Here is a 258849-nt window from a genome sequence, read left to right on the forward strand (position 1 = left end):
TTACAATTTTACACATGTTCAATAAAATGTCAGTCCACCTGCAACAAAAAATATTTCTGAGAGATTTGACACTTTCATGATATATTTGTGAATATGTTGCAGATATAAGTGATCTTGAACCATCATACCATGTCTACTTCCACACGGTTTATCTGACAAATACTGCTTACTTGTTAACTCTGTGGGCAGATCATGTTGGAACATTTCTACAGTAAAATGTCTGCTGCACAAACTATACTTATTGGCGTACTTATCGTACATCTCATTACATCACTCATTACATCACTCATTACAGTGACTAGTGAGCAGGAAGGTCTGCTTCAGCTCGCAATTCGCGCAAACACTCTCGAGAGACCAGGCATTTGTGACAGAATGGCAACTATTCACTAAATTCACTAAAATTACTATCAATTTTGTTTGTTACTGAGACGTACTGTAATAAACGCTCCGAGAAATTGGGACTGCATTCCCCTTTAAAAATAATATATAATTAGTGAAATAGTAAATGTACATATACTTAATGTACTTTTGAGTTGTGTGTGAGGTTAGCACCACCTGAGGAATCAGTTATAAAGCACAATATACTTTTAGGGCTCATGATGAATTTCCAAGAATACTTCAAAATGAAAGCATTAGATTAAAAACCCATATTAGTTTCCTGATCTAAATTTTAACACTTGAAATTTTAAAAATATATATCCTAACACATATGAACTTAATCCAGCAGTTCCAGTCATTGCTATATCAACACAATTCCAAAACTCAAATTAGGGAACACAATCCAAGCACATTTCCCTAAATATGACACCTTCCTAATGAAACAGAAATAATAATTTAGACTACCTATACAGTGTATGATATTTTATTTTTTGTATCTTGTAGAAGTTTGAGGTTAATTATGCTAGAACAAGCTGCTTCACACCTTCAATTTTAATTCAGGTAGAATATGAACATTATTTTGCTTAATTAAGTGCAGGATTTTGGTAAAATACACAGATTACCTTACTAAATAGTAAGCTCATACAATATCAAAAACAGTACAGCTGTAAAAAAACATTAAGATATGTTTGATTATTAACACTGTTGTTTTTAATTAATTAAGAACATATCAAATACATATCTGCACATTTGGGTGCCTTTATACGTTCAATTTTTATATTAATAAAGTAATACAGTACATATTCTCTTCAAAAATACATTTCACTCATGTATTACGTTGTCCATTCCTTTAAAGCAATTATCTAAAAGATTTTCTTATCACAAAGAAGGGTAATAACCTTCAGAAAATGAGAGAAAGGTGAAATTCCAAGGCAAACTAGAAATAGTTAGCTGAACAGCCAGCTCTTGTTTCTTTTAAATGAAGATTCTGGAAGAGCACAGAAAAAGGTTGATTTTTAAAGAATTACCCTTTGTCCATGGAAGGATATAAAGTATAATGTACTTGTATCCTTCACAGAAGTATTTTTTCCAGGAGGAAAATTGAAAGAAAAATAGTTTTGCATCATCAAGTAAAGGCCATACTCAACAGATACAGAAAAGCTCGTAGCTATGCAACTAAAACTAACTGTAGCAGACTCAGATTAACAAGAGAAAAAAATTATAGTTAAAAATCTAACTCAATTCCTTTCCTAACCAGCATCCAGCTTGGCAATTTGAGCTCCGCTTAAAAGGAAACAGCAAGGAAAGATCTATGAGAAGCCAGTATGAATGGGAGTGATGATGTTATGTTCGTTGTCTCGGAACATTTCTGTTCCAAGAGGAAACTGTGTGAGAAAAGAAAAAGGTATGAAAGCTATAACCTAAGAATTAAAACAAATGCATATTAACAATTGATTTTTTACAATGTTAATTAAAATAAAACTGTTTCTAGTTAAAGGGAGTTTTTGAAAACCCAAACTGCAGTATGTCTATTCGTTAATAGTTTATGCCTTTTAAAATTAAATTGTTTTAATTGAATACAACGCATTCAACAGGTTTGAATTTTAGGCAATTTATTTAAAAAACACATACAAAAAGGATCATGTACAAGCTTTGAAATAAAAAAATGAACAGAACAGTTTGGGTTTAGCGTTGCAATTTTTTTTTAATTATTAGTAGTAGTAATAAATAAAGTACAAAATCCGCCAAAAGTGAAACTAAGACTTTACACATTATACACTTTTCTAGTACTTCTTCATCATCATTAATGAGCTATTGCTTTAATATTAATGATAAATATTTCTATTTTTTCTATAAAATATTCTATTTTGTAAAACATTTGCGCAGTTACAGCAAAACAGTAGTTCCTTGGACAAAAAAAATAGAGGCTCCCCTTCCACTGGCACATTTTTTTTTAAAGCAGCAAAATGTAATCATATGTAATAGTCAATGTAAATCTGATCTATTTATATTGTATATTAAAATATACGTGTTATGTATATATTCAGACCTGAGAAAAACATGCATTAGCTTGTGCTTTAAGATACTGTACTTATTTTTTACAATAAGGTAATATTATGGCTAAATTCTTAAACTCTGTGAGTCAGTAGATTTAAAACTAAGTCCAGATACTATTCACTCAGAGAAATTTTGATTTATTTAGGTAATGAGAGCAATGACACAGTGGAGCAGGACTGAAGCAGGAGATACATGCCATTGTGGTCTTGACTCTGCTATACTGCACAAATAGTGTCGTCCGTGGTCTATTTTCAGATAATTATTTGATGGTTAAGTGGTTTATGACCCCATGTTCAGAAGAGATTGCCACATGGTTGGCTTTTCCAGGTTGTCACTGAGTTAAGCATGTAAGAAGGCAACTCTCATACTGAATTAAATATGGTCGTTTTCTAGTTTCCGTTTTGTTAGCCTTTCAGCAGCTGCAATGAAAACCCTTTCCCTTAGCATTTTCAGTCGTGATTTTACAGTTGTCTTTCAACTCAGATCAAAAAAATTATCAAATAAAGAGAAGCGTCCTTAGAATGTGTAGGTTGGTTGGGGTGAGCAAGTGAGTGTGAGCGATGACATCTGTAGTCTCTAGAAAACGTATAGAAATGTACAGAGTGCGTTCTTCCTTTTGTTTAAATTCATGAGGATTTGACATTGATTATTGGGTGCAGGGATATCTTCAGCTTTACAAAAAACCTCACCCCTGGGCTGGAAAGTATGTCTCGCAGTGCTGAAGTACTTTTGTGACCTGGAAGTGTACCTTGAATTCCTTATTTTACATTGGCAAGAAATATGTACTGATGTAAGACATCAGGAAGGAAAGAGCTGAAAAATCTAAACAATGAATATGAAAAAAAAACAAAAGATCTGATATTGCATATGGAATCCTCTGTAGGTCAGTTTTGTTTTTCTATCAATCCCCCCCCTAATACTATCTAGCTTCCATTACTGTTCCCTTGAGCTACATGGTTGAGATTCTAACATAATTTAAGATACAAAATGTTTCATAAGACTCCAGGCTTTGCAACACACAGCAGATTGCACATTGACTGCTTTTGGAACAGCCACTTAATCCCAGATTTTTTCTAATATGACTGTAGAAAAAAAACAAGTCTGGATTACATTTTCCAACAGCAAGCATCGCCGTTTTTGGACAAAATGGAGAGATCTTACTTGCCACTAAAATTGAGGCACTTAAGCGTTGTTTCGGATGAGTGAATATGTATTGTACTTGTGTGGATAGAAAACAAAAGACAACACCTGGTTTGAAAGATGAAATGGTGAGCTAAGCACACACAAAAATCAGGAAAAAAATCCAGATATGCCAACGGAAGGGTAGCCAAGCTGAACAAAGAGTGCAAAAATAAAAGAATACATACTAAAACCATTTCCACTATATTGCAGTTTGTCCACTAGATCACAGCATAAGGAATCATAAAAATTGCATTTTAATGGAATGTATCCAAGAGTAACAGCACCACATTAATACACTTGTCATCACACACCCTGATCTCTTAAATTAAAATGTGACTTTATTTTTAGCTTTTTTGTTTTGTTTTTTTTGCAAAATACCACCACATGCAAAGCATTCCCATAAACAATGCAAAATGAGGTAATTGTTTTTTTTTACATTTTGTGTTATTTCTAAATAAATAAATTATAATTAAAATTGCAAAAAAAAACTATAAAAATTAAATAAGTACCCACAATATCTACAGTTAGTAATAAATTATGATTGTTAAATACTTAAGGCATTTCAACTCACAACACCCTGTAAACTATCAAAATTCCCATAGAAAACTCCACAGAGTTGGGGGATGCAGTATCCATTTTCTTTATACTAGTGAACAGCTGAGCACAATTTTCAGCAATTCATGCTTTCATAGAACAGAAAGTCACTGTATTGAAACAATGTTGTCTTCCTTAGCAGTGGGAAATATTCCATTATTTTAAAAAAGAACTAATCTGTAAAGCATGTTCTGAATCACACAGGAGTGTAGTTCTAGCTATAGCACATAAGTGATGTCTGACATGACTGTGTAAAGATATTAATACAATTTGTAAGATCTCAACAACCTCAGTAATGTGTGTAATACTGTACTCACATCTCAAGCCAATTTGTTAAGATCCCTGCCTTTCAATGTTAATTTCCTTGGTTTAGTGAAACACAAGAACATGCATATTAGAAATATTTAGCAGCATGCTTTAAATACATCATTTTAGTAGCATTACACTTCAAAAACCATACTACCTAAATGGATCAGATCTGTCAAGACCTGGAATGGTGCTCTATTTTCACACTAATGGCAATCGCCAAACATAATCTTATTCGAAATTCAAATGTGTGGCTTTTACTGGTGTCATTTGATGATGTCACTCAGATATTATTTTTCCTCTTTGATGTAAAACTTTATCCCTCAAAGTCAAAGCCCTGCAACAGATGACGACATTGTCCATTAAGTAAATACCTGAGCATGCTACAGTAATTCTGTCTTGAGTTTTTTCGTTGCTTTTTTGTATTACCTACAGTAGTTCACATTTAAGATGGAAATAAAATTATCGCAATCTTTCTGAACATTAGAACTGAGGGGGAGTAAAGTATAAACTTCTGAGTAATCATGCCCTATTAGGTGTACACAAAAGGTCTATAAGAACTACAGATAGAGAAGGAGCCAGTTACCTTCTCTACAAATCACCCTCTTGAATTTATTGTGACTTTATCCCACCTGATATTCAGTCTAGCTGAGTTGATTTCTCACTCTTAGTTGTATTTTACAGATTCCTATTTGTTTTTACTGTGTAGCATGTTTAACATTGTCACCAGTGGAGTACATGGCCACTACAAACAGTCCTTATTTTGGAGGATGTGTAAGTGCCAGTGAAACTGAGGTCAAAGCTCCATTACTCCCCTGAAATCCATCAGACATCATGCCTGGCTTCTCTTTATTAAGATCTTTCTCAAATGGAGGCTCAACATCCAGCACAAAATATATTAAAAAGGATCCCTTGATGTTTGTTTCTAGGCAGCACATGAGTGCATAGCGAGAGAAGCTGATAGGCACAGATGCTCATATAGAGCCAAGAAAATTGAAGTGAATTCAGAATACAGTGCATTTTTTAAAGTAATAAGAACAAAAGAATTTAGTATCCCTATCACTAGCAATTAATATTTAAAAAAATAAACTAAAAACAAGAACCACGGCCCCGCTCATTGTCAAACAGTCACAGTCTCAGTGTGATTGAGATAGACAGAGATTTGTTTGGTTTATGAATTGAATGGCTTCTTTTTTCCTCTTATCTGTTTGTTAAGGTGATCATGCGATCATCTATAGCAATACTGTCCACATGAAATATAAAGAGGATACTGCTTCCACCACAGAACTTTCTACATTGTTCTATCAATACAGCATAGCAACCACAAAGGGAGATCTGATACACCAAAATACAAATTATACACACTAGCTTATCATCCTCTCCAAACACTGAATGGTTGTCATATTAAAAAAATACAGAGGTTGTTGCAATATCTATCACATGTGCTTGTTCTTTAGGCAAAAAGGTATACATCAAAATAGGGTTCCATCAGAGGCCATAAAAATGACAGGATGAGGACAGGATACTCCATGTCAGTAATGTCATTTTACATCGTGCTAATATTTTTTGTTGTTGTTTCTTCTTTTTTTTTCTAAAAAAAATCACATTGCTCAGATAACAAATTCATGCACAGACATCCCTCTTCAGTTCACGCTAACAAAACATCCTAAGCCAACAATGAAAACATGCATTTTGATGGCACCACTTCACTCCATAGAGGCACCATTAAAATAAAGACATAAACCAACACAGCCTGAGCCCTGACCACCACAACAACCACTAGTCACTAAGTGCAGGCACTCCATCTCCATCCTATCTCTCTCTACTTTCTGTACTGTGCATGATCACAGAAGAACTCTGCTCTATTTTAATCAGGAATATGTATTTGGCTTTTATATTCTGCATGCTCAGGGCATTACAAAACACCTGACCTTCCCCCACCTCATGTTTTCTGTTGTACATGAGGCATTTATTCTTTAACTCTTCAGTGAATGGGCATTCACGCCCAGTCAGATGCCTGTTTCTGCCAGGAAGTGGTTGAATTGAAGTAGTTCCTGTACTCAGATACCTGCACTCACAAGAAGACTGCACATAACCCATAACACCACAAGGCTTAAGCTAATAAAATAGTTTAGGAAGTAGTAGCCACATGAAATTTGATAGCTTAATGCAATTCCCTAGTGGAGTTAAACAGAAGCTTTGAAATGTAAACCACGTATCATGAAACTGTAGCTACCAAGGTTCATTAGGCAAAGAGGGCAACTGGCTATTTTAATCTTCTGTTTTCTTTAAGGAAACCCCAGGAAATATAGAGGTATATGTACAAATCCTTAACAGGTTAAGGACTGCATGCTCTGGATTGTAGTACCTTCAGTGTGAAATGGCTTTAATAAACATAGCGGTGTGCTACTCGTCTTGTCTGGGAAAACCAGCTCCCTAGAGACGTGAGGCCCCAACACTGCTACCTAGATCCCGCCTTCCCACCGCAGGCTAAAGACCGCCTTGCATTTTACAAGTGTGCTGTTCCAGTTGTCTTCAGCTGGCTCAGAAGGCAGGGTCATAAGTGATGAAGACTCAAAGCTTTTGGCAATGTGCCTGAGGGACGAGGGAATGGCAGGGTCGGACTCCAGGCTGACTGAAGCATCAGCTGTCAGGTGTCAGCTGGGTTTCGATGTCCACTCGACAGATAGGGCACTTCCTGCTGGTTGCCAGCCATTGGTCCACGCAGGCTTGATGGAAGAGATGCATGCAGGGTAATCTCCTATCAAACAAACAAAACCAAAGAAAGACAAAAGAAGAAAGGTCAAGCTACTTATGTTTCATATCACAATGACAAATAAAACCTCCTTACATATAGAATGCCAGTGTCATGAGCTAAGTGCTAAGTGACAGAAAGCACTAAATCGTCCACGCTTAAGTATCCCATGCTTTTAATCTCAGCTTTGATCACTGATTTTACTGAAAATGAAAAAAAAAGATGCTGAAAAAGAGATGTGTGTCCTGCTGGCACCACTTAAATAACAACATTAATTTTCTGCAGCTTTGGACACTTCAGCACATTACAAGCTGGGAATCTTTCTTTAAAAAGTTTAATTGTATTGCAATGTCTGCAATTTAATCTTTTGCCGATTATCCAAAAATGACTCCTTTCCAGCAACAAATTGTATGCCACATCTTCAGGTCTACAGGATAAAATATACAGACATGGGTGCCACTGATATAAAAATGCATCAAAACCCACAGCTTCTGAAAACATAAGGTGTTTTACTTTGAATGTAGTACACAGGAGCAAACTATAAATAAAAACAGCAGTGGGTGAGCCTAGGATGAGTTCTGCAGCATCCTGATAAACTTTTACAGTGTGAGAGGTTTTCCTAATTTAAACATCGGTTCCCACCTTTTCCTGCATACTGTATATTCACAATTTGCAACATAACCGACCTAACCAGAGAGCGCTAACTCCGTTACTCAATTAACAGCTACATTAAATTAAAATTAAATATATAACCATATGTTTGAATTAGAAATTGAATTTAATTTGATATAAATTACAGTTACCAGAACAAACCAATGTCAATAAAACCAAATTTATGCTCTAATACATCTGACGTCACTGAATTTCCTTCATTTGCAATTCATGGTTTGAAAACTGCAAGCAATAGTAATGGATATTTACTGTGGAGAATACGTAGAGATAATTACCTGACATCCTCTCCATCTTCCAGCATAGAGAGACAGATTGTGCATTTCTCATCAATATCTGACTCCTCCTCTGCATCCAAAGCTATTTTTAACTCCTGTGGTCTTCTCTGTAAAGGAAGCAAATTCAGAATGTAATGTATGCTGTACACTGTGAACATTAACTTAGTTAAAATACACATTGTAAGATTTAAAAATCATTGGCTATCCTGTTACTATTAAGTTTTGATTTGCTGCATTTCAGACATTTAAAGTAAATCTGGTCCTGGTGTTTTAATTATACAAATACAAATGAATACCCTTCAAGTAATATGCCACATCACATGTTTATTTATATAAAATTATTTAAATTACTAAAACAGTCAAGACAGTAAAGTACAGTATTTGTTTAACCTAAGTGGCTATTATGTTTTTTAGTTTGCATCATTTACCCTGTAGTGAATTTTCCTGTACACCTTTGTCTTTTAATGGAAACAAATAATGCAAAATAGCAGAATCAAGATTTATTTCTAAGTATTATTTTCCAATTTTCACAAAAAACTCAAGGCAAGAGACATAAACTAAAACTATTGTTTATGGTGTTCCTGTGTACCACTGGGGTAGGGTGAAGTAACATTGGCCAGGCCCGGTTCTAAATACCTATGAGTCTACAGCTGAGACTCCTCAACACTCCAAATAATTCAACTTTCTGTACAGAGATCCTATGGAGATCAGTGTGTAAAAAGAGATTTAGAAGTGGGATTATTGGCTGACCTTGTGCCCAGTCCTCTTTCCTTTGGAACTAGTGCCAGGGTTGTAGTGATGAGTCAAACTATTTAATGTTTGTCTAGACTGGTGAGGTATAAAAAGAAAAGTAACTATTGATTCAAACTACATGTAAAAACATGTTATTATGTACTAAATAAAGGCTGATTATCCTGATACTGAGAGTATCAAATATATTTAACCAGTGTTAAGATACATTATCTCTTTCTGTAATACAGCAGCCAGTGCTGTGTTTGCTGGCATCCATTTTGAAACATGGATCTGAATGCTGTAGTTCCGTCAAATATTACTTTTACATTTTCAGAATGGAAAACCTGACTATGCAATATGCACATGAACAGGGCCTGGGGCCTGGGAGTACAGGGTTCCTCAGCTCCACTATCAGGCATGTTTTGGGGTAGAAGTGAAACTTGCACCTTCTATATTCTAATAAACTCGTTACTCTGTTCCTGGAGAGCCATAGTGTTTATTGGTTTTAATTTCAACTGAGCTCTGAATGACAGAATTGGATCAGTCAGTAGCATAATTAATAGGAGTTAACATGTATTCCAGATCTCTGTCATTTAAGGCCTTCTTTAAAGCCTGCAAGACAATATCTCTCCACAACCAGGGTTGTGGACCACTGCCATAGGTGTTACCTAAAATAAAGGCTTTGATTCTCAATCTGTCAGCTTCTTTTTTGATGCTCAGATAACAGTAAAACATGCTGCTTCCAAAACTTTTAATTGAGTTATTTTAAACAAAAAGTGAGCTTTTTGTTTAAAAACAAAAAGCTCACTCATGTCCTTTAAGTAGAGTTTGAGCAGTTGATTCATAGCTGTTGAATATTCAGGAATGCATTTTCTACTTCAAATTCCAATATTCTTTAAATGAGAAAGAGATATAAAACTTGTCTTTGGTCCTCTTCAGTTTCCTATTAGTCTTAATCCAGAGAATTCCCTATTATTTGACAGTGAATACATCAATTAACCACTTTAATATTCAATTCTTTAATTGCATCTAACCACATTTTAGGATCATTAATCCATTACTGCAGACTCTGATATTTCTCCAGGTACCTGAGCACTATATCTCAATATATGTTTACACAAGTTCCATTCTCTTTAGTTTGCCATAAGTTTAGAAAAACAAAGACCTAGTTGCCATTGATATTGTGTATTTCAGTTCCATGATTTAGCTTGAAGCTGTGAAATGGCTTTAGTCAAAGTAATCATTTGACAATGCATACATTTCTATTGAATTTTCACGTTACATGGATTGCCAGACACTGGGTGGGAGATAAATAGATTTTAGTGACCCTCGAAATGTGTATCCTAGCAACTCTGATAGTCTCACGTTTGTACATTAATATGTTGGCAGTTGAGAAGGTGTATATCAATGATTTCAGTCCAGACATTGCTGTCTATCTGAATGACTCAGGCTGTTTCACTGCTGCCAGTAAACTCATGTTCCAGTATTTTAGACATTTATTACTATTATTATTTTGCCCACTTATTCATATAAAAAGACCCTGCATGAATTCTGATAGTGGTGCCCTTTTTTCTGAGAGAAGAGAAGGAAGCAGCTGGCTGAAGGTTAAGATGCTCACAAGGGCTTATTGCCGTTAATTCTTGACAGGGGTGTGCTTGTCACAGAGAGCATGTGGAGTACTTGCACCACAGGAGGCTGAGAAGTAGATCTCCACCCTCTTTTATGGTAGAAGAAAGAGGGGAAAGGTGAGTCAGTGTGGGGAGGGGGCTAAAGAGGTTCAGGGTAGCAGACGTCTAGCTCTGGGGCATGAAACACTGTATTATGTAAAGGGCACATTAACAGAGGTTAAGTATTATTTGTTCTCACACCTGCTTCAGCACAGGCAAAATACAAAAATTAAATAATAAAACCTCCTACTAGACAGGGAAACACAAGCATGTTCAGATGGATTCTTCAATTGAGAAATAAATAGGCAATACCTTAAAAACAATTGACTATAAAACAAACCTAAGGCACAGTTTATAAAAGGCTCACAATTAATAAGATCGGTATATACAGTTAGAAGGAGTTCCAGAGCCAGAAACAGTGTGCTCGGCCATTAGAGACACATAAATATTACCATTGACCAACCCCAACACATAGATGTAGACCGAAACTTTCATCTGAATAAGTAAGCCCATTAAAATAAATAATTCTTAGCAGGGCAAACTCAGACTCTAAACTGTTCTTAACAACCAACAAACTTTGGTTCGTTTACAAGAATACATCAAAATGCAATTCTTGTATATACTGCACACAATCTACTGTAAGCGAGGATGACAAATGTTTCCTTGCAGATTTAAAAGAAGAAAATTTAAAATTACCACAAAAGTGAAAGATGCATATCTTTTCTCTCAAGTTAGGCTTATCCTATCACTGCCCATTGTTTAATAGGTACAATGAGTAAACTGAGTTGTAAAGATTGCCTTTTGCTCCAGGACTCTGTCATTCTAAAATTAATATTAGACCATTTTTATCCCAACTATATCTCTTCTTTAATCTTTTCTGCTGTTTAAACCTACCTTTAAGTAAAGCATTTGCTGTGCATACAGCTGAAAAGTTGTCAAGCCATCTGGTGTCTTTACTCTATCTAGGCGGCTTATCTAATCAGATAACCCTGAGCTGTGCAGACCCATTAACAAATTTATTCCACCCTGTCTAGAAATTCAGTTACAGCAGTGTAAAGGTACAGTAGGTCTCCAAGAGGGGGAACAATGAAAATAACCAGCCTGTTCACCCATAAGAATATACAGGTAACATCAAATGTACTTGGAAATATGATCTCAGGAAGAAACAGTACAGACATCTGATTTAATATATGAACAGACAAATTTATTTCTATCATGAAAATATTAAGGAACATTAAGCAAAGTTTACCTTCTTGTATTTGTGTGGGAATGTATATCTCTCGATGGTGGTCTGCACTGCTCCCCGATTCACACTTCCCAGCCTGTCTTCTAGCTGCAACAGCTCCTGCAATCAACACCACAGGACTGGATTAGACCAGTGTGACTTATTCACAGCAAGTACAAGAATATCTGCTTGCGAACACAATCAACACCACCTTCATCACCTCTGTCAGGGAGTAGGGAAGTTTTTTTTTTTCCCCACTTGCCACATTGAGAGGCCTGATTCACAGACTATGAATTTAATAAGACAAGGGCATTAAGCCTGGGCATCTCGAGAGAATGGCATCAGAATATATAACTATCATCTCATGGTCAGTGACTTGAGGGAGAATTATCCATGTTAATATTCATTGATGATATCACTGTGTGTCCAAAAATACTGTGCACCTCATTTTGTATTATATCTAATATATTATTTTCATATTCTCGCTCTGGATTACAGTCTCTGCTTAGCAATTAGTTTTTATTTTATTTTATTCTTAAATACACTGAAACGAACTGAAATTATGGCTTTTAAATAAAAAAGTTCTCAATTATCCACAGTTTAGGAAGGGTTATTACAAGAACTCACTCCCTCTTTCAGTTGCATCTGACATGAGTATAAGAACGCCATAGAGGACAGCACTCAGCTACTCATAATCCCTTCATTAGTCATCACAAAACAGAAAATGAAAAGGGACAGGCGTAGCCTAGAAAAGAAATCAATCCCACCTCATAGCTTTCTCTCACCGCAGAGGCATGTCGTGAAGGGTTGAGTCCTTGCAAGGCAAGCAGGTGCAGTTGTGGATAAGGATAGTTTCGGATTTCATGGATAACCTTTGAAAAATCACAAACAGTAACTGTGTCAGGTATACCTGCTGAATATTTTGTTCTAGATTGACTTAAAGCAAGACAAGAATGTCGACAGGCTTTGATTTGCACCCAAAACATTTTTGTGTCAGTTGATCTGTCAGGCTTAATGTCAGTTTAGACATACCGAAGTTAAATTCAAATGACAGACTACCAAACAGCTCAATCACATCAACGTCTTCTGATGGACTGCAGCTTTGAATTAAAACTTGACAACTTAAAAAATTGCACACACATCCATCTATCCATTTTCTGAACTGCTCTATCCAGTACAGGGCTGTGATAGGAGCTAGAGCCTAACCTGGAAAGGACTTGGCACCCTGTATGGGATGCCAGTCCACTGCATCTCTGTGCACATTTTTTATATCACCACTCCTTCTTTGCCACTGCCTCCCAGGTTCATTCCTCGTAACTGAGGAGGGTTGTGAAATTTCTGATATTTGATCCTTCACAAAGCTATCATCATGAAAGTGACATAACCTTTAAATAGCAGGTGCACTGTCACTTTGTAGCATAGACAAAACATAATTAAATTCATTATATCGATTAACATTCGTCACATTCTCAACGCACAAGAAAGGCATTGGTAAATGAGCAGTAAATATGTTGTACTACTAGAATGTTGTCATATCAGCAGCCACAGGAAGGGCAGCAAGTGATTAATGTACCACTGTGCAGCCAGGTTACCATCAATCACTATGAAGTGGAGATCTGTGGTGACTAGACAATTAACACAATATCAAAAGTTACTTGAGTGCATCACAGCCAGGCATGAATGATCATTTAATTCAAAATGATTCCAGAAACATGTAATAGATATTTAATTTAATAAATAACCTACTAGTATGTCTTTAGACTGTTGGAGGAAACAGGAGCACCCAAAAAAGATCTATGCAAACACGGGGAGAACATACAAACTCCACACAGATGGCACCATAGGAATAGAACCAACGGCCCCAGGGCAGCAACACTAACCACTGCATCACCATGCCAACCCTACTTGTTTTATCTTGTTTAAATGTTCAGTTAAAAATGTTCTTCATAAACGTTTTTTTAGAATCACCATGTTTTTTAAGTGGATCTCTTTTTTTACAATTGTTCATAAAACAACCCTTGTTTTTCAGATTCAAGGTGTCTGCATAGAAAAATTGAATTGAACTGGACGGTAAGGCCTTTGAAAAGAAGAGAGATACAGTTCGCCAGCTTACCACTTGAGTCGATGATGTGTTTCTTGGAAAGTGATGCATTCTAGGTGATGCCAAGTAATGTTGATAGTGCTGCCGGACTTGAAACTGATGGTGAGAGAGTCCGGCATCGACACTGAGATCCCTGGGGGGAAAAACAGAAACAGATATTCAGCCACAGATCAGCCCTTTATTGCTGCCAGGTCACTTTAAGGGAAAAAGAGAACTTGATAAATGGTATACCCATCATTTTTCATGTCTTCATGTCAGAACACAACAACACAAGCACAATTATTGTATCTATTGCAAAGTTAGAAGATACCTAAAAATCTAGGTGAAATATGGTTTAGGGTGTGGTCTATGGTATAACAATAAGAGAGCATTTAGTTTGAACCAAGCTAAATTAATTCATAAATCATCATTAAAATCCATCTCAACCTTACTTCATTATTTGCGGAACCACAGACTGTTTATTTGGTTTTCATTTTACAAGGAAAAAAATCCCAATTTCTTAATTTTTCAAGTGTACGGGGGGAAATAATATGGTGGAGCAGTTCCAGAATTCATAATAAGCAAAAAGAATGAATTGTTATCAGAGACTATATTCGACGTTAACTCACCAATCAGTCCCTTCTGCCAGATATCTTGGCTGCTGTCCGATTGGCTGAGGAACATGTAGCGAAGGGGCGTAGTCATAACCAGAGCGCAGCCTGTGGGGATGAAGAGGGACTCGCTCTTGTGTACGTCTGCAAACGGGACAAAGATAACATGTTTTTATAAAGAGCTACTTTCGTACTGAATGCTTTTTGAATTGCCTTGGTGTGTTGTGATAAACTGCATATACAAATAAGTCAATCACTCGTGTTGCATAAATTAAACCAATAACCATATTTTTTAAAAAGCACATACTTTTCAGTAAGCCTTATATACATTTACTGCTGTAATTTACAAAACAGTCTACTAATGTCATCTGCAGTGCTTGTAATTCTGAATTGGCTAATTAAGCTTTGGAAAGAACTAAAAAGAAGGATTTAAAAGGGCTGGCTCTGTGTTTTGGAATCACTGGGTGTTGTAAATCTTTTATGATAGGAAAAAACGATGTAATAAACATTAGTGTCAGTGCTGTTCCAGTATGATTACTTGGACTGGAATTCCAAAAGTAGCTTTCCTTTATAGCAGACACCTGAGCTGGACAACGGCCCTGCGCTCAATCAGAAGAATATGTGCTACCTGGAGTGGGGAAGGATTCTTCTGTGCTGGGCCTCCAGTAGCTGCTGCTGGATGAGGTATTGCTGGTGTAAGGCCTGAGGTAGGAAAGGGGGTCCTGGTACATCTTGAAACTGCGGGGCTGGCAGGGGGGTCAGGGGTTGATGAAGCGGAGAGGCGTGCTGGTGTGCAGGGGGCAGATGGGGGCTCATGCCCGGCGGAGACTGCCCAGGGTGGGGGAGAGGGAATTCGGTGGACATCTGAGGCTGAGGGCCCAGGTGGAAGTGGCGGCAGGAGGTAGCATGGCTGTGCTGATGCCTATTGAAATGGGCCCCTGGAACGACAAAACAGGAAGTGAACTCCGTGTACTTCGGATATTTTGCGGTCACTTGTGTCAACCTGTAAGTGTTACCCTGGGTAATCTTTTTAATTACATTTTAATTTAATTTTATTGGACATCCTGCCGTCTCAACATCTAAACTGTTTATTTACTTTACTGTATGAAACCAAAACTTTACTTTACTGTATGAAACATTCAGACAGAGGTAAATTATGGTAGTCTTATGGCTGAATTATATAGCTCCTTAGCAACTTTTAGTTCATGCTTTTGTTCTTTTTATTTTTTGGCTATTGTATCTCTGTGTTTGGATGTCTACCTAGATCTTCAATCTGTGAAGAAAACTAAGACCTGGAAACATATTGTTCTTCACCAATTTTTTCACTTCTTGTCTATTTTTGTATCGATTTAAACTTCTTTTGCTGACTTCTGACATGTGACACAGCTCAAATCCATTCTATACTTAGCAGAGCTGCTACCATCTGACACTTCTGGGTGAGTTCTTTACTTGTTTTAAAATCTGGACATCTGAACTAGCTCATGGAACAACTGAATACAACAGGTAACAGGTTCTTTTACCTAAAAGGTCCCTTATTGTGAAACGTCCTTCCTAAGCCTAATAATAGACCCTTAATCTGTATCTGTATTCAAGTCCTATCTTAGACTTACTGTACGTGTTTGTGCTGGCATTTCATGTTTTATCTTGCAAAGTGAAGTCAAATCTCACTAAAGGTATTATATAAATCTATGTTGGGTTTTTTTCACCACAAGAAAATATGTGCAATATATAATTCATTAGTTATTCAAGAACAGTATTAAGTAGGACAGGACATTGTGGGCAGGGCTGACATTTGTAGAGGACATTATTGGAGCCCAGAATAACGTGTGCTGACAAAGCTCTCACACCACTGTTATACTTTTCCATGTTATACTGTATAAAACCTGTAAAGTATACTTTGTAATTGAATAGATAACTAAACCAGCAAAAGCAGGTCTTTACAATCTTTAGGACAATCTATCCTTCTAGATTTGTGCACAGGTTGGTGTCTCATTCAAATTAATAAGAAAATACAGTATTTTCTTCTTGGGGGGTTGAAATTTAAAGTTTGTTTCACTTTTCTCCTTATTTTTTCCTGGTACTACAATTCTATTGATTTTTTTTCTCTAGTCTATGCCTGCTATTCAGCTATACGATCCTAAGTGCTCAGTGGTCTCCATGTCATCTACAAAAACTATGGGAATTAGGAGTAAGAATGGGCTCACTCGTGAAATTGAATCTCCTATCCTTTATAATATTGTAATACTAATCCTTACATTGTTTCCTTACATTTGATACTGGCTTTCAATGAAAAATGGTACAGCATTTAAATGGTAGCAAGATACGGTTGATCTAATTTCACTACCTTAATGATGTATTCATGTAAGCCTGGCAACAGATTTATGATTAATTTCACAGATATTTAGATATAGTGATATAGATGAAGATGTACTGGCTGACTTTGAGGTAATCTGACTTCAAGCATTCTTGACAGCTTCTAACCTCCACAGGAGCTTGACTTTCAGTTAAGGATGTGGCCACTGCCTATTTGTACTACTGTTACTGTAAAGCCTTTCAAACATCCAATTTAGAGATACGAGTCCTAATTTTTCCCCACAGCTGCTGCCTAACCTTCCTGTAACTCTAGTTCGCTTGGACTGTCACCAGATCCAGTGATTTCCTTTTCCCTCAGGCAACACCTCCCTTTTGAGTCACTCAGGCAGACAGAACCAAGCAGTGGAGACCATGGGATCTATCACAGTCCTTTAACACAAAAGTTCTCCCTTGTGGCAAGAGGATGCAAGATCGAGGGAAAAGGAATGCCTATTTGTTGGACAGAATTATTCATATATCCCATACTCTTAAATCTCTCAGTAGAAACATCTTCCATTCTAGAACAATTAAAATATAAAGGGGAGAAGATCATACACCCCATCTTGTTCATTCTTAAGGAAGTGTTGTACTTTCTTTAGGGCTTCAAAGCAATTTATTGAAAATTGGATATTTTAGAACTGACAGCATAACCCTTTTTGCTCTTCAACATGGCTCTGTTTGCCCACTTTTGCATTGCTAAAGCACCATGATTACACGAGGTTGTGTTTCAGGCACTTGGCAAAACATCCTGACCTTATTTAGATCAGCGGATATAATTCTCTCAAGCAGGCATTTAGAGCTGTAAATGAACAAATAAAGAAATGCTGAAGTATCTGATTGGAGTATCAAATCAAGTATACTGAAGCACTCAGATATAGTGCTACTCTACATTTGTCCCTCCATGTACAATCTATTCAGATTAAGATTACAATCTATTAAGCCTTTAACAAATCCTTTTATTATATTTAGAGGTATAAAAAAGATCCTCCTTGAACCATTCCTCATCACAATACCTTAAAATCATCAATCAATTTAAAAGCTTAATTTGTAGTAGATTATTTTGGAATATTTCTTTAAGGAGTAAACATATCACCTCAAACTTTTCAAAATGAAATATTGGTGACTTAAAACACAACTATGTTATTATGTGGATTCTTTTCGCACTTACAGACAGCCAGATGCTGGATAGAAGATGAGGCTGATTTGAACACAATGTGTCTTGTGAATGTTGCTGCTGTTACAGCTTTTATCGAGAAGTGCAATGAATTCCCAAATGATTGTTGGTTCCAGAAGACCAGCTTTTATACTTCACCATACACTGCGGAAAACTGATTTTTTTCCATTCTTACTTTGGGCATGATTATGAGAATCTGCTCAACAAGATTTGATCAGAATGAAGTGCACAATTATGCAGGACGTGACTACATAAACATCAGCTTTAAACTGTGCCCCAGCATCAGCTGAGGAATTTAACTGGTGTTAAATGGTTAAATCTCATTGGCTGAGCAATTTATTAAGATTTTATAGTTATTGAAATTGAGTATTTAATAAACCTGATATTGCTTACTAGCCTTCCGCAGAGAGAAATATGCAGATGCAGTAGGTTTCTAGGCATTTAAAACATAGATTTGTTTTTACTATACAGTATATATACACAGTGGTGGGTTCCTTAAAAATATATTTGAATGTTGATAAATATAAAGGAAATATTTGTGTTCTATACAGTATGACCACGGTCTATCTCTTAGCCACAAACACTTCTAATTGCAGTGGAGTGTTGAATGTTTCCTCCCAGCTGAGTCAACACTCACCTCTGTCTCACTTGGCTGTGACCTGTTAACACCCAGCTCTCTGTCCAAGACAGTGGCAGTGTAATTTCTAAAAGCAATTTATTTTTATACGTTTTAACAGACATTATTATTCTTTATTCAGGAAACGGCAGTAGATTTAAACACAACCAACGAATGCTGTTGTCCTTATAAAGAGCACAGCCAGCGTGCCAACATGTAATGCTTCAGTAAAAAATATGCTGTTCAGGACTGCAGTGTTTTCCAGTACAAGTTACAGATACCAGTAGATTTTATTTGTGTGGCTCAACATTGGTACAGTTTATGATATCCTCCTTTATTTCAAGCCTACTTCACAAGCCTAAAATAAACAGTAAAATGAGTTACCAGTAAAAAATCTATGAGTGGTCAATAAACAATTTATGTTGTAAATATTATCTGTGGAGCTCTTTTCACAAGGGGTGTTTCATAAGATGCGTATGATTGTAGGGCAGGCATTCTTTTATAAGCTTGTTCAGCAGAACCCCTCATAAGTCTTAAGTCAAACAATCAATGTCTGTTACAGCCAAATGCTAGCAAGGAATGAACAGATGCACCATCAGCACTCATTTCACCACTTCAGCTGTTCCTGCCTTCTGAATTTATAAGACCCAGTGAATTCCTGAGAAACATATTAAAACACTCTGGTTCTGTCAGACATCTTAAACGGAGGGTGAGTGCCGAGTGATATTGATTGAAAACCTTAAAAACTAACACGGGTTTGCAGTTATGTCTGCAGCTTTTTCGAATTAATACAATTCCTGTTTTTATCTGCAATGCTTTTTCTTTACCAGTGAATAGGACAGATTTAAGTAATAAATTAAAGCCTCCAATTCACACATTTTACAATCTGAAGTACTAGAAATGAGTAAATACTAAAAATGACTACTTATCAAGAGAGGAATGTACTGAGTTTTGGTATCATCTAAGATAGTTCTCACTTCCATACGAATATAACATTTACACCTGGTCATTCAACCCATTAAAGCTTATCCATTGGCATTTCATTTACTTGCCAAGTCATCATATTTATTCATGTGACAATATATATTACACTCCTACTGCTACACATCAGGGAAATAAAATTTGTATAATGGAAAAGAAAAGGCTGTTCATCCTTGTTTGTCAGGTTTCAAGCTGTGTATTGAATGGAAAGGACAATAGCATTTTCTCTGTAGAAGCCCTTATGATTTTATATTTATGAGGGCCTGGAATGGTTATGATATACACTAGCAGCCTAAATCATTTTTCCACCTCTGCTAACTGGATATCATCACCTCAGTTTGAAATATTAATCTGTGATACAATTAGACATGTTGTTTAAATTAGACCCAATGACGAGCAACAACACCAAAATGTAGGAAACCCAGGATAACTGTAAAATATGATGATGCCATTTATGTCCTCCTGTATAAAAAAAAAGGTAGCAACAACCTTTAATGAACTGCCTGGCCACTTTCAGTGAGTAAACACTATAACAATAAGAGAAACATAGAGGAATCTTCATTTTGGCGAATAAAAAACAGAATACTATGATAGTTGAATGCTCAAATTGGGGTGATGTCAATACAGGAGTACCACAGAGATCTACACTAGGACCACTGCTCTTTCTAATTACTGTATATCAGTATATCTTACTGTATATCAGATTTAAATTGCATTGTAGTTATTAAACTAGTCAGGTTTGCGGACAGTAACAAAACAGAATGGTTATGAAACATTATAGAAGTAGTAAATTAAATTTTAAAAGATTTAGATAAAATCCAAGACTGGGCAAACACCCTCACAGATGAGATTTAATGTAGAGTAAGTGCACTTACATGCAGGCTATATAAAACTATACACAATGGGAAAGGCTCAACTTAAAGGGGCTACTTATGAAAATGACTTTGGTGTTTAATGTTGACGCATTATTTACATCTTCTAGACGATGTGTGCAAGTAATAAAAAGGCAAACAATTTTAGGATATGTGGTTAAAATTGTAGAATGTATGTAATTTTTGTCAAGGGAAGTTTAATTGTACAATGCAGGAGTAATACCTGATTTAGAACACTGTGTATAATTTTGGTCACAATGTTATAAAAAAATATATTGTTGCTCTAAAATTTGTCCATAAAAAGCAACCAGATAAATTCTAGTACTTAAAGGCATCTCCTACACTGAGAGGCTGAAGGACATGAAGCTTTTGTCTAAGATACAGATGACTACAAGTGGACTTGGAGGCATTGACAACTTCGTACCAGCTGATGTCTTCATAATAAACAGTGAAACATGAACCGGAGAACACAAGTGGAAACTATGGGGAAGTGCATTTAAAACTGAGAACAACAGGCACTACGAATGGAATTGGCTAGATGGGCCAAATTCCCTCCTCTCGTTAATAAACTTTCTTATGTTCTTATGTTCCTTTTCTTGTTTAACTTTCTAGTAAACTATCAACACCTTTGAAACCCCTCTGGCACTGTGAATTCCCTTTACTCCACCGCATGAGTGTAAAAGTCACAACAAGCAAGAAATGTGTCCCTCTTGTGTGCTGTTACTCAATTTAGTAATATGTCCATCAATCTTAAAGTTATCCAGACAGAAAGCACACTGTTGGATTTGAAATATGCAGCCCTGCACTTAAAAATTTCATGTTGGGCTGTTCAAAACACCCAGTAATCAGAAATAAAAATCTGTTTCTTCCTCTTCTCACAAGTCTCTTGAACAGCCACCACCATATAACCCACATCAGTGTTTTTTTCTGCTCCAGTGTGTTCTTTTTCAATCTATAATAGGGGAAGAAGCAAAGTGTAAAAGTACTGTCTGAAATGATGTGGTGGGTCTTTGTTTTAATATGTGCTTTGGAATATGTGTGCAGTCACCCTGACTGTACTGATAATTTTCTTTTATTTAAAAAGAAGGGGTGCAATGGAGACATGGTTCTTAGCACTGTTATTTCCAAAACTCCATTGACCAGTCTCAGGCATCAGTCTGTGTGGAGTTTACATTAATAGATACCTCCATACTGGCGAAGCTTGATTGGTAAATCTGTATTGCCCCTTTGTCCATGGCTCTGTGATGGAGAGGCATCCCATCCAGGATGTGCTCTCAATTCCATTTTGTGACCCGCATGTCCAGGTTAGGCTGTGTGCCCTGCGTGCCCTGCTCTCTAAAATATTAATCTTTCTGATAACTGAAGGATGGTAAAGAAGGCAGGGCTCACTATGACTCCTATAGGTCTGTTGAAGAAAGATTTAAGCTGATGATTGACTTGAGACAGTCCTTTATTTACAAATGGCTATTCCTACTGTCATTGTGTAGCTGTGGAATTCAATATCTTACAGGGAGACAGTTGACACTGATAGACCTGAACCGTAGCCATTTCCAGTATCCTTTATGCTCGAGCTGAATGAATTTAAGTAGATTCAACTTATTACAAATCTCCAGTGGTGTTGCTTACAAATTCTATGAAGTACATAATCATGACAATGTCTAATTTCTAAATATGTTGTCAAGGGAAATTGTAACACATGCCTGTAAAGGGTTAAACCTAAATCTTATCATTTACTTCCAGAAGGAAACTAATTTTCCTTGAGGTAGTAGACCAATTTTTCTTAGAATGTCCATCTCAGATAGAGATTAACTTTGTGATGCCAGTAAATTATGTCATTATGAAAACAAAATAATTATATTAATAAGATTTGCCCTTCACCGTGATGATATAATATACATGTGAAACAAATTTAGCCTGGTAGCATAGATAGAATTTTAAACACTCAAGAAATACAGCACATATCCAACATATATTAGTCATATATATACTTAAAAATTATTCCACACCGAAGAAGACTCCACAGCCAAAATGTTGTGTTTCCTTTCGTCTCTTTTCAGCATGGAATAAACCTTTTACTTGTTCATTTGCATATATTAATTATGCAATGTTAATTGGCTATGAAATAATGAGAAGTTACATCCCCACAGCTAAAGCAGAGAGTATAGTTCATATTAACACAACATGTGTGATAAGATGTGTGTTTCTGAGTATGCAGATGCAATGGTTTGTACACTTACAAACGTTCACTGACTTCACTCATACTGTAATGATGTCACAGCTCAGTAAGGAATTAAAGGAACGGGTTCTAGGAGGGCTGCAGGGAAGAAATGTCACAATAAGGAGGTACTAGGACATACTAGAAGAAGCTGATCACTGAAAATCCATAAACCTAATTACTGTAATTAAAGACTAAAAGGTTTGGTATGTGAGGCATGTGCTCCTACAATGCCAACCTCACCATACACTGTGGACGAACATGAAGGACAGTCTGCTGAGTATCAGCAAAGCATTGGGATGTCTAAGGAAATTCCATATATGCATCTGATTTTATAATTGTGTAAAGAATTTCTGCATGGGAGAATAACTTTGTTCTGGTGGTGACAACATAAAAGTCTGTCTATGGTGTTTGCTAATTCTTCACTTTTGGTTTCCTTGGGCATTGATGTCATCTTTAGGACCAGACTTTCTATTCTTGATGGTAATCTCACCATACAGCTTTAATCCAGCAATGTTTCTCCAACAGTAACACAGGCCCTCAAACATTTTGTACAATAATGGTTGTCCCCCTTGGCGAGGGTCACTCAAAATTTTCTGCTTCGTTCTGGGTTCACCATTATGCACTGGTTCACCGTATCATTCACTGGAGTCTAAAGGCTTCCCTGGTGCAAAGAGTACTGCTTTTGAGCACACACAGTTTGCCCAGAAGTCTTTGGCTAGTTTTAAGGAACCAGACACCCCTGCTAATGGTTCATTAAATGCTCTTTACCCAATAAATTACAAGTGGGAAAAACTGATGTTAATGAACATCAACTCTACCCATTGCCAAATAATCTCACTGATCTGACAGCTACAGTACAGATTGAATTTTGTGTGTGCAATGTCTACATGCCTGTTTATGACATATTGTTTGCAATCTTGTGTTCTGACTATTGATGGACACACCAGGTATTGTGCATTCACACATCATATAGTCCTTATCACACATAATAAATGACAGGATATCAGAACAAAAAATATAGCACATCCCTTGCTTTATCTCATTTCACATTTGTCTTAACCAGTGCCTGAGCTTCTGAAGTGCTTCAGTATAGACAGACTGATATGTTGTACTTCAGCTGAGAAATTGCTAAGCACCATTTCTTTCTTTATTACATTCCAAGACACTTTCCCTTACACGACAGCTTTAAACTGTGTGTCAAGGAGTAAAAAATACAGTGGTTATAAAGAAAAAACTACTAGGCCTTCAAAAATGGCAAAAAAATGGCACTCTGATATTAACCAATGAAGCAGAAAATCAGCCATTACAGATATTTTCTTTAACAGATTTCCAGAAAAATAAATTCTACATTTGGATGAAAAATGCTTAAGGATATTCAAAATTGTTGCCAATTTAGATGTGTATGAATCTACTGGATTATTCCCTTAATATTTGAAGTTCCATGGTAGACTGGGACAGTATATTTTATAAGTTAATACTTTAATGTTTTAAATGTTACTCTTTGAATGTGTGTCTGGAATTTGCAAGCCTTATTAAAACAGTGTCTTCTAGCTTGTAGTACAATCAACATGAATTGTTATTGCCTGAAGTAGAGTACATGTAACACTTAACATATTCATTCTACATTTATTTAAACACAAATCGGTGCAAATAGGTCTGGACATTATCTTGATTATACAAATGAATTTTAAGAGGTTCCTCATAAAAAGGGAGAGTGATTGTAACTTATGTAATGAAAAGATTAAAATGAAAATTCACTTAGTCATTTAGGTACTGTCCTTTTCCATTTTATGACTTGAAAGTCACATAAACAATTTGTAGTAAAATAACACTTTGTAAGTCTCCATTTAGTTAAAGACATTTTTACGTATTAAGTATTTATGATCATATCTGTGCCATTAGCACTCAAGCAGCAAATGAATTGGCAAACTGTTATTGTGAGTAAGGCGATAATAAAATGCAATGTTTCCCCTCCATAAGTATTAGTAATGTATTAAAAGAGAAACACTTTAAATATTTTATCAGGTTAGATCCAACTGATTTTTTTTTAAATTGCTGGCATTGTTTTATAGAACAGATCAAATCTCTTGGCTCTAATGCTCTTCCTAGTCCAGACCCTGGTACTCTCCCACCTAGAGTGTTGTAACTCCCTCTTTGTCAGCCTCCCTGGCAACACCATCCTCCCTCTCCACCTCATCCAAAAAATCTGCAGCTTTCCTTGTCTTTTCTCATGCTACTCCACTACTCCAGTCCTTCCGGTGTCTCCCTGCTGTTACGCACATCCAATTCTAAGCCCTGACTCTCACCAACCTTTGTCTCAGGCACTCTGCTCCCGCCTATCCACAGTCTCTTTCCTATCAGTACTCTCTCTTCCCCCCCTGCTCCTCCTCACCCATTAGACTTTCCATTCCCCCCTTCTGTTCGCCCACATCCATAGCCCATTAATTCTCCACCCTTGCTCCTTGATGGAGGAATGAATAACCAACAGAAGCCAACTGTTCAGTCCCTGAGCACCTGCTCACTCTGTTTAGACAGCACCTACATTATAATCTCTCAGCTCTCAGCTTCATCCCTCAACGGCTACGACACGGTCTTGCACCAATGTTTTTAATTGTTATACTGGCTTCTGCTAAGCAAATAAAGAATAATCATTAATAGTAGTACTTCCAGATGTACAGTAGTAATAATACCCAATAATAACTCATGTTTTAGGTAATGTAATATTACAGTTTAAATAGACAATAAAATAATACTTAAATGTGACAGAAGTCTTGGAAAATGAGAGGACGATAATTAATGATGTTTCGCTATTTTCTACAGTTTTCCTTGAACTGCTCTGTATTTATGGGCTATACACATTGAACTATATAAAGAGTGAAATGAGAAGAGTTTAGGGTGATCAGATGAGCTTGATCTCCAGGAGCATTACCCAAACTGTATTTGTGAAACAAAGTATTGTGATCCTGGAAAAATGCCATTCAAATCACCTCCACAACTCAGCAAAGGTAAAAAAAACAAGCATAGCCAATCCTAATGTGCTGCAGAACATCGTTCATTTTGAAAGTTAGAATTTGGACATTGTGTGAGAACAACTCTGGTCTTAAAGCTACAGTATGCCTTGACAGTGACTTGGACTTTAAGCTATTCACAAAGCTTAATGAACACAAAATATAACCTCCCCATGATAAAAAGGAATATTTGCATAATAGGCAGTTTGATATAATCATATTTTCACAACAAATTTCCCAAATTTTAGTATAGAGTAAAAACCAAAAAGAAATTATTTGCTTTGGTAAAATACCAATGGTTACAAAAGAAAATATGACATTCAGGCCATTACCTATTTGGAAGTGATAGGTAATTGATCTCAGGATCTCACCCAAACATTTCTTAAACAGTAAATTATCGGAGGATTTGACCCCTGTTGACCATGTGTCTCTAGTGGCATATCAGTTTTTTTTTTGTTTTAAAGGTATTGACGTTTTCTTAGAAAACAAATGTTTTGATTAATTCTCATTAAATGAGAGACAGCAAGAGGATTTCGAAGAGTCAGTTATTGTTATGACTCAGTCCAGCTTTGAAATATAATGATGTAGCAATACCCATACTGTATATTTGCAAGATGCTTCGTAATGGTAATGCAGTCATTATTGCATAGATGTCTCTCCGGTGCTGCATGGCATTCCCAGATCTGCCTTGAAATGAGTGACACCTTAATTTAATCACTCTACACACAGAGCTGTTTTTGTCTCAAAGACAAGCAAAAATGATTACTACTGGTACTATACTTTATAGCAGGAGGGGTCTAGATGTATTATTTCACAATCTATACTGCATGTTAATAGCAATAGGCAGGCTGTAGTGTTTTTCTGAACTGTATTTTAGCCATGCCTACAATATATCTGTGATTAAATCTGATGGAGGAGCAGTCTCTATGATATATGCGTAGTGTTCAGCAATTATTATTCAATAGGAAACATACTGGTGTTTTCATGTACACGGCATGAATCCAGAATATAGAATGAATACAGAACATTCATTTTATTTGATTAATTTTAGTGATGTCACCGCTACTAAAAACAAATTTCAATAATGTGTTGTATGTTACATGGTAGGAGGCTTAACTTGGCCTATTCGGGAAACACAATGACAATAGAAGCAATAAATTCAGTGACCCAATTGTATTGTTACTGTTCCAGAAATATGTGATACTAGTGTAACGGGGTTCATCTGTGAGCATGTTTACAGTGACATAACTCCCTAGAACATCCAACAGGCAACGAGTTCTCCCACAATAGGGTACCAGCCTTTTGACATAGGGGAATTTATACCATTTGGAGGAAGAGCTATGTAGATCAGGGCAGGAAGCATTCCTAAGAGATAATGCTTAAATCAAGGCAAGGGATGTGCAAATTACATTCTTGCATGCTGTTTCATCTCATAAAAAAATGGAATACTGACAAAAATAAACCTTTTTGCATATTGCCCTAAAATAAGAATATCCACCTATAATGTCTGGCTAGGTTTTCCGATGTTGACATTATCTGTGTTTAAAAGATAACTACCATAATAAACCAATAACATAGTTGTCATGCCATGTGTCTGGACCAGCTACTCATTTACTGATATGCAATCATGTCTATTTTTAGAACACTTGTTTTCAGCAATCTCTTCTTAGCTTTATCTAGCTTTATCTGTATAAGCTCTCATAAGCTTTTGCAAGCATATAAATAACACAGGTACATTTTATCTTTTGGAATTTTAATATATCTGTTCATTTTCTGTTTTGCAGTTCCGTAAGTAATTGGGTGGAATTCTAAGCTTCCACTTAACTTTAAAATATATTTCTTCCATACTTGGGACTCGTAAAGCTTTTTCCTTTGTTTAAAGTATTACCTCTTCAAATGGCATGGTTTTTGTCTTTCGAATGACTGCTCCTGGTTTTTATTGTAGTGAGTGTTCTGCTTCACAAGTACAGCCTTTAACAACTACATCTTATGTGAAGAAAAAAAGATTAATATGTAATTAACTGGGTTTTCTTCCACAACATTTTTGTCAGCCTACACTTGTTCTGGAACTTAAATATAAAAGCTTCATTAAAGATAATGAGTATTTAAGAAATATTGACCGGTTAAGATGAAGTTTAAGCAATATTCTGGAAGACTGAAAAATGGGTCAAGGCAAAAAGCAGGAATTAGGTGTAGGAAAATATGGATTCAGGTTACAAATTAAGCCTTGCCTCCTTCTTCATTCTGTAATAATATAACGCTATATTTCATTATTTGCTTGCATTTTTGTTTAAAAAATAAATACAATTCTAAGAATAACAAAAAAGGCAATAGCTATAACGTTCCAAGTTCAAGACGTTAGTCAAATGAAATTCCAGTTTTTCTGTTCCTCAACAAATGCAGCACCATCTCCTGCTAGTGTGCTGAGAACAGGGGTTAAGTTCTTCCTATTTACTGGATGGACATGAAAGACTGTCAAGGTGACCCAAGGTTAAAATTCATTAGTTAACAGCATTCACCTGAGCAAAAGCAGAAAAATAAATGAGCAAGAGATGGGCTGCCAGCCCAACTACCCCTGAGAGAATTCAGAACATGCTGTTGCCTCTCTCTGACCTCATCTGTCAGTGGTACTCACAATCATTTGGCTGAAACCCACCCTGCTGGGGGTATGACACATCCATTGCCTCTCATAAACCACTACACAAGCCCTCGTTCGATATGGGCTACAAAAGTCAAAAACAACATGATTTCAAGGCCTGCATTGGGGGGTTTGGCATTAATGTTTTTCCTTTAATGTGTTTTCAAGCAACCTGTTGTTTAACAACTCGAGAAGCCACATCAGTGTGGCCATTAACATGCATCCATCTGATTCGTTCTCAAACAGGAAATCTAACAGTCAAATCCAGTTATCAATCCTAATCTAGTAAATAATGTAGATGAATGACAAAAAGGTTGTATCTGATATGTGTAATAACAGAAAACAAAGTTATGACGATGCACTTCTATTTTGCACTTATCAAAATGAAATATTCATCTTTTAAAATGATTTGTCTGGTCACACTGCAATTAGCATCAGTTGTATTGTACTTAATACAAATCATTGAAGGCTATGAATGTCTTTAAAACATGGGTATTAAAATAAATAAATGTGAGTTTTTGGAAACTTACCGCTATATGGCTAGTGGTACATAGTGGAACCATAATTTGGCGTAACTGAATCAACATATGCTTACAATTACTAATTATTAAATAATTTTGAAGTGAAATCAAATAAATCAATAAAGCTAATTAAATCTGAAATTCAGTTTTCCTTGTAGGATGAACAAACAAATCAGGCTTTGACTTAAAGAGATCTGAAAGGGGAACTAAAATTTATATTAAGAACATCAATAAAGAAATGAATTTTACGTTATGCTTATGGGCCTTTAACCTTTTAATATTAACCTTTAATTTTTTTTTATACCTCAACACATTTTCAGAAATTTCTCCAGCTGCAATTATTTTGCCTCACCCACCACTTAAATTTGTTGAGGATGTATCTGATATAATTCTGTAAACATGCCAGTTTTCCTGTGATCTCAGTTCTAAGGAAGCTGTCTTGGGTTTTAGTGATTGGAATGTATAAGGAAAGTCTTCGTCAAATGCCACTGCATAAAATGTATTAGATATATTCTAATGTCCCAGTAACACAGCCTTCTTTTTATGTTTAAACACGTTACTAATTCTTTGCAAAACAAGGATGTGTGATAGCTAAATTGGAGGCACTTTCAAATTCTTAAACTGGGAGGATTCGATCTCTGCTTCTTTCTCAAATCTTAAAAACTTGTGGTTTTTGAGATTTAGCAAACAGGAAAAATACGCAATGCTTTTCTGACATCTTCCCATGAAAAGCAAGGTTGATGTATATATTTGCTTCTTTAACTGGAATACAAAATAAGACTATTTTAAGGCATGATATATGAGTAAAGTATTGGAGGATTCAAGGAAAGCCGTATTTAAAGGTCGACGTAGTTTGAAGAAAGGTTCAAAACATGAAGGAAGACAAAGGTATCAAATGAACAGTGCTAATAATAGTTTATACATAAGTCCTCTGACCGTGTAACCACACTCTTAAATACCTCTCAGATTTCAAATATCATTTTAACACAAGCTTTTCCGGTCACTTTCTTTTCATGGAAGAAAGCAGCAGGCCTGCATACTGGTACACAGTACTGCTCAATTCACACTTGTCAGGAAAAATCATGTTTTCAAATCTGATCATTTTAAAGAGAGTATTAAGTCATAATAAGGAACAAGTAAAGATCTTATTAAAGGATGTGTCTAAAAAACATGGAGTCTGGTGGGAGATATACATGAACCTTGATATACATGAACTTTTCATGGGAAGATGTCAGAAAAGCATTGCGTATTGTTCCTGTTTGCTAAATCTAAAAAACCACAAGTTCTTGGCAGGAAGGTCCATAGTTCGGTGGCTAAAATATTGTTAAATGTGAAAAGTCCTGGGTTAGTGCCAAGATGTTTAACTGTCTCTTATGGTTTTTAAGCTGTGCTTTCTAAAATGATTCTGATTATAAAAAGAAAAAATCATTGCCTTCTCAAGCATACTGTATATAGATTAACTAAGATTTTTTTTAATATGCAGCATTATATTTTAGATTTAATCACAAATTCCAGTACCTTTAGTACTGTAACTATGTATGTCAGAAAAAGGCAAGCATTATTCAATAATATCAATTATTGCAACCTTCAAAAGAAAAAAAACTTTTGTTAACTATGGAAACTTTATAAATTTTAAAATCTCAGAGGGATACTCAAAAGACAGTCCTAGAATTATGTTAATTTAAAGAATCCTTTCATTTATGTCTCAAGATTGACTGGGCATTGTACGTAGTAATAAGTAAATTCAAGTCTTGAATCTGCTCAAGGTGATATAACATGTCGAATTTTTTTTCTACAAAAAGTTTTGCTTTGAATTGTTCAAAATAAAGATCTATATACATACATTGTATATAACATATCTTTCTACTTAAACAGGAGTTTTAAAGATAAATTATTTTTAAGCAATATACTTAAATTTTCTCAGGATTCTAACCAAATTTATGCTAACAATATTCCCTGTGTTTCTTGTTTTTTAAATAAAATTAAGCATGTGTTTTTAAAAGTAAAGAAAACCCATTTTGTGACGGCAGATTTCACCAATTCTTCAGCGTTTCTTATGTAATATCCATTAAGGTAAATTGATTTCCGCAGTGCAGTTTATTTGGGGGCCTTTTGCGGTTTCCTGTCAAATTGAAAAGTGATCATAAAAAGCCACCATCATATTTCAGTGGTTCATTCTGCCACATATTCACAGCTCTGGTCTATTTTAATCTTAGTAATGCAAAACAGCATTCAGTGGAAATAATAGGTTAGCAATGGTATAACAGGGATTAATACAAAGCTCTCTGTATTCCCTGTGGTAATGATCAAGAGAACTCTGAAGATGTTTCACATACAATACAGAACTCTTAATCTTTTCTAGTGCAGAGTCCAAAAATATTTCATTAAATTTCTGCATGACAACAGTAGGAAACTGTTTCAAAATCTGTAAACCAATGCTTCATAAACTAAAGACCTCTCCATTTGGAGCCTAATGTTTGCCTCTACCTCTACAGATTGCTTTGGTCTTTTCGTAATAATAATAATAATAATAATAATAATAATAATAATAATAATAATAATATAATTTCTTCCACAATTGCTTGCAAAAGTTTATAGCATTAAAAGGGAAATACAGATAATTGTAATAGAAGATTGTCTTGACTCAACTGCAAGATTAAGACAATGTCCTTCTAATTAACAATTAGCTCCCAACCAGCTGCTGAGCTGGTTTGCATTCATTTAATTTGGATGGCTGTGTGTTGGAACCAAGTCAGTTGGTTCTCAGCAGTCTGGCTATGCTGTTGACACTGAATCATACCAACAGCACCAGAAACAATGCTAGATACAGTAACTGTCATTAGTCCAACAGAATCCCAGTGAGTTACAAGACATTAGATCTTAGTAGAGCCCTACATCTATCAGAGTTGATTAAACCCAGGCCAATATGGCTTGTGAGGATAATTTATTCTGTCTCATATTATTCAGGATTATTCTGGTTTTGACACTGATTTTCAGTAATGATCTTTTACAAGCATTCCTTAGATGGCTAACGTGAAAAAACAACAACGCCAAGACATTTCACTAATAGCATTTAACATATGAGATTCAAATTCACAGATCTTCCTTAATCTGAGGTTTCATGCTTATGTTTTAAATGGATAAGGTCAACAAAAATATTTTGATAAATAATTTTGTGACATATCAAAAGCTTAAATATGCCAAATTTTACTCATTACCAAACAAACTGGGCAGGACTGTGCTGTGAACCACACATCTCATATAGTTTTGGCCATTACCAATGAATCATACCGAGTCGTGTTTAGAATTTTTTTTTCAAAAAAGAACAATCTGAAATGTGAACACAATGGAGCTACTGAGTAGTATAAAGAAGGCTCGAGTTTCCCCAAGAAAAGAAACAGATACAAAAATCTAAATGCAAAAGGGTACATTACCAGGTGTTTAATGTATATACAGTATTTAGATCAAATACTTCTGAATAGATATATTTTATGTATTAATTTAAAATATTGGTATATTTAAACAAACCTGTACTTAACCAAGTTAAACAAAATAAGAATGCCATTATTGCTTTGGTACCATTAATAAAAGTTAATAAGCAAACAGACCAATTACTGTGTGGCCAGTCTTTGCTATATATAAACATTAAAGATTCCTGCTTGCAACACAGCTTGTTTCAGTCTCGTCGTTTTTAACCCTTGTGTTACATGTGCACAGAAAAACACAAATAATTAAATAACTGAAAGAAATACAGTACCCCATTTCCATTTCATATATAAATGTAGTGCATGTACACATTGGCAACGAATTAACAAAATGTAATATGAGCCTGAAAGCTACCAGACACATTTCTGTTCTTGGATGATGACAACAGCAGGTGGGACTTACTAAGTTCTAAGCCTAAAAGTTAAATTAGAAACATCTTTTAGGCTAAAGTGAGAGGGTTCAACCCTATATCTGGTTAATAAAGACCTTAAAATTATGAGCAAACTCCAATATCTGTCATTCAATCACTAGGGGCAACACATTAATATTACACTGTGGCTCAATGAATGAAAAACATTTTTTTCTGAACTAAATGCCTTCCTTCTATTCATGATCTGTTGTATTATATAGAGAGAGGCAATAAAAATGCAACAGATGAATACTGTTTCCAATTACCATTTTTATTGCCTCATACTATATTGTAACCCTCCCCACTATGCCACCATTCTATTACTCAACCACTAAGAAAGAGAAGATCTGCAACCTTATTTCAGTAGCTAAACCTTCAAAACGTAATGTCTGCCCGGTCTATGCATGCTGTAAAAATTTAAGAACAATAATATCATATTTGAGTAAAAATTAAGAGCTGTAGACATGTCTAATATTTCTGTTCAGTTATCTATAACTTAAGCCCACACCCTGTCGCAATGCAGCCATGCATGGTCTGTTGGCCTTAATTATTTTAATGAGATGTGATTGCTGATTTTACGGATATAAAGGAGATTTCATCAGTGTGATTGTTCTGACACAAATGACTACAGATTGTTTAGACACTTTTATTATTGCTTTGTAGTTCTTTTAAAATATTCCTGAACAAATGTGGCAGGAGAATAATTCTAATATTGTGGTATAAAAGAAGAAAATAAAGTTAGAAATTCTCCAAACTACTTGGAAACATTTTTGCTCTTTATTAAGCTTACCCATTTCTCTATAGGATAGCAAGAAACCATACTAATGGCCAGACAGCAAATCCAACACAAAAATCTTATTATAAAGGGTTTATCCTCTACATTTCCAAAACCCTTTTTTCTACATTTTGCATTGCACCCAGCATTTATCTTTGATCAATAATGAACGTACATTTAAAAAGATATCTTTTAACCCACAAATTTATACTGCATCCACAGCACGAGCCAGTTGTTGATCCTTTGAAATGACATCCCTGGCTGTGTACTACAGAGACATGTACTCTCAGAGAGTTAACAAGCCTCCAAGGAAGTAGATAAAATATTACAATTTATATACATTAACCCTTCACAAGAAAGGGTGCTGTTGGACAGAAAAACAATGTTTCCCATTGCTTTTTTAAAGCAGAATGCCGCACCCTAAAAGACACAGAAAAACTAGCTATGCACACATAAATGTCCAAAGCAGAAACATGAATACAAGAAACAATTAAGAGAAGGAACTCTTTACAGTCCAAAGCTAAGCATTCCCCAACCACCAATGGGCTTGCTACGGATTTTTAATTGCATGTCATGGCTTTCCCTATCCACACAACTAGTGAAGACACACCTTAAGAGGTTTTAGCATGGTGGGGAGAGTTACAGTTTATAAAATGGTTCAGATCAGGAAATTGCCCACAGCGCATGGAACAAAACCATAAAGACTAATCAAAAGAGCAACCAAGAACAGCTTGAAGGCTAGAGGAAACAAACATGAGCTTTTCAGCTCCAGGAGGAAACAGTCCGTGAGAAGACAAAAACGAGAGGGACTGTCAAAATACCATGTAGCACCTACAGTAGAACACAATGGTGCTCACAATAAGGTAGAGAGCTGTTTTGCTGTAGCACAAAAAGTCTGCAACATCATGCAGTTCCCTCAAGAACATGACTTGTGGATAAACAAGCATGGTAGCAAGTATTAACACACAGCCAAATTAAACCTTAATTACTTCATTGAGAAAGAAGAACGTCTTTTTGAAACCAAGGCATTGGATTTGCCAGTCACTTCACCTTATTACCTTACGTGCTGAAAATCTATGGGATGAGCTTCACAGAAAAATAACAATGCTGGACTGAGTAAAAAAAAACAAAAGGCATCAGACTTCTGAAATTGTGTAACAGAATGTCTGGAATACTTACAGCAGGAAATATAAGTATTTTGCTGAGAAACATTCTATTACAGCAAAACACCAGGAAAGTACAAACTATGCTGAGATACGAAATCAGATTAATCAATAGTATATTTTGATTCCGGCTCACATTTCAGTGACAATAACAGGTGCACCAATATTCAGTGCATATTTTTTCAAACAAAGCCTTACGCTGTCATTTGAGAGGCCTGCTAAATTTTTGGAACAGTTTGGACTCACCTAAATTGTGTTGTGTATTATAGTAGGATGTACAGTACCAACGATTTTCTTTTGAATTAACATTGATTATATTCTTGCTCATTTAAACTAGGTCCATGTTCAACTCCTGCTTTTTTCCAATTACTTATTTGCGCTTAATGTAGTAAAGAAAATGATAAAAAAGTACTTTATAACATATGTTTAGTTCAAATTTTTTTCTGTTAAACAAGCCTTCCTTTTAATATGAGGAAAAAAATTTACTAGAACACATACATCTAAAAAGATACATAAAACTAACCTGAGCATGTCAAGCGTATCTTAATTTCCATAAAAAAAAGAAAACTCTGGAGTAAAAACTAATGAAATGCCAAATTCAAAGTTCAGAAGTAAGACAAAACAATTTTAGGACCCAATACAGAAAATTGCATTAAAGATATTAGTAAATGAACACTGGTAAATTTATTACTAGAAAGTCAAGGAATGTTGTTACTTTTCCCAGTTTTTATTGTGCAAGGAACGGCTTTGTTTTAATTTTACAGTACTGGGTTAAATATATCTTGGAAAAATTTAATTCAGTGTAGACTTCAAACAGAGCAGGTGCTCTCATAGGTACAGCACTTTTTTTTAATTTGAGGCTTTAAGCTTCACATTTGTGTACCCCTGGGAATTATACCCTTAGTAAATGAGTAAACTATTACTCTCTACATATCTTCTCACACAAAATTGGGTCATAAGAAAACAAAGAATTTTGCAAGTGCTTGATGAAAAATAAATTATATAGGCACAAGACACAAAAGAGTTCTTAAAGCAGCGATCTGTCTGTCTTTTTAAAATGCATGGCACATGTTATCAACCAATGTGCCTGCCTTAATCTCAATGTTTGCCTTAAAATGCACCCCTCTCAGTTGTCCAGATACAAAAGATTGCTAAAGGTTTTCTTTAAAATGATCTATATTTCATTTTGGAAATATTTTAAACAAGGGAAAAATATTTTCAAATATTTCTTTTTTTTTTCAGAAAACAATCATACTATAACAGAGAGCAATGCACCAGACACCATTCACAAAGCATTAGACAGTAATAAGCTTGTTAATTGAAAGAAATGTACTCGATCAGCAAAGTAGTGAACGCTTTATGAATAAAGCTGTGCGTTAAATAAACCTTTTCTTACGGAACTTCATTCGAGAGATAAGTGATATCTATCATGTACAGGACTCCGTGAGATCCAAGAATTGTATTTTGCTGTCCTACTTATCAACATTAAAGAACCATTTGCTTTTCCTCCAGCTGAAATGCCTAACATTCATATAATAAGGATTCTGTCACATTCATTTATTAGGATGTCCTTAACGTCTCTTGAATTCAGATAAAAAAAATGCCAAGTCTACATCGCACTTGTATCAATAAACATGTTGTGTTAGAGAAACAAAAAGGTGCAGTTTACAGCCTTTTCACTTTGCCTAAAAACTAATTCATTTTCAAAACAAAGTAGAAATAACTAGCAGCACAAGTAATCCTTAATAAAACCAATATGGAAGAAATTTAAACTTCAAAGGGAAATGATCCATCAGTTTCAAAGGAGCATAGCTTCACACTTATGAACCTAAGGCTAATGTTACAAATACTGTACTATTTAACAGCACTCTCATATGAATTAGAATTCCTATATTATGTCCTATAGTTACAGCATTTCTGAGATTGCAGATAGGAAATTAGGCTGGTCAATTGTAGCTGAAGATGATTCATGCACAGAGAAATTGCATGACTGTCATCAAAATTTGCAGTAACAGATTAAATATTTCTAATTGTTTATACTCCAACAAAAAGGAACATAATGTAATGTTATAGGGGTGGTGGTAAATATTAAGAGTGGCAACTGTTTTCATCATTTTCATAGCATATCATCCACATTCCTATTGTTTTTCCCCGCAGTTAAGACTTAGTCAGGCCGATTTGTTTTGAATTATTCCTAAACATTACTGCACCTTTCAGTGCCTCAAAACGGCTACCACAGACGACTGTAAACATGAGCTCATTCAGGCCTCACAGTGGAGAAAAGAAAGGAGATAGGCTGTCTTGATCACAGCAGGGTAAGACAATAAATGGAAATCAGCAAGAAGCACACTGAAGGTTAGGAAAATACTATATTCTTTATTGAAAGATATTAGTATACGTGGAACTGTGTAATAATAATAATTTCATGCAAACGATCAAAGGCAAGGGCCACCATGCTCAGTATAGGGTTAACAGAACAAAAGCAGCATCCAATGAGCAAATGTGTATATGCTACAGCACATTACAGTACAGCAGGGTACATCTTTTCTACAGAAAGATTACATTGGAATTTGCTATTCAATGTAAAACAAAATAAAAATAAAAACATGCATTAAATTCTAAAACAATAACAAAAGGTAAAGAACCACAACCAAAGAATATAGAGACATTATTGAATCTAAGAAAGAGGATTTCTATAGCAGTGCAGGATAATCATCCCTGTGAAGTGGACAGCATTTTGTATTGCTTCGGTGAAGTACAAATAATTTGTTCGTAATTTGAAAACTGGACAAGGGTTCCCATATTCCTTAGAATATATTCAAATTTATTGTTGAAGTCCGTAATCATAAAACACGTCTCTTAATCGTTTAAATTTCAAAGGAACGGGTTTAGAAAACCCTCCCAGATAACGACTGTCCATTTTAGCGTTCCGTGACAGGTGCAGTATACCATTACAGTGCACTGTGCCTCAAATCGTTTGCAAAATTTAAATATTCAAAGCAAATGAATGCAAATTGTGCGTGCGAAGGCAAAACTGCCACAAAATAAAGTATTTTTTTTAAAGAGAAAAATCGGAGAAAACGCCAATTACAAAATATTTATCAGTACAATGCACCTTCAAAGGGTCGGAGAAAGGGGAGACGAATATGTAACAAAACCTAGTGTTTGATGAAATATTGCTTTGAACTATGGCAAAATGTGTCCACTTTATAGGAATTTACAGCATAATGTAGTCTTTAAAGACTGGATGGGAGGTACACAATGACATTTGTTTTAATTTCTAATGCTACAATGGGTTATTTACTATACAGCAACTTGACAGAAAAAAGACAAAAGGTTTTCTATAGGAGGTGTTATTTTTTAGTCTCTTGATTTACACGAGGATATGCTGCATGACTGAGTGAGTTCTCGTTTTTAATGCCAATGTCGTCTTCTGATGGAAGGAGTAAATGAGGAAGAAGGGATTCACAATACAGCTAAATGCAGAGTACAGGCAGAGGCCACACCACACAGCAGCAGATGACCATTAGCTACACAATGAAGGGGGGGACAAAGATCTGATAAATGCAGAATGTAGAGCCAGCCTCGATACTATGAAACAGGAAAAAAGAACAGAAATAAAAACACAATGAAATCATTGGTGCTACTGTATGTCTTTTAAGGCACGTCATATTATTATTACATAATCAACACAGATACTGCATAATAATGGAGGCTAGTCTGCAAATTCTGTAGCTCGATTCAGCCTGACCTGAACAACAAAAGCAACGAAAAAACGCCACTTTCTACGCTACTTTAAACCATAACAGTACGGTTTGTTCTTTTTATTTTACTCAGACGCCAAGAAGTGTTCTTGTACTTGCAACACCAGAACACAAAGACCGTGTTTATTGCCAGAATGTTTGAGGAACGGATTACTAAGGTGCATAAACCAGATAATATAAAATTTGCCCCCAACAGGCTAAGCGGTTACGTGTTTTTTAGCCACTTTGACAAATTGCATATTATACGTAGGTAGAAGACCAAAAGTGAACGCATCGTATTTCAAAATACATAAATTGAATGGCTTAACTCCTGAATAAAAACCTCAATATAAAACAAATCTAACATTTAGACTAGAAGAAATCCGGTATTTCTCACAACTGTTACGCTAGGACTGGTATATTAAATTACGAAAAACATGTAGCTATATATAACGTAAAAAACTGTGCAAAGATCCATTTTCAGAGCTTACAAATTAGGAAGGCAACAAGCAGATGGTTAAACGTGCCACACGTTACACTCGCCTAACACGGGCATATAAAAACTAATCTTGCGCAAACTTGATTTTACACCACATTATATTCAAAGCCTAACAAGAATCGCAACATAGCTACACGTCGGGTTAAAAGAAGAAGAAAAAAAAACAATACCTCTATTTCTTACAGAGCCAAAAACAGGAAGAACCAGATATCCAACATGCACTAAAACCATCCTGGGAACCTTTGTTAGTACTGCAGCCTGTATAACAGATGGCCCATGGAAAGGGTCCCTTCCAATCCCCTATACATTCAAATGTGGAGAAGATCCTGCAGCTGCCTCGCAGACAAAGAGAGAGCGGACCAATCACGGGATACCTGAGTTAAAGACCTGGCTTCCTGTGACACCCGGGGTAGCCAATGAGATTCGCCGGTGGTTGTATTGCGCGTGGGGTTCCTCTTTGTATGGAAATAGTACCTACTATTATAAATTATCCGCATACACACATCAGTACACTCCTCGCTGAATTTAAACGCAGTTTTTTTTTTGCACGATTTCATTTCTTAATTTATTTTTTGCGCTCCGTTCCACTCCTACATTTACTTTTGTGATTTGAAATTAAAATTACAACGATGAAAAATTACACACCTACACACAGAAAGAGTTAACTGAAAATACCAGTATTTGTTGTCCTTTATCTTACCAGCGTTTAAGCAATGTAGCTGTAATTTAGGAACGTTTAAAATATATTGTTCATTTAGTAACAGCTTTGAATTACTATGTGGTATATTACTATGTGGTAATTTGAAGTGAGGATTGAGTCCCAATGTTAACTTTATATTTACATCAATAATAATAATTAATTTAATCAAGCAAATGTAAAATGCAGAAATAAAAAAACAATAAATTGGTATTTTGTTAATAAAATTCCAAACGTTTAATATAGATGCTGGTCAATACTATACCAAATAATTTTAGTCTATAACCTACATTGAGGTAACAAGTAACTTGCTAAAACCTTTAAACAACCAATTTTAAAACCCTAGTTTTACAAGACTCTTGGCATTTTTACAAGTGTTGTTGTGCAGAAAACCCCTCTATCTGAAGAATTTTTTATTTTTAAATTGAATTCATTTTTTTCCTGGTCATATATGTGATTTAGGCCCCAACTAGCTCTGTTGGTAGAGCATGAGGCTCACAATCTCAGGGCTGTGGGTTTGTGTCCCATGTCTGGCACCAGGTCCTCCATGTTGGAGGTTGGGCACGAGGCTAACAATCCAGTCCTGTAAAAAACTAATGTTACAGCAACAGGACGTTGGTGCCCCTACATGCTGGAAGGTATAATGGGCAAACATCCATATACAGTATGTGGTTTTAAAATCAAACTGTGTATAAAACTTCAAGACAAATAAGCTCTTATGAATCTATTGTTATTACGCCTCAGTGAAATTGAGCAAAAGCACTAAAATCTTGCTGACTTTATCAGGAATTCACCAATAGCCCAACCAAGTGCATGCTACTGTCTAGTGCTCTCTATTGCAAAGTGATGTAGATTTTCATCCATTATTCTGGTAAACATGTAGCTTTTTAATTTCAAATGTTTTACCATTTAAGATTTTCAGTAAGTTTCTTCAGTTGCCTTTTATCATATGCTACTGTATACCATTTTCTGTTCACTTGATTGAGACAGGATTCTGACAATAACCAAATCTGCAATTCTGTTTTTCAGTATTTCTTGGATTCCTGGAATTTGCGAAGGAACAAAGTGTGCTCTATATTTAATCTGGACATAGGCTTTGTGAAAGGACTTTTGCTTTAATCTGCAATGAGCACTAAACAAGGTACACAGTCTATATACAGTATCATATTCAAAGTAAGTTGGATATAAAATTAAACAGGGTAGTGTTCAGTTGAACAGTTGTTAACTGTGGTTGACTGATGTTAGTAAGGGTATAACCAAAATTGAAATGCTACAATAAGGAGTTTCTGTTGACTTCCAAATTATTGTTGCCTGGTCATTTCAATGTGGTATAAAATAAACAAAGGATGGCTTTGTAAGGAGTAGTGTTAAAAAGGTATAATTCAGTTTTGAGAATTACTCTGAGCATTATGAAGTCTGCAGTCTTCATTCACATTAACTTTCTTTTAAGTTCTTAAAGTGTAGATATTCATCTGCTGATGTTAGAATATGATTTTTAAAATTACCCCAACTGTCTTTGCTCTGCTGCAGTTTTCTCTGTCCAAGTGTTGATAAAATACTGTAAATACAATGAGAAACAAGTAAACACAGGAATAAAACAATATATTTAATATGAGAAGATCTTGATTCCATAGCCATATGTGTTGTTAATGTGGAGTACAATAATGTACTGTACTCTTAACAGGATTATCAATGTGGCAATTAAGGACATACCCACTATGTTCTACTGGTAGTGTAAAATGAAATACACAGCATAAAAACAGTGCAAAATTTAGTAAACATTATGACTGAGCCTTGTCTGTTTCTGCGTGGAGAATCTGTTTCTTTTTTGTAACAGATAAATGACAGAAGGTTTAAGGGGTGACTTCTCTTCTTGCAATTTTAAGTAATATTGGTTTGCATACGCATTCTCTTTCGCAACTTTACAGGATTCAGAATAAAATATACCTGGCATTTTTAATGACACCCTAACAACATGAAGTAAGTAAAATAACCTGCTGCACGTCACTGAGCTCAGTACAAGCATGTTGTCTGTCTTTTCCAATACACCACAATAAGATAAATAGCAGAGTTACTGGTATATTAACAGATGGGGCTGTTTATTTGCTGCTGATATATTAGGCACCAGCCCAGCCCCATATGTTAGTTTTGCTGTTAATTTCTGTGCCCAGCCTGAGTGACACACAGACTGATTAAATACAAAAGCCAGTAGGTACTACAGTACTTATCAGGCACACCTTCATCCTGTTCATTTATTTATCACTTACCCTGTCAGCAAGGGAAACACGTTTAACCACTTTTTGAGCTGGAATCCAAATAACATCAGAAGTCTTGTCTCTCCTACTGCTTCACAAGCTGCAGAGCCACTTAAAGGCAAATCAAGCAAGTGTAATTATTCTATGCATGCTTCTTAATCACTAATCCATGTACATGTAATGTTCTTTGCACATATACATATCCACCTTTGCACAGAGACAGCATTGTAGTGAAGGATGATAAGGCAACACTATCCAAAACTGTCAGGATACCAAAACAGATGGTTTCACTTGTAAAATATTGACACACAAAGCAAAAGATCCAGGCAGAGAAGAATGTCATGGATTTTCTTTCAAAGCTCAGGTCAGCCATAGCTGTTTCTGAAAACTAGTGCTTTTGATTGGTATGAAGGTTACTGACATAAACCTGCCACACAGAGAACAGATTAAGACTCTGTGCTGAAGAATCAACTCTGTGCCCTCTGTAGAGCTTCTCTTTTTCAGCTAGTGCAGCTCACAGAGTGAGAGTGAAGGAGACAGACAGAAACAGCAGGCTATTGTGTGATACTAAAGTGCTCTAGGAAGGAGAACCGTTGAGTTGAAACTGACAGTGATGCAGGGACAAAGGGTAGACCAAAACCCAAGTACAGTAAGCCTCTCTTGGTGAAAGTGAATACTCCGTTGGAACAGATTTCACACAGACAGCAAAGGGCTTTCCCCTGCGGATCCTTTCTTCTAACCGAACAACAGACAATTTTGCTTGAGCCGCTGCTGGCTTTGATGGCTTATCTACTCATGTTGTGCAGTTGCTTTCTAAGCGGTAGCAATTACCTGTATCGTATGCCTCCTCCCCTCTTTTTTCTTTGCCAAACAAATGTTGATCAAGGCCAGTAGTGTATTTCTCCAGACGCTATGCCACATGCCAGCTGTTTTGCTGTTAACTAAGTTTAATTTAAACTAAAACACCATTTTTTTTATTTTAAAGGGATCTGTTTTCAGTTTTTTGGGGGCTGGTGGACTTCATTGTAACATAAGAACAAGCAGTAATCAAACATGTTACAGTATATGTAACCTACATAAGAATATGATAAAGGCTATAAGAGAGGAGAACATTCAGTCCATCTAATCTGTTTGGTAGTTGGTTTCTAGTGGATCCAACAATATCATTAAACGTGTTTCTTGAAATTAACAGTGAATCGAAGTTGCTTAGACGTTGCTTCCCAAACTCTTTTCTTGTCAACAATGAATTCTTCCCAAAAACTCAGTCTCTTTCTGAAACTCTTTCATAGTCTCTTTCAAAGGTTCTTAAAAAATACTCTAGTGTCTTGTCCTGGAGCTCATAGGTTGGTTGGTTGCCTCCTTCTGCTCCCTTAGGTGCAGCTCACCAGGGCTCTGCTAGCTAGGAAGGTCGATGGCCAACTTGGAAGGCCCACTTCCTGGTATTAAATGTTACCTGACCAATTGGCTACCTCCAATTGGCCAGCTGATAGAAGATGTCAGGTGATTCCCCAGTGCTCTCTGTGGAACATGATCCAGAAAAGAATCTTCATATCTTCATGACCTACAATACAACCCTCTTGCAATGTGTTGACAAAATCATGGATGCAGTACTGAACCAGTTCTTATGGATAGTCTCATCCTGAGCATTCATGACAAAAGTTAAAAAGGAAAAAAGGCTTAATCAACTTCCAGTTTGTATTTTTAATGTTTTGCTATTTTTGATATAAAAAACCTGTATAGAATGATTGTTCATTTGCACTTGTGAATTGCGCAGGAGGGGAGAAAAGAGCTGTGCCAGTGTGTGAGCTACAGAGGAACAAGTAGAGGTTAAATCCACACCAAAAGGTGAAAAGAAAAAATATATTTTGGCAACATGGGCTTGAAGGACCAGAACTGGTATAACATCTGAAACATTCAGTTTTTCTACTTTCAGAGTGGAATTAACCTCCATTTAAGAAAACGAGGTTAAACACTCCTGTGCTATCTAAAATCCCTTCAAGTCAATACCATAAACATACCCTCCCTCCTGAACTGCAGGAGCTTAGACAGAGCTCCCTGGTCTCTGCTCCTGACTGCTGATACACTGTACTGACTGCTGCTACTCCTGAGGAATATCCAATTAAACACAGGGCCAGTCAGCTGATCCCGTTTCTGCCTGCCTGAGTCCTCCAATCAGGCAATCAAGGCAGGTGTGTCTGATTTACTGCAGTGAAGGAAGAAGCTTTAACTAAGCCTCAGCCTTCTCCATCACAAAGGTGAAGATTAGATACCATCAGGTCCACTTTAAACAATGGACTTTTAAAACGCTAAGCTGGTTGATTATCTAAATTAATATTTTTATGGTAACACACGGATGCAGTACAAACCGAAGCTACACTTTGTAACTACATTTAATTTTATTACATTAGGATTTCAATCCACAGTAACTAGATAACACTTCTCTAGATGCCACTTGTAAAAACAAAAATTAAATCTGTCTAGATAAAATGTCTAAAAGCATTTTTGTCTCTTGTTAAATTGTTAGTCTGTGACTAAATCTGGTGTTTACAGTAACCAGTAAATTAAATAGCATGGAACAGCTTAATTGCTTCATAATTAGAAAGCAGGGCCACTTCCAATTTTATGAATTAAAAGCTTGATGTAATAGTAATTATACGTTAGTTCTATGAAAGGAAAACCAAGAAAAAAGAGGATCATGAGAGCACTCGGTGACTTAAATTATAGCAGTTTTGCACATTGTGCAAACTATACCAGTTTTACTCCAAAGCACCTAAATTGTCTGCATGCCTCTGCATTTATACTGGATTGGTCATGTGCCTAAGGATGTGCATTATGACACAGCGAATTCTGGGATATAACATGTAGAAGAAGGGGTTGGGGGGTATTAAGGGAAATAAAGGATCAGTGTCTGGTGATGAGAGTTTTGGTACGTACACCTGTAGGACCCTTCAAGTCATGTTTCATGGCCACCCTACTCCCATGCTCATGGTTGGAACCTTGGTAGGGGTACCTTCAGTGTTTTGTTATTAAATTAATATCTGGTTCAGGGTATTTTGTAATTGGAAAGACAAGTGATGCATTCAGGATCTGGACTGCAGGATTTTCTGTGTTATTGCCACTCTCTCTCACTGAACAGCCCTGCCCAGCAGCTGCTGCTACATCAGCTCCCACAACCCAATGAAGAAGCAAGCAATGAAATCTGACCCCTACATGCAGTACTCACTGAACCTGAGCACAGCAAGAAAACTGAGATCTCCTTAATGCACAGCCGCTCAGACGTTTTACACCATTTTTTAAAATACATTTGTGAAAAGAGAGGTTATCAATGAGAGGCATGTCCCACAAAAAACCCCAGCATCAACTGAATAATTTGTGTGACTCATAAATTGAGCTTCAAACAAATATAAGCCTACCGAAGCCAGCAGTGGAACAAAGTGCAGTATAGACAGCAAGCTTAAACATCTGAATATACTGGTGCACAGTCATTATCCAAATTTGTCATGTATAATGAAGAAAAAGATTTCTGCTTGAATGGTTACTTAAAAAAAAAACTGCTTTGGTTTCAAAATGATTTTAGGAGCTGCTCAGAAACCATTTATGAAATCTAATATACATGTCAAGAAACGACGTTCATTACTGCAGACCATAAATATATATACAGTACTGTATATATTAAATATCTAAAAACATGACAAATCCTACTAGTATTTTATCTTTACAAAGACCTTTTTTTGTTTGGAACCTTTTCAGGTCTGTCGTCACCGAATAGTATATTAGTTTTCTCCTTTGTGCTTCACATCATCAACAGGCTTGTCAGCTTCCGATATGCTACTTCTGTCTTCAGTGACCTCCCTAGACCTCAGATCCACATTTATGGGATGCAGATAAAGCCCTCAGGCAAAGCTCTGTGCTCTGAGGGGAAATCTCTACACTTACTGGGGTCTGTTGCTGCATATTGTGATGCAACCTGCTTCTTTTTCTTTTAATGAGGGCTATTTTACAGGAGCTCCTTCATTCCTGAATGTCTGTAACTGGCACAGGAGATGAGAAATACCCAGGTAACATCAAATTATTCAGGAGTGTTTGTGGGTACTATGAAAACAAATCAAAATAGGCTGAAGGATGAAAGGTGAAACAACATGGGGCACAAAACTGAAGCTTTTTGTGACAAAAGACCTTCATGACAGGCATTAAATTATGTTAATCAACTATCTACTTGGAGCTTAAACAGACAGGTATTTGATTGTTTGTGTACCATTTCCTAGAAAGCTAACTCAGGAAATGTCATTTCGAAATGCTAACGCATTTAATTCCCGTATGTATACATTACATATACAATTGCTTTACCACATCTGTTCAATGTATTTAAAAAACAATATCATTTGTGATGACATATTGAACATTTTGCATTTCAAGTGTTGAATTGCATGAAGTTTTTGATGAGTAAGGGAAACTGAATAAAAGAGAAAATGCTTCTTCCCTACGCTATCTTCTACATAGTCACTTCAGTCAATGTACATCACTTGAAAACAATGGAATCTGTGGACATAAGCAGATCAATTCTGCAACATGGAAAAAAAGTCTAAATTATTTTGGAACAGAATAGATTCATTTTCTGATAAAAGCCAGAGAATGGGAAAAGATGAATGCTTAGGAAATTGAAATCATCTTTCAATGCAGTCATTGTCAGTGAAATTTTATAAGGCTTAGCACTGAGCTGAAATGACTCCCCACATTCAAAAGACTTGCTTGTACTGCATTGTTGTGTATTAGTTACACTTTGTTTCTTCATCTTTGTTGTCGTCTCCAAAGGACTCCAAAGTGAACGAATCAATGTTCATGTATTACTGGGGCTCCTTGCACCTTGATACAATGTGCTCCTGTTTGCTGCTGTAGGTTCGTGTCGTGGTTTTCTAAGTACAATCCCATAGCATAGATCTTTCTAGAACAAAATCTACCTCTGCTTACTATTGTATGGGAAATCAGAACTGTATGGTGTTTATATTTGGGTAATGGTATCCCATTCTATATGTGTGTCTGTGAAACTTGATCATCTGTTCTTAGTTCTTTGTTAAAATGTGATACTTTTTTCAGTTTAAGAATGTTATGTAAGTTTAATAAGTTAATAGCAAGTATTATTATTATTTTTAATTTGAAGCCATTTATTACCTACTGGAAATGGAAATTAACAAAGAGAAGCAGGTGGCTTTGGAAATTGCTCTTTCAAAAATTGGAGGTTCAGTTCCTTTTTGATGAAAGATTAATAAAGACAGAGGGTAGCCTTAATTAGACTTTAATTACTTTATTCCAGATGTTTGAAAATAGCTTTTTCAATAATCTATTCAAATAATACTTATTTTGAGATGAAAGACATTTTCTTGCCTTCAGGTACATAGTCAGCTTTGCGGGGACTGCTACATAGTTGGCCATTAGTTAGGCCAGTGCCTGGTTGTGATGCCCTTACTTTCTTTGGTATAGTGTGTGATCTAAGCAAGTCACAGCTGTTGAATTGTAAAAGAACTATTCTCTTCTGTAAGATTTTTTAACTGCACACAGTGATTGTGGAAAAATACACAAACACCTTCAATGGAAGAAAAGACAAGAGTAAATTTGTTATTGAATTCTATTCTTTTTTAAAGAACAGAACTCCTACAGTATCTGAAACCCTTCTTGAGATTCCTTACTCATTTGTAAACTCTTCCTACAGTTTAAAGTATTACACAGAGAGTGTCCTCTAGTGGCCAAACATCATTTGTTTTTTTTTCAGTTTTAAATATCTTTTTGTTCAAGTTGGAACACGATGGAAAACAAATACCTCCTTGTAATGGATTTCGACACTGATAAACAATTGATTTGGTTGCTAAGTAAATTTTAGGAGGATGGTTGTACAGCAGGGGAGAGAATTGTGCTTTCCATTCTGAATCATCATGCCACCAATCCTTGATTTAAAATATGGCCAAAACATAATTGCATATAAAACGATAAATTAAAATTAAGTCATTCTGTAAATGAAAGAAAAATACTAGTGAGAGTTCAACATGGTCAAATGTATTGTAAATGTATGTAATGTCTGAACAGGTCAATGTTTGGCTGGCGTTGCAAAAAAAATAACATGTTATTCAAATTCAGTCCTGTGTATTTATCCTGAACATTTGTTGTTGTTCAATTAGTTTATTGTTTATTTAGGAAAAACAAAGAATATTACATGGTACCATTGATGAGCCAATGTGAACAATCATCATTTCATGACAGACGTGGTACCTTAACAAACTGTATAAATCCAACAAAAATATAAAAACAGGAAGAGAGGAGAAGAAAGAAAAAAGAAATCAGAGATGAAAGAGATAAAGGAAAAACAGGAAAGAAATAAAAAAGGTAGTGAAAGGACAGAGGATGGAAACCACAATTTTCAAGGTTTTTCTTATGTTTGGGTTGATCTGCAAGTTCTTAAAGAGGTTTAAGAAAGGCTTTCAGGCAGAATAAAATTTTGTAGTTGAGCTGCAGAGTTCAAGTTTTTCAAGGTGAAGTAAGTACATCACGCTTGCCTCACGCAGTGAGTGAAGGTGAGTGCAACATAGGTATCTTAATAGTATCCAAACAGTCTGAACTCCTAATAATACCTCAGAGTACTGAGTGGAAGAGAGATAATGGGATCCTGCAGTGCAAAATCTTTACAGTTAGACAGCCACAAAAGTATTAAATATGAAACAACACTTACTGTAATTACCAGTGTAAATTTTTGATTGTCAAACTGTTGATGAAGTCACTGCTGCACAGTCTTGATTTTATAGGGATTGCTACTCAAAATTAATATCGGTCATTAGAATCTGTAGTTTTGTTCTTTTGCCAACAAAATAAAGAAATGGGTATTACAGGTTAACGTACTAAACAAAAAATATTTGTTAGGCACTTTCATTCTTGTAGTATCATCACATAAAATTGGAATAATAGGCAATAGGACTGGCCAGAGAGACAGTGGACACTCTGAATTTTGCTGATATGGTGATACAGACATGGTCTGTAAATGTAAAGATATATCTCTAGTACTCTGTAATTCAGCCTCATTTATGTACAATTTTTATTAGCGGAACAATTGGATGTTAGTACGATCATTGTTGGACAGGAGTTACTGCGATGGGGGTCTTGTTTCGTATTTGAATTACAGTATGTATGGAAAATAAAAATAAGTGCCAATTTATTCACAAAAAATCAGCCAGTAAAATTATTATAATAAAATAATAATAAAGCGAATATACTGAAACTCAATACATATTTTCACACATTATTAATATTATTTGAACTGCTAACCACATAACCTGAGTAACCTGAGAGAGGCTGTGGTATTCATCTAGAAAGTTACAGCTCACATCCATTTAACATTAACATAACATTTGTTATCTCCTGAGTGGAAAATTAAGTGGGATGGGAGTAAGAAGTAAGAAGTGTGTATTTGCAAGCTTGAATATGCCATGGTGATCTTTGCATAAAGTAGAAGACACTTGTGTTTGCCAGTCATGAATGTAAAAAAAAACCTTGGCTCTGTATAAGAGAGAGGAAACAAAGGGATTGTTAATGACGGGATCATTGCAACACATATTCAAGTTTAATCCATTCAACATCCCTGGACTTCAAATGACAAGAAGCACATGTGGTCAATCCAGACCAACTAAGTATGTGGGTGGTTCAGCTACCCACCTGAACTAAGTATGTGGGTTACCCATAAGCAACTTTGCTTACCTTCTCATAACAACAGATAGTAGATGACTACACAACTACAAGAACTATAAACCCTCTTACAGTCATCTAGTTGATACATCTCAGCTGATGATGATGATACAGATACAGCTCATCTGGTATCTGATGTAGGTGCTTCCACATGGTTAGCAAAGGTGAAATGACTTAATATCACCAGAGCCCGCTGATAGTGCATCAACGTGGACTTCAACTACCCGGCAAAACTGGCAAAATGTGTTGGTTTTCCAGTGAGTTCCCATTCTCATTAACAAGGACAGAGCATGCGCACACAATAAGTCTATTTAAAAGAACAATTATTGTGTTGGTAGCATAGTGGGTTGGGACCATCAACGCCTACCTTAGGAAACAGATTATTGGTGTGAATGGCATGGCATTACGTTGACCATGTTTTAAGACCTGTGTTCTGCACTAGAATAATAAATTCAGTCAGCATAATGTCTTTATCTCTCAACACGATAATGTTTAACATCTTATGGCAACGGTCACTGGCAACATCTGTGTCTGTTGCAGGCTGGTGATTCATTGGATTGGACTGAGTGCCTGTTCTACAAGTTTGGAAGTCATGCACATTGGTGAAACACCACAGAATAACAAATCTGATCTGTCTCTTACTCTAAAGGTTGAAAAAGGAGCATTCTTTCAGTCTGAGCAAAACCATGTCTGACAGTCTATGCCTCACCTTGTTTTTGAGCTCATGTTGTACAAATCAGGTATCGATGACTGACACAGGGGTACCCGACTTCAACTTGATGAGGCAACCCATATCATGTGACTTACAACTCTCTTGAGCTGTCTGGGATTTGTTTGCAAATGGAAAATTGATGTGACTGCTGGGCAGTAAAAAAATCTTTGTTCTACCGAGTGGCATTTAGAATTCTAGAGGGTCTTGGTTTCAAATCCAGGACCACATTGTAAGTTGGAATTTGTTCTCAATTGTTAAATTGAGAACTGGTAAAACAAAATAATACAAAAAAAGGATCAAGTGTTTTATTTATAAAATGATTCAATGTATCTATAGTTTGGAATTAAAAACTTTTTTTTTCTGTGCTAGACTTTTGTTTAATGGCAATACTAATTGTTAAAATAGTTTAGTATCTAAGGAGCATTACATCAGCATGAACACTTTCAGTAGAGATGCAGACACCCACCCACACTGTAGCTGTTCCTGTAGAAGGACACCTTTAGGGTCATCTACAGTTAACACGTTCAGGTTTCACTTATCTTACAGGCTTACAGTATATTATGTGTTATGTAGAGAAATATTTAATTTAAAAAATAAAATCTGCTGGTGACATGATGTTCCCCAGTGGGAAGATTTAATTAAAACTGATCTTTGTTTCATAAATGTTCCGGTGTTCTCCACTCAGAAGCAATGCTTTAACTGTAATAACTTACATTTGTTTATTCACATGATCTTTATTAGACAACTGAACTATGAAGATACGCTGCATTAAGAATATTCAAATGGAATGCTGTCTAATTTGTGAGACAATCTGGAATATGAAACAATTTGTCATAATATTATTTGAATAAATTAGATTACTGTACCTTACTTTACAAATTAAAGCAATTTAAGCTGTTTTCAATTTAAGTTTTCAATGGCAACTTAATTTTTTTATCATGAAAAATAATCTTAGAATACTTAGAAACCACCATTATCCCCAACAGGCATAATCAAAATAGTGTACAGACACTACAGAGGGTGTGAAAAGTGACTTCCAGCATCAGCAGAAATATCTGTCGCACTCATTTTTAATCAGCGTATGCACACTTCTAAAGGCTGAGAATCACTGAAGCAATGAACAAAGTGGACTGAAATGGCATCACAATTTTGCTGTAGATACAGACCAATGATTGATCCACACTGCACAGTCAAGAGATTGACCTTCACCGAGAGACAGACAAAAAATCTGATACTCAATTTAGATTGGAAGTGTCTTCCCTAACCAAAAAATCAATGTTCAATGTGTGAAGGCAGCAGCTTCTGAGTAACTGAGAGCAATTCTCTTTTCCACTTTCTTTCTCGTGTTTTTCAGCCTGCCTTTTTCTCACTGCTTTCTCTGCATTGTTTTCCTTATTTTCCACAGACACCAGTGTATCAATTACTCTAGTAATCGTCTACATGTAATAAGATGCGTGTACACCTTGGAGGTCAGGACACAATTTCAGCTGGCAGTTCAGCATACCGTACAAACAGTTCACATTCAAACAGCAGCATGTCTGCTATGCTGCTCATTCAACCAGGTTACTACCAATAGTACTTCATAGCTTAACATTCACAAGTTTAATGATAAAAAAAAATCCACAAGTGATTAAGTCAGTGTAACAATGTAAACCATTTTTTATTGATTTTTTTTACATTCTTTGTGATGAAAGTCACGCTAAGAGAGTGAGAAAGAGAGGTGAAAGAAGGTAAAGATAGTTAAAGCTTAACTGGATGTCCAGTTTTCCCACTGTAAAGAAGTTGTGTAATAAAAGACATTTTAACAAACCAGACAAAGTTGTTTATGTGGGAGTCTGGAAAAACTCTTGAGAGCTCCAAACAAACAGAAGAAGGTCAGAAAATAGCCCCACTGCACAGCAGTTCCACTCTAGGTTTGTTAAGACAGACATAATTAAATGAGCATGTTCTGTACAGCCTTGACAAAGGTCTAATTGAATCACTTCGATTTTTAAAGGCATGACTGCTATTCAAACAGACCGTGTAAAGTACATTATGCCTAAACATGAACTACAGCAGTGCAGTATGCTGAAGAGTTCGCATATTAACAAACCCCTCTATGAGCTGAAAAAAAAAGAATATTTATCTTATATCACAGGTAGAAAACAAACAACAGATGAATATCCTCTTTGTGTTTTGAAGGCATTCTGGAAAAGTAACTGAAATTCTTTTAGCAATACATATATAATACTATAAGGGAACAGGTAACCGGTTTATTCCATGCTGAAAAGAAAGGAAACGCAACATTTCGGCTGTGGAGCCTTTTTGAGGTGTTTCATTTCTTTTTTCAGCATGGAATAAACCCAATACCTGTTCCTTTCGCAGCCTGTGCATGCTGACGCGGTTACCTACTTATAATACTATAATGCATCTATGCACGTGAGAGTAATGAAATAATGTCATTAAAGACCATTTTTGACAACATGGATAATAATTATATATATACATAAAAGCAACAACACAACTGTTGTTGAACTTGTTGAAAACAGCAGCGCTCAAGTCTACTTCAGTAAAACGGAACTGTAACATGCTTTAAATAACCTCTCTGGTAGTGTTATGTCACTGTGTCTATATTGTCTGGAAGATGCATTTGATTTATCTCCAACTCTTTCTTGTAGAGGCCTTGCAGCCCTGCATGGTCTTTCATTGAAGAAGACTCTTTGCTGCCTCAGTTCCAGGTGCTTTTATTCTTCATCACTGACCTCATTCCTTTCATAGCATGTCTAGACAGACATGTGCGAGAACAATGGAGAGAACATTGAGAGGGGAGGCTATGAAACATTCATTCGCCCAGCCTTTCACCTTCGAAGAGCATTCTGGTCTGCCTACAGATGCTTAGGCATTCAGCTCCTGTAGATGACATAATCTTATAGTCTTACTTGATCTGATATCAACCCCAAAGATAAACAAAAATCTTATTTAAAATTTAAAATGTGAATTTTCACTTTGTTTTCCATTCAACACGCATGATGGCACACGGTCACACACAGGACAAACAAAGCTGGAATGAAGAGTTATGAATATAGAGCTCTCGCACATTCACAGGGGAAAAATGTTCCAGCGGGTGAAGCTCATTTTATTTCGAGGGAAGAGTATATGTTACTTCACATGTCTGTATTGAATGCACCACTTCTGTATTATTAATAAGAAGGTTATCTTCAGTGACTTTCTTAGAGGGGAGGTTTATCAACTATCCATTGAAGAAATGTTACTCTTCATAATGTTAAAATCCCAGAGACGAAATATAATGACAGTGCAAGCATTAAGAAATTGAATTTTTCAGTATTTGTTTTGCTTACATTAATACAGTTAAAGACACATATAGACATTCAAAACATCAGCTATCATTGTGACGTATGTATTAGTAAAGCCACAATTATTTGTCTTGAAAAATAGTAGTGTCCATTCCAAGTTTGTGCTTTTACACGCAAAACTGTCCTGGGCGACAAAACTGTGGTAAGTTACCGATAAAAACTTTTTTTACATGCGTGATAAATTTGGAAAGGAGCACCATTTAAACTGCAATCCAAACATCAAAATGCTTATTATTTATATATGCAAAAACCCCTATTCTGTGTGTCTGAAACAATCCTTCAGGTTTTCAACACACTTCAGAAAAATACAGGGTGAAAAAGTGGGCTAACACAACCTGATTACCATTCACGAAAAATGCAATGGAAACCCCGCAAAACAACTCAGGACACTGTTTAATAAATGAATGAATGTTTACTCCTCCAGTGCCTGCTCTTATGCATGGAGCAGGTAAAGGGAGGCAGACGGGTATGACTGTAAGCCCTCAATCATGATTTGACTAATATTTAATAATTAAGGCTGCTCCATGCCACTTACAGTATCTGGGTACTACAAATGCAGCCAGACCTAAAAAACACAAGGACAGGATTGCTCAGCAAACCAAACCACGTAATGCTATCCTGTGGAAGAAGGGTAGAATCCTCCTCTGGTTTATGGTTTCTCAGGGCCATGAACTTGCCAAATATTACAAAGCTCATTGCCTGTAAGGCCCAAAGAGGCCTTCCTTGACAAGATTCAACCTTCAAGAGTGTCATGTACAATTGCTGTTACTAAGGCAGTTGACGGGAAGCACAGACTGCCGCGCATTGGTAGCCAGACCAGGGAATATGGAGCAGCTGGCTTCTCCTGTCAGAGCTCACAGAGGAGTGAATCAGGAGTATAAGCAGCACTGTGCGTAATCATGTGGAAAAGCAATGCAATTACACACTCACTAACCTTGTCATGTCCTTGGCTCAGACACATTTCTCAGGCTTTTCAGTGCAAGCTGATCTATGGCTAAAAGCATCTTGCTTCCGGGAGTTAAAAATTACAGGATCTTCATAAATCCTTATCATAAAGGGTTGCATAAACCTTGCCTTACAGCTAACATGTGTAATCTGACTGACCAAAATACAACTTAAAATCTCATGTGAAGCAATTCTTCTGAATCAGGATCTTGCTGGTGGCCAACACCACTTGTGTGCCAGGACTAAGCTACTGGATGACAAAAAAGGTTAGCTAACTCCAGTAGCATAGTCTTTGTCTGCCTTCACATTAACATGCTAGTGTTTCAGGGACGTTTAATGGAGGATATGACTGTGTATCTTTTAGGCTACAGCTTGTATTATTGCAGGGTGTATTACAAAAACAAAACAGCCTCAGGAAAACAAAAAGGGATTTTTTCAAATTGATTTTTACACAGCAAATGTCTTTCTGAATATCTGGTGTTAAAAACCATTAAATATGAACCTCTTTGTATTTTACAGACTGGAATCTACTAGTAGTAATCCAACAAAGAGATAAAAACCCCATTGTTATTTACTGCATGTACTGGGTGGTGCAGCATTGCAGTGGTTAGTGTTGTGGCTTCACAGCTGCAGGATCTTAGTTGTGGGTGTCTATGTGGAGTCTGCATGTTCTCTCCAGGAGGGCTCAGTTCCATGACTTGCACTACAGGATGTAAGGTTTCTTATGGTTTCCGGACTTTAAGTACTTTCAGAATGGAAGAGTGGACATTTATATTTTCTGTGTTCTAAAATGTAGATTTAATAAGTTAAAAGTTCCTTTGTGCAGGTACTGAACTGACCAGCTAAAAAAAAACAATTAAAAATAATTCAAACTGATGAAAAATAAAAAGTACAGTTTTAACAAATAGTTATTTTAAAAATGAATTATTTTCATTTTTAAACAAAAAAGCAGGATTTCAACAGCTTATGTTAAAAAATACATTTCCAGCCGTAGCATAGCCCACAATTTGTCTAATCTACACTCCTCTAAACAAGGAAGGTATGTTTTTGAAGCCTCCAAGGAATGTAATACAGTTTGTTCATTTCAGATACTCGCCTGACTTTTTTTAGAATTAAACCAGATGATACCTTTTTTCTTCTCCACACACACTGTTCAATTCCGTGTTTTTGTGAGGACCATTCATTACCTCTCATTCTGTTTTATTCCTGACAAAATTTAGCCCAAATGATGCCACTGGTTTACAAAAAAAGATTAGGACTACTATCCTTGGTGGCAATTTTTATGAAATTTTGTCCCCACATTGACAGATCATATGTACAGTACTCACCCCCAACACTCTCTCACACTATGACCTGAGAGGCATTAAAAACCAGAGCTGGAACCAACAACGTTTGTTTAGTTTTTAATGTTTCGCAGTATTTATTATATCTGTTATTAGCGTAATTCCCTGTTGAACAGTGAGAAGAATCGACATCAAAATTAATACTTAGGTCACACATTTTACGTTGCAATACAATACTACAATGAATGTCTTTTCTCGAATTGTACCAACCTTAAAATCATTAAATTGAGATGCATGTGTGATGCACAAATCAGTTCCTGAATTTGGTATCTTTTTCTTTAACAATTTGATCATTTTTCTCAAGGTGCTGCACTTAACATTTTTTAATCTTTTCTGGAATATTTGGAGACTGATACTGGATGTATCACACCAGTTAAGAAAAGTGAAATCAGGAGTGCAAGTTGAGAAAAAAAGAAAATAGCAATACTATATTACTGATAGTAATACTATGCATATGGACAACAGCATGCATAAGCTCACAATTCGTGTAATACCCTGCATATTGCTCTTTTGCATAATTTAACAAAGACAACTTTTAATTGTATGCCATTTTCATTGATGTCTTTACAAACTTTGTATCCATTTTATTGATTTTGAACCATTACACAAATTATATCTAGATACCTGGAAATCTTTCTGCCCAGTACAATAATATTAGAACACTTCCAATGTATAACATACATGTTGTGACGGTCTCCCAATGACGTGACCTTGTCTGCTCCTCAGATGAGCTCACAGCAGAGGGTCTTTATATGGATGTAGGTCACTGAAAGAAGTGTAGGTTCTGCCTTCTTTTCAGGTACTGACTGGGGATGCTGTTGACAAACATCCAATCAAATGTCTCTCCTGTCTTGGAGACAATGAGTCATATATGTTCCTTTATTTTTTTTGCATGATTTCTGTTCCTTTTCTTGCTGGGTCTTGTCAATTTCTGTCATGTATTTCTTAAGAGAATGTTGCTTCGTGTGCAAAGAGACTAGTAACTTGAGGAATATTTGTGAACTGTCCACTGTGACACCAAAGTAACAGAAAGGAGATTTTAATTTGACTAATTTTAGTGGGGATCAAAATGCAGTGACTACACTTGTTGAAGCAAGGCATTTTTGCCTTTCCTGTGATGTCTTGGAAAAGCTGATGAAATGATGGCTCTTATGATTACACTTGTGACAGACCTACGGGCTGAGGTACACCCTTTAAGTTAGAAAAAATTGAAACAATTGTTTTGACTTCAAACTGATTTTACTTGTCTGCAATCTAAACACTTAAATATGACAGTGAACATACAGTATTCCCACTCATGTTTCTCCCATTTTAATACTGCATCTCACTCCAAGAGAAACACATTGTTAATCTGTAAACAAACATTTTTCAAACATACATTCCATAGGCTTCTAATATCCAACATAAGATTATAAGTGCTTATCATACTGACTGGGAACAGGAACACTCCCAATAATTAGATGCTGAACCTCATTAAAATCAATCTGATTTTGACCTTCCAGGGCACCTTTGATGAGAAAAATTTGGAAACATCTGCTAATCATTGATATAGGGTAGAGGTGTTATGACTCTGCAATGAGTACACCTTAATTCTGTAGTGTTTGTATGGAAAACTTGAGGAATACAGGAATAAGTAAACTAGGTAGACTGTAGTTTGCCTTTAAACCTCTGCAGATCTTAAGACGTGGACCAGTTCAAATATTTTAGAGAGAAGAGTGCTATTGGAAGTTCATCACAAAATGCATAAAATTTGTGGCTTTTGTTTCTAAAATACTACAAGGAAACAAAGTAAAGCCTAGAACTGAAACATGAAGTGTAATACGCAAACTAAGAAAGAATGCTTTTAAAGTAATTAAAACAGACCACACATACTTCGTCTTTAAATAATACACTCTATTTATTTTTTTTCTTAAAATAGTTTACTTTTATACTACAGACTTAAAATTTCAAGGAAGTCAGGGACTTGCACAGGCAAGAAAAAAACACTCAGTTTTAGTTAATTAAATACTGAAAGTAAAAATAAGCAAGGATTTCATGAAATGAGCATTAGGAAAACCAATGTATTAATTATAGGTAAGAAAGTAAATTGTAACTGTATACACTGTATGTGCACCATGCTGCATCTAAAACATCTGTTTTCCCTATAATTTCTTACAATTTATTCATACTATCATATCTGAAGAGCACACCATACAAACAATAGGGAAAGTTATTACCCAGCTTAGTCTCTCGCTCTCCTTCCATCAATTAACCTCAGTGCTGGGGGGTCCTTTCACATTTAGATCAGGATTAACATTTTTACAGTAATTTCAGCAAGATCAAAGACAGTGACAAGCATTTGCTAAGTGGCACTTCCCTGACCATCCTTGAACAAGTCTGGTGCATCCGGAAGTGGTTCCAAATTGCAGGTATTGTATTCAGATCAGACGGGTATTGTAGTCTTTCCATGCATGATAAAATGTCTACGTAGCTATTAACATAACAATAACTGCTAGCTGCTTCCAGTGGTTAAACTTGACCCAATAAAAAAAACTGTAGATGTTACCTCAACTTTTGAGTTTACATCACTGTAAGATTATGAAGAACAAAATGTTAATGATGCTGTTCCCTGTATTTAAAACCTTATTGGAAAAGGGTGGTTTTCACATTCAAGATAGTATAACCCCTGCTAAGAACACATCTCAGTCCAAGGCAGAGTATGAAAACAGCTAGGTCAAAAGACCAGCATATTTTTAAATAGAGCAGTCCTAATCTCAAAACTTTAACTTAATTTTATTTTTCATAAATTAATATTTGGTATTCAAGGACACACTTATGGAAAAAAAACAATGAAAAGGTTATAGAATATTAGTCTCTGAATTTTAAAGCATAGCTGGTAGGAGCTGGAAATATTACTTTGGTAAACGTTTAACTTTTACTACAGAGGGCTAATGAATTCCCTTTATGCAACCAAAAATGTGGATATTTAAACACTCGTCTGTCTATACGGTTCAAAGTTTTTAATCCATATATTTTAGGCATGACAAAAGAGTAATGTTATCTGAACAAAAGACAGTATACAATAGTATTGAAGTCAAATCAGTATACTTGATTCAAAAATAAACTTGTTACACTACAATTAGGATAGAAGAACTTATTTTCCTTTAAAATGTTCTGTATAAATGGGTGTAAAAATAGAGAAAACTCTTAAGCAGAGTACTGAATGATGTAGACGCCAAATGCCACAAGAACAATGCACTCTACTTATTTTGAAGCCCCACATTAATATTTTCCTGATTCATCTTTGTTGATATTACACGCAAGAAAAGCTCATTCATTATTAAATGTTTTCTAAAGGAAAAAAAGTCAAACTTTAACAACAGAATACACATGATTCTGAAACAATAAATAGTGCACAATCTGAGGCAGTCAGGCCATGACACTAAGTAAACTTTAGATGGATAGGGTTGATGGAATTTACAGCATCTTCTCTCTTGTTAAGAGGTCTTTCAGGGAAGTATAAGAAAGATCTCCCTCTTACTGTTAAAGCCGACATTTTAAAGACAACTTGTTTCCAATCAGCTATACTTACAGTAAGTTCAAAGTTCAACAAGCATGTTAGGATGTTCATACATTCAATGATTCAGAGACATCAGTTTTATGTTTTACCAAAGAAACCACCAGGAAAAGGAAACCTATTCAGTGACATGTTGAGCAAGTTCATCTATAAAAAAACAATTAAATGTTTTTCAGCTAAAGGCAAGCTTTATCAAATCTGGTGTTGTAATATAGGACTAATATACTATGTGCTGCTCATTCTTAGATCATTTCTGCATGACAATGTAAAGACTGACAGCTGCCGATCAACCTATAATAAATTAAAACAAGACATGTTAAAGGCTACTATGAATTTTAATGTTTGTCTTTCAAGAACTGACTGCAATTTGCACGTTATGGAAGAAATATTCTGCCTGAGAATCGGCCACAAGCTATTAGTGTAAGAACTTCTAAAATACTCCAACATGATTGTCAACTTGGATGTGAGACAGAATTAAATCTCACAGGTTGGGGGAAAGATGTCTTCTAAACAGGTTACCGAGCTCATTAGAAGCCCTGCTGTCTTTAAAATGCAGCTATTTTAATATTTCTCTCTTTTTAGCTAGCTTAACAAACAGTGCCTACTTAAAAACATACCTCTAAGTCAGTGAGGTAAAAAAATTAATATTGCTATATTTAGGTTAAAAATAAACTGCACTCAAAAAAGGAAGTGTCCACAAGTAATCCATAACACCAGGGAAGAACTTCTGAAGGTGAAGCTAAGATTTCTCTTGTGCACCTCAGAAGACTGATCAGTGCATTGGTTCTCACAGTAAGTATTTGCGTCTAGCATCCTCATCCAGAGTAAGGTCAACCACTTCTGGTGGGGACGCCCAGTTGGGTTGGGGTGAAACAGCTGTCCAGAGGTGAGATTGCCTAGTGCTGTTGTACTGTGTAACTGGCCCGTGCTTCCATGATGAAATGCTCTGAATCACACCTCCCCTGGGATGGATGCATCTAAAACAACCAAAAGATTAAAAAATAATAAAAAACACCACTTGACATTATTTTAATCTCAAATGATTCTTGTTGACCACAAAGTATTACCAATAATACACTGGCGAAATACTAGTGCTGAGTCACAAGTCAGAGACATTATTTTAGTGATTTGGTAGAACACTAGAGGTTTATTGCAAAAATATTACTCAATAGCTTTAGAAATACTGTAAATCTGCTTTAGATTTTTTGGGAATTATGATTATACAGTAATTAAACAGTCTGAGGCATAACTGCAACTTCATGTGTAAAAAAGTTCTGTATATGTTGGTATAAAATGTACTGCATGCTGGTATAAATGTCCATTGTAAGGATTCTTATAAAAATCTAAAACAAAAATACATTGTTCATGCTAATAAATATTTATGTAGTTGTAATAAAATAGTGTTTTGAAAGTGTCTTCAGTGTAAAGCCTAAAACTTATTAACTAGATTGAGGACTCTTGTTTTTTACAATTTTATAAGTGTATCTATACAATGTGTGCATATTAGAATTTAAAGAGACATTCAAAATCAATAATCAAGTCTTCACCACTGGATTTGTGTAATAATGTGAACAGATATCCCTACATTTGAAATGTTCTTAAAAAACTATGCAAGGTTTTTAGTGCAAACTGTGGGATTACATAAATATGTACAGAAGGCTGCATCAAATTACCACAAATGGCTTAAAACTGAAAACCCTGATAATAGTTTCAACTTAAACCTCTCCCGATTTAGGGGGTGTCTGATATGTAAAGCATTTAAATAAAAATAGAATTAAAAAGTAAAAATAAATTCACTTAACACAAATGTTCCACAGACAAACCACACTACATGCACATGAATATCGGTAGTCTCTTTTCTTCATGGGACATGCAAATTGCTTATGTTATTAGAGCTTTGCCACTTGTACAGGCAAGCCTGTAACCCAACAGAAGAAACAGACAAAATTCCAATAAATAATTTGTTTTCATTCACATAATTAATATAAATACCTGACCATTTGGAATGCTGACAGTTTTACTTTCTGGAAAGGAAAATGTTCAACACGGTAATGAAGAACAACTTAGGTTAGCACTAATTGCACCATATTTCTATAAGCCTCCAACAAAGTGCATTTTCTTCCCATTGGTTTTGTTCTGACTGGTGGTGAATGAACTCTCTCTGAAAAAATATATGACAAGTACCTTGAATTTTCTTGCACACCCACAATTTCTACTTCACTGTCTGAAGAAGCAATATTGATTTCTTCTTTGATCTGAAGTGGACCACAGGTCTGTTGATCGCCAGTTGCAAGTTCAGCTTCTATGTGACCTGCAACAGAGGGGAAAAAAACAAATCTTCAAATAACACATATCAATTAAAGTCAAACAGTAAAAAAGTGTTTTCAAAGAGATCTCGGCAGTGAAGAAACTTTATAAACGCAAAGTAAAAATTGATTTTTACTTAATAAGTATAAGTCTATTTGGACTGAGAAGCTTAATTTATAGGTGAACCATTTCTTCTTGCAGAACCACCAGATGTATTTCAAATACAGTACAGAGCAATAAAAAATACATTTTGACAAGATATAAGAGGAAGGTTAATTCTTAAATCTTCTACTTTAATACATGATTATTTTTCAACATGGCTTCATTTTTTACATGTTCACTGATGTTTGTGCTCTGATGATCCCACATCCTTAAGATGTAATTGATAAAGATTGCAATGAAAATAGTCCAGATCTAATTATCTTAGTCATTAACTTTTTTCAAGGTACATGGTAACAAAATATCTCACGCAAATCAAACTTTCTATTTTCTCCAAAAATATTACAATGACAGTCATTTTTTTATTTTGAAAAGTATACAAACTGTATAAGCAAGCTTTAAAAAAACAACTTAGTAGTTTGTAACTATACTGAGAATAAAATTGTTCCAAGGTTGTCAATGTGTTTTGTTTTAAAAAATAGTCTTTAGAATACAAACTACCATAAATCAGTATTTCAAATAAAACTAAGTTATTGGTATATTATTGTTTTTGTCAGCTACAAACAGAAGCATCTAAACCTCTATTTGACTACTGAAATGTAAAAGCAGTAAATATCACAGTTAGCTTAGGCCATCATAGGGCCAATTCATACATTTAGATCAATCAAAACATTTTATGAAAAAGTAACCATGTACAGCCAATGTGTCTATAGGTTTTCACTCCATCTGGCCTCTTAACCTAAATTAGCTAATTATTGGCTTATTTAGACCAAATTAAAAACATCTCCCAGCTCTTGAGGTGCTGATGTTTTAAAGATAACTGGGAAACCTGCAGACACAACGGCCTTCCAGGACCAGGACTGGAGTCCTTGATTTAAAGTTAACAGTCCAGTAGCACCGGCAATATTTTAGCAGGAAAAACAATCATTCCTACTGTATACAGAACAAACAGTTACATAACATATATAAATCTGAATAACACTTTACATAAGATCACCTCTACAAGGTTAATTCTTAGAACCGACAAAACCAGAATATTGTAAAAAAAATCTCAACATTCTGAATGCATTACAACTAGTCACAACACACCTCTGTCCTTTCGTCCCAGTGAAACACATTAATTTGTGTGGAATGTTACACATGAAGTGACAGAAACCATTTTGCTCAAAATCCTGCTATTGCCTTTGTATACTATGAATTAGACTAAATGTTGTGAATTTTACCAGAACATGTTTTTTTTTATAAATGGGGGACACTGACATGTATTTTAAGATAAAATGAAGTATATAAATTACCCTAAAGCCAAATACATTTTATTTTTGTTTTTATTAAGTTAGTACTGTTGAGACCATAATCTAAACTGAAATGTTTAGTTTCATAATTAGCAAAGCAAGAATTTGAGGAGCAGTAGTTCTGTGTCACACTGAAAAGGTTTGACTAGAAGTTTCTTGTCAAGCCAGCAAGACTGGATTGTGTAGGAGTAATGCACTCCTCCTGCTGGATGTCTTCCAACAGGCTTGATGTCAGAGAGATTCACACTCAGTGTGTGGGAAGGCAATCAGAGCCTGAAGCCTCAAATGAACCAATTTAAAGTAATTTTAAAGGAATAAAGATAAATACTTCACTTCTTATTATAAAAACATTTTAAATAAACATTTCCAAGTACAAAAAATATAGCAAAGCAACTGTCTTACTTTACAGAGAGGTTATATGGTAGAAATAATACACTGAGGGGATTCTGTTACTATTGCGGACAGAACCTAAGTCTTCAGAGACTGTGACCTATATGAACTGAAATTGCCCATTCTTGCCAACTGAAAACACATTTCCTTTTGAATAAACCAGAAAAGATAGTTTAAGCCATAACATTCAGTAGTAGCACAGTGTTACTTAATATACAGTTTTCACAACTAACCTGTTATGGAACTTGACCCAAGATGCCCTTTTTTTCCCCAAGAATTTGCTCCCATATCCTGGGGTCTGAAAGTTTTTAGTTCCTGAGCTACAGCAGCTGCAAGAAGATTGTCCACACTTAATACTTCGGGATCAGAATTAGTGTCAGAAATGTCATAGTGTGCTATAACAGGAGGCCCATCTGTAAGAACACAACAAAAAATACTAATGTTACTTAACCTGAACCTGTAATTACCTTATGTTGATTTTAATAAATGTACTTCAAAATTTGAAATCTAAAAAACAAAATTAAAGGTGTAATAAAGTACAGCACCATTTTGACAAAAGATCCCAGTATTACTCCATGTTTTATCACTTTGAATGATACCCATTTTCTTGCAATATATGTAATTAAAATAATACATTTTACTTTAGCCAAGCAGATCACTGTAATCATCTACTTCAGACTTGACTCGGATTCTGAAAAACACCCAGGCCCAACTTTCAGAAGTAGTAAGATGATAATTTAACTCCCATTCTATTAATATTGTACGTCAAAGTTCAGGTTATCATTCGGTCTTAAAACACGTTAAACCAATTCTATTTCATAAAGGATTTATAGGTATTAAATATAAGACACATTATTGTTTTTTAAATATGTACAGTGCCTTAGAAAAGTATTCATTGCCACTGAGTGCTTTGTTGCTTTAAAGCTTGTAGTCATGACATTCTGAAGTAGCAATTAGTGTTATATAGACAACCCACAGTTTGTCACACATTCAATGCAAAAACAACAAAAAGAGAGGTCAATTAATAATATGAAAGAAAAATGGAAAAGTCTTGAATTGCATAAGTATTTAAACTTTTCTGTTTAAAACCTAAATTAATACAGGTGCCTTAACAAGCCAACTGATCTGGCGGCCTCTTTCTGTGTGCAACAGAATAAAAAACGATTTCAGAATAAAAACGTCTTATCTTGTCTTATGGCGGTTCCATAGTCAGGTAGTAAATTTCAAACAGACTTTCAAAAGCACCTCAAACGGTGTTACTGAAAAGAACATATTAGGAGAAGGATACAAAAAATGTATTTTTTAAAATCTCTATGAGCGCAGTCATGAAGAAAAGAGAAAGGAGCACTGTATCACTCAGACACTACCTAGATCAGGATGTCTCTCCAACCTGAGCAGCCAGGCAAGGCGGAAACCTATTAGCAATGCCACTGTGAGGCTACTGAAAGCTTCGAATGAGCTACTGTACATATTTCAGTGGCTGAGATTGGAGAACATGTGCTTTGGACAACATTATCCCAGTCATTCCACAGAGCTGGCTACACAACCCAGTGGAAAACCCATCTAATAGCCTGCATAGGGTTTGCAAGGAATTTACCTGAGTGATCCTGCAAAAATGGGGCAAAAGGTGTTGTGGTCAGATGAAACCAAATCAGAACTTTCTGGTCTAAATGCCCAGCATTACAGACCCAACTGACTATAAACATCTCCCAGTCAACTGAATACTTTAGCAAGGCAATGTATCTAAGATGTATGCAAACAATCACAGGCAAAATCTGTTCAATCATAATAGCATTCTACAAACTGCAACAATTAAGCCACTGCAGTAGCCAAAAAGTGTTGGCTAGGTCTTAAATTTAATCCTACTACTATACTCTCAGACTGGAAAAATTTGTTATAAAAATAAGTTATCAAACAACAGCCATTTACTAGATATACTGGGTGTGTAAGAATCACAAAGGTGAAGGCAAGCAAAATAGAAAAACAAGCACGGCATGACTTAAGAAAAATATTCTCAGGCTTTAAATCAAACATCCGGGCAGCAGTTGCTTTTACCTCTTTCCACTTCATGCTTAAAAATCTGCACAAATGTTTTTTTATATAAAAGCAGCAGCTACATATTTAAAAAACTAAGGATATGAAAAGGTTTTTAAAACATACATAAAATGAATTTTTAACATTAGCCAAAGCAGGTACAACCCATGCTCAACAGAAAGTTTTTTCATTTCAGTGCAGAAGATACAATACCACTTGAGAGCAGAGTATAATACTGACTGATCCTCATACCGAGACTAATTCTAGCTCAGAGTGAGAATGAAAAGGGAATCTTTTAAGAATTTAGATGCTTGAAGGTTAATCTGGTTAGTACTAAAGGAAATGGATATATATATACAATTTAGTAAGGATTTTACTAAGTAAATGGTATGATATTCATGCATATATAATTTCTCAATACAAAGCATGCAGATTAATACACTGGTCACCTACCCATTATTAAACTTGTGCTTGGGTATTACTTCAATTCTTCATCAGTAGTAAAAAGCAAGCAAAACCTTGCTCTCTGTAGTTCCACTCTTGTATCTTCTGCACTTTCAAACACCTTTGGTTTACAACTTTAAACTTGCCAATACAAAAATATCTTAACAGTGAAATATTTCCCCAAAGCAAAAGTAACTGGAACAGCTACATCATTATACTTGATAGATGTATACACCTTTCCCCCATCTTTAATACAGGAGGCTTTCAATCTGAAATGTACAACAAAGAAAAGATTTTGCTACTTTTAACATTACGTCACAATGCATAAAACAGGTGGAACAAAAAATGTCCTCAGCAGAGAGCAAGTAGCAAGAACTGAAGGACTCCACTGAAACAGATATTAGAAGCTTTAATATTAAATGCAGACAAAAATTCTTGCACGTTTCTTAAAATTTCTTAAAAAGCTAAGGGAGTTCTGTCAGTGATCCCTCTCTGATGTGCTCTGAGCTTCCAAGGCACCGCAGTTTGCATCTTGACAGATCTGAACCTCAAAAAACTTGAGATTTTATCACTAGAACATATCTATCCCAGTTACAATAATATCAATGTGGAGGTGAGATTTCCCAGAATTATTTAAGAAAATTAACATTAAGATAAAGATAAATTCTATAAGAACATTATAACAGAAACTCTTATCTTTATTAATTCTACAAGCTGAGGGTTCTATTCCCAGGTTAAAGAAAGTCTGTACATACATTTTTCTTTAAGATAATTTCTGCAATTACAAAAATATTATGTCAGCACTCAATGTGTTAAGATTTGTCTTTATTGGTTTTGAGAATGACTTTTTTTACAAGGTGACAAACACTCAAAACAAATTCTGAAAATCTCAAGTTAGTCACATTAAATTTTACAGCTAATATACATGAATGAAGGAAAAATATTTCACAAATAGAAAAAAAATCAAACAGCAGGAGCTAACAAAATAAAAACTTCCCAATTCTGCTGGACAAAAATGGCAACCGTGTTATTATAAAAATACGTCTAAACTTCAAGTCAGTCAAAAGTCAGTCACTGTTTTAACACCTTGAGAAATTAAATGGCACAGTATCAACGGAAGAGATTACCAAACCAAGCAAACAAAAGGCATAGCTTAATTTCATAAACGGCTTTTATAGTACAACGTTCTACATAAACAAGTACTACATAAGCAAAATATCGATACTTTGCAATCAGAAATGCTTGTTTCCAAATGATATAAAAAGGTACTCATTTTCACCCAGTTACACATGAGAACAGTTTGCAACTCAGCAACACAAGCATCTCTAATAAAGCACGGAAATTGATATCATGGATTATTCCTATCCATTGCACAGTATGGCAAAAAATCTCTGGAAGAAAAAGAAGCATCATTTCAGGAAGTCCTGCTGATTTTGCCATCATGGATTTGTGCAAAGGCTGGTAACAGAAAATTCATTACATCAGCAGCAGCTTTAAAAGTTTACAAAAGAACACATTTGATACAATTTTGCTAAAGTTACAGATACAAGTAGTTTTAACTTTCTATAGGTATTCAGGGCATGCTTCGGATGTAGCAGGCTTTAATACCCTGTTTTAGTAATCTTTCGCATAATATACTTTGTGAAAATTGTTTGCAATAGCCATGCCTTACTCAGCCTGCATGCCTTAAGATACAGATGTGCATGTATTGCTATGGTTTCAGAAAACTGCATAATTGGCACAGCAAACATGTCAGATATTTAAGTTAAATTGTCCCCCCAAAAAAGAGCATTTTAAAGGCCTGCCCCTTATAAATTGGAGCTAAAAAACTAAACAGTATTTTTTTTTTTACTTTTTTGCATTTGGCAGGTGATCTTTGGTAACTCCACACATACAAAAATGTTCATTGAGACCTATGAAAACTATTTATTTCATATTGGTTAAAGCAAAACTGATATTTTATAATCTACCTTAGCATAATATTTACAGTTGACCACCAGAATAATTCTTATAAATAGCATGCTTACTAGAAAATCTGATCTTAAACTGATGAAAAGTAATACTGTTAATGGAGAAAAATTAATTAGGCTCCATTCTGGTTAATGGTCACCTTTTAAGCAATTCAGTTATTTTTAAGGTCAATTAAGTCTTCCAAAGAGTACATGGCCTTAATGTTTAGTTGTAGTTGCCAGTCAGTTCACAATTAAAACCTCAAACTTACACTCTTCTACTGTACTGTAGCCCAGTACATTACCAGGCTACTAACTGCACAACAATACTGTAAGTCCAAAATAGTGGTAATGCATTCTAAACAGCTCTGGATTTTCCTTTTTACATACTACAGATTCATTGCAATAGGCCCTTGAATTTTACAATGTTCACTACTGTACTTTATGTGCAAAGCACTTAAAACTGAAATTTAAAAAAATCAGCATCTACCTTACAAACAATAAGTATGCCTAATCAAAGATATACATAGTAACAAATGATTCCAAAATGATTCCAAAAGCTGCAATCTATATTAAAAAAATAGGGTAGGTTATAACATTTACATTCTATTATACTATATTATCACAGCCCACAAAAGTTTTCAGAATTTAAAAAGTAAAATGTAACAGAATTTAAAAGAAAAAAATCTATTTCTAATTTAAAGGAAAAGTCATAACTATGTTCAACTACCCTATGTTCTATATTTGAATGGAAAACAATCCAATACATATACACAGCATTTGTGTAACAACCAAATGCATGCTTTATCAAGTACATGGTTCTGTTAACTTCGAAATAATCAAAACGAATGACCAACTTAAAAATCCAGCCTTGAAAATGTATATGAAATTGACTTAAAGTACTTTCATTGTAAATAACAAGGAATTTGAGTTCAAGGCTAAATATGCTAAAAGGCTAATGGTGGTTCTTTTGTTTTTTTCAGATATGATTTAACAAGAAGGTAAGGTGTTCTAAGTTTATAATTCATTGTACCTCACATTTTAAAAGGAGTGCACTGCCAAACATATCAGATGGTTTAAACTTGGAAAGAGAGAATTACATGTCAAGAAAGTGCTCTGCCTATAACCGACTACAGATAAGAATTTGTAGGTAAAATGCAGTTCAGAAGATGTTTTAATAGAACATCTAAACTTGCAATAACTATTTATGAAACCAGTTGGAAGACCATTACAGCTTTGGGCACATACTTGGTGCAAATTTTACTGCAATTTAGCTACCTCTTGTTAATTAAGTGTAATGAAAATTGTCTTCTAATAAACACCTGACTGCTACCTTCATCTTCAGTAGTTGACAGATGCTTTGAAATTACGTTTTTGTGACACTGTGGTAATACAGTTTGATATATGACAGTTTTGCATTGGACTGCTTTATTCATCATTTGAATGTTGTCTAAGAGGGGGTGTTCAGAAATGTGGACTTTTAATATATTAAAGCAAACAATTTAGTCACTGAATGTCAAATTATAGGTGTAATTACTACCTCCTCCCTAAGAGGGCAATGTTTTGCCAGTCAATACTGGCTTTGGGTGAGGAAACGTACTAACTTTCGGTGCCATTCACTATTATTATGATTTTTTCACCTTTTTTTAATTTCCACAGCCTTGTTGGCCTACTTTGAAAAGTATTGTCCTACACAGCATTATTTAGAATTTGACATCAATACATTTTCTAATGAGTGAGACAGCAATCACTGCTGCTGCTTAGTGTGATGATTAGTGCCAACCAATCATGTTGCATTCAATATGCACTGAATGCATCCTTATATACAGTAAAAATGTTGATAATTTACAGATGTCCCTCATCATTATTCACAGGAAAAACTAAATGTTACAACATTATACGCTGTGCATCATATTAGATGTTCAACATAAGATCAAAGACCAAGTTTTGGTACGATGAAATAATATCTAGAATTACCAGTGTAATCAACATAATTGTAAAAAATGAGAGGTTTCACAGTGATTTAGTAGTCGGTATGAATTCTACAGAACCGCATATTTCTGAAAACCTGAGTCGCTACATCACATTATGAGTGCTTTCTAACCTCTTAACCAAATGCAGTAGAAAGTATTTGATCTTTTCCCAATACATTTTTTGAACTATTTCTGGTTGAAATAATTTCCTGCCTTTAAAGCACAAAATCACAAATTATCAGGACCCACTTCTTGTGTAAAATTTGAATGGCAATTTAACATAAGCTGGAGAGAGCTTGATTAATAGTCTAAATTAAAAAAATTAGAAAAAATGTCTTTAAAGGCTTGAGTGAACCAAGTCTTCAGCAGCAGGGTTTCCATTTTCAGAAATACTCTCAGGAGGGTTGTTGTTAAAGGGGATCTGGATAGGTTCCGTGTTGACATTTTGATGACTCATTATGTATGGGCTATAGGACTCTTGCATGTGCAAATGGCTGTCAGGCATTTGCATAAAAACACTGGACTGAGTGGTTGGAGGCACTCTTTGCCCGATCATTTGAATTTTGGGCTCGCCAGGTTCATCCTGCTGCTTAGCCTCTTCATCTGTGTCTAGTCGAGTGAGTTTTTCCATCCACATGCGAAACCTCTCCTCTGTCTGCCGCTGCATTACGGCAAAGCGGTTCATTGCTTCTTCCAGGACGTTGCCAATGCAGTTCCGGTCCCATGACGTCCCACTGTCCAGCAGTCCCTGAATTTGACTGGTCACTCCTGACGACCCCTCAGCACGACTGAAGCCAGCTTTAAAGACATTGAGGCCATTCGATAAGAATCATTCAAATAGTTTTTTAAAAAGCAGTTCATATGCTTTTGTGGGCATCTTGTCTTGGTGTTACATGCTGATGAACAAAACACAAAATCATGCAGTGATCTTGCAAAATGTCCAACCCTCTTATCTAATTAAACTAATTTATCATCTATGGCAAGGCTGTCAAATGCAATACCTGGAGAGCCAAGTATATTCTGGTTTTTGTTATACCCGAGCTCTCAGTTACATAGTGGGTCTAAATATTTTATTAACTGCATAATTATAATTTATCAAACCTGGTTCCCAAGAGTTTTACAGGTAACTATACTTTTAATTAAGTGAATGTTTGATTAAAAGTCCTAAATTGCAATAGACCTTTAAATAATCTATATATGTTTAAGAAAATAGATTCCTTATTTCACAACTTGGGTTGGACCAAAAACCAGAAGACACTGGACTCTCCAAGAACTGAGTCCAACACTTCATCTACAGTGTTTCACAAAGTTTTACTTCATGTGCAATAAGGAAGTTAAACGTAAAAAATGGAAATGCTGTGTAAATACATTGTTCAGTACACTTATTTGACTAATTAAGGTAAATGGGACAAAACAACTACTTTCTCCCATCAGGAATTATGTAGTAATACTGAAAATTATTAAGTGAAAAAAAAAAGCATTTGCCTTGGCAACCAAAGAACAAAATTCTCAAGTAAGGAAATGGAACAATTTGTTAACACTTCTGTACAACCTCAAGGTGGTCTTAAACTATACTTCATTTCAAACAAATTTTTACATTAAGAGAAATCCTACTACAAAAAGAGCAGTCTTAAACTGTGAATATCTGCAGACTGTTATGAAATGCAGCAAACCAATTTGATCTCTTTGGTAAAGAATTTAACACTTAATCTGGAAATATTACCTGGAATTATGCAAATAACTACGTACTTAAGTGGATACCCACATGTTCCAAGCTAGACTACCAGTTCAACTGACAAAGCCACACACAAAAAAAAGACTTGCATGAAAGAGAACCCCCCAAAATGTTTTTTGAATAAGCTATTTGTAAAGCAGGCATGTATTGTGAAAGCTGACTGTATAGCCTTGTTAAAATAGCTGAATGTAAAAAAAGATCATTCATATATGATTAAACTAGGACACTGATGATAATAATAATAATATTCTCCTGCTTTTGTATGTTTTAAATTTCATATCCTGCAACAGATCAACATTTAAAAAAAGCTAACAGGAAAAAAAGATCAGAACATGCAGTCTTCAATCCAAATCTTAACATCACCCTTGCTCATTTTCATTAGGTCAAGACTGGAAATGGAAGCCGGCTGATCTTTTAACCAGTGTGATTAAAGTTTAGTGAATGGAATACTGATATTCCATGGCAGACAGCATCTGCTGACTGATGGGCAGAAGGTCTCCTTAAATTTGGAACCTTCATGTTCTTAGAATGGGCAGTACATTGAAGCAGTGGTTAGCATTACCGCTGGAGCCCTGCCGGTAGAATTCCTATATTTCCTAGTGTTTCTTTACAGTAACCAAATCCCCTATGTGTACTACTTTATATTGTAAAACTATAGTCTATTAGTATACAACAGGCATATAAAAATCCAAACTTCAAGATATTAGTCAAAATATTGAAAAATATGTCACAAAGATTATTCCTTTCAAAACAAAAAGGCCTCTGCTTATACTCAATATCAGATCACAATTCCTTACACCCCGACACGATGGAGTGTAAGAAAACTGTAAGAAAAAGAAAATGCCCATCTATCTTCAGAAAGATGCTAATCTCTGATGATCACTGCCAGGCTCAGAGCCTCTCAGAAGAGAGGCAAACCCTCTGCAGCGCACACAAGAGGTGGGAAGAAATAGTAGCACATAAAGGAAACCCACACAAATACTGGGGGGGGGGGCATGCAAACTCCACACAGAAGGAGTTCCAGACAAGAAACAAACCCAGGATGCAAAAGTTGCGAGGCAGCTGTGCCAACTGCCATGCCACCACGCAGCTCACAATGGAACAGTTCAAACCATGAGTGTTACTGTGACACAAAGCTTTTCTGGAAAGCACAATACACCTGATTACTAGATGAAACTTGGGGGGAGAAACAATGAGAATAGGTATATGACAGGATATTTACTAAAATCGCGCAGAATAGCACAAAAATCCACACTACTCCATATTCCACCCTCTATCAAAAAAATCAAAAACATTTTTCACAATTATAAACTACATCTGACATTATGAAATGTTTCATACATTTAAAGACACACAGAAGGTACAATACAAGAAGAAACTATATATATAAAAAACATGTCCATTACATTTACATAATCATCCATTCTCAACCTCATTTATAAAAAAATGCTGGAAATCTCCCATGCTGACTGGTGACTTAATTGATCACCTCACACGTTAGAACTTAACTTATTTCAGCCAGTCCTGACCTATCTGATTATTTTCAATCAAAAGGGTACTGTTTCCAGCAACTTTAGCATACATAACTTTATGTAACCAGCTCCTTACTTTACTAATCGATCAACTAATGATGAACAAACAGTGGGAATTTGATACATCCACAATGAGCATTATTCCTTCTGTAGAGGGGACATTTTTCTCACAACATACTTGAATAACTGTAGTTCTGAAACTCAGAAATGGGTACAAGGTTGACACCAATTACAAATCCCATTTGTACTTTTTAGAGCAAAAGGAAAATTACCAATATGGCCCAAATATAAAACTGAAATTAGCCTGTGATTAAGAACTCAGCTGGAGGAAAAAGCAGAAGGCACAATGTTCCTCTAGGACACTCCCCAAGATCAAAGGAATACCCAATGTGACAGGCAGAAAGAATGAAATCAGTTCAGCTTTGAATAGAGAAGACAAGACCTGACACTAGTATGCAAAATCCTCAAAGGCACCGATAAAGTCAAACCAATGGACTTCTTCAGAATCAGCAGTGAAACATGAACCAGACGGCGCAAGTGGAAACTAAGGGCCAGTGCACTGAAAAGTGAGACCAGGAAGCATTAGTCTTGCCAATGATCAGAACAGATCAACAATGTTACTAACTTGTTTGAAATCTTTACAGATTTAATACTAATCGAATGACCAACATTAAGTTTAATACGATGTTTGATGAGTACAAGTACTAAACACCGATTTCCATATCGGGAAATTTCATATGCTGAATTTGATGAAATCACATCTTTCAAGTTAAAGGAAATAATAATGCCCATTCTCTTCTTAAAGTGCTTTGCCATGGTGAATAAGAAGCTGTATGACCAACCTACATTCATAGCTAGTAGTGGGGAAAACGTTAAGACATTTTAAATTCCAATTTGGCAGATAGCATCCTCATAAATCAGTGTATTGGGAAATGATGAATCACAAAATATGTTTAAAATTCACCACAAGATGTGGTGTTTAGCATCTTAAGAAACAGCACATAAGGCAGCACTCGTCACATCATCTATAAGCCCTCAACACAAACACCTCAGGTTTACTAAAGAAGTAGGGATCTGAGTAAGGTCAAAAGTGGGTGAATGAATTTCAGTTTGATGACAATTGGGGACGAGAACCCAACATCTATGGAAGGAGCCGGGTCCTGTATTCAAAAGCTACCCAACTATGGCTAATCTGTTTGAACACTACACAGAGGTTCCTTTGTCGCAATCCCACTGATAAGGACCCACTTACACAGCAGAAGATGTATGATAACCATTACAAGAAACTAACACGTTTAGCAAATAATTAGCTGTGCATTCTGGATAAAACTGTAACAAAAGGACATTTTCGTAAGAGCTGTTAAGAGTTTTAAAGATGCAGTCAGCTTTCCCCATGTCAATATTCTTTTTAATAAGAATCATTGAAAAATGCATTGAATTTTTCATGTGGGAGCCTGGTGTTTCAGCGAGTAATCTTGTTTTCACCTATCCCAGGACATTTTGTCTGGGTTAATTTGAGTCCAGGAATTGTCTATCAGATGCATTCTTTTGTGTGATGGGCTGGCATCCCTTCTACAGTCCTTTCTCTGCTTTGCTCCTATATTCTGCAGAGTATGACTCACTGTAAGCAGTTATTCAAAATGTATATTTTGCTTCAATTATACACGCAAGATTTTGCTATGATTTGTTCTAAATATCTAGGCTAGAATGCAGTCTGCAGTTTAAATGTTTTCTTTAAAGTTCTCATGGTAATTATGACTTCCATTTGATATTTCTTAAGGTCATGCTCCTAAATCTGAAATATTGATAGCTGGAAATGGGTTTCGATCTGTAATTAAGACCCTTAATAGGTTTAGAACCAAAATTCCTTAGACCTGATCGCCCTCAAGGTTTAAATGCAACAGACCACCAACTACTGAATACACATATACATTTATATGCATTTAATACAGACTTGCGGCTATAATACTTGAGGCAATGTATATGCCGGTTTCCTCAGCCTTTAATTTTCAAGAAATGATCACCTATTATTGAAAATTAGATTTTTGACACCTCACATTCAGACCATTTAGCTGAGATCTTAACGAGTTAAAAAAGGTCATAAATTCATGTGTAGATTTTTTAATTGACTGAACTTCAAGCATCTTAGCATAACAGTAGTTACTAATAATATTATAGTGTTCCAAGCTTCCTGCGGTTTCCTCATGTAGGGAAAAAGTGCTGATGAAGTAGGCATAAATATGATTGACAACATTTATGACCTAGTTCCTATGAACAGGTGCTGACTGTGCTGCCTGAAGAATGAGAGCTAAGTTATTGGCTTATTAATAAAAATATTAAGTGTAGCACCTTACAAGAATCCACTAAAAAAAGGTGGAGACAACTTTGCATTTAAGAAAAATGTGCAACATGCAGAAAAACCTTTGAATTATAAGCTTTTTGCTTATATTTCAACATGTGTAAACTTGTATAGAGCCTTTATGGTTGCTATTGATGCTATGGTTATACCCAAACACATTTTATTAGCTTTTAGTACACAGCAGCTCCTCTTAAGAAAGGGTGTCTGTCCTTTGTTACAAAAAAAAAAGAGACTAACAAAAATGCAAATGAGAATCAATTCAAATACATGTGTTGAATGCTTCTTTTAATAATGCAGCAAATGACTTCAGGAGCTCATTTCTCCTTCCATTACTTCCTTCCATGTTTATAAGCTGGCACACAAATTGTGCAGCTTGGCTCCTGCGTGAAATCCTTAAATCACGGCAGAGACTCCGTCTCAGAGCCTTGCCTCCTTTTCCTGACAGGTCTGTGGAGCTGCACGGCCTTGCTCATCCATGATAAGAGAGGTGAAATAGGTCCTGCAAGCTAGAAACCATGTTTACAGATATAATTACAGGTACTGCAAACTAGCTTTCATTTTCCCTTGGTAAACACAAATGTGTTCAGTTCTGCCATGTTGGGATGACAATACATCTACATTCATAAACTTCAGGTACTTTTGTTATACCCCAACATACCATTCAACAAGAGTTACATGGGCTGTGATGAGACATGGAGGAAGTGCCCACAACACAATCAACTGTGAAACAATCCTGAATCATTTCTGTATTCCTCCTATATATCTTCAGATTATAGCCGTGAGTGTGCTTCATCTTTCATGAGGTACAGTGTTTCAGGAATGACTTATTGCTGGCAAAATTCAATGGACATAGGTTTCTTAACCATTTTGTTTCCACTGAGCGTCAAAATAAACTGGTTTAGGCACGATGTTATAAAAAATACATTTATGGAGTTTGGATATTTAACACCAATTTAATTGATAACTCATGACTACATTTAAGTTACTTCAACTTTTGGCACTAAGCCACCTCAATTAGTGAGAGAGGACTGGCTACAGTTGGTTAAATCCGATCAAGACTGGTAAAAATTACAAAAAAACATAGAAAGGAATAAATGAGACTAAGACACAGCAGGTGGACTTGCCAACAACTCTAGAAGTACTCGTTAGAGACAAAACATTTGTGGTGACCAGCCTTCTAGAAATCAGCCAGTGAGGCTCAGATGTGAAATGCTAATTGTGTAAAAAGAAAAAGACCAAAAGATAAGTTGGTTAATTGTGAATATCTGGGCAGGAGTGTGTAGCGCTTAAGCAGCTACATTTGCAGTGATAAATGGCAATTTCACTACACTGATCAATTACGAGGACCTCAGTTGCTGTCATTCTTGTGGGCTCAATCCGACATGGCACATTCCATATGAACAACATGCATCCTCGTGCTCACACAACCACTTTCATTACGGGTAAGGATGTGCTATTTATGCCAGTAGGCACAGTTGCTTCCCCATTACAATTGTGGGAAGAGCTGGGACAATGCTTTGTCCATCTAAGGCTCGGAGACCTGTGAAAATGCACAAACCAGGTTCCACCCAAAAATGGGACAGAATTCCACAAAACAGCATCAGCAACCTAGTAATAAGTATGTCATCAATACACAGTGTGCACTGCTTTCAAGAGGGACCACACGCTACTGACAGTAACTTTCACAATTTTGCATGTGCTACAGAAAGAAAGCTATTATCCTGATCAACAAACTGATTGGGAAAGTACTTCAGTTCTTAGTAAATTCTCTAGTAATGACCATGGATTAACAGTTATATAATCTATATAATCTTGTTTCAACAATGCTCTTTTTTTTAATTTAATGGCCCAATTTAGATGTGCAAATTGTTACTTTACATCTCAGCATACAAAACTCCTGTGAAAAATGGTGGGCAGACATGATTCTCCAAACATATCGCTGTCAAGCTCTTCCTCCTCCGACATGCTGCAAACTCCAGAGGTAAAATTAACACCGACTGTAAAGTTCCCCAATCATTCAAAAGCTATGAATAAAAAAGAAAATTCAAAGCACTGTCATAATAAACCTATGCATTACAAACAATGATCAAATATTCAGTTCACCAAAAGTAAATCATTTATCTGACTTTGTTTAGTATTTCTCACTCACTTTTTTTCTAGCCCAACTTTGGCTGGACTGCATTTCCTGCTTTATAATTGGATTTTTATTGCTAATAATGAAACCTCAGTGGCTGCCTTCATGCTGTATCTACTTTCAATTACTGAGAAATTAAACTACTTGCAAAGTACAGTTATAGAAATGAAAATGTAAATATTTGAACCTATTTTTATTGGAGTAACAATAAATAAGGGAGATGGAAAATCTTTTCCTCCTTCTACAAAGGGAGGGCTACTATCAATATCTAAGAACACCTGCTTCAGACCACTTCAGCATCGTAACAGATTCAACTGTCAAGTATGATAGTGCAACATTAAGTGCAAGGCATTATTTTTGCAGAGCAAAATATCTTCTCTTCAAAAGTCATCCCAAATTTAACCTTAAGTCTTGGCCTACTATTCTTGCATGTTGTTTTTCTTATTCATAGGCACTTACAACATTTACTACCAAGACCTTAGTATGCTTCTGAAACCATTAACCCATGCTGGTCGTGTCTACAGTAAACATTCACAGGTCAAATGAATGTATTCAGATTTCCATCTGAAAGTCTGATACTCGTACTTTAAATTAAAAAAAAAGTTGTTAGTAGATTAACAAGAGAAAAGATTTTTTTAAAAATATATGCAACCTGGTAATAATACATTAATCTTTCCCTAATTAATTCATTCTAAGAGATGTGAATACCTCAAACTGCGTGAACCTATCTTTGAATGAATTCACGAACACATACATAGATCTTTTCCATTGTTTTTTGCAACAATTAGTTTTTGGCATATAAATGCAGCTGTATCAAAGTAAGCTAACAGCTATACAAAAACACACTCAACTTATACCCCCCCAGAGTTTAGATATACTACATATAGAACGTCATATGTAAAGAAAATCACATTCAAATTCCCTTTTATAAATTGGAAAGGGCTCTAATGGCGAAGTGAGGGAATCTCATTCGCTGCACCCCTAATGCATGTGTATTACATACCCTGGAGAATACTACTACATTAAACCAATTCCAGGAAGACAATAGTTTCTTGTAAATTTTTCCTCACATCTGAATATTGTTTATCTGATGCTAGTTACTAAAATTTGGGGGTTTACACAATATGGGAACACGTAAGCTACACGTTTGCTGTAAATAAACATAATGTGCAGTAGCAAGATATGAGGGGAAACTTATCTCAATGTGAAAACAGCACTCGCTTAGGGCAATTTCTGTTTAACTTCAGGGCCCCAAGAAAAAGATCTATGCAAATTAATGCAAAGACATGACAGGTTTCATACAATTAGCACAGTGTGCTGCTTTGCCATTAAAAAAAGGAAGTGTTCGTGTAAAGGCAGTCCTGAACCAGACAACTGCCACAAAAGCACTTTGACATTGGGAAATACCTGGGATGTCAGCAGTGATTGTCTTGCTGCTCCCCGACACCTCCTCGTCATCGTCCGAGGAGCTGGTGCTGGAGTCACAAGTCAGGTCGCTGTCGCTCGTACTGCTGTCCTGCAGCAGGTTGTACTTTTTCCTGGCGGCTGCTTCCCGCTTCTGCCTCAGTAGGCGCATCCGCTCCTTGTGCTTCTGGCTGCGGTGGCCCTTGACCTTGGCCAGCCGGCCGTTCTGCTTGTCGGCCCCGGTGGCGGCGGCGGCCTGCCAGCGGTTCTTTTTCGCCGCCATGGTGCTGGTGGACATCTCGCTCTCCGACCGCAACCGCCGCGATTTCCGGGCCCCCACGGCCGCTTGGCCGCCCGCCCCCCCGCTCGGGTCCCCTCCCTCGGCGGGGCCCGACGCCCCCGCACCCTCTCCCGCGTTCTCTTCCCCCGAGGAGAGCGTGTCCGAGTCAGCCAGGTGGCCGCTGGAAGAAGGCGAGAGCATGCAGGGGTTGGAGGAGTCGCTCTCGTAGGCGGGGCCCGACATGGGCTTCTCGCTCTCGGTGGAGGCCTGCTGGGACTCGGGAGAGTCCCTGCGGAGCTCCATCAGGAGGCAGGGCATGGAGGACAGCAGGCCGGGGTCTGTCTGGAGGGGGCTGTCGCCTTCCTTCTCCGAGGGGGATGTCTCGGGCTTCAGGGCCTCGTCCTCCGCCACTCCTTGGGCTGCTGCCCTCTCCACAGGGCCCTCTGGCGGCGTCTCGGGATCCACAAGCTCTTCCGGCTTCTCCGTGTCTGCCATCTTCATTTCAATTGAGTACCCAACCCACCAACCACTTCCCTGGTCTCAGAACATACAGCAGTGGGGAATGCTGCGTGAACAGGACTGAACAGGCGTGTACCTGCAATGCACATGAAGATGCAATCATTCACCACTCGCATTGGCAGCCAGTACCTAAACCCAGACGCAAAGCAAACACATTTTTCTGGTTATGAAGACAGTGTGACTTAGTTACTAAATTCCTCAGAACGAAAACACAAAAACTACAAAATACAAATGCAGTATCAGCGATTATCAATGAAAACTGAGGTCTAAAACCAGCAAAATGAATGCAAAACCAATTCTGTAATCATAAACAGTACAGAGAACAGGTGGCCGTGATTTCAATAGAACGTCACGTTCAAAAGAGTTTTAAAATTAAAACTCAATCAAACAAGATACAAAACTGTAAAAACAATACATTAAGCCAGGCTTAAGATCAAAAGAAGTCATTTTGTGGAGCACTGTGAGCCCTTACATGTGCACTGACGCAAACACTACTCGTCCGTATGTTTACATCATAACAGTTCACGTATACACCTACGGTCACACAAAACCAATTTCACTTAAGTGGCAACACGCCCCTTCTGACCTAACCCGATGAAACTAGTCTAACTAGTAAGGTCAGAACAATAAAAATTTGAGGTAATGTTTCGAGCTTACCAAGGTTGAATGTCATTAAATGAGTTAAACGGCAGTATTGAAATAAAAATCACCACGTAATTTTAATATGAACTAGAAATTCACATTTTTAAAAGTAATTCAGCTCCGCAGAATACTAGCGTGACTTTAAAAACCGTAATCAATTTTCTGCAGCTGGCTATGAGTTACAAGTAACTCACCCTTGAAAATGGATCATGATCGTTATTTGGTTAAACAAATTCCTAAGAAATCTCCCTTTGGTGACTTTGTCCCCGGCTATTTTCACCTGCTCTGATTTCACCACTTTTGTACTTATAATAATAGCCTGCTTATCTCTGAAGATCGACCGTGGTCCTGTTGGTTTTCTTACAGATCTTTCTCACCAATAATATCCACATCCTACAATTTACTTTAACTGCTGTCGACACGTTAATTTGGGAAATATTTTCAACTGGGGAAAATCCCAACAGGGTGTTAAATGCAAACTCCCCTAGTTCGACTCGGAAGGTATTTGATCGCATTTATCTGCGCCCCTGGTAACGATTAACGTCAGGTCGATACCGAACTTGCCGTTTTACAAACATGGGTCGGAGGTTTCCTCCGTCAGCTCCTTCGCCTTCACGCAAAGTGTAGACAAGAAACGGCGTTTGCTGCACCCCCGACGTGTCGGTAACGTCTCGTCCGTCAAGATCGCAGAAACCCAGGCCCACCCACAGACCGAACTGAGAGAGGAGAGCGCGTCTCGGAAACTGAACTTCTACCCCGTGTCGGCCGGCCGGCTGAACTGTGTCACAGAAGGAAGGATATCATCTTCCAGTGTTCAGCGCAACCCTTAAAGCCTCTGTCAGTTCAGCAACACAAGCCAGGCGGCCCTGCACCCTGCGCTACTCCCAGACCGCGCAACGGATCATTGTGCACTTCCAACTGAACTTCCATCTAGAAACAGAAATGCGTCGCACACGGCAGAAACCCAAGTTTCACGATATAGTTCACAAGAAAGAGGAAAAGGTACGGAGTCTTAAACACACACCCCTGATTGGGGCTGGGGGAAGTTAAACACCGAGCTGTTCCACTTGTTCGATGGCTTTCCCTCGATTAAAAAAATACAAAATGGAAGAGCGCAAGCACTCACCTGGATATAAAGTGTGATTTCTTTACGTGCCCGACTTCCTTAACATCATATTATATCGCCTATTTTACTGGCTACCTATATACAGAAGATAACAGATTAGAACCTGATTTATTTAAAGCCACTACCTCCCTCCCGTATCTTGTTCTACTTATTTTAAAATGTCACCACCAGCCGTTGTGCAGAGTGAATGCGTCATTTCCGGTTGGGATGGCTATGACGCCTCCTCAATGCGCTTGGTGCCTCAGCTTGCCACACGAATGTGCCCTCTTCCGTAGCGGAGGGGTAAATCCAAATTATTTCGCAACGTCCCGATTTAACCAGTGTATTTGTGCCATATAAAAATTCGTTCGCTCTTACTGAATTATTTTTTAGAATCTGCGAGTGTTATTTGACTACACTCTAATTATTAATGTTCAGAAAAATAAATGTGTAATTATGTAATGTGTACCCACAAAACTTTAACCACTAACCTGGTTGGTCCTGGAGGGGCAGCATTATTTGAGTCTTTAAAGAAGCAGCAACTGAAGAACTGGGAGCAGGCGCTAAACTGTCCCACTAAAGTCAAGAATGTGAGAACCTGAGATGATTTAGGTCCCTCAGGGCACAGCTGAATTGAAAACCTGCAGACATAACCTACCCCTTAGGACTGGGACTGGGGAATCCTGCATTACATAAACATATAGTACAGGAAAAAGGACAACCTGAGTCATGGACAGCCACAGTCTAGCCTAGCAAGTTTTATAGGTCACCTTTAAATCGTCAATTTGTAAAGATGTGGAACACGGGGTATTTAATTAATTTAGTATTTTAATTGGCTGGTCAGAAATGGTCAACTGTGGTCATTGGGAACTACAGGAATGATCCCCAGACAACTTAATGGACCAAACAGCCTGCTGAAGTGGTCACAAAGAAATTGTTCTAAGTGTTTGTAAATCGCTAATCATAAATTTAACAGTAACCAATAAAACCAGCCAGACTGTTGGCCACTCCAGTGGTTATACTACACCAGTGCTGGGTAGTATAATATGGCTCTAAGCAGCAATTCCATAGATTACGTTTTTAAACCAAAGCAGCATACAGATTGCCTAAGTCACTTATCTTTCTCATAAAAAAACTGGCTAACACCTTTTACCCCTTTTTACTCCAAACAAGGTTGGCTTCATCACATGTTGTTCAGTAGTTTATTAGCTTTTTCCTTTTAATAAAATTACAGAACAAAAACAAACAAACAATGAGATCTGATTAGCTTTTCAAGTTATGACCACTACACGCATTGTCTCATAATTTCAGTAACTGAACTGAAATTCTAGTTTGTAGGCTACATATAACATACAACGGAAAATAAATATATAAGTTCAAAAGTTATACATTCAAAAGTTACTTAAAATGGTTCTAGCATTAAGGTCTCTTCAGCAATGTGATAATGCTGCAACCAACTTAAGTCTGGATGAATTAAGAATACTTTGAGTGGCAGGGATCCCCTGCAATTGCTCAATTGCATATTCACAGCAGTGAAACCACGACTCAATATAGCCTGCCAATAGACTGAATCTTCAAGGATTTTGATTTGCTGTAGGTCTTGAGTCCATCCATTGGTGCCCATCTTGATCACTGAGATTTCAGAACCCCAGTATCAGAAGGGCCTCACACAGACGCAAAACACTTCCATGGAAAATGCTAACATCAATCATATCTCTCTAACGTGATAATCCACCATTAAATTGTTGAGCTGGGTAATTGAGTCATACACTGAGACATCATTATATAGCCTGGGTCTTGCATTATATTTAAATAATATCTTTCTGAAACTGTCTGGTACTTGAGGGTTCCAAGATCACACATAGCAACCAATCAATAATATATTGCAATAGGGTTTCTATCTTCTTAGACCAAAACTTTGATGATGAATGCACAATTATAGCAAGACTAAGGGAATCAAAAACATATGAGTTATGTCCAAAATATTGGGACAGTAAAGCCAAAACTGTCATTATTGCTTTACAGTTTGCATTTCTGAGCATTAGATTAAGAAGACAGACTAAAAGGTACAGTACAATACATATTTCTTCTTTTGGATATTTCATACTGTATATATATATATGTGACTATATTAGGACGAAAACATTTTGGGTTCAACTCGGTGATTTCAAGTAATAACTAGTTCTGAAACACACTCACTTTATGTAGATTTCAGTGTAAAAGTGAATATTGGTTGCATGTTGCTTTGAATCAATCACTGCATGATGTCTGTAAAATGAGGTAACCAAATACTGTGTAATAATTTTAGATGCTTTTATGAAGGAAACATTTGAGTTCCCACCTATTCCTGAGATCTTCTGACTATTTTTTTTTCCAATCATGTAAAATACATGCTTAATTGTATTTAAAGTTGGAAATGGACTTGGCCAGTCCAAGACTGCATTTTTCTGTCTTGATGATCTTTGTTGTATTGGTTCATTGTCACTGCATGTTGAAGAACCACCCATTAAGAAAGGAAGCATGTTTTTCCACATAATGTTTAACGTATGTGACGAAATGTTTAATGTAAACATTAGTATGCTGCTGGCATCACTAACTATAATAAAGTATCAATAAAGACAAGTGGAACATACTGTACACTGTACAAGCTGATGACAATCCACATTTGATCTTACCAGCCAACTGTTGTAAATGAAACATTAAAATAATACTTAGTATTGATAATTCAGAAGTATATAAGAAACTCAATATGACATATAATCAGAAATACTTATTTAGTTGAATAGATGCCTTGACTTCCTCTCAAACTACCAATGAATGCTCTCTGGGTCAGGACGTACACATATTACTGTGCACTATATTGATGTGAAGAACAAAAGGCAGTGGTCTGGAAACTTTAGACCCAGACCAACCTAATTTCATCCAGGCTTTATGAGCAAATCCCAAAGTTTCAATGGAATGAAATGTACAGTAACCTACACACTAAATATAACCACATAAAATGTGTCACCAGCAGGATTCACCAGGGATAACCCTCAGCCTAATCTCATAAAAAGGTGGAAACTTTAGAATCATCCTGCATCTCTTCACCAATACTGCAAATCTGGCCTGAGCAAAACTATTATGATTTGATATTACTACTTCCAGATCACATTCTTTCAGACATGGGATAATACACATAAATTTGCCTGTCCGCAGTACAAAAGAAAAAAAAAAACACATCAAGACAGTCTGTATACTTTTCTGGGACAAGGAGCTATGTGTGAGCAGAGTATGCTCTAAGCCCAGCTAAAACTTCAAATCATGACCTAAAGATTAAATATAGCTTCAAATATGTCACTACATTTATTTTCTGTTTTATAGAAAAAGCATTAAAAACATACTTTTTAGAAAAAAAAAGTTTTATTTTAGATGCCTTCCACGTTGTTCTGGTAGTGCAATGTTCACAATGTCCACTTTCATCGTAAGTTCAGCATCAATGGCAGCCTGAGATACAAAGGGGGAAATAAAATCCAATTTAACATTTCCACAGACTTAACAATCGATAGTACAGGCAGCATCACGCTACGTAAACAATTTAGACAGATGCAATGAACAGCATGCAAGCATACCTGAGCTCACTGACAACAATGTTGATCAAATGTTGATTAGGCAATGCTTTATTCAAGTCATTTTATGAATTGCCTTATGTTTAACATCTAAAATTAGGTTTTGTAACTGAAAGTCCTGATCTTGTATTGCTATTTCATGATGATAAATTCAATTAATGGTTTTAAGATTCCTTATGAACCAGTACACATGCAAGCTTCTCCATATCACAGTCATTATTAAGAAGAGGGGGGTGAGGGGTATCAACACCTACTGTATATGAGCAATGTTTCAAACCACTTTGGCATACTATCTTCTCTAAACTCACTGCCCTCACTTACACATCTAAACGTGAGGGAAAAATGATGAAGTAAACAACACGGCCCACTACGGATTATTTATAGACTGCCCACCCCTCTATAAATGACAATTAGCACTGCTGTGAATGTTTAGCGGATGGACCTTTTCCACCAGAACCAGCTGGTTCACGTGAAAGGATGTGGCATCTCTAGTCTATCTGATCCACAGTAATATAACCTTATAGGCCACAAATTTAACTTTTGGCATAAAACTTATATTTACCCAAATAACATGCACATCAAACATTCCACTAACAAAAATACAATTATCTCCCACCATTGCACTAATAACTAAATGCACACAAGTGATATACATAAATATCAAGTGTGGGAGCCTTGATAATGACAACCCTGTAATCAACACGTATTTTGAATGGTCACTCAACACAAAAGCTATAAAGCATGGGTTTTTAAACCTAGTGCTGGAGAGTTATAATCTCATTAGGCTCACTACTAAATCACCTGTTAGATAAAGATTAGAAGCACTTGCTTATGTTACCCATCCAACAAGCATGTAAGCTGTTCAATGAGGAACTTCTGGTCCGTGAGGGCTAAAGATGTTCTGATTTGTATTCTAAATTATGTAATTGATCAAACCCTTCTTTAACTGATCCTAATAAACTGTTCCAGGTCTTTTGGAATTATTTCATAGTTAGTTACAAAACCTGCTGGACAAGAGCTCTCCAGGGCTAGGGTTGGAAACTAAAGAAAACGTGGTCAAATACTTTACTCACAACAAGAAATTAATTTTTGCATGTTATTTGCCATTACGTACATGCTATATAATCGTTTGTGTGTTACTTTGAAGCAGTATCTCTTAAATTAGAAAAAGATCAACTAACTAAAAGATGTGGATTAGCTGAACTCTATTGGTGTCAACAACATGACACACAGAAGCTGAATCCCTCTCAATGGTCTTTGTATTTATGACTTGTACTTTTTGTTACTAAATATAATTTCCCATGAAATAGTAGAAAAACAGAAACAGCTTTAGCAGGTTAGGCACCTCAGGTAACTCAAAGACACAAAGACATACCAGTTCTCTTTTAGCTTCTTCAATTTTTACTTGAGCAAGAGATGGATTCTGTGAAGACAAATACAAGGAGAGCGTGATCAGTGGATTATATTAATATATTAGTAAAATATTTCTATAGTTGCATTTAAATACATTAACACTCCCAAGTCCTTCATGGACCAATTAATAATAATAATAATAATAATAATAATAAACTTTATTTTATATAAAAGGTGGCTTCTCAAAGCGCTTTACAGGATGACAATAACAATAAATAAGAAGATTTCACAAGATAGGACACAATTATAATTACAACAATACAACAATAACAATAGAGGAGACCGTGGAAGGTGGTATTAAGAAGAGCAGAGGGGTGCAGAATGGAACCAGTTAAGTAAAGGCTTTTCTGAAGAAGAAGGTTTTGAGTCTGGATTTGAAGGAGTTTAGAGAAGGTGACTCTCTGATATCCTTGGGCAAAGAGTTCCAGAGCTTGGGGGCATAGCAGGAGAAGGCCCTGTCGCCCATACAATGTACACGGGTTTGGGGGACAGTAAGGAGGGCAGAATTTGAAGAGCGGAGGTTGCGAGGTGGGGAGTAGGGCGATAAAAGTTCAGACAGGTATTGAGGTGCCAAGCCATGTAAAGCCTTATAGGTGAGCATGAGGATTTTAAAGTCTACGTGGAATTTGACCGGAAGCCAGTGCAAGGACTCCAGGATAGGAGTAATGTGAACACTTGCACTAGACCTGGTCAGGATTCTGGACATACTGCAGCTTGTTCAGAGTAGATTTAGATACCCCAGGGAGTAGAGCATTGCAGTAGTCAATTCGAGAATACAAATATGTTGATCAGCTTTTCAGCCACAGTTAATGATAGCATAGGGCGTAGTCTTGCGATATTTCTAAGGTGAAAAAAAGATGTTTTGACAGTATGCTGTACATGTAGGTCGAATGTTAAGCCAGAATCGAATATAACCCCAAGGTTTTTCAATTTTGATTGAAGCTCAAGTACAGAGCCATCTACAGATAGGGTTACAGGACTGGCTTTACGAAGTTGATCGGGGGTACCAATAAGCATGACTTCAGTCTTGTCACAGATCAGATGAAGGAAGTTTTGAGTCATCCAAATTTTTATGTCACAGATGCAATTAGATAGAATAGAGACAGCCACATCAGTGTTGGGTTTGGTATGGATGTATAATTGAGTATTGTCAGCGTAAAAATGAAAGCTGAGGCCATGTGATCTTAAAAGCTGACCAAGTGGGAACATGTAAATGTTGAAGAGCAAGGGGCCCAGTATTGAGCCCTGGGGGACACCAGACTTGACAAGACCAATTTCAGACCTGTACCCATTGAGAGAGACAAAGTGACAGCGATCAGTGAGGTAAGACTTAAACCATTTGAGGGCAGTGTCAGAGACTCCAAACACAGTCTTGAGACGAGAAAGTAAGATGTTATGGTCAACAGTGTCAAAGGCAGCACTGAAATCAAAAAGGATGAGTATGGAAAGAGAACCAGAATTAGAAGCTATTAGGAGATCGTTGGTGACTTTGACTAGGGCAGTTTCTGTGCTGTGAAGTTGACGGAAGCCAGATTGGAGGGGTTCGAAAAGGTTGTTTGTCATGAGGTGGTTATGTAACTGAAGTGTGACAGCACGTTCTAGAATTTTAGAGAGAAAGGGTAAGTTGGAGATGGGGCGAAAGTTGTTAAGATTGTCGAGAGCCATGTTAGGCTTAATTAATTAATATACAGTTACAGACAGGCACAATGCATTCAAGTTTTGTTCACATAATTTTCATAATGTTTGACACAGTTTAACATGATGAACAAAAAAGTATGATGTCATTAGAACAACCATGGGACTCATTCACAAAAGCTTCTCATGTGATAAGGTGCACCTTATAGTAGTAGAAACCTTTGTGCTAGTGGCCTTATGTACCAAACAATTTAATGTGTTAGGCAATTCTGAAAATAGTAAGGATCCAAACCCCCAATGTTATATAGATTTCACACACACAAGAGTGAAAGGATGATTTCTTACAGGTGTTAAGTCAAGATAGGACTCCAGCTTCTTTTTCAGTGGTACAGTCTCTTGTTTTAGCTTGGCTAGTTTCTGCGAAGGGAAATTTAACAGATTTGAAAAATTCCAACATGCCAGTAAATGCCTGTATGCGTGTGTGCGCAATAATCATTAGTATGATTTATTCTTTTTTCCTTTTAAACTTTTTGCACAGGAAGTGTGTTTTGTACTATAAGATCTTTATTTTTTCCCCACAGAGGTTTAAAAAGGAAATAGGCAAGAGTGCAAAAGCAATGTAGAAATAAGGACATAGTCGCAAATAAAATTAATATATAATATATTATATATAATCTACTACTAAGGATAGTGGATCCTAATATAGATCCTTGTAGTGCTTCACATACACAAATTCAAGACTCGAATGTGAGAATGTAGCCCTTATCTGTACTGTGAATAATGTTTTCTAACAACTAACCTAAGTTCTTAAACAAAATACAACAATTACCTAAAAAGCTTACTGCATGCAATTTAAGAATTAATCTTTTATGGGGAAAAAAAAATGTTTTCAAAAGCTGTATGAAAATCTAAACATAAAATAAGTGATTAGCCACCAACCTGAATACAGTCAAATATCAGTGTTAAGCAGTTTTGTGCTACTTAGGGTCTATGAAAATGTTGATTAATGTGTAACTTTAAATTCCACATAGTTTTGAAGAATTGTGAAATATTTTACCTCTGAAAGTTCTACGATTGCCTGGTGAGTTAAGGAAGGCTCCATCCCAGTAGCAGACAACTGATCCTGTAGGGAGACCCCCCAAAAAAAAGATAAATAAGATAGATAAATAAAAAAGATAATAAACACTGTTACTGTTTATTGGGAATTGGCTATTGAGGTGTCATAATATAAGAAACATGGTCAGCACCTGGTTAGTGTTAACATCTCCAGTTCTCAGGAGCTTCAAAGCAAGGTGGTGTTTGCTGAGATGTAGGGCTCTGAGATTCACGAATCAAAACAATCATAAAGTTTATACTGGTTTACCTTAGGGCTTAGTGTATTAGGAACACAGTGTAAAACAGGCAGGTTCAGATAGAAAAGAGAGAAGACTTGGGACAAGACAAAAACAGAGCCAAGTGAGGAAAGTCCTTGTTCCGATCAGCCATTAAGACCAGAGTTGAGTTAAGTATTTGAATCATGTTAAGAGAGCTTGACATTCTCTTGTTTTTAGGAAACATTGATGTCCTATATAAAGGATCCCTTATTTGATGAGAGTCCGGATTAGCTGCATTTTTAGAAAAGGATGATAGGTTTCCCATTCACTTTGTAGCATCCAGATTTAAAGAGAGAGATTTAACTGTAGGTCATATTCTGTTGGTTTAGAAGCCAATTTCTCTCTCTTGTGGACCTGTAGAGGCGTTATATAGGATGGAAAACTTGCTAGCGGTTTGGGGTTTTTCTGAGTAGTCAGTACATAGGCCTTTAGGTTTTCTTTACCACATTGACTCAGTACTTTCAATAAATGAACACCTGTTTTTCCTCTTTCCCTGTCATCCCCTAAACATTTCCCCTCTGTGTTTAGCCAGAACACAACTACAAAAAAAAAGAAAAAAATTGAGAGAGCAGTGATTAAAAAACACTTTCCAAAAATACTTTTTTTTTTCATATCAACTTTAGAAAGCAAGCCTTAACTGAAACAGTGGAGTAGTATCATTTCAATTTCACTGGTGTCTAGCTACACATACTGTACTAGAGAAATTATATTTGAATCCTACTGACCTCTGCTGTTTTTATTCTAAATGACAAGTCCTCAGATTTTGCTCTGAGAAAGTCCAGATTCTGGAGTCTGTTTTCAGCTCTAGCATTCTCTACTTCTTCAGATTCTTCAGTTTTAGTCAGGTCCCTAACAAAAAATAAACATTTGACTTATAATTTCAGAATGTACAGAGGCATGCAATAGTGTTATAAACAATATATGTCCTTGGTAAAACAGGAGATGAGAATCTTTTCCTAAAGGAAAGGATAAAACAGACAGGAATAAGTACAATAGCTAAACAGTGCTCTTGGAAAGACACAAAATAGGTGAATAACTATGCATGAAGGTATCTCTTTGGAAATACAAAATGTTAACTACAATGCAGACCAAATGCCATTCCACTTACTCCTGTAAAGCCTTCCTCTGTACGATAGCAGCAGTGAGTTTTCTCCTCAGAATGGTGAGGTCCTGGTCCATTTGACGGTTTTTCTTTTCCACTGTCATAAGCTCTGCTGTCAGGTCATTCATGGCAGCTACAAAACTTAAAAAAAGACATGCTGACGTTACAGTGAGATTGATACTCCGTTTTGAATACTGCACAAAATTTTAGTAACTGATTAAAATGAATAAACTGACCAAAAAACCCCAGTTTATACACCCTGTAACTCAAAAACAGATTTAATCTCTCAAACTCTCTCTGTGGAGTCAAAGAAAATACATTAATTCAAAATAAAACTAAATTAATAAAATGCCCTACCTATTTTTGTAAGGGAATATTTGCTTATCAGGGTTTTTTTTTTCCCCAAAAGCAGTGGCTACAAAGTTTCAAACATTCAAGTAAAGAAATTGCCTGGACAAAATACGACACATTAGACTGATCTTTGAATAATAATCTATGTGAATCATACATTTTAAGGCTCTTAAGCTTCCTTGGCTGTATAAATGGAGATCAGACAATAGAGTCTATTTAGATGAAGTGAGAAAAGTACATGTCACTTACAAATTTTACATCACTTACCAAAGACTGGTCTTAAGAGGAAACGTATCTCCCATTTTGAAGTACTGTGCAGTATATCCTGCTTTTAGAATTCACAACCAGTCATCAGAATTAATAATACTGAAGCCATAATTACTGGTGGAATTTATATGACCACTGATAGCCTAGCAACCAACAGCTAAATACTGTACACTGATAGGAATTTCCTGAGCCACTGCCAGGAGCTACAGTATACTTCCAGAAAAGCAGCAGTTTCAGCACCTTACCACAGTCAAAGTGAATAATATGGTTAACTAATTAATCAGTCTCCAACATGGCTTTACTGCACACAGACTGTGTAAGCCAATCTACAAGATACTGAGCTGGGTAGGGGCCAGTAGCTAGACAAACGTACCCTTACTTACGACCTTCTGAAAAAACAATATTCCTGCACATTTCCACTATCGGTACAGATCAGACCATATATTTAATGAATCAATGCCTTAGCCTTATTGATAACAATGTATCCCATCTATAGACCCAGACTTAATCCTTAGGAAAACTGCTTTCAATTTACAGTCCTGCACAGTTAGGAAACAAGAACAAGAGACTATAGGAGCCCGTTCAAATCATCCTGCTCATCAACACTTTTCAGAAAGGCTCCTAATGACACAGCATTAACAACAACAATGCCAAATGTCTTTAATTCCAGTTGTCCAAACAATTCCAACAGTGACAATAAGCTCCGTTACACAATAAATAAAACACGCTGTGCTGCATCTTTGTGCCACTCTGGTCATGTTTGTTGTACCTTGCCAGGGAGGTGTCTTTGGTGTTGAGGGCCACGGCACTGCCTTCCAGAACACTCAGATTGCTAAAGGCCCTTTTAGACAAGCTGCTGGAAGACAACCCCACTGCCTGGAGCAGCAGCTCCTGAACGTAACTTCCTGGAAAAACAAGACAGATTACAGATTCACCATGGTAACTCTTAAAGGGCATCATAAGAACTGGAAAATTGGTGTAAAGAAATTCACTAAACAAGACTTAACAGGCTATTTAGAGATATGTAAGAAAACTTTAGCTTCACAGCAGAACTGAGCAAAGCACAATTTCCCACTGACGAGAAATCATGAAAAGAAACATTGACAATTAAAATCCAAATCATACACTGCAGACTATCTATATCTACTATCTATACACTTCAAAAAATGTCTAAATGATTATTGTTATTTTTTGTGGTCGTCCATTTAAAAAAAAAAAGAAAATAACATAAAGAATCAAAATGGTAGTATAAAGAGTACCGAGGACACAAACAGTACTTCAGTTGAAAATGCCTGAGAAGCACTAGAATATAACTAGAAATGTAAAGTCAATGTAGTCTTAAAATTATCAGCCTATTACAGGATAAACATCTACATAATATGACTATGATGGCGCACTAGACCGCATTTTTTTGATCCAGACTAATTTTTCAACACCCACTTGTTGCAAAAACAGTGACTGAATGACAGTCCTGACAGAGATACAGCTATAAAGGATTGTGACATTTGTAGAAAATGTAGAACAAAGAAGTATGAGGAAATATGGACCTGACAAGGTAAACAGTTCTAAATTAATTGAAACTGACTACAGTTTTATAGATGATTTCATGTATTTGTCGATAGCCGAGTATGCACAAGAACACATTTAACATAAGATGGATTCCTTGATTATTGTGACTTGACTTACATGCATACTGTAACTCTTAAGTCCTTCAAGTGGGATATTAACTATCAAGTCTTCAGCTACAATCTTTGCTATAACATAACAGAGAATTGCCAAAAAATCTAAAATTTCTGGCTAATTCTGTTTCTCCATACTTAAAACTATGTATTACAGAAATTTACAACCCTGAAGAAAATAACCTATGCTATCACTGAGTTATAGATTTAAGTAGAAAATATTTAGCTGGGTCTACCTAAATTTAAAGAGAATGTCTATTTTTATCATGAGGGAAAACACAATGTGACTCAGCCAATGAGAATTTTATTTGAAACCGATTACCCCTTCACCTAGAGTAAAGTTTCTGCTGCTGTTTTAATTAATTAATTAATTCATTCATTCATTCATCATACTTCTACAGCACTTCATAAACTTCTTAGTTTCAGACAAAATATTAATATTTTGACTTGGAATGCACAATACCGCATGCACGTCCTTGTTCCTTGAAAAAGGTAGATATTAATATTATTCCCACTTTTGAAATATGCATTAAATAATGGCTAAACATGGAATAAAGACAATATTGAAGGTAGTCCTTGTACCACTACAAGTAAAAATCTTACTCCACAGACGGTTTCTGTAGGAGGTCGTCCACGAGCTCCTGCACTTCCACCTGGTGTACTTACCATCTGCACTGTATTCAGCAGCTTGCTGCTTAAGATCCTCTAGAAGCAGAGTCTCATCCTTGCATCTGGCCTCACTGCTCTGTGCCAGCTGGTACAGTACGTCTATAGTCCGACTGTTCACTTCATAATATGGTACTGGTTGGTCCACAAATATTTTATTGAGCCACTGGGTAACCTAAGATATTAAATGAAGCAATTTGTTATTTGTAATTCAAAGGTTCTCGTGTAAGTATTTGTTCGCATGGAATAAAACACTCCAAAGTAGTTTAGTAGTTTCATACTAAAAGGGAGGATTTTGAACTAAAATGAGAACTGACAATTTTACTGAAAATAAAGGATACAGTAACATTTTAACACTGTGTGATGTATAAAAAAACATTTTGCATGCTGTAGTTTCTTATTTTGGGTTTGATCTATAATTTTCAAGGTATTTAAACGAGGCATAAACATAGGACATTTTAAGATGAAGGTGTAGAAAGTACGTTTTTTTACCAGAGTATATGCTAACTTGGTTGAAAGAACACAAATCATTCCTAGAATTCCGAGTAGGAAACAACTTCTGTTTGCTAACGATACATTAAGTGATTGGAGTTATTGAAAAAACAAAACAAATGTAAACTATTTCTTTTATTCACAACTCCATATGTAACCTTATTTATAAATAACTGCATTTAAAAGCGGGTAACTGCATTTAAAAGCGGGATGTTTAAAGTGCGCTACAGAAATTCCCAGATTCAGCTATTTGCTTATTTCACACCCTTATAACTGGTACAGTATATTAGTAGCGTTGCTTTATTTTTTAAACGTAAGCAAAGACTGCTACATTAATGTTAAATGCAACGAAAGTGGGAAAAATTGTCAGCTAAATTGCCGATTAAAGATAAATGAACGTCTCCTACACCGAAATCAAGAGATTTTATTTTAGCTAAGGAATCAACATTACATATACATTTATACTAATCATGCACCGTATTAGAAGGTTTGCATACCTTGGTCGTCTTTTCGCACATATTAACATTCGGTAAAACCTAAAAACAAATGTATAAAATCTACCCACACACTATAGCTAACACCTCCAATAATGCAACACGACCGACAGTTTGTTATTTCCTGGTCTCCCGCCTTGAAGTTTCTTTTCTGTGCGGATGTGAGACCCATGTAAATGATTGGTGTTTCGGAAATCTCAACCCAATCAGCAACGTCCTCTACTTCTGCTGCATTCAAGTTTGCTGGAGCTGCAGCGAGCGAGCTGGCGCCGCCAGCAGGACAAGAGAGGGAACAGTTTCATAGATATCAATTAGAAACATCACTGGTTTCTTTATTAATCTCACTGTATTGTGACTGTTTTGAACATCATTGTTTTATCGTTATTTGAGAGGAGTGTTGAAGACGGCATCTAAAAATGTGATATTGCTGTTTTAAAAGCATCACTTTTTTTAAATCTGAGTTAATATACAGTGCTTTAGACAGCATTGCCAAATCAGAAATGGCCTATTGTATTCACCATTGCAAATCTAATATTGCTGTCATGAAAGATATTCTTTGTCGTTGCACAGATCTAGTCAAGCAGTAACTATAGAGTAGTGTTTTTCTGAAGATACATAGAGCTATCAAGATACAAGCAAGCTTGCAACGCTGTAATATGCACATAGCTACCCATGAGACTGGCACTAGTGTCTGGAAGTAATTGTTTGACCAACATAAATGTTCTGTAACGTCCTCACTCGTAATCCGAGTGGTTATTGTTAATTATTTTTATACTGTGCATATGAAGTGTATTATTGTACACGCTAAGCGAAACTATGCACAACCATTTGCTCTTGTTTTTAATGTATTACTTGATTACACTTGCATACGGGTGTGGACCCCGTCACCACCGCAACACATATCTATGCCTTTTAATCCATATCTTATTTTATTCGCTTTATTGACTTAATGGTTTTGGAAGAAGTGGTTACTTTATGTTAATCGGACAGCAACGTTATGCTAGTCTTCCTTGCTTTATGCGCTAACATGTTCCGTAAAATTAATTTCAGTGCTTATAAACGTATTACATGTTTTGTGTACGTTCTCACTTCGGCAATGTGATACAACCCAAATTATTGAAATGCAACTGTTTCCACAAAAACTCGAATCTGGGTGTGACAACTGCATTTTAAATGTACGTTATTTTCCTGCTAATATGTACTGTTCCCCCATAAAATAAATTAAAATATCTATAGCAGCTCAATCACTGCAATAATATATTAAATTACTTATATTAAGTCACTTATATTAATTTTATATTAATCAAATATTAGGCTAATTTTCCACATCTTCAGACGTCGTATGAACCTTGTTTTTTGAGAAATCGTTTAATTTACCATAAAGTCAATATGCACTTTAAAAGTGATAAAGTATTTCGAACGTGGTTCCACTTCTGAGCTGTCAAGCTCTCTACATCTCCACGCCCTCGCGACCTAAACACAAGGTGACTGAAGCAGGACTTCGTGTCCTAACGGACACACCCGAAGACAAAGGAGTCAATCATTTATTTAAAAATAATAATATATGAGAATAATCTAGAAATGATTAGATTATTGGATGAAGTACGTACGGGAATTTAAAATATTTGTCCCATTTGTGAAAAATAAAATAAAATTGGGCATGCAGAGAAGTGCTTCCGGGTTATAGGTAACTATCCTATACAGCCCCGGCGCAACACCTCCATCTTCTTCACTCCGCACTGCGAGCTACAGCCGGCCGGTGGAGGAGGTTAAACCAGACAACGTAGTGCAAGATGCTGTCAGTCCGTGTTGCAGCCGCTCTCGCCCGGTCTCTACCAAGGCGGGCCGGATTTGTAAGCAATATAGTTTCTATTTTCCCCGTTTCTGATCCGTTTATCTTCCTAAGGTTATGCGTAATCTTCTATATCCTGAATGTCAGTGAATGGAGAGGACATGTAAAGCTATGAAGGCCGCCATGTTGTACTTGGGGCCTGAAGTAGCCAACGGAGTAGTGCATGACTTTGAAACCTCTACATGTTGCTTGGTTTAGGCGTTTTGGTTATTGCGTTCATTCCTGCCTTCCCATTTAATTTCTGATCGCTTAAGTTATTTGATTTCACATTTGTTAACCCATCACAAAAGCTGAATTTTCACTTGTCTCATTGAATGTCATAACTATGAAGGTCAGGGCCTCACGGTGTCTGCAGCTTTTAGGACACCGTTTTGCAGAAAATGCGCCCTTGATGCTGCATTTAATGGTTTGACGTCTTGTGCAAATATTAACAAGCGCAATTACAGCTGTTTATTTTAGGGAAAACGTAGCTTATTTAAGTAACAAAAGTGCAGATTGCGAATAGTCAATGTCTTCATTGGACTAACGATCTGATATTATTAAATCATTTTTGTTTACATTTAGGAAACTAATAGATTGTAAATGCATTTGATAACGACTATTGACATTCTTTGGATGAAGACTTTATACAGAAACGTAAACATTGGCGTTGTGGGCCCATCTTTCTTTCTTTCTTTTCGTATGGCTTTTGAATGAGCGAAAGCATGTGCAGTGTTTTATTTTCAGGCAATTGTAAACGCTTCATCAGATAGTATTGTCCGAAGTTCGTCTTGGAATTTGAACTACTTCCGTACTTGCAATTAGCTAAACATGTTGGGTGTAGATTTTGATTTAGCGCTTGCCTCTGCGTTGACTAAGCTTACGGATTTGGATAGTGCATTACCGGGGTATATGAATTTAACTCTTCTCATTTGTCAGGTAGCCTAACAGAATTTGATGTTTAACTGTTTATCTTTTCAGGTTTCCAAAAATACTGTAGCTGCTGCTTGTGTAGGTGTCAAGAACCTACACACCACTACCCCATGGCTGCAGAAGACAGGTCCGTACTGCTGTGTTGAAGAAGAATTATCTTGCACAGTACACTATAGCTGTCTCTTGGCAGTTTTGTATGGCTTTAAATAATTTATTTTGGTTTTTGTGATGAATGGAAGTTACTCTGTCTTACAAATAATGGTTGCAAACAAGCGGAGGCCATTTGGTCAGTTTAGCTCACTTGTTTTTTTTAGTAGTTAATTGATCTGGGGATTGAATCTCATCCACTTGTTTCTTAGGAAAACCCAAGTCAAACTATGGCAATGGTTTCCACACTCCTACAACTCCCCTGGTCTCTTAAATCCATTTTTTGCCCGATAAACATAAACATTAGCATTAAAGGAAAGATGGATAAAGCACCTTCTGTTTTGAATATCTGGATTGTCGTCAGATTTGTAGAATAGTTTGATTTGTACTACTTGGGCACAGGCACCTTGTGAAGATCTGTGTTCTGTGCAGTGATAGTTTTTGAGTTTAGGTTTGAGCAAAGCCTTCACTGTTCTTGTTAGTGCACGACAGAACAAAACGTGTTTGTGTTGCCTTAGGCACCGCGGAGGTATCCTCTATCCTGGAGGAGAAAATCCTGGGTGCGGACACAACTGCTGACCTGCAAGAGACCGGCCGTGTGCTGTCCATTGGAGATGGTATTGCCAGAGTGTATGGGCTCAGGAATGTGCAGGCTGAAGAGATGGTGGAATTCTCCTCTGGACTGAAGGTAATGACTGGAAAATCAGTGTGAGATTTTCAGCAAACCCTCTGAAGTTCAACTTTTTTTTTCTGTAGAGGAAATATCGTTTTAATACTTTAGAGAAGCCTGTTTTCTAAGTGAAGACATTCACTGCAAAATCTCTCGCATTTAGTGGTGGGGCAATAGTCTATTTAAATGGATGTCTTGCCTCTGTATCTTTTTTGTCTGAAAGTTTGTTTTCCTGCTTACAGGGTATGTCTCTGAACTTGGAGCCTGACAACGTTGGTGTTGTAGTGTTTGGTAATGACAAGCTCATCAAAGAGGGTGACATCGTGAAGAGAACTGGAGCTATTGTTGATGTGCCTGTGGGGGAGGAGCTGCTTGGCCGCGTTGTTGATGCTTTGGGAAATGCCATTGATGGAAAGGTACATGTTTGGCTTCAATGTGTAGAGTTGCATATTAAAACCTTACTGTTGTAAGTAGATGTACAAGCTGGAATGGTAATGACCTTCACTGTTTTTACTGATTAGCTCATTAAGTGGATACCATTCATCAGGTTGATCAACAGTATGTCTAAGACCATTTTTTTTCTGAAGCATGCTTTTGAAAGTTTTTTGTATAACTAGTAAATACTTTAGATTAAAAGCCATTAGGAATATTCATTAAGGTTTAAATCTCCATCTCTTGTGGTTCTTCATAGACTTATTTCATGTCTGGAGAAATGTTTTAGGTGTATAAATGATCCTTTAAAGATGCATGTTATAGTTATTCTTGTGTGTTCTTCTCCAGGGACCTCTGGGTGCAAAGATTCGCAGGAGAGTGGGGTTGAAGGCTCCTGGTATCATTCCCAGGATCTCTGTACGGGAGCCCATGCAGACGGGAATCAAGGCTGTCGACAGCCTGGTGCCTATTGGACGTGGACAGCGAGAATTGATCATTGGAGACCGACAGACAGGGTAAGGTTTAAAACACCTTTACCTTTGGTTATCTAACACTAAAGATATAGCATTCAGTTACATACGGGGGAAGCCACCTTGCACCAGTACCGTTGGACCATAATGGTAACACACTTATGGGTTTAGGAACACGAAACCAAGATTTCTACTTAATGTTCTTTCAGTTTATATTTAATCTCTGACTTATTTTCGGTGCTTTTGTTGCTTAAAGATTGATGAAGTTTGCAATTTCATACATAGGAAAACCGCCATTGCCATTGACACCATAATTAACCAGAAAAGGTTCAATGATGGGACAGATGAGAAAAAGAAGCTGTACTGCATCTATGTCGCCATTGGGCAGAAGAGATCCACTGTTGCTCAGCTTGTCAAGAGGCTCACTGATACTGGTGAGTTATTTCTGATGTGGGGGGATTTGAATTTTTGACGAGACCTTTCCTGAGATGAGCTTTAAGCTTAAGCTGTGCTCTTGTAGATGCCATGAAGTACACCATTGTGGTATCTGCCACTGCCTCCGATGCGGCTCCCTTGCAGTACCTGGCTCCTTACTCTGGCTGCTCCATGGGAGAGTACTTCAGAGACAACGGCAAGCACGCCCTCATCATCTATGATGACTTGTCCAAGCAGGTTAGTAAGCAAAGGATCTATGCGTATGGATCTCCTCTTTTATAGTATATTAAATGTCCTGTGCAAAAACAAAAGTATACCTCAAAACCATTTTTAATGAAGTAAGCAGTAGTACCTGTGGGCTCTGAATTTAATGAACAATACACATGGATCTGAGTATGGATCAACGTGCTTTCAAGGTCTGAGCCGTTGTAACCATAGTTAAGACTTTTCTTGATCCGATATCTTTGAAGAAAGGAGGAAAGTTTAAATTGCACGTTCAAATGCTGGCTTGTTTCCTTGCAGGCTGTAGCCTACCGCCAGATGTCTCTGCTGTTGCGTCGTCCCCCTGGTCGCGAGGCGTACCCCGGTGATGTGTTCTACCTGCACTCCCGTCTGCTGGAGAGAGCAGCTAAGATGAATGACAACTTTGGTGGTGGCTCCCTCACTGCCCTGCCTGTCATCGAGACTCAGGCTGGTGATGTGTCTGCCTACATTCCGACCAATGTCATTTCCATCACTGATGGCCAGGTCAGTATGCGACCAATGCTCATTTGTGCATCATGAGCGCATTCCAATTCCAGCCTAAAAGCTGGGAAAAAAATAATTGAAACCATTCCCACCATTCCTTTTTTCTGTTTGGTTTCCTAAGGTTATATTTTGAGAATTCGTGTTGGGGTGTGGGAGATAGCCTTTTGGAATGTAATTCCAATTGTATCCAACTGTATTCTGGAAGTTCCTTTATTAAGAGGAAACAAGTTGCATATTAAAACCTTACTGTTGTAAGTAGTGTAAAGTTTCCAAATATTAAGTTGTACAACTAACATTACAATTAAGTGGTTAAGAAACCTGAATTTACACTACTACTCGATCCTGAAATAGAATCTACATTTCTTAAGACATAAGTAAATGCTTTAAGAGTAACTGGTTGCAATCTTGGGGACAGTGACTTTTAAACTTGTCTTTTCAGATCTTCCTGGAAACAGAGTTGTTCTACAAAGGTATCCGCCCTGCCATCAATGTCGGTCTGTCTGTGTCCCGTGTAGGATCTGCTGCCCAGACTAGAGCCATGAAGCAGGTTGGTCTTGGCCCTGAAAAAATTGGATATTCTGCAAAGTGATTCAGATGAGGTCTTGATGTCTGCAATTCTGTCACCAGGTGGCAGGAACCATGAAGCTGGAGCTGGCTCAGTACCGTGAAGTGGCTGCCTTTGCCCAGTTCGGTTCAGATTTGGATGCTGCTACCCAGCAGCTGCTGAACCGAGGTGTCCGTCTGACCGAGCTGCTGAAGCAGGGGCAGTACTGTAAGTATCAGCCTTTCTGAAATTCTTAAAGTGCTTAGTGCAGTGAAGGAATAAAGTCCTCAGTCTTGTGCTTTGTAACATTTGCCAAGTGGAATTTTTTTATGTGAACATCTTAAGAAATGTATGCATTTTTTTTCCCCACTTCAGGTCCCATGGCCATTGAGGAGCAAGTAGCTGTTATCTATGCTGGTGTCAGGGGCCACCTGGACAAACTGGAGCCCAGCAAGATCACCAAGTTTGAGAAGGTTTTCTTGCAACATATCCTCAGCCAGCATCAGGATCTGTTGGCCACAATCAGGTATGGGGCCTGGGTGGGCAAAGAACTAAACTTCATTTAGTTATGTCTGAAATAACACTGTGGATGAGAGCTTGTAAGATGGAATTCCATTGCTTGACCTTGTTTCACTACTTTTCCCTCAGGTGTTATGCTTTGTAAAATAGGTAGTTGGCATTGTAATGTCTGAAATCTGGGTCGAAATCGCCATGTTGGGTTGCTTGGCTTTCAAATCAAATACTGTTCTAGCTCTTGCTTATTTGTCTAAAACCAGGTGTGTGTATACATAAAGTTTGGGCTTTTGTAACAATATAATATTAAAGAGGTGAGGCATTTTATTATTCAATTATTCAATACTAAAATATTTTTTCTCTCTCCTGTCAGGGTGGACGGCAAAATCTCAGAACAGGCAGATGCAAAGTTGAAGGAGATTGTCCTGAATTTCCTGTCCACCTTTGATGCATAAATCTTGTTCTACTTACTGGTCGGCTGTTTTGTCAATGTTTGCATTGTGCTCCAGTTTAACTTTATATGAACTTTAACAATTAAGAAAGCACTTCATCAATGTACAGATTATTTCTCTCTGAGAATAAAGTGTTCCAACCCCAGGATGATGATCTTTGTTTTATTGGAACACAATGTATTGAATGTAGTGTGCACAAAACAGAATAAACGTGACAGAACTTTGAGAGCAAGAAAGAGACTTGTAGATGGCATTAATGAAGACTAGGTGCTTGTAACAGCACACAAAAATTGGTAAACTAAGTAAAAATTAAGGTGTTTTGCAGGTTTGCATTTCCAGTAGTAGTGTTGTACAAAACCTTGAATTTATTCATCTTTATACCTTTTTTTTCCCCTAATCTGAAATATGTTGAAGGGTTTTCTTTAAAAAAGGTCTCATCTGAATGAATTCTGAAAAATATTTTAAGGAATTGTTCTTTGTGTTCTCAAACTTTTCTTCAGTGATCACTGACTAGCTAGTCAGTAAATTGCAGTAGTGAGTTGAGATATAAATTGCATAACCATTTGTGAGGGTTTGATATCGCTAGGACATTTTAAATTGTTAAAAAATGTGCAAAAATGTTAATTTAAACATGCATATATGCTTGTATGTATGCAATACACTTGTCTGCTTATTTAGTGTGGTAATGTATAGATTCTAGTGAGACCTGATGATTTTTTGTTCAAACCCTCCCACTTTGAAGATAACTGCCTCAGATTACCATTCATCTTGGCAAATGGGGTGAAGAGGTGATCACTACATGCTTTTGTCAAGAGCATGCATGTCTCACCCTTTATGTTGGGAGTCAACTAGACAAGTGATGTCATTCTTGTAACGCTACAAGCTCACAAGGCCCCAACAATTTTCAGTGAGTTGGTCACTATCGTGCAGTTGTGTAATGGAACTTGGCCAGTCATTAGCACTATTGTTATATTTAGAAATGGCAACTGTACTGTAATGTAATTTTGGATGTGTTGCTGATAACCTGTTGGAAGATTATGGTCATGCTCTCATTGGAGCTATGGGGGGGAAATATTAAAACCTCTCACCTGAGATGTATGATTCCCAGACAATTTATTTTATTTATTTTTTGTTTTGTAGCATGATTAGTGACTACGGGTAGATGTGAGTCCCTACCTAGGGAATATAGAGTCTTTGGCAGGAGCAGTCAGTTCAAACACTTCTACAACAATTCAATTGTTGGTTCAGTCTGGAATGAGGTATAAAAGTGTTATTTTAGCTGAAGTAATAAAGATTGGTGTCTTGATGTGGTACTTGAATATGTATCACACGAAGGAGATACACATCCATTAGTACTTCCGACTATCTTGAGTTTGTAGAGCCAGTTCAACATTCCAAGCAACCGGTTGTCAACTGGTGTTCATTTGACTTAAAGTTCTGAGTTCATGGGAAAAGATTCTGTAATATAGATTTACCTGATATAACATTTTGCCAAGTAGGCAGATTTTATTCCTCTCCTGGTTAACACAGACCTAACCCTTAACGTGCTGCAAGTGAAAAAAATTTCAGGTAATGAAATACAGCTCCAAGACTGAAATTTGTTTAATTGTTCATGTAGTTGTGGTGTGATCCTCAGTAGGGCAGAGATAATCGCTTACACAGTCTTGAAACCAAAATCGTATAGTTGAAAACCAAAAACCTCAATGTATTTGCTGTAAGCTTGAAAGTACTCTTATTTGTAAAGGCTTGTGCATCTCACAACCTTCTCATTGTGGTTAATGTGGAAGTTGCAACCTGTGGACAGAGGTATCCTTTAGTGAGACTATTTCTTCAGCTCTAGGTGTATTAAAAAAAAATACTGACCAACAGACTACCTGCTATGACTCCATTTCCGCACTGTTCCAATGAGACTCCCTTGGCTGATCTAGACCTGAAACATTTCATTTCTGTTAAACACAGCAGGGAGTTTAGCATGAGTTAATTGTAGTAGGGTAAACTTCCTGCTAAGCTCAAATTGACAGCTACTTCGAATGAATACTTTCAAGCACTGGCAGTGCTCTGGCTTAGCATCAGTAATATGTAAGTAAGGTCATGCTGCTGGGTAGCAATGAGGGAAAACATACAATTTGTTGTAAGTACATACCACAGCCCTCTTCCTTTCAGATAGCTAGCTAAAAACATTTTATACGGATGTTAAGTGAATCTAAAAATAGTTACCACCCGATAGTCAAAAATCAATATTCATTTATTCTGCCATGCAAAAATAGAAAAAAGACCAGCTGTATTTCTGCAAAACTCAAGCATTATAATTGGACTAAAAGCACTATTTTAACAAAACATTGCCTTCAGAAGTATTTACACATAGTGTAGCATTATCTTTAATGTTAGACCTTTTTAAATAGAAACTTGTATTATAAACTGCTGGTTTGTTTAGCTTCTAATACACATTCTGCCCGAGTGTGTGGATAGCCTTTGGACCCCCCCCTCACGTCATGAGCTGAGCATCCTTCTTTTCCAAGAATGGTAAGGATGGATTATTGAACCACAGATGTAGAGCACCTATTCAACCCAGCAAGGGATTAGACCACTTTTCAGGGGGCTGTATTACCATATACTGTCAGTCACTTACTCCTGGTAATTCACAGCAGCAAGGGACCAGTCCCACTGCAGGGCATGCACACAAACATACAGTTAGAGAAACCTACCTAGCATATCTTTGGAATGTGGGAGGAAGCTGGAGCTCCTGGCTAAAAGGCATACAAACAAGCATGTAGGAACATGCAAACTCCAAACAGAAGGCATTTCAATCTAGAGCCAAAGCCAGGAGCTGAGCTGGAATCTATTCAGCAGAACTAAATACGTGCCCCCCACATTGAGTTAAAAACTATTGCATATTATATACAGTATATATGTTATAAATATTATACATCATATACAGTATAATATAGCATGCCTAATAAAGATGTAAAATTAGCTTAGAAAAGATGCCTCTTTTTAATAATTTTAAAATGGGAATTTGTAACTGTCTTAATGGTGTATTCAATAATGTTCCAGTAGAGGGGGCTATTTACTAAACTACAATTACTGTATATTTCTTCACACATGGCATTACAGCTGAAGGTGCATACACATACATAAAAACATCTTTAAAATTACAGTTATTTTACATTTTGTAATTTCCTAAAATCAAGGAATGAATATAGTGCATTTATCTCTATAAGAACAAGATGAAAATGTTGATCGTTTTCAATGGGTAACCTAAATATAGATAGATAAAGATAATACTTTATTAATCCCGTAGGGAAATTGATGTGTTACAGCAGTCCAGCCCAAGACAAGCAAAAACAGACATCAGAATAGTTATAAAAAAAAAGACAGAGGTTTATACAGACTGATTGTCCAAAAAGTACAATGGAGCAAACATGCTGTCCATAGACGAGCAAATGAAGGGCTAACAGTCCTAGCCTAGGGCAGCGTTATACACCCTGACAGGCGCCGGGAGGAAAGACCTGCGGAAACGTTCCCTTGAACACCGTAGCTGGAGCAGTCTGTTGCTAAAAGTGCTCCGCTGCCCAGTAACAGTCCCATGAAGTGGATGAGAGGTGTTGTTCATGATGGCTGTGAGTTTGGTCAACTTCTCCTCTCAGCCACCACCTCCATGGAGTCAAGGCTCATTCCCAACACAGAGCCAGCCTTCTTGATGAGTTTATTGAGCCTATTTGCATATTTTGTCATGATGCTGCTGCCCCAGCACACAACAGCGTAGAAGATGGCCGCTGCCACCGCTGATTCATAAAAAATGTGTAGCAGTGTTCCACACATACCAAAGGACCTGAGCCTCCTAAAAAATAGAGTCGACTCTGACCTTACTTGTACAGGGCGTCAGTGTTACCAGACCACTCCAGCTTATCATCCAGGTGTACCCCTAAGTACTTGTAGGAATGTACGCCCTCTATGTCCTCACCCTGGATGGAAACAGGGTTCAGCGGAGACTTATTCCTTCATCGAAGAACATACAAATAAAACATTCCATTAATTGGTCTGGATAAGTGTATCAAAATGACTGAACTTCCTTTAATTTTCTGTTTCCTGACTATGAACTTTCTGTAAAGCTGTCTGTAAGGAAGTTGGCAGTTATTTTATTTCTCAGCTTTGTTAGGTCTGTTTACAGTTGCTTTATGTGTGTATAGTGTTTACAGATATTTATAGAATTTACAGATACAATATTTACAGAATACATACAGCATACAATGTGAGAGTGTATATGTACATGCAATAGGTAAGTATATACAGATACATTGTGTATGTCTAAATATGCTAAAAGTTATTTAGTTAAAGGTTAAACAACTTCCCACATTGCTGGGAACTATCTTAGCATAATAAATTAAAGCATAGAATTCAGTAGGTGTTTCTTAATTTATTGGCATCAAACAATCATTTTATTTAGTAAGATATCAGCATGTCTCCATAGATTAGATGCCCATCTTAGAAAAATCTTTTTTCTTTATAATCTGAAAAAACACTCCAAAATCATACATCTTTCCTAAATAAATGGTAGAATAAACGACAATTTTCCCCTTTTAATATAGCATATCCATTGACAGTAGTCATCAAATGAAAATAATTTCAACAAACGGACCTTATTTCAATAATACAACCTTAAAAAGAAACTAACCAATTCCTAACCTGAGAACACTAAAGTTGTTCTCCTGTAAACTTCCTGTAAACATTGCAACAGAGATTTTGACACAGAACAGTTCTCATTTTCACTCATGGGAAGGCCTGCTGTCCTGTGGTTCAGGTATATCTATTCTATCCTATTACACCCTGGAGATGACTCAAATAGGTTGGTCATTGCTTTTCAGTTCTTTTGAATACACACCCTCTCCTGCATAATCTATCACATTAGGCATCGCTCAATACACTTGGTAACTTACTGTAAAACTAATATGTGCTTTACACCAGTAACTGTCCATGATAAAACTGGTGTTACTCAAGTTCCTCATGACATGCAGATTTCTCATCACGTCTTATTAGTATTCTTGAGTGAAGATTTTGAATTGGTCATCTTTGTTAGATTTTCTGCATGTACTGTATCACTTATTCTTAGGAATTAGGGCAAAATGGTTTTCCCAACATTAATGCTAATAATTTATTCTCATCTTAAATCTGTCCTAAATATTTAAAAGAATATAAAAAGATACGCAAAATTTTCTGGAATGAGAATATTATAGTTATAGCTTATGTACCTTCATAAAAAAGTCGTCATTTTGTTTTAAGCCCTCTGACCAGCAATACAGCTTGTACAGTGAGGCATTGCAACTTGCCCATCACACGAAAGCTCGTTAAGTGCAATTTTACCCAACGAGGTCCAGGTGGAACAATGCCCAATCAGGTCACCTTTAAAAAGGCCTTAATTGAAAACTTAGGTCACTGCAAGAAAAAGGACACACAGTAGTTTTTTGTGCATTCCATAATGCCTCGAATGTCACCAGAAGCAAGGGAGAGGGCCATTGGCATGCTGCAAGCAGGCATGTCATGTGCCAGTGTTGCCAGGCACTATGGAGTAAGCTGCTCCACTGTGTCCCGGCTGAATAGAAGGTTTCAGCAGACGGGCAGGATAGATGACCATCCAAGATCCGGTCGCCCTCGAGTGACCACACCAGAGCAGGAGAGAGACATCAGACTGGTCCATCTGAGAGATCGTTTCAGATCTGCCACCCACACTGCTGCTGAAACTGCCAGCAGACACATTGCTTGCGTCAGTGACAGGACAGTGAGGCTCCATGCTGCTGGACTTAGAGGAAGGCGACCTGTTAGAGCCCCTCTGCTCACATCTCCTAGATGACAGCCACCTGGCTTGGGCCAGACAGAGGCTGCGATGGACTCATCAGCAGTGGGAACAGATCCTCTTCATGGATGAGTCACTCTTCAGCCTGTTCCACATAGATGGGATAGGCATGGAGTAGGAGATGTTGCATTTCTTTTTTCCATCAGTATAGATACAGCTATGTGCCGACAGTACTTTAGCTTTTTCTGCTATAGTTTTTAAAGAAATGAAGGATGTTATACAATACTTTAACAAGAATCTACAAGCAGGTACTCTGGACTGGGGTCATACAAATTAGAAAAAAACAGTGTTATATCCATATTAATCATATTTTCACAGATAGCATGGATTTAGAAAGAGTATATCTTGTTTAACTGCATTACAGAATTTTTTGAACAAGCAATGTTAGCAGTGGTTACAATAAAAGCCTATGAAATACTACAATTCCATGGAAAAAAAGGTTTGTGAGCCCTCTAGTCTGGCTCATAGTCTCTTAGACTTTTAACATAATTATGTGGGCAGTGTGGTGGTGCAGTGGTTAGCATCACTGTCTCACAGTGATAGGGCCTTTGGTTCAATTCCAGACCTGGGGTGCTACCTGTGTGGAATTTGAGTGTTCTCTCCATGTTCACGTGGGTTTTTGCTGGGTGCTCTGGTTTCCTCCCAGAGTCCAAAACATACTGGTGGGTTAACTGGCTTCTAGGAATATTGGCCCCGTTGTGTGTATGTTTATATCTGTGTGTTCCGTACGATGAAATTGTATTCCATTCAGGGTTTATCTTGCTTTGTACCCACTGATTACCAGGATAGGCTCTGGTTGCCCTGCAACCCTGAATTGGATAAAGTAGCTAGAAACTGTATGGATGGATAACCTGAAATCAATGTATAATGCAAAGACATAAGAAACGTGTGGATTATTTAATTAACAAAATTATTTTATAGAAAATATCCTAATGTGAATAAGTAAGTTATCACAGTAACTGGTGGCACCTCCTTGAGCAACATTAGACATTTCCTGCAACTTTTTATCAGTCTCTTGCATCAGTTTTCAGGAATGTTGGCCCATTTGTCCTTACATGCTTCAGGTCAGTGAAATTTGATGGTTTCTTTGCATGAAGAGTTTGCTTCCGACTCTACCCTAACATTTCATTGTGGTTTTAGATCCATACTTTTAACATGCCCCATCCAAAATGCAAACTTTCTTCTTTTGCTATTGCTCGTTTGTTTAGGGTCATTTTCTTGCTGCATGACCTTATTTCTGCTCTGCTTCAGTTGATGAATGAATGACCTGTTATTCTGCTCTTTCATTTACTAAACATAAATATAGATATCGTGGTTCCATCGATGATTGCAAGCTGTCTGAATCCGGAGGCAACAAATCAGCCCCAAGCTATGAATTTTCCAACACGATGCTTAGATGGTCAGAATGAATTTCTTTTGTTGGAAGGAAGCTTTTTGGCCACACTGACACTGGCTACAGAGAGGCCTGCAGATCCCTAGATGTGACACTAGGATTCTTAGATGATTTAGCTGCTTGCTCTTGGGAAGATCTTGGCAGGATGACTGGTATTGGGTAGCGACACCATTTGTTGACATCTGTCTGACAGCTGATGGATAGAGCTCCAAATGTATAGAATTTGCTTTATAACTCTGCCCAGACTGATCAGCATCAACTACTCTGTTTTTTTAAGTCCACTGAAATTTGATTGTGGCATAAGGTTCCACTAACTTGTTTAGGGCAGATCAAACTCCCAAAGTTTCTAGCCATTATACTGTATAAGACAAAGTTATCCAGACTCAGGCCTTTACTTATTTACTTATTACCCAATTATTCAATCACCTGATTGTAATTACCACGCAAAATGTGCAAAGTATACTATTGTTTTGCATTCACCGATTCTAAGTTACCATTATTTTCTCCATGCTGTTGCACAGAGAAAAAAAACGTTCAAATGAACATTAATGTAGAAAAATGCAGAATATTATATGTACTATAGGCTCCTTCTCTGTCCTGTCCCTAGTTTCCTGTGGTTTCCTCTCTTTCCGGTGTCTCTCTCTCTCTGGGGTTATATATTTCCGGGTCACTTATTCTGCTTCGCTCAGCATTGACGTTCGGATGTCCTGAGACCCACCTAGCACCAGGTCGCCGCTCTGTCTGTGGCCTGAGGGCATAGGTTTCTATACGGCACTCCAGAACTCTTTGCACTGCTGAGCCCGGGCTAACTCCCCGTTCTGCCACCTTTCATAGGGTCTTTTTCCGCTCTCCTGCCACTCCACGGTTCGTCCCTTCCAACATCCGTGACACTGGTTGGAATCCTGACTTAGCTGAATCCGGGGCTCGGAGCGCCTGGCCTCATCATTCCGTTTTTAACTTCATAGTCCCAGATCCTGTTCTTGTTTTTACTCTCGTCTGGTCTTGGATGGATCACCTGGTTTGGGATTTTGGACTGCTCCCGGATTTCCTACATTGGATTGTTTTTGGACTTGTTTGCCTGCTCTCCCCCCTTGCACCTGATCACTGTCGGCACCGCCCCCTGTTCGCCATCCCTTCTACTCCTCACTGTGTTTTCCCTGTAGCCCTGCTCCAGCCACTTCCATATTATACCATCTCCATAGGGTCCTAAATACACACTACACGGGACCGACTCCCGTGACACATATGACAATTAAGGATTGCACTAAGGGTTATGTTTCTCTGGAAAAAAACTACATGGAGTGTATAACAGAAGATCCTTATCTTGATTAATTCTGCTCTTCTATATATACACTGTCTCATCTTCTGGACATTCCTTTGGGTGTTTCTCTCACACTCCTCTCATCTCTCCATATTCACCCTTGCAGCAGCTCCCTTGGAATATTATATTCCATGTAATATTAAAATGTAATTCCCTTTCCATTAGTGAACTACTGATACAATATATGAAGAAGAACAGGAAACAGAGAAAAAATAACAGAGACCCAAAGGGAAAGTCACGAATTTAAATGTAAAAGTCTATTTGTTCAGTACAGAAGATATTGTGGTGATCTAGAAAAAAAACATTACCAATAAAAGCCTTTATAAAGTTCTCATTTGTTTTCATATTCCCACATGCACAGTTGTTTGCATTTTGAAACAATTTAAAAACGATATATAAATGGGGAAAACAAGTTGTTGTAACTATCAGGGAAAGTAGGAGTAACAATACCTTGATAGAGAAGTGCAGTGTCATGCCAGCACTGTGTACTTTGATACCTTTTTGTTACCCAGTCACGTTTGACTTCATCTGCTGTCAGTACATCAAAACTATTATCTTGTAGAATGCAGATAAACTCTCAAATTGTTTTTGTAAAATAATAAATATATTATGATTTTCAGATTTGATACCAAAAATATTTTGAGGTAAAGGTTTGGATGTGGCATGGAACAGATTTTTACAAAAATAGTATTACACTTCATTCTTTAACTGTTATTAATATGAAACACTTCAAGAGTAAATAACATGCGTTTTGTTTGACTCACAGGGTGGACATATTCTTTGTAAGTAACTATATTCAAATTTCTCTATAAAAATTCTACAAGGAGCTCAGCATTTATGTAAAATTAATAATTAATTCCTTAGATGTACTTAAAACTCTGAATCTGATCAATTAGAACTTTGTTAAGAAAAAAATAGCTTTAACCTGTTCTCGAGAATCACTGTGAAGCCTAACTGTATGCAAGAGTTTTGAATGTGGGTTTCTAATTTAAGAAATTGCGTGTCGGTGTGCCATCACTATTATTAACTACTGCTGTGACGGACTTTAGGACCCGGAAATACGGTTTAAAAAGAAAACAGTTTGAGGAACTACTGCTACAGTAAGAGCTCACTCCTTAAACGGAGCAGAAATATTTCCTTGGCTGTGATATTAAAATCCTATTCCCTTTGCATTGTTACATAAAAGGGAACTGTAACGGCTACTGTTACATAAAAGGAAACATATACATGAAAAGATACAAGAGTTACCTTTTTCTTTTGACATCAAAATCAAAATGAAAGAATTACACTTTAAAGGCAATTTCTGGGTAAGTGGATTTATGTTCTTTACTTAAACCCAAATGACTGTCGATTCTGTAATACTTTTGTCAAGCACTTTATTGCACTTTAAAATGTGTTGCCAAGTTGACCAGTCGGGAAATGATTAAAGCAGTTGACCTCTGCGTACGTTCAGTTAATGAAACTGAAGGTGAAAAGAAAATAGTGATTTATTATTTCTAATTTCTAATGATATCGGCGAAAGAAAGATTTTATGCATTTTCTTCAGTAAATATGCAAAACTTATTAACCTGTTTGAAACATATTCGTATGTGTTTGTTCCATATTACTTTTTGTGGGACTTTATTTAAAAGTCTGCCGCTTTTAATCACAGATTCTATATAGATTATATGTATTTGATATTATTTAACATCCTCCTCTAAAATTGCATATAGAAATAATTTGCTGCTCACCGTCTTGCTTGTTTCTGTTTTGTGCCCGGAGCTAATGATTCAGCTTGAAAATATTTTTCTTTATGGAGCTGGCACACAACGAGAGAAGATAATCTGTCTGCTGGAGTTGCTGAAATGTTACTGTAGATTGGGAAAAGGTAGATACAACACTGTAGGATCCTTTACCAAATTCTTCACTTCGCCTCGCTCACTTCTCACTTCACACTGCACAAACCTTACACTTCACGAACAAGGTGACCTGGAGTTTGAAATTATGACCCACATATGCAACAAGGCTATTGCAGAGAAACATGAAAGGAAAACACGGTTTAGGTAATACCAAATCACAACTGTCTTACATCCTTTAAAAAGGTCATTTTATACAGTATATTCAGTGTTCCAATCCTACATATGCCCATACGAGTCTTTTATTTATGTTTTGTCTTTTTCTTAGTAATTCACTTTCTAGGTATAACCCAAACCTTTATTCTCATAATTTACCTGTTCACGTTTACTGATGAAAAATTTAATGTATCACTCACATGCCTATTTTTTGCAGCTCATTTGCTGCATAGTAATTAGTAGAATTAGTTCTTTTGCAATTGTAACACATGTGGATTTTCATGGACTGCACAGCGGGTAGTACTGTTGCTTCACAGCTCCAAAATTCTGGGTTGAAGTCTAAATCCATGTGTGTGGAGTTTGCATGTTCGCCACTGCTTTGTGTGGGCTAACTCCAGTTTCCTCCCACATGTTGTTCAAGTCAATTGGCATCTCTCAGTTGCTCCCTCCGTCGTGTAATTTCAATCTGATGGGTTAGACTCTAACTCATTGTGATTCTTTGAGGAACTTCACATTAGAACCATGGTAAGAGGGTAATTGCTGACAGGGTATGGTAAGTTACAGTGATGTAAATGGCTTTAGATCTGACATAATACATTTTATTATAAATATCTTGCATACGTAATGCATGGAGCTGTGCTCAGCAGCTATATCACCCTGTAACTCAACCTTGTAATGGCAGCCCACTGAAGCTCAGCAGGTGTGGGCCTGACCAGTATCTGGATAGAGACCTGGAAAAGCTAAGGTTGCTCCTGGAAGAGGTGTTAGTGGGGCCAGTAGGTGGCGCTCACCCTGCGCTCTGTGTGGGTCCTAATGCCCCAGTATAGTGTAACACTACTACGACTATACTGGAAAAAGGGTGCCATCCTTCGAATGAGACATAAAACCAAAGTCCTGACTCTTTGTGGTCCTTAAAAATCCAAAGGTGTTTCTCAAAAAGAGTAGGGGTGTTACCGTGGTGTTCTGGCCAAGTTTCTCATTGGCCTTTACCAGTCATGGCCTCCTAATAATCCCCATCTATGAATTGGCTTCATTACTCTGATCTCCTCCCCATTGATGGCTGATGTGTGGTGAGGCACTGGTGCACTACGGCTGCAGGTGGGTGCTGCACATTGGTGGTGGGGGTATGTGCCCATTACCTCGAAAGTGCTTTGAGTGGTGTGCCCAGAAAAGCGCTATATAAACAGAAGGATTATTTTATATTAAAGGTGGATTTGATTGGACAGTTGACAATCCCTGTCCCCAAGAGACCAAGATGTGTCCCAGAGTAGAAATCGAAACAATCTAGTTTTCAAGGATACGACATCACTTCTGTAACACAGTCACGGCACCGAGTCCTAATACACTTCAACACAATGCTTTACGTGCATGAATGGACCCCCTTCATTCACTGAAGTGCACCACCATGTGCGACTGCACGGCAGGTCAGGTGGAGAAGTGAGAAGTGACTTTGCCAATTAAATTCAAGGGGAATGTTAAGAATGCGTACACATTAGTATTTTTATCAGTATGTTATGTGTCTACCAGTTCTTATGTAACATAATTTCTCCTTGAGCACCTCTATAACTGTTCACAACTATAGATTTATTAACAGTCTACTTCTTTAAGTAGTACAAGTTACCTTACAAATACAACAATATGAAACCTCTAAAAGATTATATCAAATACACTACACAGAAAAGGAAATTACATAATGAAATCTTGAACAAGTTAATGTTTCACGTTCTGTAAACATGAGATAGGGCTTATTCTCTAGTTTAGGCACTATTGACCCCTTTTTTACTTTTAAGGAACAAATATTTCTGACCTCATTTCTTCTACATTTTAACCCCACTTCAGGTTCTGTACATGTTATAATTTATGAGGACTGGAATCTGATTTAACAATTTCCACGGGTTCTGCTGAGCATTACCTAAATAGCCAATTTAAACACATCAACAAAGTACCGTTCCAAAATATTACAAGGTAAAGCGATGGAATACTGATGTGCTGTTGCTCAGCCTTTTGGACTGCAAAAAAAATTAAATAGAAGTAAACATTAAGAGTAAAAGTCATCATGTTTCACTGGACATCTTAGATTTCAGTTCTCATTTCTTCATGTTGTTTGCTAGATGTAAGTTTTGTTTTCCAAATTGGATTTGTTTTCTTTATTATATTCATATTAACAAAGTTATATGTCTAATGCGGTACACACAGTATTTATTCGGATTTAGAAAAGTACTAACTCATGTAAAAAAGTACATATCATCAGGAAGGCATTGTTTGGTAATAGTTTTAAGGGTGCTCTAAATCACAATTTCTAAGTGTATAACAGTTATCAACAATGAAGTAGCCATTAATAAAGTACTGTATGTATAACTGACAAATACAGGTCTTCAGTTTAAAACTATACCATCAATTATTAGTGAGGGTCACTTATTATTATTACTCTTATTATTGTGAGTTTATTCACATTGTATTAATATTCCTGTCTTGTCTTATGAATTATGAGGGTTTTATACATGAATTCACTATGACCCTACTAAAGTGTTACTGTTTTAAAACCCTAAGTGTGTTTTATAGACTGAGTCTTGTTCTTAAGTAGCTAGTTCAGTAATCAAAAATTTCAAAAAAACACCAGTACTCATCTTGTATGTTTGACAAAGGCAGTAAAGGTATTGCAAATGTATGTAAATGTTTGAAAAAGTAACGGACTTTGTCAAAGTGCATAAAAAAGAACTAGCATACTGCGGTGTTGGGTAACATGGTGACGCAGTAGTTAGCATTGCTGCCTCAAAGTGCTGGTTCCTTGGGTTTAGTTCCAGACTTGGGTGCTGTCTGTGTGGAATTTGTGTGTTTTCCCCATGTGTGTGTGTTTCCTTCCAGAGTCCAAAAACATACTGGTGGGCTAATTGGCTTCTGGGAAAAATTGGCCCTGATATGGATGTGAGTGTGTTGTGTCTGTCCTGCGATGAACTGGTGTCCCGTCCAGGGTGTACCCTGCCATGTGCCTGTTTCTTGTCACAATAGGCTCTGGATCCCCAACAAACCAATATAGGGTAGTTCACCCCCTGACCCCAGTATAGGAATTCAAAATGTACTGCTCGATACAATTACAGGCCTCTTTATTTTGCAGAAAAGATGGCTTGCACACTTTTATACCAATTATATTCTTATGGAAGGGATGTTGTTCTACTCTACTAGGCAAGTTACCCTATTAATGCTCTCTATTCAAATCGTACCTCATCAAAGTCTTAATCACAATTTTTACCAAATTACTGAAAGATGTTCGTTGTACCAGATCTGGAATCCTCTCAGGGATCACTGTGTTCAGGAATCTAACTTGATAATCATGTTCAGAGTCCTCTGTGGAACTCATAATCTGATTATTAATTGTCTTGATCTGTTGTCAAGTTGAATACTGTTCCAGCTTTGCTGCATGTGATTGAATATTTTATTTTCTGTTCACTGTTCTCCCAAGTACAATTTAGAGAATCAATATTATTGTCTGAGCATTAGGATCTCAGCCTTTACTAGAATTCAGGAGGTTCAAGGCTCCCATCTCTGTTTTTGTACCTTGCATTTGCTGTATTAGGGCATAGACTGCTTTTTTCAGGTGCTCCCGTCTCAGACCCTTGAGAAATTAAACGTTTAAAAAATAAAGTGCGTATGTAACAGAAAAGATTAAAAAAGAGGTCAGTTGTAGCAACTCTGGTAGCAGCTTGCCAATCAAGGATACTTGATTGTGATATTCACGACAGAAGGTTAGTTAATGGAATTTGCTTCTAAATAGGTTGTTGAGCAATTTTGTAATTGGTGAAGCAGATTTCTATTCGCAGAATATGTGATATTTTCCTCAGTTCTGTATATGTTTTTCTATTGTTTGTCATGTTCAATTTAGCACAAATTTAAAAGTGTGACAGTCTTTAGAATTTATTATTATTATTTGACAGTCTTTTTCAGGGCTGTACGAGTGGGGAACAGGTTAACCAGCCATGCTGTTAAAGCCAGTACTCTTATTTCAACAAAACTGCAGGATGAGATCCTGGGATCAATTAACCAATGACTACCAAATGGACTAGATAGGCAAAATCGTCTCCTCTTGTTTGTAACCTCTAATGTTCTTTTGTTACATTCTTAGCTCTTTTTAAAAAATTGATAAATGGATCAATTCTTGTTAACAGAGCTGACTCGGCACGGAAATGAACAGTAAGAATTTGTGTGTTGTACAGTACTGTATCTATGCAAAAGGAAATCTATTTTGCATGATGAAGGGACAGATGCTGAAATTTGCCTTTGTAATGGGAATCTTTATTTTTTTTAAGCAACATACTTCATGCATCATGCCTTGTAAAATTTGCGTGCCTACACATGCAGGTTTGGGGACTGCAAAAGCAATTTGTGAAAAACGTTCCTATATCAAAGAGAAAAAAGTGATAAACACAACACAACTAAATGTTTGGTGGTGGTATTATTGTTATTGTTGTGTTCCTCCATTCATGTTTTTGTTTATGAATTTAGTTTACTTGCACACACAAAACTATGAAGATTTTAAAGGAACAAGTAGTAAGTTTATTCCATGCTAAAAAAAGAAGAGAGAAAACACAGCGTTTCGGCTGTAAAGCCTTCTTCAGGTGTGAGAAAGACAAGGTAGACCCACCTTCTTCAGGTATATATATAGCCAAAGGAGGAAGTGCAATTGAAAGTTTTGTAGTATGATATGAGAGATGATAGGTCTTAAATAACAGGAAAATGACAAACTGTGGTAAGCATGCAATTGATAAGGAAAAGGAGAACTCATGCAAGGTCTGATGAGGTCTGTCATGTGTGCTTGTATAAGAACTTCCATTCTGGGAATTTTCTGCTTTATCTTGGCAGATAAGTTCTTTGTACTGGCTCTCTAATTATCTGAAGTCCAAATGGACAATTATCGTATTGCCTAACAAACAGGAGAAGTGTGATGCTTTGAAGCCTTTTCACTTCAGTTATTTTTGTACAGCTCTAATCACTAGTTATTTCCACTTATGTGTCATTTAAATGTTTTTATTTACATATCATTGTTTGTTTTGAGTGTATATTGCACTGGACCATCTAAAGAAAAAAATGTATGAATTGTAGTGCTAAAATGTTTTTGAGTAACTATATCCAGTATCTGTTACAGTTTGTTGTTAATAGTTATATTCATTTAATCATTTCTTCTTGTAAGTAGAAGAAATTTCAGACCAGCAATGTCTTGTGTTTTGTACTTCTAGCTGTGACTTGAATAATTATTTATGTAATGAAGACATCTTCTGGATAGCACGCTGTGCTTTCTGTGAGGTTTTCTTTGTTACAGTTCGTGAAAAAGGTCCTCTTTGCCATGTGTTTAATTGAGTGATATAAGTAATTCACATCATTACAAATGACTTAAATGGCTTGAATGAGAAATGTCCTTAAATCTCCCCTTGATATTTGGACTTCAGAACAAACTAATTTGCTCAATATTTATGTTTCTTGTTCCTGAAGTTCCCTCCCCATTTTTTAAATATAGCTCAAGCCTTTTTCTAACATTTTGAAGCTGGGCAATGATTTTGTTTATTTGGTTTCATTCTGAGATTTCTCTGTGAAAATGAATAGAACTGGTTAGAATGTAATTTAGTTTTCTTGTGAAACTGCTATAATTACTTCATGGTTTTGTATCAGGACATATCTGTTATTCTTTATAGGCCGTGCTTTCTTTATTTTAGGGACGCTAACAAATACATTATGACTTCTCAGAACTCTAAGAAAAAACACTTTCCATTTGTATACTTTTCCTTATAAGTAGAAATAACTACTTAAATAACTGTGTAGTGACTGCTGGTAACTGGTACAAAAATGCTACAGTTTATGTAGTGTAGGAATGATTATAAAATGAGAATCAGTAGTTAGTATGAAGTGTGCCTTTGTACTTCATATACAGTATGTATTCAATAAGTACTCACGCTACTACACATAACTATTTTTTTGTGTGTGACCTGCATACTTACCAACACTTGATTTGAACTAGCTAAATATATTATAGTCATTATAACTTTTCAAATGACTAATTCAGTCATTCTCAATGGTTTAAGGAATGACGTAAGACTTCATTAAAAATATAATACATTTTGGAAATATAGCTGACTTAGCTGATTATAACCAATATCCTCATAATTTAACAAAGGGATAACAGATACTTCCTTGTCTCTTAAAACCCCCCAAAAGATATCACATGGTATAGTAGGAAAGCTGATTTTCAAGATGTTAAGTTTAAAGACTGAGTATGACAAAATACTTAGATTTATTTACCCTCTTGCCTCTTATGAATTGATAACCTAATTAGTATTAAGCATGTTTCATCTTCACACGTACAGTGGGCAAAGTCAGCCCCACATGTGAAGTAAGGATTTAAAGCTCAAAGGTTATGTATTATCACAATGGAATCATTTGAGCTGAAACACCGGATTTTCAGCTTTTTAAGAGTGGTTGTAAAGCTTACTGGTGTTAATACAGTTAGTCAGGACTCAACCCTGTCATGAATTATTGGTAAGCATTGTGTGTGTAATTTGGTGTTAGTTCCTCTTAGTCTAATTGTACATATTGTAAATTGTTCCCTTGTTGTCACTTTTGAAAGAAAGAAGAAACACTGAAGTTTTTTGTGACATTTTTTCTTCTTAAGAAGAACTGCAAATTTGTATTGGTACATGCTGAGTTCCTCTGAAAAAAGATAATAACATACCACTTCTTACTTCAAAAGAAATAAGAGGGTATCCGTAACAGACTGTGGTTCCTAACAGTTAAAACAAGCAAGTGAATGGTAAAAAAAAACAAATCAGAAAGAAACATGGTAGGTAAGAAACATGTAATCTTATGAAAATACAGTAATTTCAGATGAAGATGTAAATTTTAATAGTCTGTCATCAACTGCCTTAGAGTTATTTTCTAAATACCAAGTTTACTTCACTGCTTAAATGATCTGTTACTTCAGGCACACTATTTACATAGTCAGGTCTGAAACCATCTACAATATCAAACAATGATGAGTCATGTAAGGGCTGGATTCTTTTATATTATATATTGTGTCCTTTTCCTTACAAGTTTCAAGAGTATGAACAATTTGTTGTTGATGACTACAAGATGTGGGCAACAGTGCGTCAAAATAATATAAGACACTTCCTGTCCTTTGAAAGCTGATGCACCTGGGTGTTAACACCCACCACAATCATAATTACCGAAAAACCTTTTAAAACGTGGTGTATGTAACATTTCAAGAAGGTACTGTATTCATGTCTGACTTTGATGGATCAAATGACAGAGGAGAGAAATTGATGTTTGATGTTGTCTAATTTTGGGTGGTAGTTCAATTATTTAAGTTGACTGTAACAGAAACATTAACTTAGATCATTTGAATGCTAAACACTGGAAAACCATCAGAGATCTACACATTTAAGCTATACATCACCATCCATAATGTCATTTGATCTGATTGTATCTGTTTGCAAAAGGTATGAGGTATGAAATCTTGGGACACATTTGGCATGTTGAAAAAGTTTTGAAAGTGTTCCTGCTATAGCATAGCAATACTAAAAAGGAAACCATTCTGTAGGCCCTACTAAGCAGTAGTATACAGTCGTATTTTCAATGCATTCAAGACACTGATTGCATTAATTGATATGGACTTTATATAATCCTGGTTCAAAAAGAGATTTCATCAACAACTCTTCTTTGGCATATTATCTGGAAAGCTAGCATTCAACAGTGACAGTAGATTCTGAAGTGTGACTCGCAGAAAGCAAAATCAGACAATAAAAGTAAAACCTTCTGTTAGTATTGCCTCGGTATAGATGGCTTCATCTACAATTCCTGTTTCTGTTCAATAAAATTGTCATTAATTTAAACTTGAATAACTACTACTTAAATAGAGCACAACATATAGATCCTGTAAAAGTGTGCCTTACCGTGAAGTTGTGCCAGTATTTAATAACTGCATATTAAAGTACTGTGCTGCTCACTGAGATAAATTAACTTTCATCTCAGTCTTGATATCTACATCAGGTAACCATTATTTATCTCTATGTCTGGAACAATGTAATTCAAGGATAAATTGCTTTGAACTAAGCAGTAATTTTATTTGATTTAGGTGGAGTCAACCATTTAGTTTTTAATAAAGTTCTGACATGTTTTCTTGTTTAACTTTCAGAAAAAAAGTTAGCATTAGCTACAATTTTAGCCTTCCCTTAACTCATCTGAACTGGAAAGATTAGAAATGAATGAGACATTTAAAATGTAATTGTGGTATAGTATTCTTTACATGTTGTTTAGAATAAAATGAATACAATAAACCTTGACTGAGTTCAAAATACAAACTATAAGCGATAACCTGAAATAATGTTGTTATCTCCAATGGATTTCTGTAGATCTATTTAAAAATATATTAATTCACCTATGTGTTTTCTTTAATTTTTTTCCCCCTAAATTGTAGAAAATACAGTTGTAAAGAATACAGTTTCTCTACTGGAATGCAGAACGTTAGTCTGACTTTATCTAAGGTTTTAAGCACTTTTTTTGTTAAACTAACAAGTGCCATGTTAAAATAGATTAAGTAATAAAAACAGACGTTTATCAACAATTTGATCTATCACTAATTTTAATGCCAGGGTGGGTAAACCTTCAAGTTTTTAAAGTGTGACCATAAGACTGTATGTGTAATTGTACTGTAATTCTTTGTATTTTACCATTTTGTTTTGCATGTAGGATACAACAAAAATAAAAGTCATATTAATCTCACATATCACAATCCCCTATGTAATCTCACGGGCAAAAAGTGCATTTTTCCTTCAGATATATAACCGCAAATTCAAAAATGAAACAGCCCTTTCCAAATCAGCACAGCAAGTGGGAGCTCACTGAGAGCAGGAGTGAGGTTTAGAAAATGGTATTGAACCTGAAAACTAAGTAACAGTGTTGTGTTTAAACCAAAATGACCTATTAGTGCACTTCAATAACAGGAAAACACAAATATGTGTTACAAATATGCTCTTAAACTCATCTGCAAAACCTCGATGTGTACCTGGATGGAAACAATATGTGCATCATTATAAGATGTGAATTTCTGCAAAAAAAATCATAATCTGTTTCTGTACTACAGTAGTTATGTAAATCATTCATTAGGGCCAAGAGACTGCACAATTAATTTCAGTTGCTATATTTGATTGTGAACTACTGTCACCACCTGAAGCTCAAGGTATTAATAAATAATGGATACAGTATGTGTTATGTACTGTAACAGTTGCACACCATCAGGGAGAGAAAGTGATTTTAATCAAACCTTATGTTGCTGAAGTTCTTCAGCACTACTTGACACATTTAGTCCCTGGTTAATGACCAGGTTTTTGGATAGGCCCATCAACCTAGATTTGGGGTTTTGATTCTAAATTCTAAACCTAATCATTAATCTAGGATTTAGATCTGGGCTAAGGACAGAACAGCCCACTTTTGAATGTTGTTTTGTCTTAGAAATGTTTGAGTGAGCACTCACTGTGTCCTGAAATTTTGCTGGAATGCAGGGTAATGGCAGCTGTCTGTCTAATGGAAACTAATGTGAAAATGGACAGTGAATGAATAAAACCCGAATAAGACAAAAAGGTTGTCTGAGTACTGAGTGCATACTCTGTGTCCTCAACAAACCATGTCACGCAATTTATGGGAAAATTCTCATTGGTGGTCTCTTTTTACAACGAACGCAACATGTTCATCTTGTCACCTCATTGTCAGTTAAACAGTAGCAGCCACAGTGGAGTGTTGCCTGCTAGAATCAGGCCTTTTGATCATGATGAGTTAAACTCAAGCAACATAGAGAGGAAGTGACCTGGTCAGTAAGCAACACCGAACAATGTTAATAGACTTCCTTTATCTCTTATTGTTTTAGTTCCAACTCACACAACACATGGCCATTTTCTTTGGCACTTAGAAATTCAAAACTACTAATATGTCTCATTGTTTATTGTTTTTTTTGTCAGGCATAACTGAATCCCCATGTTGCAGCAAACGTAGGAGACATTACAGAAGCACAAAAGTGTTGCAAATAGACACAGCCTTATCCTCTGCAGCATCTACAGCACTGCAAAGTCAGTTCTGTAAAATCATGCTCAGCATTGAATTGTGGTGAGCCTTTTGCCCAGAAGTGCTAAGACATACTATTTTTTTCAGTTCAGATAATTTCCAGTACAGTCAATGACAGGTTGAAAAGAAACGGATTTGTGACTTTTGTGTTGATGTACATTTTTGCTTCTACTCTGGAACATTTACTGTATTTAGTACATTTCTGCATGCTTTTAAAGCATCTTGTGTCATAGCACTTTCTGAGAGGTCATTTTTCATTATCTTCACAAGTATTCCTTGTCAATCGGGCTGATATCACAATATAAGGAAAAGGCTAAGAGTTCAAGAAGATGGAGTTTCTAATGCTCCTTCAGACAAACATATTGCATATAATTTCATATTTGGAATACCTGCAGTATGATACGTCAAACTGATATCAGGTACAACTCATCTAAAATGCAAGGTGTCACTATTAAAAAACTAAAATTGAGTTCAGCAAATAAATAACAGTGTAGGTCTATGGCATATTCTTCTGTGGGGAAAAAAAGGCGAACTCAAAGAACTAAATTCTACATTTCAGGTGCAGTAGTCTCATGCAGTGCAGTTTTTTTTAAGGATTCTGCTGTATTAAACCCAAATCCCTTTTTAACAGGTCACTCTAAGCACCTGTATATCTTATTTAATTTGGCATGAACATTAACCAAATGTTCAAAATGTTCTTTCCGCTGGATAATAAATGATTTGTCTAACATTTATGTTTAGTAGTAGTAATTGTAGTATTGTTATGGCTCTGGTTGTTGAAATGAAGTTGTCTATGGACATTAACTTGTGATTCCATGTGTATGAAATACAGAAGGCCTGTACTGAGAATATTTTCAGTTTATTAAGCAGCTTGAGCCATTTCAGGTCAATGCTATCACAATGACAGAAAGTAGTTGTGCTGCTTTATATTTCTTCCTTGAACTAAAATAGAACCTGTGACATTCCGGGGGTGGTGTACCATAGCGGGCCTCTTAATTAGACTTGGTAAACAGACACACATTTGTAGCCGTTAAATAAAAAAGCTCCAGCTCAGCAAAACAAAAAAGCTTGACTTTCTCCAACCTTAAACCTCACTTATTCTGGTGTGACTCTCTGTAAATGACCAGATAGCTAAGGTGCTTACCAGCTCCACCACCAAAACTCCCTGTTGAGAAACCAAAGTCTCTGTCTGAAAATTCTAAACTCCATAAATAATATACAACAAAAATAAAGGTCAAATTTGCTTTATCGGTTTTGCTCTATCGTTTGTCTGGTAGATGAGTCTGCCCATCTGCCCTTCAGTTCATTGGCTCTGATCTTGTGAATAACAGAGGATGACTGCTCACCTGAAATCCACAGCTTCCTGGTTTTTAAATATCACCCGATCAGTTGTGTTCCACCAGTTGGACAGGTGACAGAGGATGGCAGATCTTTCCCCATTTTTCTCTGGGGAATGCGGTCTCCATCCTATCTCCACTCCTCACCCTCATACAAGCCCCATTTTGTCCATTTTTTCCTATTTTTTTCTAGTTAATTTTCCATGTTCTAGTTCTGTTTTGCATCAGAGCTTGTCCAGTGTAGAGTAAATTCGGCTCTGTTTTGGCATGTGAAGGATTTTTAAAAAGGATTTTTTCAGCCCTGGTTATGATATCATGATTTCGTCTAACGGATCTTCTAAAACTGTATATTTACCCTTGCACAGATTTACCCACGCGGAGAATGTGAAGAATATATTGCCCGATTTTTACCTTCAGTATAAATGCACCAGAAATGATCTGACGTGTCCCCTTTTCTTCAAAACACAGAAGTCTGACTCCAAATTATTCAAATCACTTTGAAGTGCTGGTTAAGCGAAGTAGCTGTTCAGAAGAAGAAAATGGAATGTTTCTGACAGTCATTTCGCACCTCTGCAGTATTGTTGAAAACTGTTGAGCCTAAAGGATGCAGTCCCTGCTGAGGGACATAACCTAGAACATTGTTCATAACAGTGGCACCATTTTAGGTACACTTATGCAACCAATAGACTGGTCATTAATAAATAAATCTATGTGTGTTTATATTAGTCTAAACAGAATAAGCCAATTTTTTAAGGGATAAAAAGGAGCGGAGGAGTCCGTGATACTGTGATATACTAATTAATATCTATAATTAATTTCTGTTTAGAAACTAATTTAATTTATGAATAAAACTGTTACAGTTATAAATTTACTTCTATGCTATGTTACTACAGTCCTAAACATATAAATGAAGAATATAATAAATGTTCTTTCCAAGATAAAAATATTTGAAACTGGAAAGATGTGTTAGATTAAGACATTTCATTATTTTCCTAGCTTTCTGTAAAGTGACTGTAATGTGTTATGCATCTACATACATTGTATTGTTATTTTTAATATATACTGTGTTGTTTGTTTCACACTATATTGGAAAAATATAGATAAATTATTCTCTTCAGTTATAACCTGTCATCATCTTCCTGTAAAGCACAAATTAAATGCCTTTTTTAATTATTGACATTAGTAACCTGTCTAAATCATTCAGAACAATGAAACAACAATAATTCCAACATTCATATCATTATGCAAATTTGATATTGTGAACTTACTCTTTTAATTTTTTTCTTCCTCATTTAAATAAAAAATGAAATGTAAATTACATACTAAAACGTATAGGCATTGTGTTCTTCTACTGTACATCACTTTTCTCGTACATTCATGGATTACAGTAAGAGCACTGCTATTGTCTTACTCTTACAAAATGGAAGCCACATTTTAGGTGTTTTCATCTTCTCTTTTTCGCCTTCTTCTTTTAATTATGAGCTAGAGTTAAAATAGGCTCCAGTTTATGATTTTCTGGTTTCTTGAATGCAGATAATGGACAACATGCTTAAATATCACAGTTTCTTATGCCAATGCATCATTTTTAAAAGTTGCTTTTGGTTCGTTAAGTTGAAGACTCAGGAGTTAGTGATGCCCAGGCAATGTTAAAATGAGGAAGACAATGTTGGGTCTTCCATTTTCATTATGAGAGGTTTGGGTATTTTTTTCTGTGAAGAAACAGCAGGTAAGAGGGCAAGATATTTTCTCAAAAAAAAAGAAACTGCAGTTTCCAGTAAATTATGTTGCACACTCCTGGACATTGTGTGCACACCCCTTCCCTTGCTAATTACTAATTTCTAATATCTGTCAATACTGTTCCATTACTTAATTTTGTTCAGACACACCATTCACCTAATATTATGTTGCTCTGTTGTCTTAGATTTCTTTTGAACAGTGTTGTGTGAACTTTAATGGCCCCTTTTGTCCAAAATCCCTGGGGAAGCTAAGTTCCTCAGATTGTCTGCCCTTTTATATAAAAAGCACAATATGTACAGTGTGTATTATACAATAACAACATCCCTCTGCCAGATAGGAGTCCTAACATACACAGTGATACATTCATGGACAAACCTTTTGAGAAAGTTAGTAAGGCGCTGATTACAAAACACCATTTCACACTTCGAAGTTATTATGAAATTAACTGTGATTTTGAAGGACTGTCATAGTGAAGTAATTGCAGATGATAATATGCATTGATACAACTCTAAGCGTGAAATGGAAAAGACAACAAACACAGCAGTGCCTGCTTCTTACCTCGTATTCATCATACAGAAAACTGACTTTTTCTGTACATCTGAAAGAGTGGAAGAGTTGTACAGGGACAGGAAAACTATAAAAATGTTTTAGTGGCAAAGCTCTGTATATGTCTATATTATGAGCCTGTACTATGAAGTTAAAAAAACTAAACTCAGCAATCATAAGCATCTTTTGTCTCCTTTTGAACACTGTCAGTCAGAAGGAGTTTGTCAGTTATTAAAACAAGAAATGACCAGTATTGTCATCAATGTTTTTATACAATGTTCTGTCGAGAAAAAAGTTTAAAAGAGGCCCAATGTCTGACAGATTCATACAGCAGATGCCAACTTCCCTATGTCTCATGTAATTACGTGACACATCATTATGGTGAAAAGAGTTAAAAGCAACACTGTGTGGACACTATTGTTAGACCAAACCACTTTACATGTGCTCAATCTTGGACATTTCAATAGTGGATAGCAAAGGGGAAATGAAACAAATAGTGGAACTAAGGATTAGAAGGATTAAGATAAGCCTTTTTAAACTCTGGCTACTTTTAACTTGTGTCATTTACTTTTTTTTACAGAATGCTGAGATCACTAGCACTACAGGGTACGACACTATTATTCAGCGTCTCAATGATGGAAAGAAAACCTGCAAGGAAATTGAGGACTTCATCAAAGCTAGGTGAAGGTCAACAGTGTCTGATACAGAAAAGCAGTTCGATTATGTTTTTCCTGTGCACAGATGGTATGGTGTAACACCTGGTTCCTCTGTACTGCTGTGGTAGTGTATATGAACACTGCAGTATAACTGATATTACAACACATATCAAAATGTCAAAATAAGGTGATTGTGAATGTCTGTGTTTGTATTTGTTCTAGATATATATGCTCCACATCACTAAAAAGACAAAAACGAGTATGAATTTTTATAGGCCAAATATCCTGATTTAAACATCTTAAGCTAAAGTGTTTCGAAAGCACAGCCCATAAATGTTTTACATTTTTAACAACCAGAGTAAAGTTTAAAATGAAATGAAAAGGCAAAGCATCGGTTAACAATGTATTTATGCAGCAAAGATTTTTTTTCCCTATCAGCGGATCTTGATTGCATTCATGTGTTCTTTGGGTGGATACTAAATGCAACTGAGCTAGTACTTATTGAATTAAGAGGAAAGCAGAAATGTAGTTATCTGAAATGTTATGTTAGTGATTTTCGTCCATCTCATATCCCTAAATGATTCTTTTAATGTCTTTAAATATTTATTGGAGCTGATAAAATCCTTTTACAGTAAGTAATTAACAGCTGTGGAAGAATATCATGACTGCCCTAGGCCTGGTACATACTGTATATTAATAGTGGTGATTCAGTATGTAAAATGTCTTATTAAGCTATACAAACATAACAAAAAATGCTAAATATATATATATAGAGAGAACCCAACAGAGGATACCAATAAATGGATGGATATGTATGGTTAAAAAATGGTATTAACTCCATTGATCATTTGAAATGTAAGAACCATACTTTTTTTGCCTTCCTAACGACATACAATGGCATTGTACAGAGTATTTTGTTTCTTCCTGTTCTTCAAAGGGGTGCTCTAAGCAAGATACTGTCCTCTAATTTCCATTTTTGCATTTTTATTAGCATAATTCCTGTTATTTGTGATAAGATCCTGTTAGTCCCATATGTTCCTTGCTATTTAACAAACATGCATTGTTACATTTTTACAGCACATGTAGCCATTTTTTCCATTACAAAGCCTCACATTGTTACGTAATTCATTTATCCTTTGGACAAAGTCAGCTGCCAGGGTGACAAGTTCAAACTTTTTCCGTGGCTGAAACTGATTAATTGCAGTGTTACATTTATCCAGTTATTAAAGATAATCACTTAACAGCAATGCCAAAGGTTTGTTCCTGGCACTGGGCCGATTCTCAGTGGAGCTAAATATTATTCTAGGTTTAGGTTTACTCGCAGGGAAACTTTATAAATAAATGTAATCATAATAGTAAAGGATCAAGAATTTGAATCAGACCTGGCTGACTATTTTCCTTAGTCTTCTGCATTCTGAAATCATATCAGCTTAGAATCTTAAATGTAGTACAGCTTTTTCATGAGAGTGCAGAGCTGCATACTGTAGGTGCAGGGGTTGCAGAAGAACACACATACAGGAGGTTTATTCAGTGGAAAAAAATAAAGAGTAACATTTCATCACTGGAGTCTTTCTTGGACCTCCTGTGTAAAAAAGCAACATAGAGGGGCGTAATAGAAAGATGTAGGCTGGAGAATGAAAAAGTAAAGATGGCTGGAGAATTAGTTAAGACATTTAAGAAGCAGATTTCAAGGGCAATTTTGAAAATTATCAATCATGAGAAACTTATAAGGAATTGTATTTGTCATGACTCTTCTGATTTGTAGTTTTCAAAGACTTGGAGGGGTTAACTCAAACCAGCTCTCTTAAATCAAGGGAATCTGTGACCAAAAATACTATTTCTTTCCTCTTCAATTGGAAAGTGTTGATGCAAATACATGTAACATTTCCTTTTGTCTCCTAGCAGACTACCCTTCTATTCACAAATCTCTTCAGCGAATGAACTGGTTTAACCTTATTTCACAGTATACCATTACAATAAGGCAAATGTTTTTTGTGCCTGTTTTTTTGGTTATATGTTTTTAGAATTGGGAGAAAAGTATGTGTAATTCAAGGAATACGCTCAGGGTGTTCAGAACATCTTGGAGCTCAATTGTCTGGAGAGTGTCCAGACTATCCACTTATACTAAAAGACATGGTTATGGGCACCATGCATTGCAAAGAATGCTATTCACTGTCACTTATTTGTCAAAGACACCTCGTCTAACTTTATTGCAGATACAGTGCCTTGCGAAAGTATTCGGCCCCCTTGAACTTTTCAACCTTTTGCCACATTTCAGGCTTCAAACATAAAGATATAAATTTTTTATTTTATGTGAAGAATCACCAACAAGTGGGACACAATTGTGAAGTGGAACGAAATCTATTGGATTTTTGAAACTTTTTTAACTAATAAAAAAATGAAAAGTGGGGCGTGCAAAATTATTCGGCCCCTTTACTTTCAGTGCAGCAAACTCACTCCAGAAGTTCAGCGAGGATCTCTGAATGATCCAATGTTGTCCTAAATGACTGATGGTGATAAATAGAATCCACCTGTGTGTAATCAAGTCTCTGTATAAATGCACCTGCTCTGTGATAGTCTCAAGGTTCTGTTGAAAGCGCAGAGAGCATCATGGAGACCAAGGAACACACCAGGCAGGTCCGTAATACTGTTGTGGAGAAGTTTAAAGCCGGATTTGGATACAAAAAGATTTCCCAAGCTTCAAACATCCCAAGGAGCACTGTGCAAGCGATCATCTTGAAATGGAAGGAGTATCAGACCACTGCAAATCTACCAAGACCTGGCCGTCCCTCTAAACTTTCAGCTCAGACAAGGAGAAGACTGATCAGAGATGCAGCCAAGAGGCCCATGATCACTCTGGATGAACTGCAGAGAACTACAGCTGAGGTGGGAGAGTCTGTCCATAGGACAACAATCAGTCTTACACTGCACAAATCTGGCCTTTATGGAAGAGTGGCAAGAAGAAAGCCATTTCTCAAAGATATCCATAAAAAGTCTCGTCTAAAGTTTGCCACAAGCCACCTGGGAGACACCCCAAACATGTGGAAGAAGGTGCTCTGGTCAGATGAAACCAAAATCGAACTTTTTGGCCACAATGCAAAACGATATGTTTGGCGTAAAAGCAACACAGCTCATCACCCTCAACACACCATCCCCACTGTCAAACATGGTGGTGGCAGCATCATGGTTTGGGCCTGCTTTTCTTCAGCAGGGACAGGGAAGATGGTTAAAATTGAGGGGAAGATGGATGCAGCCAAATACAGGACCATTCTGGATGAAAACCTGTTGGAGTCTGCAAAAGACCTGAAACTGGGACGGAGATTTATCTTCCAACAAGACAATGATCCCAAACATACAGCAAAATCTACAAAGGAATGGTTCACAAATAAACGTATCCAGGTGTTTGAATGGCCAAGTCAAAGTCCAGACCTGAATCCAATCGAGAATCTGTGGAAAGAGCTGAAAACTGCTGTTCACAAACGCTCTCCATCCAACCTCACTGAGCTCGAGCTGTTTTGCAAGGAAGAATGGGCAAGAATTTCAGTCTCTCGATGTGCAAAACTGATAGAGACATACCCCAAGCGACTTGCAGCTGTAATCGCAGCAAAAGGTGGCTCTACAAAGTATTAACGCAAGGGGGCCGAATAATTTTGCACGCCCCACTTTTCATTTTTTTATTAGTTAAAAAAGTTTCAAAAATCCAATAGATTTCGTTCCACTTCACAATTGTGTCCCACTTGTTGGTGATTCTTCACATAAAATAAAAAATTTATATCTTTATGTTTGAAGCCTGAAATGTGGCAAAAGGTTGCAAAGTTCAAGGGGGCCGAATACTTTCGCAAGGCACTGTACATAAAGTGTTAGCTGAGATCCCGTGGTGGTTTAATGAGTTCAAGGGTTGCCCAGACTTATTTCCACAATTCTAGAGACATTTATTGAATAACCATATCTCTTGCACAGATTATGTCTTCCCTTGTACATTGAATTGCAAACTGTCATATTTTGTTACTGCTGTTGTTTTTGATCAAGAATTATGAACACAAAGCGAGACACTATCAAAGAGTTAGGCCATGTTGTACTGAGCATTTGTCATTGTTCTACAGCTACATTCCTGTTACTGTACATTCCAATAACGTACATTAATTAAGTATGAGAGGCCCACATTCCTCAGAACCCTTTGTCAGTCATCCAATTCCAAGACATGTCTGTATGAATAAACAATAGAAAAAAGCTTCCTCTCAGGTATAAAACTGCGTCTTCTTCCTCACCTTTGGAATCATCAGTGCCCCCCCAGCAGAAACCGACAATATCCGAATTACTGCTGGAGAGAGGGGCAAAACAGGCATAATTAGGAGTGAGAAGCGATCTATTTCTATACCAAGTCACAGGAGACTGGAAAACTAACTCGCCAGCTGACTCCACTGGATCATTTCATTTGTGAACATGTTTTATGAACTTCAATTTCTCATAGCAGAGCAAAACACAAAACATCCCCCCAACTTCCATCGATGGAGCCCCCCCCAGGGTTTCCTGTCAAAAGGACTCCAGAAATCATGCAAAAGGGAATAAGACCCAACTGAAAGGCCTTTTAAAAAGTATTTGAAGAGATTCTTAAACTAATAAATTACTTACAACCGCACAAACAAGTTGAGCATTTTTAATCCTTCTTATGTTCTTATGGTGGGCAGCATGGCAGCTCACTGGTTAGCTGGGGCCCTGGGTTCATTTCCTGGGTGCTATCTGTGTGCCGTTTGTGTGGTCTCCCTTTTTCCGCCTCCACAGACATACTGGTAGGTTAATTAACTTCTGGGAAAACTTGACCTAGTATGTGTTTGTGTCTGTGTGCTTTGTGATGGTCCAGTGTATACTGCCTTGCACCCATTGCATGCTGGCATAGGCTTCGGTTCCCCTGTGACCATGAACTGGAAGAAGAAAAATTCATTCGAAAATGAACTGATGGATGGGACCTCATTGGATGGAGTGAATACTTTCTCTAAGACACTGTGGATACAGTTCCCTCCAGATTTATGCATATGGGAGATGAAATAAGAAACAAAACAACATATAACATCAGAAAACAAAAAGAATTATGGACTGGATGATGTCTTGCTTTGAAAAATTTAAAAATATTATACTGCAATTTTTTATAGCATTAGACAGTTCCTCATTCGTCTATAAAACATCAGTCAAAACTATAAGTATTCTTTTGTTGTTGGATTTTAGCTAGGTTGTTGTTAGTAGTTAAGAATGTATGTGACTACACCCAAACAAGACAATAATAGATCACTTTTTTTTGTATCAGTAGCAAGTAAGAAAATGTAGGAAATACATTTTCTTGAAGAGCCTCTGTAGCTTATGAAAACTTAGTGAAATAAGAGAATCTGTTTATACTTTAAGATATTCTGAAAATTAGTTTTTTTTTCATGCAGATGAAAGCTGTTAAAACATATCCAATTATTTTTTTGCAGGGCTACAATAGAAGAGAAATATGGCAAAGATTTATTGAACTTATCCAAGAAGGTTTGTGGACTAAGTGAACTGAAGTAAGAACTAGTGTTATTTAAGCTTAACAAGTCTTTGTTCCTATTGTAGTTTTGGCGAGGAGGACTAAACCTCCTAAATTATTTTTTTTATTAATGCCCCGTTTTAGTTTTTGGTTAATGAAAGACATCCGTATCTGCAGACTGCACTCAAACTTAATGTGTCAGAGTACACACATTGGTATAAAACGATTTCATTGGCCTGACAACCAATGATTTTGTAGCATGTCGGTATACTATTGTAATAAGTAACACAATACACAAGCTATAATTTGTTATTTGCATTACATACCAACTTTGTTTCTTAGCATTTTTTCTAACATTAAATTGATTACCATTTTTTAAAAGAGACTTTTGTCTTAAGATGAAATTTATCCCATGTTTAAGACCCTCACTGCCAGAGAGTAGCAGTAAAGAATGCAGGTGAATAAACTGCATTCAGATAGGGTTTACCTATATTTATATCAATGAAAATGTATAATAAACAAACAGTATTTAAGTAAATTAACTGGTGAATAAAATGGATTCAGACTAAGATCTATTCATTTCTATGTAACGTTGATATAGTACATTCCTTGAATACTTTGTGTCATATCTGTGAAAGCAAATGATACTGCAGTTTCCTCAGAAATTCTTCACCTCCCTGATAGTGTTTTTTACTCTTCTTATTGTGGTTGTTTCTTAAAGAAACCATGCTTCTTTTCAAATCACAGTAAATGTGACTTTACAAAAGCTAAGCTGACCCACTTTGTGTGACCCAGAGCTTGGAAACAGACTGATAAAATTCTGTTTATTTTGCAGCACACTTAAGAGATCCCTGGATGTTTTCAAGTTGCGTAAGTACTGTACTCTGCATCTGAGTAAACTCTGAAATTGCTTCAGAGTGTCAAAAGGAGTGTCAAAGGGTGTGACACCATTTCAAATGACAAAGTGAAACTAAACAACAATTGTGTTCATTGGTTTGATAGCTGCATTCGTTATTTACTTACATGTCGATGTAACTGGCTAAGGATTTTATCCAGAATAATATGAGAATAGAGATGACACAAATTTTTGATACTATTCTATACAGCTGAGATTACTGTAACTGTCAAGATACAAGTAGCCAGTACCTTTTTATAGTAGTAGGGCATAACTATAAAAAAGTCAAAGCAGAATGCATATCATATATGCATGTACTTTATATATCTATATCAAAAAAGGCAAAATACAATCTATCCAATCCTATTATGTGACTGTCCACATTCAGGAAGTTTGTTTCTTTTTGCAAACATGGACCAAGTGTTTTGCTTCTTTTTTAGAAATTGAAAATGTTGGTACATCGCACATACAGCTGGCTCAGACATTGCGAGATGAAGCCAAAAAGCTTGAAGAATTCCGAGAAAGGCAGAAAGAGGCAAGGAAGAAGGTAACACAATGCTAAATATGCTTACTGATGTGCTCAAATAATTGAGAAAAGTAATTCCTACACAAATGTTAAGAACCACAATTGACTTCAGTGTTTGTGACATTCAGTTGAACCAATATACTATCAATTGGAAAAAAAACAATTTATATTGGTTAACAAATTGATGCATGAAATTATAATTAATTTGTTAAATAACCTTGAATTATGATAATGTATACAGAATCAGCACTGTAAGGCATACAATGGTAAAAAATAACTAAAAGAAAAGGTAGCACACAGATGGTTGAGCAATATCTAGTGTATACAGCTGTCAGTACCTTTATTAATACACCCTTTTTTAACTGTGCTCAATAATTCAGTACTGCACAGCCTAAGCACTCAGTGTTTAGGGAATTATTAGAAAGACCGTTATCCTAGTCATGTTTGTGGCACTCCAGATTCCAGATTGTGGCACTTTTAGGGGGGATTCTGACTTAGAGCATTAAATCATTATATCATACATTGTAGCTTTGCGCATATGCTTAAGTATTAGAGTAAGAGCACACAACAAGGGATGAACAATTTTACATAGCCAATCAGTCTTTTGCGAGATGGCCAGAAACAAAGGCATGTTGAGAAAAGTCACATGAACATGAGGAGAGCCGGCATCAAAATGGACACCTTTCATTCAAATTTAACATGGACAGATGCCCAGAGTCAGAATCAAACTCAGGACCATTGAAATCTGGGGCACTAATTACCATGCCGCAATAGCGCACTTATTAAGAAATTAAAAGAGGGGAAAATAATGCCAATGAAAATGTGAAATGCATAATACAAAACTGCACATGATAAGATTTTAGTATTTGTGTATTAGAGTGAGAGTATAGGTGTTTAGTTAAAATATTCAGAAAATAAATTGTCTATTGCTACATACTTTATTAAGTATTAAGTACAGTTATTTGAGTTTTTTGGTATTTTATGTTTTAATCTTACGTATTGTGATATTGCATACATTTCCACTTGCTAAATTTGGCCCTTACATAGGTCACACCTCCGTGATATCAGAGATAATATCTCTGTGAAAGTGCTGACTGACCATATAGAGTAGCACTGGTTGCTTTAACCGTTCTGTCTTCATTCTGTCGCAGAAGCTCTTAGTCCTGTTACATTTGTTATTGCATGTGATTGCTAAAGCAGACAGGTCCACCTCTTGCTTTTTCAAAATAAAACAATTTGCAGCATTCTCTCATTTAGGTAGAACAGCATATGGAGGCGTTTCACAAGCAGAAGGCAACCCAGTACAAGAAAACAATGGAAGTAAGTTTTGAACTCTGTTTGAACTCTGTAAGATTTATAAGAAGGGAGCTAATAGAGAATCAAACTGGACATTAGGTATTGAGTTTATGAAGCTTCTTCCCCCTTCAAACAGTCCAGGGAATTTGATTTAAGTAATTTTGCTGTCCCGTGTAAATATATTTGTGTAGAACAACTGCTATCTGAAGCGCTGGAAAAGAAACCAAAAACAGCTCTGCTGCATTAAAGCTCTGCTGCATTAGTCATTAGTTGTGCTCACCGTTCCTGGCTCCATGTATCAAGCTAAGGTAAAAAAATTACATTTGATCTTTCAAAGCAGAAATACATCATTTCACACATAAAATAAATGTGTAGTGCAAAAAACTATAGAATATTTTTGGTCATCTAGAAAAAGGAAAGCTTCTTCAGTGTCATTTCTCTTATTTACATCCCATGAGAGAATAAGAAGCTCTTTAGTAATGACTAGACTTGTCTTTACTGGACAGTAGTGTGGCTTTCCTTCATTCGCTGGCCCTTGAGGGAGAACAAGTAACCCCCAAAAATGGGCCTGTCGTGCTTCTTAAATTGATTAGTCATTTTGAATGAAATTGTTCAAAACAGGAACAGTACAGTCTTTTCCGCCTTCTGTTTCCATCAGCCAAAACAGGAGTGTGTGTTTAAAATGCAAAATATTTGAAAAGCATAATGTAGTGACGAGTAAATAATTTTGATGAAGGATGTAAGGTTTGCTTTTTAGTGCCATGATCAACCTATATTAGGGCAGTCATCATTTGCTCTTTATAGAATAGTCTTCTCTTATACGTCTTGGCTGTACAACATAAATTGCATTAGTGTGCTTTTTTGTTTGGAAGACAAAGAAAACCTATGAGCAGAAGTGCCGTGAAAAGGAGGATGCTGAGCAGACTATGAATCGGAATGCCAATACAAGCAATGCTAAACAACTGGAGAAGGTAGGACCTCTTCTTTTTTTTTCCTTTGAAAAACACTTTACGTAATCAAAGAATGCATTATCATCTGTGTGAAAAAGATCCTAAATATCTCCAGACAAAATCTTTCTGCATGTTTTGTAAGTTTAAAGTGCCTAGAATTTGCAGATTGCAAATCTTTAAGGGATCTTAGATTGCAGCAGGGGGTTTCAGATATGGTGTGAGTTTTAGTTGTTTGCATCAGAAATGGTAAAAATAGTTATGTAAAAATAGTAAATAACCACCAACAAGTTCCCCTATTCAGGCATTGAGTTTGTATTTGCAGAGATTTACGTGATTCAAAACATTTCTGGATTTCTGTTCAAGTAGGGGGTAAGGCTGCCATGAGGATGAAGGGGATTTGAAAAGTTTTTTGTTAGGCAAAGAGAGCAAGCAAGAAATTTTTATTAATACCGATAGTTACATAGCGGATGTAATGTTTACTCATGGTCTAATTTAATACATTTCTCTTGAATGGGAGATAAAGGCATAGATATAAAAAGAAAGATATAAAAACTCATTTTACACTCAGTGACCTCAGGAAAGGGTTATATCTCAGAGTGCTTCAAGCATGTGTAAAACTGTGTGGCTGATTCTTTCTTCCTCATTTTTACTTAAGCAACTCTGTATTCTGTAAATATAAGAACTCCAACATTGCAATGAATGAAAAAAAAAATTGCAAAAGCAGGACATCCCACTGTGAGAATTTGTGTTGCTGCAGTAGATTCTGAAAGCGAAAGATATTGACTGTGCCAATCTTGGAAAACCCAAAAAAGTCAATTGTTTGTGACAATGTTGTGACCATGCATGCTAGCTCATTATATTTCTTAATGTCGCACCTAATTGCAGAAACACCCAGACAATGTGCACACAAAAATATTAACATCTTTCTTTCACCTTTTAGCTGAGTTTGAAATCTCAGCAAACAAAAATGGCTGCAGAGGAAGCAGGTAAGTGAAATTTTGATTTATTTGTGGAGCTGACATTTTGACATTGAATTTATTTAACAGGCATTGTATACAGTAGTTTACAAACCATTGTTAATAACACACTTCAGGGCATACTTAATACTCACGCATGATATGTTTTAATCAAATGTAACTCAAACCTTTTTGGAAATGTAATAATGTATCAAATGTTGATACATACAGTGCCTTGCGAAAGTATTCGGCCCCCTTGAACTTTTCAACCTTTTGCCACATTTCAGGCTTCAAACATAAAGATATAAATTTTTTATTTTATGTGAAGAATCACAAACAAGTGGGACACAATTGTGAAGTGGAACCAAATCTATTGGATTTTTGAAACTTTTTTAACTAATAAAAAAATGAAAAGTGGGGCGTGCAAAATTATTCGGCCCCCTTGCGTTAATACTTTGTAGAGCCACCTTTTGCTGCGATTACAGCTGCAAGTCGCTTGGGGTATGTCTCTATCAGTTTTGCACATCGAGAGACTGAAATTCTTGCCCATTCTTCCTTGCAAAACAGCTCGAGCTCAGTGAGGTTGGATGGAGAGCGTTTGTGAACAGCAGTTTTCAGCTCTTTCCACAGATTCTCGATTGGATTCAGGTCTGGACTTTGACTTGGCCATTCAAACACCTGGATACATTTATTTGTGAACCATTCCTTTGTAGATTTTGCTGTATGTTTGGGATCATTGTCTTGTTGGAAGATAAATCTCCGTCCAAGTTTCAGGTCTTTTGCAGACTCCAACAGGTTTTCATCCAGAATGGTCCTGTATTTGGCTGCATCCATCTTCCCCTCAATTTTAACCATCTTCCCTGTCCCTGCTGAAGAAAAGCAGGCCCAAACCATGATGCTGCCACCACCATGTTTGACAGTGGGGATGGTGTGTTGAGGGTGATGAGCTGTGTTGCTTTTACGCCAAACATATCGTTTTGCATTGTGGCCAAAAAGTTCGATTTTGGTTTCATCTGACCAGAGCACCTTCTTCCACATGTTTGGGGTGTCTCCCAGGTGGCTTGTGGCAAACTTTAGACGAGACTTTTTATGGATATCTTTGAGAAATGGCTTTCTTCTTGCCACTCTTCCATAAAGGCCAGATTTGTGCAGTGTAAGACTGATTGTTGTCCTATGGACAGACTCTCCCACCTCAGCTGTAGTTCTCTGCAGTTCATCCAGAGTGATCATGGGCCTCTTGGCTGCATCTCTGATCAGTCTTCTCCTTGTCTGAGCTGAAAGTTTAGAGGGACGGCCAGGTCTTGGTAGATTTGCAGTGGTCTGATACTCCTTCCATTTCAAGATGATCGCTTGCACAGTGCTCCTTGGGATGTTTGAAGCTTGGGAAATCTTTTTGTATCCAAATCCGGCTTTAAACTTCTCCACAACAGTATTACGGACCTGCCTGGTGTGTTCCTTGGTCTCCATGATGCTCTCTGCGCTTTCAACAGAACCTTGAGACTATCACAGAGCAGGTGCATTTATACAGAGACTTGATTACACACAGGTGGATTCTATTTATCACCATCAGTCATTTAGGACAACATTGGATCATTCAGAGATCCTCGCTGAACTTCTGGAGTGAGTTTGCTGCACTGAAAGTAAAGGGGCCGAATAATTTTGCACGCCCCACTTTTCATTTTTTTATTAGTTAAAAAAGTTTCAAAAATCCAATAGATTTCGTTCCACTTCACAATTGTGTCCCACTTGTTGGTGATTCTTCACATAAAATAAAAAATTTATATCTTTATGTTTGAAGCCTGAAATGTGGCAAAAGGTTGAAAAGTTCAAGGGGGCCGAATACTTTCGCAAGGCACTGTAGGGGTGGGTCTGGGGCTCATCTCCTGTAAGCGGAGTATCTTTCCCAGTTTTCATCACAATAGATTTTACAATCTCATCTCAATAAAAAAATGTTGAAATGAATGAATATCTGGTCCATTCATGGACAGGTTGCTGGGATTTGCCTGCCATTGTAGTCTTGTGCAAAATTAAAATACCGGTGAAAATAACATATAACAAATATTTAGCTTTAATTACAGTAAACTAGAGTAGTGTACAACCTTTTATTTTAGGGATCTTTCTGATTCCGAATTATCTAGAGAAAACCTTGGATGAGTCCCGACAGCTGTGGAACTCTAGCAAAGTAAACTATAGTACAGAACGTGAAAGAGAAGGGATGTTATATGTAACAATAAAACATAATTTTAATTACTATTTTTATTATAAAGTAGTTCTCCAAAAATAGCAACAAGAAATTAAGATACATTAGATTTTTCAGGTGTTTTACTGACTCTTACACCACCTTCAATGCTTCATTGCTTCGGTTACATTTTAGCCTTTGTAAGTTCACCCAAGGTGTGCTTCAGCTGAATCAATTCTAGTTTATGAAATAATAATAAAAATAATTCCTTACATTTATATAGATCACAAAGCACGTGGGAAGAGACACTCTTCGTCTGGCTACATTCATGCATCAGTCCCACTGCACAGCAGATCAGAAGAAGAGGGATATTGCTTTTGCCAACTAAATTCATGGCAGGCTCTAGGAAGGCTAGAATGTTCAAGCACATATTGGAATTTAGTCAGGAAACAGAGGATAACACCACTACTCTTGAGAAAAACGCTATGAAATCCTGATCCGGAGGGATGAGTGCCCCCTGCTGGTCTACCAACACCACTTGTAAGAGCAACATGGATTTCTATGGAGTTCTCCTATCAAAGTACTGACCAGGCCAATCTTTTCTTATCTTCTGTGTAGAGACAGAATCTGTGTTACTGTTCCTATGATGTAAGCAAGCAGGTTGCCTAGTAGCATGGCCTGTTACTTAAACTTCTTCTTCTGTATTATTTCAGACAGAATGTACAGTCAGAATGTATCCATCCTGGAGAAAATTCGCGAGGACTGGCAGAAGGAGCATGAGAGAGCTTGTGAGGTAATCAACTCTTTGTGCTCTCAAAGCCCTTCTTCCACACTCCTATGAATGAGAAATGATCTTGGTATGTGGATAATGAAGACCTCTCCCATCTCTACAATAAACACCATTTAGTCATAAATACAGTGACTAGACTTCGGTTTTGACAAAAATCCATGGATCAAATTCTTATGCTTCATGGTGCAATCTACCCTGTGTGCATTGTGAACGGTTGGAAGGCAAATTTAAAGAAGGACTGCACTTACAGCTGACATGACATTGGAGGACCCTATACAGATTCTACTCTTTGTACATAGCTACACAGTGGGTGTTAATTAGGTAATTGATTAGATACAATAAGTGGGAGTTTTTGTGTTTGCCAATCCCTTTGGGACAATCCTGTTTGAGGGTAGGGTCCACCACAAAATATTTTTAGTGGTCTCCAGTAGGTTTAATTTAGAAATTAATGTTTGAGTTGTTTTTAAACAGGGTGTTTTGGGTATCACTTACAAAAACATCTATATTATTTCTGTGGCCAGTGCATCTCTTTCTGCACCTCAATCCTGATTACCCTGCACTCACACATTTTGCATATTGCTCTTTTTAAAAGCAAGTCTGTTAATTTTAGAATTACACTAAATTTGTTGGGCTGTTTTTAAAGAATTTCCACTTCAAAAACAAAAAGAGGAAACCAGAAAACAGGGAGCTGCATTACAAAACAAACAGCTGATTGTCTATATTTTTATTTTAACTCTGAAGTTGTTTCCAATGTTTTATATAGAACAGTGAATCCTGAATTAATTGTTCATAGCGTGATGAAGGTACTGCTATCATTCTTGGTTGAAGTGCCTGTGTTTGAAGTTGCAGGTTCTCTCTGTGTCTACACAGGCTTTCCCCAGGTGCGCTGCCTTTTTTCTTAAGACATGCTGGCTGGGTTAATTGACATCTCTGTTAGTGGTCTCTGTCTGCTCTTGCATGTGCATGCCCATGGACTGGAATCATGCCCAGGGTGCGGTCCCATCTTGAGCCCTGTGTGCTTCTGGAATGGGTTCTGGGTTGCCCTAACTGTGGTTGTATGATAATGAATGGATAAGTCAACATTGCCACCTAGTGGACTGCTAGTCTGTTTACTGCAGCTCTGAAAAGGAAGCCGGGAATAATTGAAAATGAAGAGTCTTGCAGAACTGCAGGAAATTATGTTCTAATCATACTCATATCTACAGATATTTGAGAACTACGAGGTGGAGAGGATAAGTGCCCTGCGGAATATTTTATGGACTCATCTCAACCATCTTTCTCAGCAGTGTGTCACCAGCGATGAGGTGAGGCTCATTCTTTAGTCTCTTTTTTAAAATAATTCATTTCTGTGTCATATACCCATTGAAAAAGAACAAAGTTTCCAGAAAATGTCATTGTGAATTTAACTTACCTGGTTCAGAAAGAATGATTTGTATTTTAGTTCAAAGTGTAATTGAGCTATTTGTACTATTTGCATGGTGAAAACCTGTCAGACCAAAATCTGTGGAATTAAATTAAATTAAATTACTCTTGTGAGTAATCTGTGGCATGTATTGGTCTATAAAATTACAATGATAAGTGTATAGTAATCAATACTCTTGAGTAATATTGTGATTGTAATTATATGAATAATTATTAATCCTACGGTATTTGTTATGTTGTTACAATTTAATAGACACTATTGAATAGACACTTGCACCTACTGCTACAGTGGATATGAAACATACAGTAACCTAACTCAAGCGTTCTGGTCGATTTCCAGTCTGGGCTTGTACAAACTGGATTACTAAAAATACACCCTTAATTCAGTTGGTGAAACCACCTGGTTTGCAGTGTAGTGGGACTGTTGGTGAATAAAGGCTTGAGCATTACACCCAGCTGGGTGTTCCACCAGTGGGAGATTGGTGGTGGTGGAGGGGAGTTCCCATTAACTGTAAAAGTGCTTTGAGTGGAGTGTCCAGAAAAGCGGTATATAAGTGTAAGCAATTATTACTATTATTATAAGTACATGTAGGTCTCCTCCTGTATGTAAAGTGCTCTGGGATACTTTGAGATACAAATGTCTATATAACTGCTATTAACTATTAGTTTGTATCTGTTTTGCTGCAATACATTTGCACCTTAGTTTTTGATATCCCTATATTAAGTTGTAAAATCCTGAGTACTTCTGTTCACATACATCTCCTGTGACTCTTTACTCAGCTGTATGAAGAAGTAAGAAAGTCTTTGGAGCAGTGTAGCATCCAGAAGGACATTGAGTACTTCATTGACCTCAGGAGAACTGGAGACAAGCCACCAGGTACAGTATGTTTCCCAGGTGACATTGTATAAGGACTACAGGAACCCCTGAACCCGTGTTCTTTTGTTCCCCATTTAATGAATGTCTCCTATGCTGGAGGTAATATAATTGTCCTCTTACAAGATGTCTACATACCTACAGGTATGTCACTGCAATGAATGACCATAGCTCCTTTCAAAAAGGAGCATTATTATTGTATTTGATGACAGAGGTATATTTATTAAAATCCACCAATACAGGAATTTCAGTTATAGCTCTCATTTTGGTGGCTTTGTTCATTTTATCCAGCTCCCATCCCATACGAGAACTTCTACAGCGGTCAGAGGCCTCCTGTTGTTGGTCGCCTAGGGTTTCTAGGTGGAAGGTAGGAATGAATTCCACAGGAGCATCTCCAGTGTTTTACTGGAGTCTGTGTTGTAAATAAGAATGGGTTAGCATGGTTCTGTGGGGCGTTTGTAGTTTCTAATGACTGTATTATTCAAGTTCTGAGATTCCAGTCAACAATGAAATAATTAAACATTCAAAACATGGACCAACTCATTACCCCCAAGCATTCTCTAATGAATTTCAGTTTAAAATGTATTAATAAAAAATAAAGCACTTTCTGAATTCCCAGTGTGCGAGCTTCATTGATACATTCAGAACACAAATGTCACAGATTTCACTGTTAAATTTAAGCTACTTTATATTAATGTTTTTCTTAATTACACGTCTACTTGTCATTTTCTCTTATCTTATCTTATCTAAAGTCTATTCTTTAATCCCTGTTGTAATATTATTTTTACTTGTCCTGCTATTGTTTCTCTTAGGCATTTTTTTTCCATTTTCATTTTTTCTGTTTTTCAGGAGAGGACCATTGCCAAACCCTGTGGATACAGAAAGTAAGTAAAATGAAAACACAGTGTTTCTGTGCCTTGCAGATAAACACCTTTCCATAAGTTGTTAATGTAGGCTACAAATCTTGATTAATACTAAAAATTAATTAAAAATATAATAATGCTGGCAATTTTTTATAAATTGCCCATAAGAATCAATGTATATAAGCGTTAATGGGGAATGGAAAGATTGTTTTACCCCTATTGGATTTATCCATAAGAAACAACTAAATAACCCAAACTTAGCAAACTGAAAAAAAATCAAGGTAGAGAGTGGGCATTCACCACTTTGCTTGTTTTAACACATTCATAAACAAATACATTATGTACTGTAATACGGGAATGCTTATGCTTAGCATCAATGTATATTTAGATTTATATATATATGTATATTTATAACATAAACATAAAATAAAACTTCCACTACACTTCTTTGACACACTACACTTCTACACACTATACATCTGCACACTGTAATTACATACATACATGTACAAATGTATACAATTATAATAATAGTAGGACAGTACTGTGTATGACATACGTATAACTATTGTAATATGACAAGGGAAATTTGCAAGAATTTTCCTGATTAATGGCAATTTTTCCACTCACATTTTAGCGGGAAGTTTGCTTCCAGAGGACTTGGTAGTGACCTAGTAGGGACGTTTTATATCCCTGTCCTAAAAATTAAATGGTGTAAGTGCAGGGAGAGGTACTGTATAACATTAATAACAATAGAGACCATCTGTAATGTGTTGAGGGAGTATGTTTATGTTGCCAAATTTGAAAATTGCTTTAACTTGTAATACAATATTAAAGAAACCAGAGAATATCTCTACAATGATTATTAATCTTCACATGCAGGGTAAAAATAATCTTTGGACAAGATTTTATTAAATCTTGTTCTGCTGAGTTATTGTCTGTAGGTGGATATGTCAGAGGTCCTCATCTATATGTCTCATTCTTCCACAAGCAGAATACGGAGTTGCAGCCATAAAGGGTAGTGTTATGCAATTAGGTATTTTAAATTGTGTGGCAATAAAAGGAAAAAATTGATGATAAATCAATAACATACAAATACAGAATTAATTTTAATTGACGCTATTGTATTTTTTAAGGTGATGGCATTTATTCAACTGTTAACGACCCCACCTATAGTTTTGTGCGGCAATAGATCATGTAAGTTTTTTTTTTGTTGTATTACCTCCTCTTATAATTACAGTGCCATGTATTACTTTTGCCTATTCCAGTACATTGTGTGAATCTGGTTCAATTAATGGTTATGCATGATATAGACAGTAAGTTATAATTTTAAACAATTGGATTTGCATATCTATGTGTACTGTACTGTATATACTTATGTGTGTATAAACATATTGCATATATTTAGTAGCTGTTTGATAAACGTTTATGAAAGATCTACCCAAGGCTTCCAAAAATGAATTAATTGTTTAATTGTTGCAATGGTTGGTTAATTATCACAGACTTAATCATCTTCTTGTTGTTGCAGCCCTTCATCCTTCATCCTCATCACCAGAGAATGTGGATAGAAACAATTGAAAACCACAAGACTGCATATTTAATACTAACCTTTTCCGTATAACAATTTCCCTGTGTAACGGCAGAAAAACACAACAGCTTACTACTGATATGCCATTTGTCTAAAGTGGTGTATAAACTGACTTCCACAGCAATCAGATGTCTGATTGTGAAGAGGGCAGAACTAATTTTCACTTCATTATTGAAGACAAAGAGTTATGGTCTTTAACACTGTCTAGCTCTTATTAAAGCCTTTGCAGCATTTTCTCATGTTACATCTAGAAAATGTAAATATCTACAGGAATGACATACATTTTTGTGCTTGTTGATACACTGTATTGTTCTGAATTCTGACCTCATGCACAGTCTCTCTGGAGAGAAACGGTACATTTTCCTCTTTGACCAAACTGTCCATCTTATACAGTACATTTACTAACAATTTCTCCTTAGCTGAAGGGTAGAACCAATTCTTACATTTTTCTTAAGTACTTTGAGAGAGCCTTAAACACCCAGAGTGTATTTATAATCTGCCTCTGCTCTGCTACTGCACACCCAAGGAACAGTCAGGGCTTTACAATAAAATAAACAAATGTTGTGCTGGATTTTTATTAGTAGCTGTTTGTCGGTTGGCCTTATATTGATAAGAGATAAAGATGGAGAAAGGCTCATAGCTGAACACTGGGTTCAGTGAGCATGGAGGACTGAAATGTGCACTGCCAGAAAGACCTAATGCACCTTTCCCTTTAGAAAAATGAGAAATGAAGATCCTACTCTGTTCTACTTTCTTTTCTTACCTATCAGATAATTTCTTTGAATAGTCTTCATGGCTTTAGAGTAATAAATTATGAAGAAAACATTTTTATTTGCAATTTGCTTGGGTATCCTAAGAGTCAACCCCAGCTGTATGCAAAATTTACTGTTGGTAAATGTGGACAGAATTACAGAAAGGATGATAATATAGATTATTGGAAACATTTACTGTATGTCCTATAACTGTCATATAATAAATAGTACCAATACTGTTCATTTGATTCACACTGAATGATGATGTACATGCTATTCAAGAGAATACTAATCCATATTTATAATTATATGTATAGTTTCCCAAAAAAAGTTTATGATCCAGCATAGAACATATCTATGGTATGGAGAAATCTTTGCACAACCCAGTGTTTTTTTTAAAACTTCAAAACACAAATATTAACTATATACCAGAAATGTAGGAACATACCGTATATGGTCGTAGTTTCAATTATTCTGAAAACTACAGTCTTGCAGGTGTATGCATATCCTTTTCATGATGTCCCATTGTGTTGAACTACAAATGATAACACATTTTTTAAAGTAAACATTTTTAGCTAAACTTGCATTGTCAAACTGAAAACTTTTAGGGGCCAGAGCAAATAAGCTGGTCTTATCCCAACTGTTATATCTGTTAAGAAATATATTATTATTACTGACCAGATGTGCACGTTTCAAACTGTGTAACACTATAGGTCAATGTTAATGGTTAAGAAATGTATCCCTTCATATGTATATTTTGGACAATTCTCACACAAATCCTCTCTTACAAACCCTTGGTTACTGTGGTAACAATGCTTTTCTGGTAACAGCATTTTTACTGCACTACTGCAGATCAATCACTCAGACATCTCAACGTGATCAAATGTTTACTCTGTTGGTCTTTATTTTCCTAGTGGTATAATTGAGAGAGAACTGCATGCTCTGTAGTAAATTAATTTAAAAAGTTCCTACTGTCTTCACACAGAGAAAATCAGTCCTGCTATACTGAATTTGTAAAATATTTTCAGAAATGTCTCAACTTTCTTATACTTTTCATACATTTTTCATACATACAAACAATAGAAACATTGCAAGTTATGGTTCTTTTTGAATTTTAAAACCTGTGTTCTATACTCTTTTCTTCACACAAGAAAATAAACTATTTAGCAGGATATTCAGGAATCCTATTCCATTGTATACTTCTCTTTCATATTCATGGAAAGGAACAGTATGCTACCTGATTTTAATGTTTGTGCTTCATAAATTAAATTATTTATAATTAGAGTGTATGTATTTCTTCTTATTTTAGTTAAAGCATTTTTGCTTATTTAATACTACTGGTTTTTACATTTTGTAATACTACGGTCAATATTGGCTATTGCCTATGCAATGCCTTCAATTACATGGCTTATTTTATGTATATACCACTGCCTAATAATTGCAAAACAGAATGTCTTCTACATGAAATATATAACCAGAAGTGCTCAGTGAAATTTAGATGACTATTTTTCCTTTATGGTGATAAATATAGATAATATGTAAATGTAATAACAAATATTAATACATGTCCATCTACAATTTGAAATTGAAACAAGAGCTGGTAAAGTGGAATATTATGTACGGTGGATGATAAGACCATATGGAATGTAATTGCAATGTGACTATTAATACATTAAATGGCTGCACAAATTGTAAGCTGATTTATTTGAAATGACCCATTTTATGTGCATTCAATTTTCTGTTAATAAATATTCCATCAAAATAAGACAGTTTGGTGTTTTAATAGTTATTCCTGTCACAGTGGTTTTTCTAGAGTTTTCTCAGTAGCTTCACAGCTCCTACTTTACAGACGCTGCTATTTGTGCTAGCCTTTTAGATTTATCCTCACTAACAATTCTCTTAACGTTATTTAATTTAACGTGAACACTGGAAGGAAAATTGAAAAGATCTTTCAATTCAATAACAGCTCACACAGTTTAGTTTGGTTATTAAGCCAGATTGTAAAATCTTGGATTAATTATATCTAAAATTAATTATAAACAGGAAATAGAAGGTGACCTTCATCTTAGACAGGCAAAGGTCCCGTCATGGTCGTCATCCCTCCTCTAGAGGGCGCTCCTACTTTTTTCATTGTGTTCCCAGTTTTGTCTCAGCTGTGTCTTATTCCCTTTTCCCTATTTAAGCCTGGTGTCTCCATAGTTCTGGGCTCAGGAGTGGCCCAAGGGCATAGGCTTCATCACGGTGTCCTGAGCTATTGAGTGCGGGACTCAGAGCGCCTTGTCCCGTCAAGGTTTTAACTATCCGTATTCCTAGTTCCCTGTTCCCTGTGTTGGTCTTGGATGGATCATCTTGGACCTGGACCTTGGTCTGTGCCCTGATTTCCCCTACTGGACCTCGTTTTGGACTCCTTTGCCTGCACTCCCCCCATGCACCACATCACTGCTGTCACCACCCCCCGACCTGATCCTACGGTGTCTTTCCTGATGTCCTACTCCAGTCACTTTCAGATTATACCATCTCGCATAGGGTCTATGCATTTCACGGGAGTCAGAACGGGCTCCCCTGACAGGTCCCACTCAAACAATACAGATATTTATTATTGTGTGAAGTGCCAGCTTATGATGTCCATTTGGCACCAAGTCAGGGCATTAGAGCTCTGCCAGTCAGTGATCATGAACCCCACTGAGTTCTGAATTCTCAGCTGATTCCTGTAAGAGCATCTGGTACTGGTCATTGGTACAGATTATATATTTGGAATGACATGCATGAGGAAGACTACAAAATGTCTGTGTTGCTCCCCTTTACTAAGTAAACAGTACCACAGAATATTGTTATACAGTAAGAAGTCAAGCTACAGCAAATGAATGTTAATAATTTTTCAATTAGATAAACTTATCTATACAGACCTACCCAAAGAGGACAAACTTTGCTCCCACTACTAGCAGGGGGAAGCAGAGATAGAGATGCAATTTCTCTGAAAGGTGAAATAATAGATGATTAATCAGGGCCTCTGATAACTAATGGGTTAGAGATTGGAGTCTTCCAGTGGAATCCAGCTTTTCTGAGGCATGGAGTAACTGGGGGATTCCAGCCAGACATAGAATTGGATTCATGCCTGTTGATCACCCGTGCAAACCCATCAACGTATCATAACATTTCATTTCCTCCTTTACGTATCATATCAATGTAAATGTATTACATAGTGTCTGGTGCTGAAACATACATACGTTTTCTTCAAGGTCTATAGCAATGAATTTACTTAAATCTATTTGAAAAGAGTACCTGTACTTCATTTTCTCACTTTTTGCACATTATTTCCAAAACAAGTGAACATGGGTTGATGGATATAATTTTCCAAGCAAATAAGTGAACACTTGAGCAAATGACACACTTATCTGTGGAACAAACAGCTGGTCACAAGCATCTTCGAGATGTCTGTGTCCAAAGCCTGAATCAAATTGCAGAGCAGATTCAGCCACAAGAGAGCAGCAGCACTCCATATAAATCCATTCACTCAAGCAGGACTTTCCTGTGTAATGTTTCTTGGATGTGTTTCAATTGTTTCTTTCCACTTGCACCAGGCTTCCTGCAATGAATGGAAAACAGCTCACTGCTGCAGTGACTCATGCTGGGACTGGTATAGTGGAGGTGTGATTTCAAAAACAAGCATATGGGACCCACAACAAGCATTTACGTGCTCCAAAGATCTAAGCTCATAGAAACCTGATCATTTTAGAAAGCTAGTACTCTGTTGTACTGTTAATAATTCCAGTGATGACACGTGCCTTGAAGCAAGCAATTGCTCATGAATGAAGACTTGAGACTTTAAAACTAATTGGGTTTCTGTCAAACCTTAAAACGTCATTGAAAATGAAGAAAAAAGTAACAATCAAAAAATGAAAAAATTGTTTAGTGCACCATTAAAATGTGGAAGCATATATCAGAAACTTCATGTGGCGAATTTGGCAGGGCAGTTTGTGTTTTGTCTGAGCGATTTAGTTGTTTGTTGACAATACAATATAATTATTCTCAAATATCTAGTGTGCAGTTCTAATTCAATGTATGGTTACAGTGGCTGTGAAGAAAAACAAACTCTTGGACATAACAAAAGGCAAAAGGTGAAATAATGTACAGTAAAGCTGGATTTATTATTATTAGTAGTATTCTGTGGTGAATAGTTCACATCCAATTATCATAATAAATGTGACCGTGCGGGAGTTGGAGGAACCGCAGCGAGCACCGGTAAAAATACAACACTCCTAACTGAGGGACAGAAGCGTCGATGTGAGGTTAGCAGGGACCATAAATATAAAAAAAGTGAAAATGAAACAAAAAGGCAAAAAGTAAGGTGTTGTGCATCGCGACCTCAAAGCTGGGGTTACCTTATTTAACGGGTTCCAGCCTGGGAAAATGAAGAACCGCTAGCACAGCGGTGACCAAACTGGACTTACCATTAGTGAGGTCCAGTCTGGCAGAGCAGAGTGGGTAAGGCAAAACAAAACAAAAACTTATTGTGTGTAAAAAGGTGGACCTGCCGTGGCGAGAATACGTAAGGGGACAGACAAAAAGGACCTGCCTTTAAGCACGTGCAATCCCCTCCGGGACTGTCGGTGTCAGCAACTCCCCCTTCCAGGTGTGGTCCTGCTCGGCCCTTCGGGGGGTGTCCAGTGTGCCTTTATAGGACCTGCACAGCTGTGGTTCATCCTCTGGAAGCCGGGACAGATGTGACTACAAAGACGAGGCGTCGCCCTTCTACCAGGGCTCCGCCTTTACACTGGGCACGCTCCCGCGTGATGCCACATAAAATATGAACCTGTTACTTAAGTAGTTCAAGACAAGTGCCATTTTCCAATGAGAAGTTTGGAAAAGAATATTCCAAATTAAGATGAAAAACCGAAGGTGGCATATGTGGATTATTTATTGAGAATTGTAACGCTTACGGCCGACAAGCACTGTGTGTGTAAGAGCCGGCGTACCAGAGCGGGTGACGTCACCGCTCTTCCCTGTGATAGCAGGACCACAGCTACTGGGCTGTAGAGAGATCTCTCTTTAGTTCACGGGGCTAGGTCGCTGCAGAGAGACGCGGAAGTCCCAGGTTCGAGCCTCCAGTCGGGATGGGGCCGACCAGATGCGGCAAGGGCGCCCGCCGGAGCCCCCGTTGCGTTACATTGGTGTCAGAAGCGGGATGGGATAGCTCTTCGCCGGGGATGGCGATTTAAGCGGGGGAGAGTGTAACGCTTACGGCCGACAAGCAGTGTGTGTAAGAGCCGGCGTACCAGAGCGGGTGACGTCACCGCCCTTCCCTGTGATAGCAGGACCACAGCTACTGGGCTGTGGAGAGATCTCTCTTTAGCTCACGGGGCTAGGTCGCTGCAGAGAGACGCGGGAGTCCCGGGTTCGAGCCTCCAGTCGGGATGGGGCCGACCAGATGCGGCAAGGGCGCCCGCCTGAGCCCCCGTTGCGTTACATTGGTGTCAGAAGCGGGGCGGGATAGCCCTTCGCCGGGGACGGCGATTTAAGCGGGGGAGAGTGTAACGCTTACGGCCGACAAGCAGTGTGTGTAAGAGCCGGCGTACCAGAGCGGGTGACGTCACCGCCCTTCCCTGTGATAGCAGGACCACAGCTACTGGGCTGTGGAGAGATCTCTCTTTAGCTCACGGGGCTAGGTCGCTGCAGAGAGACGCGGGAGTCCCGGGTTCGAGCCTCCAGTCGGGATGGGGCCGACCAGATGCGGCAAGGGCGCCCGCCTGAGCCCCCGTTGCGTTACAGAATTATTACCGGAATCAATTTAAGTAGGGAATACATGTGAATTATTCTTTGTAAAGTCAGTTAGGGGCTTTATCAGCCTAGATGGAGGGGGGCAGACTGGAATGGAACATATATTTATTTCTTGACACAACATTTCGAATGTCCTGAGATCGTTTATTTCAGTTTAAACAAAAATATGGCAGACAATGATTGAATTGAAGGATGAGGAATGTTGCTCCATTAATGCTCGTCTTCTAAATGAAGCTCCTCCTAGCCTGCAAGTTGGGTACAGGATACATTTGTTGAGTGGGCTGAAATCTCCAGAGAAATTAGATATACTGTAGCACATCTGAACATGCTGCAGAGCCTATCAATAGCAATCCCCAAAACGGTTTCATCAATGAATGGTCATGAGCAGTGCTTTCCAAGGATACAGCCTTCTTTTCACGCCATCAGAAACATTCCTTCCAAAGGATTTTCCAGATTTATCTTTGTTTCAAATGTTTGAACACAGGGGTGACTATATATTCGGATGTCAAAAGCTGTTTACAAAAAACACAGTTTGCATCAAGTCGCGAAACCAACTGTTCCTTGTAATTTAACATTGCTGGTAATTTAAAACAAACATCAGTGTAATTTTGTATGCATAGCTCAGTGTGGCAAAGTGTTACGACCAGGTTTCAATAGGCTGATTCTGCATTACAGTACGCCTGAGAAGCTTTTGCATGCTTAGTACAAAAAAGGGAAGCATAGAAAAACATCAATGATTTCCTTTCAACTTTCCCAAATACCATTCGATCAATCATTATTAGTTACAGGAACAAATGAGCAAGAACAAGAACTCTTGTGTAGTTTCAACTAATTTGTTTTTATTAGGTAGTAATAAGAACCAGTAGGGTTAAGATGCAGGGAGATTGAATGGGAGACAGCATGGTGATGGAGCGAGGCTGATTTTTTTTTCTGTAATAAAGATTCAATGTGAAGTGTGTGTCATTTCCAAAGTGCCTTCTTACTGCTGATTTGGTTTTGAACCAGTGGCGTGGAGTTGCAGACTGAGTACCTCTCATGAATTTTTATCATCAGACTGTGCAAATAAAGCATTATCTTTTTAATGCTGACAAAGAAAGTAGGGGTTCCTTTTATTTATTAACTGGTCCTTCTGACATTAGGGGAACTGCATTTTCATTCTGTTTTTGAGTCCTACAAGATTTTTCTTTATTATTTGTTTTTAAGGGGATGCATTTATTTGCTCTGACATACCAATATTCTAGTGATTAAGAAGGCTAAGCAGTTTTGAAAGGATTATATATCCACATTCCGGAGAACATGTGAGAAAAAAAATTGATACTTCACTCAAAATATTATGATTTTAAAGTTCTTTATCAGACTTTTGAGCCTTTTATTGGCATTATAACCAGATCAGTACTCAACTTTTTCATAAGACTTTTCCTCAAAGTCACACCTGTTCACAGCTGGTAATCTAATGTATTAAAACAATTAACATCTTAAGTAGTATCAGGCACAAACCTGAACCGTGTGAACTAATTATCTATGAAACTTACATCCATCACACTTAAATTTCAAATAGATAATAGTTCTCAGAACAAAATACAAAATTAAATAGCAATTCATATAAAAAAATGTTTCATATCACTCGTATATGGAAAAAAAAACGTTGGTTTTAATAACAACAGACATTGAGACTAAAAGAGAACAAAAATGTGAGTAAAAGTTATAGCACACATATGGCTTTCTCATTTGAACGCTTTACACATTTCTAAAATGTTGAAAGTTGTGCAGTCCCAAAATTCATACCTAAATCAGGAATTTAGGTAAGAGCAAAAATGTAATTATGATTTGTTTTTCTTCTTTGTGTCTGGTTTAGGAAGTCTGCTTGTAGGAAAGAATGGGCACATTCATTAAATTGCTTTAGATCTGCTCCTACGTTTTCCCCAATATATTTTACACAAAAAATTCAAAGCAATGTCAGTTTTCAGTGCAAATGTGGATAACCTTAACATCCTGTATGGATGAGCATATTGTCTGCCTCCATGTTTATGTTGAGTCAGCATTTAAAAAATGTAATTGTGCCTCAAATTCACTTTGATTGAGAGCTGCCTTAAAGTGATGAAGATGACCAACAAAAAAAGAATTCTGATGTGGATGTATAAACTGTTCTAGTAGCAAAACAAGAAAAAAAATGGGGATTGAATGTGGCATTTTGTTGGTCATGTGCCTAAAAAGCCATTACATTCTGTAAGAGAGCTCTTTCATTTTATAAGGTATTGATTTTCACATGACTTGCAGACTTAAGAGGGAAAAACAGCATATTTGGAACCTTGCTATTTATAATCTATCCAATAAACAATTATTTTCCCCTACAAATTTGCATCCTCTTGAATTTCATTACACAAAAGATGTACTAAATCATTAGATGCATATGATCCTTTAAATATATCAATTCAATCTCAAAATAGTATTATATAAATACAAACCTTTTCAAGACACAGAAAATTTGGTAACAATGTTTAAAATATATATTTTTTAAAAAACCAAAAGGAACCTATTTACTCTGCACAGCAACTGCAGGATTGTTATGAGTACACTTCATTGGGACATGTTTAGGCATTTTAGTTCACACACAAACACAGCCATAATGTACAAAGTGGTGTAATTTATTTACAGTACAAGGAAACAGAAACCAAAATACACTAAAACAAAAACTTAAGCTACAGTAACTCGATTTCTTCAAGTCTCATCAAAATTGTGCCTCTAAACTGTTTACCACTTTTCCAGAACAGGCCTGTCCCAGACTCGACACAAAACTCAGTCTCTCCCTGAGACTCTTCATACAAACTTCTCTCTATCTCCAAGACTCTTCTCAAAACACTCACTAAAATTCGCTAATTTTTCCTCTGATAAAGGTGCACACAGAGGATCTTTCCTCTTCTGACAGCAGATGAAAAACTGACCCAGAAAGCCTGTGCTTCCTGGTTTTTAAACTGTCACCTCATCAATTGTTTGGCAGCAGCTGCTTCTCTACAGCTTTCTGGGCAAAGTGGTCCAGACAAAGGTCTCCATCTGAACCTGCTGCACCATCACTATTAATACATGTGCTTATTTAATCAAGATTAGACTTCTATAATTACTTATTTTTCTGTTCTGAAGTCTGTAGTTTGTCTGCTAAATGAAAGTACTCTGCATCAGCATATACCGTAACCTCAATCCTCTGTAAACTGCAGAAGCTCCCAATGAACTTTAGAGTCTTTCAAAGTTCTTCTGCTTCAATATACTGTATAGTGCTCAATTGTTAGTTCCAGAAGATCCTAATCCAAGATTTGCTGATTCTGTCATTCTTATTCTGTCAAAGACCAGGCTTTGCACAATTGGAAATAGAGTCTTGAGCAGCAACACCTCTTTTGACACATTGAGTCTGCCTTCAGCTCAATGTGCCAAAAACCAAAGACATCATCATTGACTATAGAAAGCATCCACGAGCTTTAAATCCAACAGTCACTGAAGAGCAAGAAATTGAGATTGTCAGCAGTTACAAATATCTTGTCACTGTTGTTGATCACAAGCTAACCTTTGAAGAAGACATAGATGTCATATGCAAGAAGAACCAACAGCGATTGTTCTTCCTAAGATAAATCCACTCTTTTAATGTGTGTACTAGAACTTTATTATAGTTCTAGTATTTAGTTATAGAGCTTGCATTGACTCTTTCCTAACATTCACTGTGGTAGCCTAACTTGGTAACCTTAGTACTGTAAATGCAATTAAAACAGATTGAACAGGATAATGAAGGTAGTCAGCAAAATTATTGGTGTACAACAGCTACAGCTGTCAGACAACTAATGCACGTCAAACATCATCCGTTAACTGTACAAATTGAGCAGATTGATAGCTATGGGAATAGAAGATGACTTTGTTCTATTACTTTTGAATCTAAGCAGTCTAAATCAACAACCAAATGGAAGGAGATCAAATTCACTGTGCAAGGGGTGGTCATCTTCTATTCCCATAGCTATCAACCTGCTCAATTTGTACAGTTGACTGTACATTTACTTTATCTATATATATTTTCTTTCTCAACATACAGTACATCCGTTAAATGTATTGTGTGTTAAATGTATAGTAAAATGTGTTACCTGCCTGAAAAGAAAATTTCCAATCTGGGACAATATAGTAAGTAATCTGTGGAACTAATTTCCTTGAATCAATTTGTGAATGGAGACTCTTTAACTATCAACCTCCCCAAACTTGCTTAAAGACTTATCTTTACACTAAAACTTTTCTTTGCTTTTCTCCCCTCTTTATTTTTGATAATGCTGTGTATTACGTACGACATCGTGCAGTGCTGTAAGTTTTTTGAATTGTTATACAGTGAACTGGACAATGTGCAGTAGTTCAAACTGATGTCCAAGTGTTCCCTCTTCTAGCAAAGTTAGTTACCATGTGTCTAAATTTAGTTAGTTTCGTCTTGGTTTGTAAGGTGAGAATTCCTGATTTAACTTTATTTTTCACTTGCTTTCAGTACCAATCATGGACAAAGCATCATATACACTGGAATACAGAGGCTTCTCTATGCATTTTAACATTTAAAAGTGCTGAGCAGGGCAAATTATGTGGAAGCTTAATGATTAAAGCAGGTGTTTATTAGCTTAAAATTACTCCCACCTCTTACAATGATGCTTCACAATATTCATGCAGGAAAGAACATTGCACAGGGAGATTCTCTCTCTCATTATCTCATGACAAAAAACCTTTTTTGAGATGACTCAGTATCAGATTCTTATTATTGAGTTACACCTAATTGTATAACATGGTTCATTATATACAGGAATAAAATTCCTATAGTGTAGTAGTCTAATAAAATCAAGGACCATCAAGACTGCTGTGGGTAATATCAAATATCTCTGAGTAATATTATTAGTATAGTTAAAGAGTTATCGGAATATATTTCCAATAAAGAGTGGTTAGTATATTCACTCAGTGGAAACCAAACAAAGTATGGATGCAATTATACATTTGAGCCCATTGATGGTTTTAATGAATTATGTTCACTGAGAGTTTAACTGGTACTGTATCCACATGCATCAGGCGAATTTAGCGTTCATGATTTGGACAAAAACAGTGTTATGAACATTTTGTTTTTGTGGAGATTCCTGCTAGTATAAGCAATTTATGGCTAAATGTGGAACCATTTAAGTACTGCAGTATACAATTTGCTACCTTTTAAGCACAATTCAAAGGAAATAAATCACTCCTGTATCCTCCAAGCATACTATATTGGTTAAATCACCTTAATACCTGATAGTTTCCTACTGCTACAACCTGTAAGTTTCAAAGTTGATTAAAAGGTCTCAATATGCAGACCACCTCTTCCACAAATTTGGCCCAATTTGTTTTCTGCATGTGGAATGAAACTACCCAGGAATACATTGTATTAATCCATCTATTTTCTAATAACTATCCAGTACCTGTTAATAGGGGATGCCAGAGCCTGACCTAACAAGAAAACAGTTTTTAATTTTTGTTATTTCAGTTTTTTATTTTTAAACAATTTGCAAAAATTCCTAAAAACGTGTTTTCACGTTGTCATTATGGGGTATTGTGTGTAGATTGATGGCAAAAGAGAATCAATTCAATCCATTTTGAAATATGTCCACAACACAACAAAGTCTGGAAAAAGTGGAGGGGTCTGAATACTTTCATATTACAGGTAAATATACAGTAAACATACGTGACGCAGTAGTTTTGCGCACCTCGACTAATTTAGGTATGCTATAGCAAAAATACTTATGCAATCAACGTATTTTAGTTTCTAATTTTTTTCTTTGTAGTTTCTGCTTACATCTAGTTTCTTCCAACCATAAAAGTGTTTGCTCAGTTTGAGCAAGACTCTATTCGCTGAAAGTATATATAGTAAATCATTTAGAATTTAACAAAATTGTTAGAAGGGGGGTGAATTGCATGGCATTGTCATTCAAAGGCTACACTCCTGTTAATATTTATATTTGGTCACAGATACAGAGAAGTTATTGTTCATCATTATTGTTGAGAAAACACAGGGACACCAGGATAATGTAATTTAGGCCACAAAGAGAAACAGTAAAAAATGAAGTGTGTTATTAACTTCCGGCAGGTCTTTATAAAGACGTACACGAAAACCCAATTTTCCAATTGCTGTTGTTCTTATGCTACCCTAATTGAAAGTAAAATCAGGAAACAATACAGCACTGATATTTACTGTATATAGTAGTTTATAGTAGTTAATATCTGTATACTAATGAGAGTGAAACAAGTACAGTAACTAAATTAAGAAAGATTAGATAAGTTTTGTTTTTCTTGATGAAGGTACTTCCAGTTTTACTAATCCACTACATATGTAATTTGTTCCCACTACCATATAATACATCTCAGTGACCTATGCGGCGTTTTGTTTTTTGAAATAAGCTATGCTTGTTTACAGTAAAGCCAAACAATTTCATATCTAATTCTGAGATTCTTCTTCACAGTTTTAGATATTTCAACATTAAAATGGAAACCATTTTAATTAAATAAAGTGCTTCTGGTCTGTCAGCAGTGCACATTACTCAAACAGCACTCTATTGCTTTGACCCACTTTGCACTGAGAGTGATGCTTAGCAGCAGCCAATGGCATGGTACCCTACCGAAGTCTTCTAACTTCCTGCCAAATCTACAGAGACACCTTGTTTTTTTAGAAGACTACATGTGGAACAGTGTCTCCTACTGTACCGAGCCAAGAAAAAACGTCTCGACTAAAACTGTCCGGAATTTTATTTTCAGAGAATAACATTTTCATCTCTGCCAAGAAAAATTCTTTGTTAAAACATCTTAGATTTTCTCTTCACAAACTTTAGAAATAGCACATTTTTCCTATTAATAGAACTGAATCCCTAAAAAGTCAGTTATATAGCACAGTCAGATACATATTTTGTGTGTGCTGTATATATCCTAGAAACATATATAGTGTTCTCAAGGTCCTCTCCTTAATCTTATAAAACACATCTATTAGGAAATGGACCAACAAATCATGAAATCACTGCTAAGCCCATTTCCTACACTAGAAACTGTACTGTGTAAGTTTTTTGCTTTATAATGAAATGCGATATTCCTCAGGTCATTTCTGTAAAGGTGGTGAACATTATTCTTTCAAGTTATTATGGCACCTTATAGATTTGCTTTTGGTAAATAAAGGGCATGTATTTGAACTTTCACATTCTATTGCGCAGGGTCATTCAAAAATGAATGTCTCTAACTCTTAGAGAACAGAAGTAAGTTAAAAGGAGAAAAATGAAAATAATATTTCCAAAACTATGCATCTAAATAGTGGTAGCCCATAAACCAAGACAAATAATAAAAACATTGTAAAGTGAAACATGCACATTTGAATATTTTCCCTATACACTTACTGTAAATGCTTATGTGTATGCACACACATTACCTTTTTAAACATAATACCTCAATTAATTTAAAATATGTCTATGTCTTTCCAGATTCCAGATAGCACATAATAACGAACAATAACAAAGGTTTCATTAGAAGGTATAAAATACATTTTAGTGTGAGTTGTCCTTCTTAAAAGATAATATTTGCATATCCACAGGAGAGCAGGCCATTGAAAACAAATACTGTCTTTCCTTGCCAAAATGACTTACAGTAGCAGAAATGCTCAGCAATGTCACAAGTGGTTTCATGTTTCACAGTTTTAAAAATAGAATTCATTCTCATTACAAACAGTGTCTCCCCCTCTAGAAACTGAAATACAATGTATTTTGAGGTTGAAACAAGTTTCCATATGTTGTAGGGTATTTTGTGGCAAAAATCATTAGATCAAGCTAGAATGATTTACTTATTTTATACAAAGCCAGTTACATCTGTTCCCATTTTTACACCTGTGTGTTTCACTGGAACAGTTCAGATGAAGTACCTTGCTCAAGGGAAATACTTTACCTGGGACTGTAACCCACCATCTTCACTAGTACCAGGCCCTTAACCACTGCTCTGTGTTGCAGCCCTAGAAAGTAAAGATTCTTCATGTACTGTATAATGCAATAACATACAAAATACTACAAGGAGGCACTGTGGCACAGGGGTCAGCTTTGAGTTCAATTCCAGACCTGTGTCGAGTTTGTATGTTCTACCTGTGTTCATGAGGGTTTCCTCCAGGTTCTCTGGATTCCCCACAGAAACCAAAGACTGCCCTGCAGTGGACTGGTGTCCTGCCCAGGGTGTATCCTGCATTGAGCCTGCTGCTTGATGGGAAAGGTTCTGGCTCCTCTATGTCCCTGTACTGGATGAAACACTATGAATGCAAGAAAGAATACAAATGAGAAGAAGCCTTTAGGGCCGTCTTACTTACATTTGCACATGGGTCCTAGTGATTCAGTTTAAGCAATACAGTTAGGATGTATGTACAGTATGCTAGCTTTTTGTCTTTTTTCCTGAAGATACATGACACCTGCTCTTTCTTTATTTTAGTTTTTCTTGTTGAGCTTGACTTAGCAATGTGCGTTGTTTTTGCCTCTTCCTTTCATAGTACTTGAATAACTGAATCTAATCCCAAAGTTGTATTCCCCCATCCAGACATAAGGAACAATTTATTCTCTTGGCTTCCAGCAACCACAGATGCTGTAGAGGAGCTTGCATGGTATCAAAGGACAAATAGCTCTGATAGGTGAGCATGGTGAACATGTTGTATCAGTATGTCCCTGTGTCTTGTTCTCTCAGTGGTACTGGGGTCATTGCAGGAGACCCTCATCATAAAACAACTGGAATTTACAAGTTGGGTGGGTATATAAAAAATTCCATTTAAAAAAAAATATTTGAGTAATATTAGTCAATATACAATGTTAATATAGTAATTATACAAAATATATTAAGTTTTTTAGTCTGTAACTAATTCTGGCTTCTCCATGTTTGTCTTGAGACAACTTGCGCTTTCCTTTAGTATCCTGTAGTATCAATATCAATGTAATAAATTTAGTTAGAACGTTCACCAATTATGGAATTTACTTTGCAATTTATTGCATTTCACTTGAGAAGAATTTCAGCTTCTTTGTGACGCAAGGGAAAGGAAACTATCACACTCAACATTTTCTGTGAATGTGACATGAAATGTCTAACAATATAGTATCCATAGGTGAATGGATATAATTCAGCTTGTTTTTTAAAAAAAGATAGTATAAGTACTTATACATGTTGTAGCACTCTCGGGTTCACTTGGGTATGTGCCCTCGCCACTGCTGCCTTAGGTCAGCCCCCCAACGCTGGGGACTCGAATCCAGGCCTCCGGTGTCACTCAACAGGGACCCAGCCAGTTGAGCTAAAGGGAAATCTCCCATCAGCACGATGGCTGTAGTCCCTGCTATTCACAGGAAAGGGCAGTGACAGAAACACGCTGATAAGCTGGCTCGTTCAACCTGCAATGTCGGCCGTATGCGTTACACCCTTCCCGCTTAATTCGCCGTCCTCGGCGAAGGACTATCCCATCCCACTCTGACACTAATGTAGCGCTCTTGGGTTCACGTGGGTGTGCGCCCTCACCGCTGCCACCTCAGGTTGGCCCCCCACTGCTGGGGACTAGAACCTGGGCCTCTGGTGTCACTCAACAGGGACCCAGCCAGTAGAGCTAAAGGCAAATCTCCCTTCTGCCCGACAGCTGCGGTCCCTGCTATTCACAGGGAAGGGTGGTGACGTCACTGCGCTTGTAATCCAGCTTGCACAACCTGCAATGTCGGCCGTATGCGTTACAATATATTTATATTGAACCTTATTTAGAAACGGTCTGGTGTGTTTAATTTTAACTTACATAGAGAGAGAACAAGCTCTTTCCTTTACATTTACAAGAGCATTGATATTTTTTTAGTGCCTCTGGAAAAACACAGACGACTGACTTGTCAAACAATGTCCTGACTTGTGGTTGTCATGTGCAGTTTCCTTTCACACTTTTTGAGCTCAGACAAAAGTGCCTTTCAAAAGTCATGAACATCAGTTCACTGCACTACATCTGTTTGAATAGATGGATGCTTTAAAACAGATTATTTTAATACTGTACATTAGCACAAAGTTACAATAAACAGAGAAATAGAAAATATGGCAACTTCCTTTGCCACAAATTTGAACTGTCTGATTTCAGTGGACTTTGAAACTGTGGCTCTATGAATTGTGATTTTATACATGAAGTTGTGAATTGTATTTATGATGTTCAGCACCTGGGTTTACAGTTTTGCTCTTACCTGGTGTGTACTTCCTTGATGTAACTGGAAGACTCCTTGTCTGTGTTCACTTATGATTAAGTCTGATAACATCCTGTACTGATAATTTGTGCAATTGTAATACTTTTCAAGGTGCACTTCTGAATAAAGAGGGTAACTCCATTCTTGCAATGCTGCTTCTTATATTAAAATTCTAGTGGCCCACTCTTTGAAATCTTATCCCTTTAGATCCATGTGGAACATAGACCACAATGAGATCTTACCATTCTGGTAGGTCTTTAGCTCAGTTGATCTAAGGTCAGTTTTGGTTATATAGCTTTCAGCCATCCTGAGTACATGGGCCAACCATCTAAAAGCATCTGCTACTGTATTTGCTGATTAATTTCCAGGAAAATGCACTTAGCGTGGACCTTTTGTTACAGATCAATACCTGAGATTTAATTTGGACAAAGTATGTGAGAGATTCTGAGGACATATTCTACATGTCAGTTCTTCATGAATTCTGTTGTGACCCTGCAGTATTCTCTTCCTATCATAGAAGAATATTATAGAACTGGTTTCACATTGCTATATTACAGGTGTATCTTGGATTCGAAGCTTGTATCAATTGGATTTCCAAATGGTTCATAACTTGCAGAATGCAATCTGTGTTTTGTAGCTTCTGTGTGGAGCCCTTTATCACTCTGGCATCTTAGAAATGCAAAGTTGTTTTTTATCTTGCTCATATCTTGTTCTGGGTGACATTAAATTACATGCCTTGGTCTTCTACATATTGATTTGAAAGCCCACCTATTGAAAATATTGACGTAGGTGATCTGTATTTTTATGGTCTTGTTTTGAATATACAGTAGCAGCACAATATCATCAACAAAGATCATTGAGTGAGGAAAGGGAATCCATGTAATATCTGTCTGCTTGCCCTTGATATTATGAGTCATAACACACTGACACTACAGAACCATTTTCATTGAAATTTTCTGGGTGGAAACTTCAGGTGCTTCCGTTTGCCATTGCATTATACAATGCTTCACCCAGCCATTATACAAACTTACAGGAAACTTTTCTGGTTGAATCCCCATTCTGCCAGTTATGGTCAGTAAAAACAGCCCTTTTCTAAATTGTAATTAAAAATAATGAAGAGGACAATTCACAAACATATCAAACCTTTACAATGAATGGCGTCCTGTTTAGCTCAGAACACAAGCTTTTCCTGCCATCCCCATTCAGCATTACACTTTTGTCAATGCATGAATGCAATGCACACTATGAAACTAAAGGCGAAAGAGTCTGGGGGCTGTTCCATGCTCAAAGATGTAGAAGCCACATGAAGCTCAAATATTCTTAGTAATTTCATCAATTGACAAACTATATTGTACAGTAGTGGAAAACATTTAAAAACAGCACACAGTGGTTAGTGTTGCTACCTCACACCACTGGTGCCCTGATTCAGTTCTGGACTTGGGGTGCTATCTGCATGAAGTTTGTACATTCTCTCTGTGTTTGTGTGGGTTTAACCTCCAGTTGCTCCGGTTTTCTCCAACAGTCCAGAGACATGCTGCTCGATTAATCTTCTAGGAAAATTTTGCTTCTGAGAAAATGTGATGGAATTAAAAATTAAATATAGTTCACATATGAATATCCTTTAATCTTGCATGAGATTTTAATAACAGTTGCACAATATCTTTCTGATCTGATGTGATACTTATGCACCCTGATATCTCCTGCAAAGAAGCTTTGCAATAGTGTCAAGTTCATTAACTTGCAATCAATACAACCAGTAGTTCAAGATTGCAATAAAGCTCATAGCCTACAAATAGTTGTTCACAAAACAATTTCCAATATGTTATAAGATTTCCTATGGTCTTTCGAATCATAACATAGAAATTTGATATCATTCTGGGGCCGTGACTGACAAACTATAATTTATTATCTGTATAAGAACCTTGCATGTACCAGTACTCCAAGTTAACAAAATAAAACAATCTTAACCCCTGATTATATGCATGTGGATGAAAATCAACCACTACAAAATGAAATGTCACAAAACAATTTCCCAAATCTGAAATGAATCCCCTTAGGATTTTTCACGAGTTTCCTTTAGCTCTCAATGAGCTATAGCTTTGTCATTTGTGAGGCAAATCAGTATCTATCTGATACTAAACGCTTCCCTGGTACCCACGAGCACATTTTAAATTTTACTGCAGCCACCCTACCATCTCCATTGTCAGTCTGCACAGCAGCTCCCTGGAGATAATGGTCTGTACTTGACGCTGTTGCTTAGCATGCCCTGTCTATTTAAATCATGTAGCCAACTCCCATAGGACAACATCACTGAAGACTGCTGAATATAAATTACTTCAAATGAATCTTTGTCCCCCGATATTCTATAGACAGCAAAGGGTCACTTCTTAGTGCCCTTGTTACATGCAGAGTATATTACTATAAAACATGTTGTTCTTTCAAAGGACAATAAATCATGAGTGCCAAAAATAATCTTTATGCACCATAATTACCAAATATTTTCCCCGACAATTACTTGTACGTACTGTACCAGCAAAACAAAATTGCTTATAGGAATGGCACAGAATAAAAATCTCCACTGGTTTGCATCATTTATGCAAATCTTATGCTCAGAATTTGATTTAATGTGAAAAAGGCTTCTATCCTGTCAGGGAAAAGGGTGGCGACTGTCAGAAAGGAGTCCTTTAGTAATTTAATTTTGCTGTTTTTTATGAGCCTTCAGACACTTGCCTCTTGGCTTAGGTTTTGTTCTGTTGTCAAACATATTTTGTGTTGTCTAGATCAAAATCAATGAATTTTTTTTTTTATAACTTGTGTGGCTAAAACATTTTTTTTTCAAACACAGCAATCTTTTCAGTCTTTCAAGGGGACGTTTAAACCTTTAAGGGAAGTGTCAGTTCAGAACACAGTAAAACTTTTTGCACATTTTACTGAAATTATATATAGTTTTTATCTGTATGCAGAAGCTTTTGTGTTGAGGGATTCTTTCATTTTTTTCCTCCTGTTGAACATATATGTGAGAAGGAATCTTGTTGAATTAATAATAGATAAATTCTGAGAGTGAGAGCTTTTCAACATTGGATCAAAATCTGACCAAACAGTATCCTCATTTGCTGTAGTTTCAATTTTGAGGAAATCAAATTAATTAATGTGACAATCAGAACCTCAACGATCATGTGAAAAGCAAAGATGAAGCTGAAATTTGTGCTTCTAAGGAATATCTGAATGATCCATATTACTGAACTATAACCAGTTATCTATTCCAAAAGCAATCATACTTTGAGACAGAAATATGAATCCAATACTACATTCAAACCAGAACTTGGCATCTATAATCACAACAGGTGATTGTCTTATCATTTACCTGTCACTGCTAGGATAAACCAAGAAACGTTATGTAGTTTTTATCAACATACATCTAAGATTTGGAAGTCAGTCATGAACTAATCCATTACTAATTACCATCTGCCACTAATAATCATCTACAGTACCTTACATCAGCTATCCGCCATCATTAGTTCAGAATTTACTGCTGGCCTGGGATGGCAGTTAAAGTACTGTTGACAACGCTTTCTTTGATTTCCTATGAAATAATTTAACAAATGTTTATATTTGCAATTTGAATTGTTATGTGTTTTATAACTCCACCTTGTACTTGGCCTATATACTGTATAGTCTAGTGGGATAACCTTAGTCAATCATCTTTAAGGTCAATCAACACTACATCCAATTTCTTCCACAATGAAATTAATTCTCTCCGTAAGAGAAACATTTACATGCTCTGCAGAACAATGGCACTTGAACTAGAGAAGGAGACTGATGCCCTGGATATTTTTAGCTTTCTTGTGGTTCCTGATATTTCAGAATGTATTTTAGCTGGCTTTCATGTGACATTTGGTACTTGAAGAACAATAAATAAAGCGCTTGTGCAGTCCTACAGGCCTTAACAGCTGTTTTTAAATATATCTCTTCTTTCTTCATTAACGTTCAGTATAACACACATGATTCTATGGTGAGGTTTTACAAATCATATGTTATTCTAATTTACGTTTACAATTCTGTAAGGTACAATAAATGTACTGTATACATGTACAGTATAAATGTAAATGTATAAAAGAAAATAAATGTATACATTCCGAATATGGTGTCGATAGCAGATTTAGTAAGAACATTACCTAATGGGTGATAGATCATGACTTTGTCTCATAACTTTGAAACACAAGACTGCTAGCCACAACATTGAAATTACTTACAAGACAACTCTGAGACCTTTTCCCTCTGGTACCAACTCCACATCAGTTTCCAGTAATTTGTGAGCAAAAAAATCTCCATAGCTAGATGGCCTCATTGTTTGACTTCTATTTTTTTATTTTGTGAAATTGAAAATAAATTTGTCACAGAAGCTCTTAATGGATCACTCAAATGCTTAAATATTTGTCTCTTACTGTTTTAAGGTAGTATTCCAACTAAGTACAATAATACTTAATATAAGTGAGATATTCAAAAGCATTATATTATGTATTGTATTCCTATAACAACCTAAGTATTGTCATCTGATGTTTCAGGTGAAAATCCTATCAGCATTGTGCTGGAAAACAAAGAAAATAAAACTGCTTAATTATGTCAAAATAAACAACTACAATTAATTAATTTATCCATATATGTAACAGGCAAAATTATATATTGAAATATAAGTAAATGGTATGCCTATGAAAGGGACTTAAACATGTTTAGTTGAATTCAGCATGAATTTAGCAGGTAAGAGATTTTATGTGTTTACACTGCTTTATAAAATTGATATATATGTTACTGAATAAAATAAAAGCAGAAGTGTAAATCAATTAATAAAGTGCAACCATAAAGTGATACAATTCCACTTTCACATATATATTTAATATATAAGTCCATCTTGATTGTTCTGCTGTAAATTCATAGGAATAGAAACCATACAAGTGTGAAACACTATTATTGCAAATTTAATATTGTTATACTTTTCCAGCAGCGAATGATAAATTTTTGATGTATGATTTGCTGCCTCAAGAGACTCAAAGAAAATAGTGGCTGTATGCAGAGTACTCCTTGTCAGGCTATAACATTAGAGTGAATGATACTTCTTTATTTCAGATGGCTGAATGTTTTTCAGTGTTAGTTTGTATACATTGTATTCTTTATTGCTTATGATTATAGCATATTTGAATTTGGAAATAAACATTTGCACCCCCCTGCATATTTCAATTGCAATTCAAAAGTCTGCTTTGCTTTTGTCTTAAGTTATTACTGTAAACTGAATTGCAATGCAGGGGCAATGATCAGTGCAAATGCAATTACAATTGCAATTATATTTATAATTGTACAATATAATTATTGTAACTGAATATTGAATTACACCTTTATTTGTCATGATGAATTGCTGATTCTTTTGTTATAGGCATTGAACAGGCAGAGGGGTGTGGTTATTTGCATGAACATTAGAGGTTCTGCTTGTCTGATATCTAAATTAAGCCCCAAGGTGTGATACAATATAATATATATTTCAATTAGATAATGATATTTATAAACAGATTATGCATTCTCCTTTTGTTACACACAGATTATTATAATGCTCGTTTTGGGACCAATTAGTTTTTGAAAGGTTTAGAAATGAACAGGTTGAGTATGTTTACTTATTTTGGTGTTTGAATTTTTCAATCAATTATTTTATACAAAAGAAAGCTGTAATGTAAAAATCACTGAAGAAGAACATATAAAACACAAGAGTTTTCAATCTTAAAAGGCAGTAACTGTGTTTGCTCTTTGGACCTGAAATCTCAGGAGGATTGTTGTGTCTCAATTTATGATCTTTGGTTCAGTCATGTGACCTACACCAGGGTTAAAGTGTTTAGTTTACCTTTAGTGCATCACAGAGGGCTGGAGTACATTAAGTGCTTTTCCTTTTCTAACAGAGCACTAAAGGGGAATCAATAAAATGGCTATATGCTGTCAGCTGCAGCTCAATTTTCAGCTACAATCCTACAGAAGGCCAGTGTTGGCATCAGATCTATTAAAGGGGATATAAAAGAATCTTTAATTATTTGCAAGAGAATTGACTTTTGATAAACAATAAACTTTCTCCCCTGCGACCATACAGTACGTCAAGTAATTTCATACGAAAAAAGTGCTCTGTCTTCTTTTTCTGTTTAAATCTTATGACCATTCATTCTACCAATGAATGACCTCCAGAGATGTAAATGCTGCTTTCCAGGACTGGAAAATGAAAGCATGATGAGCATTTACAATATTTTATTAAATACATACACGTGACATAATTGATATAAAGATATTTGATCACTATGTAAGAAGTGCTGTTGTAATATAACCATTTCAATCCTTGTTGAAAATTTGCTGGGTAACAGAAGCTCAATGGATGATTCTAGATGTTTTAACTTGAAACTAAAACATTTAAGTTGAAACATTAAAATTAAAATTAAAATCTTCCTAATGTGTGGGATAGATTATACATTGAGTATCTATCTTAGTTGTCCCAATTCATGCACTATAAATTTTAACTTTAAGCCCAGTGCTTAAAAACAGACCCACTACAACACTATGAAAGAAAAGCCATAATGATTCTGTCAATCGTTTGAACTGGCTTTTCACTGAGTGAAATATTTTCTGCTTAATCGTTTTAATAGGTTTCATAATGCCTTCTCATTATATTTTATGATGCTGTACAACACTTTCATATCTAGATACTGAGGTGCTACATGTCTTTATGTTACAATATGCAAGGGAGACACAGGTTAATTGGAATATTCAATCGCATTTACCATCGACAACCTGAAATACAAAATGCTTGAGGTGAGATTTTGTTTGTTCTTTTTGAATACAAATGAGCCTTATGTAAAACCCATATTAAAGGTTTAAGGTTAATTTTTGAGTTTATTGCCCCAGGTGCAATTGTGTGCGTGTTTGTATCAGTTTGTGTATGTGATGGACTGGCATCCATCTAGGGTGTTTCCTGCCTTTTGCCCCTTACTTCTTTGGCTAAACTCCACCTCCCCCACAATCCTGTAGTGGATAATGCAGTTATAAAATGAGAGGATGGATGAAAGGTTTAAAGTAAATTAGTGTCCCACCCATATAGTATTTTATCCGAGCGCCATTTACATTGAATGGATGCATTTTACATTCAGAAGTACTAAATGCAACATGACAAATGTTCTTCATAGATAGTAGTAACTATTCCAAGGCACGTTTTTGAGTTCCTCCATAAAATCACCCTGCTGAAAAACCATATTTCAGAGCTATGGCTGTCAGAGAGCACTGTCTGGCTTCTGAAGACAGAGATGCACTTTTATTGCGGTCTCCTGAAGAGTGTGAAGTCAAGCAGAACTGTAAAACTGTCTCAAGTCAGGGCACTTCTTGGGCACTGTTGCCTCTAGGAGCTCATTAGAATCTTTTAGCCAGCCCTGAAACAAGCAATTATCAGTCATTTTATTTACTTTGTTGAGACAGGAGAAAGAAAGGGTAATGGGTTTTACGGTTAAGCAAGTACTTATTGTATTTAACTTATGTACATCAAAATCATAGTAATAATAATATTATTAATAATATTAATAATAATAATAAAAAACTTTATTTTATATAGCACCTTTATATAATACACATTTTTAGTTTAAAGGGGAAGAATAACAGAAAATATGTAGAATATGATTGTTTTTAAAGTTATTTTGTTCCTTTAACACTTCATTGGAAATAGAGAATCATTACAATCAACACAATACAATTATCATATGCTCACTACTGAATAGTCCCTATACTGTACTGGTAGAGAGTAGCATCTAAAACATCTAATGTTATATTGTAAGGGAATTAAGTGAAAATTGAGTTTTCAACATACAGTAACTGACTTCAACATAACTGACTGGGATTCAACAGCTTTTCAGAATTCCTTTTTTTCCCTTTTGTTTTTTTCCAAAACAAGATTTTATTTTACAAAAGCTAAGGTGTTTAGACCTATGTTTTTTCCTAACACTACACAGAACGTGCTGCTGTATCAATTTGTCTTCAAGATGCATACACCAGTTACTGTACATGTTCCTGTTGGCTTATATCTTTGTGTGTACTGCGGTAAATATTATTATTAACGGTTATTACTGCCTTTAGTTTAGATTGCTTCTCATGTCACGGCAATGAACAATTCCACATGAAATTGTCTCAGGGTAAGCTAGTGCCAAGTACACAGCAGAAAACATAGATTTGATTTCCTTTCATTCTCTCTGCTTTTTCAGCTGAGCATAAATCAGTACAGTGGAAAGTGCAATAAAATCAACCATCAATAACATCTTGCTCACATACAAATTTATTAATGTGCTTTGCGGAGAACTGGCTTAGTGCCTGGACAGATATCAGACAAAGGCTGCATCTATTAGTTAAAATTGCACTGTCAGACAACGGGAACACGAGAGCTGGAGTTTTTACAACTGAGTAGGTTTATATTGAGCTCATTTTTGAATATGCAAACTAAGATTTCAAGCCAACATAGTCCTTTTCTGTTTCTGACTATCAGACTAACATCCTGATACAGTAAATTGTCCTTTCATACTACTGCCATTGTGTTTTCCATGACACAGGTAGGAGATAATGCTAAATTAATTATTTAACAGTAATGTTTTATAGTATTAATGTAAGATTTTCAAAGTTTATAACAACAATCCTAAGAAAAGCCACTATGATATAAAAAAGTTCCTTTCCAACTGCCATTAGCGAGAAAGCCCCATAAGCTTTCTTGAAACCAAATACGTGATATAATTTAGATATCTAACTCACCTTTTTAAATTTCATGTCATTCGTTTGCATGCTGTTGAGTGACTTTGGATGATTTGTATAGAAACAAATATGTCTGGCACAATTTCTATACTACAGAAAATCACCATAGAACTATGGAACTCTTTTGCTGATCTGAACAAAAGATAACACAAAGATTAAAGTTGACACTCAGAGATAGTACTATAATTCCATGAGCCACATAACAGAAAATGCATGTTTTTACAGCCAACAATCAGAACATTTCTACAAAGAAGTCAGGCCCTTTGGCCTTTCAGTGAGGCTTAGAATTAATCTGAGATTTAGAAAGAATCCTTCATTGCATATCCTAGGTAAAGCCCAGAATAAACAAAAGCCACTTTCATATGTGGAAGACAAAGAAGAGACAAAATAACCCTACATATTTAAATACAAAATTCTTACTTTACAAAATGGAAATGTTATTTTATATTCATCAGGTGTATTTTTCTTATAGAATCAAGTCACAGCATCAAATGCAGATATTAAGAGTCTGAGAACATAGCTGAGTTCAAGAGAACATAATGCTAATGCTTTGATTTTTAATGGAATACAAATTCAAAACTATACAGTATAGCATTCAAAGTATGTCCATACAAAGCTTTTAAAAATATCACTAATGCATAAAACTAAAAATATTTTCACTACTAAATCTAAAGCTATATCATACTTTCTTATAAACACAGTGGTTTGTAAGTACATCACATACTGTACAGTAATGTAAAGTAATGTATTATTTTGAATACAGTTAATTTAGTTTAACCTTTTGAGTCAACTAAGCAAACCAATTGTGTTTGAACTTGTATTTTGAAGGAACAGAAGCACTGGGACAAAAGTGCCTGTTGTTTGTCATGTTTTTTGTTGAATACCTTAAAACCTGTGTTTGGAGTCTGTAGTAGAAAGTGAAAATGAAAACCCTAGAACTTTGAGTTAATGAAATGCAGGCAAATTTGAAAATTTGCTAAAAGAAAAGGAAAACGCAATCCGAACCTAACCTAATTAGATATAAAAATCAACATTTTGGAAAATACTGAAGTATTAAACTAAAGTAGTTACAGATCAGTCATAACTGGGTCCACTCCACAAAACATATATAGATGATGACAGAAAAACAGAGCTGTTAAAGAAAATCCTAAAATTACAAACAACTTTCAGAGTGCAAAGTAAAGGTGTCAAAGTCCACAGTTTGTAGAAGACTGAGACATAAGATTCCAAAGGCTACTCCTTATCAGCAAGAACAGAAAAGCCAGATCAGAATTTACCCAGAAGTACCACAATGAGCCAGAAGAGTTTTGGGACGTTTTCTGGACAGATTACTGCAAGATTAAGCTTTATCAAAATGATGGAAAAGTTAAAGTGAAGAGCAAGAAAATAACACCCCTTTATGTGTGAACCATGGCCTGGCCTGGGTATGAACAGACAAACTTGTTTTTAACATACAGCGGCAACAGAATGAATTCTGAAGTTGAAAGATTTTGTTTTTCTGTTTATATACAAGACAATGTTCTCCATACTTTCTGGGCAATGCTTCACCATGCAACCAAAGAGCTCATGAAGATTGAACTGGCCAAGTCTATCTCCAGATTTAAATTAAATTGATCCTGGATTATAAAGTTTGAAGAAAAATCAGTCAGAGCAACAATAGGCAAAAACTGATAGATTAAAGTAAAGACTTGGAAAAACATCTCCCATTATGACACAGAGTTTGGTGAGCTCAAAGAGATATGGAACCAAATAGTAACTTAGATAAATGTGTTCCAGTACTTTTCGTCATTTGGGTGAACTCAAAGTAATGTATGGTTTTGTTCTAATATGAATCAAATGTATTTCTGGAATTACGTAAATATAGATTGTGTATTGTATTATATCATTCGTATTAATCTCATGACCACAAATGCAAAAAAAAATTAGTTTGCTGTTCATAAATATTAATTTTTTCCATGCCAGTATCAAAAAATCATTTCTCCTTATGAGGGCTAAAGCAAACTGGACCTAATCCAGAAGCACAGGCAGGACTTAAAGCACACAAGTGCCCCATACCCAGACTGAAAACCAGATGAGCCAAAGGTGCAGTTTTGAAGAGCCCACAAACCCAACAAACCTCTGTCTTTAAGAGATTGGAGGAAAGCTGACCACCTTTCCTAGCAAAAACCCTCACAAACACAGGGAAACAGACACTTGAGGCTGAAGTCAAACCTCAGACTCCTGGTTCTATGAAGCAGCATTGCTAAATGTCTTGCTGTTCTACTGCCTAAATATACATTTTTAACCATTTTTCTTATATGTTTAGAGTTTCTAGTATGCTACAACATGGCAATAATGGAGACTTCAATTATAAGAGTGTCATGCAATCTTAATGCCTTAACATATTTAACCAATTAAGCAAGGATTATTTATAAACCTTATCCTGTAGTGGTCGCCATCCAATATCATTACATGGTGACTCAAACCAGCTTTTTCTCCAGTGTATAACACTACTGATGCCTTATTAAATGTATATTTTATAGCATAGCACTGCTGAAGACGGCAAAATTGCCTACAGCCATTAAAATTAGATAGGAAAGTCTGAATTATTATGTATTATGTATCTTATTTGATTTTGGTTCTGGCAAGGTTCTTAGAAATGTAGTATAAATTGTTTATATCCACTATTATGGTTTAGAAGAGACCTTCCTGAATCCTCTAATTATCGTAATTTTGGAGTGATGATAGTAACTCTAAATACTGGCACTGCTAAATGCTGTGTGAGCAAAAACAAGTGGTAGGTCAGGCTTTTAAAATAGTTGAGACAACAGATCTCTCTAGGTGCTATTGAACTTTATGTGATTTTCCTCAGAAACTGCAATTATGTTTTTGTAGCTGGTTGTTGGCTTCACTGAGGCAGAATTGTGGAGTCATTTGTGATTAGTAGTTTGTTATTGGTATTTTTATGATAGATTTTATGAAGGCAAAATTGTGCAAACATCCCTGTACCACTGACAAGACTTAGAGTACATTTGTCCAATGTAATTAGTTAGGGATGAAGAATATAGAAATACATTCAGGGTATATACGGTATACAGAGTTTGCACTAACAGTATGTGACACTAATGCTCAAAATGATCTAAGAAACAATCATTAAAATATTTAGCCAATTTTATTTTTGATTTTGTCAATTGCTGAGGTGATGAGCATGTGATTAATATGCTCCCATCTGTGTCTAAGTTGGTAGAAGATATATATATATATCCTATATATCCTGTTCATGTTTTTAAGGTGAAAATGTTGTACTTAATCACAATTCCAGTTGGGCACAGTAGAAGAAAGCATGAAAGCTGTAGCTAGAATTTTGGAGTTTGTCTTTCCAAATTTCAACTGTTGCATCTCTATCAACAAAGAAACAGTGCTGCTGAGCACCCTAGCATCCTAAAGGTAGTTATTCACACATGACACCACAGCTGTGAAGATCATACCATTGTTTGATCACAGCACATTTTCTGACAGCTGTCACTACAGCCTACCTAAACTACGGGCCAAGAAAGGCCAGTGTGATTACTTCTGTGTGCACAGTTATTGTGATCCCTGGGCTGACTAGGATGATTTTCCTGCAAGTGAATGGAACCACAGGGAGTGCTTTATTGGGGTCTCTGTTATATTAGGAATATATAATTTTTTTATTAGGTGCTTCTTTATGAGGTGAATCCATGAATCTCTGTGGCTGTTATGACTAATAATGAAAGACAAATGTACTCTTAAATGCATCCACAGGTCCATGATCAGAAGCAGTGGCAGTAGGTTTCATTTAAAAAAATCAGTGTGGAGGCACTTTTATTTCATGACAGTTTGGCACCAGACTTTCATGCGTAGAAATGTCTTGTGGTTTGTGCATTACTTCTAAAACCAGTGCATATAACAGTTTCTTTAAAAGGTTGAACATGTCTTCTGATTATTTTTCCAGGCATGTATTATTTTACAGTTTGTTTTTGCAAAAGGGTCTGAGAATTTAAGTTTGTGTGTACTGTATAAGAGGAGGTTATGGAAACACATCAAGTGGGCATTCTATTGCAACACAATAGGGTCAGACATGTATACAAAGTGAGTATTGTTTGTCCTAATGCCTCACTGCCAGATTTACCACAGTGCCTCTTGAGGGAGCACCATGCCATTCATGTGGCAACAGCTAAAGATCAGCATTTTTCACCACTGAGACACCTCCAGAAGTTCCTGTGCCCTTTAGAAATGTACCCTTCTCGAGTAAACATTTTCTAACTCTTGTTCTATTAGCAGGTGACCACTGTTTTAAGGATTTAACAAACTTATCATTTATACAAATAGCAGAACAATTCTCCTTATGAAGCATATGAAGTAGAAAATTTTAAAATAGAACATTTTAATAGAACTGATCAATTAAGTATGCATTTAGCACACTATAACAAAGGCCATAGATGGATTTTTTAAGAGATGAAGTTAAATGTCATTATAACCTCTAAGTCTGTATAAGCAGACCAGGCACATAAGACTCTTAACAAAGGTAGATTTTGACTTGACAAATAAAGTGTGGGTCTCATCTCCCCATGACATTTTTCATTCTGCAAAGGTCAAATAAACTTAAACATCATGCGCCTAAGACAGCAATTTATTTGAAAGCATCTACTGCCTTATTCAGATATCTCATTAAATGCATGATGTCTTGAGCATTGATTACAGTTGGCACATACAAGTATATTGTTAAGTATGTTCAATGGGTAATTTCCTTTTCAAAAATATGTCTGATGTTACAAACCTGTGTTTGAAACCAAACCATAATGTTTATTTCATTTGTTCTGCTTTTTGTTTTGCTCATTCCCACATTCCATCCATCCGTTTCCAGTCTGCTGTTTGTGGTGAAGGTTGCGGGGTCATTCTCATATTATTTGAGTTATTTATGACACTAGAACATCCAGAAAAAGGACAGGGCTCAGGGTGTTCAGAGACGTCTCTGCACAGCTGCTTAAAAAGGGCTTCTTTAATAATGCAGCACTTTCAAAAGAGCAAACATAATCTATTACGACGCGGCGAGCGGATGGAGAGAGCCACGTCTTTTTGAGAGGCCGAAGAATCCAAAAGCTTGATGCCAGTGAAGGCTTGGAGAATTACGACAGAGTTAGCCGAAGCAAGTCAGAGATCGAAGGCAGGTTGCCGGAAAGAACAGAGATTAGCAGACAGGCTGTTCTGAGGCAGTAGGTGAGTGCAAATATCAGGGCATGAGGCATAGTGGCTGTGCTGCCATGTAGGGATGACAGACAGGAGGGTTGGATGTGTGTCACTGCACAGCTGGATCGAGACAGACAGAGAAATACCCGGGCAGAATTTAGGCCGAGTATTCTTCTGGAAAGCAGGCACTACTCTGGTCAGAAGGTACCTCAATGACAGAGCACTGCATCAGTGGCAGATCAGATTTTTAATATCCTGGGCTGATGGAAGAAGCATCCATTAATTGGAGGAAGGCGGTTGGGACAATCGGCCTGAGCGAGTCCACACAGCCCAAGGAGGTGTTCGACTCCCCAGGTGAATGTGCCCGGATTTCATGAAAACCATGGGCTGCGTCATGAGGCTTATGACGGCCCTGTTTATAAGGAAGTCCAACTCCACGTGGAAGTAAAATTAAAGTCGTTTTGCTTGCTAGCTCATAATTATGGGTCATAAATACAATTCTTCAACCAAAGCTTTTGATCTTAAAGCAGATAATGGAGAGATAAACATAATCTTGATGGTGGGAAATGAGCAAAGCACTTTTATAAGTAAGGGCAGCACAGTGGAGTGGAGATTAATGCTACTGTGTAGGAGCTACTGGGACATGGGTTCAAATCCAGACTAGGGTGCTTTTTTTGTGAAGTTTGGATACTATGCAATTATGCAATATTAGTTTGTCATAAATATTTAAAATGTATACAAAATTTACCAAACAAAAATAATATCCAAAAGATAATTAAGCAACATTGAGGAAATGGAGTGTCCTTATCTCATAGCCTTTTTCACTTGCTCAAACAAAAGGAATATAATCTAAAAGATGACATGACAACTCAGAGCCTACTCATCCATCTAATTTTCTTTTGGAACACTGTCTCATTGCTGTCTGAGGTACTGAGGTACAGAGGTACTGCAATAAGGAAATCTTTTAAGCTTCAGCAACAACATCTCATGCATGGCCATATTCTTACACAACCATTTACAGAGGTCTATGGGAATCCACAGACTGTCTATTTATTATAAAATTCCTTAGTAAGGATGCAAGTTGCTGCTAGCTTTATAGAAGAAATAGTCTTCAAAATGAGCCAAAAATTCATATTAAAATATATTCTTATAAGTCACAGATTTTGTATATTTTTAATAGTTTTGTGGTATTGATTTTACAAACTATTTGTTTTTCCTTAAAACTAAAAAAGGCAATTCTTACTTTATTTCTTTAGGTAAACAAACTGCTCTTCAGTTTTATAGTATGATGGGCTTGCTGTTTTTTCTCCATTTATTTTTAAAACCATTTACTCTCCATTGGATGGAAGAACATCCTGGCACTGTAATTGTTTTGAAATTGTGAATGAATGCAGCATAACAAATGCTATGTATTTTAAAACTCCAGACACATTTCTGGTTGCAGTAAAACTGTATATTACTATTGCAATTATAGGGCATCACTACCACAAGAAAACCGGCTGTCACAAGCTATCCTGGAGGTATTGCCTACTAAAATATCTGATGTCAAGCAAGTGGTTGAAAAAGTCTCCACACTGAACCAAGTCAATCCAAAAGAACAACACACTCTGGCTGCCATCACATCTAGTGTTTTAAATGGATGAAGGGTCTTCTCATAAAACATTTTCTTAGCTTTTCAAAGGATGGAGATTTCTTCTTGAGTACCATCTGCAATTCCCTACACTTCTGAGTTCACACATACTGTAAGAGACCAATGCATTTTCCAGAATTCTCAAAATTTGACAAACATTCGCTCCAGATATCATCAAAAGATTTTGAACCCGTCAAGCTTCTTGCAGCTGCAGTACTCACTAAAACCTTAGATGGCATGTAATATTTTCCCATTTCTAAGCATACTGTAAAACTGGTCACTTACACTGAGTACTGGGCTTTACAGCTTGCATATTACAAACCTCCATTTTCTGCAAGGTATAAGTCTATCAGCAGTGTTATGATTCAGGCAGTGCAGGCGTCAGATTGTAGCTGGAAATTCCTGCTGGACTGGAGGCACCTTGATCTATCCTCCTTTATGTAATACCTTTGGTCTTTCAATGTACACATTTTAAAATGTATATATTTCTACTACTACTTGTTATTGATATTGATTGTTTTATTCAGCTCAAGTGTACTTTGACCTGATGCAAGGCTCTCATGCCCTATACCATCTGTTTACACCAATCAAGCCCGACCAACACCATGTCATAGTGGATGACATCATATCACCTGCTTTTCAGGGGCCTTTCAGTATGCTTCTAGTGTGACTGGTAATTGGAAAATCTCCAGCTATGATGAAGCAGATTTTTCAGGTGGAAGTAAGAATGCTGCAAAGACAGAACAGGAACTGGAATAAAGTCACTGGAAAGCATCAGTAAAGCTGGAGGATAAGACATGTTGTTTTTTGTCAAAAATGAAAAAATGTTTCTTGGGGGGAAAAAAATCATAATAGTATGTTTTCCTGGGTTAATATTTCTAAAGCAAATGTCATACAGCTTGTAATGCCAATATGCATTTTAATATTAGGGCTTATCCACAGCTTTCACAGAGTTCACTGTACCAGGTTATTCATGTGCACGTCTGAAATGGAACATTGTATAGTGATTTCACTAATCTCATGGGAGCAGTAATACTCACTCTAAGATGCAAAATGTATTTTGCTATAGATGATTGGAAGTTACACAGTGCATACAGTATGTGTCAGCTCCTCCAGCAATATTAATCCTCTTCTGAAACCTCCTACCTTGAACCATTCTACCACAGACTTCATAACCCTACCAATGAATACATCACCCCTAATGTTTCTTAATGCTCTCAGGATATGGAAAAGCATGTCAAAGGATATTTGTTCTGCCATTAATGTTCCATTCATTTGGTGTGGCCCAGCTAAATAAAGGAGGACCAGCATTTTTAAGGGAGGGGGGGAAAACACTCTTCTCTCTGCTTAATTCTATAGAAACCAAGGTGAGATCTGGACCGCAATAATCCAGGTATGGACCTTTTTATCATTTGGTATTATGAGATGAGTTTTGTTATAGCTAGTTTGCCAATTAAAGCAAATGCAAATCCTACAGAAAATCCTCATTCTGATTTTTTAACTCAAAGCATGTCTTTCATACACTCATGTTCAGGTCTCTTATACTGTAGGCTTTTCTCATTTTTTTCTAGTTGTCTTTCTTTTAGTGCCCTGGACACTATAGATTAAATATGGGGTTAAGTTGTGTGCATGGGCATTCTTATCTTTTTCACAATACATAGTGACAAAACCCATTTAGAATCATGCACTATTTGAAGATATACTGAAGCGAAGAGCTAATATTTTTCTGTTCTGACATGCAGAAAATCAAATCAGGTAGGCTATTATACAATTTTTGCTTTCTGTGAAAATCTGTAAGTGTCCTGTTGTCAGGATTCTAAACAAACTCAGCAGCCACTGCATCATGGAGTTTAAGAAGCAAACGTAAGGGATTCTAATGCGCATTAGAATCATTCCCCTGAGGTTTAAACCCACATTACCTTGCATTCATCAAAGGGATGTTCTGACTACATGGCTTTCATGCTCAGGTTGTCACCCTTTATCCTAGATAAGGTTCACTTTATACATTATTTTCTCTTGTACAACTGTACAACCATTAGGTTGTGGGCATTGTCTGAATCTACTGAAACAATATGAATTTACTAAGAAACAAACTGGTTCTTAAGAGGTAGCCGCTCCATTATTTCACTATTAATTTGATGATAAAGGTTGAAAATAAGATAAAAAGACTCAAATTAAGATTAACTCTTTATTGAACATACATATTGTGCTATCACTGCAAGTATTTTGCCAATAACCTCCTGGCTAGCGATTTTCTCACTGTTGACACTATGGCTATTGGTACAAACACCACCCTGTTTTAACTACCTAATACAGCAATTGCTGAAATCAAGGAGCACAATACTGAAAAATGTGGATGATGATACCTCATATACTTTGCTCCATCAAGCAAAGTGATGATTCAGGCAGGGAATCCTTTTAAGCGTTTGGTATACAACAGAGAGCATATACAGTAGTATATATTTAACTTTAGCTTATATCCTGCATCAACTCACTGCAAAATATAAATGGATTATCATTTCATAATAAACAGACACCCCGTGAACGGCAAGAGATAAAAGCTATTGCATTAGCATGCTATTATTATGTCTTTGACAGAAATGTCTAACAGAGAGTGATGATGACGAACACAACATTAGTGTGCAGAGCATTTCAGCAAGACAGGAATGATGGAAGAGGTAAAGATGTAGCCCTATAAATCAAAAACAACCTTCAGGCACAGGAACTTAACCTAGATCAATTAAGGGTCTTAGGAAAATACTGGACGGACTTATCGTGGAAGGTGAGTGGCACATTGGCATAGTGGTTAACACTGCTGGCTCACAACAATGGAGCCCTGGGTTTAATTCCAGAACTCCAGTGCTATCTACATGTAGTTTGTATGTTCTCCCCATGTATGTGGGTGTTCTCTGGGTGCTCTGGTTTCCTCCCACAGTCCAAAGACTAGTAGGCTAATTGGCTTCTGGGAAAATACGCCCTAAGTGTAAGTGTAAGTGTGTGTCTGTGTGTGTGTCCAGTGATGCCCAGTGACTGTCGTCCTGTCCAGGGTGTATCCTGCCTAGTGCCCACTAGTGTTTGCAGGGGTAGATCACTGGTAGGATTATGCAATGGTCCACATTATTTCACATTATGAAAAGTAAAAATACTTCAATCTTAAGAAATTAATTTGTTTGTTCCTTTCCAGCCAATAAAACGCTCAAAAATTCAGATTCAAATGCAAATACACATATGTCTATTATATATCACAATCGAATCCTACTGTATATAATGAATATACTATACTGTATGTGTAGAATGGCTGTTATGGAAGACATTTAATTTTCCTCACATACTCTAAGAAAAATCATCTGAGACATCGGCAGCTCGTATTGATATGGTACACACAGCTAACGATTGATTTCGTTTGTCTGAACAGCTACTAGGGGGAATGCTTTTATTGATCTACTAGTCTTTTTAAACAATTATGATAGAATAAAGAAACAAGAGTTGGAAGAACCATTAGGGAACTGCAATCATAATGTGATTTGAAGTACACTGTATAGTTTATTTAGACACTGTACAGGGTCCAAAACAAAGATTTACAATTTCAGGAAAGGAAACTGAAGGAACGTGGCAGAGCCTAAGAAGCAGTTTTTGGTTTATGATCCCCGTGGATTAAAATTTCCACACCGCTGAAGAAAAGTAAAGTGAAAGAAAGAGTTGAGAAAAGCTGTTTGCTCTATCATGCGTCTAATTTGTTTTCTAACATTTAGTCATTACCGTCTTTCATATCAACAGCAAAGGTTTGCATTTGTGCCCAAGTCTCGGGAGAGGGAGTAAAGAGTAGGAAAAGGCTGATTAAAGAGTAAAGTCTTAAAGAACAGGAACGTAACCTAGATGAATCAAGGATCTTAGAAAAATACTGGACAGAATTATAGTGTAATTTATCTTAGAACAGATGTCAAGAAAAGGCAAGTAACTACAGTAGCTAACTGAATTCCTATTCCTATTATTCCATCTTCCAAACTGTATATTAATTCTGTAGTTGGTAACACATGTCAGAGATTCAACCAAACAAGTGTTGGTTTTCTCATTAATGCCTCACATTGTCAGATTTAAAAAATAATATTGTCTTAATAAACTTAATGAGTTATATGATGGTTATATGAAAACAGGTTTTCCACAACAAATGGCAGCTGATCTCAATATTTTAAGAAGTATTTTGCTCCAGCATTTAATATGCTTCAAAATGTACACCTGTTTTATAGATATAATCATTCTAAAATTGAAAAGCAAAAAAGAAAAAGAAAAGCAAGTAAGATCACACATCTTGAGTTCTTTAAAAAATGATGACCCTGTTTATTACAACTGGTGGAAATTGAAAATGCAATCAAAGCTGTTCAGCATGTTCCTTTGGTTAATTCATTTTAATTACAGTACAAACGGGGATGATTTTGTTTGATAACTCTAAATGGGTTAATGTAATTTTTTTAAGGCTTACTATTAAAGTTTCTGTTTACAGTGTATTTACATTTGCCATTCAGTTTGTCTTTATAATTCCAGTAATCAACACCAAAAGAGACCTCACATTTAAGAAGCATCACTTAGTGAAAACAGAGGTTGCTAAAAAAAAGTCTGTTTTTTGGTCTGAAGTGGTTAGAAAAATATTTATTTAAAACCCAAAGGTAACACACAACTGATTACATACGGCCTAAGAAAAGTTTTCAAAGAAAACCAAGTAACTAAAGAAGCAGAACTGAGATGCCAGTAGAATCTGGCACCTGTTTGTGTTTTCACAGGGTTGATAATCTGGACTTTGCAAAATATGAAATTCTTCATATTCTTCATATTCATATTCACATTCTTCGAGTGTTTTGATGGAAGATGTGCATGACCTTATCGTGGGATGGCAGATGTTGCCCATGAGCACTAATTGTAATCTCAAGCTCTATCTGACATTTGGATATAAGTGATCCTCATTAGTAACACAGTTTTAAAATTTATTTTTTTAAAAAAAAATTGCACAGCTGTATTTTTAGCTTTGGAATAACAATTATGTTTCTATCACTTGGGTAATTATGGATACCTGTGTACATATAGCATTATTAACAACTGTTTGTTGACTTAATTGTTTGGATATGTATTTCAATAACCTCCTAAGATACTAACTGGGAATCCTGTACAACTCAGGTATAGTAGTGAACAAAAATTAGTTACTGTGCACAGGCTAGTTTTGTTGTATTAAAGAAAATTCTGAGAAGAGCACAACAGTGAGTAATAGAAAAGTAACGAGAATGTAATAGTAAAGCCAAGGACAGATGAGAACAGTCGAAGCAGAGGCATGTGATGCATCTCAGTGTAACTACATATGGGTTGATTAATAAGAATAAAAAATGTTCTTTATATGATTTTATTATATTCTGATGAAAGGGTGTCTGTGAACAAAGCTGGATTGAGATAAGATTGTTTGCATTCAGGAAATAAGACTGAAATTATGTCTTTCAGTTAAGAATATTAAAACTAATTTCCATGTATTAAAGAAACGTAAAATTAAAATGTTTTCAACATTTGCTAGATAGTTCTCTCAATTAAACATGTGACTTGAGCTGCTTTTTTCTCAAGTCTTTAAATCTTTTTGATTATCTCTTGGCATGAGAGTGTAAAGAGTGCCTCACATTCTCAGTTGTAGATCAATGTAAATCAGTGCATCTAAAACTGAGCACAGAAAACACTTCTGTTCTCTAGAATGAGCAGCCCTGCCATGTTGTTAAAAGGGATGCCTGGCGTCCTTGAAGAAATAGTTGAAATCTTAAACATCTTTAGTTAATTAAAAATAAAACAATTGCACTAGATGGTTTGAATGGCTGCCTTTTGTTTGTGCTGCTCTTACAATCTTGTGCTAATCTAGTTTTCTGTTTAGCCTTTTGTGATAAGTGATACAGCAGGCTCTGTATATACAGTAGGAAGAAACTGGGGGGGTTTAATCCAAAAACAGTTCATGCTCCAATGGTAGGCAATGTAGAATTATGGAATGAAGATTAAATCAAGGCTTTATCTAAAGCAATATTCCCCTCAGATTATGGAGCTGGATTAGGTGGAACGTGAAAGTCCTTACAAATCTTATTATATAGCACACAGGAAACCTCCACCAGAGGGGGATACTGGCCATTCCACTGGGGACCACTTCACATTGTGAAGCTTCTTAAAGCAGATACCAGTCTGATCTTAGGTATCATTACCTCTAGATTATGACGACTGGTTCAACAGTTATTTCCCAGTGGTTAGTAATCGTGACTTCCTTAAGGTAAACAGTAGCCATTGCAAGTGTAGTGACGGGGACACTATACTGTAAACAGGCGCCGTCCTTCGGATGAGACGTAAAACCGAGGTCCTGACTCTCTGTGGTCATTAAAAATCCCAGGGTGTTTCTCGAAAAGAGTAGGGGTGTACCCCGGTGTCCTGGCCAAATTTCCCATCGGCCTTTATCAATCATGGCCTCCTAACAATCCCCCTCTATAAATTGTCTTAATTACTCTGCTCTCCTCCCCACTGATCGCTGATGTGTGGTGAGTGTTCTGGCGCACTATGGCTGCCCTCGCATCATCCAGGTGGATGCTGCACATTGGTGGTGGTGGAGGGGAGTCCCCATTGCCTGTAAAGTGCTTTGAGTGGAGTGTCCAGAAAAGCGCTATATAAATGTAAGCAATTATTATTATAATTATTATTATTATTTGTTCCCTCAGGGGCAAATTGGTGATGCAATGGTTAGCATTGCTGTCTAACAGTGCTGGGGCCATGGGTTCAATTCCCAACCTAGGGTACTATGTGCGTGGAGTTTGTATGTTCTCCCTGAGTTTGAGTCTGATTCTTCTATCACAATACAAAGACATATTAGCAGGTAAATTGGCATCTGATTAAATTGGTCCTGGTGCAATTGTGTACAGTATGTGTCCGTTTCTGTGTGTGACCTGAGATGGACTGGTGTCCCATCCAAGGTGTATCCTTCCTTGTGTATCTGCAACCACAAATGAGATGAAGCAGTTAGAAAATGGATGGATAGGTGGAGTTGCTTCCTCTTCCTTGGAACAGCTCTGAGGTAAATGTGTAAAATTATTTACATACTGTACAAATCAATCTGCAATGTAGTCTAATTTAATCTAATCTAATCTGTACTTTGGCTAGAAAAACGCTGCAGGTAATAATTTAAGACCCAGTCTGTGGAAATACCTCACCTCTTAAGTCTCTTTTGAGAGATGATTCTGAGATGTCAGAAGAAATATTTTCTGATTGTGAGCCTGGATTTCATTAGATAAGCAGCATCTTCATTTCTGGTTCACTGTGAGAACAGAGCATTTTCTAGGCAGTAAAGGCCCTCATAAATCAGTCTTTACCCACAAACAGATTTGTGCAGCAAGAACAGAAGAAAACATAATGGATTACCGAAACAAAAAAGTTTATTAAATGGTTTAATGCATCATTCTTCATGTGTGTTTTGAATAATAAAAATTGGGTCCAAGTCCTAAGGAGAACTGGCCTCACAATCTAGGATTCCAAAATAAAAAAATGATTTGTATACTATTTTAATTTAACTCCACATTCTTAGGACAGCTGTCATTGCAAAGTTATTTGCCATTGCTTCTTAACTCATGCACATCATGCACAGGAATAAAACTGTTCCCAGCATTTTCCTAAGAAAAGATTCCTCACAAAAGGATAGGGTGAGTCCATTTCACTCAAAATAGTAACTTGTTGATCTTTTGTCAATCTAATGGTGAGGAAGATTAATGATAGTTTTAAGTGGCATAAAAAGTGTGTAGCATCATAATTAATTTTGTTCATTTCAAATGAAATGCTTTTTTTCTTAGAGCTTCTGAAAAATCATTGCTATACATTTTTTGCAAAAGTTACACCTACAACAGCTGAAACGGTTAGATGTGATGTGGGTCTTTTATTATGGCATTATTCTAATAGTGAACGCTTTTACAATTATTACAAAGAGCTGTCTGCCTCTGGTCTGGCAGACTCCCAGTTGTGACAGCACGGAGAGGATGCTGCTTCCCTTTGAAATGTGTGCTGACCTGAGCATCTTGAGTGGACTTACCCAATCTCAGCAGTTCTTCACTGGGGTTGCAATGCAATGCCTGAGGAATTCTTCTCACACTGGGCAAATGACAAAATAGTGTTGATGGGATTATAGGCCACAGCCTGCACTCTCAAGAAGCCCCTTTACCAATTGTTGGTACTGTACCAATTGCTTGGGAACCCCTGTCATTGCTGATTAAAGTATTAATTCAGGTGGGTAGCTGCGTCAGCATGCATAGGCTGCAAAGGAACAAGTAATAGTTTTATTCCATGCTGAAAAAAAAGAAGAAAGAGAACACAACGTTTCGGCTGTAGAGCCTTCTTCAGGTGTGAGAGAGACAGGGCAGTAGGCAAAGGTAAAGTAGCGGGAGAACAAAGGTTGGGAGGGAGGAGGAGTGAGAGCAGGGGACAGAAAGAGAGGCCAATCAAGAGGTGTGAAGTCAGAATGGGTGCAGAGAGGTGTGAAATGAAACTTCCAATGAATGGAGAAAATTTAAAAGAACAGTAGTCTGTCGTTAAGAGAAGGGAGAATGTGTGATCCTAGCTCAAGAATAATTTTGGTTTTGGTGGTCTTTCTGATGTATGATTAAAGTATTAATGCATCTGTAATTAAATTGTAGCAAGATATTACAACAGCAAAGTGTGTGTTTTTTTACAAGAAAGTTCCATATTTTTCAGAACACTGAAATACATGAAGGGTCATGCTAATACTGTAGCTTGAATTTGGTGTTCCCCATGCTTTGATCTACCTGGAGTTATATTAATTAAAGGAATATGAAAGAATATTGGTTCTATATGAAAGTAACCTGATTCATTGGAATGCTAGATAATCTTTTTGGTTTTGTTTGCCTGACATCATTGATTCAACAATGCACTCACTCTCAATAGACACTTTTAAGTTAATGACAAGGGATCCCTTAGTAGAAAGCTAATGAAAAACATTACTCTTTTAAATATTACACTGCTTCCCCATTCTCTTTCATCAAGAACAGATTATTTTTCCCATAAAGTAATTCTCATGGAATATTAGCAAACACTGTAGGATATAGAACATCATCCTTAAAAATATACTTAAAGCCACTCAGTTAATACATGAACATGAGGATGTTCAAAGTGACACAGTCCGATCACACATACAGTACATGCACAGTATACAGTATATGCATGTATACGACAGGTATTGTATATTATATTCATAACTATGTGGGGTTTAATCCTTCGCAATCAATATAAACAATCCCAAAAACATAAATTCAACTTTGAGTTTTAATTGACAACCATTAATCCTAACAAGCAAGTTCTGCTATGAACTATGAAAATGTGGTTGTTAAAGTGCACCATATATAGTTAGCTACTGTATACTGTAAGCATGGGAGGTCACAAACAAACTAATGTTCCATGGCATGGAAGATAGCCGAAGAGGATTATCTCTGATTTAGCACTTACTTAATCTTCAGTTACAGTACGTAGCCATCATATAAAAGGTAGTTTTTATAAAATGATCTCTGAACAGGGGCTGTTGTAGAAAGAGGACAAAGCAGAAATTCTCTGCTGCTTCCCTTGTGCCATGATAACCTTGCATGCACTCTACTGGAAGTGCAAGTTACAAACATTATGGTTAATCCTTACAAAGAAGTTTAAGCACAAGCATGGCAAGAGCTAAACATACACACCACAGGACGTTCAACTGTCTTTTCATGTCTGCTTTTCTTTGGAAACTCATGGATATACTCATGTCATTCACCTGCAGACCAGAACATCTGGTTACATCAGGCAAACAGACTCTTTCAGTCTTACACTCCAAATATTTTTTTGCCAAATACTACACTATTTATGTGCTCACTGTTTGTGTGCAAACTCAAATTACCATTCAGATAATGGATTTGTAGACTTCAATCTGTGCTACTGTGTAGTACAATGTACAGATAAAAAAAATAAATTCAGTTAATTCATACAAAGGCGTTTATGTCACCTGAATGATATATTTGGGATCCATAGTGTAGTATAAAACTCTTATATTATGTTCACTAATTAATCAGACATATGTCCCATGTGCAATTGTAAGGTAAAGAGTATCTAAATTGGAGTAAACTAGAAACTCAAGAGTGGTTTTGCATTGACAAGGAGTTTAGTTCACATTAAATATTTTTAACATTACAGTACTTTTTTTCTGGATAAAAAAAAACCAAGACAATGGCATGGTGACACTGCTGCCTCATAATTGTTTGGTTTTTTGTTTGGGTTTAACTCTGGATTGTTGCTTCCCATGGTGTAGGCCTTGCTACTGTACCTACACATCCAGAACAGACTGGGTGTTTTGTGACCCTTACCAATAGTGGATGTACTGTACTGTATGGATGCTGAAATGTGCTACCAAAAGGCAATCACTTTTTAAATCTAAGGAAGCCTGGAAAAAATAAAAACATACTGCAAATGACTTGGGAAGAATAATGTACCTTTATCTTCAGTACACCACAAACTTCAGTCAACGTTTTCAGTATATCAACATTTTACTTAGACTTTTTGAAGTCATGTTTTCAACTAGAGATGGACTTCTAAAGTTTATTCAAGTCCCTTTTTTGAACGTGCTTGTCTAGTTTCACTGTGTACTGTACATCAGGTTGTTCAAAATCTAACATTTGAAAAACAAAACATTTCAGTATACAGTAGACAAATAAATATCAGGACTAGAAGCAGTGCTCTAGAGCCAGCACTGTCTATCTGCTATCCCTCTTCAGTGATAAAGTACTTTATTTTTATGTACATGTTGTATTTTAGTAGAAGAGTATTCCTACACACTAAGTCACGTTATTTCTGAGATTAGCTCTTCACTTGAGAGATTCAATATTCCCTAATAATCCTATGAATAGTTCCTCTGCAGCTGCCATAAATGTGAAAAGCAGCATATCTGTGCATGCTGTGATATTCAGTGGGTTACTGGCTCTGGGATATGGTGGATCTATGAGAGCTGTTTCCTTTCTTTATGAAGATGTGAAAAGCCCAAACAGATTTGAAGTATCCTGCCATGTTAATGGCTTTGTAGAAATGTGGGTTGAAAGCATCTGATGCCAATGAGATTCCTGATGGTCTAGAAAGTGTGTCAATTTTCCTTCGGCTTTCTTCTGTTCCCCTGTCCCTGTGCAGCTCTAGTCGATTTTTTTTCTTTTGAAAATGTGTTTCTTAAGAGAAGAGGGAGGGGATGCTAGTTGTTCAGGGATCTAACATGCAATTTCAGATAATTAACTTCAATGCCGTTCCTTTGCCATGACTACATTTCTATGCAAACCTGAAATGTTAAATGGGAAGGCATCCTGGGGGAACACCATGAATTAATATCTTAATATCTAGAAATTGGTAAAGCTGAAACACATACAGTATCTTAAAAAAGATATATGGCCATATGTAGTCTTTTCATATTTACCCATCATCTAAACATAGCAAAAATACTTAGGTTTACTTTATTAACCGAAAGAACAAAAAAAAAAGTTGAGACAAAATCTCACAAATACAACCTGCGCTTTTGTGCACCAAAATGTACTCTGAGACCTTGTTCTAGAGGACTGCTGATCTGTCTGTGGAGGTGATGATTAAGCTGTACAAAGCTCCTGTAAATCCACTAGAATTATTGTACTATTCTAGTACTGTCAAGGCTAAAACAGGATATTTTCGGACAAAAGTATATTTTTAATCAAAATGGAAAACAGACTAATTTTATGATTTTCACACATACCCTCCTCTTAAACTAAGATTATTTTTTAATTAGACTACAAAATTGTTATGACTGCCTACCAGACAGTAATTAAAGTTCTACATGGTTACTGACATCAAAGGAAGAAGAACTGTATTTAATATAGTTCACAACAAAGATTCGAGAGAGATCACAACCAAGTTCAATAGCTTTAACTATGCTAAGTTGTAATCATTCCTGATGTCATTTCCTCCAGATAAAAAAATGAATGCTAAAACTATGAAAACTATGAATACTATACTATATGTAAGCTCTTTCTCTCCTATGTATGTGTCTTTTGCATCTTTCCTCCACCCCATCTCCACCTTTGCAACTGCCCCATGGTAACTCCTCACTCCACATGTGGGTACCAGCTTTCTCATCCTGTGCCCAGGAGGTTAACCCTCAGCCAGGTTGGTGAAACCAAATTTATTATGACTAAAACACTCCAAAACATTTTTCAATACACTTAATTCTTGGGCATTGTTATTCATAGTGAAAGAAAGATACTGTACTACTAACACAAAACAATGAGAATTGGGACACAAATAGCATTAAAAACTTTGTGGTAAGGAGTCTCTTTCTTCATATTCAGGAAAATGTACTAGAAAGCCATTGTAACAATATGAAGGATGACAGCTGTGCCCCTTATTTATCGTCAAAACAAATGGTAAAGTAGGGTTAATCCCACATAATAAATTTCTGTAACAGGAGCCGGTCCAGGCTCCCGTGAAGCGTAGTTCAGGACCCTATGCAGATGGTATAATCCGGAAGTAAGTGGAGTAGGACAACGGGGAGGAGACGACGAGGATGAGGGCAGGTTGACAAACAGGATGACACGGATGACAGTGAACTGGGGCTTGGGGGGCATGGCCATGGCAGACAAGTCCAAGGAGTCCAGGGGGAAATCCGTGGCGAAGTCCAAAGTCTAAAACCGGGTGATCCATCCGAGACGAAACAAGACGAAGGTTATAACCTGGAACGGGATCCGGTACAGGGACGGGGAATTAAAACAGGATAACGAGGCAGGCTTCCAGGTGTCCGTCTTCCAATGCTGAGCCCAGAATAGTGAGAGTGCTAGGCTTAAATAAGGAGGGGCAAGTTTGGGGGCAGTTGCATATGATCAGCAAAATACGAAAGAGCCAGAGTGCCCTTAAGAGGAGTGATTACAATTGTGACAATTTCTTAAAGGACTACAAATCAAATTATTTGCAAACATTTTCATGGAAACGTCAAGCTGATATCATGTTGTGCCCTTAATAAATAGTACTCTGCAAGCTACAAGGGTGTAGGACAGTTGATTTTGGAAAGCAGTCTTTTGCTGTGCATACCCTGTAGGTATTGTAGACCAAGGTCAAGGCATTTTTAGAAGGAAAAGTTTCAGATGTTTCAGAACCTCAATCTATAAAATTAGGAATATAATATCCACTGTTTCTCATCAGTAGAGACTTGGGAGAAAACAAGGAAAATCAAGTATGTACAGTGGCTTTGATCTCGTAATTGTATTATTTCCTCCACATTTCTGCCATTATTAAGGAAGTACTGTACGATGTATTCCCCCACCTATGATGTTTGAAAAACAATCTGGATAACAGTAACAAAGTATCAACGAAACAAATCAGTTTTAGCTTAATTCCTTTAATCTAATGCCAAGACCAAGGCTTTAGCTACATTTTCATTCAAATAGCCAGTGAATTAAGACAAAAGTTTATTGTAAATTCTATCACATCTATCACGTAAAAAAAGAGAGAAAAAAACAGTTTCCAACTGGACGTGAGTGAACACACAGCTGTATGTACAGTAACTGCACAAAAAACGTAAAACTGGCAATTGTATTTATTTGCTTTATTCTTCCAGAAAATAAAATTGATATATTTCCTGTTTTTTCAATAGCAGATTGTACAAAGTCTGCTGAACCATGGTTATACAACATATAAAATGAAAACCTAAAATGTATTTAGAATTACTGAACTTTTGGGGATTTTGGCAATTGCTAGTACTAACATTGTAGGAAATGTAGAGTTTTCTGTTACTCTGTATTGATGAACTGTGGTATTTTTATTAGCACAAGATTAGGTTTAGGCTTATAGTTAATTTAGGAAATTTTTAGGTTTGAATTAAAACTGAAGTTTTGGAATCTAACCTTAATAGTGATGTACTGCTAGTAGTTTTACAGGCTAGAGAAACATCCTCATTATCATTGTTCCAGTCTGAGATGTTCCATTTGTACATTAATAACAATCATATTTTATTACTTATGATGAGTACTTAACTTTTCTGAACCAAGCTGTATTATAAGATTTAAATTTCTAAAAATCAGAATGAAAAAGCAACATAACCACACAACACAATAGGATTCCACATCTCAACCCAAAGGACCCCTAAGCAGCATTAGAAATACAGTATATGACACAGGCACTTTGCAGTAATGATTTGATCACCCAAGTGTCACGATGCTCTGTGGAGGTGAAAAGGATCCGATGCAGATGCAGGAGTAGTAAGTGTCACGGACGTCCAAAGGGACTAACCGTGGGGAACAGGAGAGCGGAAAAAGACCCATATGCGTAGCGGCGAGACGGGAAAAAGGCCCGGGCTCATTAGTGCAAAGAGTTCAGGAATGCCGTATAGAAACCTATGCCCTCAGGGAGCCGACGTGGAGCCCTGGTGCTAGGCGGGTCTCAGGACATCCGAACTTCAATGCTGAGCCAGGACAGAGTGCAAGACCGGAAATATATAGCCCAAGGGAAAGAGAGGGACAGGAAGGACAGCAGACCGGAAACTAGGGACAGGACAGAGAAGGAGCGCCCTCTGGCTGCAGAGGGCGTGACAGTAAGGAGGTAAGTAAGCGTACAGAGCAAAACCAGGAGCTGAGTCGTAGTCCGAAGGCGTAAGGTAGGTTGAGATCCGGTAAAGGCACTGGTGGCGAACAATCCAAATGGGAGACAGAATCGTGGTCGAAAAGCGAGCTGCAGGGTCAAATCCGAAATAGGCACAGATAGCAAACAATCCAAGGGGCGAGACGAGATCCGAAGTCCGAAGGCAAAAGGTGTAGACAGAATTCCAGGAAGGCAAAAGGGTAAGAAACGCTAGGCAGAGCAACAAGAAGTGAACTCAATACCGAGCAACGGGAAGTAGGTTAGAATAGTATAAATAACCCGGCGTGCCGCACGGTAGAGCAATTGCAGGTGTGTTAACTCATGCGGCGGCGCTTGTTAATAGTAACCCGCTGCTGGTGCTGATTAGCTCGCTTATGCGTTGATCTCTGCTGGCTGGTGGTCGTGACAGTACCCCCCCCTTCACGGGCGGCTCCCGACGCCTGAGACGGCCGATCAGGATAGTCCCTGTGAAAGTCGCTGATTAGTGTAGGGTCCAAAATATCCTTCTCCGGAACCCAAGATCTCTCCTCGGCGCCAAAACCCTCCCAGTCGACTAGATACTGAAGGGTACCGCGGTTCCATCTGGAGTCGATGATCTTGTGGACCGTATAAGCCGGGCGCCCCTGAATGCGACGAGGAGGTGGCGGGCTACGTTGGGGAGCAGCAAGGGGCGAGCAGTAAAAGGGTTTCAGTAGGGAGACATGGAATGAGGGGTGGAATCTGAGGGTAGGGGGGAGAGCAAGGCGGAAGGTAACCGTGGTGATCCGGAATCCGGAAGGGGCCGATATACCTAGGCCCAAGCTTTTTGAAAGGCTGATGTAGAGGTAGGTTCCGTGTAGATAACCAAACAAACTGTCCTTTCCGAAAACGAGGGGCTGGTCTGCGGTGTCGGTTGGCGAATTTGGCGTGGCACTGGGTTGACTTAATAAGAGCTGTCCTCGCCATTCTCCAGGTCCTTCGCAGTTTGGAAATATATTGTTGCACTGACGGCACTGCCGTGTCTGGAGGTGTGACAGGGATGAGAGTGGGCTGATAACTTAATGAACAGAGGAAGGGAGAGAGACCTGTGGAGGAGGAGGTAAGAGAATTGTGGGCATATTCTGCCCAGGGAAGTAGTGATGACCAATCATCCTGTGAGCTGGAGGTGAAGGCTCTCAAAAAGGTCAAGAGGCTTTGGTTGGTCCTTTCCACCTGACCATTGGCCTCAGGATGATAACCAGAAGTCAAAGATACATGGGTCCCTAGAGCTTGACAGAAAGCCTTCCAAAAGGCCGAGACAAATTGAGGTCCCCTGTCCGAGACAACATCGTCAGGCAAACCATGTATCCTAAAGACCTGTTGCACAAACAAAGACGCCATTTCCTGGGCTGTGGGCAATGCTGGGTGGGGGACAAAATGGGCTGCTTTGGAAAAACGATTGGAGACCACCATGATTACCGTATGACCCTGACTGTTAGGAAGGTCCGTAATGAAGTCAACAGCTATGTGGGACCAAGGGCGGTGTGGGATTGGAAGGGGGTGAAAGAGGCCAGCCTTCCTAGAGCGCGGAGTCTTGCTCCTGGCACAGATCGGGCAAGCCCGGTCGTACTCTGCTGCAACAGATCGCATGGAAGGCCACCAAAAGTCCCTGGTGAGGAGGTCCAGAGTGCGTCTGCATCCAGGGTGGCCAGCAAACCGGGAATCATGCCCCCACTGCAAGACAGCAGAACGCAAGTGGTTCGGAATGGAAAACTTATCCGGGGGGCAGCACAGAGGAACTGTAGTTCCGTTGAGGGCATGCCTGACCTGATCTTCAATGGAGCAATGAATCGCTGCCACAATTCTGTTGGAAGAGATGATCGGTTCAGGCGTGTAGTCCAGGTCTGGGGGGGTCATGGAGCCGAGAGAGTGCATCAGCCCTCCCATTCTTGAAGCCAGGAGTGTAGGTGATAACAAAATTGAAACGAGAGAAGAAAAGTGACCAACGGGCCTGACGCGAGTTGAAGCTCTTGACAGATTGAATATAGGACAGGTTCTTATGGTCCGTGATAATGACAAAGGGGTGATGGGCTCATCCAGCCAGTGTCTCCATTCCTCGAGGGCCAGCTTGATAGCTAGGAGTTCACGATTGCCCACATCGTAGTTAACCTCGGCAGGAGAGAGCTTCTTGGAAAAGAAGGCACATGGATGAGGAAGGCGATCCTCTTCGAGGCGCTGGGAGAGGACTGCACCAACCCCATGGGCAGAGATGTCAACTTCAACAATGAAAGGCCGGGAGGGATCCCGATGCTGTAGGAGAGGAGTGGAGCTGAAGAGTTGTTTCAAGCGCAGGAATGCCTGGTTAGCCTCCGGATTCCATTTACCCCGGCTAGGTCGGTTGCGGGTCAGAGCCGTGATGGGCGCCAAAACGGAGCTAAAGTTCCGGATGAATCGCCTGTAGAAGTTGGCAAAACCTAGAAAGCGTTGGATTTCCTTTAAATTGCGAGGCACAGGCCAATCATTGATAGCCGCGACCTTAGCTGAGTCCATCTCGACTCCAAGGGGAGAAATAATGTAGCCCAGCAACTGAATCTTAGAAGCATGAAAAATGCATTTCTCGAGCTTGGCGTAGAGCTGGTTGTCGATGAGTCTGGACAAGACCTCCTGGACGTGATGGACATGTTCCTGAGGGTCGGCGGAAAAAATGGGGATGTCATCCAAGTATACCAAAACAAATTTTCCAATAATGTCCCTAAAGATGTCATTTATGAAGGATTGGAAGACCGCCGGGGCATTAGCGAGTCCAAAAGGCATAACCTGATATTCATAGTGGCCGTGCGTGGTCATAAAGGCCGTCTTCCACTCATCCCCTTCACGGATCCTGATTAAATTATAAGCCCCCCGTAGATCTAGTTTTGAGAAGATGGACGCTCCACGTAGGGACTCCAGAGCGGCTGGGATTAAAGGCAAGGGGTAGGGATGTTTGACTGTAATGGAGTTTAGCCCTCTGTAGTCAATACAAGGCCTCAAGGAGCCGTCCTTCTTCCCTATGAAGACAAACCCAGCACAGGCTGGGGACGAGGAGGGATGAATAAAACCAGAATTCAGGGCCTCCTTGATATAATCCTGCAGGACTTCATTCTCTGCCTGAGTGAGAGGGTAGATCCGTCCTTTGGGTGGGAGTGTTCCAGGAAGCAAATCTATTGCACAGTCGCAGGTGCGGTGAGGGGGGAGCGATAGAGCTTTCTGTTTGTCGAAGGCTTGTTTCAGATGTGCATATTGGGGGGGAATAATAGAGTGCTCTTCCAAGGGGTTTACTGCAGCAGCAACCTTGAGTGGAGGACGACAACAGTTGTCACGACAGGCATGGCTCCAGGCAATGATCTCATTCTTGGCCCAGGAGATGTGGGGATCATGCTTCTTGAGCCAGGGAAGGCCCAGGATCACAGGGTAAACAGGGGAATCCAGGAGAAGGAGTGAAATGTCCTCCACGTGAGTGGCACCAATAGTAAGGGATAGGGGAATGGTCTGCCAGGAAATGCGTCCAGGAGCGATCGGTGACCCATCCAAAGTTTGAATGCAGATAGGGGGAGAAAACGGAGCAAGAGGAATATCCCACTTCTTAGTAAAAGAGGCATCCACAAAGTTCCCAGCTGCCCCTGAATCCACCAAAACCGAAAGGGGAAGGTGCGTGTCCATCCAAGAAATCTCAGCTGGGAATAAAGGCCCTGAAGAGGATTGTGAAAAAACAGCACTACTGACTCTAACAGTAGGCAGTGGTGGAGCTCGAGGTGCATGTGGGGGTCTCGAAGGACAAGTAGTGAGCAGGTGACCCGACGCAGAGCAGTACAGACACAGCCCCTCCTGACGGCGCCTTTCCTTTTCCTCCAAAGACAGGGGTGCATGTGGCAGGGTGGGCGCCAAGAGGGGAGGACCCATGGGGCGCACAGGTCTGCTTCCTGGGTGTCTCTCCGCTCTCCGAAGCCGAATGCGGGTGTCCAATTCAACCACCTGAGCGATAGCCGCCTCTAGAGACCAGGTGGGTAAAGGCATGAGCATCAGGTGGTCCTTTAGATCCTCCGAGAGACCCTTAGAGAAGGGGCAAACCAAAGCTTCAGGGTTCCAGGCAGACTCCGTGGTGAGGGCTTGGAATTCAGCCACATAATCTTGCAGTGGTCTGTCGCCCTGGCGAAGAGAGGAAAGCCGAAGGCAAGTCAAATCCGGGTTGCTTTGAGGAAAATGCGCCTGGAGACGGTCAGCAAAAATCTGAAAGTCAGAGAACAGCTGATCTCCTCTCGCAAGCAATACTGCTCCCCAATCCAATGCTTTGCCTGTGAGCAAGGAAAGGGCGAATCCGATCTGCTCCCGAGAAGTAGGAAAATGCTCAGGCTGCAGCTGAAAAGCCAGGGAGCACTGAGCAATAAAGCCCCTGCAGCCTGCAGGATTGCCATCATACTTCTCCGGGAGGACAAATGGTAAGGTTGAGGGAGTGGTGGACGGGGCCGCGGGGGTTGGAGCAGGTGTTTGCAAAAAAGGCGTTACAGGAATCGGTGCGGGAGCCGGCGAAACAGGGGAAGAAAAAAGCCAGGCGACCTGGTTAGTGAGCAGTTGGAGAGAAGATTGAAGCTGGGCGATGGTTTGGGAATGCTGCAGGAGAAGGGAACGAAGGGTCTGTGCGTCTGCGGGATCCATAATCAGGCTCGGTATTCTATCACGATGCTCTGTGGAGGTGAAAAGGATCCGATGCAGATGCAGGAGTAGTAAGGAGGTAAGTAAGCGTACAGAGCAAAACCAGGAGCTGAGTCGTAGTCCGAAGGCGTAAGGTAGGTCGAGATCCGGTAAAGGCACTGGTGGCGAACAATCCAAATGGGAGACAGAATCGTGGTTGAAAAGAGAGCTGCAGGGTCAAATCCGAAATAGGCACAGATAGCAAACAATCCAAGGGGCGAGACGAGATCCGAAGTCCGAAGGCAAAAGGTGTAGACAGAATTCCAGGAAGGCAAAAGGGTAAGAAACGCTAGGCAGAGCAACAAGAAGTGAACTCAATACCGAGCAATGGGAAGTAGGTTAGAATAGTATAAATAACCCGGCGTGCCGCACGGTAGAGCAATTGCAGGTGTGTTAACTCGTGCAGCGGCGCTTGTTAATAGTAACCCGCTGCTGGTACTGATTAGCTCGCTTATGCGTTGATCTCTGCTGGCTGGTGGTCGTGACTCCAAGCTGGTGCACTTCGTACCACCATCTCCTCTTTTCAATTTACACCTGCAAATCCTTGTGCCCCAGATTACCTCCAAGTGGTAGAAAGATCCATGGAAATGAAAGGTAAATGATAAGATAGGAGAGCTTTCAGTGATTCTAGGAGATGACAACATTTACATTACAGCTCAGTGCCAACAACAACTGGCTGGTGTTTTTACCAGCCAAACCTGTTTCTGCACCTGCAAGAGACCAAAATCTGAATTATTGTTTAGTAGAAATACTCAGGGATATCAGGTAATATCTTTATGATAGGGGCTGTAGACAAAGTCTACCAGGATTTGACACTTTAGAGCTCAAATTAGAGAGAGCTTCAGTTCTTCGACAATGGCAAACTTTACTATGCCAAAAAACTGGGTCCGGTGTCGTGAGTGAATTCTACACTGTCTAGGCCCTGTCACACTTGTTTAGAACAGTGGATAAAAAAGACATTTCCAAAATATAAATTCTAATATATAGTCCAATCCATTTTAAAAAAGGAGGAGAAAAATAACCAAATATAAAAAATCCCAGCAAGGAATCAAATTCATTTCTATTATGTTGATTGTATGTATTGGAGAATAAATCATAATAGATATTTACAGTAAAGATATATTTCATGAGTAAAATGCAGTGTTGAGTATTCTGAGTTAATTGAAAGCTGGAGCTAGGGGTTGTGAAGACAAGACATAGACAAACAGCTGCTGCCTGCTGAAACTGTTTCTAAAGGGAAGGTATATAAAGTTTTAAACATGATCATCCCAAAGCCATGTGATCCAGAATAGACCATACAGTAGATATTACCATCCAGGCCCATGTAAAGACTAAAGTTTTCTCGATTTCTAGAAAAAAGAACAGCACAAAAAGAATGAAGTGGAGGCAGTGTCTACCAACATGTTTCAAAAATGATCCTGATTGTCAGTATACACGTTAAAACAGATTCAATTCAGCACAGGTGTCATCAGTTGAAAGTACTTACCCTGTGCCTTTTAATTCCGATAGGCATAGAGGTGTCGTCAAATCTTCAGGAAAAAGACTAGATACTAGTAATACTAATACTAGATAAAGGCCCTTTTTTGATTAAATGTCATACAGCATCCCAAATCTGATCAATGAAATATTGAAACTATTATTTAGAGGAAAGTTAAAATGCTGAATTTATCTGTGTAAGATCTGACATGTGTGTATATTCTAAGCGCAGGGAAATGATTAACTCCACACATGACTTCATAAGTTTGAAGTGAGGAAATGTCTTCACCAAAATATGTACCATAAACATAATTTGATCACTCCTAATGTTTACTTATGTATGGATTTGTAAATGTAATGTATTAAAAAGTCAGGACTCCACATGCTAGGTCATACTTTTTAAAGCTATGTATCAGAAGTAAAATGTTAGCACAGCTCTATTGCCTGTGTGGTTCTTTTTGTCCTAATTCTCCACTTCTTGTTTATCTTCAAGTGCACTATCATTATTTTTTACAGAGCTGTTTTCAAAGTGTGATTAGAAGCACAAGTACCTTTGGAAAACCACTGGCCTCATGTCTTTGAAATGTGTGTTTAAAATTTCTGAGAGTAGAAAACAGTCATGTTTATTCACATAATGCCCAAAATCTCTTAGTTAACAAAGCAATAGGTGGAGGTCATGACTAATGGTGAAACCATGTTAAATAGAGAGACATGTCTCTGTAGTGTGAAATCCGTTAATGTTGCTATGGCTCAGTAGGTGGTTGCTGTAAATTGCAGAGTACCAAGAGTGAAATTGTTACATTGTGCTTTCTACTAGCATCTGGTTTCAAAGACAGATGAAATGGAAAGAAATTAGAGGCAAGCTTTGTAAATGCACTTTCGGACGCATATCATGCATGAAACACTTACCTTAAATTGATTGACATTTGCATGTATTCAGTGTCTAATGTATTTTATTAATGGCCTTATTTTGTTTTTAAGGAGTTAATTACCAGTGAAATTTAAGTCTTTTAAATGTGCTTGTCTCCGTTTGTAAAATCGGGGAAGTAAAATAATGTCTCACAAGCTTTAAAATACGCATGAACTGATCAAATTGACCTTTTTGTGGGTTCTTTGGAATTTGAAATACTGCAGGAGGTACAGTACATGTTGTGAACACCTTTAGGCATGGAATGGTTTTTTCTGCTCTTTCTTCAGAAAAGTCATCAGGATTTTCTTCAGGCTGAATAATTTATTTTTTATGTCGATGTACAGTGTCTTGGAAATGTATTCAGGGCCTTGAACAATTGTCATATTTTGCTACATTTAAACATTTTGATCTACATGTAAATTGTTACATTTTATGCAAACAGCACACCACCCAGGTATTACCATCTCTACTGTCAGGGATTTCAGTGCCTGAGTGATGCATAGAAAACAAAATCCAATAATTATTTTTCAGAGAGGTAAAATTTTGCTGTGATGTCACTGGAATCACTGAACCAAAACTGCCAGATAATAAAAGTGTAAAATCTAGCATTTGTGGTTACATAGTGTTCCAGGAGAGCCTTGCAAACATATCATATCAAAAACACAATAACCTAGATCAATCAAGGGTTTTAAACTACAGTAGACGAGCCAGACCTTTCAAAGAATAAAGATAGAATGAGGAAAACAGGAGTGAGAGAACCATTAGGAAACTACCATTATAACAGAAAATACTTTGAGGTATATTTAAAAAGTATAGAGGCAGAGTCATATCTCTGGAAAGAAGATCTCAAAGAATGAGTCAGAGGATAAAAGAAATAGAATGTTAATGCACACTTTTCACTAAGATGTGTCTAAATCAAACTGATCTAGATCAATAATGATAATCTAAATTATCATAGATCAATATATCTTACATCTATTGCATATGATGTTATGAAGGTTAAAAATAAAACTAAACGAGGGGACAATTAGAGTTCTACTAAGTACTCAAAGCTTATGATGTAGTATTATATACATATAAATTATATTTATATGTGAACTTTAAAAAGGGGCTTTGATGACATTTGGCTTAAAAGGATCATTTTTAAACTGAAGGTCATAGACATTGGCAGTTAGAAAACAGAAAAATAAGGAGTGAATACTCATATTAGGGTGATGTAATGAGTGAACCACCATGGGATCTGTGTCAGATCCACTGCTCTTCAATTTGATTTCAATTATCTAGGTTATGGTATAGTTACAGTAGTGGTTAACTAGTTTGGAGTTTGAAGTTTGGAAAATACAGTATCATAGAGCTAAAAGCATTAGAAAATACTGTAGAGCTAGCAATGAAATTCAGAAAACCTTAGACAAAACTCATAAAACACCTGGCTGTTGTCATTTAATGAACGCATGGCATGTTACAGTACTTGTAGTTAACAAAAATATAAGTAATATACAAGATGGAAAACACTGGATTGAAGAAGCCAACTATTAAGACGATAAAGAAGATGTTGATTCCTTTCAAGATCGTGAAGGAAAACAATATCTATGTTAGAGTTGTTTAGAAGCCACTGACCAAAAAAAATCAGACCAACACAGCTTTTACTTTACAAGTGTACTGTTTAAAGGTTGGAGAGGTGAACTATACAGAATTATATTCAAGATGTTATGCAATCTGAAATTTGGCTTTTGGAGCAGCAGATAACACCTCTGCCAACCACAGGAATGTGTCCATGAGTTATAAAAGAGTTATAAAGGACAGCACTGTTTGCTGTCAGTATTTTAAACTTTTTAATATGTGTCAGTGTGTGGCAGATGGTCGAAAGTGCTGTATATTAATTAATCAGATACACTTAATAAGCACAAGCATTGTTATCCAGATTTTTCAGGGCTCATACAGGCAGTCGATGACCCGAAACTAATCTAAAATCTTTTAATTAAATGATTAAGAAACACTAAGGAAAGCCTTTCGATTCTGAATTTACGGAGGTTTTGTGGTCTCCTTCAGGAGCTTGGGGCCTTCCTCAAAAGGTCACAAATGTGTGGCTGAAGTGCCAGGAAAAAAAATTCAGATAGCTGACCAGACCCACTGGCACTCTTTGTTCTTTTATTTCACTGAATGTCCATTAGGAAATTGCATTCGTAAAACTTGGTTTCATTCTAAATGCAGCTAACTCTCTACTAAATTACTAGGAATGACAGAAGCACCCAGGACCATTAAAACTGCTTGAGACGAGCCCTCATGCTACCTCAACAGGAGTTTCTGTCAGGAACAGTTCTTTCTGGCCCCTATGCGGACGACACGATCTGGAAAGTGAAGAAACAATAGGGAAAAATATCATGCAGGAGTGGGGCAGGAGACAGGGGGGCGTGTCCAAGGTGAACAGGTGTCCAGGGGAAGTGAGTCCGGGGCGAATAATCCAAGCACAAATCCAAAAGGGAAGTCCAATACGGGAGGCAGAGTCCAAGACCAGGGGATCCAAAATAATTAAAAAACAGAACCGGGTCGGGACCGGCGGGGCAGGGGATCAGGAACAGATATTCCTGGACCCCGGGCTCTCACGAAACGGGATTCAATGAGAAGCCTCAGGCAAATGGCTGCGTCTGGCTTTAAAGGTGGAACTAAAGAGGGGCTGGAATAAGGAAGAGGTGTAAACAATGGGGGAAACGAGGAAGGGCTGGAGCACCCTTAAGAGGAGGAGTAACGATCGTGACAGTTTCTGGATTATAATAATAATAATAATAATAATAATAATTCCTTACACTCATTTATTGCTGGACACTCCACTGTGCTTTACAGGTAATGGGAACTCCACTCCATCACCAATGAGAAACCCCATCTGGATGATGCGACAGCAGCCATAGTGCGCCAGAATGGTCAACACACACCAGCTATCAGTGGGGAGGAGAACAGAGTGATGAAGCCAATTCATAGATTATTAGGAGGCCATTAAAGGCCAAGGATAATTTGCCTGGGATGCCGGGGTTACACCCCTACTTTTGGGATTTTTAATAACAACAGAGAGTCTGTGACTCCGGGAATATGCCAACATCACTTTACCCTCGTACTACACTTTTTTAAAAGCACAAAGTTCTCTGTCATATTAAAATACTTCATAATAAAACAGGAAAAAGGCAAAACAGACTAAAAGCTATTTTAATTTTTGTAGAAAATTATGGGGAACATGCAGCATTTTCTAAATGAACTAGCCTCTGATCGACTGTGAAAAGAAAATTACCCATTGTTGCTTTTTATGATTATCCCATAATGAACTGTCCCAATGGGATCCTCTTTCCAATTCAGACTGAATTGATGTATCTCTTATCTCAAAGGATACATTTAGAAAAAATGTACAGTAATACTTTCCTAATCTAGCCTACCCAAAGTAATTGAATATCCCTACACACAAACGGTCTTGCCCCAATCAAGCACTAGCTGCAGGCAATCCCTGCAAACGCTCAGATCCATTAACCAATCAGGACAGCTCACTGGTTACTGCACCCTCCACAACCCGACAGATTTAAACCCTCTCCTACCCTCATTTCATTGCTCAGTATTGGAAGTTCCTCAGGAACGCCTTGCCTCGCCTTTCTCTCTCGCTCATCCTCAACTTCATTTATCGTCTAGCGATTTGACGTTGGTAGTACCGATTACTTTCCTCGTTAACATCTTTTCTGACCTGCTTCCAGAACTCCGCATAGGGTCCATTAACTACAACAGCGCTGCATGCCTTACACTTCCAGCAGTGGCCTTAGCTTTCCCAGGAGGTCTACCATCACACCTGCTTACACCTGCTTAACCTCAGTGGGTCGCCAGTTGCGAATTGCAGAGAGATATCGCTGCTGACATTTTGGAACTTCATTTGTGCTTCTACGGTGTTTGCTGTTCTCTGTTTTGGTTTCATCTGCAAACCTGACTAGAGGTCTCAGTACAAATCCCTGTGGTAGTCCCCTAATTACAGGTGCATCACCCATATTTGAGCATTCACCCCTTATCAGGCCTACTGTCTGTAATTTGGGAATTCATCTTTTATTAGGCACTTTATCAAAAGCATTCTGAAAATCCACATACATTGTATCAGACACTGTTTGCTCTGCATTTATCTGTTATTGTTGTTCTTAGTTCAAAAACCTCTAACTAGGAAAGACCTACCTTTACTAAATTCACATTGACTGTTACCTAGGAATGTACTATAGGTGAACATCTAGATTCTAGTTTTAATAATTGCTTTCATTACCTTTCATGTGACAGATGTCAGTCTTATTGGCCTACAATTACTTGGGTCAGTTTTGTCTCCTGTCTTGTAGATGGGCACTACTTGGACAATTTTTCAGTTCAGGGTTTTGAGAGAAAGTTAAAGGTTTCTGGTGTCAGTATAGGGCCTGGCAATTTATTAATAAATAAGTGTTTTCTTCTTCTGCCTGAGTCATGTAGCCATGTTGTTGGTTTCTTCCCTAGTGAACATCTGAATGAAATACTCAATTAGCACATCAGCCATTTACTGTATCTTTTAATATCTATATTTACTAACAGTTTACTGGGATACATTTTACTCTCCCATCATGGTTCTTTTGCTGTTGTAGTACTGAAATATTTTTTTATTATTTATTTTAGCCTCCATTGCAAAATACCTTTTAATATCTCTCTTGGCTTTTTTAATATCCCTTTTCATCTGTACTTGCAGTTCCTTGTGCTCCATGTCTTTAACTGGATCCTGATGTTTAATTATTTTATAAAGTGCATTCCTTTCCCTTAGAGTTTTTCCGATTGATTTTTCTAACCATTCAGAATACTATTTATTAGCTTTTGTCTTACACACTCTTGGGATCTGTTTTGTGCTTCAAGGAGACTCTGTTTACATTTTTTTCCATCCATTCTTCACTGATTCCATACCTATCCTTCCCCACTTCACTTCTTATGTGATCTGCCTCATCCCTTCAAAGTCTGCTTTCCTGAAATTGTAAACATCTGATGTGGATGTGGACTTCGTAAGTACAGTTTCAAGGTATACTCCAAAGCACACTATATCACAGTTTCCTAATGGTTCTATCACTTCAGTTTACCCCAGTCTGTCTTGATTGTCTGAAAAGAGGAGATCAGTACAAGCTTTTCCTCTTATACTGTAGGTGGTCCGACAAATTGGGTAACAATGCAGTCATTAACCATGTCTACCACTTCTGTTACAGCTGCTGTTTTTCCTCTTCATTTACAGTGTATGACAATACCACAATATGCAATCCAATTTTGAAAATGATTATAAGGGAGAAAAGTAGATGTGTACAGTATATTTCAGTATTTGGGGGTTGAATACCCCTTTAGTTCTCTCATGTATTTGCTTCCGGGGGGTTTGATTCGCTGCAGATGACATCAGTTCTGAAAAAAAAAGCACCGTGGTTTCCAATGCATTCTCTCCTCCCTGGGTCCTAAGCATGACACAACGTCTGGGGTATAAAAAGAGCGAACCACTCCTTCCAAGCTTACTCCCCGTCTGGTGGTAGCTGTTCTGTTCTCGTATTCAGGAGGACAGGGGGCTGAGGATGGCGTCGTTAGTAGAAACGGCAGACACCGAGCCTACTTGTAGTGGCAATTTGATATCTTCTCCTTCATCTTCAAGCCTTTCTCACCGGTTTCTCGACAATAAATTCTATCTCCTGGTGGTTATCGGAGAAATTGTTAGCGAGGATCACCTGAGATGTGCCATTGCAGATATAGAAAGAGGTAAGAAGGGAGTGTGTGCAATTCAATATTTCATATACTAAAAAAAAAGTTAAAAAGTAAATAATTTTATTGCGTGTTGCTAAAGACACAACAACCTAAATGGCAGATTCGCCTCAAAAAATGGTTTTTAAATTATATTTAGAGGTTATTTCTGCTTTTTAGATAATTTCAGTGTAACCTTGAACAAACCTCTGCTGTGCATCTAATAAAATTTTCAGTATATAGTTCTGTTTGGATCCGTTTGCAGTTTATGCGATTGACTTTTCTTTTAAATATCGTTATTATTTCATTGTTTATCTTTGTATTGTTAAAACTGCTGCACAGCCCCTCCCTTTCGGTAACTGTAAATCTGCGGGTGCCGCAAATCAAACAGATGGCATCAGCCTATAGTGCATTCTTTCCAGTTAGGTGATGTGCAACTAGCAGCTATTATATCAAAAATGAAATTGAATAGACTTTCAAATAAATTAAAACTGCGTGAATCATCCCAGTACATGTTGCGAATGACGACTCTAACTTGATGCTGCGCATTCATGATTCAGCATTTTGTTTCTAGTATTCTGTCGCTAAGTATTTTACGAAATTCGTGTTGAATAAGCTCTTTGTCGCATTACCTACTGGAACTACCTTTCAAGATTGCGTTATTGTTCATTTCACATTACGTTTGTTTTCTATGTGTTTTATACGCTGAGGGATTTAATTCTAAGAACTATTTTTATCATAACAGACAAACATGATTAATTTGGTCACGTTTTTCATTATTTTTTTCTAAAATGAAATTCTGAAAATCTATTCTAATTAGAATGTAAAATATGTCCCAGGGGTATTTCAAATGCATGGGTATTGGGCATTTTTATACATTTCATAATGTAAAGCTGTACTGTAAATACTCATTCACCTTTGTTGCAGATAAACTGAGTCTGAACAGTGTTTCAGTGGTTATTGTGTTACGCATTTGTGTTTTTGAGCTGCACTTAAGGTACTTGAATAAAGGAACACTGTTCAATATGATGCAAAAAAATAAAAGATGAACTCTTAAGATTAGAAGGTGATTGAAACATACAGCTGCGCCTGCCTCACACGGTGAAATACTTCATCATTCATTCATCCCCTGCATTTCGGCTTGTCTCCGATACCGGCATGTGGGCGTGGTTCAGTCCGCAGTGCGGTCCCTACGGAAACTCACTGAGGACTTTCTTCCGCCACAGGGCGTTCCACAGACAGGCAGGGCATGTCTCCTTGACACCTTGACAGCGCTAGAAGCTTTAGTTTGACAGTATTCCTGAATAACAAAATGCAATTTGCGCCGTCATAAATAAAAAGAAGACAAAGAAAACACGACTGCTTGGAAAAAAAAGCAATAGAAATATAACCAGACGTACTGTGCTGGGAGTCTGGGACAGTATGCAGCTAGGTTAGATACCACTTAATGACTCACCTATAGCAAAAGGTTTACTTCTTTATTGCTCTGTGTAGGCTATGCAGTCATAGACTGCTCAAACACAGCATAAATTCCAGAAAGGACATTATTACTTATTTATCTGGATGACTCTTTTATTCACAGTGACCTACATTTGCATCCATAGGAGAAGTACAGTACCTCGCTCAAGGATACAACAGTAGTATCTCACTTGAGATTTGAGCCCACTACCCTTCAATTATAATTCCACAGCCCTAACCTGCAGTCTGTCTACTGCTGTTTGGCTGTAGATATACTGTAATATCGATTTTAAAATTCAGATGGGCTGTTGTTTAACAAAATATAAATGATCGGTAAGATGCAAGAACACTGCAGAATTGTTTTAAGAATAATTTTAATTAGATGCATACTGTAGCTTATGGTTCTTAAATTTTCTCAGATTTTTAAAATGAGAGTTTTAATAATAGAGACCCAGCAAAAAAATTACTGTACATAATTAAAGACCAGTATGGTTTCCAAAAGTTAATGCTGTAAAAATGTATCCAACAACTGCAGTATATCTACAACAGTAAATTAAAATGAAACTATTTTTCACAGCAGATTACTAAATGTCTGATTCACCTCTGATAAAAACTAAAGACTACAATTTTTTTTTAATTCAACTGATTACAATATATTCATTTTCCAGGCTATATAAATGTATCAATATATAAATGTACCAGGAATTAATTTTTTATATGCTTGTCATAATTAAATACGTGGACATAATTTAGGAAAATGAGTCATTGCAGTATACTTTTAGAAACAGATGTGTATCAGCATTTCTTTTTCAAAAATCCAGTTCATTGAAATCTGTGATATATCAGAAAACATGGCATGTTTTAGATGAAGAAGTCTGATATTTTACTATTGCATTCCTCAACACTGTATTTAATAACAAAAGATGACTCATCTTTTCTTTGTATGCCATTGAACCTGATTAAGAAACAAACCTACATTTTAAGTGGCAGATCTAATGCAGCCTTTTGAATGAGTTGAATTAGGGCTTGAGTTAAGTTGATGGCATTCTTGACACAGTGCTGGTAACTGAATCAACAACATCTGTGGTGGCTTTCTAGTGTTTTTTTTCTGAAATATTAACATTTAGGACTAATTAAAATGTCACCAAAGTACATAAAATATATTTTACATTTATATAAAAATAAGGTTGTTAATATTATATGTTCTAAAGACCTTTTCATGTACTGTATGCCCTATTGTTGATTCTGGATAACCCCCCCTAATGGCCAGAATTTGGAATTTTGAGGACATTGTCAAAACATTGTTTTGCTACTGCACAAAGAGACACTTGTTGTTATAGTCATTCTTTTCATAGTTGTTTTATGAATCAAATGACCTTTCCTATTGTACACACACTCCCAAAAACATTTCATTTGATTAATATATTATTTTCCTAAAAGTCTCCTGTCATTAACCAAACACAACTTCTTTTGCAAAACTTTGATGTTACTGCATTTGTAGCATAGTGGCATAGTCTTGTTTTCAAAAATGGAAAACTAGTTCTATTACTGGTATTGTTAGAGATAAACACACCTTCATATGATTTGGACTTACCAGTTTTTTTAGTTTTTATTTTAATCAACACTTATGACAATATATTTACATCCTAATCAAAATGGTGGTTTCTTTTACCTGGTGAAAGAAAATAGAGCTTTTGTAGAAAACATAAACCATGTCCATTTTACTGCAGAGTAATCTTGTCACATCTTAAAAGCCAAGCAAGGCTGAGTTTGGTCAGTATCTTGTCACTGGCAGTACCTGTATGAAAGACCTCCAAGGAAATCCAGGTTGCTTTTGCATGTGGTGTCCGTGGGCCAGTAGGTGGCGTTCTTGTCTCTGGCCAATAATTTCAAAACCAACACTTCCGTATGTTGACCAGGGACACTAGACCATTGGAGCTGGGTGACAGAGATGTTAAACCAAGGACCTGTCTTTTCGGACATTAATAATCTTATGACACCTTGCCCAAGTATCTGTCTTACTTATATTTTTGCATGAATTTTTAAAAACTCCAGTTCAGGCTCTAGTTCGCAGCTGCTACTGTGTTTCTTTGGGAAGCCCATATTGTATTCCTCGCTCTCCAGGTTTCTTATGTCACCTTCCAGGACACAACAATAAGGGAGCGAGGAAGAAGGTGTAACAGTACAAAAGGAAGTAGAGGTACACCAACACCCAAGTGGTGTGAAGTGAATGAGTTAAGGGCAGATTCAAATTGTTTCATTATCCATAGCGATAACAGCTGATGGGGAATATGTGAACGCTCATAGAACAAGTGAAAAGGCTGAATCCGGGTCGGACATTAAGGTTCTCAGGTGATCAGTATGGGAAATCCTTATGTTACAGTCTGGTAAGATATGGCCAGCGTGACAGAGGGAAACCTCTCTACATGCCAACATGCTCTTTTTTTCTATACATCAAATAAATGGAAAACTCAAGTTCAGCAAAAATATTTTTTGTCTTCCGCTGTATTTCTTGAGCTGCTTCCTGCCTCAACTTTAAACTTCGGCTCTTTAGTTTATCTCTTTGCCTTCCTCCCTTGGCACAGAGAGCTGTTCTCTCTGCGTTTAGGGCTCTGGATGATTCGTCAGATCTCTGGATCTCTCTCTCTCTCTCTCTCGCTCTCTCTCTTTCTCTCTCTCTCTGGGCTTCCTCGCTGGGCTCCAGTGTGGGGTCTCACTTGTACTCCACTCTCCTAACGCACACTTCTGCTATAAAGGGAACTCATGTTCAAATAGAGAGGAGTGCAGCTGTCCAGTATAAGGATCGTAAGTAGCGACAGCTGCCTCCTGTCAGATGGTAAATTGTCTGACTGCCTGTCAAACCTTGGTATTTAATTCTGCACTGAACTTGATGCCTTTGTCAAGGTTTGAGGCAGAGGGGGACATTTTATATAAATACATTTTAAATTAATATTTGCAGCATAAAAGTCTTGGCTTTGGGTGCTTTTTCAGTATGATCTGGATTAAATCAAAACCCCTGCCAGTAACAAATAAACTACGTAATGGAAATCAACAAAACACATTTAGTTAGCAATATGCGATTGGCAGGTGGCTAAGTTATTTCATGTGGATTTGTGTCAGAATACTGATAGCGAGCAGAACAGCCTGGTTTGTTACAAAAAGTGCATTTTAAATACATTACAATATGCAGTAATTGAATTTGCATTTTATTTGTGCAATTATGCTTCGAAGGGGAAGAGGAAGATCATTCTTGTGTTTCAGGCTAAAATTGTGCGTTAACCTTTAATGCATTTAACAGAAGGTCAAAATGGTGGATAATAAAGTTAAAGTGTTGGCAGCATCAGTATAAATAGCCATGCATGCAGATACATGCAATATAGTTAAGAACCATTTTAACCTGGTAAAAGTGAATCATTGAACACAGTTAAAGACAAAACTAATCGTTCCTCCTGCACAACGTATGTGAAACAAGGAGTCTGCAGCATAACAAATATCACAATGACATTATTTTGTTAATCGTTTTGACAATCCAAAACAATTTTAGAGACAGAAACTTGAATGATGAATCTGATATCACATATGAGCAAAAGTCTTTCTCAATCTGAGTTAATCTATGGCCTCCTTGGTCACAGTTATAGAATGCAATCAATTTCTGTAATTCTGTAATAATTTTTTTTTTATATCTGTTCAGTAATTTCATGATGGAGCTACTGTGATTTATAGCTCAGTCCTGTGGGAAAAAACTGAGTTTTGTTACTCATCAGAGCAGAGCTTATTGTTTAATAATAATTTGTGCATATTTATTATATAGTTATTTTCATTCCAATTGATCTTGGAATACTTTAAGTATATGAGGAGACCCACTTGATCCATCAGTTGAAGTGCAGCATCCATCTGGGTGACATGCAGCAGCCATTATGTGCCCAGCAGTCCCACTACATATCAAATCAGGTGGAAGATTGAGACACTGTATCTCCAATTAAATTAAGGGGCCATTTTCATGAGAGCAAGATAACACAAGCCAAAGTGTAATTTGTGCGGAATACTAGAGTTAACTCTTTCAAAAAGTGCTGTGGGATCTTTAATGACCTGTAGACAAGGCATTGGTTTAACAGGACATTCTGTAGCTCTGAAGCATTGCTTCTTTTTGGTAAATTCTGGTCCAGAAGGAAGATTGCCACACCTACTGCCCCTAACTCCACTTGTAGTACAAAACTCATTTTCCATGGAGCTCTCCCAAACCAATACTGGCCATACTGTAAGCCTAGAATTTTAACTGGCCACTCCAAAAATTAGTCTTTCTGGATTTGTCTATGCTTTCCTTGGTCTCCCAGATCTGTCTAGGTTCCTGGTAATCTTTTGTAGTTCCCAATAATTACTGTAAGTATATTCTGCTACCAAACATTTCTGTCACATTTGTATGGGTAAAGACATTTGAACATTTTCATTCTTTCCTTTAGTTTTGTCTTTCTGAATATATTCAGTGTAACTACACAGGGTTAGTAAACAATTTAGACAAATGTTGATATGTTAATGATTACCAATGGCCAATATTTGTAGATCTGTATATTTGTAATAATGGACAATATCTGCTTTTTGCAATGTCGTTTTTAATGAAATTTCTAAAACTGCGCTGCATTGTTTTTTGGTGTATTTTCTTCACTTCCGTTTAAGATTTTAACCTTGGTCTGTTTGTACTGCGTATTTAGTTTTTTTAAAGCTTAAGCAGGGAGGGAACCTTCTTCCTTATGTGTTGATTTTTATTGCACATTCTTAATACAAGTATGATATGAAAAGGTGTATCTCACTTGTGGTCTTGGCACTGTGGCACTGAATCATCTAAAATAAATGTTATTTAAATCCTGCCTCATCCACAACATCTACAGCAAGGCACAACTCTTGTCAGCAGGGTATGGCATAATGGATACTTCATCCTGGCTCTTGACTAGTGTTTTCCACTGATTGATTCTCTGTTAGATTGAGCAGCTGCTGAAGCATATAAATACTCAGAAAATACGTCTTTAGGATATTTCAAAGGTAAAGGAAGAAATACAAAAAAGACTGGACTGTTAATAAACTACCAAAGGAAGCTCAGAAGCCATTTTCAGTATTGATGCTATTTATACAGTATTTGTCAATATTATATTCTTTATGCCCAATGTAGTAACACTGCTACAGTAGTAATATGAGTACCAACCTACAGTAACTAAGTTGTTCAGGTACACCACCCAGAGTTAATAATGATTTTTGCCAGATGGCATACTTTGCAAATATTGTATAAAGTAGAATCATAATTAGGACCTTTGCCATTTGAAGTTCATTTACACAGAATAACTTTTACACACTTGATATTAATGCACGCCTTAAAGAAATTAGTTCAGTATCTAGCTTAAGAATACATCCAGGTTGCTTTTTGACATTATTAAAATTAGTTTTTGGCTGATAACCTTATCTTTGATCAGCTTTATGTGGAACACCTGCTTTTACAATGACAAATTGACAAATTGTACAAATATGTTTCCTGCCATCTGTTTCTGTAAGGAATGACCAAAACCATGAAGAGTCTAGGCTTTTGATTGACAAGTCTAGATTTCCTCCCCTATTTTAGAAAATACAGAGCAGCCAGTCTTTCATTTTGCTCGAGATTTGTATGTACAACATCACATTCTGTACTAACGCTGTACTGTACATCATTTACACAAACCTCTTAGTATAAGAGCTGGGCAGCCATAACTGCTTTCCTTTGTTAGGATCATCAAAGGAGAGGCATGTCCCTAACAAAGTATACAGAACTTGCATTGCTGCTGGAGACCTTCAGAATCAAGTTCTTTTGTCATAATTCCTTACCAGGTGCATTCCATCTCTCAGCAGCTACTGCTTCAGATAATGCAATAGCATTATCTAAATTTCTAGTCCTCAAAGAGCTGCAGTGCTGGAAGATTTAATTAGTATTTTTATATTCAGTGCTTAACCTCTGGAAGAAAAGTAGTCTGTTTATAAAGAGGAAGTATTTAATTTTGTTATGTTCTATATATTTATTTAATACAAAATTAAATTAAAATACTCTATTCAAAAACTAAAATACTACAGAATCAGGAATCGACATATTTTTGTAAAAAGATGGCCAAAATAGGAAAGATATACAGAGACTCTTGGTAACCAAGATGCAGCAGACAATTAGAACTTGTTTAAAAAACAATTCAACTGTTATCTGGATTTTCTGTATTCCGTATACCCCCCTTCTCCTTGGATTTTGGATTTCTGTTTCATTTTTATGTATGTGAAAGGGGAATATTGTAAGGCTCAACATAACTACAACAAAGTAATGAAGACATTTATACTTTTGTGGATTTTTATTGAACACCTACAGTATTATTCTACTTGTAATTAAGTAGAATTATAGCTGTGTGATAATTATATTTGTAATTGCAGTTCCTAATGAAAGTTCAGGAGAGCAGACAGACCTTACCTGATTACATATTAATACAAGCTCCCCTCCTCCATCCTATCTCAGTGTTCTTCACCTTTCTGCCCCTTCTGCAGCAGCTCCTACTGTACAGTGTTAAGGGCATCTCATCCTATAATGAGGTTTTATTCCCTCAGCCAAATTTGTACCTCTAGTAGTTCCCCTCATTAAGTCAAGTACCTTAGGGTTTGACTAAAGCTGTTGAACATTGCAGTATGTACAGTATTGCAAAAGTACTAAATACGCATAAAGGTTTGTGCCTGTCTTTGTCACACGCAGGAGGTAGGTGGTATCTGTTATTTCTTGACTGTCTGCTTGTGAAAGCTGAGCCACTCTTCTCAGTGTGTATTATACCAGAAATACCAATACCATGTCTCCAAAATCATAAGCAATAATTTGATATCTATATCTTTAATTGATATTGCTGGATTATGTTTAACTGATGAAGGACTGCAGAATGAACAGTAAAACCGTATTTTGGTTCCATAAGAGCCATAAAAGCCATCATTCCTTTTGTATTTTAAAGGATAGTTTATTAAAAAAATAATCAAAACAACTCCCTGAGTGAAAGAACCAAAGTGCTGTCTATTTGATATGTCTTGTTTAACATGCAGTCTGTGGTACCAGTATAGTGCAGGGATTATCCAGTGACTCATGTAGTTGTTTTCTGAAAACTGAAACAATTGCCAACATACAAAGACATTTTCCTGAAGCTCACAGATTGTAGGTTGCATGATGGCCAGAATTGTAAAATATTTATATAGACATGGATTTGGGTGAATATTAAATTGAAGGCTATATTTTTGTGGTTTTAAAGAAAATGATGACTAAAACAAGTTGTGGCTCAATGAATGGTCTACAAAGAGAAGACAAGATGTAAGTCAGCATGGAAAGATGAAAGACATAAATCAATGTGAAAAAGTAAATTGTAAATCAAAGATCTGTTTTTTGTAGTGCAGGAGGTAATGTATATCAGCTTAATAATAAAGCCAAAAATGTGTTTACCATCTGAGTAACCAATGCATCCAAAAACATCCATTAGAGAATGCAAAATACTGTACCATTTTCAGTCCTGATGTGTTAGATTTTATCAAAATTCATTTTGATTTTAAAAATTGAATGAATACCAAACAATTCTGCTTCCTTGTTAATCCCCAGCCATCAATATATTTTAAAATGTTTTCATTAAGGGGACAGGCTCTTTAACTTGGGAAGGGAAATAGTAAAATAGATGTTTTAAATTAGCTTATGTAGAACATTTGTTTATTTATTTGAGAGAGATGAATACTTGAAATGATTCCTTTTTACCAGAGGATTTTGGGTACCCCATAAATCTGAATTTGTTCTTCCCTTATTTGTAAAAATATGAATAACTTAATTACAGTAACACATATTGTACCATTTGCTTTTAAATAATTACAAAGGACGTTATTAGCTATTGACATCTCAAAATTGTCTTGCAGTCTCTGCTACAGAATCACATACAGTACAGTTCTTTCTGGCTTTCTGTTATCATAGATGATAAAATACTATTTTTTTACAAAACACATTTGGAAAATATTTTTTTTTTCTTCAACTACCATGCGTAGGAAAGGTTGAGATAGGGAAGGTGACATTGTGCCTATCAAAATAAAATATGTGTGTCTGAAATGAATTCATCATTGATTCCCAAATATTGAATCTGTTTCCGTTGCCATTTAATCACCACATGGTGGATAAATTGCATGACACGTAATTTCTTCTGTATCTCACTGAGTTGGTGTGGTGTGTGTTTGTTTTACAGGAATCCGCTCATGGGACACCAATCTCATTGAGTGCAATTTAGATCAAGAACTCAAGCTCTTCGTTTCACGTCACTCTGCAAGGTTTTCACCTGATGTCAGAGGTAAGTGTAAGAAAAAGATTTAATACTTTAAAATTCAATAATCAACAATTCATTTGTCTCTTTATATAATTGCTTTGAAGAATGGTAATAATGCTGTCTTATTCGTCCCTTTATCTCTGCCAGATGGCACATTTCAGATATGTAATGCATTTATTAGACAGCAGTGCAATGTTTTTCTTTGCAGATTTCTGTCCTTGTATAATGTAATTAGATGTCTGGTGCATATCTCCTTCCAGGATAGTCAATATGTCTATATGTATGCACAGATGTACTTTTAATTAATTATATTAAGAATTATAGACTCATATTAAGCTGAATTCAGTTATTTTCTGGTTTTAGATGTTAAGTGATTGGATAAAGTGTTTTGGATTTTATGTTTTTTTATTGAAATGGCAGTAAATATATTTAAACTCGAAAGGCAGGCGGTAACAAAAAGTAATACAGTATTTCTTAAAACATTTTTTAACCATTTACTGTATTTTTTGATTTTTGCAAGATCAAAAGTCCCAACCCACTGAGATCACAAGTTTCAGATACATTTGCTCTTTCTTACTACTGTACATTCATAACCTAAACAATTTACATTTTTTACTTCTGCCAGCCAGGAGCAGAAATTGTTGACAATTTAGTTGATAAATGTTCAGTAGTCAGAAAGTGGTCAGATCAGGTTGTTAGGTAAATTGTAAGGAATCTGCTAAGACTGGTCATCAGTCCGATGAGAACTGGTAATCAGGGTCTAGTATGTCCCTGACATCTAAGATGTAGAGGTGTTACATCTTTGGCAGTTCTGCATCCTAGTTACAGTGGGTGGGTTTTGTGCACTGTACCAATGTATTTATTGTTCCGTCATTTGTTTTTTTCATTATAACCACATATGACTTTGCCCTGCCATTAGTTTTTGTGGAAAAGTTCAATTTAAAGTAAAAACTAGAAAAATAAATAATGGGGAGTAAAATAAATGGATTTGAAATTGTAGAACACTTTTAAGGGAAAGATTTTCTTTTCAATTTGGCTTGTAAATTGTGTCTACATTTAAAAACAAATCAGGTCTCAATTTTGGAATTTAGTCACCTCACTCACATATGTTTTCTGTGTTGAATACAGGTTGAATACTTGTAAAAAAAAGCTATTGCTCTGGATGATTAGAAGCAGGTGCTACATCATCCTTGTAGAGATACTGTGTGGGCAGTTCTATGATTTTGCTATTTCTTACATTTTCCTATCATTTGGAAAAAAGTTTGAGGATTTTCTGAACAGTATTAGCCATCTTGAAATCTCTTTGACACCCATCGTCACAGGGGATAGGTGACTTTTAGAACCACCAATCAAATTAACAGCAGTACTTGACATTTATTTTTCTGTTTCAGATATGACATTTTGTGACTTTGAATGTAAATCCCAGAAACAATGACGAATCATTAATGAGACCTATACAGAAGTCATTTCAAGAGTCAGACAAGATTTTACTTAGGATAAAACCCTATACCCATGAGGAAAATAACTAATTGGCTGACCACTGTTGACGGGCTTGCCTTTAACACAATTGAACTGATTTTGTGAATTTCTAATTTACCTGTTACGTTCATTTGAGCTAATCATAATGTATGTATAATCTTACAGACACATCTAGAATGGGTCAATTGAATAGACTTTTACATTGCTATACCATGAAAATCAATATTCATATTTTAATAAACTCTGTTTAGGCCAGTCTATTATTAAATCCTGATTAGACAGCTGTTTCAAGTGTTGTGCATCTGTCTTGTTCTTGACGTATACTGGGTACTGTAGGTTCAAAGGGACAACAATTCACAGTTTAGATACACTTCATAAAAACTCACAGGATTGTGATGTTGGAAACATATTTAAAATAAATCTCAATCAATTATCTGTATATCTAAGTGCTTCAATATCAGCATCTGGCTCATTTGTTTTGAAACGATCTGTGTGACTGAATATTAGCATAGTTTTTTATGTCTTAAAAGGAGAGGAGTTCATATAGGTGAAGGTAGAAACTGGCTTTTTGACCATAATTTATTATATCTGTATAATATGATATCTCTGAGATCTCTTTACTCATGAAGCCTTTCAACATTGGCTTTATCCAGTAATAGAGTTATTTGTTCAAACTTTACTTTTCCTAAGCAGATTTGGAAGAGGACTATGCTGTTTATTAATTTAATAGTTTCTAATTTAGCTGATTTTCTGGGATTAACAATCAGTTTCTTTTAATCTTATTTATAGTTGTTTAAAAAAAATGCAGAAAATATATTGATATTTCTAAGTAAAATATTTTACATGGAAAATATGTATTCCCTGAAATAAAAAGGTTTTGTGTAGAGTAAATTGTACAGATGAACACTCTGTTGAGCTTTGATTGTTCTTTTAATCTGGAGGTTTCCATCATCAGAATATCAGAAAGGTCACAAAGGTTCTGTTTCTCTATAATACTATATAGGCAGTTCTGGTTGTGCTGCAATCATAAAAACTCTGATGTGGGGGAACATGCACTCTCCATACATACTTCTGAAGGGAACATGCAGAGTCCATACATAATTCTGAAGTTGAAAGTAAACCCAGAACAGTGGCAGAAATACAAATCACTATGCTTCTATTCCACTAACTTGAAGTACAAAACTAGAAGTATTAGTTATGTGATTTAAGTGTGATTTCATTATATTAAGTACACTGGCTCCCCTGCAACACAGAAGTGGATGAAGATGTTAGAAAATGGATGGATGGAAATATACCATTGTACGTACCTCTTGATTCCAGATTTATCTGTATGTTATTTTGTATGATTCCTTACTGTTTTAGTAAAGGCCAGAAATGTAGTGTAATAATAAATGTAATACATAGTATTTGCAAGGCTCAATAATCTTATTTGTTAAGGTAAACTATGAAAATTATTAAACAATAAAAGGAAGTATAATTGCTGCTTCATAAAGATATAGACTGAGCTATTTGCAATACTGCATTGGGTAAACAGGGTATTGCTTTTAGGAATACAAGGGAAAATCTAAGAAGTCTAATTTGTCTAATTTGTGAGGTCATTCTATGAACTGTAAATAAAAAAATGTGGGAGCTGCTATTTCTGCATGAATTTTAAGTTCCTAACAGAAATCCTCTAAAATCCTCGCTTTTCCTTGCTGTGGTGTGTGTGTGAGTGTGTTTCACTCTTTTTTTAAACATTTCATTAGGGATTTTTGGTTGGCTGCCTTTGTCCTTGAAGACTCCCCAGTGAAAACAGTTGCCTTGCGACGTACCGCAGAGGAGCAGCTCTGTAATTAGAGCAGGAGTCTGTTTGCCTTTGTCTGAAACTGGCTGACTCTGCAGCAAGACAGACCAAAATTATTGTTCTGATGATACATAGATACACTGTGTTTAATGTTAGGATTTTTTTTTAATTCTAACACTACTCAGTAAATGCTATATTTGTGGATGTCAGTGTACAGTACATCTGTTGTCTGTATCAAAGCAAAGAACAAGTTGTGTAAACAGAAAAGCCATAATCCGCCAGTTCTGACAGGGGTTGTGACTTAAGCCTGAGGGTAACAAAGACGTTTTTTTGTTCAAATAAAAAGTACCCATACCAGCTATTTTCCTGTTGGGTACCATTGAACACATCTGGTCATGTCCATTTTATCAATTCATTTCTTAGCTAAACCCTGAATTTCGGTGTAGATTTTTTCTTAATGTCACAGCTACAATATCTTGTATGATAGTGCAAAAAGTGCTCCTTATACATGTCTGTATACTATTGATCTGCTTCTGAAACAGCATAAATGCAACATTATCAAGGTTATGGTTTCCATTAAACACATTTTTAAAGGATCTTCTGACAACACTTTAATAAGAAATTAAAAGAAAACGTGATTGTTCTTGAAAACGTGATCAGTATGTTCAGTCAGATTTTATTATGAATGGATATGCTGTTGAAGTTGTGATTGATGAATAGGAAGAGTGTTATAATACCTATAGATGCCACTATATTTTCTGTCCCATGTCTGGGATAGTCTTCAAGGAATAAATACATCTAAAAGCACCTTCAAGACCTTGGCCCTCAAAGACTGGCAGTGTACATCCTATTTCTAAGTGAACATGTTAACATACATCCTAATCTATTGTCCTTTTCCCAAATTCTAACCTTAGATGTCTCATTTAGAGAATAGAAATAGATATTCAGAAACCAAAAAAAAACATTAAATACAAGATCCTAGTAGAATGGAAGTAGAATGTGCATTAAAGGTGAGTTGTGAGTGTCTCTTTTGATTACGCATTTTTGCAATGTATCTTTCACAATAAAGCCTTTCTTTGTGCATTCAATGATGTACAGTTACTCATACACTTGCCAGTGGGCAGCAGACATTTTTTATAAGGGGTTATAAAAACCCTTTTATGCACCAATACAATGTGCATTAAAGTGTTGGACAAAAAAATAAAAATCTGTGATCAGCTGTCTTGGCAGCACAATTTTCAAGGTCAGTTGAAAATCAGGATGTTTGCCAAAACTAATTTTGTCAAGAAATTGAAAGAGTTAACCTCAAACAGCCCTATTTAGGGAGGACATGGAACATTTTTTTTAACATTGCTAGAGTAATCGTTCACTTAAGTGACACAAAGATAAGTAGTGTTGCTGTGCCATGGGACTAGGATAATCACAGCCTGTCATACTGTACAGTGGCATGTCAGTACTATCTACAGTATCTTAAAGCTTCAGAGTTAATAACTTCAAAGCCAGAGAGAACAGGAAACAGACGCAGGAATCTTTACATGGTTAATCCTGAGAAGAAAAGTCCACATTTTCTTATGGTATTGTAACAGGTATGTAACAGGTGGCTTAGTCAGAGAGCTTTCGTTGAAATGAAAGAGCTCAGGGCACATGCCAGCCAGTTGACCACATCCTAATGGCACCTGAAGTGTACATTGAGCTGAAGCATTTAGCCTCCCAAAGGAAAGCTGGCATTTATCCGTGACTCTAGGGAGTTCTCCAGGCATGTCTAACAGATGATGCAACTGCTCCAACATGAGAAGGTCTCCTTGCTGGACACATTGTGTCAATTGAATCCTACCATTAGAAGCAAGAAACATTTTTTTTTCTGTAAACCCAATTCTTAATACTTTGTTTCTGAAGGGATCAATGAGTAATTTAATACACGTTTATTGAATTGTATCTGGTATTAACTGTGCTCTTTATTTGGAAAACAGTATATCTTAATAAAAATATGTTATATAAACACATTATCATTCTAAAAAGCTTATAATCTTAAGCTGTGACACATACTGTATACTGTAATGAAAGCAAATGTGTCACAATGTGATCCCCCAATACAAAATGTGGAAGCATTAATCAAAGCTCGTGACCTTGTCCATTAGACAACTGCATAACACACACACACATAAAGGCATTGATTGAAATACATTCAATCATTAAAGTCATTGCATTTATGAGCAAATATTTCTAAAGGGAAAGAAATAAGAACATTGTTTTTTCAACTCTAAAATATAGGTAGAAATAACTTTAATAACAGCACAAGTTGTTTCTTTTGCATAGCAAGTCATCATTGCCAGGCAATTTGCACAAGAGTCCAGTTTAACTGATTATGTTTCCTTTTCTGGTTCTGCTCCATGACAGTTAGCACTATCTGTTACAATGTCAGAGGTCACATACAATTTATAACCTTTTTGGAATATGCTGTGATAAATGACTAGCCTTATACTTATCTTGGGGCTTTTCAACAATCTAAACAGTTAAAAAACGTAACACTTCATTGACAAATGAGTGATAAAGCTTAATGTTTTCTTAAATATTGCCCTAAATAATTTACTTTGTAAGCCGTTAGTTTTGTGTTTAAAATCACTATTTTTTGTTAAAGTAGTGGTTTACTTACTGTTTAGGACGCTCATTAAATGTGCAATATGGGATTACTCAGAATAAATACACATTTTAGGAGTCCAAAGGTATGGAATCACCTAGTGTGGTTTGACTCATCCCCCCCAAAATTGTAATGCAACCACACAATGCAGGAACTGATTTATCTTGATATAACTTGTGATAACTTCCTAGGGTGAAAAACAGCAAAAAAACTATATTTTGAAAAATGAGTTACTTGATTTGAATGAAATATTTCTTGGAAAATTACTATGGATTATTGGATGGTAGCCTATGGTGGTGTTCTTTCATGAGTCTGACATCAGCTGTGCTAACAGCAGCCGTGTGTCTTACTTAGTTCAATGTGTTCCTAATAGACAAGTATGTCACATTTCACAATATACAGTACCAGTATCCAGCGGCTATGGAGATTAAGTGGCTGTGGAGAACGGCTGTGCAATTCAGAATATAGCAAAGCAGAAGCATTATAGGAAGGCAGATGAAGCTGTGGACTTTCACTTTTAAAATACCACAAGATAATGTGTACTTTTCATCTCAGGATTAACCATGCAAAGCTTCCTGTGTCTGTTTCCTATCTGGCTGGAAATATCATCATCTAATAATGATGAAATAAAATATTCTTAGTGAAGACAGAATACTCTCTTCTAGCAGATGTTAGATGACATCATTTCTTTTTAATGCTGATTGCATTACATGAACTCTCAGATTGGAAATGGAAGAAATTTTCAGGCTGGAAAATTAGTTTGACGAAGACTAAGGTTTTGAAGAAATGAGCTTGCTATGGAGTTTGCACATTATAATGTGTTAGTGCTAATTCTCTTCATATAGCAGTAACATTTCAAATATATGATTGATGAAAATATTTTTATTGTTCAAACAATTGCATACTATCGCTTATGGTATTTTAAAACACGAAGTTGAATTAGTTGAATAATAACCCTAATATGGCAAAATGTGTGATGAAAAAAAGTGTGTACGGCTTGCCTTTATCCTTTAATAAAATCCCCTAATTTCTGATAAGATCAGGTAAGTTTTAATTGGATGATGACTTTGATTAGTGTAATCAGTGTTATGGTGGTAATACTTCCATTTGGAGAAGCCTCACTACTAGTCCCCATCCTTTAATGTGACTTGAGGGAAACATCTGTGGCTATTTAAAGATAAGTACACAGCCTTTCGATTAGCCTTTAGGCTGACAAGAGAGAATGGTAATGTATTCTTTGACCTTCAGCCCTTCAGATAAAAGTCATTTGCCTCCTTTGTCACCTTTATTGCTGGTTTACTCTTTGCAGATATTTGCACACAAGCTCTGATGCACTGTGAATGTCATTAGTCTCCTAATGATTATGGGAAGCTAGTTAATCTGATTTGAGTTACAACACAGCTAAGAACTGGTGACTTCTATTCTCAATATGTTGGGATAATGGTATGCCCACAAATTGGGAAAAGCATCAGGTATGATTTATCTTGAAGATGAGATACTTATACAAATACTTTTATAATAATAATAATAATAATAATTGCTTACACTTACATAGCGCTTTTCTGGACACTCCACTCAAAGCGCTTTACAGGTAATGGGGACTCCCTTCCACCACCACCAATGTGCAGCATCCACCTGGATGTTGCGACGGCAGCCATAGTGCGCCAGAACGCTCACCACACATCAGCTATCAGTGGGGAGGAGAGCAGAGTAATGTAGCCAATTCATAGAATTGCTTTTGCTTTTCTTTCACTAGCAAAACAAATATAATACTGAATATGCCATGCTTTTTTTCCCTTGAATTTTAAAAATCAGATTAAATTCGAATGGAAATTCCACTAAAATGCAGACATATGGATTAAACAGAAATAATGGTACTGTCATTGCCATTAGTGTGCATAGGACATTCCTGTGTCAGGGTGTGTCAGTGGGATTTTATCTGTTTATTGATTTTTCTGCAGTTATGAGATGGGAGAAGGTTAGCAGACAGGAATTCTATAAGGTTACAGAAAGGTGTGAGGGCAAACCAATCAATTCTATTCAGCTTTGATGTGTGAGGCATCATTTTATAATGAGCTTCTCAAAGAACTTTCGGGAGCCAGTTTAATAAAATAAAATTAATACAATTAAATGTCAATTTAAGAATGTATGTTTTGTTATCAGAACAATAATTTCAAAAGTGACCTTTCTCTTGGGTTAAAAATTCTAAGTCGGATCTAACATCCTGAAATGAAAACTAAATCCTCTTTTCCTGCTTATTCAACCATTTTGTTGTAATGTGGAACCTGTGTAGCTGTATCTAGGGTAGTTACTCTGTGCAACTGGGAAGTTGTGAGTTCAAATCCCAGATAAGCCACAGTTGTTGTGCTCTTAAAAAAGGTACTTCTTTCAAATTTTTCCATTAAAATGTCCAACTGAACTTATTTTCAAGTATAAAAGTGTGTGCTTCAGAAACAGTTGTATGTGTGAAAACATGTTGATGGCACCAATATATCATAACATAAGGGATCAGGTAAAGCAGTTGGATTTTGTCTTTCTTCCAGCACCAAGAAAAGAAGTACTGTAGTGTTAGGTGAGACCACAGAAGTAATGTGTGTTAAAATGGAGAGAAACCAAGAACCATCCAATTCCTCTTAGAAGAGGTGTTACAACTTAAGTATACAGACCCTTTCTAGCTGCAAAACAGTAATATAGTATTAAATAAGTACCATTTACCTGGTAGCAACAGCCCTGGAATCCAGTAGTGTAATGATGTGTTTTCCTTCTTCGTTAGAACACAAACAATTCTGCTCAATCATATCATACTTTGAGCTTATTTTCTAATTCTGCATTTTCTTTTTTTAAAGCTGAGAAAAGTGTAAAGTGAACTATCGTGTTAAGGCTACAGTTTCAGGAAACCTGCTTTGGAGTCCAATTCTATAAAATCATAAAGCAGAAGGACAGAAAAATACCAGGTCAGCCGAAAATACATATATGCAGGAAATATTAATCAGTGGTAATTTTAATTTTGAATCAAATAACTTTCTGTTAGAAGATTCTGCAATCTGGATTTTATTGCTGCTATTGCTGGCAAGGCTCTTAATTCCTGAGGAAAAAGAATTTAGTTGTCAAAAAGAATCAATACACCCAAAGCTAAAACAAGGAAAGACCAGAACATTTTTTTGTCACCAATTACTAATTACAATGCTGACTTGCTTGCAGCCAAAGAATCACTAACTGAAAGTGAACCCAAAGGAAATACAGTATTGCTAATGTACTGTACTATAGATTTTTCCATAAGGTCATAATAAGCTCTTGTACAGATTAGTTTCAGTTGCTGTTCTTGCCTCCTGACTTCACATACTGTAGGAAGTGGTTTTGAATACCAGAGGTCTGAAATCTACATCTTGATAACATTTAGAGTACTGATTCATTAGGGATCTCTACCATGTAATGTTAAAGCCTGTTTTTTTTTTCATTATGATTACAACATACAGTATCTGCAAACGTGTGTAATTTAATCTTTTGCAGGCAGTAAATAGACTTCAGAAATCCATTTTTCCAAATAACTTTGGAAGCTTATACTTTGATATTTAAATTATAGACTATTTCTTTTGTGTAGCCTCTTTAAATCTAAGACTAGGCAGTTGGTTGAGACATACAGTAAAGTGAATATGCATCTCACTTACAGTAGATAAGAAGCCATTTACGGCAATTGTTCTTAAATTCTGTGTCATTTCACAGCAAAATGGTATATGTTTACTTTGCCTGAATAACTATAAAGTTATTTAATGTATTTTGTAATTGCCTATACATGGGTTTATGATGAACACAAAGAATGTCTCTTACCTGATCACATAAAACATGTCACATTGGTGACTCCAGAATTTAACGCACATCTCCATTTTTAATGCTTGACTGAAACATTCTTTAATTTTAAAACTGATACATCATATTATTTATTGGAAGCCATAGCAAAGACCTGGCAGAAAATGCCAAACCGCTGCTGCTTAATCTTACTGCCAAAACTTGGAGGTAAATTTTACAACATAGCATGTGGCGTCATGACTTAGTCCACAGCATTTAGCCACTGGTTTGCTGCAGTCTTGTATGGTGTATTGTCCTGTGACATTATTTCTTAAAGCACTTAAACCATACTACTAATTGTTAGGTTTCAGGATATTAACAGCATTATGCTGTGCTTAGCCAAAACAGATCTTCAAGAGGATATGCAACTCTTCTGTGGCTTGTTTTGCCTGGGTTGTCTGTGCAAGCAGCTCTGAAATACTTCTAAACGGAAGACTAAACTACAAAGATCTTTAAAATAGTAGATTCAAAACAAACGCCGTTTAGAGTGGTCTTATAAGTAGTGTACAAGGTGTGAGGAGATTTGATGGCAAGTGAAGATTTTTCTCATTTTAAACTTTGGCGTTTGTGTCCAGTTGTATCTGGTTGTGGTTTGAGTTTGTACCATATTTTTCCTTTCCCGGGATATAAGTATAACACTAATATGACCTGTTCATAAGAAATGATCAGTGATTTTGGCTCATGTAAAGCTATTGCTGTTGCTTACAGTTACATCTTGACCAGCTTGTGTGCTGCTGCTTTTTAAGTGAAGGAAATTAAGTGTATTGTTTGTGTTATTTTTCCTGATCCCAACATGTTCTCTCCCTATATATACAATTTTACAGTGTGTGTATTAATTGAAAATCTGAACTAGAAAATGTATCTCAGAACTTTTAATTGCTATCAGTGCTTTGTATTACGTATGTAGAGCACAAGTGAGAGGAAGCCATTCAGCCAATCCAGCTCATTCAGTTTTTAGCTGTTAATTGATTCAAGGATCTTATCCAGCCATTTCCCGAAACGAGCCAGAGCATCATCTTTAACGGTATAGCAGGATAGCTTGTTTTACACTCTACCATCCCTGCTTTGCTGTCTGTTGTTTGTCTGTTGTTTCCTAAGGAAATAATAGGAACCGTTTTGTCTCATGATCATCCTTTTAATGATAAATATGTAATGAATAACCATGTAATCATGTCTTAACTGCACATTGTTTGATCCACATTGTTGTCGATTTTGTAACATTAAATACTGTTAAAAGCCTTTTACAGCTGTAAGAAATTGATCTTTCAGTTGCCTATGGTATCTTATAATTAGCTGCCAGTATATATATATTTTTTATCTTTCTGGGTTCCCAACAAATTACAATATTGAAGAAACCAATGTTTCTATGAGTTCCAGTAAAATACAATATTGGTAGATTGCAAAAGTAATCAGAACACCTAGAGTTCGGTTAATATAGTAAATGATAGAACAATGCTCACTGTGACCACAATAATTATACTAGTAATATCATTATATAAGTACTTGTAGATGAGTTTTGCAATTTTCTGAGTGCACTAAAGAAGACATGTTCATAATGAATTATTATAGAGGGAAAAACTAAAGGCTAAAAAAAGGCTAAAATCTAATCATGTTTATTTAATGTTTACCTATCTCCACTTATACAGTAGTAGCTACTTTTATTTACTCAAAGTACATGAGACAGAGTTCTGCCCTGGTGGGAAGCCCTACAGGCACTGTGAGAATTAAGACATTTTCAGATTAGATAAGCATTGAGAACCGAATAACTTGTATCTGTTCATAACATTTCTTGTTCTTTCATACGGTGTTATCTGTTCCTTCAGAACCTAGGGAAGTCTTTAGAGTACAGTTTATATCACATACCAAAACACACTTCTCATGCTCATTTCCAAACAAAACTGATTCTTTTAAATGCCATGATTGTGCTTTTCACACAATGAATTGGAGCTCACAGGCACAAGAAGAGCCACAGTAAGCTGGGGTGGGGATTTGCTCAAAGGAACAAGACGAACAAATTTAATGTATACTGTAACAGTTTGTCATAACATTTTAAGTGGTTGGTAAAGGTATAAACATATTTACAGTATGTTCATGTTTACATCCAAATGTTGTCTGAAATATTCAGAAGAGTAACTGGAAAGACCTCAGGGTGATCTGTTTACAAAGGTATTAATGAATGATCAATCTTCCACATGATGTGCTGTTAAATTAGCCAAATGAGCTATAATCCCTTGTTGAAGTGGAAAATCATTCTTATGCTAAACACGATCAGCAAATTAATCATGTTCTTCCTGCTCTGCTTTCTGTTCTATTCTCTGATAAAGTATCGAATTTTCCCATCACTAGGCTTGACGTGAAAAAAGTTCTTATCCTACGATAATGAAACATTAACACTATCTGATGATCACTGATCCTCCCAAAGCTTTTCATTCCAAAACAAAGATTCATGGTGCTTCACGTTAATCCTGAAATAATGCCAGGTAAAAGATGGGCATTTCTTTTTTAAGTTTCTTATTGCATGGGGAAGAACTCATTTGTGTTATAAACACAATGCAAGCTTTAGCTCAGAGAGTTCACAAGTCACACACATCAGTTCAATATGTACCCTCTTCTAAATGTGTACTACTTTAGACTTTACTTTAGGTTTGTTGTAGTTGTTTCATTCTCAAGTGCAATGCAAACAATGTATCATGTATCTTGAGGAAGAACTCACATGACCAGCAAACACTTGCTGTTTATTGTCCTGTATTTCTTCGATGTTGAGCCATTGGAAATATACAAGTATACTGTAAATGTAGGAGCTCAGGTTAGCTCCGGCTGTCTTTGTGGAAAGAAGGAACTACTGTATAAAGACAGACTAATGTAACAAATCAGAAAATTGTCTTAACTGACAGAACACATTTAATAATGTGCAGAAATTGTATAGCTTTGCAAAGGCAGTAATGGAAAACTGTTAATAAAGATACTGGGTATAGGTGTGTGGTTTTATGGCCAAAGCATTCTAGTAAGTTGAAAGGAAAAAAAAAAGAACCAGACTCTATCAATGTTAGAGATAGACATGACTATATTCATTCCAAACAAATCCCAGAGAACTCATTACCATGAGTTTGAACACGTCATTGAGGACTGGGAGCCTGGGTTACTGTCCTTCCAATAGAGCAATCTTTTCTGACAAAAAGGGAACTACTGTAAGTGATGCCATTAGTGATAAGTGGCAGATGGCTGTGCTGTGCATATGGATTTATTCATCCCAGACAGAAGCAGGTTCAATGTGAACAAAGGAACCCCAAATTGCAGTTTAAACTAGGTTCACTGCAGTTTGAAATAAGACCTCACTTAAATTTCTCCAGCTGTCAAAATTTGGAGCGTAAAACGGCCGCTCTTTCATCATAGAGGTATTTATGATAGAAAGTATTTCCAATTGTCTGCCATTTTTGGAAAGTTCATAAGTGCAGTATAAAAGCCCTGGGCCATTTCCACAGACTAGCCAGACTGAAAAAGGAAATCCAATTTTATTTGGTTATTTAAAGTCATTTATAGTCTGAATGTCATTCTGTCAGAACTGCTGCAATCAGTTAGATTAACCTTAATTCTTTGGAAGTGCTAGAATCACTTTTAATATACTTACTGTAAATTATGCCACTTTATAAAATCACAAAAAAACAATGGTGAATATAATGAAATAACGTATGAGCTTCTATATTCTGATCAATATTTAATTTATTTCTTTCTTCTCAAATTGTTGTTTGCAACGTTGTTTACCTTCGGAAAGTCTGATATTATTTTCTCTGTAAAAGGAAATGTATTTTTTTCAAATGTTTTATTTTGATTTCATGAAAAACATACATGAAATGTTTACAATTCCTTGCCCCTAGAACTGTTCATATTGTGCCAAGAGAGATACCATGTTTCTTTTATTTTAGAAAAGTGAACTGTGATGTGCAGATCATGCACATAGTTTACTCATTGTTCCTGTGGCTACTGGGTTTGTTCAATGTTGAATCCACCCAAAAGTATAATGGATGTTAATAATACATTTATAGACATTTTTGAAATAGTGATGTGTTTTATCTCAAATATGTTCACCCTTAATGAGGTATATGATGTAGAAATTCCCCAGTTATAGGAGCTAAAGGAGACATTTTTGATTGATGACCATTCATAATGTGTCAGATTGCTGGCAAATGACCTGTGTTAAATGAATACCTGCATCCTTCAAAATACATTAACTATGATAAACATTGAACTTTCCTGTCTGGTTTTTGTTCTTTCATTAGACAAAACATATATTAACCTGAATTTGAAAGAACTAAGAAAACAATGAAGATGTTTGAAATGCTAATTATACTGAGGTAAGAATTAGTTAAAGAACAAGTATAAAGAATAAAGTGAACGGGGCACAGCTTTTAAAAAAATACCCAACCTTATAATATGGGCATGATTTTACAGAGCAGATATTATTGGAGAGTACACTTCATCAAAACAACATGAAAGCTTTAACTACCACTTATAAATAAAAAAAACACTACTGGCGTCTAACAGCTGACACCCCTTTTTTTTCTATTTGAAATGAGTTAAAAGGGCCTATTTACTTCTATTGCGCAACATACAGTTCTTTCTAATTCCTTCCTGCTTTGTTTTAAAAATTCATTAGGCTAATTCATTTTTAATGCAATAAAAGTGACTAGGTTGTAAAAGAGTAAACCCCCAAGGACGAGTAGACTTATATTTTTCACTGCCTAGTCAGTATCATACTTAAATCAAGGGAACGGAAGGGGAGGGGTTAATTGTGAAAGCCTCATTCCTGCTTTGGCTGTTTATTACTTTACTTGAAGTGAGATAAAGAAAGAGTACCTTCGAACCTGTTAAAATTAGGGCCACAATTAGTCCCACTGTACAACTGCTGCCGTGATGGCAGTGTGGCTAGATAGATGTCTTGCATTGTGCCGGGTTTGGGGAGTGGTGGGGGGGCTGGGAAAGAGATCTCATTAGTCTGTGCAATCCAGCTTTGCAATTCATGTTAACATTATCATGTCCTGGGACAATGGATCAGAAACTACAGTGGTGAAGAAATGTGATATGGAACTGGGATTTCACAGTTAAGTGTGGCTGCTCTCCTGTGGGGTTTCTAGACTGGCTGAATTGTAATTCAGTTAGCTGGTATATTTGTGTTATTGTTATATAACTGATTATTCGGGAATATGTAAAGACCCTTTCCAGGTGTCAGAGATTAGGCAAACTCAGGTCATTTTTTAAAGAGTTACAATATAAGGCACATTTATCATGGATAAGTTTGAAGAACATACATCATGCCTTTGTGACAGGAAATGAAGAGAAAACACTAGGTGTTTCTCCCATTTTAGATGATTGGATTTCTCATTGTAATCACATGCAGCTGTTTATTGGGGGATGTTATTCTCTTAGCAACCGCAGACTGTGTTACACAGTGAGTTTTTTCCCTGTGGACAGGCAGCCTGATCACATGCACGTACAGTGGGCACACCCTGTGGATCTGAATCCAGTATCCTGCTGGCAGTAGGCACTTGGAATCACATTTGTACATGAATAACCGACAGGTGATAATTAGTATTCTCATTTTAAGTACAAAAGGCAAACATATCTTGTCATAATCTAAGAAATTGTACTAGGAAGTAACTGTCATGGATGTAAAAAGACCCCTGTCATAATCAGTAGCTGTGGTATTTGGATTTAGATTAAGATAAACCTTTTGTTGTAGTAGTGAATGGCTCCTCCATAATAATTTAATTTCCTTTGTTCTTGCAGAATACAACATAAAGCATTTATAATTTGTGATCAAGGTTTTTAAAATCTTGAACCTTTCAGTTATGGCATGCTATAGAAAGGTGTTATATCCTTTTTTTTTCTTTTTTGTTCCTCATGCATTTTTTCACGTAGCACATTCATACACTATAAATTTATCAATCATTTTTTTCATACTACATTTTTAAAACAAAACACCTAAGTGTTGGAGTAGTTCCTTTTATGTTCTGCATATACTGTTTGCTATATGTTCTTATGTTATTTTAAAGAACTGATGGGTTAAATTAAAACACAATATATGCACCACATATCCTTTATTGCTGTTGTGCCTTCTACTAAAAGAACTTACATTTCTGAATAAAAAAAATATCTCCATCATTTCTTTCATGTCATGAAAACAGCCTTTGAAGTTTCACAAGTTTCACTAGCTAGACAGAACATGTTTATCTCTGGTTTGTCACACAGTACCTTCACACAGTACCTTCCAGGTATATGAAAGATACATTGCAGTTACAAAATGGAAACAAGTTTTATTAATTATTCTAATTAACTAATAGTGCATTTCATTTTTTTATTGACTGTTATTAAGAAACCCATATAACAATTGCAACATGGACAGGTCCTAGTTGATGTCCTCAAAGCTTTCCTAACAGTCATATCTGACAGAACCCAGCCATTGGAAAGCAAAGCCGATAACCTGGCCACACACAGCCAGGCAGATGACCTGGGCACACACAGCCAGGCAGATGGGAACTAGGGAAACCCAAGACAAAAAGTCATCTGGAAGCTGCTGTCAGGCGACACTGTCCAAAACAAGAAAAAGTTATGAGCTCATCCTCTGCACTATGAGATTTGAACAGTATGGACAAAGGCTCGAGTGATATTGAACATCCACTGTGCAAAATGTTATCAGAGTGCTAGATAGACAAAAGGGAGGAAGATAGATGATAAAGTTTGCAATAGCAAGTTTGGCACCATAACAGTTAGATTGAAAAAGAAGGTTTCTCTTTTTTCAGAATCAGCAAAGAAGAAAAAGATCTATAGAGGTAAAGACTTCAGGGTTCCTCAGTCCATCTGTAAGGTCTTTGTTTCCTTTAATGTCACAGGGCTTTTTATTGACATGAAATATCATGAGATTTTCAAAATACTTAGGAAATTCCCACATTATTGATGGTCATAATTACTGAAATGTAAAGCATGGGATAATGCTTTTAACAAATAATTGAAGTACGTGTTTTGAAATTACCAAACCAATTTTTAATTCAGACATGAGACTTTTGTGGCTCTTAGGTTGATAATCTTCTTTGTCAAGATTGCAGGAGGGAGAACAGCAGCAAATCATAATGGGTTTGCTTTTGTGTTTCTGCCTTTGCCAACAACATCAAGTGCATTTAAAACTGAAAACCAAAGGGGTGTGGAAGTGTGGAACAATTTTCCCAGCCATGCCGATAAATCTGATACCCTTGCTTCCGTCACAAAACAGCTGGATGAGATCCTTGGATCAATTATCTGCTAACTACTGTACCAAGCCTGACTAGATCGGCCTAATATCCTCCTCTTGTTTGTAACAGCTCTTATGGATGTCATTCATTTTTGTAAGAGCAAAACATATTCATTTGGAGACATAAAAAAAACATACGCTGTTAGTTAGTACCACCTACAATGCCCCAGGGCTGGGAACAAATTCCTCAAAAGGATTCTTTTATCTGGGGAATCACAGACATAAATTTAGAAAGAAAATAATCTCAGTCTTTAATAAACTCAGTCTTTCTATGCTATTTCTTTTGCATATAAACAATTCAAAGACTTTTACCTGCAAGGCTTATTCTACAGGGTATATCTAATTATTTTCCTTAACCTGAGTCTAATTTTTTTATAATAAATGAAACAATGATCACAATGCAGTTTAAGAATAAATTGGATTTTTTGTCTATTGATACTGTAGAAAACACCGATAAATTATTTATTTTGTACTCCATTCTACTCTAAGAAGCTGTGATACAGATAAATCTTTTATCTGTCAGGTATCTTCAAGGCTGTTTAAACCTTTTTGTTTTAACATTCATATGTAAATTGCATCTTTGATCCAAACCACCTTACCCCTCTTTGCTTGAATTAAATCAGGCCCCACATTCTTTATTTGTATCACTTTTTGGAAAAGATCCTTTAAAATTATTTTTAATGAATGTAGGTCTGGTGTTCATTTCTTATAGGCAAGAAATAGAAAAGTAATATACAGCATTCTTTGAAATACTCCATATTGTATTAGCTTCATTACCAAGGCTATTAATGTCATATATTCTTTTATACAGAAAATGGAAGTGATTCAGAAAAGGATTGGCTTTCTTACAGACAAATTTAATATGGGCTACACTTGTGTGCTAAATTTTTCAGTCATGTATCCTTGAAATGAACTTCTGGAAAGAAAAACACTTCTGGAATACAAATTTAAAGCTCAGACTGTAAACGTACTCTCCTTTGAGAACAATAATTATGAACTCTGTTGTTATTTTCCTGTCAACACTTTATATCTTTATGTTAGTTTTGCTTTTGGAATACCCTATTCATACCATGTGTACGTACCCCTGTTCTGTAATGTCCCAGATAGTAACATAGTATACTGTATATCACATTACTTTTCCTTCTGTAGTTTGTAGGGGGTCTCAGATCTTCTAAACTCAGAAGACTCTCCTTCACTAGTTAATAATATTATCTTTCTTCTGTATATAATAAAAAGCCTCAATCCCTATAACAGTGTCAAGAAGTACAATTGTTGTAATGCAACCTCAGTTATTCAGTTAGACTCTTCAGTTTTTTATACATCTCAGTGTAGCAGGCTGTGGCGTAGAATCCACTGAACATTTTGGCTCCTGTAAAAAGCATTGTCCCTAATAGTGACAGATATCCTTAAGGATTAAGACAGCAGATGTTTTCTACAGGTACACTTCACTACAACAGCTGAATCGCAGATTCAGCACTAAAGAATTGTTGCCTAAAAGAAGAGAAGGACGTGGTGAGAAAAATGGCAAGTTCTCTAAGAACCCATCCTTCTACACTTTAACAAGCCTTAAACAGAGTCTGAGGTGAAAGTGAATTTCATTAAATTTCATCAAATGCTGTTTCTGGGAAATATAAGATACCAATTTCGTTGACTACTTCTGTTGCTGTACATGCAGTCCACCTAGTGTGTAAAAGAAAACTTTAAGTCCAAAGAATAAATTGGTTTATTAAAACTGTTTATTGAACCTTATGCTAAACTAAGGCATTTTACAGTCCATTTGTTTCTTAATGGGATTTTCTCTATTGAATTTTAAGTAGATAGTTCTTCCCATTACTGTTGTGGTATATTGTGCTTCAATATTTTCTTTTCATTTTGGTTTAATGCTGTAAAAATTCTGTTAAAGGGAATATATCCTATTATCATGAATATTGTGAGCAACATTATTTTTCATTTTTTTACTTAGCCGTTTAAGGTTGTGTTCTTCAATAAAAAAGGGGAAGTCAACCTACTGTATTCATGCAGTTAGAAAACCAAACAAGAAATATGCATTTAAAAGTGTTACAAACATATTTCCAAGGAAAATCAAATCTTCAAATATAACTAACAATGTTTCAGTCCCTTCTACAGAGTGAAGATTGTTTGAGTGGATTTTTATGGATGACTTTCCATAAAAATTATGACTTTCCTTGGCTCTTGATTTCTGACATGAAACCCCTTTTCCTGTAGTCACCTGTGAGTCAGATGGCTTGAAACTGGATTCAGGGACGGAAGCTAGCTTGCAGTCATGTGCTGGACTTCTGAGAGACAAATGTACACTTGTATTTCAAAATTATCCAACATTGTGCTGAAGAACATAACGTACACAAGACCATGACATTGTAAACTAATTAAGGTAGTTCTTTCAATAATAATTCCCGTTATCTTCAAGACCTTGCTTATAAAACCATTTACAAAAGTTCCAGTGCAATCGGTGCCTTTTTGCTTTGTCTTAGCACCAACAACAGTGACTTTTAGAAAAAAACATTGAACTGTTTTGATATTTTCTTCATGTTATCAATCTTGTGCTTGTGCAACCAATGTATTTTGTCATCCACCTCAGCAGGACATTGTAAACCTCCACTATACTGAACATCTCACCTCTTCTTGTATTCTTACAATGAGCACTAGAGTACATACAGTAACGACAAAGTTTTGTTATTAAACTTTTGACAAAATAACGTTATGCAGTTTCTTCTTGATTCATTTATGATTTTTGATTATGGGTGCTCTTAGTAGTTATTTCTGCTTAGTGTTGTATAAAGTGTTTCATTGAGCAGTTCAGGAGAAGGGTCAGTTACAGTAAGACAAATGTGAACACCTTTGAAATAGGAAATTGGGGATTTCATCAGTGCTGCGATAGCTGGATTGTTAGCTTCAATTGCAGCCTTAAGAGTATTGTGTTACACAAATTTACCTCCCACCATAATCAGCTATGTGGTGCTCTGTGCCTTTTCAGAAATGCCCACTGCAGCTGCTAATCGAAGAAAAGCAACTTAATGTTTGAACAGTATAAATGTTGTTTAAAGCATAATCTTTATTTTTTTTGGTTCTCGTATTTGTATGAACTTAGAAAAAGGGAACCTTTGCTTAGCTCATAGGCTTTTCTGATGTGGCACAAGTACCATAAATTAAAAGTGACCACTCAGTCCTCTGTGTGCAAACACTTGTTTTGTTTTTCTTTTTTCCATGATTTATGTTTGTCTAAAGCCACGCTTTCAAGTGGAGGGATAACATTTTTTCAATAGCCTTAACATGTCATTTCGGGCCACTTACACAAAAACAATTACTGCGTCTGGGCAACAGCCAAATAATTGGAGTTTCCCTCAACTCTTAATAACAAAGGGGAAAACCTGATATTACCAAAAGTTAAGTATTTGTTTTTATTCATTTATTGTTTTGAGGTGCACTAACCATTTGCCAGAATGATGCTCTCATTATCTATAAAGAATGTACTCAATGTAGGCAATGGGGAAATCCACATCTATTCCATTTTAAATAAATTAGCCATTCATACACATAACAGTTTAAGCTCACAAGTGACTATTATGAGGTCAGTAATGAATACTGCTATGAGGGCACCCTGGGAAACTTTAGCCTACCCAGCCTCACTAATATTTAGCCTGTTGGGTAGCTAAATTTTCATTTTTTATTTAGTTCATTGAGAATCTTCACAATATCATCTCCATTTCCCTGGCAACTGATTCTTCTACTTTGTTCATTTATTCGTATTTGAGTTAGACACAAATACGAATAAGAAAAATAAGATGGTGAAAACAGAAATGATAATTAGACTCCTTAAGTAATATCGATATTGAGGAAAAAATTAAGTTTTTCTTGTCACAAAGGACTATTTACCAACGATTGCAAGCAGAAGGCTTGAAGAGAAAATACATTGGGCTTGAAAGCTATTGATTCTTAGGCTTTAAAAATGCCATTATCCAGTGTCAGCTTATTTACTTGTGGTGGAGATCAAACAGGCAGTGTTTATTTACTTTGATTTTTTAGACAGGCAGAATGGTCTCTTCTCTCATGAAGATTTGCCTACATCACTTTACATTTTCGCACAGATTAGGATAGGAAAATCTCATTGCTGATAAAAATGTTCTCTCTGTGTCAAAGCTGTAGTAATGACTACCGGGAAAAAGGCCCTGTGGCTCATTGTCTGAGGATGATAATCATGACCTACAGGAAGATACAGGTTACGTGGATTTAACAACACGACTTCCTAAACAAATACCAACAAAAAACCCTGTGTAAAAGGCAAAGAACTGCCTTCAGCCAATGTCTGCAGGGGCTAAAAATGATTTTGTTCTTTCAATCTGTCTCCACAGCTCCTACCTTTCAGAATAGGAATAGGCCTAGCTCTCCTCTTGAGTCAGACAAGTCTGGACTTTCTGTAATACATCAATTTGTATATAATGACAGATGTGATTACAGTATATTAGATTTGGGATAACTGGGGGCATTGCACATTATCTGAAACCTGTGTTCTCTGTTAGATATGACAGAACACAAAACATAAGATGATAAATTTAAACAAAAATAAATATACAGCAATTCAGAAATGCTGAGTAAAAATAACAGAGGAAATTACTATACAGTATTAAGCTTGTATATTATATATCTACTGTACAGGGAGATATATTTTTCAGGGAAGTAAATCAGTTCTCCAGGATGTCTGGTGCGTATGTTCTAAGTAAATGTCTCCCCTGAAATCCAATATTTGCATTAACTGAATAGCTGTCTTTGCTAGCCTAATAGAAGAATACCGTACTTGAATATTTATGAGTGATTCCAAACTATTGTACCACAATATCTCTTTTGTTGGCTGTGATTTAATTATTGAAGAGCTATTTTAAATTACTTTATTAAAGCACGTTTTCCATAATTATGACATGAATCAGGTTATACTGATGGATGTGCCATTTAAAAATCTACTGTACTTTTAATTTAATTCTATGTCAAAGATTGCAGTACAGTTTCCTCTTCAGGTTTCATGACGGATAAAGCAAGAACTTCAAGTATAATTTTCTGTAGCTCTTCCACAAAAGGATTTCATCTCATCCTGGCACTGCTAGAAACATTTTCAGGGAGAAGTGAGAAATTACCTAAAGCTCTGAAGTTATTACAGAGTATGTTGCACAACCTGATCTTGATGTAGTAGAACATATTTCCATGGATGATAGTAAGGAGTTTGGAAATCTTTGCGTGTGAGGGGTGTACAGTGTGGAAGACGTTATCAAGCAATGTTTTTACGGTGATTTTCAGCAAAGCGCTGAAAAGTGTGGGTCAATCAGCTCTGTCAGCAATTGGAATACTGCAACAAGTTAAAGAGATCTGGAGTTAAACTGGAGATCTTCAGCAGATTCACATGTTGTTCAACAGATCCAGATATGTGTGGATAGTAGGATACTCTGTGGTTAAATAGTAAGGGCATGGATATTCAGCGCTTTATATGGCATTTAATTGTTTTATAACTGCAGCGTTGACTGGTCACCCTAGCATGTATAATGTTCCTTTTGCTGCGTTCTGTGATTTCCATGCATCAGAAGAAAACACTTTTATTAATTTACTCCATAGTTCAATGAGCATAATATTCTCTGGAAAAAAATCTGTATATATCATAATAGTGTAGGTGAACCAATTTGCCTGTTTTCTTAACCTGAACTTGTGCCTCATTTAAGTGAAGCCACTAGGGTTGTGCCACTGTCCTTGCTTTCATGTAGGTATCAGATAGATTATTTTTGCAGATTCTGCAAACAGGGCACAGACTGTACAGTAGCTCACAGATTAGGTAAGACCTAAATGTTACAAATGAAAATAGGTCATGTGGCCCTATTTTTTAATGTGATGAGTATTACTAACTTGATCACATCCTTTATTGCATGATCACAGAAAAAAGGCTGGTTATACATTCCTTTTTAGTTTGTTTTTACATGGCCAAAATGGTTTGTGTAAAGACTTCATAAAGTCTAATATTAAGTCATTTACTTAGTAAGAGGAATAATGGTGCATATGGTATTCTGTTTCCTTTATCTTTCATTAGCAATTATGTATAGTTTCCTTTTTGCCACCTCCAAACAACAGATGAACATTCCACGAAAACCATTGCATTTCAGAAAATGGTTATGGATGGACTGTAATTAGAAAAAGTTTACCACAGCTTTATGAGAATTTTAAATGTGCAACAGCAATCTTATGTAATGACAATCCCAATAAAAAACCTGCTCTTTAAAGTATATCATAGGAGCTTCACTCTGCATCCATTGTGTTCTTTTTGCAGAACACCTGCTAAAGAAAAGCCAAGAGTAAGAGTAAATTATCCATAAGCCTGTTAGTGAAATCTCCCAGGCCATCTCCCAGGGCACTTAATGATTATTCTTCAGGGAATCTGAATGATTCAACAAGTCCTAGAATAAGCATTCAAGATCAGAAGAGGTGCATAAATACTTTCTGAAAGTCTGTCTTTTTAAGTAAGACTTGTCTTTTAAAGTAATGGTGTTCACTTTTAGAAAACAAAAAGATTTTGTTATAGTAGAAGTCATTCATCATGATTTTCTGTTTTTACCAAAAATCAGGTAAAAATCTTTTATTTTAAGATACACCTAATAGAAAAGACATGTGCTGTTTGTATAGACAGGGAATCTATAAATTTATGAATGCACATTAGGAAATTGAATTAACACAGGCGTGCTGCATGTATTGTTCTATTGTTTCATATCTGCTTTATTGCATAATTCAGAAGATACTTGTTTTATATATAAAACTAGAAATACCATCAGTTTGATTACGGAATGTTTTACCAATATATTGTTTTCAGATTTTGCAGTTGTTTATAGGCACAAGGTGTTTAATAAAATTGAAGATTTAAGATTACAGTATGTTTAAAAAATAATAGTTAAGTGGTGGGCAAAATATGTGAGCTCTTTTTGCAACAAAGAAAAGATGGATGTGTATGATAGCAATGTCCATTGGAACACTGGCCATGCAGAATAAAGTACTTAGCATTCTGTTTCAAAAACAAATGCCATTAGTGTTGAATCTGCACAAAGAATAAAACATTTATTAAATTGGTAACATAAATGCATATCAGTATAATGGCTTCAGAACAACTGTTCCTGGCAGGCAAAGTGTTAAAGAAGAGATTAGAGGGCCTGTATAAAGCAGTCTCTTTTCAGTGCTTCTCTCTAACACGACTGTTTCATGGAGTGATGGCCGGCTGGTGGCAACTCCATTAGGCAGCAAGTAATTGGATGTGCACATCAAGAATAATGTATGTGGAGGACTCCTGGGGCTGCAGACTGCTGACAGTTCACTTTTTATTGATCAGCTGCATGAAACAGCGCTGGCAATAAAGGCTTATTGCCATATGCTGTCCGCTGTACTTCTTGGAAATATTATATTGCATAGAAATCAGAAATAAATGTTGTTTTTTATTACTTTTCAGGGAGAAACGACTTTATATATACAGCAATAAGCTCCTTATTTGAACAATTTCATGAGGCACATCGGCACAAAGCAGAAAAGTTACAATAAATCATTTAGAATAATGTTCAGAAACGGTTAAAGATAAGCTAATTGTGGCAGACTGTACTGTAGCAATGTGATCTTCATTAAAAACCACTCATATTAGGCTGTTGAAAGAATGTTTTTGTTATGAAAACAGAAACACATATTCTTAGAATAACAGAAGAAAGTACCGGCTATTTAAAAACATCAATTTACAGTAACATGGTGTAGGCTAAGGACAATAAGAAATTATAACAGAACTTAAAACCGTACGATTTCACAGAACTGTATCTCAAGAAGATAAATTACTAAAATATTTTCTTTCATAAACAAGGTTTCCTTTCTTTTCACGTCTTTTCCTCCTTGACATGTTAATACACTGCAATACATGTAATGTAGTACTTCCACCATCTTGGCTCAAAACCCTGGTCTTATGGTGTGGCCTTGAGCCAAGATGACCACAAGCTAATTGAAACTTGCTGCCAAATGTATAGTGCAGTTGTTTCAGTCTGGTATTTAAAAAATATTTTTCACAATACTGATGTATTGCCTGGTCTGTTCTAAACTGATTCTAAATTGATTTGTGTAATTAGTCATAAAAAACAAGCCACATGGTACCTGCAGTTATCCTCCCAGTTCCACATTATCACTGTAAAGTTTATTTGCAAATATTTCTAATTAAAAAGTGTTTTTCACACCTTGATTGGTGTTGTATAATTCCCATTGCAGGGCCCCATTGTTTTGGCAGAGCAAAATGAAGCTACTGTATGAAACTAAAGTTCTGCCCTTTGCAAGTATCATTAAAAAACAGAAGGATTTTAAGGGGTAACAGTACCACTATATTAATCATCCATACAGTACATAATAACTTTCTGAGCAGATTCATTTATGCATTCTGAAAATACGCTCATATCAAAACCACCATTTTAGTTTCAAATGAAATAACAGGTTTCCCATTCCTCTAACTACTAAACTTAATTTTATGACCTTTTTAAGTATGTATAGCCATAAAACCAATTTCACTGTCGCGTTCACAATACATTTTATCTGTCTTAGAATACCTAACAGCATGTACATAATATAACATAAACATGTTTTTAGCTGTTGACATTTTCCCCAGAATAAGTTCCTTTTGTCTAATTCTGCTGTTTATCACTTTTCAAGGTCAAAAAATCCTACACCACAAAAGCAATGTTCTGGAAACTGTTGTTCTCATCAATCCCTCAGATGATGCAGTCAGCACTGAGGTAAGTGGTTTGTTTGAAAGCTCCTACATTTTGAATGCGCGCCAGTTCAGGCTATTTCCTCATCTTTGCATGTCCTATACAAGTGTGTTCCACAGTCACCAAACAATATGAATGAGTGTACCGTGATGAGGATTTCTTTAATATGTAAGACTTTTTTGGAGTAATAATTTTACTTTGCCAATGAATCACTGTGTATTGAATGGAACTCACAAATATATACACACAAATATATCATGTTAAAATCTGGAATAGATTTAAATATAGAATAAGATACATCATTTACAACATAGTCCTCATCTTTTGATCTGACGGTCTTAATTGGCGACTGTCACAGGGGAGTTATATCTTCCATTTCTTCATAAAAGCCTGAAAAGGGAAGCACAACATAACGTGTTGGTTCTACTCAGATTATGAGAAGGGGAATGACTAATGTATTCTCAGGCTTTGTAGCAATTTCCCATTAGGCTTAAAAGGGATGAGCATACTGTACAGGCATTAGAGCAAAAAAAAGGTAATTCTGATCAGTCTTTCTGCCTCATTTGCAACCAGAAGATTAACATGGACAAAGGGGCAGCCTGTCACCTGTAACGTTTATTATATTCCTATGGGTAGATAAAAAATTAGCAATATAATCATGTTTATCTTGTATACTTGGATGGTAAAAGCTGTTAAAAGAAAAAGATGTTAAAACACATATCATCTAGGGTTATTTTTAAAGGTTTTCCCAGATTTTCAATTAATTGCAATTTGCTATTACCCTTTCAGATATCTACTGTAGCTACCTTTGATGTGATTTATGAATTTCTAAGATAAGATTTCATCATGACAGTAGACAGTACAACTATCCGAAAAGACTTCTAATTCTGCTTTGTGTATAAAGTATCAAAGTAAAAAACCACAGACAGGTGTTCAGACAGCTATTGATATCAACAGACATATCAAACAGACATTTTAAATGTCAATTGTATCACTTTTTAATTAATATGATATTAAATGAAGTTTATTGTAAATTTGTTTTTAATTTATTGATTTGGCATGTAGTTCTATACATTTCCAGAACTCTTCTTTGAGGAAAAATGTTTTTATGCCTTTTATTCCAAAGTAATTTATTATAATACAATTAACGTCTAGAAAACAAAATGAAAAATGTGATATTAACCTAGCCCTCATTAGGCATTGTTCCTGTGAAAGACAGATCTATAGAGCCAATGTACAGTAGGCCCGTGTAGTTATGCCCTATCAGGGGCTGTGACCCAACAAGTGGGTAGAGAAGACTAGTTCTAGCAATGCGTATCTCTCATTTGAGAAACAGAAGTGAGGATAATTCCAATACCACCATTTAAATTATTGTAGAAAAATGCTATAACATGCACCAAATTGACCTAAAAACTCTCATGTCCTGCATAAATCAGTTTATTTATAAGGGAAACAATCGACCCCTGGAAAAATTCCCATTGGCTGTTCATGGTGCCTGTGTGGCTCATGAAGCATTAAAGAGTTAGGATAAACATGTATCGACAACAGAGGACAATGACCTGTAATCTAAATGGAAGTGCACAGCTATTCACTGACAAGCCCCCTTCCCATTGTGTCCAGAGCTGCTCTGCTTTTTAACAATACAGAACCGTAGGTTGATAGGGGCCCTGGCAGGCAGCCCAGGACAGGCAGTGCTAGCAAAGGGGGGAAAAAGACAGCTAATTCTCTAATGGATTTAATACAATTGAAATTGATGAGATTTGTGTGAGTCACATCAGGCAGATGACTGTGCCTGTTGGCACAGTACTGCGTAATATAAATTGACATGGCTCGTGTCTTTGAAAATAAATGTGCTCTTTTGACTTCGAGACCCCCCACATGTCAGCCCTTTACGGCAAGCACAGTACAGTACAACTTTAGTAATTAGATAAAAAACAATAATGGAAATATTGATAGGACTCCAGTGTAATGTACAGTAGCTGATATTCAAATAAAGAAAAGTATTGTTAAAAAAGCAGAACAAAGAATTGGTAAAACTGTATTTGACATTAAGAGCTTTCAGAAAATATAACTGAGTGGATGATTCCTCTTAATAATGTAATGATTTTTTAGTTTATTTGATTAAGTACTGTAAATTTTAATCCAGCAGTGTGTTTTGTGTGCTGATTTCTTGTAATATGATAAGGACACCAATTCTTTGCCTGCTAAACCATTTCAGTGCAGTACTTTGAACAGCCCAGTGCACTGTTGACCTTGTCTGACCCATTACAGTGCTTATTTCACATATTGACTTCACATGCGACAGCTGGCAGTGTAGCTACTCCAACAGTATGACAACTCATATCTTTTAGGAATTCTGATTAAGTGCGGGTATCGGAACATACTGTTTTTCACAGTATATTATAAATTTGACAAACAGTGAAGAGCTTCTGCAAAGATACTGTAAGTGCTCTTCGTGTTGAATTCTCCAAGTGTTTTTGTCAGCGTAACTGTTATACACTCTTAGTCAATGTTTTGATTAACATAGGATGTACTGTAAGCACACAGGAGTGGCTGGGATTGTCTTCTTTCCCCCACTTATAATCTACTAAATATGACTTGCCCTAAAGAGAGATATTTTCTAACTACAGTTAAAAAAGTGGAAAAAATAATAACTTTAATTTATAAAGCACCTATCCAAAGCCAAGGACGCTGTGCATAATAGAACAAGACAAATTGTAAGACAATCAGACATACAGTAGGCCACAATGAAAATGTATTTTAAGTTTCATTTTGAAAACAGTCAAAGAATCTGCCTTTCATAAAAATGGAACAATGACAGAAAAATCATGGTCCTAATTACTGTGAGCAAAGGACTCAACTGAACAGAGTCTATCTGAGGGATTGGGTATATGAAGGAGTTTAGAAATATACAATATGATAGAGTCAGATTATTTAGAGCCTTAGAACTTGAATGAATGTCAACAGAGGTTTTTGTTAACATTGAACAATAACTGTGAGGAAGGAAAAAGTTGTTTTCTGCGGCAAAGATAAATGTTTACTGTGGTTCATAGAAATGTCTAACAGCATATTTCGTAAGTCTATTATAACAGAACATTAAAAATGTAATACAGCAACTGAATACTAAGTTGAAAGCTATTGGATTATGATTGGCATATGTACCTTCTCGATGAGAAAGACAGTTCATTAAACTCTTTTGCAGCTCACTAAATCCTCTGCATAATTATAAAAACTGGTCATGAATATGTTATAAAAAATACATTAATGAAATACAAAGTCTTCAATTTCTTAATAACATACAGAATGTAAGATTAAGCTGCTATAATACTTGGAAGACAAAGCTCACATATAATTGTGATTGAGGAACAGGCATGATATGCTTTCTTTAATAAATAATTTAAATTTCCATAACACCAGCATAAATGAAAAGTTTAAAATCTTTCAAAGAAAATTATATGCTTATTATTTGAAATCTATTTTCTGTTCCATCGCCTTAATAATACACACTGTGAAATTAGCCAGCTAATTACTAGTTTCCTTCTTGATTTACATTGCCAAGGTATCCTCCTACCTAACCTCCCACTCAGCCTTCCCTGGACAGCCTAAACTTTCTTTTAAATGATACAATTAAGCATTAGTTGTTTGTAGTTCTTATTTTTGGATATGCTGTAGACAATCATTAAAAGCAACAACAAAGCATATTGAGTATTCCAGTGTCATCAAGATTTCCTTTAACTGCAATCCCCTTGAAAGAGTGAAATTAATCTTTCTTTCTTTCTTTTTGTCTAGGTTCGCTTGATGATCACAGATACTGCCAGACACAAGCTGCTTGTATTGTCAGGACAATGCTTTGAAAATACTGGGGAGCTGATTCTGCAAGCTGGGTCTTTCTCATTCCTGAACTTCATAGACATCTTTACAGATCAGGAGGTGAGCTGCTGATATGTTTTTTTCATCATTTTACATTGCAGTGGACTAATATTTAATTTCAGATTGAATTAATTGAACACACATTAAGTACCCATTTTCTAATTCCTATGTGATTTTATACAGTGTGTATTTTATAAGTGCGTACTGTGGGTGAGTAATCTTTGATCTAGTTGAACAGGATGCACTTTCTAATGAATTATGATTGACACGTCAGTAATAATTCATTTTTTATTAGTGGAAGTGAATACAAATACTAATTAGATAACCCTTCAAATGCAACTTGTGTCTCATGCCATTTCTTCACATCAGAGATAACAAAGAAACAACAATCAATGTGAGGCTTTACGGTTAATTACCAAATCACTTTTTCCCCTAACAGATTGGTGAATTGCTTAGCACCATACATCCTGCCAACAAAGCAAGTCTTACTTTGTTCTGCCCTGAAGAAGGGGACTGGAAAAACTCAAATCTAGACAAACATAATCTACAAGACTTCATTAACATGAAGCTGAACTCTCCCTTGATACTTCCAGAAATGGAAGGCCTTTCGGAGTTCACAGAGTACCTGTCTGAGTCTGTAGAGATCTCATCACCATTTGACATGCTTGAGCCCCCAACCTCTGGAGGATTTTTAAAGCTCTCCAAGCCATGCTGCTACATCTTTCCAGGTGGCAGAGGAGATTCTGCATTGTTTGCAGTCAATGGATTCAACATGCTCATCAACGGAGGCTCAAATCGCAAGTCCTGTTTCTGGAAACTTGTCAGACATTTGGACAGAGTGGACTCCATTCTCCTGACTCATATTGGAGATGATAACCTCCCTGGGATCAACAGCATGCTTCAGCGCAAAATAGCAGAGCTGGAAGAAGAACAGTCGCAGGGTTCTACTGCAAACAGTGACTGGATGAAAAATCTCATATCACCTGACCTTGGAGTTGTATTTCTTAATGTCCCTGAAAACCTCAAAAACCCAGAGCCTAATTACAGGGTGAGAAGAAATATTGAGGAAGCATCTCTTACATTGCAGTTCCTGAACAAATTGTCATTAAAACCAGAGCCTCTTTACAGAAATGCCGGGAATGACATAGAGCCTATCATATTATTTCAGAAAATGGGAGTTGGTCGATTAGAGATGTATGTGTTAAACCCCGTTAAAAACAGCAAAGAGCTCCAGTATTTTATGAAACAATGGACTGGTAGTGAACAAGACAAAGCTACTGTGTTGCTTCCAAATGGAAAAGAATCTGAGGTCCCAATATCCTATCTAACCTCTATTTCATCTTTAATAGTATGGCATCCTGCTAATCCATCTGACAAGATAGTCCGTGTTCTGTTTCCTGGCAATGCATCACAACACGGTATATTGGAAGGTCTGGAAAAGCTTAAACATCTGGACTTCCTGAAACAGCCAGTAGTAACCCAGAAAGAGTTGTCTGAAAACTTTGCACCAGGGTTGAAGCAAGCTAAATTGAAGCAGAAGAGTGACAGCAAGGAGAGTCTAAAATCAACTTCAAGGCCTCCATCAAGCAAAGGGATTAGTAAAGAATCAAGGGAAGAGGCCTCAGAGAGTGCAAAAGTTGACACTGACATACCACAAGAAAAGGTGCAAAAAACAGAGAAAAAGGAAAAGCCTCCTGTGAAAAAAGAGAAAGCAAAGCCTCAAGCAACAGAGAAAGAAGTCAAAGCCAAGCCAGAGCAGACCGTTAAAGTGGAAACACCAGAGAAGCAAAAACCTGACGCAAAACCAAAAACAACAAAAGAAAAGGCAGTTAAAAAAGAGGCCAAGGTCCAAAAACCTGATGAAAAGAAAAAAGAGGAAAAAGAACCAAAGAAGGAAGCAGTAAAGAAAGAGGTTGCTAAGAAAGATGTTAAAAAGGAGGAAAAGGTAAAAAAGGAAGAAGTGAAAAAAGAGATTAAAAAAGAACCAAAGAAAGAAGGAAAAAAAGATGTGAAAAAAGATTCTCCAATGAGGGAAGTAAAAAAAGAAGAAAAGAAAGAACAAAAGAAAGAAGAAAAGGATGTGAAAAAGGACATAAAGAAACCATCTAAGGATATAAAGAAAACCGCAGCACCTCAGGTTGAAGCCAAAAAGCCTGTGCCAAAACAAAAAGTGCAAAAGAAAGAGGAATTATCAAAGAAAGATGTTGGAAGTCCTGGGAAACAAAAAGAAAAGGTAAAGGGTAAAGGGGCCCAGAAAGACGCTAAACCAAGTGTAACTAACATTGCTGCTGCTGCTGCAGGAGCAGTGGTAGGAGCAGCAGCAGCTACTGGCATTGCAGCTCTTGAAGCTGAACGGTCCCTGATGTCTTCTCCGGAGGATCTCACAAAGGACTTTGAGCAGCTCAAAGCTGAAGAAATTGTAGAAGATACTAAAACTGTGCCTCAAACCGAACAGAAAGAAGAAGAGTCAGTTGTCATGATACAACAGGAGGAAATAGTTCTCTGTAAAGAGTCCCCTGAAGTTGAGGAGCCTGCTGAATCACTGGATGAAGGGATAATGACCACTGAAGCTGATGGAGAATGCGGAGAGACCCCAGATGAACTTGAACCCAAAGATAAAATTAATGTTGATGTTAATGAGAAATTTGAAGATGAAGGCACAGGTTTTGAAGAATCATCAGAAGCTGGAGACTTTGAAGAGAAAGGGGAGACAGAAGAAGTGGAAGAACAAGAAGAGCCTGTGGAAAGGACAGACAAGCTTCAGGAGAGTGTGGTAGACACTGAAGAAGAGGAGCTACTTGAAAGAAATAAACAAGCCAAAGTTGAACAGATGTTAAGTGATCAAGCTTCAAAGGGCATAAAGCCTGCGGGAGATGGAGAAGATTTAGAAGAAACAATTGAAAAAGAGGAAGCAAAGGAAGAAGAGGATGAACAGATCACCACTGCAAAAGATGAAAAAGACAAAGATGAAGATGATGATGAGAGAGAAATTGAATTTGATGAGACAGTGGAGAAGCGGAGCTTACCTGCTGCAACACCACCCAAAATGTCTGCACCTCAGTCTCCAGCTGTTGAGCATTTATCTATTCATGATGAAACACTTCCAGCTGGTTCTGAAAGTGAAACTACAGTATCTGATGAAGAGAACCGTGAAGAACCACCAGAGGAATTTACAGCCACATCAGGCTACACACAATCTACCATTGAAATCTCCAGTGAGCCAACACCAATGGATGAAATGTCAACACCAAGAGATATTATGAGTGATGAGACCACCAATGAGGAAACAGAATCACCTTCTCAGGAGTTTGTAAAGTATGTATCAACAGCGCAGACTGGTAACTATGACAGAAGTAAGCTCTTCCCTCTTCCTGATAGTTACAATGCTTTAACATCAGATCATTCAAAGAGTGATGCCACTGAAGGGAAGGACTATTATGCATCAGCCTCCACCATATCGCCGCCATCATCAATGGAAGAAGACAAATTTTGCCAAAAATTTGCAACCGAAGTAACCACTCCCAAAGAAGAAGAAGGCGGTTACCGATTAAACCTGGAAACCCCGGATAAGCTCACTCTTGACACAAAAATTAGCCCAGCTCCAGTCTCACCTCCAACAAAAACACCAACTAGTGAACGCAGTGTTAATTTTGACCTGACTCCAACATCAATCACTGCACCAATTGAGTTGGGAACAGCTCTTTCCGAAGTTGCCAGTGCAGTGGTTGAACAGTCGGCTAGTCCAGATGATAAAACTTTAGAAGGGGCTTCCTCCTCACAGTCGGCTCCTGGAAGTGCGGGTCACACACCTTACCACCAGTCCCCTCTGGATGAAAAGACAAGCTCTCTACCATCTGACAGTGCTGCAAAAGCTCACAGTCCAGTAACAATAGAAATCACAACTGACAAAAAAGAGCCTTCTGACTTCAGAGTCAGTCCTATGGATGAGCCTGTGCCAGATTCTGCCTCACCTTTTGAGAAGGTATTGTCTCCTCTTCGTAGCCCACCACCCATAGGATCTGGATCTTCAACAGAAAGATCTCCAAATGCAGAAACAAAGTCACACTTTGACTTAAGTCCAATGGGTGAATACCCTTCGGCTGAAACTGTCATAGATAAGGAGGAATCATCAGAACATGACTTGCAACAAAGTAAAGAATGTTTTAGACTGGAGCACACTTTACAAGGCAGAGCAGAGAGTGCAATGAAAGCCACATCTGATCTGTCCCCTGTGTTAGTTGACACAAGCCAGTTTGGATCTTTTAAGGAGGAAAGCAAGATGTCTATCTCGGAAGGAACCACATCAGACAAGTCAGCCACTCCAGTTGATGAAGTTGTAGCAGAGGATACATTTTCTCATATAGAAGGAGTAGCATCTGCCTCTACAGCCTCTCTTGCTACCAGTTCATTTCCAGAACCAACAGCAGATGATGTCTCACCCTCATTACATGCTGAAGTGGGCTCTCCACATTCAACTGAGGTTGATGACTCTCTGTCTGTATCTGTGGTCCAGACCCCAACAGCATTTCAGGAAACAGAGATGTCTCCCTCTAAAGAGGAGTGCCCAAGGCCAATGTCAATTTCCCCAGACTTTTCACCTAAAACTGCAAAATCAAGCACACCTGTACAGGAGCCAAAATCTCCTGAACAGTCTACTATGTCAGTAGAATTTGGACAGGAGTCCCCTGATCATTCTTTAGCCCTTGATTTCAGCAAACAATCCCCAGAACATCCAGCAGTCAGTGCAAATCTGCACATTACTGAGAACGGACCAACAGAAGTCGAATACAGTCCTTCCGACATGCCAGATTCCAGTTATGCAGAACGATGCATGTCTGCAGTAGAGAAACCCATACTATTCAAGGATATTGATTCTGCACAGATTCCTTCAATTTCTCCAACAGACGCATCTCAGTCAACCCCATCTGCTCACACTCCTTCACAATCCACTTCTCCTTTGAAAGAGGAATATGCTGCAAGGGCCACAGAGCCCAGTGATGTTATATCCCTGGGCTTTGGTAGCTCAGCATCCCCAGAGAGTCTGACTCTAAAAGTTGAAGAATATTCACAGCTGCAAGATAAATCTCCTGTAACTCCCAAACTATCTTCTCTCACCCATTCCCCACTTTCCTCTGACTCATCACTGGTTTTAGGAAGTTCTGTGGCACCTGACAACATCTCACTAAAGACTGGGGAATCTATGCAAAGGCAAGAAAAGTCTCCTTCAAGTCCAAAAGCAAGCTCTTCTTCTTCCTCACCCTTACCCTCTGATTCAGTATTTGGCATTGGAAGCTCATTGGAACAGGAATCAATTTTATTTAAAGCTGGTGAATTCAAACAAGAAGAGGAAAAATCGCTCATTTCTCCAAAGCCAACATCACCTTCGGTGTCACCTCTTTCCTCATATTCATTCCCCCTGGACACTTTAAAGGGAACAGAAAAACTATTAAGTAAAGCAGAGGAACTTGAACAGGATCAGGTGAAATCTCCAGTCTCTCCTAAGACTGCTTCTCCTGCATATTCCCCAGTTTCCTCTGATTCTTCAAACATCATAGAAAGTTCATCAATACCAGACAGTATGCTTTTAAAATCTAAGGAAACTTCACATCAAGAAATCAAATCCCCAGTCAGTCCTAAAGCAGCATCTCCTACAATTCCATCCCTATCCTCTTATTCATCTGGCTTTCAAGATACACTGACTGCTACATCAGTGTCATCATCGGCAGCTTATTTACTAGGACAAGAATCTAGCATGTTTTACCACGAAGAGTTGCAGAGCCATAAATCAGTAGTAGAATCTGAAAAAAGAGAACAAGACAGTGTGAAATGCATGGATGGATCAAGAGGTGAAGAAAGCTCTAAAAAGACACTTTCAACACAATCCCGAACAGATGTTGATTTGTGTTTAGTTACGTCTTGCGAATACAGACATCCTAAAACGGAACTGTCCCCCTCCTTTATTAATCCAAGCCCACTAGAGTTTTTTGCAAATGAGGATAATTCTCAAGAAGATGACAAACCTCTAACACAGTCTGGTGGAGGACAGCCCCCATCTGGTGGACGGCACCAGGCAAAACAATGTGAGGAAACTCCACCGACTTCTGTAAGTGAATCTGCTCCTTCCCAAACAGATTCTGATGTTCCACCTGGGACAGAAGAATGCCCATCCATCACTGCCGATGCTAACATCGACTCAGAAGATGATTCTGAGACTCTTCCAACAGACAGAACCCTAACATACAGGCATGCTGACCCCCCTCCAGTTCCTTTCCGAGACACAGCTCCTTCTCCCCCTCATCCTGACGTCTGCATGGTAGATCCAGAAGCGCTACCAGCTGACCAAAACCTCGGAAAGCCTCTGAAGAAAGAAGGCAAAGAAAAGACCAAGAGCAAAAAGCAGGGGATCAAGACCAAGCCCTCCTCACCAGCAAGAAAAAGTGATATCAAGTCTAAAACGTCCCCTGGGGTTGCAAAAACTAGCGCTTCCAAGGAAGCTTTAGACAAGATGTCAAAAACAGCGTCTCCAAAGAAGAAAAACCCATCTACAGCCAAATCAAATGTAAACACTGAGGTGAAGTGTGGTGAGGAAAAAGATGCCAAGAATGCTACCAACACCTCCGCTTCAAAAGGAACAAAAAGTGCGACCACAGGTAAGTTGCAGTTCTCACTTAGCAGCATTTCCCAACCGGTGTCCCATGCAATTTTGGAAGACACATCTCAGAAAACAAAAAGAGCAAATATTGTTTTTAATAATAATAATAATAATAATAATAATAATAATAATAATGTTTCTTTATTAGCCTTATACAATTTATTGCATTAGGAATTCGTCTTTTGGCATACCCCAGCTTTTCTCCATGGAGACACAGACACACAGACATATTAGTTTTGTGGTGTAATCAAAGTGTCATGTTCCACATTCGGTATATACACATGAAAATGTATATCATGTAAATTTTATGAATTAGAAACTGAGGCATCAAGATTGAAAACTCTTCTAAAAAGTCTTGATTTTGGAGAACAGAAAAAACTTAGATAATTTGTATCACATCCTCTGTCCAATTAAAGTATTAACATTTTGTAAGACATTTGATTATGTAGTATAATTACATATTGTGCATTTAATGTGTTTAATACTGTACTGACATCCATTGTCTACGTGCTGGTATTCTATTGTTCAGCCTTTTCTGTTATATCAGTATGCACAAACACAATATTTTACATAAACACACAAAAGCATGGAAACAATGTCCTGTGGTTTTCACTCCTCCACAGAGTTGGGCCTTATTTAATAAAGATATTGAAATTCTTTGGAAAATTACATTTCTTCATTTCTGTGGTTACTACATTTATAGATGTTGTAAGAGTTTGGTTCCAGGATGAATAGAGATGCATTCTGACAGTGCTGTGTTTCTTTTGTATTGAAGGCTCAGGAAGTGGTAAGGCTGCAGTAGGAAATTCTGTGCCCAACTGTCCTCCAGTGTACCTTGACCTGGTGTACATCCCAAACCACTGCAGTGCCAAGAATGTCGACTCTGAATTTTTCAAGCGAGTCAGATCATCTTACTATGTCGTAAGCGGGAACGACTTAACAGCTCAAGAGCCCAGCAAGGCTGTTCTGGACTCTCTGCTGGAAGGAAAGGCTCAGTGGGGAAATAACATGCAGGTACAGTAAGCATTTCCACTGTACTTGAGCTGAAACAGACTTCTCAAGGGTTTTCACAGACTAGTTGAAGACCGTCTAATGAAGTCTATGGAAATGTCTGATTTGATAAATGCCAACTCAGATTGTATGATAATTCGGAGAATCTATTATTTCAGGATTGAGTATTTGTTAAATGCTCTTTTATTTACATTCCTTTGTTGATAATGAAAACGGTTGCCTGTATGTGAGAAATACATGAGAAAATTAAACCCATTTAAGTTACAAAATAAAAATAAATCAGTGGAAGTTTGCTTCACTCTTTTCTGAATAGACATTCATTAACTGTAAATCTGTTAGGCTTGGACATTAAATTCCAAGTTGTTTGCATTTTTTACTTCCTCGTGCTTTTAGTTCACAAACCCAACATGAAACGTAATATAAAATTATCATAAATCAGTTTTCATAGTGCTTTTTTTCTGCACATTTCTTTAAATGCAATAACTTTTCCTCACAGCTGCATTAGGACACGATCTAGGATTGGTGCATTAAATATCTCAGACTTCAGACAATCAGTTTTTCTCTGCAAACCCTTTTTTCCTCCAGTATTGATTTTTGGTGGGAGTTGTGATGGAAATGTAGTAAGGTATTTCCGACTCAGGTTGAAGTGAATGTTGCACTGCCTTATGGGAAATGTCTTCCCAACTCACAGAAGATCCCAGCCAATTAACTGCTGCCCTTGGGATTCTTAGTAACAGCTGACAAGCTATAATAGGTTGGTATCAAGCTAGGCAGACTCCGTGTTGAAATCTTCTTGTTGTGCTGTTTGTGAAACCAGTTAATCACTTGGGAATAACCTTTAGAGGAGAATTTAATATACAAAACATTTCCATGCATACAAGTTTGTCCTTTTAGGAGTCATTAGCAGAATAATGCCACTTGAATTAAACCACTATAAGAGAATGCATTATTCTCTGAACAAAATATTTCTGTTGTAGCACTAGGATATGTTTTTTTTAAGACTTTTTTAATAGCAGGTGCCGTCTACAATACTAAGATATCCTTTTTCCAGTTTTTGATTTTTTTTTTCATTTGCAGGTCACACTGATCCCGACCCATGACTCAGAGGTCATGCGAGAATGGTACCAGCAAACTCACGAAAAGCAGCAGGACCTGAATATCATGGTGCTAGCAAGCAGCAGCACCGTGGTCATGCAAGATGAATCTTTCCCTGCTTGTAAGATAGAACTGTGATTCCTAAACCTCGAGCCTTGCATTGATTCTGCTTTCCTTTGTGAAATCTTCAATGTGAAAGAAACAAAATGGAATTGAAATGAGCAAATATGAAAAATCTTCCTATCCCCCTCCATAAAAGTGAAACACACTCTTGGTGATGCAAGTCACAACTTAATGCAGTCATTAATGATCACTAAGGCACATATTCTCTAAGCAGGCTTCAATCTACTGTATTTAGTTTGAAAACACCAACAGACGTAGTATTTTTTAATGCAATACTGTTTCTTTGCTGTTAATCTAACCACAATGCTCTATGATCAGGCTTGGAAATAAGAGATTTGGAGTTAATTTGTGTCAGCAGTAGTTTGAATCCTGTTGCTTGTAGAGGAAAATGTTTTAACTCATACACAGAAATAACTCCCCAAGGCATGCTCCCAGTAACACAGCTCCACCAGAAGTAATTGTCTATACTGTACTGCAATATAATTAAATCATTAGAAACCTGCATGTTCAGAAACAGTAATGATATATACATAATAATTAACCATTGGCTTTTACCCTGAAGCATAGACCAAAGGACAAGGGAGTACACATTTTAAAAAATGCCTTAGAAAGTGACTTGAATGTAAAAGAGATACTTGATGCACTTATTTTTTAATGTGAAACAGCAGGTGTATGAGATCAAAATTGTTGCAATTACAAAAAAAAACAGTTGCTTAACATCTTAATTCAGGTCATAATTCAGAAATCGGTAAAGATGTACGAGTGTGTATTTATACATGTAATAACAATATGGTTTAAAAAACAGCACTCACGGAGTGACTGTCTCACTAAACACAAACAACAATATTTCTAGGATAAGACCTTTGAGAATATTAATAATGAAACTTCATCTAGCATGAAAGAGGTCAAGTTTTATTCGTTCTTAATTAAAGGGAGTACTTAATGGATAATGTGATTAAAATGATAGAAATGTCTGGAAATACAGTCCTTATGATGTTTACTTTTTGTTTCTTTTCTAATGTTTCTAGATCTGACTTTACTTTGGTATTCTTATTTTATAATATGATGGTAGAAGAAGTGCCATAAATATTTATTAAGTGATACAATTTCACTGGCCACATTTATACGTGAAAAAGTACATTTTTCTCATCAAAAGGTTTTTTCAATTTGTCTTTTAGTCAAAAACAGATACCTGATCACCACTCTTAACCTAATATTGTGCTGCATTAATTTGGATAGAGCATAAGAAACAGTAATACTTGAGCCTTATTTTTCCAGACTCCAAGTGTGTGGTGTAGGATTTGTGGAATGAGAGCAGTCTAGTTAGATGTTGTTATCCATGTTTGTAGATTATAAACTTCTCATTTGACTATTTGCAGTATTGCATTTTCACAACTGTATTACTTGAGTTTTCTTCTATATACAGTAGTAACCTCATTTGATTTTACATGTCTTGTATGTGTTTTTGATTATTTGCTGTAAGCATATGTTTTGCACTCATAATTTTGCACTTCAGTTTATTTAAACCTTACAGTTTGGGACCAGTGATTTTGCTTCTTCTATAAAAGACATTGAAGATAAGCTATTATTTTGAACTCCCTTTGTCACTCACTGCCTTCAGCATCTTCTTCAAAAGAGAAGGAAAATGTGAAAGTCCTTAAAACTGAATTGTGTGTCTCAGCTTGTTATAGAAGCTGTTAGTAAAACTAAAATACACTAAAATATTCTCTAATAATTTCTCACTAGGTGAACAACGCCAAGCAGCTTCATTAACGACAAACATTTACAAGAACAGTGGAACGAAAGGAGGTCAGGGAGAATTCTTTATAGATTTTAATTAAACACATTGAATATTCCATTATTTTGAATCCCATGAACATTTTAAAGAGGCACACCTTTCTTTTCAGTTTCTCAGATAAGGCCTCCATGCTAAGTTTGCAACAGGTTGAGAAAAGCCGGCTTGAATGTGGCAAGTTTGTTTGATTTGTGAAACGAGATGCTTTCCTAACTTAAGAAAGACGTTTGGGATTTTTTAATACTGTACTATAATTATAAATAACTTTTGTGAGAGGGTGAATGGTTTAGCAACATGTGCATGTGTTTTCAGTGTATTCCAGTTTTTTTTAGTTTTGGAAGGGAACAAATGTTTAGAAAAGGACAACAAAGTGCGCACCCATTTAGTGAAGAAAAATGTAAAAGGTCAAATGCCAGACATCGTAATTCATCAGGACAGTGAGTTATCATTACTGGATTTGGTTCAAAATTTGAAAAATACATAAATCCTCCAGATGTCACCACTTGTTCAGGTTTAGAAATGATGTGCGCCTTGTACTTTAACAAAAAAAAAATCACTTCCTTTCTGGGGCAGGTGACTACCGTTGAGGAGAATTAACATTGCAGATTACAGCCAGAACACTTGGTTGTCCTAATGCCTCCTGACATGAGGACAAGCAAAAATAACATCTTCCCACTTTCTAGCAGCTTGAAAGTGCTACTGTCAGACTTTGAATTTTGTATATAAAACTTGGGGTACATAATGCTTACTCAGAGATGGGATGCAGTTTGTATATGTGGTAAAATAATCACACTTTAACCTTTTTATATTAAAGGCTAAACTGCAAAGCGGGTTTTTACCCTATGTCTAGAACATAGAAGGTTTTAACCGCATTTATGTCTAACAGCCTGTGGTAACAATACCTAATGGAACACTGCACATCCGACGTTCAGCTTCTAGAGGTTGTTCAGAATTTAAAATGCACATACAACAACAGTCAAACTTTATCCTGGATTTGTCAAAATATCTGTGATCAGCAAACTCCACCGAACTGCAGTTGGCCCTGTATTGTGGCTTACAGGAATACAACATCAGTAACTATAACCACACGCATGAACATCTTACCAGTTAACGCCTCAAGAATACACTTGCCCGTGTTGACTTTGCTCTAAGAATCATCTCACACTTTCCTCTCTCCTCTTGGGTGATTGTTAGTGTCTGTCAGCAGCTGTGTATGGTATTTGTCTTGTAATCTTGCATCATTCTCTCCTTTCCAGTCATATCTAATGTAGAGGTTAGTTTCCAGTGAAAGTGTTAAGTAGTGCTTTTCTGATGTTTGTGTGCAATATCTCCTTCTCCCACTGAGGCATTTGATGTAAAGGGAACTACTCTAAAAAAAACCATCCACAATAAACCCACTTGTGGAAACTCATCATGGAGTCAGTGTTTTCTTCTTTCTTTATAGTATGCATTATCTTTCTTTATGGAAAAGCCTAACAGGTTGCATACTGGGGTATTTGCGTGACTATGTTTGACATTTTAAATGTACTACTGGACAGAAATGTTCCAAATATGGTGGTAAAAATCTTTTCTGTGATCTTAATTGGATGAAAATAACCCATTTGTTGATATGCCAACGAAACAGCGTATTCCAGAGGGTGTTGCTTAAATTCAGACCAGGCAACAGGACACATTTCTTTACTTTTATCAGAAAGTTTTAGGTAAATGGGTTTCCTGTCCATGAAGTCATGTAGACAGGAATGTCCTGGAAAGTCATAATCCAGGTCACCCTATAATAATAATAATTGCTTACACTTATAAAGCGCTTTTCTGGACACTCCACTCAAAGCGCTTTACAGGTAATGGGGACTCCCCTCCACCAACACCAATGTGCAGCATCCACCTGGATGATGCGACGGCAGCCATAGTGAGCCAGAACGCTCACCACACATCAGCTATCAGTGGGGAGGAGAGCAGAGTAATGTAGCCAATTCATAGAGGGGGATTATTAGGAGGCCATGATTGGTAAGGGCCAATTGGAAATTTGGCCAGGACACCGAGGTTACACCCCTACTCTTTTCGAGAAGCTCCCTGGGATTTTTAATGACCACAGAGAGTCAGGACCTCGGTTTTACGTCTCATCCGAAGGACGGCGCCTGTTTACAGTATAGTGTCCCCGTCACTATTCTGGGGCATTAGGACCCGCATGGACCGCAGGGTGAGCGCCCCATGCTGGCCCCACTAACACCTCTTCCAGCAGCAACCTTAGTTTTTCCCAGGAGGTCTCCCATCCAGGTACTGACCAGGCTCACACCTTCTTAGCTTCAGTGGGTTGCCAGTTGTGAGTTGCAGGGTCATATGGCTGCTGGCCATATTTAAAAATTTAAACACCTGGAACAATTTCATGTCAATCTCTTAATTGAGCGAACAGTTGATTTGTTTACTTAAACGGATTAAACATCAACTAAAAGAATATCAATATTATATAGATATCAAGGACAATTATTGGCTATACCTGACTAAAGAGAATAAATTAACAGACTAAACTGATCACAGCTCACATATGTTCCACACCTTTACAAATTGGTGATGCAAGGTTAAAGCATATGACATGCTGGACTGTGGCTCTCCAGGCGTGGCCACCCCGCCGCTAAATCTTTCAAGTAATGGCTAGATTAAGTTTATCAAATCGAGACTTGTCCCAGGCACCTACTGTACTTTAGAACTTAGACAAAATGCTCTAGTTTCAGTCACAACCCTTCTTTTTACGCAGACCTCTAAAAGAAGTGAAAAGTAAAACTGTAAACAAGACAAGCAAATCTTGGAATTCATTTTAAAATGTTTTACTCCGAAAAAATGTTTTCACCTATGGTTACCACAGTGTGCAAGGAAGGTGTGCCCTTTGTGGCTTACAATCAGCTGCAAGGAAAAACAGAAGAAAAAAAGTGCTTTTAAAAAAAAAGAAAAATAGTTGATTTAAGAGCTTCAAGTACAATGTTAGTTGGGTAACTAATGATAACTAGTCTCACAGAAATGCATGGGGTCCTATCACTAAGAAATTAAAAACAAATAACTACCTGTAGCTGTAGAGCTGACAAGTAAGGGTTAATTCACTGAGCAAATGGAAAACGAGGGAGCGTGCAGGAATAAGGAGAACAAGGAAAAGGGTAAGGAGAACAAAAGGAAAATCATAAATGGGTTGGGCTGTGGTGAGAAGGGGTCCAGGAGATGGAAATTTGAAAGATGAATTCCATCTCTATTCCAATCCCCCACACACCTGACCTGAGGAAGGCTTCACAGACTGCAATGTCACACTTTTCTTTTCTTCCTTTTATTTTGCAGCACAGAATTATCTGGAAAGACTTTAAAATGGAAAGACTGCTGACATTATAAAAGGATTTACAGGTAGACAATACCATGCAATTCAGGACATAACCGTAATATATGTTCTTTTAATATTAAAGAAGAGCTGGATTAATTCAGCAATCCTCAGACTGCACTGACAACTCTGCATAACCAACAGCAGAGAAAAAACTATTTGCACCTACAGTACTTTCATGTATCCTATAGCCAATGGATTACTCCACAACAAGTCAAAGCATAGAAGACCCTTTCCTTAAAACATCATTTTAATGGAAACTCTAATATTTGTTGCCCCCCAAAACTGAATATCTTACTAGCCCCAGAACATGTGTACATGCTAGATGAGCTTTTTTCTCATTTTATAATTAAGAATTTGTCAGGTTTTTTTACACAATTTCTTTCATTATTGTAAATACAACGTTAATCATTTCCTATACGGAAAGAGATAGTCTGCATAATAAGTTTTCAAAACGTTGGACTTGCTTTTAATAACTGAACTGTAGCTAATTCAGAACTGATGTGGAAAGTCACATGAATCACAAGTCTCCAGAATGAAACCAATGAGGTTTTCTGAATGTCTGCC

The 258849-nt window shown here is 36.8% G+C and overlaps 6 protein-coding genes across 10 annotated transcripts; 3 read left to right on the forward strand and 3 right to left on the reverse strand.

Moving 5' to 3' along the window:
- Window positions 1-1974: 1974 nt before the first annotated feature.
- On the reverse strand, window positions 1975-39541 carry LOC148672999 (E3 ubiquitin-protein ligase ARK2C-like). 2 transcript variants are annotated; one of them, XM_088629123.1, is made up of 8 exons: window positions 39161-39496; window positions 15164-15473; window positions 14554-14679; window positions 13958-14078; window positions 12612-12716; window positions 11869-11964; window positions 8221-8327; window positions 1975-7279 (listed from the first exon to the last, which is right to left on the reverse strand). In XM_088629123.1, exons 1-8 carry the CDS (start codon window positions 39219-39221, stop codon window positions 7162-7164), a joined length of 1044 nt encoding a protein of 347 aa, XP_088485249.1. In that variant the 5' UTR covers window positions 39222-39496; the 3' UTR covers window positions 1975-7161. The 2 variants fall into 2 exon arrangements, 1 of the variants encoding a protein (XP_088485249.1); XR_015935907.1 differs by lacking the exons at window positions 1975-7279; window positions 8221-8327; window positions 11869-11964; ... (2 more) ...; window positions 14554-14679; window positions 15164-15473 and adding an exon at window positions 37105-38339 and having other exon boundaries at window positions 39161-39541.
- An 18351-nt stretch (window positions 39542-57892) lies between these two features.
- Window positions 57893-82052, reverse strand: ark2n (arkadia (rnf111) N-terminal like PKA signaling regulator 2n). 4 transcript variants are annotated; one of them, XM_088629127.1, is made up of 5 exons: window positions 81856-82052; window positions 79292-80163; window positions 63958-64053; window positions 61761-61887; window positions 57893-60553 (listed from the first exon to the last, which is right to left on the reverse strand). In XM_088629127.1, the coding sequence occupies exons 2-5, from the start codon at window positions 80067-80069 to the stop codon at window positions 60364-60366; spliced, it is 1191 nt and encodes a 396-aa protein (XP_088485253.1). In that variant the 5' UTR covers window positions 80070-80163; window positions 81856-82052; the 3' UTR covers window positions 57893-60363. The 4 variants fall into 4 exon arrangements, with proteins under 4 accessions (XP_088485253.1, XP_088485251.1, XP_088485254.1 ...); XM_088629125.1 differs by having other exon boundaries at window positions 63958-64137; XM_088629128.1 differs by lacking the exon at window positions 63958-64053 and having other exon boundaries at window positions 81856-82051.
- A 970-nt stretch (window positions 82053-83022) lies between these two features.
- Window positions 83023-95071, reverse strand: haus1 (HAUS augmin-like complex, subunit 1). The gene is made up of 9 exons (XM_088629129.1): window positions 94918-95071; window positions 93929-94103; window positions 92353-92488; window positions 90972-91106; window positions 90589-90712; window positions 89548-89613; window positions 88836-88907; window positions 86818-86865; window positions 83023-85320 (listed from the first exon to the last, which is right to left on the reverse strand). The coding sequence occupies exons 1-9, from the start codon at window positions 94936-94938 to the stop codon at window positions 85237-85239; spliced, it is 861 nt and encodes a 286-aa protein (XP_088485255.1). The 5' UTR covers window positions 94939-95071; the 3' UTR covers window positions 83023-85236.
- A 1540-nt stretch (window positions 95072-96611) lies between these two features.
- Window positions 96612-102233, forward strand: atp5f1a (ATP synthase F1 subunit alpha). The gene is made up of 12 exons (XM_088629130.1): window positions 96612-96767; window positions 97727-97805; window positions 98344-98513; window positions 98738-98911; window positions 99276-99442; window positions 99683-99831; window positions 99918-100069; window positions 100355-100579; window positions 101019-101126; window positions 101207-101351; window positions 101499-101649; window positions 102010-102233. The coding sequence occupies exons 1-12, from the start codon at window positions 96708-96710 to the stop codon at window positions 102089-102091; spliced, it is 1662 nt and encodes a 553-aa protein (XP_088485256.1). The 5' UTR covers window positions 96612-96707; the 3' UTR covers window positions 102092-102233.
- A 9483-nt stretch (window positions 102234-111716) lies between these two features.
- Window positions 111717-147443, forward strand: pstpip2 (proline-serine-threonine phosphatase interacting protein 2). Its single transcript, XM_088629131.1, has 15 exons — window positions 111717-111960; window positions 127006-127106; window positions 132550-132624; window positions 133423-133457; window positions 133923-134029; window positions 135266-135328; window positions 136177-136275; window positions 137195-137240; window positions 140103-140182; window positions 141385-141483; window positions 142382-142478; window positions 142767-142842; window positions 143325-143359; window positions 144475-144535; window positions 144867-147443. Exons 1-14 carry the CDS (start codon window positions 111928-111930, stop codon window positions 144528-144530), a joined length of 1002 nt encoding a protein of 333 aa, XP_088485257.1. The 5' UTR covers window positions 111717-111927; the 3' UTR covers window positions 144531-144535; window positions 144867-147443.
- Window positions 147444-204520: 57077 nt separating this feature from the next.
- On the forward strand, window positions 204521-256335 carry map1b (microtubule-associated protein 1B). Its single transcript, XM_088629132.1, has 7 exons — window positions 204521-204812; window positions 214502-214603; window positions 240320-240402; window positions 244168-244308; window positions 244688-250898; window positions 251676-251914; window positions 252989-256335. Exons 1-7 carry the CDS (start codon window positions 204632-204634, stop codon window positions 253142-253144), a joined length of 7113 nt encoding a protein of 2370 aa, XP_088485258.1. The 5' UTR covers window positions 204521-204631; the 3' UTR covers window positions 253145-256335.
- The last annotated feature ends 2514 nt before the right edge of the window (window positions 256336-258849 follow it).

The sequence above is a fragment of the Lepisosteus platostomus genome, chromosome 4 (genome assembly GCF_059453375.1).
Source record: "Lepisosteus platostomus isolate fLepPlt1 chromosome 4, fLepPlt1.hap1, whole genome shotgun sequence".
NCBI lineage: Eukaryota > Metazoa > Chordata > Actinopteri > Semionotiformes > Lepisosteidae > Lepisosteus > Lepisosteus platostomus.

Excerpts from the sequence above, each read along its gene's own strand:
- LOC148672999 (XM_088629123.1), bottom strand. The coding sequence starts at position 39,221 with ATGGTTTTAGTGCATGTTGGATATCTGGTTCTTCCTGTTTTTGGCTCT. Across the intron at positions 14,680-15,163 it reads AGAATCCTTCCCCACTCCAG|ACGTACACAAGAGCGAGTCC; the intron begins GTAGCACATATT and ends TCCCGTTTGCAG. Across the intron at positions 7,280-8,220 it reads GAAGATGGAGAGGATGTCAG|GAGATTACCCTGCATGCATC; the intron begins GTAATTATCTCT and ends TTTGTTTGATAG.
- ark2n (XM_088629125.1), bottom strand. The coding sequence starts at position 80,069 with ATGAAGATGGCAGACACGGAGAAGCCGGAAGAGCTTGTGGATCCCGAG. Across the intron at positions 64,138-79,291 it reads AATCACTGCTGACATCCCAG|ATGGGCCTCCTGTTATAGCA; the intron begins GTATTTCCCAAT and ends GTGTTCTTACAG. Across the intron at positions 61,888-63,957 it reads TGGGTCAAGTTCCATAACAG|GTCACATAGAAGCTGAACTT; the intron begins GTTAGTTGTGAA and ends CCTCTGTTGCAG.
- haus1 (XM_088629129.1), bottom strand. The coding sequence starts at position 94,938 with ATGTGCGAAAAGACGACCAAG. Across the intron at positions 91,107-92,352 it reads AAAGACACCTCCCTGGCAAG|TTTTGTAGCTGCCATGAATG; the intron begins GTACAACAAACA and ends TCTTTTTTTAAG. Across the intron at positions 85,321-86,817 it reads AAGAAGCTAAAAGAGAACTG|GCTGCCATTGATGCTGAACT; the intron begins GTATGTCTTTGT and ends TTTGTATCTCAG.
- atp5f1a (XM_088629130.1), top strand. The coding sequence starts at position 96,708 with ATGCTGTCAGTCCGTGTTGCAGCCGCTCTCGCCCGGTCTCTACCAAGG. Across the intron at positions 98,514-98,737 it reads AATTCTCCTCTGGACTGAAG|GGTATGTCTCTGAACTTGGA; the intron begins GTAATGACTGGA and ends TCCTGCTTACAG. Across the intron at positions 101,352-101,498 it reads GCTGAAGCAGGGGCAGTACT|GTCCCATGGCCATTGAGGAG; the intron begins GTAAGTATCAGC and ends TCCCCACTTCAG.
- pstpip2 (XM_088629131.1), top strand. The coding sequence starts at position 111,928 with ATGAAAGAATTACACTTTAAAGGCAATTTCTGG. Across the intron at positions 135,329-136,176 it reads AGTACAAGAAAACAATGGAA|ACAAAGAAAACCTATGAGCA; the intron begins GTAAGTTTTGAA and ends TTTGTTTGGAAG. Across the intron at positions 143,360-144,474 it reads AAACCCTGTGGATACAGAAA|GTGATGGCATTTATTCAACT; the intron begins GTAAGTAAAATG and ends GTATTTTTTAAG.
- map1b (XM_088629132.1), top strand. The coding sequence starts at position 204,632 with ATGGCGTCGTTAGTAGAAACGGCAGACACCGAGCCTACTTGTAGTGGC. Across the intron at positions 214,604-240,319 it reads GTTTTCACCTGATGTCAGAG|GTCAAAAAATCCTACACCAC; the intron begins GTAAGTGTAAGA and ends TCACTTTTCAAG. Across the intron at positions 244,309-244,687 it reads ACATCTTTACAGATCAGGAG|ATTGGTGAATTGCTTAGCAC; the intron begins GTGAGCTGCTGA and ends TTCCCCTAACAG.